The 270,762-nt window shown below is 45.5% G+C and overlaps 50 protein-coding genes across 50 annotated transcripts; 24 read left to right on the forward strand and 26 right to left on the reverse strand.

Moving 5' to 3' along the window:
* The first annotated feature begins 3,082 nt into the window (after positions 1-3,082).
* N7473_013148 (uncharacterized protein) lies at positions 3,083-6,105 on the forward strand. Its single transcript, XM_057159087.1, has 5 exons — positions 3,083-3,607; positions 3,672-4,216; positions 4,276-4,654; positions 4,721-4,870; positions 4,934-6,105. Exons 1-2 carry the CDS (start codon positions 3,196-3,198, stop codon positions 3,818-3,820), a joined length of 561 nt encoding a protein of 186 aa, XP_057002137.1. The 5' UTR covers positions 3,083-3,195; the 3' UTR covers positions 3,821-4,216; positions 4,276-4,654; positions 4,721-4,870; positions 4,934-6,105.
* A 1,377-nt stretch (positions 6,106-7,482) lies between these two features.
* N7473_013149 (NAD(P)-dependent oxidoreductase) lies at positions 7,483-8,340 on the forward strand (the record flags this gene model as incomplete). Its single annotated transcript, XM_057159088.1, has 1 exon — positions 7,483-8,340. One exon carries the CDS (start codon positions 7,483-7,485, stop codon positions 8,338-8,340), a length of 858 nt encoding a protein of 285 aa, XP_057002138.1.
* Positions 8,341-10,244: 1,904 nt separating this feature from the next.
* Positions 10,245-12,388, reverse strand: N7473_013150 (Vacuolar calcium ion transporter; the record flags this gene model as incomplete). The annotated part of the gene is made up of 4 exons (XM_057159089.1): positions 10,245-10,583; positions 10,662-11,226; positions 11,312-12,281; positions 12,385-12,388. The coding sequence occupies 4 exons, from the start codon at positions 12,386-12,388 to the stop codon at positions 10,461-10,463; spliced, it is 1,662 nt and encodes a 553-aa protein (XP_057002139.1). The 3' UTR covers positions 10,245-10,460.
* A 1,660-nt stretch (positions 12,389-14,048) lies between these two features.
* N7473_013151 (uncharacterized protein) lies at positions 14,049-14,252 on the forward strand (the record flags this gene model as incomplete). Its single annotated transcript, XM_057159090.1, has 1 exon — positions 14,049-14,252. The coding sequence occupies one exon, from the start codon at positions 14,049-14,051 to the stop codon at positions 14,250-14,252; it is 204 nt and encodes a 67-aa protein (XP_057002140.1).
* A 33-nt stretch (positions 14,253-14,285) lies between these two features.
* Positions 14,286-15,083, reverse strand: N7473_013152 (uncharacterized protein; the record flags this gene model as incomplete). Its single annotated transcript, XM_057159091.1, has 3 exons — positions 14,286-14,561; positions 14,631-14,980; positions 15,047-15,083. The coding sequence occupies 3 exons, from the start codon at positions 15,081-15,083 to the stop codon at positions 14,286-14,288; spliced, it is 663 nt and encodes a 220-aa protein (XP_057002141.1).
* A 5,467-nt stretch (positions 15,084-20,550) lies between these two features.
* On the forward strand, positions 20,551-21,768 carry N7473_013153 (uncharacterized protein; the record flags this gene model as incomplete). The annotated part of the gene is made up of 3 exons (XM_057159092.1): positions 20,551-20,842; positions 20,913-21,516; positions 21,747-21,768. 3 exons carry the CDS (start codon positions 20,551-20,553, stop codon positions 21,766-21,768), a joined length of 918 nt encoding a protein of 305 aa, XP_057002142.1.
* A 3,229-nt stretch (positions 21,769-24,997) lies between these two features.
* N7473_013154 (uncharacterized protein) lies at positions 24,998-25,843 on the reverse strand (the record flags this gene model as incomplete). Its single annotated transcript, XM_057159093.1, has 4 exons — positions 25,574-25,843; positions 25,388-25,516; positions 25,297-25,317; positions 24,998-25,226 (listed from the first exon to the last, which is right to left on the reverse strand). The coding sequence occupies exons 1-4, from the start codon at positions 25,792-25,794 to the stop codon at positions 24,998-25,000; spliced, it is 600 nt and encodes a 199-aa protein (XP_057002143.1). The 5' UTR covers positions 25,795-25,843.
* Positions 25,844-26,812: 969 nt separating this feature from the next.
* Positions 26,813-27,077, forward strand: N7473_013155 (uncharacterized protein; the record flags this gene model as incomplete). The annotated part of the gene is given in 2 exon segments (XM_057159094.1): positions 26,813-27,011; positions 27,025-27,077. 2 exon segments carry the CDS (start codon positions 26,813-26,815, stop codon positions 27,075-27,077), a joined length of 252 nt encoding a protein of 83 aa, XP_057002144.1.
* A 2,517-nt stretch (positions 27,078-29,594) lies between these two features.
* N7473_013156 (uncharacterized protein) lies at positions 29,595-31,862 on the reverse strand (the record flags this gene model as incomplete). The annotated part of the gene is made up of 1 exon (XM_057159095.1): positions 29,595-31,862. The coding sequence occupies one exon, from the start codon at positions 31,860-31,862 to the stop codon at positions 29,595-29,597; it is 2,268 nt and encodes a 755-aa protein (XP_057002145.1).
* A 10,143-nt stretch (positions 31,863-42,005) lies between these two features.
* Positions 42,006-42,556, reverse strand: N7473_013157 (PaaI family thioesterase; the record flags this gene model as incomplete). The annotated part of the gene is made up of 2 exons (XM_057159096.1): positions 42,006-42,440; positions 42,512-42,556. The coding sequence occupies 2 exons, from the start codon at positions 42,554-42,556 to the stop codon at positions 42,006-42,008; spliced, it is 480 nt and encodes a 159-aa protein (XP_057002146.1).
* Positions 42,557-43,935: 1,379 nt separating this feature from the next.
* N7473_013158 (uncharacterized protein) lies at positions 43,936-44,451 on the reverse strand (the record flags this gene model as incomplete). Its single annotated transcript, XM_057159097.1, has 2 exons — positions 43,936-44,076; positions 44,131-44,451. 2 exons carry the CDS (start codon positions 44,449-44,451, stop codon positions 43,936-43,938), a joined length of 462 nt encoding a protein of 153 aa, XP_057002147.1.
* Positions 44,452-45,374: 923 nt separating this feature from the next.
* On the reverse strand, positions 45,375-45,722 carry N7473_013159 (uncharacterized protein; the record flags this gene model as incomplete). The annotated part of the gene is made up of 1 exon (XM_057159098.1): positions 45,375-45,722. The coding sequence occupies one exon, from the start codon at positions 45,720-45,722 to the stop codon at positions 45,375-45,377; it is 348 nt and encodes a 115-aa protein (XP_057002148.1).
* Positions 45,723-50,434: 4,712 nt separating this feature from the next.
* Positions 50,435-51,025, reverse strand: N7473_013160 (RlpA-like double-psi beta-barrel domain-containing protein; the record flags this gene model as incomplete). The annotated part of the gene is made up of 1 exon (XM_057159099.1): positions 50,435-51,025. One exon carries the CDS (start codon positions 51,023-51,025, stop codon positions 50,435-50,437), a length of 591 nt encoding a protein of 196 aa, XP_057002149.1.
* A 3,266-nt stretch (positions 51,026-54,291) lies between these two features.
* Positions 54,292-56,802, reverse strand: N7473_013161 (uncharacterized protein). The gene is made up of 3 exons (XM_057159100.1): positions 55,545-56,802; positions 55,356-55,440; positions 54,292-55,300 (listed from the first exon to the last, which is right to left on the reverse strand). The coding sequence occupies exons 1-3, from the start codon at positions 56,586-56,588 to the stop codon at positions 55,137-55,139; spliced, it is 1,293 nt and encodes a 430-aa protein (XP_057002150.1). The 5' UTR covers positions 56,589-56,802; the 3' UTR covers positions 54,292-55,136.
* A 7,264-nt stretch (positions 56,803-64,066) lies between these two features.
* N7473_013162 (uncharacterized protein) lies at positions 64,067-68,677 on the forward strand (the record flags this gene model as incomplete). Its single annotated transcript, XM_057159101.1, has 3 exons — positions 64,067-64,444; positions 64,508-64,800; positions 64,856-68,677. Exons 1-3 carry the CDS (start codon positions 64,072-64,074, stop codon positions 68,675-68,677), a joined length of 4,488 nt encoding a protein of 1,495 aa, XP_057002151.1. The 5' UTR covers positions 64,067-64,071.
* A 3,216-nt stretch (positions 68,678-71,893) lies between these two features.
* N7473_013163 (ankyrin repeat domain-containing protein) lies at positions 71,894-72,694 on the forward strand (the record flags this gene model as incomplete). Its single annotated transcript, XM_057159102.1, has 1 exon — positions 71,894-72,694. One exon carries the CDS (start codon positions 71,894-71,896, stop codon positions 72,692-72,694), a length of 801 nt encoding a protein of 266 aa, XP_057002152.1.
* A 738-nt stretch (positions 72,695-73,432) lies between these two features.
* Positions 73,433-77,149, reverse strand: N7473_013164 (uncharacterized protein; the record flags this gene model as incomplete). The annotated part of the gene is made up of 1 exon (XM_057159103.1): positions 73,433-77,149. The coding sequence occupies one exon, from the start codon at positions 77,147-77,149 to the stop codon at positions 73,433-73,435; it is 3,717 nt and encodes a 1,238-aa protein (XP_057002153.1).
* A 260-nt stretch (positions 77,150-77,409) lies between these two features.
* N7473_013165 (uncharacterized protein) lies at positions 77,410-79,241 on the reverse strand (the record flags this gene model as incomplete). Its single annotated transcript, XM_057159104.1, has 2 exons — positions 77,410-78,425; positions 78,560-79,241. The coding sequence occupies 2 exons, from the start codon at positions 79,239-79,241 to the stop codon at positions 77,410-77,412; spliced, it is 1,698 nt and encodes a 565-aa protein (XP_057002154.1).
* A 6,462-nt stretch (positions 79,242-85,703) lies between these two features.
* Positions 85,704-87,194, reverse strand: N7473_013166 (LysM peptidoglycan-binding domain-containing protein). Its single transcript, XM_057159105.1, has 2 exons — positions 86,749-87,194; positions 85,704-86,679 (listed from the first exon to the last, which is right to left on the reverse strand). The coding sequence occupies exons 1-2, from the start codon at positions 86,964-86,966 to the stop codon at positions 85,800-85,802; spliced, it is 1,098 nt and encodes a 365-aa protein (XP_057002155.1). The 5' UTR covers positions 86,967-87,194; the 3' UTR covers positions 85,704-85,799.
* Positions 87,195-95,358: 8,164 nt separating this feature from the next.
* Positions 95,359-96,008, reverse strand: N7473_013167 (hemolysin-III family protein; the record flags this gene model as incomplete). The annotated part of the gene is given in 3 exon segments (XM_057159106.1): positions 95,359-95,586; positions 95,672-95,745; positions 95,759-96,008. Coding segments are annotated over 3 exon segments (552 nt in total), but the record flags the coding sequence as incomplete, so codon positions are not given.
* Positions 96,009-103,605: 7,597 nt separating this feature from the next.
* Positions 103,606-110,940, reverse strand: N7473_013168 (uncharacterized protein; the record flags this gene model as incomplete). The annotated part of the gene is made up of 6 exons (XM_057159107.1): positions 103,606-104,933; positions 105,000-105,770; positions 105,822-107,485; positions 107,579-107,915; positions 107,973-109,406; positions 109,470-110,940. The coding sequence occupies 6 exons, from the start codon at positions 110,938-110,940 to the stop codon at positions 103,606-103,608; spliced, it is 7,005 nt and encodes a 2,334-aa protein (XP_057002157.1).
* A 547-nt stretch (positions 110,941-111,487) lies between these two features.
* On the forward strand, positions 111,488-112,837 carry N7473_013169 (uncharacterized protein; the record flags this gene model as incomplete). The annotated part of the gene is made up of 2 exons (XM_057159108.1): positions 111,488-111,743; positions 111,804-112,837. The coding sequence occupies 2 exons, from the start codon at positions 111,488-111,490 to the stop codon at positions 112,835-112,837; spliced, it is 1,290 nt and encodes a 429-aa protein (XP_057002158.1).
* A 161-nt stretch (positions 112,838-112,998) lies between these two features.
* Positions 112,999-116,024, reverse strand: N7473_013170 (uncharacterized protein; the record flags this gene model as incomplete). The annotated part of the gene is made up of 4 exons (XM_057159109.1): positions 112,999-114,474; positions 114,536-114,645; positions 114,838-115,617; positions 115,682-116,024. 4 exons carry the CDS (start codon positions 116,022-116,024, stop codon positions 112,999-113,001), a joined length of 2,709 nt encoding a protein of 902 aa, XP_057002159.1.
* A 963-nt stretch (positions 116,025-116,987) lies between these two features.
* N7473_013171 (uncharacterized protein) lies at positions 116,988-118,638 on the forward strand (the record flags this gene model as incomplete). Its single annotated transcript, XM_057159110.1, has 2 exons — positions 116,988-117,189; positions 117,239-118,638. The coding sequence occupies 2 exons, from the start codon at positions 116,988-116,990 to the stop codon at positions 118,636-118,638; spliced, it is 1,602 nt and encodes a 533-aa protein (XP_057002160.1).
* A 1,596-nt stretch (positions 118,639-120,234) lies between these two features.
* N7473_013172 (uncharacterized protein) lies at positions 120,235-124,671 on the forward strand (the record flags this gene model as incomplete). Its single annotated transcript, XM_057159111.1, has 10 exons — positions 120,235-120,366; positions 120,419-120,447; positions 120,499-120,547; positions 120,602-120,854; positions 120,913-121,012; positions 121,128-121,947; positions 122,017-122,550; positions 122,606-123,748; positions 123,817-124,201; positions 124,265-124,671. 10 exons carry the CDS (start codon positions 120,235-120,237, stop codon positions 124,669-124,671), a joined length of 3,852 nt encoding a protein of 1,283 aa, XP_057002161.1.
* A 3,173-nt stretch (positions 124,672-127,844) lies between these two features.
* On the forward strand, positions 127,845-129,752 carry N7473_013173 (ribonuclease H family protein; the record flags this gene model as incomplete). The annotated part of the gene is made up of 1 exon (XM_057159112.1): positions 127,845-129,752. One exon carries the CDS (start codon positions 127,845-127,847, stop codon positions 129,750-129,752), a length of 1,908 nt encoding a protein of 635 aa, XP_057002162.1.
* Positions 129,753-129,976: 224 nt separating this feature from the next.
* N7473_013174 (IBR finger domain protein) lies at positions 129,977-130,660 on the reverse strand (the record flags this gene model as incomplete). The annotated part of the gene is made up of 1 exon (XM_057159113.1): positions 129,977-130,660. One exon carries the CDS (start codon positions 130,658-130,660, stop codon positions 129,977-129,979), a length of 684 nt encoding a protein of 227 aa, XP_057002163.1.
* A 3,159-nt stretch (positions 130,661-133,819) lies between these two features.
* Positions 133,820-135,265, forward strand: N7473_013175 (uncharacterized protein; the record flags this gene model as incomplete). Its single annotated transcript, XM_057159114.1, has 1 exon — positions 133,820-135,265. One exon carries the CDS (start codon positions 133,820-133,822, stop codon positions 135,263-135,265), a length of 1,446 nt encoding a protein of 481 aa, XP_057002164.1.
* Positions 135,266-137,287: 2,022 nt separating this feature from the next.
* On the forward strand, positions 137,288-141,287 carry N7473_013176 (ATP-dependent helicase dcl2; the record flags this gene model as incomplete). The annotated part of the gene is given in 3 exon segments (XM_057159115.1): positions 137,288-137,540; positions 137,590-137,719; positions 137,738-141,287. 3 exon segments carry the CDS (start codon positions 137,288-137,290, stop codon positions 141,285-141,287), a joined length of 3,933 nt encoding a protein of 1,310 aa, XP_057002165.1.
* A 6,078-nt stretch (positions 141,288-147,365) lies between these two features.
* Positions 147,366-149,008, reverse strand: N7473_013177 (nucleic acid/nucleotide deaminase domain-containing protein; the record flags this gene model as incomplete). Its single annotated transcript, XM_057159116.1, has 2 exons — positions 147,366-148,414; positions 148,486-149,008. 2 exons carry the CDS (start codon positions 149,006-149,008, stop codon positions 147,366-147,368), a joined length of 1,572 nt encoding a protein of 523 aa, XP_057002166.1.
* A 3,445-nt stretch (positions 149,009-152,453) lies between these two features.
* Positions 152,454-155,960, reverse strand: N7473_013178 (uncharacterized protein; the record flags this gene model as incomplete). Its single annotated transcript, XM_057159117.1, has 1 exon — positions 152,454-155,960. One exon carries the CDS (start codon positions 155,958-155,960, stop codon positions 152,454-152,456), a length of 3,507 nt encoding a protein of 1,168 aa, XP_057002167.1.
* Positions 155,961-157,825: 1,865 nt separating this feature from the next.
* N7473_013179 (GTP cyclohydrolase I) lies at positions 157,826-158,693 on the reverse strand (the record flags this gene model as incomplete). Its single annotated transcript, XM_057159118.1, has 3 exons — positions 157,826-158,128; positions 158,181-158,488; positions 158,555-158,693. 3 exons carry the CDS (start codon positions 158,691-158,693, stop codon positions 157,826-157,828), a joined length of 750 nt encoding a protein of 249 aa, XP_057002168.1.
* Positions 158,694-160,665: 1,972 nt separating this feature from the next.
* On the forward strand, positions 160,666-162,400 carry N7473_013180 (uncharacterized protein; the record flags this gene model as incomplete). Its single annotated transcript, XM_057159119.1, has 4 exons — positions 160,666-160,699; positions 160,781-161,262; positions 161,311-161,679; positions 161,831-162,400. 4 exons carry the CDS (start codon positions 160,666-160,668, stop codon positions 162,398-162,400), a joined length of 1,455 nt encoding a protein of 484 aa, XP_057002169.1.
* Positions 162,401-163,252: 852 nt separating this feature from the next.
* On the reverse strand, positions 163,253-163,519 carry N7473_013181 (uncharacterized protein; the record flags this gene model as incomplete). The annotated part of the gene is made up of 1 exon (XM_057159120.1): positions 163,253-163,519. One exon carries the CDS (start codon positions 163,517-163,519, stop codon positions 163,253-163,255), a length of 267 nt encoding a protein of 88 aa, XP_057002170.1.
* Positions 163,520-169,457: 5,938 nt separating this feature from the next.
* N7473_013182 (putative dynamin GTPase) lies at positions 169,458-171,908 on the forward strand (the record flags this gene model as incomplete). The annotated part of the gene is made up of 3 exons (XM_057159121.1): positions 169,458-171,317; positions 171,370-171,610; positions 171,661-171,908. The coding sequence occupies 3 exons, from the start codon at positions 169,458-169,460 to the stop codon at positions 171,906-171,908; spliced, it is 2,349 nt and encodes a 782-aa protein (XP_057002171.1).
* Positions 171,909-173,155: 1,247 nt separating this feature from the next.
* Positions 173,156-173,989, forward strand: N7473_013183 (uncharacterized protein; the record flags this gene model as incomplete). Its single annotated transcript, XM_057159122.1, has 2 exons — positions 173,156-173,457; positions 173,743-173,989. The coding sequence occupies 2 exons, from the start codon at positions 173,156-173,158 to the stop codon at positions 173,987-173,989; spliced, it is 549 nt and encodes a 182-aa protein (XP_057002172.1).
* A 2,117-nt stretch (positions 173,990-176,106) lies between these two features.
* On the forward strand, positions 176,107-177,080 carry N7473_013184 (uncharacterized protein; the record flags this gene model as incomplete). Its single annotated transcript, XM_057159123.1, has 3 exons — positions 176,107-176,222; positions 176,307-176,823; positions 176,886-177,080. The coding sequence occupies 3 exons, from the start codon at positions 176,107-176,109 to the stop codon at positions 177,078-177,080; spliced, it is 828 nt and encodes a 275-aa protein (XP_057002173.1).
* A 1,399-nt stretch (positions 177,081-178,479) lies between these two features.
* Positions 178,480-179,016, forward strand: N7473_013185 (uncharacterized protein; the record flags this gene model as incomplete). The annotated part of the gene is made up of 3 exons (XM_057159124.1): positions 178,480-178,595; positions 178,667-178,816; positions 178,867-179,016. Exons 1-3 carry the CDS (start codon positions 178,563-178,565, stop codon positions 179,014-179,016), a joined length of 333 nt encoding a protein of 110 aa, XP_057002174.1. The 5' UTR covers positions 178,480-178,562.
* Positions 179,017-180,063: 1,047 nt separating this feature from the next.
* Positions 180,064-180,389, reverse strand: N7473_013186 (uncharacterized protein; the record flags this gene model as incomplete). The annotated part of the gene is made up of 2 exons (XM_057159125.1): positions 180,064-180,256; positions 180,367-180,389. The coding sequence occupies 2 exons, from the start codon at positions 180,387-180,389 to the stop codon at positions 180,064-180,066; spliced, it is 216 nt and encodes a 71-aa protein (XP_057002175.1).
* Positions 180,390-180,403: 14 nt separating this feature from the next.
* N7473_013187 (uncharacterized protein) lies at positions 180,404-180,606 on the forward strand (the record flags this gene model as incomplete). The annotated part of the gene is given in 2 exon segments (XM_057159126.1): positions 180,404-180,454; positions 180,466-180,606. The coding sequence occupies 2 exon segments, from the start codon at positions 180,404-180,406 to the stop codon at positions 180,604-180,606; spliced, it is 192 nt and encodes a 63-aa protein (XP_057002176.1).
* Positions 180,607-180,723: 117 nt separating this feature from the next.
* Positions 180,724-181,254, reverse strand: N7473_013188 (uncharacterized protein; the record flags this gene model as incomplete). Its single annotated transcript, XM_057159127.1, has 1 exon — positions 180,724-181,254. One exon carries the CDS (start codon positions 181,252-181,254, stop codon positions 180,724-180,726), a length of 531 nt encoding a protein of 176 aa, XP_057002177.1.
* Positions 181,255-182,426: 1,172 nt separating this feature from the next.
* N7473_013189 (uncharacterized protein) lies at positions 182,427-183,252 on the reverse strand. Its single transcript, XM_057159128.1, has 2 exons — positions 182,951-183,252; positions 182,427-182,899 (listed from the first exon to the last, which is right to left on the reverse strand). The coding sequence occupies exons 1-2, from the start codon at positions 183,144-183,146 to the stop codon at positions 182,706-182,708; spliced, it is 390 nt and encodes a 129-aa protein (XP_057002178.1). The 5' UTR covers positions 183,147-183,252; the 3' UTR covers positions 182,427-182,705.
* Positions 183,253-186,589: 3,337 nt separating this feature from the next.
* N7473_013190 (kinetochore protein nuf2) lies at positions 186,590-187,416 on the forward strand (the record flags this gene model as incomplete). The annotated part of the gene is made up of 3 exons (XM_057159129.1): positions 186,590-186,652; positions 186,714-186,935; positions 187,003-187,416. The coding sequence occupies 3 exons, from the start codon at positions 186,590-186,592 to the stop codon at positions 187,414-187,416; spliced, it is 699 nt and encodes a 232-aa protein (XP_057002179.1).
* A 4,408-nt stretch (positions 187,417-191,824) lies between these two features.
* On the reverse strand, positions 191,825-192,052 carry N7473_013191 (uncharacterized protein; the record flags this gene model as incomplete). The annotated part of the gene is made up of 1 exon (XM_057159130.1): positions 191,825-192,052. The coding sequence occupies one exon, from the start codon at positions 192,050-192,052 to the stop codon at positions 191,825-191,827; it is 228 nt and encodes a 75-aa protein (XP_057002180.1).
* Positions 192,053-192,133: 81 nt separating this feature from the next.
* Positions 192,134-193,428, forward strand: N7473_013192 (uncharacterized protein; the record flags this gene model as incomplete). The annotated part of the gene is made up of 2 exons (XM_057159131.1): positions 192,134-192,259; positions 192,343-193,428. 2 exons carry the CDS (start codon positions 192,134-192,136, stop codon positions 193,426-193,428), a joined length of 1,212 nt encoding a protein of 403 aa, XP_057002181.1.
* Positions 193,429-202,964: 9,536 nt separating this feature from the next.
* N7473_013193 (uncharacterized protein) lies at positions 202,965-204,119 on the forward strand (the record flags this gene model as incomplete). Its single annotated transcript, XM_057159132.1, has 1 exon — positions 202,965-204,119. The coding sequence occupies one exon, from the start codon at positions 202,965-202,967 to the stop codon at positions 204,117-204,119; it is 1,155 nt and encodes a 384-aa protein (XP_057002182.1).
* Positions 204,120-207,485: 3,366 nt separating this feature from the next.
* Positions 207,486-208,917, reverse strand: N7473_013194 (uncharacterized protein; the record flags this gene model as incomplete). Its single annotated transcript, XM_057159133.1, has 4 exons — positions 207,486-207,545; positions 207,661-207,966; positions 208,018-208,506; positions 208,558-208,917. 4 exons carry the CDS (start codon positions 208,915-208,917, stop codon positions 207,486-207,488), a joined length of 1,215 nt encoding a protein of 404 aa, XP_057002183.1.
* Positions 208,918-211,052: 2,135 nt separating this feature from the next.
* N7473_013195 (Vacuolar ABC heavy metal transporter (H.t1.c1)) lies at positions 211,053-213,663 on the forward strand (the record flags this gene model as incomplete). Its single annotated transcript, XM_057159134.1, has 2 exons — positions 211,053-212,479; positions 212,529-213,663. 2 exons carry the CDS (start codon positions 211,053-211,055, stop codon positions 213,661-213,663), a joined length of 2,562 nt encoding a protein of 853 aa, XP_057002184.1.
* Positions 213,664-216,561: 2,898 nt separating this feature from the next.
* On the reverse strand, positions 216,562-218,047 carry N7473_013196 (uncharacterized protein; the record flags this gene model as incomplete). Its single annotated transcript, XM_057159135.1, has 3 exons — positions 216,562-216,807; positions 216,853-217,404; positions 217,460-218,047. 3 exons carry the CDS (start codon positions 218,045-218,047, stop codon positions 216,562-216,564), a joined length of 1,386 nt encoding a protein of 461 aa, XP_057002185.1.
* A 1,948-nt stretch (positions 218,048-219,995) lies between these two features.
* On the forward strand, positions 219,996-222,927 carry N7473_013197 (uncharacterized protein; the record flags this gene model as incomplete). The annotated part of the gene is given in 8 exon segments (XM_057159136.1): positions 219,996-220,097; positions 220,157-220,269; positions 220,321-221,321; positions 221,392-221,683; positions 221,699-221,820; positions 221,848-222,072; positions 222,126-222,654; positions 222,702-222,927. The coding sequence occupies 8 exon segments, from the start codon at positions 219,996-219,998 to the stop codon at positions 222,925-222,927; spliced, it is 2,610 nt and encodes an 869-aa protein (XP_057002186.1).
* Between the last annotated feature and the right edge of the window lie 47,835 nt (positions 222,928-270,762).

Consider the following 270,762-nt stretch of genomic DNA (forward strand, 5'->3'; position numbering starts at 1 on the left):
ATCATATTGATTATCTTTATAAGGGTCAGTAAGTATATAAACATGTGACGAGATGGGAAGATATCTGCATTAGCGGTCGGAGCGTATTTTTGGTAACGCCGGTGAAAATATTCATTTAATGCATGTATGACTTGAACTATGCTATTTCTGACGCTGAAAATATTATCTATCGAAAACCGAGTAAATCATCACTCTCGTTGCTAATACTTAAGGACGTGGGAAATCCAATTAAGTGTGGTGTCTTAGGGTGGCCGGCTCGACCGTGTGGCCAGCTCGGCCGTGGATTACGTTACGGGCTTTTTGGCATCGAAAAATAACCGTAGAACTGTCTATGTAGCGGTGTTCGAATAAAGCCTTTGCACGAAACCGTCCTTCTATCTCGCGGCAACAGGTGTTTTAGCGTTGTTGATGTGGCCCGTGCTACCTCATTGTCTAAGGCGCGCGTCCCTTATATTCAAAGGCAAAATCACCAGGGCCTTCTTGACTCCATTGCCGGCTACCCCGTAGAGAGGATGTTCTGCTTGACGGCTGCTCGCGGAGTCACCACTGATCATCTAGCCAGTCCCGCTTCCCTTTATATACATACCACTAATGCAATCAGTGACTCCTCACATTTTCAAACTCATACCAATATCCTTCGTTGAGATTCACTTAGCTGGCTCCATCTATGGTGGCCACTCTATCTTGACCATCAAAAATATGAATACAGAGTGGGAAACAGGACTCTCTAGACACCGCATTTTTACAATACCTGGCTTTTCGTCTATTTGCCTACAACTGCAGCGAGAAAAAGCGCTCGGTCTAACGCGTGAAAGTGGGTCTACACGAGGGGCCTTCCGAAGTGAACCAGTTATATTTTCATTGAGGCCTAGTCAAGCCCATCTATCAGCCCCCTGCCGATTGCTCTTCTGTATCATACATAACTTGGACCGCTTTAATTAGGATTTCTTTTTTCTGGAATGACCATATCGTAAGGCGACTTACAAAGCCATGTCTATCTAGGGACAGGCATTTCGACTGAGAAGGCTCGGTGATCACTGCATTCTAAGGGTCTTTCTTAGAATTGCTGTAGTGCTGTGACTATCGCGCTTGATTCTGACGGGGTCATGTCGTTCTTTGCATTTGGAGCCTCAAATTGTGTCTGGGTAGCAGAACGAAGCCGTTAGGCTATTACTGTATTTTGAAGGCTGTATAGAGAGTCATTGTCATCTTCATTGCTCCAAAAACGATCCTTGAGGTGGACTCTAGACGGGGTTCCTTATTCCATACCCGGAGAAAGCTATCTGAGATGACAGAGCCCAGGATACTGTAAGAGCCCAGCCACTAATGGGCGAGATGGCAAGTAAGTTACATTCGCGGCCGACCGCAGTCCCCATGCGAGGGCAATATCCCAGATACATTCCGGACATAGCGTCCATAGAAATAACCACGGTACCGGTTCTAGTTGCCCGTTGTACCGGAAACGTTCCACCATGTCCGAGAAAGCCAAGGAGGAAGTCAACTAAGTTCTGTCTATTTGGATTAACGTACAATAGCTACTCAGTTGGCGGAAATTTCTATAGCGTAAATTCTATCCATGCCGTGCTGTGCGAGTAGTGTGAGAAAGCACCAACCCGCATACCTCTCTCTCACATTACACAAGTGACGTGAAGCATAGACCTGAAACAGTGTGGGTGATCAAAGTTGTGACACAAGTTTTGGAGGCGTTGAATTTATCAATAGGCATTCGAACCTCGTGTTAATAGAGCTTACAAAGCTATCCTATTTACTAGCATCCTAGTGTGGTTGGGCTTAGGTAAATATAATACGCGGTGAAAAAGCGGCGAGGATCCTGACGGCAAACTGATACGAATGTGGTGATATTAATCCGAGGCTAAGAGTTGGTCAAGGGGCCGTCGTTGAAAGCAGAGGTTATGGTGACGGTAAAGTGAGTCAATTTCTCCTCGAAGAGATTGGTTTTGATTTTGTATTTTTTCGACATTGTCAATGGAGTTATTCTCCTGGAAGAGACGTATCGTTGGAGATTTTTGAATATCGTCCAGCCCTGTGACTTGGTCACAGTATTACACGTCAACGCATCCTTGCAAGGCATCCTAGAATCTTGGCCTACTAAGTAGTGCCATCAGGGCTTCTTGTTCTGCCACCGACATGATTGGCGGAGTTGGAGTAAGCAGAGCTAAGCTCCTCTTGCTTATATGTGAGGACTGTAACAAATAAGGCTTAGTTCGAGAGACTCCCAGATTCACCCCTTCTGAGCGAAGTTCGTAGACGCGGAAATGAAGTGTGGGTGTCGTGTCGTATGGCATATCTGAAGATGCGAGCCAAAATGTTCAAGGCTAGGAGAAGAAATGCAGATAAATCTTAGTGTGATTCTCAAGTGATTTCGAGGTCGAAGTGGCACACAGACTAAAATAGGTTCGAAGATATGAATAAGGCCAATGCGCATCATATTTCAAGCCCATTCCATATTTACCTAGCTAAAACCAAATTTGGTATGTGTACCTCAGCCGGCGTGTCCATTTTCCCTGACAGATGAGCCGTGCATTTTTGGGTCAAAAATATATCGGCAGTATAGTTGCTATTCTGATAAAACCCGACTGGGTCGCTGATAGACTACCTGCTCTCCTTACTAACGACGCACAAGCAAGCCCCAAATCGGCTATGTTGCCGTGGGTGATTCTTCCACCGCGTGATACGGGGTACGTGAGCGGTTTGCTGCAGCTATTTGAACCTTTTAGCGACTATGTCGGATTGAAATCACGGCCGGCTGTAGTAACATTTGCTGGCTGGGAAGACATCCAAATCAGTGGCCCTGGCATCTATACAGAAAGCAATCATGCTTTCGGAAAATCGATTATTTGTAACTTCTTGAAGCTATCTCAAAATAGTCCGACTCAACCTGCACCGTTTTATGCTAAACAGACCTTCCCCCGTGGACCCAGACCGGGCTACTAAACTGTTACACACTCTATCTCTCGAGTTCAGCGATGTTATTTGCATTAGGGCGCAGACCATCGCTGATGCTGTCCGTACTATGCTCGGCTTTCGGAACTGCGCCCGGCTGGACAGCATACAGGCAGGGCCTCAATTCATCATGCTGATCAAGATCTCTCCCCCGTATTAGAGATAGGAGAGGAACACATCCGGGAACAATTTCGGAGTCTTATTGTGGAAGAAGACCCCGGGTCACGGTGGATGTTGAGCGTGGTCCAGCGCATGATTGTGCATTCTTATCACCCCCTTATTAGATCTGTAGCAGAGATTTTGATAACCCTCAGGAGTTCAATCGTTACTATGAGAAAGAGACGAAAAGACAGAGGTCATCTTTGGACTTATGAAGAGATCATGTTTCTACTTGGGGAATACCTGACCCTGAAAACCTCATCCGCGCGAGAAGATCAGATACCCCCAATCCAGACGTTCAGAGCGCGCGGCACGTGGTTTCCGATGGCATTTAGAAGGCAGTTCTGGCCCGGTCAAGAGCTTTTGAAGCGCAACGGTCTAACAAAGTGGCTCAAGGCTATTCCAGGCAATATCGACCTTGAAAAGTTTGTGGCGCCGATCTTTGCAAGAATGTTCCTCGAAGACAGAACCATTTTACCACAAGGTACGTAATGTGATGCGTGAATAAAGCCGCCGCATACAGCTACTAAAACATGAGTGAGTCGTAGGATTTTCGAACGCCGAGCTCTTTGCAGCTATCTATGGGCCACTATGTAGAGACGCATGGCGTCTCGCTGCCCAGCGTGGAGGACTGGGCCCCTCGCCGGTCCCTGCAACGTTTTCTCGATGCGGTGGCGCTGAGGATGACCAGCTATAATTCAACGTTAGAAGGTGACGCCCAAAACGGCCTCCGTGAAGCTGGGGTGAGAGCCTTGTGTCCCTTGTGTCCCTGGGATATGGCGCCTTTTTATCTACTTTCCGTGTGGCCATGGGATTTGTGAGCGGGATGCATGGCGCTTCTCGGGAGCTGCCATTAATCACTCGTACTGCTCAACTTTGGCTCACTTCCGGGTCTGCCCTGTTTGTGGAGCTCCAGCTAATCTCAAGAAGCGTCTACGTGCGTTACAGGCTGGATTTCGGGTGGCAACAATCGACGGCGGCGGAACATATGGGTTCGTGCCACTCGTTGCCTTCCGCGAAATTGAAATTGAAGGCCTTCCCAAGGCACTATTGCCGCACCATTATTACGATTTAATCGCGTGCACGAGTAGTGGTGAGCAGGCCCACGATAACTTCCGAGTATACTAGTAGCTAACCCAGATACTGATACAGGGTCTATCACAGGCACTGCGTGGGGCATCAAGCAATGGTCTTTATCGTATTGTATCGACATGTTTCTTTCAACTGCTGAGCACGTATTCGCCAAAAGAGGGGTATCAGAGCTCGAGTGAAGAGAGTGGTGGCGTCTCTATCGAGTTGGAGCTCAGTACGATATTGACCAACTCTGTCAAGTCTTAAGAGACCAATTTGGGGACGTTACGTTGCGAGGGATGCCTCTCGACACTCAAGAGTGTTCCGTACGTGTAGCGATTCCGACCACAACATTTGATTCAAAACTTTGCCTGTACCGTTCTTACGGGGATTGTCTCTGCGAGGGGAAGTGTAGCGAGCATATTGCACGGGACCGGGAAGATCCCCTTTGTTGGCAAGCGTACGCCATTACTTGATCTCCTATTACGTGTTTCCCGTGTGACTAACTTTGCCTTTCATGATTTAGAATTGCAACCAGCTGCGCTGCTCCGCTGATGTTCGAACCCCCTAAACGAAAAGCTCGACGGTCTTTTTTGTCGCCAACAATCCGGCCTGGATTGCGATGATGGAAATTAATGACCTTTCCCTTCTAGTCACGCGAATGTTAGACTTCCATGTGAGTTTCGGAACGGGCCGATTGTTGGCCGCAGATCAGGGTGGTTCTCACAACTGGACGAAGTATCTTTTCCCAGAATGGATCCGGCGAGTGAAGTCTTGTGTCCGCGCCGCTGTGGACGCAGACGCTATGTATGAAAAAATTCTGGAACACCCTCGACAAGGCCGAACAAGATGGTAAGCATTATCGAATAGATCCTGAAATCGCCACGCAGTCACTTGCACCGGACGACCCTACCGCGCTCTCAGAGCTCGAGACAGAAACAATGCGGTATATGGGGCTTCCAGATACTAAAGCAAAGACGCGACGCCTAAGACTCGCGATGCTGGCATCTTGCTTCTTTTGCACTCTACTCTCTCTACCCCGGTACGACCCGGTTTTAGGTCAATACCGCGTCCGCCTCGCGATCCAGTCACGGTGGCCCGAAGATGATACGATTTCTCAGTCGCTCCACAGTACATTGGAGACAGCGTCTTTTGTCGTCGGTGGAATTGCATATCCTTACAAATCCCCTTTAGCTTGCCTAAACTACGTTGATAGTCTAGACGTATCTCTTCATATCACGCTTACTCTTGATGGGAAAGAATCGCATCCCATTAGCGGTTTCCCGTTGACACTAAAACAAATGATGTACTTGCAGCTCCCTTTGAGTACAATGCCAGCTACATCCCCTAAACGTGGTGGGCCTTGCTTAGTTAGCGGTCGTTTGAAGCGTCGGTGCCTGGAGTGGCCAGTGTTAGGTGAGCCAGGGAAGTCTGCTTGGGTAACTTAGGCGGCATCCCATATCCTACCTCCAGTATTGACGTTCACCTTCTCTCCTGTGATTTACCTTAGATGCCCCATGCCATTTTAGTTCCAGTGAGAGATTGATATGCGTCCCACCGCAACCGTTTCTGGCAACCGTGTCCCCTCGCACCCGCCCAAGATTGAGGTACTTTGGAGAACAACGCCGGAATAATCAACCAACTGCTCTCAATTCGAAATAAGATTATTATATCTTTATTGTACACTGTTCCGATTTTACCCACAACAATGTTGATCTGTTGGCATTTTTCGTCGCAAGTTGCCTTCCCTTCCCTATCAAGGTTTCTGTGGCAAATTATGCTAAGCTTCAATGGTACTCAGCCAACCATTTCTTAAGGTTGCAGTTCTTAAAAAAATTACTGCCGATCAAAATATAACAGAAATACACTATACACTGTTCACGCCCGAAATAATTCATAGTTTGTTCGCACATGAACTTCTTAGGGCAACTCACTGCCTGTACAGTCTATTACATACAAAGCGTAATGAACATGCAATGTAAGGAATTCTAATTTTAGAGATTCTTGGCCCCGTGCTTCTCAGGTCAATCGTGTTGCCCACCTCCAGAGCCAGTTTTACTTTTGCCTCACACCAAGCGCTCTGAGTTCTATTCATAACCGAGTATAAAGATCCAGTAACAACTGTACTCGCCCTTAACGAAAGGTCTCCGCAGCCTGAAAATTACTCCGCCCCATCGAAGCCTAACGGTATCTCAGTCTCTAGGTTAAGAGATCGTGGCCATGGTAGGATTTCTTAAAAGGAGCAAGCTGTAGACCAGCAATACCTCACTCCGCAGTAAGGAATGGAGTTGTTGGAAATTGTCCTACATTTATCGAAGAATGGTCACCCGCTCCTGGTCAACATTGCTATAGTTTCATACACTATAAAGGTATATTCGAGGCCTAATTGATGTCCAAACAAGAACAGACGTAAATTAAACATGAAAGAATCAGCAATCAGCTAAAAGAGGGGGTTACTTGGCAGAACTATGCACATCATCCCCGCAAGGACGAAGTGAGAAAACTTGTAATATCATAGGTCCGGTACTAACGTAGTTCTACAGATTAGAACCTGAAATCTGAATGGTCCGACTCCAGGTCCTAACCTATGTCGAGGCCTAGTCACAGATACTCGAGCAATTTTGCCTGTGCGAACTCCTCTGATCGGGATATCTTATTCGCAGACAGATCTAACGCCACTGGAAGGAGCGAGTGGGATCTGACTTGGTTTGAGAAGAATTTCCAGCCGCTTCCTCATTTGGGGAATGGGGATCTGAATAGCTAGTGGAAGAGGTTGGAGAAGACATTTCAGGTGGCCAGGAAAGGATATCATTCATGTCGTCCCGAGTCCGAGAGAAAAAAGCTTACAGAAATGCCCGACTTTGCTTTCATGACGAAAACATGGAAATGCTCTTTCAAACCCTAGTCACATGATACAGTAAAATAACACATTGTGTACCAGACTGTAATAATACCACTCCTGTTCATGATACTGTTAAGAAAGAGATAATAGTCTATAATTCAAAGCCTGGGTTGACCGGCTCGGCCGTGGATTGCGTTACCTGTACTTCTAGCTTCTGTCGCTAAAATGCCTTGTATTGGGAATACGACGACATGAGTCAATGCACTTGGCATTCTCCTGTTGGTTTGTGGGGTGCGGGATATATCCACCCCGATTTCCAAGCGAGTCTTGGCTGCCAAGCATACAGATCGATATAGAACGGACCCTCTCATAATCAAATCTGGATTCCCAGAGTGCATGTATCAATCAGCAGCTTGGTCGGCCTTCCCTCTCAAAGTCTCATTACAATGTCATCCGTTAGCGTCCTTGGTCTCGGGGCTACGGGAACAGCCCTGGCCGCTCGATTTCTCGAAGAGGAATACGAAGTCGCTGTATGGGATCGATCTCCAGAAAAAGCAGGCCCTTTGCTCGACAAGGGCGCAAATCTTGCCCAGACAGTGGTGGATGGAATCAAAACAAGCGATCTGATCATTATCTGCCTCCTCAACAACGCTGCTGTCCAAACAACCCTCGCCGGCGCCCTTGACCAACTCCAAGGCAAGACAATTGTCAATCTAACAAATGGAACACCTGACCAAGCCCGCAAGCTGTCAGACCTGGTCGTTGGCCACGGTGCTCGATACGTCCACGGCGGAATTATGGCTACTCCTTCTATGATTGGTTCACCTTGTGCTCTGATTCTGTACAGCGGGTCACAACAAGCATATAAGGCCGACGAACCCGATTTGTTGGTGCTAGCTAAGTGTATCTTCCTTAGTGAGGATGCGGGCGCTGCATCCCTGCATGACCTGGCTCTACTTAGCGGTATGTATGGTCTCTTCTCGGGCTTCCTGCATGCAACTGCGCTCGTGAGGTCGAGCACCCCCGCCGTTAAGTTCACGGACCTCTTGGTTCCTTGGCTGGGAGCAATGACCGAGTACACCAAAGGGATGGCAAAGCAGATTGACGAGGGAAAGTATGCCAGTGAGGGATCGAATATCGCTATACAATTAGTTGCTATCCAGAATATTATTGATGCCAGTGCGGCCCAGCAAGTCTCCGCTGATTTCATTCGTCCGATGAAGCAACTGATGGAGAAGGCAGTGACGGCTGGTCATAGCGGTGATGATATTTCTGCTTTGATTGATTTTGCGAAGGCATCATGACTTGATTTTGTATGTACTACTTCTTGCCCTTGCTGGAAAATTGGGACTGCCGAACAACCGCATGTTCTTGCGTATGTTAATAGAACGCTCTCTACACTTTGCCAGTTTGGTCAATTGTAATGTATTCAGGCTTTTCTTGCTGCTTATCATGTGTGCAATAATGTTACTCCTCCATGAATTCAGGTTTCGCGCCATTTTGCATCGCTTTAAGGGTTGATTATTTGCCGAGTGAGGATGTTTGAGCATACATAGTTTTGGATCGGCATTAATACACAACATTACAGGTCTCGTGCGTTTATATTCACCATCAAAACCGAAACATGATCCAAAGTACGGGAGTAATCATATCTGGATTGAATGGGATTAGTCTTAGTTTTGCTAGCCTAGTTAACCCGGTTTTAAATCGTACATGGGTTTGTATCGATATGTAGAGTGGTCCATTTTTAGAAGCTTTCAGCCACCGGGGGGGGGTTCCCAATTTTTGCGTGCCATATTTGGCCAATTTCTGAATGGGTGGCAACTAGGCTTTGGGTATAGACTTTTGAGTGGCTTCAACTATGTACTAAGTTTCCTCCCCTGCAGGCGAAGAGCCAGATTCACTTCACAGGTATCGTATATGTGAGGTACAGAAATAAGGTTGACTATCATTTTTGAGCTACACAGCGCAAGGATTCCATGCTACATTGGTAAGTCTGGAATAGGCGATGTAAAGAGCACGTGCATGGACTTGATTACGACTGAGATAATCATTCACATCAATTCTTTTATTTCCACCTGAAACTCAATTTTGGGAAGTAAGAAAACTTCAGTACGCACAAAAATGGCAGAAGAGAGCGATTCCAATTCTAGACCATGCCAGGTTTTGAAGCTGGATCTCTTCATTGAACAGCAATAAAACCCGTCAATGTAAACATGTCGACTGCACATTCAGTCAGTTCACACAACAGACTTTAGCATAGATGTACATCTTTTCACTTTTGTCTCTCTCTGGCTTGTCCAGAGAGTAACTGCCGACTCATTCTACGGGGGATATTCTCAGTCGACCAAGTACTGCGGAATCGTGAATGTTGGTAATGACAAGTCTAACCCTGGTATTTATTGCCAGTGCCTTTTCTCCGGCGAATACTTGGACTGCAACGCCGAATTTGAGAGCTTTCTTGTCAATGACCAGGGGCAGTTGAAATTTGGAGCTAAGTATGTACACTCTTGAATGTTGGGAATTTGAAAGAAACACTAACAAGTCATGCGTTAAGCGGCGCTGCACAACATTCCTGCCACGGCTGGAGTCTGTTTGACACTATACTCGCGGCAAACTGCAGCGGACCAACAATAACAATGGTGAACTTAGGTGGGTTCGCGTGATACCATTATTCCAGCTCTGTAAAGATTGCTGACTATACTCTAGATGAGATGTGCGGGACCGCAAACGGTAAGTTGATGTGTGGAGAACAGCAACATAGTCAAGGCTCGGCGACCTCATCTCTCGCTACTCCCACTGCTTCATCAGGGGGTTGAGTCGACGCCAGCCTCCACCTTTACTACAAGTCCAGCCCCGAAATCCACTTCTCCAGTGAATCTGGATGATCAGACAACCTCTGTGGTGCAGACTCCAATCTCATCCCCGAGTATCGATGACAGCCAGACCCCTCAGTCTACAACGATCAGTACAGAGCCTAGCGCGACCGCTTCCGCTGATACCACAAATACTTGTGGGTCAGTACAAAAGCGTACTCTACAGCAGATGAGAATTATGGGCCGCTGAGAGGCTGTTATGAAAGAGTGAGAATACTCATGATAACTGATCCAAGGGTGAAGGTAGCCGCCTCTGTGGAATGCATTTCAATACACTTTGTTTCTAGTGGTCTTCTTATATAGAAATGTTAAGATAAAGTCAGGTGTCCTCTTTTTCCCACTTCGGTTGAACGGTGTTGTAGGTAATTTGGGACATGGGCATTCGGATCTTTTTGACGTATTGTGCTCACTGAATATACAGTCCGGGTCTCCATGTTAGATCACGGCTGGGCGATACTTAGATTCCAAGAATGATCCTGCAGCTTAGGGCAAGAGTGGACAACAGGCTCTGCCGCTTGTCTAACCAAACCAAGCTACAATTGCCAGTATTACGTAGAGCCCGATGAGCAGGACACCCGCAAACCAATTAGATTTCCCGTGCGTAATTGCAAAGGTGACCAACAGAAAAGCCAAAAAAGCACGGTTACTTGGACCACATCAAAGTTAAGGGTCTGCAAGGAAGCAAGGTCAGCGCTGATCGAGACATTATATCACAAAAAGGTTTCTGAACCGGTTCAAGCTCAACCTACCATATCATCAACTCCAATGATCCATCCCAATATCACAATTAGCGGGAGAACCAGTAATGCGATCTGTATACTCGAGCCAACTGCCACACCTACTGCCAAATCCATTTTGTCTTTGCATGCGACCGTGACCGCCGTAGCATGCTCCGCCGCATTACCAACAATTGGCAACAAGATCAGACCGACAAAGGTCTCACTGACGTGCCCGGTCGCGGTGAGCGCGTCAATCGAGTCAACCATGAATTCGGCACACAAGGCCACCAGAACCGTCGAAGCAACTAGCGTCCCCATGGCGACTTCAACCAACAACTGTGGCTGCTCCGGCTCATATTGTGTGTACTGCACGTTGATATGTTGAGCCTGTGAGCCGCCCAGGGCTCTGGCCATGGCAGCTCCAATCTCTGCGATGCCAACCCCAGCCTCGCCGGCTTTTCTACTGCGCTTCTCAACCTTCTTCGACGGCTCGTTGAACAGGTCTGCATGGGATTTAAGTTGAAAGAAGAGATAAACGGGGTAAACGATGAGAAGGAGGAGAGATATTCCTGGAATGTGAACATCAGCACTCCGGCTTCAAAAACTGAGGCTTGGTCATGTAGTCATAAGAACATACCTCGCGACACAGAAGATGTCGTCAAAATTTAAAAATGTGTCACAGAAGATGTTTTGCGTGGTCGGCATTCGACCGCGAATACAGTGCGGTAGGAACCATTACACTGGCCATAGCCAACGCCAACAGACAAATTGCTGTCTGCGCAACGACGAGGTTGAAATGCTGCTCAACGCGATTCATACCGCCAAAGAAGAAACACATGCCCATTACCAGCAACAAATTTGACAGCATGCTCCCAATCAACGAGGTCTGTACGATGACGACTTTGTGCTTGACCAATGCAAGGATGGCGACTATCAATTCGACCGCATTACCGAACGATGCATTCAGCAACCCACCAATCAACTCACCGTATCGCATAGCAATTTCCTCGGTCGCATAACTCAGCATTGCAGCAAGCGGGATGATTGCAATAAAGTTAGTCACGAAGATCACGATCGGATTCGCTTTTGTCGCGTGTAGCGCGATACCCACAGGTGCTGCGACAAGGAGAACATTAATCCAAGAATTGAACAGTGTCGCGCGGATTTGACTCCCAAAAGAGAATTTGGGGCCATCAAGGTCCTTCCCATCGCCAACCCCCGATGACTGAACTACTTCACCGGCAGATCCCAAAATTCCATCGAAATCTCCATGTCGCCGGCGTTGGATCTCAGCGTCCTGGGTTATCTCAGCGTCCTGGGTTATCTCACCCTCTGCCTGCGCTATGGAGACGTCCGTCTCGCAGTTGATGGATGTTTTGAGAGAAGTTCTCCCTGCCTTCAAGCTGCCAGTCCCCTCGGCTGGAAATGTGTATGCATGGGCGGGTCTCGGAAAGTCACCATCCAAGCCGGCTTGCTGAGTAGGCTCATCTGGGAGGCGGAGGTCGCCCATGCTCCATGAGTGCGGGAATTGCTCTCCTAGTTCGACGGAGATGATGGGGCGTGGTACGTTTCTCTTGAAGGGATTATATGTGGAAGGTTTGCCATCCTGGCCGTACCATGCCAGTTTGTGTGCCTGGCGGAGATAGCGGTCTATGGATATTTGTCAGTTTGGAGGACGACAATGTGGGCCCAATATTCGAAATAAGGGTAGCATCCAGCGAGTGGAAAGAAAACAAAACAGCGTGGGACGTACGCATTTTGATAGATTTAGGGTAGAGTTATCTTCTAGATTGAACAAGAAAATGAGCTTCCGGATACCTGAGATGGCTATCGGAATCTAATGTGATCACAATTGAGTATCAAAGAGTGAACGTAGGCACTATAGATTTATAGAACATCCTTGAAGCCATAGGCAGTTGATAAGTGAGGCAGATCCTCCTCGTTGATTCAGCCTTGACAGCCATATACTTGTGAGAGTTTCAAAGCCGTCCAGCCACACTACCTTGCAAGGCAGACGTGAGTGGGGAGGGCTGAGTCGAACTGCAGATGCTGCAGCGCGAATCGCGTAGGTCAGGCAGATAGGTGGCGGTCGTAAGCCAGGCTATAGTCCAAGGCAGACAGTGGGGGTCAGGGAGTGGGTGCCTGTCCGGTTTCTTAGTCCAGTTCAGCAGTCCTGATCTAACCGAAAACCGTGCAGAAAAGGAAGCGGTGCAAGCGGGGAGGGGTCTCAGCCAAGAGGAGGGTAGCCGGGCGTAGTAGTGCTTTCATTTCAGAGAATGGTGCCTCTTTCATGCCCTTGAGGACAGCCCTTCAACTCAGATCACTCCCTGCTCAGATTTCAGTCTTACATTTGCCGTGTTCATCAACAAAGAGTCGGTAGGCACAAGCACTATCACTCTTCACCAGCAACCTGAATCATATGTATTGTGATCAGATGGCCTAACAGCTGAGAATATTTCCGTTGTTCGTTGCCTATCTTGATTTCCTCAAACAGTTCCAGTTTCGGTTATGTGGTCTTAAACCATCGAGTGGAAATGCAAACAACACGCCGACATCGGGTCCATTCTGACAGCTTATACTCGTTGTGTAAGTTATCGGCCTCGTCCTATGGCCTTTGGGCACACAGCCCCAAAAATAGATGGTCTGGAGACTAAGATAGTGGCGCAAGCAAAAGCCCCCCTCTTTCTTCAGGCCAGGTAGGGGCACGCAAACTGCCTAGGAAGAAAAATATAGAGATCACATCTGGATTCACATTCAATCCTTCGTCGTTACTGACTTTCTCATTTCTAAGAGCTACAAATGCCATCAAACTAAAGACCGGCGTGTTTCAGAGATACTGAAACAAAAGGTCTTTGCCGAAATTTGACAAAGATGTCCACTGAAAATCTACAGCCACCACATGCGCAAGCCTATCCAACCAAGCCATGGTTGACCTAGCAAGAGTCTAGGAAGCAAAATGGATTATTGAAGTATAAGTCGTAGGCCGCGAGTGAGTAGCCATCAGCAAAAGTTTACAAGGATGACGATGGGCAGCAGAGCACGTGCAGTGGCACATACACAGGACAGGCAACAAGAACCTGACTGGGTTCGGGACGAGACAGATCGTACCACGAGCAAAGAAACATAGAGCACTGGTTTTACATTGAAAGGATACTGTAGCAGTGGTGAAGTCAGTCTAGGAATCCAGGAACCAAGGAGTAAAAGCATAATTGATTCTCCGAAGGCCTTTTTCATATATTGATAATCTAATTCCGACTGGCTCATTCTCTTCACTCTATCTAGCATAACAACCAAAAATACTGGCCGCTCTCTCCTGCCGATAATTAGCCAGGGTCAATGACTGGCATGACATTGTGACTCGCCCTTCCCGAGTTCCAATTCACCAAGCTTGGTCATTTGTTGATCAGATCAGGCTCAATGCTTGATGTACTACAGCAGAGTCGTTTCAAATCGTTTCACACTGAGGCTGAGGTGATTGAGTTTGCAGCCGCTTGGTTCCCCAGTGCGGAGATGGCCCATCGCTTTGTAAAGCCAGATGCTACCGCGATTTCCCTTCGTCGACGGTACGTTCTCAAGAAAGGCCTTGTGTTGAAGGGACTCCGCACAATGGCACCAGCTTGAGTGCTCAACCTTGGAGCTTGCTGTGCTGGAGGATCAAAAAAACTCCTCCAGGAAATCATTAAGGGTCTTGCGGAAATCGCGAGACTCTTTGAATTGCGGAACATAGTGGACACCAGAAAACTCAAAAATTCGCGCAAACTGACAGTGTTTGGCAAGACTATGTGAGTCCTCCGCTGTAATGACCGGGTCGTAGGATCCAATCGCTAATAATATTGGCGTACGGATCGTAGGTTCATAGAACTTGTCATAAATAGGTCCTAGCCGGAATCCGCTGAGACAAATCGCGAAACGAAGTGCCGAATGCTCTGTCTGTTTTGAGATTTTTCATAAGTGTGCTGCCATCCACCATTGAAGACCGACAAGGGAAGGTAAACATACAACCCATGGCTGATCGTTGAACATGCTTCTCTTCTCAAGATGCGATGCAATAATAGCGGCCATTGCAGCTCCGGATGAGAACCCAACAATGCCTACAAATGGACCTTTTTGGTGTAAAGTCGCAAGGATATGCTGAGTGGACAGCTCGATGTTTGTAATCTCACCGTCACTCGGATCCCCATACCCCCATACCCACTTCTCGTGACCATCAGGTTGATCAGGGCGCGCAGGCAATATTCCCGACAGATATTTGAATTCGAATACGACTTCATTCTCTTGCGCAAAGGAATGGAATGCCGCTTCAATATACCTAGCCTTGGGCTTAAATATTTGTTCCGATTGGTCATGCCCTAGTCCATGGTCAGTCACTACTCAGTCCCTTGGACCGCCTCGAACCAAGTAATCCTCTCACTGACCATGCAACATCAGGATTTTCATCACTTGATCAGGCATACTGATGAAGAAACTGGAAGGCGATATATTCAAAACTGGGTAATGAGGGAACTCCGGTGGCCGAGATTATAAGGCGTTCTCCAGTCACCTACGATGATCAAAGTGATTCTGGTTTGCCTTTAAATATATTTATGTGGCTGCTCGGCTACTAGGTGCCCACTGGAGGGACTAGACAGAATTATTTAATGAATATTCAGAGTGATTCCCGAGCAGACAATAAAGTGGGTCAGTGAGAATTGCAACGCTGCGCTCTGGGTCTTCTGGATCATATCGATTGTGATTACTTTATGAGATGCAAAGGGTGATCGAAGTCTGGTTCGGGATTTAACTACGACAAATTGTCAAGTTTAGGTAACTATACTTTCTGTAAGATGTCACGGACTCAATCAGCAATTACTCTACACAGAAAGATACTGCTGTACTATAAAGATACGTTGGTATCGTCTACAAGAAGTTCCACTCTCTGCTTTGAAGCTCGAATGCAGCCGGCTGTGTGGAACAGTCTGTGTGGGTATAGGCTCATCAAAGTTTATGCGTCGAAGTCTTCCTCAGAATGTATGTATTATTCTCGTTTTATTTATCATAGAATGAGAATCCTCTTTGCTCCAACTTTTGCATAGCTGATGCATACCGTGTTGAAGGCTAGAGAGATCGCAACTTGGGGCAACAATTGGGACTCTCATTCAGCGGATGCCTCATCGCTTGCCCAGGTAGGAATAAGATTATTTCTCTTGAGGGAAAAAGCCCCGTTCTTTCGAAACAACGCGTGGGTTTACCCTAGCATGTTAAAAAATCCCGGCAAGTAGCCCTTGACGTAGAGATGAGATAAATGCATTCTTCCAAAACATTGTTAATTCACTGCCACACATTCCTTTATGAACAAGCTGACGAAGTTGTGGTGGCTGAAACTGTAGAACGGACTATACTTGTCCCCTGGTTTAGAGCAGAAGGTGAGTGCCTGGGTGGCTGACTTGAAGTGGAGACTGGAATCGGGGACGGAAGGACGCCTTCGAAGCTGAGCAACGTCTCGTCAAGTATTTCAAATTCGATATGGGTATAACCATCATGACAAGCTTCATTGCCTGTGATCTGATCATGAGCCCATTTACTAAGGTCAACACCTGAAGTGCCGTTGGGGTTCCATGTGTCTCCCGAAGTAGAGCCGACACTGCACCGTTCACAACCATCTGCGATAAAAAGGCCGAGATCGAACCTTCTACCGTTTTTGTAGATTATGACCCTTTTACCGCAGTAACGGGATGGGTTGGCCCGCAGCTGAGTAACGTTCATCGCGACGATATGATTAGTTGCCAGATCGTTCAGGGTTAGTAACGGATTGCTACAGGTGACCCCGCCTTTGTTTTGGTTCTCGAAAGAGGTATCACAAGCCCTTACATTCTCAACGTCATAATAGTACGTAGCGAAACCGGGTCGTTTTGCTAGGATAATATCAGATCCAGCAGAAGCCTCCGTTACCACTAGAATGCCTACGATGGCAATAAGAAAAATCCCCATCACAATAAGATATCAGTTGTTACCTCGGTCGTCTTAGATGGTAGATTATGAGTTAATGACAAGCACCAAGACCTGGAGTACTGATAATTGCAAGATTTCACAATAGATGCAAGGGCTCAATTTGAATGTGAAGTTGGCAGACCCAATTATGTCCAGTGAACGAATTTTGTCAGGCTTGTGCCGCCCGTTATTAGCTTTGATATCTGAAAATAGGTATACTCTTTTAAACCCCAATGACAGGACGAAAGCGGTTGACCAAGACCCTAAGTTCCGAAGAAATGACGCGTCCAGATTCGGCTCTGCTTCCATTGACGCTTAAGACTCTTTCAGCTACCGAATTCTTATGAATGATAGAACACTACCACAACTCTTTGTTTTCTCAGGAAAAGCCAGCCGAGGGCTCTGTATCTCCCTCCAATTGGATAAAATTCTGTTCAAATACACGACGACTACGGTACCAAGTTATACTGTAGGGATGAAAACAATCAGTTTCCAAGTCTCGGAAATGACCGCTCGTCCCGCTATATTGTTCTTGTTCCTTCTGGTTCCAAACCAACAATCTGTGTTGCCGTCTTTTACTAGGCTTGAAAGCTGATATCATGCATTCGTTGGGCAAGCGTTGATTCTATCTCATCGCAATGTAATGCCGAACAATGCTTTCAACAAAAGAAATTAGAAGAACAAAAAAAAAGTATCACGGAGACTCGTCTACATAGGTGATCAAACTGTCTTCATGTTGTTTCTAAGCTGAGTAACGTGTGATGTGCCGGATCGCCTTACAGATACCTGCAACACATATGGAGATAGATTCATCAAATGGAATTATTATCATATGGAAATATGTGTGTATTATCCTCTGCCTCTCCAGTTGAATGCTATGAATTCCCAAGTCAATAATACATCGGGTTGATCAAGAGGTGGCTGCGCAAATAGCCATCAACCGGAATAGAGGATAAACTGCGGAACAAGAATCATTTTTAGCTCCAGGGTTACAGTGTCAATAATGTCTAATCTTAGAAGGCTAACAACTTCAGGCAGTTGTATTGACCGAAGTACTGACATTGATATTCACTTTGCTTCGTGAAAGTCTTGTCTCTGAGGTTTGATTCTGAATACTTCAGGCGATCTGGCTCGTGCATCTGTTACGACAGGTGTTACCACAGATTGTCACAGCTTTGTCACGATCACTACCGTAATGTAATTAGGTGTTGCAGAAATACTTTACTTCTGGAGTCCAAATTTGGCTTTCCTGTCTTTACTTAGTGACACTTTTGAATTCGTTATCTCACGTTACGGCACGGCCTCCGCTGATGATCCTTCCCAATGTACAGTACTAACGTGCGTCCCACCGCAACCGTGTCCCCTCGTACCCGCTCGGGATTGAGGTACTTTTGAAACCAATGCCAGAGAAATTGAGCAACTGATGGCAGATCATTCAGCTTGATTTAAAATAAAGATTTAATATCTCCATTATAGACTGTTCAATTTTCACCCAAAATTACGTTGATCTTTTGGCGTATTTCATCGCAAATAAACTTCTGTGTGCTAACAAGGTTTCTGTGGCAAACTGTGCTCATGCTTCCATGGTAACCCAAGCAGCTGTTGTTTAGGCTTAATTAGGAGCTAATTATGAGTAATCAGATCCACCGATCAATAACTTACTAGACTTAATATACTCTAGTACAGGTTGTCACACGATCTGAAGCATAATTTTACTCTTTGTTGGCACAAGAAATTTTCAAGGTACCTGGTCTGCTTATTAAGCACGGTTTACTTTTGCAGTCACGGGTAACAGGACGGTAAAATAGGGGAAAAATGGCGGTCAGAAAATGACCGCCCGCTAGCCTGGGCTAAATCCCCAGTCTCAGGCAAATCTCAGTCTCGAGACTGAGAAATTACCGTTTACGGTTAGTTGGTCATGTGATATGACAACGCATAGGTGCAACTGCGTGTTGCTGCGACTATTATAAATACGTAGGGGGGATTTCCAAGGGGTGGGTTCCTTTGGAAAAATTCTGAAGACAAGTTATGGGTTCGTCCAGAAGCCATAGTTCTACATCACGCCAGTGGGCGTGATGAGACTACGATTGATCACAATGCGGCGTATGAACGCATTGTGGGCAGAGCAAGATTATGAACTTTTTTAAGGAAACGTCTTTCGGAGATGGTTGAAAAATTGGCGTCTTATATGACGTCGATGAGTTTTTTAAGGATTCATTCCTGAGCCTCGTGACAATGGAAAAGAGTTTACGGTCGGTTGTATCGAATTGTTTCGGTTGCGTTTGCGCAGGCGCGAAGTAAGTTTGTTGATTATCTGTTGGATGATTATTCTAATGGTCTACAGTATGCCGATGGCGGCGAGTGAGAAGTGTAGCGGAGTCGGAGAGGACTGAGTCTGAGAAGAAGTTTTACAGGCAACTTGTGTCTAAGTTTGGATGTGAGGCCGATGTTTTGGAAGGTATTTCCAAAGGTCTTGATTTACTAGAGACGCACGGTTACACGTGGTAGGGCATTTTTTGGAGATTTTGTGTGTTATGGGTTGGTAAAACAGGGAAAGGGGGAAGCTCGCTCTGGAAGTAACACGACTGACCCCGACAAGCACGTGGCCAGGATATCTCTCCCACAACACGTGGCCAGATATCATTCCTTACATTACCCGCTTTGTGCCAGTATTTTATTTAATGGGTTATACAAAAAAAATCTTAATAAACAGAAGGGTACCCCAAGAACCCCAGGTGTTGATCAATCAATAAAATTTTTCATATGCGGACAATGTAAAGTGTATGTAGATAGTGATCGGAGGAATCAGATTACCAAGATTTATATGTTCATTTTCGTGAACAGCGGTAGGTTGGGGACCATGGAAGCTTAGCACAATTTGCCACGTAAACCTTGTTAGCGAAGGGAACGAAATTTGCAGTGAAATAATCCAACAGATCAACGTAATTTTGAATGAAACTTGAACCGATGTTTATTGAAGGTTATGGAATCTTATTTACAACTGAGCTTAAATGTCTCACAGAAGCTGGTCGACTATGCCGGCGTTGTGTAGCGAAGTACCTCAATCTTGAGCGGGTTCGAGGGGACACGGCTGCGGGGATGCACGTTACGTCTCCAAAGCGTGGTGTCGCGAGTTTGTCTTCGACTCGCACCAACTACCTGGCATCTGGCGTGGCCAATGCGCTTAACAGGGCTTTACGGACTTGACAGTTCGGGGGGTGTAGTCGGTGGGAAAGGAACCGCTTCCAAGGTGCTGGCTCCTGCCTCCCAGCTGGGGCCGCGGGGGGGGGTGGGGGCTTAAGTGAGGAACTGATGGAGAATCATCCACCGCAAAACCGCACTCTTCAATGCCGAGCTACAGGGGGTCAAACACGAGCAGAAGCAGAATCTCCACAAGAAATCAAACCCTTTAGAGCACACCAGCGCCGTCAACGGATCGTGGGTGGTGGTCGCACCCAACCTGGCCAACCCAAACCCATTGCACAGCCACTATTGCGCCGATGACACGAAAATTATAGCCTGTGCAGACACAGATAATAATTGAATAATAATAATAGAAATTACTCTAGTTACGAGCCTCGGATGCGAGTGAGCTGGACCAAAGGGTTGGAGGCTGCAGCCTTAGCCCAAGACTTCCCATTCTTTATTTTCCTGCTCTTCAGGTTACTTGGCTTCGCCAGAGTTTGTTGGTCGTGCCTCGACATTCTGCAGGACATTGAACAATATATCTTTCCTTCTCTTCCTGCTGCCACAAGAATACTCCGACCGATTTGCTCATACCGCACATCGGAAATGGGCTTGGTCTATATCTTGACCTTTTTGGTCATTCTTATCGTTTCCCTATACTCTACATGAATCAACATATCATTTCGAACGTGTGGTTGCGAGGGCTATCTTGCCAGATTGTTTCGGAGCTCGATGGTCGCCACGTCCACATCTTTGGGATCTCGACATGAACAAAGAGCGGCAACCAATCCTCCTCACTTTAAAATCCCCCTTTTCATCATTCAAAGTCTACTATCTACCTCCATTAGTGGCATCCGACCGTCACCAAGTGATTGTGGGATTCCCAGGAAACAAGAACAATGTCGGAGCATTAATGGAAAGTTTCTGGTCTTACCATGGAGATGAAGTTCACATGATACTGGTCAACACTCCCGGTTATGGGAGTTTCGATGAAGACCGCTCAGAGCCAATGACCGACAAGCACCACCGTCTCTTAGAGCCATGGCTGAGGGGCCATTGTTCAAACTTTGCAACGAGAATTGTTGAGTCCATCTGAGATTCAATGGGCCGAATTTGACCCTCGTGCAGTCATAAAAGAAAACGGTCAGATCCAAATCAAGTCACTCAGAATAGGAGATCTTCCAAAGTCCTTCAATGATTTCGACATTGCGCCGGTAGGCAGATCTTTCGGCGTTTTTGCGGCCTCTATAACGCGCCCACGGGGAGGACTGATTGGCTATACGCCTTTCCAAGGAATTGCAAAGCTGGACTTGGCTGGATGGTGGGGGATCCTTTGGCGCTGGGCTAGACATCGCAATCCGTTTCCAAATTGCGGCAAGCGCGTCATTCTTGATGACCCATCGATCAAACTCACCGATGAGCAACGTCGTTTTATTGAAGATTATGACGGGGAAGTGTTCACGGGATTGATGTCAGAGCTGGTCCCAGACCCTACCAAAGGTGAAGCTTCCCTACTGATCGTTGCGACCAAAGAGAATGTCGTTGGTTCGGTCGAGATGTCTATTCGCAAGGCTCCGGGTGTTACGGTAATCGAACGCAAAGGAAATCACCGCCTTCGAGCAGATAAGGATTACCGGGAATCAGTGAAAAAGTATCTCACCGAGAGCTGGAAAGCTCACCAGGAACGATGGACGAGGCGCATGCCGCCGGTGGAGGTTTGCGGCGATGATCAGTCTCAATGGTCTCCTTTCATCATCCCCTCTTGTCAGCCCCCTCGTCTTGATCGTCACGAGCTTTGTCTTTGTTTTTTTATTATTTTTCCTTCGTTTATCGTTTGTCGGGAATCTTTGTACTCTATTCATTTCGATAGTAGCTCAACTGCAACTGCTTAGGTGGTTAGGCTCCACGGTGCTCATTCAGTCCACAATAATCCTTTAATCAGACCGCTAATGCATTTTACAGTGTCATTCCTGCCGCGTTCTAGAGCTAGAAGAATAGAACAACCTATTTTCAAAATCTTAAACATCTATTGAAAGTGTACGGTACCGGCTGTTGAATAATGATCTGGATCTCGACCGCGCTATCTGGAAAGGGTCTGATATTGATATCAGCGTCCGATGACAGGGTGGACGGATGGACGGATAACCCATTTACCCACACACCTCGCGGAAGCGTTAGTTCGATCGACTGCCTCAGCATGCGCAATCGATGAAGACGGATTTTCGATTCATCTTCACCGCCAAGATCATTGTAAAGCCTGACATCACTAACGACAAAAGTGGCATCTGAAATCATCTGGGGCTCCTGCTGCAACCATTACTCAACTTTTATTACCGCAGCGATTCTCCGTGGTCTTCGACGACTCGGTTGTAAAGATCTCTGGTACTTTGCAAGGAATCCTCTGGAGTTTTGGCCATTTCCGCTACCTGTGTGATCATTTGCTATCAAGGATCTTTGTACACTCCCTGCGATGCTGGAGCGAGAAATGATTCCTTTCCAGCAGTGTTATTCTATCCTGGTTGACGGATGTTTGCGCCGCCACCCCTGAACAACTCGATGTATTATGAACCCAACCTCTGTGAACCGATTAAATATTCATGATCTAAGAGGCACTCTACTTACCGATAGTCAAGTTCAAATCGGAATCGCAGTCTACGAAATGCGTATTCATAGCCTAAGGGCCTGAGATAGTTGCGGGGTGGCGGCCGCAGAGGTAGTCTGTAATCTCACTCTATTTAACGCAACATCCAGTTCGATAGCTTCATCACGATATAAATTGATAATAATTGGACGCTTTTCTGAGAGGCATACAGAAATCCTTATTGGGTATTATGCAAGCTGTTAAATGCCATTGGGTGCGGACTGTCCCCCACAATCCTACTTCAAAACTATAAAGAGAGATGATTTCTACAAGTCGTGCTATCGGGACCATCTCTTTAAACCTTTTATTGCTTGCGACCTGTCCCTTCTCTGCTGCTCTTCAGCCTGTTCCGAATTTTGACTTCCTAGCCTCTCAGAATTCATATTTTCTCTACCTGTCCCCAGACACTAGTTTTCTGCACATCCTCATCAATTTACGAAGTTCACTCTCATAAAGCCGGACCCACGACCAGAATCTGTGAGTTCTCACCAATACGAGTGGTACCACTAATTTCCTCCTTGTATGACTGACACGAGTAAGCATCATGGTTCCAGAAACGACACCTGATGCCACGCACCGTGTTGTGGAGGCCGAGAGAATTACCGATAGGCTTCAGCGGCTTTACAAATGGTTCTTTTTTCTCGCAGCTCTTCTGGGTGTTCTGGCCGTAAATGCCTTGACATTTCCTGAGTTTCATCCGGCCCAAAACGCGCCGGCTCAACTATCCCACGGGCTTCTGTGTAGCGCGCTTGTGACAAGCATCATATCAGTGGTTATCCTGTTGATGCTGCTTTTTGAATTTGATGAGACGGCATCTCCTCCACGAAGCGGACTCCATGTTGCAAGTGTATGGACCCCGGTGGTCCTCTTGGACATGGCTTGCGTCGAGCTTTTGGTTGGTATAGCTTCCTGGTACTGTAGTAGTAGCCCGCGGTGGGCTGGAGAGATGCTTGCAGGATATTTGGTTGTGTTGCTTTGCGTCTGTATTGCTCTTTCTCTGTCAATTGCGTGCAATTGGTCCGTGATGAACAAAACTTATGTCCGTAAAGGAGACTGAGAGGCATCTACTAAGAGATCCTTGAACTCGACGCTTGTGGAATGCAGACCGTCGCAGGAAATTATCATTCACAAAAGGATGTATAGGAATGTGAATATGACTCAAATCAGGAAACATGCGTGCAAAATACATTCGCCCTTATACCGTTCTTTGCTAATTCCACCTTCGAAATATTTGCCTATCTGTTTTCGATAAGTTGTATTTAGAGACGTAAACTTAGCTCTCTTATTTTCATCCTTTTACCAGATATGCCAGCTGGACACCTTTCTCATGGGCGGTTTGAACGACTACGGGGCAGTAAACAAGCCACTTCATGAACAGCTGGCGTTGTTCCAAGGTCTAGAACATCAGCAAAAGAGGCTCCATTGATTCGTGCAATGTAGAATGGCCGTAATGATATAGTCAAACTACTCCTCGGAGCAAGTGAAGTCAAATTAGACTCTTTACATTGACTTGATGGAAAGAAGCCGTTATGTCTACCAGCGCATAGAACGCATGATGAGGTAGTGAAGTGGCTGACCGTGACTGATGGCATTAATATGTCCGCCAGGAATCTTCAGGGACAGACACCGCTGTCTCTAGCTACTGGGAATGATCAAGAGGACATGGTAGGGCATGGGCTCACATTAGATCTTCCATGAAATCAAATGGATTTCACAGCTTTTCGAACACTACTACGGATTTGGAATGGGGTTCGTCATACAAAAAGCCAGGTCCCTACATCTGTATTCTAAGTCTACCGATGGGGATAAAAAAGGTATAGGGGTGAGGTGGGCAGTGCCACCATACACATTTCTTGAATCAGGCAGCATCCAGGGTCATTCTTGGCTTATCAATTAGCTTAAAACTTCATATAAATGAGGATATTGATAGGGAGAAATCATTCAGCCAATAAATAAACTCCGTGACTATGGCTTCCGAAGTGGATTCGAGAAGAGGAGCGAATTTCACAGTAACTATTTACAGTAAAATCCATCAAACATTCCTGCGCTTAGAAGATCAGGTACCACAAACTTCGCGGTCGAAGTTCCTACGACGAAAGGCGCCTCTATTTCGTTAGATTACCGAAAGCTTTACGACACTCTTGGCTACTAGGCATAAATGTTGTACCAGTAGATATTGGCCAATCTACAAATCCGAGTGCTGACGAACGGAAGGCGTTTATCGCAGCAAACATTATCGGTCTCCTCGAAAGTACACCGGATATAAAGCTTGCTATACTGTTTGGAGAATTTCACCTAACAGGATTGCCCTTCAAGTTTCCTTCTCGTCGTTAAATTTATAATCGACTATACTAACGTATACATTCCGGCATCATGAGCGGAATACCGAGTAGTTGGACACCTATGACACATCGTAGGTGCAATACAGTACCACTTAACATCTCAACAACCAAAACACATCATAACGAGATATTAAGATATATAATCAAGATCGTATTCCCCATCTACTGGCGAATGGCATGACAATGCAATGCTTTCTGGCACGTTAGTGAATCCTGACTATGAACTGGCTCTAAGCAATATCAGCAAAAAAGCTGGTCTGGTTGACTCGCTTCGCAATATCGATAGTAGCGTCTGCGTAGTTCACGTGCTCTGCGGTCTCTGTGCGTCTAGCGATGTCAATCGAGGTCGTGGCGTCCTCAGCACGAAGAACCAGCCGCACCGCCAAAACAGCTAAGCCGAAGCTGAAATGAGAGCGCGTAGCAGCATTGTAGTCTTCAGCACGTTGACCACAGGAACCCCTATTTGATCAGAAATGTGTCACTTATAGCGCATCACTCCAAGTCTGTCCAAAGCAAGACAACTTGTCACCTTTGAACGATATAACTCTCTCTGTTTCAGCAGTCAGCACAACCCGAAAATTGTGTCCCAGTGGGATAAATTGGCGATATAGAGACCATACATACCCATATCGGTTGATGTCAGCTGATTATTAGGTTTGCAAGTTGCTTGAAGCATTGGCGGCCGGGGGGCGGCTTCGCCCATGTCGCACGAGCCCTTAATCCCGTCACGATTGGATAGGAACCCACCACTATGTAGGATCGGTTAGAACACTAGGCAGCCAGTGATAGATTCGTTCATTGCATACTTCACGCGCGGGGTCAACTGTCCATTATCATTTGCGAAGCAGTGAGTCAGATGAATGTAGGCTTGCTGCTGTTTACTACCATCGCAATAGCAGGACATTCCCCCATCATTACTAACCGTACACAGGTTCCAATCAAGCTGGCAGTCGGACTGGGTTATGGTGGGGCCAGCCCGGGAGAACAATACGTTTATAGCGAGCAAAGTGATAAAGATCAAGCACATCTTTAATGTTACCGTACCGTTGCAGCAAACAGCTAATCGACTGACAATGGGTAAGTTTAGGGTGATGGGGTGTGGAGGCAAGAGATGCTTATATAGGTTGCACTGTATGCTTGTTTCGTGCCAATTCTGTCCCCCCGGAGGCCCTCTTTGTTCCGTACAGTAACTAGGTTAAACAGTAACTTACGCATGGACGGCTGTGGCGGACACAGAAGTTCAACCCTGGGAAAGGAAACTCTGAGGAAAACACGGGCAGGAAGGGCCAGGCTACCCGAGCCGTGATTGACCAAAAGAGCCAAATTTGGACACCAGAATGGAAGTATTTCCGGACCGCCAGATTACAATTCGGGTATTGATTGTGACGTTCCTGTGACAATCTATCGTAACACCTGCCGTCACAGATACACGAGCCCGGTCGCATGAGCCAAACTTCAGAGCCAAAACTTTCACGAAGTACAGTAGGTAGATATCAATATCTGTATGTAGTTCAATAGTGACTGCCTGGAATTATACGGATAGTAAAAATTAGACATCCAGGACCCCTGTGACGCTGGAGCGAGAAAAGATTCTTGTTCCGCAGTGTATCTTCTATTCCGGTTGACGGCTGTTCGCGAAGCCATCTCTCTATCAACTCGATGTATTATTGACCTCGCAATAGATAGCATTCAATTGAAGAGGCAGAGAATAATCCACACATGTTTTTATACGATAATAGTTCTATTTGATGAACTTATCCCCAATTGTGTTACAGGTACCTGTGAGGCGTTTCGGCACTCCGCCTGATTTCGGCACCTCATTTACACGTTACCTGTAGGAATTTGGCAATTTCGTTGGTCACTGAAGTTGCAGACTAAGTAGAGAATCGAGTACTGTATGATTTAATTCTTTTTTCATTTTCGTATACCCACAATTGTCTGATGACCGAGACATAGGCGCAAAAAATAAATAAGACAACTGTGCGCGCGTTTCCTTTCATATTCTTCCCCAGTTACCCTTCAAACTTTCTTTGCCCCTACCGAAAATGACACGAGATCTCAACCACCTTCAATACTTCTTCGGCCAGGTCGTTGGCGATCCTTTACACCGGACTCAGTGCCTGTGGGCCAAATGTGACAAGATCGTCTCTAAAGCGTCTCGGACGAATGCCGCCATTGTGCTGATGATTCAACGGCGAAACCCGGCTGATTCACTGGAGCACGTTGTTCGTTCGGCGACACGAAGTATGCTCTGCAGGAGTTGTAGGCAAAACTGGAAACGACGCACAGCTTGCACCCGGGACTATCTAGCTTTGTTGTCCGCACGAACTTATCGCGGAGAGCGGACGAAGTCGCAAATACCACCTCAATGCATACACATGTGCTCCTTGCCATGTCAAGATCACGATCCAAGATCCAACTCATGTATATGATCACTGTCACTACAAGATTTACCATGAGGCTCGCTGGCATGCGTACGGCGATATAAAGAAAGCTTGGCGTGGAAAATGGTGGATCGTTCCACATGACAAGCTGCTCTGCGATGCCAGGCTAATCTCGACTGACATTTGTGACGATCATCATACCAGCAACGGACAGAATATTAGGAATGTGGAAGACAAGTTGACTCTTTGCTTCTGCATGAAATATCTCCTCGATGCAAAAGCCTCTGTAAAGAAACATCTATTCGTTTCGAGGGACACCACTATCCTGAATCAGAAAAACCCATGAAGTGGGGAACTTGGAATTGTCCGTCACAGGAACGATTAGGAAAGGAACAATGACGCTGGTACAACGGTACAACGCAGTAAAAGTTGAGCCTGTCTCAGAATGAGGACTAAAGAAACAGGTCAAACACGGAAAGAGCAATGTGTAGATAAGATGATATCCCATCATGAAATACCCAATCACTTTCCAATTATGGATCACTTTCCAATTATGGATCACTTTCCAATTATGGATCATGTCGTTTGATCAACAGAAACCAGCGGGGCACGGAGCGTGTTCCAAACTCCAGAGTATTGATACCAAACCGTGTTCCCCCAGCCCGCTCAAGATTGAGGTACTTTGGAAGACAACAGCGGCAAAGTTAATCAAGTGGGCGGCTACTAAAATAAGCTCGATTTCAAATAAGATTCCGTTATCTCACGGATACATTGTTTCACTGCCACCCCAGATTACGTTGATCTGTTGGCATATTTCATCCGTCTCTAACTTTGTGTGGCAATTTCTGCTACGCTACCCAACCAGGCGTTGTCTGCGAATTTAGCTTATAATTCTGGGTAATGAGATCCCTTTGATCAATACCTACATGAGAATATATATTACATTGTTCACTCTAAATCCTTGTCATTCGTTCGAAATTCTCAAGTTCATTGTCTGCTGATAAAGGATGGGTTTGTACAGCCCGTTACATACAAAGCGCACTGAACATGCACTGTATGAATTTGTAGCTAGTGGTGTACATAGTGGTATGAATTTCGAATGTCAGAGGATGTGCTTGAGACCTAAGGGTATCTCAATCCACTCGGGACCTCACGGTACAACCAAAAAGGGTAGGTTTATATCAGAAAGTGGCAAGGAATGAATTGCATCAATGAAGAGGATCCATCCCTGGCGCTCCTACATCACCAATGGGGCAATCGCGAAGTTGCGCAGCACCTATGACTGCATCAAGGTATTCACCGGACTGGAAGACGAACTCAGCATGACAAGGGATTCGGGAATACAATCACCTTGAAACCAAACACAGTAGGAATATTGTGTCTGCAGACAGGCCGACCGGCTGTATGGGTTCACTCGCCTGGTAGCTTTATTGAAGGTAGTGGGATGTTGCTGCCGCGGCTTTGAGCTGTTTAGGCAGGCTATTAGGCTGGAAAAATATGATTGTTCTTTCAGCAGAAATGAAGAGAACCGAATTATGTCAACTTAATCGAATGAGCGTGACTGGACACAAAGAATGTTTTTACGTTAGTTAAAGTGGCCAGGAGGAATCTGCGGTTCGCGGGATACTCTCCTGGCCAGCCTTCCTAGAAATCCACATCTGCGATTCCGCGTTGGGACGTAGGATGGGCACGGCTAACCTGAAACGTTCTGCTATTAGGACGTGTCCACATGGCCGCTGTACATGGATGCCGCCGGCCATATATTCGCCCATTCCTATTATCTTACATCTCCAAGACCATTGCCTGAGAATCATTACTCGGTCCTCCGAGCAAAGGCGGAATACAGGGAATGATAGAAGCCCTTGAGAACCGTGACCTTTAATTTAAGCTATATTTGACCCCACTGACCCGGCTCATAGCGGGCAATTGGACTGTCGTACGGCACATGCCTAAGCCCCAGTATTTCGGGGTCGACTACTCATATCTCTGATGGCAGGTCCATCTGCCGCAGACCTTGGTCTGTGGTGACCAGTCCTCTGGGGAGCTCCTTTGGTAAGTGAGATTTATTCGTTCATAGTCTGGACGACCGCACCTGCGGTTGTTGACCACTGTCAGTGTCCCGCAACGGGCTCATCGGGACGGGGCTGGTTGTTCTCGTGAATCGTGCCGATATCACTTCGCCAAGCCGGACGGTCGGCAAGGATGACACGGTCAACGCTCACTACGTTCGGTTGGAGGCCTTTGTTGGGGCACCACTATCTTCACATCTGGGTCTATGAAATGATTGCAGAGAGGTATATCGGGCTGGATGGCTGGTCATATGCAAAATGGAAATCCGAGAGGGAGCCTGCCTCGTGTCGTATCGACCTAGACAAATGATGCAGCAAAATTACTGACGGCAACGTCTACTTTACATCAGCATCGTGGGTTTGGAGCCATCAATTCACGTAGACTTCAAGCAGAACGTCTTTTCGTTCCAACCAAATCTGCGCCTCAGATGCCTGCCAATGTTCCGAGCGGCGCGAAATTCATATTTCGAGTGTGGGTGAGGACGGTGTACCTGAATCCTCTGCCGAGTTTTATCATGAATAAATCCCACCGAGGAGCCAGAGGTGGATTCGGACCAGAAGCCAGCTTCCGTCATTGCAGACTTGAAATCTCTCCAGGGGAGCTGCCCCGAGAGCCCACCTTCCCATCTGTGAGGAAGTAGCATTCGAAACACCTGTAGAGATTCATGCGTCACGCTAATCTTTGGGGTTGGAGTGCCGTCTTCCGGTGGCGGTATGGGGAATTCTGACGAAGGCGCTTGCGCAGGCCCCCGTGTTTTGGCCTTCTCGGGTTGCGTATTACCTGTTTGGCTTTTGCTAGGTCTCTGTTGTGTACGATGTGCGAGCTCGAAATCAATCACATCCTGTGAAACCTGAGGAACTTGAGGAGCCCTGGGTTCTCGACGACTCATGGGCTCCACCCAGTTGGGAGTACGATATGGTACCCAAGTTGCATCAAAGGGCAGTTCCATCTGTTTCAGGTGGTCCAAGATCTCACGATCCGCCTCCCCCCAAAATTTATCGAGGTTGGCTTCTGCACGTTGCATTGCATTCGTCCGCTTGCGTGAGGGTTTCTGGTTCACCGGATAGGCAAATCGCTCTTCCACGGGCGCGCCTGACGTAGCCAAATCCGACTGGTTCCACGCCTTGTCTGGCAACAGCCATCTCGCCTTAGCTTTCTCCCAGTCTTGACGGAAAGACGCTTCTTTTCGCTCGAGTGCGCTTCTAATGTTTCTGGCCCACGGCTGGAAAGCAAAGATCTCGCGCACGCACTCTGCCAGTGCAGATAAGTCCGAAATGGTCCTCATCACCAGTGGTGACAGGAGGCTGACGGTCGCCTGATCTTTCAAAAGAACGGTATCGAATAGATCCATGAGTGTGGGGAGACCAACGTCTTTCCTAATGTCTTTATTCATGAGCATCGCGACGGTTCTGATGATTCCGACTTTGGTTGTGTCTTCGCAAGCTTGCTGAGTAGGGAGGAACTGAAGCTTTCCGTCTGGGGTTATCGTCTTTCCGAACGAATCTCGCATCATAGGTGATGGTGGCAAGACTTCCACAAAGGTTGCGAAGGGCATTTCAAACATCAGCTCCAGCAACCACACCATGTTGGCAAGTGCATCCCCCAAGGGCTGGGAGAGGGCTTCGTGAGGCTCCAAACCTACCCCATGGTCGGCCATCAACCGAGATAGGGCCTGTAGCTGCACCTTCACCGCGGTCCACATTCCCAGGGCAGCATAAGCTTCACGTATCACCACGCGTATGGTGTGATTCCATGATTCCTTTACTTGGACTGGTCGGGCGGAGGGTGACCAGGCCACGTGCTCCATCGCGTGATCCTTTCTCTCACGGAGCATGTCGGCAAAATACCTGGGATCCTCCCGCAGTGCGCGCATGTGGTCCTCCGCTGCATCCAGCTGTGCGTCAACGAAATGGAGTAGAGAGTGCGCATCGAAGTGCACGGGCGACCGATAAAACGAGTGCCTCCTGACGCCCAACAATGCGTTCGCGTTCCGCTGTTCGGGGGACGACTTCGGTACACTTTCCTCGGGCATGTCCTTGCATAACGAGGTTGCAACGTCAGCCAGAAAACGGTACAGGCGCTGTTGCCTCTCTAGAACAAGAAGCCCATCGCCAGCATTCATCCGGATTTGCCTCGTCTTTGCGCAATCCACGTCACGCTTCAGCAGCTCTCCGTACCGATTGCCAGCGTCATTCCAAAACACGACGTCGTAGGTTTCAGCCAAGTGATTTTCCTGCTGAATATTCGAGGTCATGACGCCAAATTCCACTGCCTCGCGGTCGGCGAAGAGGAAATTATAAGGTGGGTCATGGCAACGGGCGCTCAGGAAATCCAAAAGTGTGTTCTCATCCTTCAATGCCCGCAAGCTAATATCAGGCCACATGAATACCGCAGGGTTGTCGGAACTACCAACATAGCCGGTTCGGTTGTACTCCCAGAGATCAGGTCGTTGCAAAATAGGCATCTTTTGCCATGCTTCTTCAAGACGGTTCTGGCGTTTTTTAGTATTGTACTTCTTCCAACGGAACTCGATGGTCGAATAGTTCTCCATCAACAATTGCAGCCGAGCATAACTCTTTGTAATACTCTCTGATGACTGCAAGATCTTCTCACCGATCTCATCGCTGGTAATTGTCGACATTTTCCTCTTTTTGGGGGGCAGTGGATGACGTTGCTGATGGCAGTGGACAGTCAGGGGTCAGGGAACAGTCACGTCCGATTCGTCTGTCACGCGTGGATTTACTACCAAGTGAACAGTGAAAAGGGGAACGCTCGTTGGCAGCACACCCGCAGATGTGCGTGTTGATTCAGCAGCAATGACAATAACTAACACAGACCGCCACTGGTTATAGAGAGAGAGAGAGAGAACCACTAAAGGGGGTGGGGGGAAGGGGAAACTGGTTATTCAATACCGCCAATACCGTATTTTACAAGAGGGGTGTATTACCCGAATACTCTTTCCGACAACGGGCGGGATATATGACTAAAATTGCGTATGCGGGTGCTTGGATGCAACTATTCGAGAATCGAATACATTGCAAAAGATCATAAGCGGAAGTCTTGCCGTAAGAGACGAATTCAAAAGTGCCACTGAGTAAAGCAAGGGAAAGCCGAAGGGAAGCTGCGAGAAAGAGCCAAATTTGGACTCCGGAATAAAAGTATTTCCGTAACACCAGATTACAGTACAATACGGTGATGATTGTGACAAACCTGTGACAATCTGTGGTAACACCTGTCGTAACAGATGCATGAGTTCGGTCCCATGAAGTACCCAGACCCAGCTTCAGAGACACAACTTTCACGAAACATGGAAGGAGACATCAATATCTGCCTGAAATTATCCGTAACGTAAAAATCAGATATCCTGGACCCCTGTGACGCCGGAGCGAGAAATGATTTTTGTTCCACAGTGTACCTTAATTTCCCGTTGACGGAAGTTCGCGCAGCCCCCTCTGGATCAACTCGATGTATCATTGACCCAACAATAGAGAGCATTCAATTGGAGAGGCAGAGGATAATACACATGTAATTATATATAATAATAGTTCCTTTTCCTGTTGTTCCTTTTCCTGTTTTTATCTCCAATTGTGTTGCAGGTATCTCGGAGCCTTTTCAGCACACCGCCTTATTTCGGCACCTCATATATCCGTTAGCCTTGGCATGGACAGTCTTTTTGATCCGCCTTTCGGCGTAAGGGCATGACTAACACTTGATAACGTAACTTAGTTCCCGGTCAACCCAATAACCCCAAACCCCCATATTAAATGCGATTTTTCACAACTTCATATTTCAACCCATAAGGCGCATGGTATAGACTTAGGACAAATTCAGTTATTTTATCAGGCTGGAAATAGCTTGAGGTGTGATAACATTGATATATATACCTATATCGCTCTATTGGAGCGTATTTTGGTAATGTGGGTAAATTGTACTTTTATGAATATTTCATTTATCCTACGCTGTTTCTAATACTAAGGATTTACATATTAACGTCTATGTGAGGTGCCGAAATAAGGCGGTGTGCCGAAACTTCACGTTAATACCTTCATCTTAAACGAGGATTAGTTCATCAAATAATATTATTGTCGCACGAAACGTATTGTAGGTTATTCTTCATCCCTCTAGTTACATAAGTTCTACTTTGAAGTCAATAATACAACGTGCTGATTAGGGGTGGCTGCGCGAACAACCCTCACCCGTGATAGAATATAACACAGCGGAACTGGGATAATTTCTCGCTCGAGCGCCACAGGGGCCAAAAATGCCTAATTTTGAGATTACACATAATTCCAAACCTATATTATTAAAGTAACTACCAATATTGACATGTTCCTACCATACTGCGTGAGAACTGTCTCTCTAAAGTTCGGTCTTGGGTACTTCATGCGACCGCACTAGTACCTCTGTTACGATCAATGGTACGACGGATTGTCAGGAGATGTCACGATCAATACTGTATCGTAATTCGGTGTCACGGAAATACATTAATTCCGGGAGTCCAAATTTGGCTCAGTCGGTCAACCACGGCTCAGGTACTCTGGCTCTCCCCTTGCGCCCCATGTTTTCCTCGACCTTCCTTATGTACAACTCCCGTGTCCACCATAACCGTCCATGCGTACCACAGACCCAGCAACCTTAGCAATTGCTCGACTGATTGACTCAGCACATGGCCTAACCTGGTCTACTAAATCAGAAGTTTCGCACGTCCTAACATCTACACTCTGGCGCCGCGCGAACGGACGGCCATCAAAGGTAGAGAAGGCAGGCTGAGAACGTGATATTTTGACATCGCGGAAAGATTGGCAACCTAAAATATTGAGATTCACTGTGCCAGCAACCTCAATTCAGATCGTTATATTAGAAGATGATTGGATGGTGGGCGGCAAATAGGGCTCGGGTTGGCTGCTGGCTTCTGTGTTAGGGACTGCAATGACCTGCTTTCTAGCAGCATATTATTTCGATGTGGAATAAACCGCGTCTTGGATAAGCTGGATGTCGGTCCCCCCAAGGCCATTTGGCTCAACTGGTAGCTAGCGCTGCATGTTCTTGATCCATCCGAAGCGCGTGGATATCATGCAGAAAGCGGTACCCTAGTTATACGAGAGATGCCTGATATTACCCAGGACGGAAACCAAGCATGGCAACTTCTTTGGTATTTTTCGATTACTCAAGCCTCCGTTACAATATGAAACTCGCACTCTTTGCTCTTGCACTCCACCCAAAGATATCAGACCATTGAGCGGGGCGTCTCATAATATCTCCGCCTTCGTTTAATCAATTCGTTGAAACAACAAAAGATCTTCGATCGAATTGCAATCACACGACTGAGAAAAGCTCCGTAATAAAGAATGAACCTTTAATTCTCAGAAAGCTGAGAGTGCTTTTCGGTTGTACAACTCAACTTGTGTTGATAGAAAGCAACAAGACCTTCGACAGTAATACCAGTAATATTGGCAAGAAATTTTTTTCTCGAAGGCGAAAGATGAACCACATAATCTGCTACGTCAGATAATACTGTGCCCGCGAGGTCCAGAAAGGCAAACTCACCAAGTTGTTTTTGGACAACAGAAACTTGCTGCTGCCTCAACTCAACACGCCTTACGCGATGACGTTCCTGATCTTCCGAGCAACCCGATAGATCACAGTACTCTGAATCAAGGTCATATTCCTGTTGATCTAAGCGGTCCAATTCCGGAAAATGTTGTTCAATCTTTTCGACCAAAGACGCCATGCTCAACTCCGTCACACCTCTGCGTGATTGATAGCTACTATCATATACCCGGCAGTGATGAAGTGCGCGATGGTCTCAAATTGGCTCGTTATTCAAGGTTTGTGACAAGATCATGTATTTCTCTACAGAACTTGGCTTCGAGAAATTAGAAAGACAAAATTTGAAGAGTAGGCACTAGCGCGTATGTCATGTGACTCACAATCTACAGGAGTACATATCGGAATCCGAGAGTTCTTTTTGGCTCGGAAATAAAGGTTTTCCGAGCCGACACGTCAGCGTTGGGTTTAAGCGGACAAAGGTATCACCGCACTATCGCAGTACGTCTTGTTACAGGTCAATCGAAAAGAGATCAATTCGGTAACAAGGACGAGAGTATCAAGACTGGGGAAAGAAAGAAGGAAAGATCTATCTGGTGGGGGAAGTTGTTGATAAACCCAAACATCCCAATCCGGCCATGTTTGCTACTGACAACAGTCTTGATATCAAACCGAACAGTTCATCAACCATCCTTCCAATCCTACCGTCTTCAACCGTAACACGTTTATTGTAATATTTTCTTGTACGCGGGCCGCGTAGTTTATACCGTGAAGAACCGGCACGAAAGTCATGGACGTAGATTTCCGATAAACTTGATATGGTAATGAAGGCGTCACACGCCTCTACGCATAGGAAGCAAGGGAAAGCGAGAAGACATCTGGATTCTAGCATCTTGAAGGGAAAGAGGGAAACAACACATGAGAGGCCCAATATAGGCCTCAAGCGGAAACATCCAGCTAACGCTGGTCCTGGAAACATCCGCGGAGACAACCGCGAGAGGGAGGGAATCTCCGTCAGGTAATATATACCTTTTTACAGCCAGTTTAGCCACAGTGTATGCCGAATAGAGTACAAAGAAGCTGGAGGTGTTTAGACGCGCGAGTAGTGCATTCTCTATCGACGAGGGCTTCATGGGACTGAATTTCAATGTTATCACGGCGCCTCTACTTGAAGGTATTTATGTTAGCGATCCGGCCGTAATAAAGAGCAAATGTTGAGATGAATATCGGATGAAGTTAATTTGCCATCTACTGAAAGTGGTAGCTATTTAGCTATTGAGGAAAGTACCCCGCCGATATTCCGGCACGGTTACTCCATGTTACAGGTTATTCGAAAAGAGATCAATTCAGTACCAAGGGCGAAAGTATCAAAGGTAGAGAGAGAAAGAAAGAAGGATCGGTATCAGGGGGAATTTCTGTTGATATGTTTCACTATGATTGCTATGTTTGTTTGCTCACCAAACAATCCCCCATCTGCTCATCGCTAAGTCAATAGTCATGCCTCCGTCAACCGTCACACTTTGCACGCTACGGTATACATGTGTCACTTGTCTGGGTAGCTGGCCTGTTAGTCAAATAAGGGATAAAGCAAACAGTGCAATTGGCAAAATTGTTCCGTGAGGATCTCTAAAGAGGCATGAAGCGAGATGCTCTTTTAAGTATTGTAGACGATTCCATGTGGCGCGGGTGCATAGAGTGTGCAATATCTGAAATGCACAAGGAGAGTCGCATCCTCATTGTCCAGTCGCCCGAGTCTGTCTCAGCGCCGAGTAATTAGCCCATTATCTCGGCTTTCTTTAGAACAAACATCTCGTTCAAAGCCCCCTTAAATGCATATCCTTTCACAGGCTGGCTCAATGATATGTTATACTGTAACACTGTCTATAATGAAACTATTCTTCGGGTTTAACGGTGTAAGCAATCGAGTTTCAGAGGGAGAGTGTACTTAATATCTCTAACGTTATTCTAACGGGAGTGGGATCCAATCCTAATCTAGAATATCAAGGAATAGTTCCGATAAGCCCGCTAATTTTCGGGGTGGAATCGTATGTAGGGACTTCTCATGATCAGAATTGACTTAGAGAACAGAGCAATACTCCTCTATAGGCCGAGTGGCATGTCACTGGCAAAGGACCCCAGCTAAGAAGGGCAGGAATTTGACCGAGGGGGTGGTCGTTCTTCGCCATACGTAGAATGTCAGTAGTAAGAGTACCTTCTGAGGTAGTCAGATACTGTTGGTTTGCTGCGTTCTCATTAGATGCCGTCCGTACGCGCGGTGCCACAGGGTGGATGCTGGACTATCGGAGAATTCTGATTTGGCAAACCATGTTATACTATGTGCTGAGCCAATCAGCTCAGCAAGTGCTAAGGTTGCTGGTCTGTGGTACGCATGGACGGTTGTGGCGGACAGGCGGACACGGGAGTAGAAGTACTCAGTAGAACATGGGAAGGAAGCTCTCGGAAACATTGGCAAGGGGCCGAGCCTTGGTTGTTCGACAGAGCTAATTTTGGACTCCGGATTAAAAGTATGTTCGTAACACCGAATTACAGTACGGTACTGGGCGGAACATTTTCCGTAATATATATCGTAACAGAAATTCCAGCTCGGTGGCATGAAGTACCCTAGGCTTAATTTCAGAGGCAAGTTTTGAGCAACATAACACATAAACCATCCATTACATTGGTATAAATCGATACTAGCAGTTTGGGATTACCATAGAAATCAAAAGTTATACGTGCTAGATATATAATAACGGTGGAGTAGGCAGTAAATAAAGTTCGGTGGTGTATTTTTCGTTCTCGCAGGCCCTCGTTCACGAAGTCACACTAGACCAACACCCAATATTTTCAATTTAGAACTGAACAATATTAAATTCAAGAGACAGAGAATAACTTAGGCAGCCCTTATTTACGATGATACTATTTGTCGGGATATATCCTCCCGTCAGAATAAGCAAAGACAGGTTGTACGTAATCGTGCTAAGCAGCGGCTCCCGCCGTCTGAGGTTCAGGGGCATTGGAGATGGAGAACACACATCTATCTACATTTTTGAATCAATTGACTTTTTGCTTTACGGCATAACACTGTCCACTTAACTGTGTACACAGTACCTAGCTGGTGATACCAACACTATTGTTCGATAGTTTTATCTTCAACCACGTTGAAGGTATCTTTGTCAAATTTCGGCACACCGCCTTATTTCGTCACCTCATATGCACGTTACTAAAAATCGAACATAACCTGCTTTTATTGGTGACCTCACGCAGTCAAGGGGAGCAAGAAGAGTGTAGTTTGGCCATAACGGGTCACCTGTCGCTGCGGTCGTAGACCGTAGCGTCAGATTGGGCCCGTCCGCGCTCCCCTGAAGGGAGGCAATGTGTCTGTATTGTAGTGGATTCTATGTACAGAGGGAAGGTGGGAGGGACAAAATCAAGACTTGACTGCGTGAAAGATGACGAGCTACCCGCAGAGGCAAGCAACTGACTCTCGTGAGGCAGTTGTAGGAGGAGGAGGAGGCCCTCCGTAATGTCGGTGTAGATATCACGTGGGGCTACATTGTGAGGCAACCCCAATAAAACCACTCCCTCTAGTTGTTGATACACCTTGACCTGAAAAATCGCATTTAGTATGGTTAACCAGGTTATCAGGTTAACCGGGAGTTACGTTACAGTGCGTGCACAGTGAACTCGACACACAGAAAAATCACCGTCTAGGCAATGTGGATCGAGAACGGTCTCACCACTTAGCAGAACTTCGATCAATCAGTGCACGTTACGCAAATATGCTAAAGCTTGCAATACTAGCACACGGACCATTCTACAACCGCCTCCAAGTGCCGCGGGGAAATGTGCTCGGACGTTTACGTTATATGTATTTCCGTGGACAACCAGTCGCTCAAATCTCTATTTCAGAGAGACATCAATGCCGAAGATTCGGCACATCCTCCAGACTCAATACCTGCTATGCCTGCGTTCTGGCAGGAGAAAAGGATGATAAAGGCGCGATATTTTCCGGGCCTTTGGACGTCTGTGATGGCGTTGCCTCTCATGAGGATCAAATTTTGATCATGATCTTGACCAACGAATCTTGTCAAGCCATTAGACGCAATCTTATTCGGCTAGAACATGTCGCCAGAACATGTCGCCAGAACGTTCCGGTTCTAGCTCATCTATGAGGACGTTGAAACGCAGGTCTTCCATTATACTCTAGACAAGCAAGTGTGCCCAGGTAAGACTGCCCGGGTCTACCTAGACTGAGAGTTGAGGGCAGACCAAGGAGTTTGCTCGGAAGATTACCCAAGAAAGTACAGCTAAGCTTACGTGATTTTCTATCTTCTCCAGCATAGACGTACCTGAAGTTGCACTAGATAATCTCGTGAACTGCTTGGAAAGTACCGATGTCTCCCATTCGGAGACTCAGTATCAGCACGGAGGTTTCCGCTATAGCATCGGGCAAGCCCAACGCCAACTGGGATGGTGCAGTACAGTAGAGAGCCATACGGTCAAACTTCAAAACTAAATTAGATTCCGCATGTTCTCTAAAGATAGCAGAAGACAGACGAAGTGAGAGTGAGAACACAGTCCGGGCGCCTGGAGAAGCCGACCTAATAATACCTAATAATACGACATGACTACGTGTGGATGTTCGCAGGATCTTTGACATGGCGCTATGCATGTTTGTCTTCGATGGCCGTTCAACAAGCTGACTGGAGTCTTTTTTCTTATTTCTTTTTTTCTTTTTTTGGATGGCACAGGGTACGAGGGAAGAGATACTGTCTCGTCTTCCCAAAATAGAAGTCATTGTGCCGTGATGCTATTCTTGCTCCAGAGCTCTAAATAGGTTCGCTCCATTTCACATACCTGATCGGCCCAAGATGATGTATATAGTCTGTTTGGGCCAAGTCTGTTGGAATGGCGTGTTTTGGAAATGGAAATGGGACTGAAAAAAAGAAAGGGAAAGAAAGAGGGCCCTACCCCAATTATACGGATTTCGGATCCTCAGAAAAGGAAAACTACGTATCTCAAACGCCGCCAGGGTGTCATGAAAAAAATACACGAGTTAGGAGTTCTTTGCAATCAGGATACCTTTTTCTTTATCCGAGATCGTGCAACGAGAAGAGTTCAAATGTTCTCGTCCTCTCAAGAGGAGTTTATACCCGATTACGCAGCAATAAAGCCGGAGGACCGACAAGGCCCGGGTAATATGCAGCGCTACTATACCAAGGGCAAAGAGAAAAACTCGCCAAAGGCCAACACGCCCTCTCCTCCGCAACTCCACGACGAGTACCGGTCGCATCAGGACATTCTCAGGGCCTTGCTTCAGCAGGGTCTCAGATGTCAAAGAGTGTTACAGAGCGTCACATCACTACAGTGTACGCTACGTACAATGACAGGCCCGAATTTACTTTGTAATAAATGAGCACGATTCTGTTGATAGATCTGATCGTCACGATGGCTCTACCATCCTTTCCTACAATACCAAGGTCAGTAGCCGAGATGTTTAGCGTGTCTTGTATCTTTATTCTGAATCCAGCTTCTCAAATCCCATTCTAGCCCCTTGAGCCCAAAGCCTTCCGAGCCTGATTAGCTATCCCTGGTATGAGCACAGAGTACGTAACGAATACGGAGTATATGAGGTGCCGAAATAAGGCGGTGTGCCGAAACGTCAGATATATACCTTTATCGCAGTTGCAGGTAGATTCATCAAATGATTCTATTGTCGTATATTAATAGATCACGGGTAATTATCTCCCTCTCTAACTCAATGATATATACTTCAACGTCAATAATACAGCAGGTTGGTCTGAGGTGACTGCGCGAACAACCGTCAACCGGGATAGAAGATAACACAGCGGTACTAGAATATTTTCCTCGCTCAAGTGCCACAGGGACCCAGAATGTCTAATTTTGAAATTACGCATAATTCCAGATCTATGTTATTAAATAAATTACAGTACTAAGATAGGTGTGTTTTTACAATATTGCATGAGGACTCTGTCTCTGAAGTTCGGTCTTGGGGACTTCATGGGACAGCACTCGTACACCAATGTTACTACCAATTGTCAGGGGATCTTACGATCAATCCTGGATTGCAATTCGGTGTTACGGAAATGAGCCACACTAAAACACATAACGTAATTCACGGCCGACCGGCACACCTCAAAACACAGTAAATGTGATAAATTAAAAACAAAAATATTGAAAATGTCATTAATTTAATTTAATTTGATTTGATTTATCTATCCTACAGAAGTCGGTTTTTTATATTAATTTTAAAAACTTACTATTACCACTTTATATCTCAACAACCATAACTATTTGAGTGAAGATACTAATTGTATATAATCCAAAATACATAGTTAACCTACTGACGAAGTATAGGGAAAGTACTCGAAGTGATAGGAGAGATATATATATTCATGTCCCCCACTTCAAAAATACGGCGTATTTTATGATAAAGTATCTAAATTATCATCTAAATTGCCTAAAGCTACAGTATGTTATTTCAAATGCCAAGTAAAGCCTACATACTTATATTTAAGTGAAAGTTTAGTATGATTGTTGAGATCTAAAGCGGTACTATATCACATTTATTATGTGTTTTGGGGTGTGCCGCTGGACTGTGTGTGCTGGTCGGCTGTGAATTACGTTAGTAAAAGCGATGAATTACTACTCAACAACCATATGTCACTTTTACTTGAATATTAGGACATAGGCTTTCCTTGGCATGTGAAATGATTTACCTTACCTTTATGTAATTTAGATGATTATTTCCATGCCTTACCCCAAATACGCGGTAAATTGACCTGCGGGATGTGAATATATACATTGGAATCATGAACGGGCTGACGGGATCGAGTCCGTCCTGCCGATTGAGTTTTCCTGCAGACGACGGGCCATATATCTTGAATCTGCGGCAAGAGCTTGACAATCCATGTAGGTGACCGCTGGAGGGAGGAATAGATATCGCTGAGGTACAAGTTCTGGGGTGCGAATCAATGGCGGAATCGCATAGGATTCATGTTGGAACGCTCGGCCGTATTGTACGAGCTATGCCCACGAGAAGCAGATAGGACCAATGACTTGCATCCCAGAGTATCTTAAGTCCACTATCTGTGCTACAAGTCCGGCCATCTTTTCTAGTCTAACAGCGGATGTGGTTTGCTAGTCAACCGAGAAATCTTCGAAGAATTGAGATTCTGAGACAATATTTCATGTGGGAGAGTTGTACGTGCCGCTAGCAGCGGGGGACAATGAAGAGCGCAGAGGCACTGGCACAGAGCAGCCTCTCACCCAACTGGTCGTCGACCTGAATTGATCCCTCCATAAAAATTTTGCGACCTTCGATTTTCACAGGCCACACGTGGAGAATTAGTCTAGAATTGGGTTGGATTGGACGCTTAAAGTCCACTGACAAATTGGCCGTGACGGCAGGCTTGCAGCAGTCTGCAAACAACTGGTCCAAAAGGAATGCCTGGTAACCACCGTGGATTTTGCCCGGGTAAAAGCAAATTCGTTGCCTTGGCTCGAGAGCCATCAAAGCTGTCGCCTGCTGGCCAAGCTCGCACCTCTGCAACTCCGGTCGGTATCCATGCAGCAGGTTATGATGGAGGGAGTTTGTATAGGGGAGTTTTTCGAGATCCGAGACGAAAGGCGAACCGTTCAGACCTGGCTTCAAGCTTGAAATATCAGCGCTAGTGATACATCACTCGATCCCACAAGTTCTCGCAAACGTGAGCATACCACAGTTTGAGGTACCCCAAAGCTACTCTCGGAGAGCTTGGGCATGCGAGAACTGGCCCTGGCCAGATTGAGCCAGCGGTGGCCGGTCCGTACCATAAAATTGAAGATGTAGGCCAGGGGCGCGTGGGGGGAGCGATTTCAGTGCCATTATTCTCATGGGTAGGAAGGCCGGATATTTGCATATGTTCGAAAGGCAACTGCTATGCAGGGAGCAGGTCTAGGATCCATTGGTTTTAAATGTCTGCTGCCCGTATGTTGCGCAACCAGAACACAATATTTGATGAACATAATGATATACAGGCAGGCTTTGACATCGGCCCACCGTCTGTGCCAGCGCTTATCTGACCCGGGTTTGTTGCATAACCTCCAGGAGAAAAGCAGTTGGCCGTAGCGTATAACGCCATGTATAACGCCGGTCTCGTATGAATGTCCCTCTTCGCTTCATTTTCAGATACGCAGAAAAAGATTCAATCACGAGATCAATCCTACTAGTCCTGAGCCTACGAGCTCCTAGGTAAAATCAGAAGCGTAGGGGCCTGCTGTGACCCAAGTGGGCGACTATTTTTCCTTTACTCTTCATGGTCAGTCTCCCTTTGCTGGATGGACTTACGGAATATTGACGTGATGTCATCCACCGCTGTCTTTAGATGGATTTCAAGCCGGTCCACGCCTTGCCGAATAGCCCGCTAGCATACGACAGCACGTCTTCGTTCAAGCAATGAGCCACAAGCTTATGATTCAACCTGGTCCGGGAATCATAGCCAGCTGGCTTCATTTTTTCACCTCACGTTTGGTGCAGAACAAAATGCGCGAACTCTCTCCTAAAAAAGCTTGCTAGCTCCTCAGGTTGGAAAATACATCAAGCTTTAGGAGACAGAGGTTGTCCCTCTTGGATGTCACGTACAGATGGCAGTGAATCAATGTCGCAGAGACGGACGGTTCAGACAGCAGCGAGAGATTGAGCGTTCCTTTTTGCTGATGGACTTGGAAGCCTGAGATCAATGGTATGACTTCCCAGGATAAGGCTTGATTTACGTTTCTTTGATGGTATACTTTACCGAATCGTTTAAATGGAAAGTTAGTTAAGTTACTGCACTAGAGCCTGGTGAAGGAGATCAAATCAGTTGGATAATCAGTTACTTTTCCTTGGCAGCACGCTATTCTCGTGAATTGAATTAGGAAGTATAAATATTGACCGGAAATCATAGGATGTAGCTTATTGAACACGCTCGAGCTCCTTCATTACTAAATACACAGCGACTCTGCTTTCGTCCCGTATGGTCTCACCTTTAACGGCAAAACAATCACACAAACGTGACTTCAGTATTGCAATATGTCAATGTAGCATGACGTCGATCTCACCACCTCTCCGATCGATTCACACGTACCAATTCCTTTCCATATTTGCACGTTAATATATGGTATCAATTCCTCTCCTGATTGGGCATAAAGTGATTGTTACTACGAACAGGGCTCGGATGCGGAAATTGGTGATGAAGCATCGCAGTGAACAAGTAGCTGATGTTTGCTCTGCCCACGCCAGATGCATGTTGTAAGAAACGATCCTTTTTCCATGTCAGGAAATCGTCGATGAACTGTTCCTAGAGGCTGCTACTTACATAAAAGTACTGTGCAACGGCCTGGTAGAACCCTTGCTCGAGGTCTGCCACCATCAGGTCGGACTGCTGCGACGCTGAGGGATATTCGACAAAGTGATAGAAGCCATTCGGGATATTCTGCATCCCTTGCATGGACTGGGATGGATTCAATGGCAGGCCATCATCCATGGATTGGTCATGGATGGACTCATGGGGATATGGAGGTGATGGCTGTTGCTGCGGGGTCTGTGAGGGCACAGAGTCCTCATCAGCAGGCTCACATCGAGCATGCCGAGAGCTTGAAGGAGTGCGTGGCAATCCAGCCCGTGGCGTTTCAAGCATTCTGAGGTATCAAAGAGTATCGAAGGTATTACAAACAAACCAATAATGCCAGATAATGCAGGATTTTATAGCTCTTTATAGAGACTGTCTGAAGCTTATATTCCGGTTCGGAAGAGGCGAAACGCTCTCAATGACACGTTCGGCTCATTAAACGGGCGCTTTAGTGGACTAGTTAGAGTTGTGCCTTGCATAAACCATTTCAAAGCCCTGAAGCTGCCTGAGCCGCAACCTCTGGTGAACACGCGCTAGATCAATTTACCGAAACAAACAACAGTATCTATGGCTTCCTCCATCGAGTTTCAAACATTTGGCTACTTTAATATGCATGGCACCGTCCGGCTTCACATGATATTCCCAGATTAAGGGGATATGCCGTTCTGACGTCAATCCCTCCGCAACTGCCTCACACCGCACCCTCTCATTCTCAGGATACTTTGGTATCTGAATCGAGAGCAATGCGGGAAATGTTTGCTGTGAAAGCAATGTAATACCATTTGACATTCTTAATCATTGATAACCGAGCGTGCCCACATACGTTCTAGTTGCCCAACAATTACGCGATATGTGCTAATACGACGTTGTGTCTACGTACCCAAACGGAGGGGGGGGTATAGATGTCGTGATGAGCGGGAGAGAAGATTTCCAAAAAACAATTTCAAATCCATAATCCGTAAAATTCCATATTCCAAAAAAGGAGGTGCAAAGTATCTTTCTGCACAGAGACGCCTGATTCGTTTTTTCCCGATGGTATGCAAAAATGTGTCGCTGAGAGTGGGAGAGAGAAAGAGCAAGAGAGGTCAAGAATGCGGGGTATAGCGGGAGACCAGACTAGACGAGTCATCCCGCTGCCCGCGAAAGAAGTGATCATTGTGGTAGCGGCAAGGTCGGTCGGAGAGGAGAGGGAGGAGAGAGATCGAGGTCATTTAAGAGGAAGTCATTCGTCGCTTGAGACCTCGGACGTGATCGAAGCAGCTGGCATAGTCCCGCAGCTCATCTTGCAGCTGGCCGGAGAGGGCGGCATTGGAGGCATGACTCCGCAGGGAAGACAATGAGGTTTGCGACGATGAGGCGGACAGACTACGTGGGGATCGGGAATCGATGGAATCAAGAGTGGACGATCGAGAGTGCGATGAGCCCTTGGATGAGGATTGCTCGTCGTCGGCCAATGTGCGATCCAACTCGGCGAGTCGGCAGGTCTGGGAGCAGTAGGGACCGCCGGAGGTCTGGCGATCACAGACGAGGCAGAAGTCGAGAGACCAGTCGGTAGACATGATGAGATAGATGGTGATGTGAGGTGATGATGGTTGATTTGAGACTGGATGGGATATAGGAAGAGGTAGATAGAGAGGATGGAAGAGTGAATGTATATCAAGGTTGAGGTTGAGTTGAGAAAAGAGACTGGATGTAAAAGGATTCTCGAGGATGATATATTTCCAAAGCAATCAAGGTTGATGAAATGTTGACGCCTTATAGGAGTAGGCAGGCGGCAATGTTATCAAGTCTGCAGAAATGACGAAGAATGGGAAGTGGATGAGGGAAAGAATAAGAAAGAATATGAATGCGAGGAGAAAGAGAGTTCCACGCCAACTAAGGAGTGCAGCAGCACGCAGGTGCAGACAGACAGTCAGGGAGACTAGAGACGAGTAGAGACTAGTACAGTAAAGAGAGCAAGTCCGATCACCTCATTAGGGGGAAAGATGGGGGGATCCACCTTGTCACAATCATGCCACACCCGGGTGAGAGCTGAGGCAAATTTAGACAAAGAAAAATCAAAATTAAAATTCAAGAATCAGGAGATACCTGGGGAAAAAGTTACTTGGAGTCATAACGTTTAGGTACCTACCCAAGTGCAGAAAAAGCAGAGGAGGGGGAAGCCGACCAAGCCTAAAGGGGAGATCGTCGCACGGATGACCCCTGGTGAAGAGCCAACCACAGTGCTATACCTCCATAATGCACTGTTATCCATACATTCAGTCGACGTAACGCCAGATGCATGAGAGACACAAAACCCTAAAGTATGTTCTAATATCTGCGGTGTTATTAGTTTTATAGACAACTAGCGCACAATTCATAGAGGCACAAGCCTGGTCTGCTAACTGCTCGGTGACACAAGGTATACTGAAGCGACTTGGACAAAGGCATCAACCATTTTTAGTTCCTGTTTCAGGGAACAGCATCTACAGCCAGCATCATCAGGTCTCAACAAGTCATAATGTGGCGACGAATGAAGTCCCGAGCGCAAGATCATGCTATAACCCCTCGCGTTACTGGTCATCCTTGTGGCTAGTGATTACCACACATATAAGGGCTCCTTTGTATAGAAGGTGAATTACTCAGCCTCCTTGCTCATTACAAGATCTCTCATGTGTCCTATCGCGGAGCCGGTCAAGCAAATTTTCCCAAAATTTCTGTAGGCTCTTTCTGCCAGCTCGTCTTTGGACTTTGAAACAATTTCAAGCAAGACCAGCTAGGCACTCATTGGAATTGAAGATCGATGTGTGCTGACCGTGGTCCAAGCCGTTCATGGACATACCTATTGGTGATTTCCCTCCTCGCAAAATTGATGAGATATTCATGTACTGTATCCAGGCCAGCGCGCCGCTATTTTTAAATGACAATTTCGTCACCGATGAGCCTTACGCACTGCAGGTGACAGGTCCTGTAAACAAAGGGCTAGGGTATACATAGGAACGGTTTTTCAGTCTTCTAGTGAGATCAAGAAATAGATAACACTCGAAAATACGTAACACCCACATAGAATGTAAACGAAACCTGTGTCTGGGTCCCCAGGAGGGGTCCCATAGTATGAGCAGACCGTTCCAACAAAAAGCTCTGCCGTTGCCAAGACAAGGAACGAAAAAGACACCTGACGCAGGATCTGTGCACTGACACCTTGGTGATTTTGGATACGCTGAGCATAGAGCACTACCGTAGGCAGTGTTGCTGTGAACAATGAGATTGCAACAAAAGCCCGAGGCACGATGGACCGGTCAAATTCTCTCAAGAGAGGAAGTATCACGGGCAGGAATGCAGCAGAGAAAAATAAAAACACAATATGTCGCACATGCTCATCTAATATTCTATTCTCCTCGCGTCCGCCCAGTTGCTGCAAACTTAGATCGAAGTTGTACTTTTGCATGTGCAAGACGATATTAAATCTCTCAAAAATATTTTCCACCTTCTGGTAGTCTATATATGCCGGACATCTTATCACGTGTGATCCTAGAGTCAGCAGATTAAGTAGTATATTTTTCTACTCCCAAAAATAGTTTTGTTGATGAAAAAATAATGTGGAAAATCGGCACATTATGTGAATCTGGCCCTTAGGCTCCAGGGAGGAAAGCTAGGGAATACCTGGTGCACCGCAAAATCTGTACTTGGAGCCTTGCCATAAACTTAGAAATTGGCCACATATGGCACACAAGATTGACCGGTGCGATAGAAGAATTCGACATATATTCAATTCACGAGTAAACTTCGAGAACTACCTGACCATAAGCGTCTTGATGCGCACTGTTTGACCGTTCCGTCCAATGCTGTGAACTCCTAGTTCAACAATCATGGGTCGTCAGATAATATTAATACAATCGTCACTGGACGGAAGATGTAGAATCACCTCGACTGACAACTACGTCAAGAGTAGCTTCAAATGCATTGAGCGTTGTTCCGATCATTCTTCACGCTCATCCTCCACAGGAATCTCTGGCCACTCTGTTCATGTTTCCACATTGCCATGAGTGAGAATCTGACTATCAACCGTAAATTGGCCATGACAGCTGAATTGCGATCGACAGCGTCTATTATCTCAGAATCCACTCCCGGTCATTCATTGATACTCCCACCGTGGGTTTGGAGGATCCGCTAAACGGCGTCGTATGCAGGCACCTTCGTCTGGCTTTGTGTGGGTATCCACTTCTCCAGTATGTCTCACAGAGACGGTAAAGTCCTTTCTGGGGACTTTCTTGGCCTGTACGACATAAGATTTGAGTCGGTATTTAGAGCCTGCCTAGAATGGCCCTGAAAATCGGGTCGGATCTCTTCGGCGGTTCTACCATAATGTCAGACTCTGCAGAAATCGAACCAATCTCATACATGCATACACTGTTACTGGAACCATTCTGGACCTCTGCATGGCCAAAGGAAAGCTCTGACTCATTTCGATCGAAGGATGTGGGCGGTAGATGGAACAAGAGTCGTATTTATATCATTCAGTATCCCAATCGTTTCTGAAAATAACTCATCTTCAGCTTCACGAGGTTCAACAGGCAAAGCTTCAGGAAAATGATTTTGCTTGCAATATACCATAAAGGGATAACTTTAAGGAATACCCTAGAAAACCGGGTAACGGCACCGGCTGGTCTCTGACTCTGACGGCAACTTTGAAGTCACGGTCACCTACTGCCAAATGAGACGAAATGGTAGATTTCATATATCATTTCACGGGATAAAGGAGAAGAGACGCCAGTCTGGTAAGAATAATCGTGGAACTCAACGTTAAAAACGTCGCCTTGAGATATGCAGCAGCGACAGTATCAAGTTACTGAATGTACAAATTCTGCCGGCCATCTGGGGAAGTCCAATCTCCATCACCGGTGTGTCTTAGGTTGTTCTCCGTGTTCACTATCATGTCTACTTTATCTAGGTAGTAGTATATAATCATCGTTGAGTAAAGTGAGACTAGCTCTAGTGAAACAACGGCCCTGTTCACTCTTCATGCCCGGAAGAGGCCAAGGATGAATTATTTGGCGATAATTTCAAGTTGATGAAAAGATTTTACTTGAATGAATGAAACTGCTGTAGATATAAATCGGTTTGACCTGCTCTTACTTCTACAAACGTCCTGTTTCCCAGTGGCATGCGGGTCGCATGAAGTCACAATGGATCATGCCAAACAGCCATCATTGAAGATCAGACTCATTGTGAGCACAGAGCCTTATACATAACAATTATGTTTGGCCAATATTCTGCGCTAACGGATATTATGGTCATTTCAGCCCGACCGTGCAGGTTCGCAGTGGCTTGGACTCAGCACCACACGATGTGCCGTCAACTCGCGGGTTTCAGACGAAGATCTCAAATACATATCCATAGCGAATACCACAAAGACTAAAAGATACAACGGAGATGTTTCAAGAGCGGTGGTTGAGAAAGGATTTGACCATCTTCTTCTCGGGGACTTTCTGGGTTTATCAAAGCGGCAACGTATTCTGGAGCATCTCCGTATAGTGAGAGCCAAGCATGAGCAGAACAAGACTTTCTCAACTTAGCTTGGCGGTGCCGTGAGACAAGGCGAAATTATTCAACGCAAAAGTCAGATTCACTGAGTTCGACTGTTGGAAAAACTGTTAATATTGCGTCGTGGGCATGGTCACAAATCGAAAGTCAAATTATCAGACAATTGTTTTGCCTACCACGAGCTAGTCTACATAGTGCGATGTGGTTGAGAGAGAGAGAGAGAGAGAGAGAGAGAGAGAGAGAGAGAGAGAGAGAGGAACGGGTTTTACACAATCGACGGAAAAATCAGCTTTCCAGCTTGCTGCCTTCGCGCATACTACTCGTTTCCGTCCAAACGGCTCCTATTACAAAGAAGTCGAGGCCACAACAATGATCGATAAACGCTTTATTCAGCCTCAAATTCCAAATTCACCACACTGGAATGATGAACAATGTTTCAACATATTAGATTAGAGGAGCTAAAGAACGGGACCACGAAGACCCGTCAACATAGGTCACCATTCCGTCTTCGTGTTGTTTAGATGAGGGAGTACCTACTTGGTTACTGAATGCTAGAAATAGATTTAAAGAACTCTCTAGTTCACGCGTATACAGGTGAATGACACACGTTTGTTGGTTATAGATAAACATACAGAAGGAAGGAAACCTATAGAGCAATCTACGATCACAATGTCGCGGATGCCAAACATGGCCGAAGGGCTAAGATTTCTTTTGCATCTGTGATTATATTTATTGACTCCTGTTTGATTCAATTGATATACCACTTGACACCGGAGATGCGGCCCGCATCAAGAGATCCCGCCAGAGCTTCGAAGAAAGCCCGAGACAAATCGACTGAGGTGTTGTCGCAACCTACACACTTATCCACAACTTGACCAGTCTTGGTTATACCTTTGTACGTGACAGTCACTGTCTTCCCACAATCAGAGTTTGTGATGATACCATGGGGCAGTGCGACCACGAACTCGGTCAAACCATTGTTCGTCGTACCACAGAAACTGGGATTGGATGCGGTGGTGGCAGTGTCGTAGTATGTGATATCGCCAGTGCAGGGCGCTGTCTCAGAGCAAGCACCGGTGTTAAAAGAGCTGCTTTGGGATACGGAGCTGGGGACCACAACATTAACATAAGAAGTATGTAGGCTCGAGAGGGCAGCAATAGAGGTTGATAGAATGGCGTTCTCTTCCTGGAGCACCACGCCACTGCGAGCTGGAGTGGTTTCGCTAGGGGAGATGGTCATGGATATGGCCTTCCATGCATCGAAGCAGTCGTTGACATCACCCGCAAGACCTGAAGTGGAGAAAAGACCAAGTACGAAGTTTGACATGAGGATACTCATTGTGTGGGAAGACTTTTCGAGGGGTACTCTCATGGTGCTGATACTCATGTGCTGCGGAGGAAATTCTTTTTCTTTTGTAAACGCAGCTGACGAGACCGAATGTCTGCATTCAAGGTCAAAAACGTTTTGTTATAGACCGAAATCGGGTTCTGGCCTCGAACATTAACTCCAGATTCAATTTCAGCTAAATTGCTGGCACTTCAATGAGTTACGGAAATGAGGCGGCGTACCGTAACATCACGTATCTTCCAAGGGTGTAGGTTCATCAGATAATATCTTTGTCGCACCACTCTTACACTGAAGTCAATAGTACTGTGCGTTGGTCAGAGCTGAGATTGCGAACAACTCTCGGCCCTCATAGAAAACAACACAGCGAAACTAAAATCATCTCTCGCTTGAGCGCTACCTGTAATGTCAGATTTTGATATTACACGGATACTCAGATACGATACTTTCGTGCCAGCATGTGTGAGACTTGTTTCACTCTGAAGAATTATTAGGTCCATACGGTTTAAAGAAACGATTATTACGTTTAAGTAATAATTTAGGAAAATTGAGTACTGGAACTATAACTCGTCATGCATTTCTATTATAGTATATTGTTCTCCTTTTTCAATGTTATATTAGATACCCATATTTTTAACAAGTTGTATTTAGTAAATAATAATTTGGTAAAACTTATGTTATCATTATATATTGATTCTTTAGGGTCAAATCCTGTCATATTCAATATTTATGAACTTATAACAAATATAAATATATGAAAAATTTGTGTTATAGAAGATGTATGAATCAAACCTCCAACTAACCTCTCTGAAGTTCGGTCCTGGATACTCGGTTATGGCTGATTGATTGGAATTCAAGTGGCGAAGCTCCACCCCGCACCTAGAGTCCCTGGGCTAGCAAGTACATTGTCTATCATCCCCAAGCTTGTAATATTTTTTTCGGGACTCCCTGTAATTTTCCTATCCGCAAACTATGGTACCAGCTAGTAATCGGTAGTAAACCAGCCACCTGCTCACACAAATGATTGTCGAAGGATACCTAAATTTTGCCCTCCCCGGTCGGAGTTGACTACGATGATCTCTTTTTGTCCATACTACGTTGCTTACATTGCATGGGACAGTATCCGGCGCCTGCTCAGTGATATAAGCCGGCCCTTCACTGGTTACAGTACTTTAGATTGAGACCATACGGGCCACATCCGACCTTGTCATGAATTTTGATGTCTCAGGGCCCAAGAGCCACCCCGGGGCTGCCGTCGTCACACTTAAGAACGACGAGGTGATAGAACCTCAACAGGTCCAAGTGGCGCCAATAGAGCATTGGTCAGTGCCCGTAGCGGAGCTCATAAAGTAACACGTGTTGATTCATGTTAGAATCAACGCACCCCCCTGATAGAATCAAAATCCTGGTAATTCGGCTTCGCCTGTTTTCTATTTCCCTCCACAGGGAAAAATAACCCGTAACATATCATACACGACTTCTGCTGTGAAAGGCACCCTGCACAAAGCTTGCCAATATCTGGGAACATGGTTAACAAGTATCTTTTTCGTAATTACTGAAAACAGAAATACATTAAAAGTCACTTACTGCAATTGATTCCACACGAAACCGGAGCACGTACTTCATTGCATATCATCACATCATCACATAGCCTCGACCGCTCCAACGTTTCCGTCCATTAATGTAAAAATATCCCCTTCTTATGTCAGTGACCCTCCCAAGAATAATCAAAAGTACATACCTGAGTATTTCTTCGCTTTGATAGTATCAAACCACAAACCGAGGCAACCAATGTCGAAGCCAGATACAAATCAAAGTGTGAGCATTGGCTTACGCCAACCAATATCTCATCCGACCTAGAGATGATGCCAACAGCATACGTTATGACACTCATGCGAAGAATGAAAATGAAAATGTTGGGCACATGGGCCCAACGTTCATCAACACTGTGGGACCATTGTAAAATACACCACAGAACAATGGCCCACGCGCAAACAACGCCCGCCAGGCTTGCTGTGACAACATGCGATAATCCATAAACAGAGTAGCCGTGAAATGGCGACAAATTCTCGCTGTCAACTGACGGTAAGTCGTTCGCCGATACGCCCATGACGTAACCATACTCAACATTGAATAAACATAACGAATTCAATGAAAGGGTATAACTGAAGAACACGAACTTTTCCAACGTCTGCATAAACATATTGACAATGTGAAAAAACAAACAAACTGGGTATACCCAGTCTTTATATACCGAATCTAGGCGCCGACCAAGTCACCTGCTCATGCACCTTCTAACCGGATACGGTAGTCTCTCAGTCTCAAGACTCATCTCTGTCTCAAAGAGGTCGAGTCTCTGACTCGCCCGCATTCCCATTTAACGCAGACGGTTTCGATCATACCGCTTTTAGGATCGTATTTTCACCGCATTGTTACGCAGTACTTGATTCGAGCGAAAGTGCGGAGCGCTTCGCCGTATATCCTTATTCGCCGCAGTACTCGGCGCCGCCCCGAACGACGCTACCTCATTGATGCCCCATCACGTGTCAGCGACGGTGATAATTAAGGTGGATGCACCCGTGATGAAACTGTTCAATCTGCGTAGCATGAGACCAGATATTTATAGCAGGCAGCCCGTGACAAGAAGTGCTACGTTGTTGAACAGGTCCACGGCGCTAGTTCTGCTGTAGGCTGAACAGGTACAATTTTGATCCTCGCATCTGGGCTTTGCGTGATATGACGGGTGGAAAATCCCCCAAGAGGTATCATCAGAATGCGACCCCGGTGAATTTTTTTGACAAGGGAATTACCGACCACCTTTTCTTTTTAAGCATATGCATATTGACGCACAAGAGCTTGAAATTATGGAGTCATAATACGACCTAATACGCCACAGAATCTTGCACAGGATTATTTCCACGCGTTGTGCGGGGCCCTGGAAGTGACATACATAGTCGAAATCTTTCACTCCTGCGGCAACTGATCCGAAGTTTGTCAAAAAATCGTCTTTACCACTTTGGTGGAAAGTTTTGTTTCTTTCTCTCGGGGATCTTCGTCCACCCCCGGCGCTGTGGCGGAAAGACTTGCTTTTCTTATTACCGTACTATTGTTCTATTTCAGTTTACCGCTGTTTGCACAGCCAACTGCGAACAACTCGATATAGTATTAACCTAAATTATGTCAACAAATCAGATTCATGGCTCTAGAGGCATTTTGACAATCAATGTCAAATTTTAGATCGTAATCACAATCCCTGAAATGTGGTTTCGCAGCCGATGGACCTGAGGGAGTTGTGGGGCGACGGCCGCAGAATAGACCAAGGCAGTTGGTAATTTCACTTCTTTTGACTCGACATCCAGTTCGCTGGCTTGATAAAAGGACGACCAAGAGGTCATTGAGACCCTCCAGACTACTCAGGGCGTCAATTGACATGCAACCAAGGGACTTCGCCCTCGAATGCGAATAAGAGCAGCCCTGTCGGCCGTGGGAATAGGTTGTGCTAGAATCGGGCGCTTAGGTTGTCATCGTCGTGGTCGAATTTTGATTATAGGAATATAGGATGGTGGTCAAACACCAACTTGGTATCAGTGTTATAAATCTATTGGCAATTTGGAAAATAGCTGGTTGACATTATATCTGCCACACCCTTGGATTATTGGCTAGTGAGTTAACGAAGCCAAGCGTCGGACGTCCAAAGCGTGTACATGGAACAATGTCCAGTACCTCCCTTTTGCAGCACCTGTATTGCAATCAGAGAGAATTTTTCTTTACTGCGGCTGGACTGTACAAAGTCTGTTCTATCAACAGAACACATAGGCGGTAAACAAATACGAAAATCATTCAATTGGGTGATTTCAACCACAAAGCAGACGAAGCATTCCTCTTCGGGGTACTGTCTAGTTATTTAGGGCTTGAGAGAGCACCTCACCTTCTTCTTCAGAAAAAGGCACGCCCTCAAAGAGTCAATCCTATTATATCGAAAAGAAATTATTCCTCTTTGCACTCACATAGTCCTTAGTCAATCGCCTAAAGCATATCCGATCTTGGAATATGGCCTCAATTTGATGATACACTGCTCTCGGGTGAATCGCGTTGCTAAGGGAGTCTAAATGTCAACGAAGGCTTGGGAATCTTGCCATTCCATGCACGCTGCTTCAAAGAATTCGGTCACGTTAATTTCATCAGGACATATCAAGTCAAGGCGCTTGTAAGACAAATGCCTTTGTATTGCTCCCAATCCATGTCTCATGATAAGAACCACTTCTTTTTCTACCTAAAGATTCAGCAAGTGTTTGACAACTGCAACATTTCATAGGAATCTTACCGGTATAATGAAATTTAAGAAGTAACTTCAAAGCATTCCAGATCTGGAACATATGCTCTGCATCCGTCGGGCGGACAGCATGATCCTGTTGCATTAAAGTAGTCTTTTTAGCGCATTTGCAACCTACGTGCCTCTGAGGTATAGTTCGAGATGCTCATGGAATTCTCAAAAACATGGCAGAGTCCCTACCTGGAACCATTGGAACTCGTTTAACGCATTACCTCCTTTGGTGACACCTGTGAGCACGACTGTGGGACCACAAGCGTCCAAAAAGCCCCACAAAAGTCCAAAACCTCGATGTACGCCGTGGAGGTTGCCGTGGAGGTCGGTGAGGCCTGTCCTTCGGCTGTGGTCAAAGTTGAGCTTGCGAATAAAAGCCACGATGAAGTTTCGGAGCCATACGCAGCAAGAATTGGGGTATATGTCTTTGTCAATCACATCCTCTGGACGAGGCTGATTGGCCAGGAGGTATCGTACTCGTTCGAGCTGCCGACCATTCAAAGCATCTAGGTGACCCTCAAACCCAAAGAATGTACTTAACAGCCCTCTTCCTAGCGCTTCTGCCGTACGTAGAAATTGACTGGAAGGTCTGTTGAACGCTAAAGGTCGTCGAATGTTGATTTCCAAGTCTCCACTACCCCTGTCAGATTTGCCTCCTGATTGAGCCTGCACCGGCATAATTTTCTCTCGTTCGGCGTTGTGGTGCTGACCTTCCCAAAGCTGAGCTTTAACTGTACATGCCAGCGGGTGAATTTTTCCCGCGACATAGCCAATATCTACCTCTTTTGGAGACCAGACACACTGTCTTGCTTTGTCAAAATCGACTTGATCCGAAGGAATGTCAAACGGTCCCGGAGACCTTTCCGGCAGCAACAACGACATTTGGTTCATATCATCCATCCTAGCCGCATGCTCCATGTTACCAACGATCTCATCTAACAAGGCTGGTGAATCAGGTAGATTAGGCGCCACTAAGTCGGGGTCGGGTGGATCTGGAGGGAGAGGCTTGTTTTTGAGATCCTTATTAATCTCCTCGTCGCCGGGTCGCGAATATGTCGGGGTCCATTGGGAAATCATAGCAGAACTAGACACAAAAAAGCCCTCTTTTTTCACTTTCGGCTTTCGGAAGTTGAGAGGTTTTGGAGGGAGAGGCTTATTCAATTGAGAATACATTGTGGTTGACGCTTTTGATGGGTCCTCAAAGATGCACTCTCTTGGTCTTTGGGCAGACATAGCATCAGGTCACTGTAAGCCCTATCTACGACGATAGGCTCTTATTACAATGAAGTTTTCTGTTCTACCGCTCCATGCGAAGCCAGACGATTGAATGCTGCATTTTATTCTGCTATAAGGCTTGATTCTACAATGCATCGTAGCGAAAGAGCTGGATCTGGCAGGGGCCCAAATTGGGACTCCTATTTGGTAAGGATGGTTCTCAAAGCTTTCGAGCTCTACTACAAATTTGGAAAGGAATTTTGGATTTTGTCATAGAGAACAGTCAGAAGTCTACATATAAGTAAATTGTACATGTCACCGTATACATTTCTTGGGCCAGGACGTGTTCCAAGTCATTTTCAGCTTGACGTGTGATTTCATAGAGAGAATTTACTGCAGATACCCTCTGTGCTGTACGATGTGCAATTTTTGGTATTTAATCGGTTCTTTGTTGCCTGGACCATAAATACCGAAAAAAGGGCCGGCACCAACACAAATGAATCCCAAAATATCAATACCATGTATACTGCGTGTCACACACCCAGTAATACCCACTTCTGACGGTCCCTATTATTCTGCTAGTCAGTACACTAAAGACAGCGTTTTCTCACGGACCTAGAAGAAAAGGCGCTAAAAGATCTGGGTTTGCAAAAATGGACTTGCTCTTGGTGCTCAAACTTTTGTGAATAGTGGTCTCCTGATACAAGAAGCTCCTTCACTTTCTACATAGAACGAGAGGAAAGGATATATTATAGCTCTATGAATTCACTATCTGACGAAGGGGAGTTGTCAGATACGGTCACAATACATCATCTGCAATACGACTTGTTACGGGAGCCAGGAAAGAAATTGCAGAAAATACTGTAACAAACACGATATTGTTGACGTAGTGTTTGATAATAGGGCTGCCACGTGTATTACCAGTCTCATTCAAAGAACCGTCCGAAAGGAATAATGATTTTCAGTAATGCTACATGGTCCCTTTGCAGGCTATCACGGCACATATCCAAGGGTCCTAGAACCAATTTCAGACATTACTTGGTGGATCTTCAGCCAAGAGGGCCACAGGTCATGGCGGACAGGTTTCATTTGTCTGATAAATCTTGCACTCCCCTAGTTCGAGAGCTAGAAATATCTACTCTTCATCGAGGAGGATCATGCTAGAGAATCGAGGTGTCTGTCGGCCAATACCGGTTGAATTTGAAACCATTGTCAATTGTTTACTGTTTGCCGATAATCAAAAGGAACACGAAAGTGGAGAAGAATTGAAAGCCTATCAGAGACACCGTCCAAGCAGATTAAGCACTATTCAAGTAATAAGTCGGATGAGTTGGCGTCGCGTATGTTAGAGCATCACACTTGCATACTAAACAAAGGATCTTGGCCCATACAATATTTCGACCCGGGTATTCACATTTACTGGTTCACTCGCGGCCCCTTCGGCAAATTGTACTTTGCATGGGGCTCTAAGGTTTGGGTCTCTTATAATAAGCACTTTTTACAATATTCCGCATAATCTCCAGTTCTCCTGGATACAGCAGGGACCGCATTGGTTCAGGAGTGTTCGAGTCAATCAGGTATTGTTACAGTACCACGGGTCATGGATAAATCAAATTGAATTCATACTCACAAGTCAGACGAATCTGAGGACACCTTCATTGACATTGACAATCGCTCGCCCCTAAATTTCTCTATCATTAGATTTGAACGCCCTGAAAGCTCAAATATACCCTACCGAGGCTGCTCAACTATGAAAAATATGTAGCAATGTTGAACAACTCCACGCTTTCTGTATCCTGTGCCCGACAACCACAGCGCACCTGCGAATAAGCATTTGCAGGATATTACTGACCTTCGATAAAACCCCTTCGGTGAAAGATGGATTTATTCCGCCGCGGGTCATTTAAGGGTTGTTGTCATCCAACGACTGCGCCGAAAAGGCAATGATGAGGTCAGCCATTGGATCTCGGGCGTTGACTCTACCTGTCCATCTTGGAAGTCCAAATGTGGTTTTGAACTGGTCATACTGGTCGTATGGAATGTGCCTATGGTATATCCTGCAAGGACGAACGGCCAAGGCTTCTTGAAGGAGACTTTTTGTTCTACTTGAGTTTCTCTTTATACTCAAGCTGCCAGTGAAACAAGGAGCTTTGTCAGTGCGCCAACCTTGAGCAGCCGAAGGAGGTTGGCTCTTTGGGAAAGGATGAATTCCTGGGGGAGGTTGACTGCTTTCGGGAGGTTGACTGCTTGTGGGAGGTTGACTGCTTTCGGGAGGTTGACTGCTTGTGGGAGGTTGACTGCTTGGGTGAGGTTGACTGCTTGGGTGAGGTTGGCTCTTTGGGAAAGGATGAATTCCTGGGGGAGGTTGACTGCTTTCGGGAGGTTGACTGCTTGTGGGAGGTTGACTGCTTGTGGGAGGTTGACTGCTTGGGTGAGGTTGACTGCTTGGGTGAGGTTGGCTCTTTGGGAAAGGATGAATTCCTGGGGGAGGTTGACTGCTTTCGGGAGATTGACTGCTTGGGGGAAGGTTGGTCTCTGAGGCAGACTTTTGCCCCGGCTGAGCCTCCCACGGCTCTGGTTTTCCTTTTGGTTCTGGAGTGGCTCTACATCCGGACCTGTACGCTGACTGTTTTGCCTTTTTCCTGTCATCTACTTTGCTGCTGGGATTACTATGCGGTTGTGCCCTTTTTGGTCCACTTGTGCGGGGAGAAGCTCCGTATTGCTTTTTTGGCCCATATGGTCCATCAGGCCACTTAGCTCTAGGAGCAGGCTTCGATGAAGGCGTGAATGCAGTTTCCGCGCGTCCTGCCTTCCTCTGCTGCGCTGATTGTTTGGTTCTTTCGGCACCCGTTCTAGCGGTATTCCGTTCCTTTGCCTCAGAATACCCTGCAGCCTTTCTTTCCGCATTGTATTCCTTTCGTTTTTCTGGATCTTTCAACACGTGATACGCGTTCAGAATCTCCTGGAACGTTTCCGTACTCTCCACGCTCCCACTATTCTTATCGGGATGATGTTTGAGGGCTTGTTCAATCCTGGTAAGTTTTGATACCCTCCGACTATGTATTGAGTTCTTAATTCTTACCTACCGAGCGTTTTATATGCACGACTCAAATCCCTGGTCGACGCATTTTGACCTACTCCTAGGATTTCGTAATATCTTGGGACGTCTGACATATTGACTGTTGCACCCCGGCTTGTAATGTGGTGGTGCTTGAGCCAGGGTTATATGGTATCTCTAGACGAAATAATTTTGGGGGCGCATGCTTGCCCTAAATTCGTGACCTTCACCAAAGCGGTCCATATCAGGCCATCGGCATGCTAATTCGATGCGAAACATTTTCACTCCGACAGTAAAACAGTAAAACACAATCTCTTAATTTTGATGCATCAGTAAACGTATGAGGGTTTGGTTCAGTATCAACAGTGTGGAGCTTAGCTAGTCATAAATTTAGAAATAAAATCCACGCAGTGAAATGTTGCATGCATTATGAGATGATTCAGAAGGAAAGCAAACCATGTTACCAATTACCGGTGAATGACGGGAAAATTTCCAAATGCGTATATTTTCCCCACTTCCAAAAACAGCATTCCTCATCTTTCTCCCGTATCTGATATGAACTGCGATAAGCCTTTTAATTTGAAATTCAGTTCCATTTTTTGGTTGTCCGCTTAATGACCCCTCGACGCTCTCTCCCCTCGACCTGCCACTTGAAACCCAGCTCCATCCCGCCACCCACCGGTATCAAGTATTTTCACGCCCTTTTTAACCATTATTGCATTTCTTTACTTTACTGCGTTAGGGTCTGTCGAGCCTAGTAATTTCCGATAGCCTCTTGAGCTAGAAGTATTATTTTTTACGTAGTGCTTTCCCCTACCACTTTTTGCGGCTATGGTCGTAGACTGGAGCCCCGCGGAAAGGAGTCGGGAACATATACTTTAATCTACCAGATTCGGACATGGCGACCAGCTCGGCCCAGCAAGCTGCGATTTTCGGGTCAAGGAAAATACCGCCAACTTCATCGTTGAATCACGTGGCATGCTAAATTAGCGTATTCTCGCTTACGGAGACCAAAAAAGAGCGGACCATTTCTGTCGTGCTCAGAATTCCCCTCTTCATCCGACTGTCTCAACGAAACGAAAATCTTCTTTAGCAATGTACAAACCCACAAAACCCTAGAGGATTATATGAAAGATATCAGAAATCGCTTTAACCCAGTTGACGACGACACCAGCGAGGACCCCAGCGAGAAAACCAGGAAGAATTCTGCTGCGGTAACAGAAATTAGACAATGGTTGCAGCAGAAGTCCGAGATAATTTCAGATGCCGCCTTGCACGCCGTTGGTAATGTCGAGCACCATGACGCAGATTTCTGTGATGCTATCTTGGCGGTGGACATGAGCCAAAAATCAGTTCTCATCGGCTGTGATGGCAAGGGAAGCCCAATCTTGCATGCTGAAGCAGTCGATCGATCTGATACGGATGTTGCGAGAATTGAAGAAATATTCTCAAGCTGGAGAGGTTTAACAGCCCTCGGACTATTCGTCGCCCGAATGGAAGATTTCGACTATGTTGTCGGAAAGATGACAAGGAGAGAAAGGTCGGAATTGTTTTGGTGCTGTCTCCATGGGTTGAAACTTCTGGACGGATCAGAGCATCAAGTCTACGCGGCTTGCACGAATAAGCGCTTCCCACGACGAATTGTCACCGGGCCTTTCAAGAAGGATTGGCCACCGTATGCCAAGACAGAAGCTCAATAACGTTTGAATATATGTATGGTGATGCACCGAGTCTGTGTACGTTTACCGCGTCGATAAAATTGGCCAGTTCCTGACATTCTGTTGGGTCAGTGAGTCTTGGATGTCAATAAAGCCATAGCTCTACAGGCTGGTGGGGCCATAGCCTTAGAGCAAATGAATATATCAGTTAGTTAATGTAGTTCCCTACCGACCGGAACAACCGGTCGTGCGGAACACCCCAAAATATCATACTAAATACGATTTCTCAGATCATGCTATTTACACAACGAGGAGTTATTTTAGCTTCATTTTAAGTAGAGTGTAATTCCATAGCATTCGAAATAGTATATATAGTACAGCCAATATATTCAGGAGATAATCATTTACTCACATTACCGAAATTACGCTCTGATCGACTGACGTAGATATATATACCTGAATTTTCGCGCCCCAAAATATTTCTTAACCTAATCAGAATTTGTAGTATGATATATTACAGTCTAAGATACTCTAAGAATATTTAGTAATTCTTAGGTGTTGAATTATGGAGTTATGAAAAATCGCATTTAGTATGATGTTTTAGGGTGTTCCGCGCAGCAGGGAACTACGTTAACTAACGTAGTTCACGGCCGACCGAGCCACCCCAAAACACCATACTAAAAGCGATAATTTACAACTTTATATCTCAACAACCATATATACTGAGGATAAGATACTAAAGATATACCAACTGGACACACTAAATAACCTCTCTACTGAGTGAGAAAGGATAAATTCAAGTACTGCGAGAGAGCTATATATTGACATCTGAAACAGCGAAAATACGCTGTATTTTATGGTAAAGCACAAAAATAATAGTCGCAAAGGTTTTTAAGTCTCACTTCTAGTATTTCTATACGTGTAATAATGTATCTCTCAAAATTTTAGCAATACTTAATTGGTGGTGGTTGAGATATAGAGTTGTAAATTATCGCATTTAGTATGGTGTGTTAGGGTGGCTCGGTCAGCTGTGAACTACGTTAGTTATTTTGTTGTGTCTTGTTAAGAAGCTGTCGTGTCCCAAGTAGACCACTTGCCATAGATCAAGGGACATTTCGATACATTAAACGTGCCCATTCGGATTAGTCCGTGGCCGTTTGACGCTTATTCTCTGTGCGCAAATAGTGAGTAGGGAACCGTGCAAAAGCGAAGAGAGGGCACCAGGGACTAACGGAAGAGACCAGGATTCGATCCAGGATTCGAACCGTAGCATCTTCAAGTCCGCGTACTATCGACGCGGCATACGCCCGCCGTAATCTGAGATTCTCGTCTGTGTACATCGGTTGGCTGTGGCATCGAAGACTGGCCAGGGATCTCGCGACAGAAGATCAGAGCGCAGTAGGAGCCGCCCGCTCTATTCGTGAGAGTCTACGGTCTATTAGGTCTGCTATTAGCGAAAATCTGCATTTTGTAGAGCTTTGGCTAGCAATCCGTTATCGTTTAATGCTCTTGCACGTCTAGCGCGAATTCGCAGGAACGGTTGGGGACTTTCAGGAGAACGAGCGGGCGATCAATCATCCCGTTCGGTTCGGATCACGCCCTGTGGGCCGGATCGAGAACCCAAGAAATTCGAGACTTAGGTACGGTGTTAACTACATGTTTGACTACTTAGGGCTTCAGGAGGCACGTGACCACCAACGGAACTGCCCTTGGGAGGGAGCGTGGCCAAATTTCATACTGAACTCGTCCCTCGCGTTCTATAAGTAATTCTGAACTGGTGACAGAAGGGCAAGCGGATTTGCTCTCTCATTTGTACCGCGTTTGGCCACTTGGCCTGATTGCGCATATCGCTAATGTCAGGCCATCTGTAACTTACTGGTGTTGGGCGAATGATCTTCTCCTAATCAAGAATGTCGATGTCGCCGATTCTGCACAATATTCGAGGAACAAGAGCTAGTCGCCACATACAAATATGCAAAAATTGACGAGATCCCGCACATGCTCCAAAGAAAGTATCTAACGGAAGAAGGAGGAGTCAGTTTTGAAGAGCGTGGCACGGTTGATTTTCTAGCCTATTGTGCTGCGGCATGAGACGGCTTTCTGTTACCCTTTCATTATTTTCTTTCTCAATTATCCTGGATTCATCAATATTCTTTCTCGGGCTGAAATACCCGCACTTTCTTCCCCGATGTTTCCAACTATGCTAAGACAGAGATCAACATCCCAGTTTCACCAGTATCAGCTTGTTTGGACTCATCGTTGAACCATGCATGAAAAGCCCGGCTGCATGATGCGTACCTCCTGTGTCGTGAGATTAGCGCACCACCGTGTTGCGGACACCAACTAGGATCATTTTGAGGAGAGCTCTTGACAGCAAACGGTGTATGGTGAGCTTCTCAATCAAATTGCAATAGCCGGTGCCCGGATTTGAGTATAAGGCGGTATCTCCTCAGAGTGGCGAGGTGGCGAAGGAAGAGGGATCCGCGACAGACTAGGCTAATATAAAACATCCGAGTACATAAATCCTATCACTTAAAATAAGATATCTATATAATACAATTCTGACAATAACTTGCATATCCTGACAAGATGATGAAGTAGTACTTCGACGTGCACAATGCTCTGCGACTGTCGTCTTGGATGGGTATTCGTTGACTCCTATTTTTACCCGGTCGCAGGTCTGATACACCAGAACGTACCAAAAATAGAAATGACAGCAACAGCACTACTAATACCGAATTCAATCCCCCAGACACCGGATGCTCCAACCTACAGAGAACAGACAATGAGTCATCTTCAAATCGCTCATTGGCCCGAATATCAAGGATGTGCTCACGTGGATTACAATCTTATCGAGATCCATCCTGAGAAAAGGAGGTACTTTCGCTCCAGCGATGAAGAACAGTGGGGGAGAATACTGAACCATGACCTTGACAACAACGTTGGACTCGCCCCTATCGTTATGGTCTCCCGACTAGCGCTTGACAATGCGCGAAGAGGCAGTCGAGATGTAAGTGATGGCCGGTCGCCACCGGTGCTTTTGTTTCGTATTGGAGAGATGCTATGCCTTGATGGGCAATCTCGCGTGAGGGCGATCTTGAATCCTAGGACAGGGTCCATGACGAGAAAATTTGATTTGGTCCATCTGGTCCTTGACGGTGAGCCCCCTATTTCCGCTGACGGCACATGGGATTTGATGGATGACAAGCTGCCCTGATCAGAAATGGACGATCGTAAGCGACATGAGATTCTCTACGGTTCCTGCTACCAGATTCGTCCCAACTGCAGTAAGCTCTACACCGAAATCCAACAGACCGAAAACTTCGACGGGCGGCGGAGAAACCTACAGCTGAAGTCTACACTCAAGAAAAGCGAGCTAGAGGGCCTGAGGGCTCTGAAAAATTGTAAAAGGCTGTCTGATGCGTACAATAAAGTCAGGGAGGCTTTGCCGACCATGGCACACGGCTTTCTGTTCAGTCGGTTCAAGGCTTACCATGCCACATTATGCGAGGTTGTGAGTCAACAAAGCCCGTACTGTGCCAACTATGGCAGTTCTGACAGCAGGCCAGTCGATGGAACGGTATTTGGTGAGGTACATCTACGAATTCTGGCAGATTATGGGCAACGATGCGAGGTCAAAGATCGAGGGATTGGAGGAATTCCCGCTAAACCAAATACCCTCAGAAGCAATTGATCGGCTTCAAGGATTAATGCCAGCGACATCAAGCAAAGATCAATCAGAAGTTGACGAAGCCTTTTCAGTGCCTGAAATGTTTGGAGAGCTCAGTGAGACGCACCGAGAGGCGTTGAAAGACAGTATCTTAAGCTCACATCACATGATTCCCTCCTTCAAACTCTTCACAGTGCACATGCGAGTTCTAGAAAGGGTATCCGGCTGCCTCAAAGAAATGCTCGGCCTAAATGGGCAGCATGGGGCCCGCCGGCAAGGATGTTCGAGGCCACTCGAGACCATGCTACGAGAAATGTATACTTTGGATCGGAACAGTGACGATGAGTATCACATCCAGACTATGAATGGATGGCGGACCATCCGCGCTCCTTTCGAGGACCGGCGAGATCTCAGTTGCCGTCAACTCTGGCTCTTTGCGATGAGGCACGCGGTCGGAGTGGGTCAGATGGATCCCGATCTTTTCGCCCGCGTAGCGACACGCCTAGGGTTCTACTCTGACTACATTACGGTAAATGCGGGCGCGTGTGCCGACTCAGCTGAGGATGAGGCTCTCAATCCACCATCTTCGCGGTGGGTGGACCTTGCAACCGTCTCTGTTGAGGAACGGCTAGGACAGAAAGGAGGCCGATGGCTCAAGAAGATCGAAGACGCTCAGAGGTATCTATTTTTTGATATTGCGGAGACCATCGGAACCAAGTCTGACAAAGCTTCACAAGAACGGAAAAGATGCACAACTCTGATGGAGTTGGCAAGCATATACCGTGCTCTCTTCGGGCAGCCTCTCTCACCCTCTCCATATGCCGTAATGCCCCACGCAGAAAGTGATACTCAATTGGCCCTACATGCAGCGGCTAGTGAGCCTAGCTGGCCACAAGATCCGCCGCCCGACCGGAGTGTTAATTCCCCTGCGCCACCAATCGGGCAGACAGAGCAGTATGATGATACGGTAACGGATACCCAGCACCTCCTCCCGGGCGTTGGCGAAGAGGAAGAGCATGGTTCGGCCGAAATCGTCACCACGGAATCACCTCTGGTTAATAGGGCGCTTGGCTTGAGTGGGCTCCGGCTTCTCGATGTACTGCCCGCAGCTTCGATGATAGGCAACTGGCTCTCGCCAAGTACACTTGAACCAATACGCATCCCGATTCCGCGAGGAAGTCCCAACCAACAGATGCAAATGGCAATCCGAGATGTGGCGGACCTCAACGGGAACATCGGGGACACGGAATCGATACAGAGCGATAATGGTCTCCAACTGGAGAATTTAAATACCACTTCGCCGTCGACCTTTGATGGCCAGATTGACGGACAGCCAGGGAATCTACTTCAATTAACTATGGGAGCCGAGGAGCCGTGTACCGAAGCGTTGGGAGATACTGGCCGCGCAGCTCACACCTCCACAAGGGGGGATCCCGGTGAGGTACACCGATCGGAACTGCAACACGACAGACCCCGAACGGCCCAGATCCAGGACGGAGAGAGCCAGGCCACAGTTCCCAATGCCTCGGTTGGCCTAAATTCTCATGATACCATTCCGCATGAAGAAGATAGGGCATGGTACGGGGGAATCGTGAATGGTGATAGCCTACAGAGTTTACAGGTCGATACCGAACAATATGAGTCTGGCAACGCATTATTTGAGGCCGAGAGTATGTCGACGGAAGAGGGGCAGTCTGAACACGATCCCGAGATGGACATGGGAATTCCCACGGCGGGTCATGAAAGGCAGGGGTCAGAGGCAACAAACGCTCCGCAAGTGATGGTAGAGAATGAGAGACCCGTCTTCTCTGAGACTCAGGATAAGATACCAATCATCGACGTGGGGATTGCACCGCCCGATGATCCCCCTGTTGCTCTTGGTAGTCAAGATCAAGGCAACGAATCGTCTTTGAACACCCAGTCAAGCCCTAGCCACGGGGAGCCATTACGCGAAAAGGAGATCGAAGTGACCGTTGATGCGGGGGTGCAGCAGAGACCACCACCCCCCGGGCTAGGCCGGACCGCGGGTCTCCCTACAGCTACCAGTGCGCCTAACTGGCAGGCACCTGATATGATGGATGTAGATGAACCGCCAAAAGATCAAGCCTCGTTCAAGGACCGATCAGCCAGCTTCTCAACCACTCCTTCATCAAATAATGCCTCGCACACCTTTTCATCGACCCCAGGCTCTCCAGTACGCTCCCGGAAGCGCTCCACTAAGGGCAAAAACATATCCCGCAAACGCTCTAGTTCAGGTGGCTCTAGCTACATGCCCAAACGACGTTGTATGGAAATCGTCGTCGGACAGCGACGACTGAGTAGGGCATTGCTAGAACGTGCAAGGACAAGACTACGAAAGAAGAGAGCCTTCGTTCTCGACTTCTCAGTTTCTGGTCGACCATTTGTACGTTCTGATAAAATCGTTCATGGGCCGCGCTTACTCGCTGCTACGGAGGAGCTATTATCTTCTACCCGAGAGCTACACACGCAAACGGCAGCGGCAGTCGATGGTAATGCACCCGGGCCCTACCAGGCTTTCGACAGCCATCAGACAAAGGCCGGTGGAAAAAACCCCGCCCATCAGCAACAAACCTATCCTAGTGCCGTACCAATATCGTCAAATATTACATGTGGAGCGACTGGCATTAGCGAGCCATCGGGCAAGCGACCGAGAGAACAAGGCAGTAGCGCCTCTAGTGATGGCGATAGCCCAGCGGAAGAGAGAAACAAATTGGATGCAGAGAATCCCGCTCTGGTGGATACTCCAAACAAACGTCTTTGCTATGGGCTGAGTGATCCGCAAGGCATCGTAGTAGTTGACGCCGCCCGGAGACCTCTCGTGGAAGATATCACCATCAATCATTTGAGTAATAATGCGTCATCTAGGAAACGACGAAGTCAAGACGGCAGCGGTACTCCCAGTGACAGCGACACCCTAATGAAAGAAAGCAGCGAATTGATTGAAGAGCATCGCCATTCAATGGAAACTTCTAACAAACGGCTCTGCCTCGGACTCAGTAATCCGCAAGACATCGCATCAATTTACGCTCGCCGACCTGTGGCCTTAAATCACGCGGCGACAATTGCCACTTTGAACCGATCTCAACCCGGACAGTCTCAGGCCGAGGAAGCTGCCCAGAATCGATCAAACTGCGTTCCTCTACTCATCAACTCCAACGAAGAAGCGGCTTATTCCAACCCTCTATCTCTAGATCCGGGATTGCAGGCTTCTGATACTCAGGGTGATACTCAGGGCGATACTCAGGGCGATACTCTCATGGTTGATGCAAAAACAACAGGAAAGTCTCGCCGAAAGAAGCCACAAAAAGTCCTTAGTCGTCAGCATCAACTGACCGACAGCCTCGCCTTTATTGTAGTGCTGCTGGGCCCTGAAGTAAAGTTCGTTCATTGTCGGGCAAAAGCAACGATCAAACCCTTCCTTGAGCGACACATCAGAAATAGTGGCGACACCGGCAATTTCTTTAATCGAAATCTACGGATAGTTGAGTTAGATCCTAGCCAGCCCGGAGCAACGGGCATGGATCAATTTTTCAGGGCGGAAGACATTCTGGTTTACCAAATGACTGACCACAACGAGTTCAATACGGTGACTCTGGTGAAAAAAATCAATCTTGCAGTATCTTTGAAGAAAGAGGAAATAATACTTTCCGCCTCGCGAAGGCCTTTATATCGATTCAGGGCTCCCCGGCGCAAAAGTTAGACTATATTATAACGCTGAAGCTGGGGCACCCAAGATTTGCAAATGCTGGTTTGTTTCCGGGAAAGACGGCAATGGCTCGCCCGTGAGGAATGGAAGGCCAGCTTTTCATTCCATTCCAAACATTCACATTCACAGCGACTATTGAGTTTTTTCTCGGCTTAGGGTCCGAACACTATCAAGCCTCATCACACTTCTGTCCTGATCTAAGGTCGGTATGAAACTATACCTTCTTTGATAGTGATCAATATTTGTTTTTCTTGACATTGTCAATAGAGAAGACAGGGCTCTAGTGACTATAAGAGGGCATGAATCAAACAGTTCCTTACAGTATGATGCGAGCCACCATCTCATCATTGTCACAGAGAAAGGTTTCGTACATTACGGGAAAGGCAACAGCGGGTTAACTAGGGGATTGTTTATCATAATATATTTCAATCAAGAACACAAATAATTATGACCCTTCCAATCAGAAGACCCCAATCTGGCTCCAAGGTATCTTGAACCCTTCCCCATTGAAGAATACACTCTTGTCCCTCGAGATCAGGTTCCTTCACTTCCATCAGGTCTCTTCATCGTTTATCGCACTGACACTAATGGCTGGAAGCTTCCCGCTTGGGTCCTGTTCCATGTCGAACTTAACTCTCTGATTACTGTATAATGGGCCACTCTAAAGCAATAGCAATTGTGTTTCAGTACATTAGCAAACAATTGTATCCTTGCTCGATTATGCAGTACATACCTTCATGCCAGAAACGTGGAAAAAAAGCCCTGTCCTTCATTGATCTGTCCATCGTTGCTCTCTTGGAAATCGATACCCCTTTGTTTTAACTCCCATGATAGGTTTCTCTGGGGTGATAGGTTTCTCCGGGGTTATAAATCCATATTTTTTTCAGTACTGAACCATTTGACTCTGCCGTGCACCATCACTGCGGACTCGAACGTTATTCTGGGAAGTAGGCCGATGGAAAGAAAGCAACTCTGTAATTTCAAAGCGTAATGTTAGTGTTACGGAGAAATTAGATCAATGCAGGTGAACCTACGCAGCACAGTAACTACTTCGTCGGTGTTACATAATTGATTTCCCGCGTAACGTAATTACGGCCGAGCAGGTCACACGGTTGGCCGGGTCACCCTAAAACCCCATACTAAACGCGATTATTCAGGCCATGATATATCAACAACCGTAGGTTATTTTTGCTTAGATGTTCGAATATAGGCTTTCCTTACATTTTACAATAATACAACTTAAATTTAGGTGATTTAGGTAATTTAGATGATCACTTTGATGCCTTACCATAAAAGTACGCCGTAATTTTGACGAGAGGAACGTAAGTATATGTCTCTTTTGATACTTCTGGTAATCCTCCGGCACTATGCTAGTAGATTCTAAATTCTATCTATATCATATAGTTTTGATTTCCTATCACAAATAAATATGATTGTTGAGATATAAAGTGGTAAATTACTATAGGTTTTGGGGTGACCCGCCCAACCGTGTGACCCGCTCGGCCGTGGATTGTACGTTAACTAACGTAATTCCCAGCCGTCCCGAACACCCCCAAACACCATAGTATTCAAAGCATCCCTCGCAGTTCGGTCAAACCTGGTGCTCACAACCATCTATCCGTCAACCTAATCGGAATTTCTTGCATACCATAAATACATTTAAATCTGACAGCAGTCTGGCACTACCTTGCCACGTTGAGAAAACCCAATTGGTGCAAACGGAAGAGAGGCTCAATGCCTAAGCTAACATTACCAGACCGAGCGAGAATGTTCCGAGCTCTGCAGCATACTTATACGCCACACACGGCGATTTAAACTGAAACCGGCAAGGCGGTATGTGGAGGCTCAAAGGCCAAGAATACCTTTGCATCGCATTATGAATCGCACGAGCTGGCTCACTCCCTTTTTGAGATGTACTGTGTCAAGATAGGTTAAAGGTTTATCGCACTTATGACCCCGTGGTTTTCTTTGAACTGAGATCAACTCTATAAATAACAGTTGCGTATTTTTGCCTGTATCAGCTAGTGATTCCAGGCACTGCGTAAAGGTCTACTTCAGAATATGATACGTTCAAAAATAGCACTTTTAGCGAACTGCCTCTTCTCGCTAAGTATATGAAGCATAATCTGCTTCCTCAGTTTTGGATCCGCAGTAATTGCCCCTGTAGCATACTGAGCCTACAGCTAACTATGCCCTTCCAGGCTGCAAGGTATAAAATTGAACTGCGTGCTAGATAACTCCTCATCTATTTTTGGGTCTGTTCAGTTTCACTTTTGACACCTTTCAAGCACAGCCCAGTCACACAGGCCCTCTGCAACACCCGGGTGAGTCTTACACCTTACTGGATTGCATGAAAAATGTAATATTCACATACCTGGCTCGGCGATCTCCACTGCCTGATGAATTAATGAGCATCTATATGGAGCAGAATTCAGGGCCTGCCATAACCCTACATGAGATTCTTTGAAATGCCAGTGTCCGTAACCTAATGATTGACTTGTGGACGGTGCTGGACGATAAGTCAGATGAGAGTAGATGGATTTGAGGGGACTTGAAATTTTGATTTTATCAATTCCCTCATTTCAAGTGAATTCAAGTTTTCTTCTCAATCTTTAGCCTTCTCACGGGATGTAGACAATCACAACGCGTCCGAACTTTCTTTGATATCTATCAAAACATCGAGAAGAGAGGCAAAATGTACTCAATTCAAAGACTGTCTTAAAGTGAAACGCTTGAATCGGCTGAATTCCAGACTCCAGACCTGATCTTGAACTAGTTTATCACGATTGACGTTGGCATTTCTCTGAAGATTTATAATAAGGCGAGGAACCCAGAGTTGTGACTTTGGCGCCATTCCAGAACTCCAATCAGTGACCAAAACATTTTCCAACTCGTATCACATGTTCAAGGTAATTTTTGGATTGCTTCGTAATTCTAATGTTGGTCCTGTAGAAATTTGGTCGTGCTACAGTGGCGTTCGTCGACACGACCCATTTCGAAATCAAGAAAGTGGTCCTTCAGACCGTAATCACATGATGTGTAATACCGAATATGATAAAAGGATCTGAATTACATTGCTCCTACAACCAACGTAATGTTACAAAAGCTACAGAACTGCTAACGCAAATTAGCTGACAACCTCTGCTAACCTCTAGGGTTTCATAATTCTGACGGCACGAAAAGCGGTTTCAGAGCCTCAAGACAGACAAAATGTCACTGCTCGGTTTGCCTTCCGAATTACTACTTGTCGTTGCAGATTTTCTGGTGGCCGAGGGAGACATTAACCCATTGGCTCAAGCCAACCGCTGCGCTTATTCTCTACTAAATCCGTACCTGTATCGACGCAATTCGGTGGGTTCCGGAAGCTCGGCTCTATTATGGGCAGCCCGTCAGGGTCGGGAGGAGACAGCTCGAATATGTATTTCTGAAAGAGCAAATGTTGGGGTGATCGATGGCGTTGCCAGAACGCCGTTGTCGCGCGCGGCTGGGAATGGGCACGAGGGGGTGGTGAGGCTTATGCTAGCAACTGGGAGAGTTGATGTCGATTCCAAGGACTTAGAAGGTCGCAGTCCGCTGTCTCATGCTGCCGGTAATGGCCACGAAGGGGTTGTAAAGCTGTTATTAACAACAGGGAAGGTGGATGTCGACGGAAGGGACGACCTCAATACCACACCGTTTTCTCACGCTGCCGGAAACGGCCACGAGAGGGTAGTGAGCCTGTTATTAACAACAGGGATAGTGGATATCAATGCAGAAGATAACTTCAACATCACACCGTTATCAGAAGCTGCGCGCAATGGCCACGAAGGGGTAGTGAGGCTGCTACTAGCGACCGGGAGGGTGGATGTTCACACAAAAAACGCAAAAGGTCGTATTCCGTTGTCTCGCGCTGCCAGCAGGGGCCATGAGGGAGTGGTGAGCCTGTTACTATCGACTGGGAGATTGGATACGTACTGGAGTCGAAATGTCGTAGACCGTTGTCTCGCGCTACTCGGAGGGGTTTGGAAGTAGTGGTGAAGCTATTGCTAGCGACCACAGGTGCGGATGTCAACTCCAATGACTGTGGTTATAACGTACCATTATTATGGGCCGTTTTTTGTGGCTATGAGATGATGGAAAAGCTTTTATTTGTAACTGTAAAGGTATGTGTCGACAGTTATAGGTCACTCGGAAGGGCTATACAGGTTAGTGAAGCTGATGGTGGATCCGGCGGGTGGATGTCAACCTAAAACGCTCCGTTGTCAGTGGGCGTAACGAAGTCGTATCTTGTAACCCAGCGTAGAGAGGGACTGCGAGTCTAAACGATAATGATATTCTTGAGCTAGCTACACGATATTACGAGTTCTGGCGGCATATTGAGTCACGGAAAGGGCTATCGCGTCACGGATAGGTCATTGTTGAGCTTCTTAAGCGACAGGGTTGTATTCCTAGCCCGCTGCGTAAGGCAACTGGGTATAGTCGGAGCTGGACAGTTATTATTATTATTAATCAAGTTTATTGTCCGTATCGAGCCCTAAAGCTATGACAGACCACGGGTCTGAGGTTGGGTCTGTTTCCGCTTGGTATAGCTGTTTCCAGACCCCCGCTGCTATGAGTTCCTGGGCGTGAGCCCCATGTATATACAGTCAGGTCCTTTTCCTCGCCCCAAGCCGCCTATTTGCGCAGGGCATTCGAGCCTTTTGTGGCTCTCCTCGGTGTCTCAACCGGGATGGGTGTCCCCTAGGCTGAGTGCCTAGGCTACCCTTCCTGCTATCCTTCCCCCATCCTCTCAGTTTCCTCCAAGTCCTCTAATCCCCATTCATCATCTCGTCGAGCTCGCTCTGCCAAAGCCAGGTGATGGTCTTGAGGCAGGGCTGCCTTCGTCATGGCCAAAAATTGTAAGATGGCCTCTGTTGCCTTCGGTTCCCCAAGAAGCCTGCCTTCTGGGCACTCTTCGGCTGCTGACGGTCTGGTGACCCCAGCTCGATCCAGCGCGCGGTACAGCTTGATTCGCTGGTGCTGCCACGCTCGACATTCAAAGAGAACGTGATGCACGGTCTCTTTCGGTGCATCGCCTTTCTCACACGCAGGGCTTTCCCGTGCGTGAATCTGGTGGAGGTGAGCTCCGATAGCCGCATGGCCGCTCTTTAACTGGAAGAAGCGGGTGGCCAGCGGTTTCAGGGCTCGCGATGCGACTGGGTCCAGTGTCCAGCCTCGATACGGTCGATAGGTTCGCTGTTTATAGCGAGAACGCTTTGCTAAATCTCGGGCGAGCCAGACTTGTTTGCGGTTTTGGATGTTCTCCGTGCACGTCCGGTTGACAAACGCCAGTGAGAGTCCTGTGATTCCTTCTGGATGGCACCCCGGTCGACTAGCCGCGAGCTTTGCCGCTTCATCAGCTTTCTCATTTCCCTCGATTCCGGCATGGCCGGGCACCCATTGAATGATGGTTTCTCGGCCTCGCTCCTGTAGAGCTCTGGCTGCTGCGTGAGCTCGAAGCGTCAGTTCCTGACCGGGGCCTGCTTGCGTGTGTCGCAGCCTCGCAATCGCGGCTTGGGAATCCAGCAGAACTGTGATTGGACCACTGTCATCCACTTTCAGTGCGGCCTGGAGGGCCTGCACGACTCCCACAAGCTCCGCATCAAAGACTTCTCGTCCCGTTCCAAGGGGAAAGCTCCGGGTCCTCCACTCTCCGCAAGGCTCTTGCCAGGCAATCCCTGCTCCTGTCCGGCCGTTCTCGAGCCTCGACCCATCTGACCAAATCGCGCTGCCTGGTTGCACCGTCCGCGCTGCGGTGAGAGAGTCCTCAGTCCTTTGGACAATGATCCTCCCTAGAAATCCGCTGCCATTACCACGCCGAGCGCTCTCGAAGCCCGCAGATGGATCGGCTGGGAGGATGTTTGCTAGTTGTCGCGCTAGGTGCTGTCCTAACGACCATGGTCCCCGGCCGTGCGGTTCGGCCCAGAGTCGATTTCCAGGGGTGTGCTCCCCAGGTTGCGCATGTTGGTCGCCCTCCCGAAAACTAACCGGGAGGATTGATCTGGCTGGACTATCGTCCGGTAGGCTAAGCAGCCGAGCCGTGTACCGCAGCTGACGGCCCTCAAGGAGGACCTCGGCCGGCGTTAGACCCGCTTCCCTATTCAAGAGACCCACGGGTGTGGTCTTAAGCATTCCTGTGATCGCACGGGCTTGTCTGTTGATCATCCGCTGCATTCCCGTGATACAGTCCTTTTGGCCGCGCCACCAGAGTTCTGCTCCGTACAGGGCTACCGACTGTACCGCAGCCACCTGGATCCGATGGACCAGGCCTGGCGCTAGGCCTTGTACGCGACATAAGGATTGAACCCGAGATTCTGCATTCCGGGTCTTGCGAAGGCGTGTCTGATAGTGCATCTTTAGTGTGAGGCCGGCGTCTAGCCAGATCCCCAGCCACCGGGTGGCCTCGTGGTTAAATGAGACTGAATGGCCTCCTACCATGATGCGGGCCCGCTGAATTTGATTCCGTAGCTCCTGTCCACGCTTGCGGGTGAACAAGACCGCCTCGGTCTTCTTCGCCTCGAACTGCACGAGGTTGCTCTCACCCCATTCGATTGCAACCTGGGCAGCTTCCTGTAGTTTCTGACATGCTTCCTGGACCGAGTACCCTGGCGCTAGAAAGCCCATATCGTCTGCGAACGACAGCAGCCGTACCCCCGGGATGGCCCTTTCAATTGCGTCGAAGATCCCGCTTAGGTAGATAAGGAACAAAATTGGGGACACCGGGGAACCTTGAGGCACGCCTGAGTCGATCCTGTGGGCTGGACATTGTATATTGTCGATGACGAGCTGGACCAGTCGACCGCTCAGGAACGACTGTACCCATCGGATCAAGTCACCGTCGAAGCCTAGCTCTTGCATGCGAATCACGAGTTTTCTATCGTTGACATGGTCGAACGCGCCCGCCACATCCATGAAAAGAGCCGCCATGAGCTGCTTTTGTTTCCACGCATCGTGAGTGCTCTGGATCAAGCATGCCACGGCATCCACTGCGCTACGTTGTTTGCGGCCACCCATCTGTCCGGGGTGAAGGCTTCCTGTCGTCTCACAGTGATCTGCAATAGCCTCTGCCGCGATCTTTTCCACCACCTTCCCTAGGCAGTTTAGCAGGCTGATGACCCGATATGCCCTGACGAGCGTATGGTCCGGCTTATCGAGTTTTCTCAGTAAGATTCCCTTAGCGGTCTTCCATGCTTGTGGGTGAATGCCTAGCCGGAAGCACTGCCGGGCTAGCGCTACGATCCGTGAGCTATCCCATTCCCACACGAGTCGAAGGGCTCGAAAATTCAGCCTGTCGATGCCGGGCGCCTTTTGAACCGCCTGATGGAACAGGGCTCTCTTGACCGTTGCTTCGTCTATGCACTTGTGGAAAGATCCTGGGAGAACTTCAACAGCCTCCCTGTCGCCCGGCGCTGGTGGAAAGGCGGTTTCTCGGACCAGTGCCTCTTTCTCGCTGATAGACACGGCTATCTCTCCTTGCGGCCCTTTGAGGGTGGGGGTGATGGCTGTTGCTTTGGGCTTGGTGAGCCTAAGCGCTTGCCAGCATCGGGCCGTTTCCACACACGGGTGGTCTGGGGTGTCCGTCGGCCCTGCCAGGAAGGTTTCCCAGCACGTTCGTTTCGCCCTTCGAATAGTCCTGTAGTAATCGTTCCTTGTTTCTCGAAGGTCGATCGTGGTGATGTGCTGCCCCTGCCACGCTCTTCTCGCCTGGCAGTAGGCCTCGCGCGCCTCTTTGACTTCTCGATTCCACCAGCGTTTGGACCGTGGGGTCACTCGCACTGGCTTCGCATACTGGTTGAGCACTGCCGTAAGCGTTTCCTGCACCCATACTGCCTCTCCCTCGACCTCCTCCGCCGTACTTGCGTCGTCTAGGAGCCCTCTCTGTTCGGCTTCTGCTTGCCACATCTGTTTCGCTTGCTCCAGAGCTTGGCTGTCTGCCTGGAGAGCCTGGATCTGCCACCCCGTCACTTCGTCCGATGGGGGTTCCCATCCGTGCTCTATTGGGGCCCATTCCATCACCAGCAGCTCGTGATCTGACCCGGTTGTGTGGTCCTCATCCACCGTCCACACCTGCAAGGGCCCCATGTCCACTGTCGTCAAGCTCAGGTCGATAATTGAGATCCCCGGCGTTGTCTTCGGCCGTGTCGGGATCCCTAGCGTGTTGTTGATATAGAGACTTTCGCTCTCGATCAGATCCTCCAGTGGTCTCGCATTCGTGCGACTATTCGCTTGCGGGTTCCATAGCGGGCTATGTGCGTTGAAGTCTCCGAGAAGTAAACATCTACCCTCCAGAACATTGTCCCAGTACACATCCTCTATCGCTCTCCTGCGTTCCTCGATGTCCCCCTGCCAGCATAGACCCGGACCAAGCCAGTTATCATAGCAGTTAATCACGCGGGTTCTTCGCTTCTTTTCCTTCGCTCGGCCCAGCTCCCAGACGTCCACAGCCATGATATATGGGTGATCTATGAGATCTGTACGGGCTTCCACTACCACCTGGTTGAATAAGTCGCGCCGGATTGCCACGGCTACCCGGCGATTTCCCTGTGCTCCCGCCTCGGGCCAGTAGATCTGGTATCCGCCGTGTCGGAATTCATTGCCTATATAAGGTTCTTGAAGGCATACTAGGCCCACCCCTAGCTCTAGCCCAGCCTCGAGTGCCGCAATCGTAATTGCATAGGTCTTGCGGCAGTTGTGTTGTAGGATGCGCATTATTGATCAGATTGGTCATCCACCGTCGCGTTAGTCCCTTCCGAGGCGTCGTCACTGAGGTCCATCGCTTCCTCTGCTCTTGGCTGTCGGTCTGCGGGGGATTGCCGATTCGTCGGGGCTAAACCCTCCGAGGCTACGCTGCTACGCACTCCCGCGGTAGGCCTTTGCAAATCGATCGTGGGTGATCCCGGGCGATTCGGGGCCGACGGCACCGAGTCGCTTCGATAGGCTTCCCTGCTATCCCGTTGCTGCTTTCGAGCCGCACGCCTAGCTGGGCAATTTCCAGCGGTGGCGGAATGTGGCCCTCCACAGTTACCACATTTCGCGGGCGTGTGTTGGCAGGCGGTGCCTGCCTTAGCCGAGCATTCTACTACGCGACAAGTGTGCTCGTGTCCCTCATGTGGGCCCGCACAGATAAAGCAACATGGCGGATTGCTCCCACAGGCTTTGAAGCTGCGATGGCCAAGGCGGCAGCATCGAGGGCAGACCGTATCTACCCCCACTTCCCAGTAGTGTTCTGTCTTATACCGGTTTCCTCCAAACCGAATCCCATGGATCAGAAGCTCCCGGGCCTCCTCGAGGGACCCTACAGTGACGACGATAGTAGACCATTTCCTGCTGCCATCCTGCATATCCCTGTGTCGCCGAAGCCACGTAGGGTCTCTCTTCAGTCGGATCCGGCTTCCTAGTTCGATTTCCTCCCTGGCAAGGCCTAGTCCACAGCTTAGGTAGCGACGAGTCGGAACTCCGTGCACCTTGACTCGGTACCACTGCTCCGGTAGCTCGGCCGAAATGATTGCCGGATCTGCCTGTCGTGCTGCTGCAACCACCAAGTCCCAGTAGGCAGGTACTAGCATAGACCCTAGAGCTTCTTTCTCCAAGAGCACGGTGACCGCACCAGTGCTACTATATCCCGCATCAATTACCCGGACGAAGCCTGGGAATTCGGCTTGGGCAAGTCCGCGGTTGACCGCAAGGATGATGTCCTCTTTGTCCACACGGGGGCCGTTTGGCTCTGCTCGCGTCGAAAGACAATTCGTCTGGCTTCTTTCGGGGCGTTTTTCGCCGGCGTAAGCGCACTAGGTTGGGCTTTCTTGCTTGGGTCGGTTCTTTTTGACTGTTTTCTCTTGTGTACAACTTCTTGCCAACCGTGCCCTCCAGGCTTGGTGGCCAGCAGTGCGGCGATGTCCGCGAAGCTCGATGACGGTTGGTTGTGACGAGATACGGGCTTAGGTCCTGGTACGTAGTCTTGAGCGCGGGCTCGGAGATGGTCTTGATCGTGAGTGCGGAGTGTTTTTGGCACCGTTGGCCCACGCTCAGTGGACTGTGGCACTGCGGTTTGCTCTGGCGTCGCCTTTCGAACTTGTTCTAGTTCAGCCCGAAGCTGGGTGACTTCGCTTTCCAGTGTGGCGATGCGTTCTTTGAGCAGGTCTTCCTGAGCCTGCTGTTCAGCCTTCCAGCTCTCTAGGTCTTCGGCCAACTGTGTCTGTATCTGTTCCAGCCGGTCCTGGTACACCCTTTGCACTTGCGCTAGGAGGCCTGCGAGTGCTTTACCCGTGTCCTCAACATCTGTATCCAAAGTGGCTCGCCCCAGCACCCGGGACGCCTTCCGCTTGACATTTCGAGCCTCGAGGGCCCTATGAGGAGTCGTTTCACGTGCAGGTTCGGTCAGCGACTGCCCCAGTTCAATCAAAGGCGCTGGGACTGTATCAGAAAGCCAGCGATTTGGCGTTGGAGTTTCGAGCCCACCGCACAGTGATGAGCTGCGGTCGGGAAGATCAAGGAACGACGCGTTCATTCCACCACCACCACGTGGTTCTAGGACCTCCATGGTGGTTTAAAGTGGCCGTAAGGCCTCTCTCGATTGGTTGACGCGTAAAAATTACGTGTTTTCGATAGGTGCTGATTTTTGGTTTTCTCGCTCCTTATTTTGGGTTTTTTTTTTCACACTGTGGTAGCTGGACAGTTAGTTGGCATGTTGAAGTTAGGATGAGTTTTTCCATGCTTGTAGCCTACCGATGCTCGAGTATTTCTGTTTTGTCATGCAGAATAAACCATGTTCAGTACTACTAATTCTACTTGAAAAGCGTAGGCAAGACGTACAGTCGGACCCCTATGCAGGTCGTCCAAAGTGGTCATGTCCATTATAAAGCTCATTTCCTCACAGAAATCGTGAGATAGAGCCTTAGTCTGCGAGATTGTGGAGCTCCGATATTCGGCTGTGATCTCTCAACAGGCTTTTCAATCTGAATTCAGTACCGGTTAAGAACGTGTCACAGGGTGATAGAATAGAGGCAGAGGGAATATATGTCCGCTGGATTTGTTAAAACCAGAGTTAATCCATTTGAAAATTCGACGGGTTCAGATCTTCCAGAATGAGGCATCTAAAGTCGGCAATTTCTAGATGTCTATCGCCAATCTGCGGTGCGAACTCGAACGGACAGCGCAATATCCACTGATTCAACTGGAACGAGGTGACCGTAGAGGTCCGGCATGCCCCATTACATGCTCAGAGCCACGCGGAGAATAGCTCCAATGTGGACCAGAGGATAGGATGTAGAACTTCAAAATTGCGTTATAGCCGTCTTCTTGCTTTTTAATTCTCCTGCTGATCGATGCTACATAGCAGAATATAGAATTGGGCTGTTGGGTGAGACCACTAAGATATGGCCAACTCGGCAATGCAGCAAATTTCTTTGCCAAGGGTGCCTTTGGCGGTCAGAGAAGCTCACGAAGACGTGCGGCGCAGGTCATTAATGTATTTGCGCAGATTTGGGTGTTCGGTACCGATGTGCACCACTCTAAAATGCAGGACTCTCGCAAGGCTCCCCCATATCGCCTATCCACTTCGCATTTTTCAACTGCGACCTAGTCGACCAGGCCGTCGACCCCCACCGTGGAGCATTAGCCTTCTTCGACGATTAATTCCGCTGACGGGTGGGTAGATACCTCGGGAAAACTCAGTCCGAGGATATTCCACAGGTCCAAGCATGGGCTCGGAAAACGGGGTCCAGCTTCGTAGCGGAGAGAACCGAACCCATCTATATCACCAGGAAGAGCCGCGAACAATGCCAAGGCCAGATCGCCATGATTGATATAACCATCAGACCTTCGACAGCCACCAAGCTCTTGGATGTGATCTTCGACCACGAGCTACGATGGGAAGAGTGATTATTTCGATGCTTTACTATAAACTAGGCCGCAAAGTGAGACATGTAAATCAATGTATCTCTATCTACACTCCCCGTCATGATCCTACAATTTGCTAGTAGATTCCAAATGCTATCCTTATCATAGTTATATCGTAAATATACATAGCTGTTGGGATAGGAAGTGGTGATACATCGCACTTACCGTGGGTTTTGGTCACCCGCTCGACCGTGGATTACGCTAACTAAACAACTAATCAACATAGTTGGCTAGTTGGTTATGTGCCTCGGATAAACCATTCCTAGGCCCTGAATTTGCGTGAGCAGCCTTCTTTGGTGGAATCGCGCTATATCAATTTGCAGGAGGATAGACTCAAACAACAGCATCTATGGTTATTTCCATCTAGCTTTCAACATGTCTTTTTTTGGCTTCACCATGATTCTACAAAAATATGGCAATATGCGGTTCTTCTCCAAGTCTGAACCCGCACCGACAAACACATTCCAAGTTCGGCTGAGCGACGCCTTGAAATTCAATCTTTTGATTAATTGGCTCCTCCATTCTGCCACTTCCTTCTGACGGGAGGGTCTTGGTCTTACTATTTGAATCATGAGTTTTTAAACCTATTCTTATGGCTAAAAGGGAACAAGCCGCTCAAGTACTGTATGGAACTATCAGTAGACGACGCAGACTCTCAAACACTCCCGTTGAGCCTCTACGTACCGGTTCAAGATCTCCTAATCTAAATTAGGTTGCGGATGAATCAACGTATTACTTTCTGCTAATCCGCTCGCTATGTTATGAAGAATGGCCTGACGAATCTTTTAGGGTCAGTTCAGAGGCCATATATTAGTTCCTCAATCTCCCCACCTTGATCCACCGCCGAAGTCGGCGCAATCGGCCCATTACACCAAAAGTCAAGCTTCGGCTCTGGTGACTAAACGAAGATCTTCTTTTGATACTCTCGTGACTACCTGAGCTGCAGATCATGCATATAACCGATATTTGGGGGGTGGGCAAACAGACTTCCAGGATCGAGGTTTGTGGTCCTGGACTTGTGACCACGATACATGGAACATTGTTGATTGAGCAGCCCATAGAAATTTCACCGGCCTTGTACTGCGCCCTGGAATCGGTTTTTCGTTGTTGATCATTGTCCGCAAGGTCCCGCGCACGAATTATATACGGGAACCAGACTTGTGACTGGCGTTGTTCTTTTGTCAATTTAAGTCCGCTGTAGATCAAAGGTCCGTGGCTAAATTTAGAAACGATCAGTTCTGGAAGATTATTATTAGATCGGAAAACTTAGGGCTTATGCAGGAGGACCATTTTAGAGAAAAAAACATAGAACAATCTTAATCTTGAAAATTAATTCGCCTTACTGTGCGGTACTTGTTACAGTACGGTTATATGTGACGATGTCTAAGTTAGGCTATCAGCATTGGTTCCGAACATTGTTTGAAGTCAAAGGGTATTCGGCCGTCGTTGGAACCATTAGTGCATGAATGCATCAGTTAGACCTCACCACATCAGGGGTTCGACGTAGACCTTTTCTGGCCCTACCCTCCCGGTGAGATGAAACAAAATGACTGAAGTCTATACCACACTGCCCAAGAGAGTTCACACTAGTCGTTGAGAGCACTGTGTATATATGGCGCAGCCCAAGTCTCGTGGGCCTATTGACAACTTTTGTCTCTTTCTGAGCTCTTATCATCAATACTCGTAAGGAACTCCAGACTCGGAAAGCGACCGGGCAGTGTTGAGCGGGGAAGTGGTAACCATCTTGATCTTCACACCACTCCTCTTGGGAAGCGAGATCTGTCGGGAGACAGGCCGACCAATACTGGGAGAGGGGATCATCAGTTTGCCGACACTTAGACTTGGCGCAGAATTGCTCAATGGCACCGAAGCCTTGAAATAAATCCCAGGAAAGCAGTTGCGATTGCCTAGGGCCTCGTTCAGGCCTTAGAAAGATTCTTCTACTCTCGGGATTATCAAAAATAAAACGTGTAAGCTGGATACAGATCTTCACCAAGTCTTCAATGTCATCGCTATTGTCGCAGATATCATCTGGCGTCGGCTGCGATTTCACATAATTCGTAATGTATCGGATTTCGCCCCGTGATGGAAAGGAAGCTCGGCGTTGCTCTGGAAGTGCTGCAAGGCCAAAAAACCTTGCGAGCATCAACCAAAACTGTTCTTCACTAATGAATCTTGACGTAGGGGAAGTAGATGAGACTTGGTTATACCTCCCTTTGAAATTCCACATTGTCTTGTGCATCGGCACCGTGGGTAGTTTGTGCAAGAAGCTGCCGAATCCGCTCACGTTGCTCTGGATCGACGCTTTGAGGCGGTGACGATAACTTCTCGATGTTATATTTTGGTACCAGGTCGAAGTACATTTTTTCCTACCTTGGGCCTGATGCTTGTTTTCAAGAAGCAACGTCAACCCCGGATCGCTCTCGGGCTCATAGTCTTCTAAACAATCTTCATCGCACTGGTAGAGTTGCGGGCCCAGATCATGGAGAGTGACAATGTCAGACGATGGACCATGCATCCATTTCATCGAAGGTTGTTCCCTTTGGAGCCGGGGCAGCCCGGGAGTTTGTAGCTCTGGTTGAAACAAGAACGATGCCGACCCTACGAGTTCGTTTTCCCATCGATGCCGTAGATGAAGTGGATCGTTCCTTTGGTGGCTGTAAGAGCTGGAGGATGTGGCCTGACTGGAGGCCTCTTGTACATAATTTGATCTATACGACAGCGCATCAGTATCATTCAAATGGATATCTGGCATTGATAGGTCTACTGATCAAGGCCAGCCGATAGATAATAGTTACTGTGCATGCTGATCAAAGCGTTTCAGCTTAAGACGATGGTCTTGAACTCTCCAATATCTAAATATCTAAATATGGTGCCAACCATCCAAATATTGCAATTTCTTATTTTGAATATCAGTGCTACCCTCTGCTCGCGGAAGTTCATCATGATCTATGATGACACAATGGTACCACCGCCAGTATTATCGGTTCTTTGTAAGCTGGATGATTGCTACTTCGAGGCAGTCTCACGGCCGGAAAATCCAAGCAGCAAATTCCTGATTCCAGATTTGATGACTGTATTAAAGTTTCGGAGGTTACACTGTTGTTATAGGCTGATAGCACAAACTCACTGGGTTTGGACCCTTGTCGTGGAAATTTGTTCCGGAGATAAGAACCCTAAAGAACATTAGTGGCTCATCAGAGGAAACGGATTTCAAAAAGGCATGGCTGGCAAGGGTCTCCAACTAGGCGTCGGATTCGGTGGCGAGGCCCACCCAGACGATGAAAGACACCGGAAAACACGTCACTGAAAGCGTAGGGATAGATCCAATGGTCAAGTATCTGGAGCTTAGACAAAATTTGGATTGTCCTGGCTTTCAGAACGGGTATTTACACAGAATCATGGTGGGCTTATTGGGCCGGCTGAAGGGACTCAGATAAAACGCCCAGTCCTAACGAGTCGACACATCTCCATTCTCCAAAGTTTCTCGATCGCTGAGGATTTCATTCATGTAGGAATCAAATGTGCATCACATGCGTGCGATGCCATTACCAGGAACAGCCTTCTAACAAATCCAGGATACGTGTTTCCAAGTGCTAACACACTGCCTCAGTGATGTCAACACCAAGATTCCGTTTGCCTCTTATAACGTACGTGCCGTGGCGCTTGGAATTACGGTCTACACCCACGGGATGGAGCTGCTTTCCTCATAGTGAGATAAATCACTACTTCAATTGCTTTGTATCTTCTTAATCGATCCCTTAAACGTATTGCCTTGATCGGAGCAGTTCAATCAGTTAACATTCGGTATGGGACATCGACATCAAAATGCAAAACGTCTCAGCTCCAAATCCCATCCGCTAGAATGGAAGATGTACCTGATACAGTAGACGACTTGGAATTTTGACAGGGAATTGGGAGGTCGGTGTACAAATTTTCAAAAAATTGTGTGTGGTCTTTCAAATTTTTAACATAGGTATAGATCCTTTCAGATGAGACGTACCCATTCAATAGGTTGTATTGGCGGGCTGTCGGAATCCATGGACTCTCATCGAAACCAAAGCAGGTTTTATGATAGAAACATCATCCCGAAATAAGGACGGGCCATTATGTTACAGTTTTAGGATCAAGGGGTTCACGGCCCAGAGATGCTCCATCGGAGGTAAGGCATGCGGGACCAATGGAGACCGCCTAGTCCTGCTCCAGTTATATATAAATAAATACACCGATCCCATCACTAAGATTAGGGTCTCAACAACTCAACAGAATCCTCATCAGACCTCTTTCATTTTCCACATGGCCTCAGCCGAGCGAGTGTCCCCTGAAATGGGATGGACAGTCCCTGCCGTGTTTAGCCTTACAGTTTTCTTTCTCTATTTTATTCATGTCCTTTACCAGGCTTCTCGATCAGAAATAGTGATCCATTACTCAACGAGCTTAGAGTCAAAAAGAACAATGCATCAATAACGTCGAATGTTACGAACAACTGTCACGAAGAATGTCATGCTGTATTGCGACACTGGTATTACGGACGTACGTGAATTTACGCATCCAAATTTGGCTTTACTTGACCCACCAACGGGCCCATCGCCGTCAAAAGAAGTCAAATTATCGAGCTGTGACACGGCGAACTGGAATCGTGAACTTGCCACTCATGCTTTATATGTACCTCGTGCTTCTTTTACTCTATTTCAAAACAAAATTTTCATATAGTGTAATTCATAACAATTCCGTAAGTCTACGCCCACCACGTTTGCGATGATACAACAATTTATTTCACGAGTAGAACAGTTGAGTGTAACCGCACGGTACAAAACTTGACCGTTCGAGATACCTTGATCCATCGAATCCAAAAGTCAGACGAGAAGTTCAACCCAGATTCTGGTCGTCACTTTTGTGCAACACAAATGTAGCCTCACTGAGACAAGTGGGTTGAACTGAGTGGTTCTTAAGATCATATTTCCTAGCCGTGATCAGTGGCATGATCACGGGGATATATTGGAATAATGAGGCCTTTGTGCACGATATTTGATGAAATGTCCTAGCTTTATTGGACACAGATTTGATGCCGCTACCATCAAAGCACGAGAGAGTGAAAGCAGGACGGTAGTGTGGCATAAGGAGAGATTGCGCGTTGGTAACTGGGAGGAAACCCGATATGTTTGCCGCACAGGTCATAAAAATCCTAGGTGTTGCCCCTCTACGCCTTTATGCAGTAGCTGTAGCCACACCAAAGATTGGTACAGGCTTCATCCAGCCCCGGGTTCCAGTCTCGAAGCTGTACTGCGGAGATTCCATATTCGGTCTCGAGCTTCTCGCAGTAATCTCCGGTACTCACCGTAGCATAACTCAGGCAACTCGAGAGAGCGTACGGGTATACCATTGTTGGTATAGCGGAGGCTTCGGCTGTGAGGGAAGGAGTAGTGGACTGTTGTATTAGTGGAACCGAAACTGGCAAGCTCAGAGAGGTGGCAAACGTGCTGCTAGCGATCGAGACTGAGCCTGCAACTGGGGATGTGCCCTGGGAGGAGCTGCCAGTCAAACTACCGACTGTCGCTTCGTTACATCGACTTGGCCCAGACGACCATCCCAACAGACGATTAGCAACATCCGAAACGTAGCAATGTGTTGAGCCTCCTTGACCCAGGTTCCCTGATGGGGCAATCGATCCAGAGTTGTAACAGCGGGCGGCCCGGTAATATGCGGTCTCACCGCTCCCGCCATTTGCGTCCAGGCACTGCCTCAGACCATCTCCGGAAGTTGTTCCCTCCGTTCCATCTTTTATCATTTGTAGAATTTCACTTTCGGGGCAGGCAGAGTCCTTCTGGCTACCACAGGAACCTGTTCCCGCATGACTTTGCATGAGACCCGGGTTAGTGACGCCATTATTGGTAGTACCGACACGAACACATCCATTGCTTTCTTGGAGGACTATGGCGAGAATAAAGCGGGCATCAACCCCGCTTGTTTTGGCTACGGACTGAATACTGGACGAAAGATAAGCAAGCTCTGCCTCTGAGTCATTCTCTGCGTCGAATTGCGTACAGCTTGCACTCATGATAGGTTTATTCTTGTTGAACCTAGTTACATCAAATCAGGTCCTTTGGTCCCATGGTCGATTAGTGCATCACACTTATAGTTTGACTCACATTTCTTCAAATGTTGGAATCCACTGGTCCATTGACGGCCATCCGTCTGCGGTCTTCCCATTACCCCCAAAGACCGCAATATACGTCTCAGTACCTCGACTAGTAAGCCTCGGTACGGTAGTCGGAATTCCGGGCGCATTGCCGATGTAACCAGCGTTTGAAATCCCGACCAAGATAATCAAGCAGGCGGCGTGTAGGACCTGTGTTTTGATCAGCATGTTGTTTCTCTCATGAATCAGGGGAAGCTGGGATTTCAAACTACGGAGACAGCAATCATTCTTCAATCGCTTAATGAGCCATAAGGTGGAGTAAACTCAATCATATGGGTTAGAGTACGTTATGTACCACGCAAGTGAGTAAAAAAAGGGCATGAAAAAGGGTGACGCCGGGCCCCTAGAATGGGTCGTGAAAGAAATGGCTGCAAGCAAACCTGGATCGGGCATGCTTTACCAAAGAGAAACAGACTAAAAAATGGGACTCAACGAGTTCCACTATCGCTAATTAAGTCATTTATCTCGGATATTGTCCAAAGCTCCATAACACAAGTGATAGTCAGCTCACAGCGGCGCTTCATAAGTGGGATCGGAAATGATGCTGGAAAATGGCTAATTCTTACAATCAGAAGAAATACATATTTTAGAGTAGGAACGTGGAACGAATCCTGAACAAATAAACGCAGGAATCGCCAGGCAGTAAAAATTCTGATCTTTGAATTTATTTTTAGCGCTACTAGGCTAGTCTTCGATTTCTGTCAAGCAGAGCATTTCATCTCGGCCAAAAATATTTGTTGACATGCATATATAAGCGTATAAGCTCAAAAGCATCGCTCATGAAGCATTCTTTGCGTGGCGGTTCTCCTGCAACATCATCAGAATTGGATACAATTCCTTTATGCGACCCTTTCAACGTCTGTCCACGCATGAACCCATTTTTGGGCCTGCTAAGCATTGAAAGCAATCGCGCTAAATTAAAGATGATTAAGAAAGTATGTGCAGAGACATATGTCAACACTGATAGCAGCGGATTCCACCATTTGCAATGTTCACACGAATGTTCCCAAAGGAGCCTTGTCTCGACGTCCGTAGGCGGCTTCGTTTTCAATACGAACTAGACTTTCTCAAAACTCCTTTGACACCCTTGGTATCCTGCGAAACGGGTGAAGGTCATCCACACTTCCCTAAAACTATGCTTGCTTTCTACTGTCTCACGTCCAAACAGCTAGATGACCTCGCTACATACTTTCATCAGGTCTCGCCCCCGGATGAGAGAACAAAGTGCTATCCATATTCGATCGAGCCCTGGCTTGGCACAGGCGCTAAACGAGACATAATTATTGAGGAGAAGCGTCGACGGTTTGGCTTATTCATTGGGCTTTCTGGCTTATATACGTAGAGCAAGCTTCTTGTAAAGGGGTTTCTGGTCATCGTTGTGCTCGATTCAGAATGGAACAGTTGTGGAGGTTTAGCAGTCTTAAAGGGACGAAGAGATTTACTACCTTTAGAATTACACGACGTGAAGCAAATAGGCGGCAGAATTGGAGGAAAAGGCTTCACTTAATATGCTATTGAAGAGTATGTTGAGCTGATGACCGCCGCTGAAGAATTTGAAAAAGAGCGAAGACTCATGGAAAGGTGATATTGAGAGGGAAGAGCTGCCGATTAAGCAAAATACTGTATTCCTTCGATAGTTGATCATATTTGCGGGGCGGGTTCTTCGGTTCAGCAGCAAAGATCCATTTATTTCTGTACGGCCAGCAGCGGTCAAAAGTCAGAATTGCGTAGAAATTATTCTTCAGACGGCATTGACTTGCTTCTTGATACAAGAACCAGCAAAAACTATACCTAGTTCCTTGAAGTTCGTCTCCTAGGAAACTAACTGCCCGCCACAGCGTAGTGCAATGTCAAAGAATAGAGCAAGCCCCTGCTCAGTTCTCCTGTCCAATGGCGGATGATTTTTAAAAGACGGCCAAGTGCATAATTGGCCTAAAAAGGCTTTGTAGAGTTGATGGATTCGCGACCGAGTCCAAGCTACGGACAGGGGTTTTTCTCGACGAATTTTCCCCCGACCATGAAGATAAGCCTTTCCGGTCCGCCAAACCTTGTGGCGAAGTTGGCACTGGCAACTCAGCCCAACGCTAGTCACATTACCCATCCGGCACTGAGTGACAGGCTCTGATATCAATTGTTTCGGAAAGGTTAAATGAGTGTGCAAGAAAATCATAAGCCGTGTCCGTATCCCTTCCACTTCAGGCGGTTTGGGGCCACACTTCGAAGGGATCCTTTCTTTTGCCAAGTGATTGGCTGCTTGTTCAAGAGCATATTTTATCTCATTGAAGTTGCATACAGAGATACGCGGATACTCTTCAATGTTTCGTAAAGGCCTTCGAGAGCTGCCCCAAATTCTCATAGTGTCGTTTGTGGGATTCGTAGACAGGGCATTGTAAATTCGCCGCTGCCTTTCGATCAAGGTAGCACCTGTGGTTGGCGGTTCACGGAAATGCGGATCGTCCTCTCGTGACATTTTGGTGTTGATTAAAGTTGAAGCAGACCGGCCTTCAAACAGTTTTAGCTGGGTCACCTGTATTAGTAACTCACAAACCAGAGCCAGATGTAGCAAACTAACCGCTGAAAATTCTGAATCCTCTCGAACGCTTTCTCGCTGAACTTTCTGCTGGCTGTCATGGCCTCCTCTGTGGCATAAAGCTCGAGTATTCGGCGCAGAACACGACTGGTTGTGAGATAACATTAGGCTGTAGAGCGAACGCGATGATCGTGGTGGTTTGAGGATGTGCTGCAGTGGGTATGTTGTCAAGCGGGATGACTGGTGTTTTTGAGACACATTGACGGTAGCGAAAAGAGTGTTGGCATGAATTTATAATCAGTGATATGAATAGAGTGGGCCAAACCAACTCCCTCCTTGGGAGTAATCTTGACTTGATCTGTGCTTTCTCACTCTAGCATCAGAACTTAGATAAGGTACACCGAAAATACGTAAGAGTGGCCTATCTGGTAATTTACAACCACGCCTGGACTAAACGTGTGACGCGGTAGTTGGCCGCATTGGGTCAAGTTTGGTACACGATCACGTCACTTAGTAAGTTAGTCAATCAAAGCCAGGAATAACAATTCTTCGACCATGATAATGATTGGGCTAGATTTGCCCTCAATATCACGGTTACGTTATTTCTCGATAGACGCTTTCCACCCTTCAGCTTTGAGATCTGGGGGCATATCGGCGCCACTTTTCGCAAAATATGACACAGTGCCTTGACGGCCTTGGCCTTCTGCACCAGTCAAATGATCCTAATTTTAGCACACCGTATTAATAATGGTACCCTGAATCGTCATGCTATATTTATATTGTTGGGCCAAGGGCCTCTATTTCCAAGTCGAGGTCAAATCGCCGTATTCTGGTCTGTCGTATTCGAATATCTCGAGACAGAGCGGTAGCTTTACTATCTTGATAGGGCTTATGCTCAGTGTCCCACTGCAGCGTGGTCGGGTGAGAAGAAGTTCAGTCAAAGCAACCAATATAAAGTGCATGTGTGACGACGCGCCATCAACTGTATTAGTTCATTTTCCCTTCGGAGGCAAAATCAGCTTTGAGCAGTGACTAGCAAAATACTTCCATTTTGACTAAGGCTAAATGCTGATGAGTGAGCTGAGCTGGCATCCAAAGCGGCTAGGCGGAGATGTCCTGGTAGTATCGCGTGATTTTTTGCAAGGGGCTAACCATGGTACGTGTTGGGTGACTAAGGGCACCCTCGAATGTCAAATGTTCGCCTCATAGTGTTATGCCCATCCCTAAGATTGACGATGTCCGTAGCCGTCTCCAATTCGCGACCCAAATGACCATACCATTAGAATGCTACTCCATCTGACAAAATGACGCCAGGTTGTAAAAACAGCATTGGATGATGTAGTAATCTGGCCCCAATAGAAAAATAAAAAACGACACCCTCTTCTGAGTCGAACTTGAGATCTTATTCCTCACTAACAAGTTCGGCTTCGTCACTGACCAGCTCGCTACATACATTCCGTGCTCTATCTCAATGCCATCGTCCTTGGCAGCCCTGGAATCTGAATTGACGAAAGCTCCGGTACCGTACTATAAGCTGATCCTAGCCACATTTCCATTTTCGTCGGAACCATAGCAGGCGGGTTGGGTGCAAAGCTAATAAACCAAGTCCAACAGAAGTTAAAGTAACCAGAGTCCATATTCTAAGATCTGCTTGAGTTTCAGCCTTGAACGGTGTCAATCCAGCAATGAGTAGAAAACTATTAAACGATTAGCGATTGCAGTACTCCAGACTTCTGATACTTAATTGCGCTAGCTCACACAGCAAAACATATGGCCGGCCATTTTGGAAATGCTAAAAGCTCATTGATATTCATCGGAGGGAAAATAATTTGAGAGTCAGCCGGATAAGCTGTCGGATAAACCGTTGGATACATGATCAATCTGATCAAACCACACAGCCATCAGCATTCACGGAATTTGTGATCTCGACATTCACCCAGTCTTTATATTCTGTCCATAGTGAGCCAAACGAGAGTGCTGAAATGGATTCTCCATTTTTACAAATAATTGACGTGACAACTCCATAGTGGCATTCCAACGCCCACGCCAGGCAGTGCCGACCGCTACTGCCTTCCATACCTGAAATTTTAGAGATACTATTTAAACCCTTCTCCCATGATACGATATACTCTATATGGATAAGTCGTATTTTAATTTTGTTCTAGGTTTCCACGGGAACAAGGATGAAAGTATGCAACAGTATAATCATGTATTGATATACGTTCAAAAATATCCCTAGCCCATTTCCAAAAATAACCACCCATCCCACCAAGGCGTTGTTCATACAGAGAAATCGTGTACTATGAGATTCTACGAAATTTGAAGAAGGATTTGAAACGAATGACTAGACTGAATTTGAGCACTGCAAATATCCAAGAATTTCGATAATCCTACGTTGTTGAACCAATAACCAGCGGACGATATGTCGCATAACAACAAAGAAATCAGTAGAAAAGATAAGAAAATTGCGCAACAGTCATTGGTATTTCGCTAGCACGCGGACCTGGCCAGCTCGTTGACGATAGGAAGCCAGGGTACCAAGGAAAAGAGGGCTGGGAGTGGATCAAGATGCATCGCCAGACCTGTTTCCACTTTCGAGACACAATGTGGTACGTACGGTACTTACAGTATTGTAGCTAACTAGGAGCGAGCCACAGCCTGATGGCCAATGAAGACCGGCAGCCACCAGGTGCCAGGTGGCAATAACAATAGCAATCACGAGACAAATCTTACTGACACCTTGTCTATCAATTCGATCTGTGATAAGGGTTCGAAAGAGTATCTCCCCGGACCCCAATATGGAAGGCAATAACGGGCGGCCTTGTAGCATCCTTACTGTCGATGGCATTTCCATTTTCATATTCAAACGTCTAGAAATGAAGCCGTTGGTACTTGATACGTTCTTGCTCAACTTGGCATTCTTCTCATCCCGTGATGACTTTCCCAGTTTTTCCGTAGCACAAAAGCTTCCCTTCCAAATTCTTAAAGTTTGACGGCTGTATCGCCTCTGCAATGCAAGATTTCGTATGTATAGGAATTGGAGCGTACCTGTCCGTGCCCCAGAGGCTTTTTAACAATTATGTTGTCTATTTCTTGTGCGAACTGGAATCGCTCATTCGGAATTGTCGAGGTATACTTGATCGTTATCAATCGTATTAAAAAAACATTACGTTATTTTCACTCAATCAACATATTCAAAATTCTCTGTGTATCACTGGCTTTTGTAAATGGTATTTTTCTCCCTTCTCAAGCTCTATCCGACAAAGAACTCGAGACGATGTCACGATGAATTTTAATTGACCACATTTGTCCATGTCAGAGATTACTCTTGTACAACCGTGGCTGCTTAGAAAACTGTCTGAGAGTAAGATTTGTATCCGACCGAATAATGGTGTCCAATGAGATCTCTGTACTCGCGGGCTATCATGCTTGTTCTGTCGGGGGTCGAGGCGTGCTGACTATGGATGGCGCTTGCCTGCCTCCTTACGATCAAACATCGCAAGAGGAGGAACAGGCCCCCTAGCGTGACCAGACCAGCTACAACACTTCCGCTCACGACCTTAAGAGTAGCAGAGCCAGTCTTTTGCGTCATTCCAGATCCCGCATCCACCAGGAAGTTCGCCGTTGCTGTTGGAATACTAGTTTCAGAAAGCCCTGGATTGGTTGGTGTATCATCGTTCAGGCTTTCCGTGGATGACGTATACCTGACTGAAGGATTATCTGCGGTGGTAAGTCTCAAAGCTCAGGAGTGCATCCGCAAGGCTGCGAGAATAGCTTGCTACGAGCTCACCTGTCGGTTGCAAGTCCGATGATATCGGACCACGAGTCCCCTCTAGTGCCAGACTAACAGTAGAATCGATTTTGTCACTAGATTGATAAGGGGAAACGGAAACCCTTGATTCTGCTACATGTGACGCTCTGTTCTCGGAGTTGAGGTGCGTGGCTGACGAAACTGGTTGGACCCTTCCTAAGGCACCCGAAGGAAGTATGATCGGTTTCGTGCCCTGTAATAGCCCTGTCGATGTGGTCGGCTTCCTCCCCGGGCGACTTCCATGCTCCGTTGGCAATGCATACTGAACGCTAGGTATTCCCAACGCCATTGACTGGGATCCAGTTGTTTGTGGACTGAAGGTATTTGGCAGTGGCGATAGAGCCGATGCGACCCTCAATCCGGTCCATGGACCACTCGAAGTTGGATGGAGATTTTCATCTAATGGACTAGATAATACTGCAGTAGTTACGGTAGCAGTAGTTGCGGTAGGTGACTTTTCATTTTTCCAGGTACTGTTTGTAACTGGCGTAGGCTTTAGTGATACAGTACCTTCCAATGATCGTGTCTCACGATTCACATTTGAAGAACGGCCAACAGTAAATATAGGCGCTAAGGGAATTTCATGATGAAAATTAGATTTCGGTTCTGCGTGCCCTGTATTACTTTGGTGAATAGCAGCAGAAGCGATTTTGACGATCTTTGACGGACTTATTGAGTAGGACATGTGCTAGATAACCAAACAAAATTCATGTAAGCCCGGCGCCCGTGCCACCAGGCTTGGTTTTGTATCGGATTTGAAAGCTATCAAATTAGGACTTCCAGTCAAGATGCAGAAACCGCTGAAACTCAGGCCCATCCAAATGCCAAATCAAGTGATGGTATTTATCCACTGTTTAACCACTTGATTTTATTGGTCTTTTTCAGACCACGACGCGGCCAATGGAAATGAATGTCCAATAACTGTACTGCTCTCCTGCCATTTCTTCGAATGATAAAGCCATTTTGGTAGCGTGGGATGCCGCTTAGGATTATCGGTTTCTGGTGGGGCTCTGAGTAAGCTGATTTTCAAACGAGAATAGTACCAACTTGTGACCATTTACTCCCATATTGAGGTGGTTGAATCGGTGGCCATTGGTTTTTTGCACAACCTAGAATGTGAAGGGACATTTTACTGTGTATAAACGAATAGACTCAGCCCTTGTCCCATAAATTGTACTATTATTTTAAATTCAGTATCATAGATTGTCCGAGAGATGTTGTTTGACCTCAGTGTAGTATACGCCGGGCCTTTGGCGTGGTCATCCTCAGGGCCGAGGAGATATTTGTTGACCTCTAGAATACATCAGAGACGTTGTCCGGACTCCGCTCCGCTTCCTCTGATTTCAATACGAAAAGAAATGTCGCCGTCCGCCATCAGAGACATGCCTCAGCTATGGCGCGATGACTTTGCGTGGTGGTCGCCTCGGACCCCGGTGATTGATCTCGCTCAGAGGACCTTCAGGCCTCGTAGACTGAAACTACCCGATTGCAACTATCCTACAAAATATCCCCCTCCGACCTGTTGCACAACTACCCAACATCTACATGAAAGGATTAATAAACATCGCAATTAATAACTTGAAAATTAGGGCTTTTGACCGAAATGGGTATATCGTGTAGTCACAGATCCCTATCCACTTCTACCGTGTGAATATTTCTACCGTGTGAATATTGGTTATCTGCACTCAGAGTGTAAACCCGCCCGGACTGAGGAAGGCCTAAACTCATTATCCTGTGCCCCTTTGGAATTTCAATGCCCCATTTACCTGTCAGATCTAAAGCGGGGGAAAGCCCTCAAGAACTTTGAAACGAGAATTCTCTTAGAGAAAGAAGCAACGAAAATAGGTTTCTTATACTTTATTCGGTCATAGGCAGGTGGAGATGATCTGCAGATAGCAGCTTTGCTACCTCGAGCTAGTGTTGCTCGTATTATTCATGATTCCGTTCACGATCTCCGATCTTGATGATACTTGAACAATTCTTATATGGGAAAACGATTCTTAAAGAGACGAGCAAGCAAGATTTACCTGCGCAAAGTCAAAGGCATCCAGATACCCTATCAACTGGACCACAGCGGCACATACTACTAGTAAGTGAAAGATCGAATGAGAGCCCAATAGGTCAAATTGGCCAGGATATCGACTTTCGGGGAACCTGGTCTTCAGAACCACATATGTTAATGTTGATCTCTCTGTTGTGTATGAAATTCGGAGACTTACTGTATAAAACAGAGTTCCGGATAGAAGAAAGCCTGCTTTTGCCAAAGTATAAGGAAAAGCCTTTCTCATCATCTGCGACATGTCGAACATATTGAGTCCATGGATCAAGGGCGTAACACCGGATAAGCCAGTCGCCACGAACATCAATGCTCGTAAGAGGCGATACTTTGGGCCCTGGAATTTGGGACGCAATGTCATGAAGACGGTTAACATCCCAAAAATTCCAATCTATTGACCGAGTAAACAAGAGACTTAGATTCAATACCAGTCTCAGAAGAGGAAAAACAAAACTGTGCACAGGAGATCAACTAACCATAGACCAGTAGGTATTGCGTGGCAAGGGTTCACACCAGAAAAGCAGGTATATGCCCAAGATTAGGTCACCCACTATGAAGATCACTATACCCAGCTTGTCTAATCGCAGGCAGACATGTTCCAGATGTTGAGAGTGGTTCATCAGAGTGTGGTACGCCGCCCGACAACCATAGGCACATGACGGCCGTCCACATGAAGATGGAGAAAATAATGAAATCGACACCAGTGGCCCCGAGGTATCTACTGGCAAGGTACTGCTGGAGGTACCGCTCACTAAGGAGGAAAGAGATGGCCGGGATAAGGTAGGAATAGATGTTGACTGACTCGTTGTGCATATACAACAAACTCAAGAACTAGGTGAGCGCTGAGCCTGAGATGGGTTGATACCAGTCGAGGACCCCCTCATTAGTTTGAAGCCATTTCGGCATCTTATCGATCGAGAGAAGAGCTGAGTACTCTGCCTCACTGGCAGTAGATGTGGTGCCGCAGCAGCTTTCTTTCTGCTGGGGCGTAACTCTGAGACGGGGACCGGATGCCATTTGGTATCGTGCTTAATGATACTATGATGTGGGGAGGCCAAAGTAAGTCGAAATGCAAAGTTGAAGAATGAGGTGTCCCTCTTGCTTTTTGTCGTCCACTACTGTTCTTTTCTTCGGGTGTCCCTGCCGAGTGCCCGCCCGTTATCTAGCCCCACTTGCAGACATCCGGCACGACACATGTTCCGAGCGCCATGGGCTCTGCTACCTGTTGAGGTGGCTTGGATTATCAGAGCTTTCCTACATTTTACTGCCACAGAACGGCGCTTGTCCTTTTACACGGTAAATCTCTTCTTAGCCAGCCGTATCCTCCAGGCGGTTGAAGTTGTGGTGTCTTTTCATTCGATGAATTGCAGGATCTTTATTACTGTACCTTGAAGTAAGTATTGGCCTCCCATCCTGGGTAGACGAGAATTGTCCAGTATCTAGCGCATTAATCACGTCAATATTTTCTCGACCGAGAGAATCGTGCTGAGCAAGCTTGGTTGCGAAGGCTTTTCTAGTCATCAATGTGCCCCGCATGAGAACTGGGTATTTGCTTGTGACAGCATTGCTTGTGATATACCCGGGTTTTATATTCTACTGCCTCCACTTTTGGTTAAGCACTCCAGGACCCGCCATACTCAATGTTTCAGGGACATCATCAGCCATGCATGCCACCAGACAAGCTGAGCATTTCGTAGGAAAATACTTCGATCAGAATGTAATATCTGCTTTCGCATTAGGACAGCCTGGGACGGAGCCTTGGAAGAAGATAGTAGTTTCTTACACGTGGATAGATGAGTCAATCAACTCCAGAGTCATGTGACCACCTTGCCGTATTCGGTTTTGTGCCACTGAAAAGCAGAATTCTGAATAAATTCGGCTGACACTACAGATATAGTTACGTCTCTACTTGCTCTCTTGCTCCGTCAAATATTTCCTCTTGGTTACACCGTCGTTCGATAAGATATTCTATTTAGAACAAACGAATAGGGCTCAATACCTTGTGTTCCTTCGCTATTGACTTCTGATCTCCTTTCATTTGGATTTGACGCGTAGTCATGTCTGTCTCAAGTTCCACGAAAGGTGATGTAACTACAGGCTGAAATAGAGCCCCCTGTTTTGACCTGAAGGTTGAAAGCGCTAATGCTCTGAAAAATGCGATTGAAGCTATCGATGCTCTGACTGGTATTGGAATGGTCCACCAGTATAACGCGGGTCGAGGGAAGATGATTGAATGGCTGGTTGAATACGAGTGACGAAGAAAAATTGCAGCTGATCCTCGGTGGAGACTGTGTGTTGATCTATGTAAACTCCCCCACTAATGGAAATCAAATGCGCATTCCGGTGGTCGCCTTCTCAGGATGCTCACTAATATACACAAATACCTGCCTTTGGCAATTCAATTACAGAGACCAACCAAACTAAGTCACGTACTCAGGTACCTAATATCTAATGACTCAATCTTTGTATGCGCTACTTCTGATCTTAAACCATGCAGTGTAAGATTGAAGATCGCGACCTGCTTTGCAAATACCAAAATTTCGAGCAGCGATTGGCCAATCGAAGCGTAATGCTTTTTTACCTTCTCCCCAAACTATTCCATAAACCTCTGACTAAGAAATCGGTAACCGCGTAAAGCTTTCATTATGTAGAAGCCAAAGTCAAACGGTCCTCAGGATGAATCTAGACGTGAGGCCTCATGGCCTAGATCGATGAAGTAACGATCGCCCTTTGAGTATTTACTCATCAATATCACGTGCATGGCGCTGCCCTGGTTGGCAGTCTCGTCTGTGTACTTGTCTCGCTTCTTGATCTGTTGGCTTACATTGCGTTCAAATTGATGTTTCCTCGAAAGTGAACGAGGAAAGTGAAACGGCTCTCAATCTTCTTTTCACTACCATCTGTTTCGATGCGCACTTGAGCCTGGTCGATCTCCAAATTAGTCCGTAGATTCGGTGCTCCCAGTCTACTTGAAACCTGCTTTTGCCAACAGGGCAAGGTGAGAGTTCAAATCTGTAATAGCACCGACAGTTGACAAACTCTGATTATTAATTGTCCTCAGAAGATCATTATTGTATCGAATATCCCTCCTACAGCCTCATGGATCCCACAAACAAGCTCTGCTCCGGTGATCATGAGCAGCAGCCACGTTCCAGACCAGTCCACGGCATCCTCAAGACCTTATCTACCGACCGAGGGAACAGTGCCGACAGAGTCAAGAACATGAATAGAAAGCTGCCCTCTCTGCGGCCTCCAGAGCCTCGAAAGAGCCTCATTCTCCCGCCTTCAGTCTCTGTATCATACCAACTGCAGAGCGCCGCAATAAAGCCAAAAGACTCTTCTCGTGTGAACTGCGACTGTCATTTTACCATCCACGGAGAAATTCAGTTGCCGAGAGGTCCATACCGGCTGGAGACATTAGTGATGGATGGAATTGCCCGTCGATTGGAAGGACCAGTCGTTTTGTGGAGTGTTCTTGAAGTCTCGGCTACGAACTCGGTCTGTGTGAATACTCGCTGTGAGAACGGGACTGAACAAACAGAGCACGCTCTACAGATTCCGCTAAAAGATGGTTCGTTCCATTATGACCATGTGTCCTTCCACAGGCCACAAAGCGAGACGGATAGTCACCTTGATCCAGTTGATTTCTTTATTTGCTTTCGCGTACTCTGCTTGTTGTTCAATAACTGCAGGGTTGTATGTGACCTTGGCCGGGAGGGACCGTTCCGACTTGAAGGTGATGGAGACTGCCCACCATCGAGCACGGCTGATGGATTAACTTCTCAGAATCAACTGAACGCGAGAATATTGCCCAACCACCCAGGCGTCGCCCAGCACGTGGACTCTAGGTTATTATCTGCATTCTCACCCAAGAACCTTTCTACCAAGGTCGAGTCGCAGAAAGGTGAACACCCTGTGGGTCTGTCTCAACATGCTTTCGGGTTCATTGATTCCGCACAGCCGTTGCTGAGAATGCCCACCCGTGATGTGGTGGAGGCTCCGAGGGCGACCGGTGGTGAAGAAGACATTGGACACACCTCACAACTACTAAGCCCTCGCCGTGATGGTCCCGTACGGCGAAATGCGGTCAGGAAAAGGCGAGTGTATGGACCCTATCCTCAAGGCTGCCACTTATGTCCCTTTCGGTCTTGCAGACAGTCCTTTAAGAATCCGGACCACCTCAAGAGGTAAGACCAGTTCCGCAAGTGATATCATCAAGAACAATCATCTGACTTACCACCCAGACACTTGCATACCCACGGCTGAACCTAAATATGCCGCTTTTGTACTACCAGGATAGTGTCATTGTCGGGCTAATGGTCATGCCTTTGACAGGGGCCCACCTCATTTTAGCTGAGTCTTGACTTTTCATTCAATACTACCAACAAACTGAACTCCATTGAGGCCGTATTGAAACGCGGCATCCTCAAAGTAGCATGTTCTGATCGAATTGCAATCCACGAAGATAGCACGACGATCTGTGGAGTAATTTTTGTATTTTTTGACCCAGAGATATATTGTTTATCACATTGAGGCGAGGCGCCAGCAGTTGTTTTCAATGAACAGAATAGTTGCTGACATTCTCGTTTACTTTACGCCTGTCTCGCAATAGGGATTTGGTGCGCTACCCTATAGCCAACCCAAGTTCTCAAGCATTTAGACAATTTTAGCTTGGAGTTGCGGGATAGTGACGGCATATTTCACAAATCAAGTATATGCATTGGAATACAACTACCAAGTCTTTTTGGGCCTTTCGCCATATCTACGTTGGTAGACCAGCGAGAGCATCTTGGAACTCCGTTTCCTCTGATTTACTGACAGCAAGAATCAAATTTTTTTCCGAAAATCTTCTCTGCTTGCTGAGAGTAAGTTCCTTCCTCGGAAAGAGCAGGTTTAACAGGTCAGGCTAATATAGAGTTCCAATGACTTATATAGCCACATCCTCCAAGCCAACTGAAACTAAACGCCGTCGAATTCAAGAAGGAGCGAAATTATAAAACTCTGGAACAGATGATGAGAGTCAGACGCGAGACGGTACTCCGCTAGTCGGCAGATAATCTCCGACCCAGCAGTGCGAATTTGATTTTGACTATCCGCCGAACTTTGAAGGCAAAGTAAAAGGCCCACACCTCTAATACCCATGACCGGTCGTTCAGCCTGTCATATTGGGCGACGACTTTTAAGGGTGGGGCGCTGGCATAGGTACAGTACGTGAATATCTAATGTAACATCAGTTGGGTCCAGAAGCGAGCGAGTTCTAACTTATCCAGTGGGTAATGGCCTAAGCCAACAAGCTTTCTCGACCTATCCAAATTTGCTGTCAATTCTCTCCGTTACCGGTGCATCAAGAGCTTTGAATTATTCTCCTAGCAAGGTGTCTCAGCCTGCCGGCAATAAAATGATGTACGCCTGCGGTGTTCCTCCTTCCCCTTTGTCACTTACTTCCAAAAGCGGGCTCGATCGTATCGTCGCTTACTCCGAGAACAATCTTTCAGAAACAACATCTCGCAAGTTGAGATAAATATGGATGTGATTTTCTATTCAATAAGGACAATGCTCTTACCTATTGGCTGTGTAGGTGAGGATCAGGAGGAAGTTGGCATATGCCCCACGGGCAGCTCGTAAAAAGGATCCTCGAATTTTCAAGGACACACGCCAGCTGTTATTTTTTGAGCCACAAGCCAATATAGCGTGACCCACCAGACCCTCAACCACAACGGCATTATTAGCACACCGCAGGGGGCGATATGATCAGTCGCAGTTGGATAATATTTTCGTTAAATTATTAATCATTCAAGGAACGCAAAGCGAGACCGGATCACTTACTTAGTCCCTCCTTTCTCTGTGTCGGCTTTCTCATATTGATTTGGATGTCATCTAGGTCGGAATACAACTGCGGTCTGAAAATTAGCCATCTAATCTTGCATAAGAGGAGGACTGAGGAAGGACGTGGGGGAACCGCTGTAGGAAATCTGGAAGAAATGCCCCGGGGCGTAGCACAAAGATGCACTTCGATGATGGCGTCCATTTGACAAGCTGTGGTGGCGTAATCGTCCTTGGGTAAGACATTTTCATCCTTGCATCGATATTCTCCGGCTAAACAGGTTCGCCTTCTACATGCAGGATAATTCCGCGGTACAGCGAAATAGTTGTATGGCACCCATACGTGATTCTGGTCGTTCACTCTCGATATGTCCCAATAAGCCTCGCAATCGCTTAGACTTAGTGTGCTCTCCCACTGCAGTTGATTTGTACCATGTTCAAGATCACTATCGTTTTTGGCCATTTTTACCGACATCCCACCTCCATCTTCTTTGTTCTGGAATGCTATTGAGACTATTTGGTTAGGTTTCAGCAATTTCATCGGCGTATTGGTCGCCAGAGTAGTCATGTAATGGATGGCGAAATTGCAATGATTATGAAACATCCATGATCCAGCTGATGCGAGCGTTTCGCTTGGCACAAATAATAGAAGGGTGAAGACGCTGGGCGACAGCCACATCATCTTGATGAACCATGAAACCTGCTCTCAGTGATAAGGGCCATAGGTGTACTAGTATATTTTTTATACTGTACGACTCGGGGAATTCTAAAGAGCTCAAGAAAGGCCGAATGCCTTATGTGCAGCGAACAAATCCCTCGGTTGAGAAATGACATATACAGATTTGATCCAGAAGGGCAGGTTTCCAAATTTGATTCTAGCCCTGGGCGGACATTGTAGAATTTGGCGTCTAATACGGACCATGAGATTTGACTAAAGTGGATCAAGGCTAAGAATTTCACGGGGACGCCGATAGTCGTTAAGAAACTCGCTAAGGAACATATTAAATTGTCGCACCCACGCTCGGTATGAAATGCAAATAGTGTGTAGCAGATCAGAGGTCCTCTTTAGGATATGGAGTCTCTAACGTGGCAATTGACATTACATAACATCATACGGGAATGGCTTGGATTACGCGGTCGCTGCACATCTTTCTATGTTTTACAGCTGAATTCAACAATCGGTTTCGAGATAAATGGAAAGAGCTCATGGAAAGTGGTTTGAATAAGGGCTGTCCTAGTCGATGAAATACAGGAAAAATGAAACAAATTGTCAACCCGAATGGGTCGGCGCTCTTATCACAACATGCAGCATGCAGAGTGACATCTACCTGCATGCATAAGATAACACTCAAGTATGTCTGCCCAACACAAATATGTTGCAATTGGGCATCCCGGATTTGTAACATCCGAGGATCCCCGTTATCGTGTAAGCTCATGGGTATTTCAACCCCCATGAGCACCCTCATTTCATGTTAATCAATCAATCATTCAATCACTCAATTCAATATCAATCTCCCCTTTTTTGATTCCGTTGCCCTGATTGGCCCATTTCCAAGTACGCCGTAGCTGTCACATTGTTGATATTATGCAATCAATAGACCCGGGGAATTTTGAAGCCCCCGGTTATCGCGATATACTCCTCAGAGTCGTGCCAGGAGAATATCCTCGTGGTCACATGGGGTTTTACCGGTCCCTCACGCCTGGGGTGTAAAATTCGGTCACAATGCCCCGTGCTCAGATATATGAAAATAATATCAACACTGGCATGACAAGGTTATGCGGATGGGGGTTGTAGGGCCAGTATAACCCGTTCCGTGAAGATGAGAGCGGATTCTTCCAGGTCTAACCCAGTTAACAATCGACCATCTGCAATGGTCAGGTGGGAACTAAAATTTCAAGAAAACACCACATAGTGTTAGGTTTATAGATCTCGAGTTTGTACACGTTATTGTAAGTAAAGAACTCTGAGACCGACTACATTACGATAGCCTGGAAAAGGTAATCTCAAGCCTGTGAAAGTCCTCAGAGGGAAAATAAAACATGCAGGTTGAGAAAGGGAAAGCCAAATTCGAGAATGTACAGCATTCAAATTCCGAGAGTTGGGTCTCGTCGCCGGCGCCGCCGCCACAGTCGTCGTCGCCATTGTCGTTGTTGTTGTTGTCGTCGCAATGATCATGTGGATGGACAGAAACGAGAAGCCTCTGAGATTAGGGCTAGCCTCACGACGCGAAGAGTCAAGAGGCCGAAAGTTTGATGCTTATTTGTGAGAGTATACGTCGTTAGGAAGAGCCGTAGATGGTTTCGGATCGGAATTCGAGCTTCGGGGACGACGGGAGCAAGCACGGCGGGCGAACCAGTGCAGCGGAGACCAGTATGGGGCGATAACATTCCCCACGGGGGAGTAGCTAGGAGACGGGTACTTGTAGTAGTTTGACGCATATGATACGATTTTCCGTCAATCTATTGTCGTGCAAGCTAGAGGGAATCATTTAAATGAGAAAAATGTTCAGTGCAGTATGCCTTGTCTATGACTGATAAGGGTGCTTCAAACCAAATTCGCGTTTGCTGGCACTTCACCGCTTGAAGATCACTGAAGTTGAGCATCGGAAACATAATGGCTGCCACCAGCGCACCGATACCCTGCACTTTGTTTGATCCATCGATATCCCACAGGACAAACGCCCATTGTCTTAAGCTTCTCCTGGTTAGCTTGCTCCTTGCGGCGGGCCTCAGCCAAGGCTTCACGCTGCCTTTCTAGCTTTGTCACAATTCCCTCCTGTCTCCTTCGTTCCAATTCATGCAGTAAGCGGGCTTGCTCATGATGTCTTCTTAAAGCCACATCCGCCTCTGCTTTTTGAGCCTCTTTTGCCGCTAGTTCCTCTTCTTCTTTCAATCTCAGAATTTTCTTCTTCTGCTCTTCAACCTCTTTCATCACACGCAAATTCTCCATTTCCCTTGTGTCTGCCGTCGCTTTGTCTTTTCTTAGTTGATCCCAAACTTCTTCTGAAACATCAGGGTCACGATCAGAAAGAGCAGCTTGCTGCTGTTTCTCTGGTTCTATGGCCGTATTTGGGTTCACGTCTGCTGTCGCGCCCGCCTTAGTGAAAGTTTTGGGTTCGACTTTGGTTATTGGTTCATCCACGGGTCTCGAGTGTAAGGACAGCTCTGGCTCTCCCCGCTGGATTCCAGTTGAGGGGCGCTGCACCAAGTAATGCTCACGCTTGGAACGCTCTTGAATCATATTATCGAGTTCTTCGATCACTGTTCGTTTGCTCAATAGCAACTTCTTTCCATTGCAGGCCTTGAGTGACTTTAAAGTCCTCCCAAAAATGGACTGTTTCACAGTCTCAACATCTCGTGCATTGGCCCATCTTGCTGTTCGTGAGAGCACGTCAAAGCGCTGGGACATCTCCATCGTAAGTTGAGGATCCGGTCTTTGCAGGCAAGTAATGTCGAATTCAACCTGTGCATTCTCCAAAACAATGCCTTTTTCTTTCGATAATAGTGTATCCAACAACCGGATGCACTCCCTGGGGGATAGAGGTTCAAACTGAATAGACTCCGGGAAGCGACTGGTTAGACCAGGGTTCATTGACATGAGCCGGTTGATATCGGCATCATAGCCGGCCAGAATTATGATTAACCTTTGGGCAAATTTGGGCTTCGTGATACAGTCCACGAGTTCGTCCATGGCCTCTTTAGCAAAATGCCCTTCGGCAAGACGATATGCTTCGTCTATAAAGAGGATTTTTCCAAGGGCACTCTCCAATAGCTTTTGAGTCTTTGGGCCGGTGTGCCCGATGTACTGACCGACCAAGTCCGTTGCTGAGACATCGACCACCTCGTTTGAAGCCAACAGACCCATATCGTAATACACTTGCCCCATCTTTCTGGCTGTACTTGTCTTGCCAGTTCCTATTCATCACAATATCAAAAATCTGATATAAATAGCCTATGAAGCTTTAAGAGGAGTTGACGTACCTGGAGGTCCTCGAAAGACGAAGTTGAAAGGCAGTCTTCCCCTAGGGTCCATATTGAGCTGCCTGAGGCTCTTCGCCACTTGCTGATACCCTTCTAACTTGGAAACAATGTTTTCACACCCCACCACCCCTTCAAACAATTTTGGAACGCTCGCTTCATTCTTGTCCGCGCGATCAAAGTTCTCATCGAAGTCAGCTGCGTCCAGGATGGCGTCGGAGGCTCGGGTGGTGGATCCACCCGAAGAGAGCCGCTTTTGGTGGCACATCTTTGCTGCGTTGAGCAAAATATCAACCTCGCCGGCATTTCCAAAGTGAGGTCGATTTCGAGCTCGTTCTAGCATATCCGAGACCACACGCCGAGCACGGTCGGTAACACTATATCCCTGTTCCTTGAGCTTAAGATCAAGAATAAGATCAAGCTCTTGCTTGGTGAAATCTTCAAAGACAAATGCCTGGTCCATGGGGAAGCGCCGACTGAGGCCAGGGTTGACATTTTGGAACATTTGCTGCATTTGATCTTTGTAACCTAGGAGCAGGACACATCTGTCGTCGCCGGGTGTGCTCTGTACCTCCGCCACGATGGTATCAACAACAGCACCCCTGAATTGGTCACTTCTGGCCCCTGTGCCATCCGATGTTCCTCCAGCAAAGAGACCATAGGCTTCGTCAATAACGAGAACCTTTCCCAATGTAGCCGCGAGAATCCCTTTCGTGTTTTTCTCGGACTCTCCTATCACGCTGCCCACAAAATCGGACGGATTCTTCACGACCACTGCACGACTAGTTAATAATATGACACCAAGGATCAAGCTGTTCTGCTTACCTTCACCACTGGATAGAAACCCGATATCCACGAGTATCTGCCCGTAGATCTTTGCGATTGAAGTTTTTCCAGTTCCGGGATTCCCAAGGAAGACTCGATTAAGACTGTACTCTACCAGGGGTTGTTCATCAAGCTCACGTCGATAGTTAAACTGCAGTGTGTCCGCAAGGGCTTCGAGTGTCTTTTTCACAGCCCCCAGTCCGATCATATCTTGCAGTCTTTGCCATGCTTTGGATGATTTCAGTGCTTGTGATGGGTCTGGGCCAATGATATCCTGCCTATCCAAGAAAAAGTCGTCAACTAGTGAGACACCTTGCTGCCTCTGCTGGGCCAGCCGCTCAGACTGTCTCTCGGAAATCTTTGCCATGGCATTCTCAACAGCTCTTGCATTTGCGAAGCCCGCACGCCCGCGTCCGCGGCCTATTCGACGAGCGGCAATGCGGCAGTAGAGACCCCCAAGGCCATCGTCCACCTTCATTTGCTTGTTGTATGTCTTTTCAATCCTGTTCTGCAAGATTTGCATCAACTCCATGTCGTCAAAGTCGTCAAATTTCAGCTCATGTGGAAAACGACCGGGAAGTCCAGGATTATAACCGAAAAACTTTTCCATCGGTCGCTGATATCCGGCAAGTATGAAGACGATTTTTCCTGTGAGGTTCTCAGCCTCAGCCAGAAGGAAGTCGACGATCTGGCTCCCCACAACACTACTACCCTGAACGAGTTGATAGGCTTCATCGATAAAAATAGCCCCTCCGCCATCTTTGAGAAGGTTTTCGATGGTTTTCTCACATCCTGAGACACCCTCATTTGCAAGCCTGGACCCACTCGTTTCGATAAATTCATGGCCAGGAATGACCCCTACCGCTGCCAAGAATTTGGCATAGAGACGGGCTACCGTTGTCTTGCCAGTCCCAGGATTCCCAAGCAGCACAGACCCAAATCGTTCCCGACTCAAATCGACATTCTGCCGAACCGAAAGGTTGACCTTTGATTCGATAGCCAAGAACTTTTCCTTCACTGACTCTAGTCCGACCATGTCCATCAACGTGTCGATTTCCGTGCTCTGGGAATTGAAATATTTCTTTCGATATTCCCAGTCATTTTTAGCTTTGGAAGACTTTTGAGTCGGCATCGCTTGTCGAGGCATTGATGTAGCACCGGGCTCAAGCTTGCAACTTGGAATTCCCTTCAACTTGTCCTCTCCAGCAGCGCTTTCGGAAGGGATTGAGCTGGCCGGTACTTCCCTGGCATCCTTGTCCTCGGTTTCAATTTGTGTCATTTTAAGAGGGTTCTTCAAATCCTTAATTTCTTGGTAATGTTGTTCAAGAATCCTAGTGCGCTCTGCGTCATCAAGCTCATCATGTCGCAGACGCCTCAAATGGGACGCTTCGTCCTGGGCTTCCGCGAGCTGTTGGGCATAGGCAGCTTGCTTTCTCTGCCGTTCTGTTTCCAGTTTGAGGTCACGCTCACGCTTGCGTTCTTTTATAAGATCTGCTTGAGTGCAGAAGCGACATGAGCCTTTGACCTGGGCACACGGGAGCAATGAAGAATGACCGCGTGGGCATGTCCATTTCACGATTCTTGTGCATGTCATTTTGGAGTGGTCCACAAGCTGATGGCATTTGGACTGGCATTCGTGAAGTCCGCACTTGAGTTTCACACCACTGTCAAGAAGTAAGTATTAGTCAAATTTTTCATTTGGGAGCTGGGTGGGGAGCATCGAAGATCCTCGATGAAGTTTAATATGAAAGACATACCACGGTGCAGAGCATCCTCCGTCCGGGGTCTCCCGGTCAAAATCCTCTGGTTTCTGAAGGATTGCGTTCCTTTCAGGGTGATTCTCACATCGCACAGGAAATCCATCGTATAGGTGCCCATTGGTTTTGAGTTGGTCGATGAGTGGTTTCCAGACCTTTTGCCCTTTTCGGCTAGACACGAAGGTCTCCGAATTTCCCACCAGTATCAGAACGCTCCGAGCACGAGAAAGCAGAACATTCAGCCGCTCAGAAGCAGCCATGAATCCTATATCACCTGTTTTGTTGCTTCGAGTAAGCGATGCTATTACAATTTCACTCTCGTCGCCTTGATAATTGTCTATTTTCAATGGTCAGGTCCTTGTTTCGAACTCAAATTCCCACAAATTTCCCTTACCAATAGTCGAAAGCTTCAGCTGACGCTTGGAGTGATTGGCGCCCGCCTGCGACAAGAGCCCTGCTCGCACAAGATCGTAGGAATCAAGATCGTTCAGCACAGGATCATTCTGCCTGCTCAATGTTTCCTTCAGAAGTGAAAGCTGGCCAAGATAAGGCGTTAGAACGACAAGCTTATCTGTTCCATACCCTTGCTGGCCAAGATACTTAACAATCTTCAAAACAACTTCCGCTTCGAAAATGTTTTGCTTGGATTGTTTCGACCCTTCATCTCGGCGATCAGATATCTCCGTGAAGTTTGCTTCGAGATTGGAATGGTTGAAGAATATCACCCGGTCCCTTAGACCTCGTGGCTCGGGGCGGGACTTGGTTTTCTCATCGTCTTCCAATCCAGGATACGTAAGACTTCGAACAAGTCTTGATATTTCAGGACACATGCGGTGTTGCTTCAGCAATGTAGTATGAGGGTATCCGGCATGTATAAGTCTCTCAAACAAAGATACATTCAGGTCAAAGCCGTCTCCCTTTTCAGCACTCAAATTGTAGCTGTTTATTTTCGGTCGGAGCTGCAGATGATCTCCGATTAAGATTAAATGCTTGGTTTCGGGCGATATTGCTGTGAGGACATGAGACTCCAAAATTTCACCTGCTTCTTCAAGTAGCACGATCCCAGGAGACGCGTGTTGGAGATCTTCAGAATACATTGCGGCAGCAGTTGTTGTGCAGCCAATGATTCGCTTTTCTTTCAGTATTTTCCGGGTCTTCTCACCCAAGAGAGCGCTCAGCTTTTTCTGGCATTTGTCGAACAATGTCATTTCGACTGCCAAAGACGCAGCCTGCTCATCAATCAAAGCTCGTTTCCAGGATTGGACCTTCTCATTTCGCACGTGTTGCTCTAGTGCCCACAGGCGGTGGCAGTGGTCGGGGATCAGGTCAGAAAAGTGCTTCAGACCTTTTCCTTTAACCCATCGGTCATAAAGATAGCCTTTCTTGGCCGCCTTTCCACGCTTATCAGCCAAAATCATTCCATTATCGTCCTCGGGGATGGTCAAGGCTTCAAAGTATTCGGGCTCCTCGAACTCCAGATAATCCAGCATAGATGCAGCATCAACTGCTAGTTGCTGGTACTCTTTGAAGGATGTCTCCAACTTATCGCCTTGCTCCGATCCCTCGCCCTTGAGCGTATTGATAGAATTCCAGGTCGATTGAGGTCTTTTGAAGGCTGTGCTTTGTTCCTTCAGGCCCAGCGGCATAGTTCTTGGTGTCGACTTAGAGCCCAATCGAACGATGGCCGAGGGATCTATTCCGATGTCTAGCAAGTCTTCCAGGAACTGATCCAAAGCGTGATTGGTGTAGCACATAACCAGTATCTTGTCTTGGGTTTGGTCATGCAGGATTTTGGAAAGAAGGGCACCTATGAATGATTTTCCGGTCCCTGAAGCTCACATCATCAGTCAAAAAAGAAATTAGGGACACCCGAAATTCAAATTTTACATACCTGGGGGCCCTTGAATTAGGCTGAGTCTCTGCGTCAATCCTGCCAGCAGAGACTGGAGCTGGGATGAATCCAATGTGACGGGTTGGGGGGTTTGGAGTATGCTTTGGATATTGCGCTTGTACATTTTCTTTAACTCATTGATCACGTTCCAAGGAGCCAGGCTTGATTCCTTCGCCAGCTGCTCTCTTTCATAAAGAAACAGCTCTTCCGTGAGAGGAAAATCTACTCTTTCCTGTAGACATTTCAATATAGGCTCATAAGCAAATGTTGGTGTGTCGACCACCAAGAAGTCCACATCGTTGTAAAGCTTGAGAGAAAGGAGAGTCTTCTTCAGTGCCTCCTCGCCAACAATTCGCAACATGACTATAGGTGGATCAGACACCAGGGCATCAATGTCTCTTTCAATTGTAGCAAAAGCCACGATGTCAGTGTTTCGAATTAAGCATCCAAACGCACGGTGCTTAACAAAGTATGGGGTGTCTTTGAGGAAAGCTTTTCGCTTCTCTTTCGGTAGGTTCTTGAGTTTATCAAGCCCTGACTCGGCGGTAACGCCTACGGTGCATGGCCGAAGATACTTTTGATCGCTCGAGCTGCAACAAAGACGAGCGAGAGAGAGCGCGCATATACGGAAGGCAGGACGCCGCCCCCTTTTTTTGCCTTTTGCGACTTGGAAATCATCGCGGAGTCCCGACAGCATGTCCTCCCGCAAAAGACGAAACTGATTGTCAACATGGCCGGCAATGCGCTGGCTGCCGGATAGACGTGTAATTTCGTGCACGTCCCGATAGAAGGGCTTCTCGGTACAACCCATCTCATCGGCGGTGGGCAAGATGGCTGTCAAGCGGAAATCAGGAAAGTCGTTGTCATGCCGACCGCCGGCTGTGATTCCAGAGGCGGCTAGAGCAGTTGCAGAGGACTTCATATCCAGGAGGTAGTTAATCTTATGCGCTTGATTTCGCAAATGAACCAAAGGCGAAGAGGAAAGCAAACCAGTATCCACAATGGCCTGGGCATCATCCTTGATGTCCACTGCGGACGAAGTGGGCAATGACAGTAGCTCTATGGTCAGCCAACAAAGGGCGTGCGTTGCATCGTCATCCAGCTTTTGGGTACAGAAGGCCTCCACAAACGAACTCCAGAGGGTGCGGGGCTCCAAAATAATAACGAGAAGTTGTTCGAGAAAGAGGCCGTTACCGATGAGCTTTACTCCCGGATGATTCAAGAACTGGATGAACTTCGCAGTATATCCGTTGATGAAGGCGGGTGTGAGGTTGAACCTCAATCCGATCCGAAGAGCACTGAGAGCGCTTGGGCTCGCGATGAGTCGCTCAACTGTACCGCAGGGATCTGTCTGGTCCAGAATGGCTTCGACGAGCCGCTTGAAGCTACTTTGGTCCTGGACCTCCTGCTTTCCATGAAGGACAGCTCCAAAATATCTGGCCAACCGGTCCGATCTAATACTTGTAGGCATTGTGAGAAAAAATATAAGATGTATGATACTGAATGTTTGATGGTTGCAAGGAATGAAGGGAACTCCTACTATAAACCAACTCAAAGAGCAGGCAGGGGAGAGTATTTTCGAAAGCCTTGGGGACGAGCAGAACCGCAGCTGTGGGAATTCGCCTCACTCAAACTTGACAACAAAACAACTGCAAGAAGTGAGGGGTCCAAATGCAGGCTTCAATATTGTTGTCCAACTGTTGGTTCGTTGGTTTAGCCGGTTAGGAATACGTGCATGGGTAGCTGCGCCCGTCTGCACCCACCGAGATAAGTCTAGGCGAACACTGGGACCAGGCAATCTGGGAAAGGAAGAGGTGACGTGTTCAACTGATTTGTACTGTTTCCAAGTAAATTATGTGTTTGCCAGAAACGCCTGCAAAACTCTCAAAGGTGGCTCTGGGTGTAATCTGTCCCCGCTATTTGCTTGTATTTCAACTGCCACATCGCCCCAGATCTTTCGTGTTTTGCACGATTTGTTCCTTCATCCATTTTTGTCAACTATCGTCCAGCTACATATAATGGACCAACGGGGAAGAAAAAATGGTCCGTACCATGGGAGAGATGGGGGGAGATGGAGAGCTCATGGGGGGACTCGGAGGCGTACTGTACTCGCAACTTTACCTCCACCGCTGGGTGAAATCGTTGCAACAATTCAACTTGAGGACATTGATGATTCCGAGAGCCAAGGGGATAAAAGGGCCCAAATTACGAACAGCCAGTATCTGACATCCTATAATTGGATCACTGGAGCAGATCATCATATCGTCGTTCCAGGTGAGAAAACCCACTTGACAGAAGGATTGTCGTGACTACTAATTAATACGTTTCTACAAGGTGAACCGCCGGCTTGGACGCCTCTTCCTGAACATATCCAGCTGCGAGAGGATTCCGGCCAATATTATCATGACGCTAACGCTGCGCGATACCCCACCTACCCCCTCGAACCGATGATCCAAGCAATACTGACGGAAAGACCCGAGTTCCCCCTAAGCAAGGTTGATATAATCGGCTGCGGGAGTACATTGGGCAATCTATTACGCTTTGCGCGTGGCAAGGCCCCATCTTTCCGGATGCTTGTAGAAGTAGTCGGCAACACAGTCTTCTTCATCAGAAGGGAAAATTCGCCTAATGAAACCATTCCGGATGTCCGGGGTTACGGGCATACATTTCCGGAGGCCTACACTACGTGGAGTGCCGGCGTCCGAGGGTCCGAGTCCCATCAGCGGTTGGTCAATTACGATTTCGCAGGCATGAAATGTGTAGTGCGCTTTGAGGTGGATGGCTTCCTACCTGATTTGATCCCCGAAGACTTAAAGGTCCAGAAAAATCACCCTTCTGAGACTGGCGATGTTAAAGTAGACGATATTCTGTCGTCTATTCAAGGGGTGGTGATTTCAAGTGTGCGCTCAGCCTCTAAAGATGCCACAGTAAAGGCACTCAAGGTCTCAAAGAGAGGTCACTATATCCCCCAACAGGCGGTTTTCGACCTAAAAACGCGATCTGTCAAGAGAATGAACGTGCAAACGCTTGAAGAAGAGCTGCCACGGCTATGGATCCGGCAAATCCCTAATTTTGTTCTCGCGTATCACACGTTCGGGAAGTTCAACGACATTCGGGTTCAGGACGTGCGTGAAGAATTGAAGCTGTGGGAAGCATCTCAACAGCCATCTTTGGCCAGATTTGCAAGCTTGTTGCACATGGTAGTATCCTTTGCTCGTAGTGTGGATAATGGCAAGTTTGAAATCGAGCATGAGGAGGGCGAGAAGATCCTAAATATCCGTGAACCAGGTGGAATTGTCAAGAGTGTCTTGCCAACGACCCTAGCAAGCAAGTGGGATTTTGAGGATATGTCCGAGGTAAACTCTTGACCGGTTGGATAAAGTGCATATTATTTCAATAGTCGACCTTCATTCAATTATTCGGGATCTCGAAATGCGGAGCCAAAGCCAAAACAGATGTTCCAAAGTCCAGTAGATCAATCCCGTGTGGATTTCCCAAGAATGGGCCTGTTCTTAAACACAGCGATGATTTAAATGTAAAACATTGTATCCTTCACATTGGGATGCACAACAGCCAGGTGGCTATTAGGCACCTGGCACCGGCCGCTCTTAGTTCCCACAACACTTGCCTCTGGGGTCGCAGAGGCGATAGGATCGAAGAGATCACTCATGTAGCATCGTGCCCGTGTACACACCAGATCCGCATAATTGGCTGGGGGGCAGACACTAACCGCCTTGGTTGCACGGCCAAATAGATAGCACATCTTGTGAGTCAAGTTCTGCAGTACATCTGCGGCTCCAAGAGCTCCGGTCGCCGCTGGCTGACCAGTAGAGAAAATTTCGTCCCACACAGTAACGTAGTGAGCAGGACGCGCGGTTCCCTGAAGCGCTGAGTGTGCTTGCAAAAAGAAGTCCCAGTGTCGGGACTCGGAAATACCACGGTCAACAACCGTGCCGGGCATTGGGTTCGCAGAGCGATCAGCGTCAGCCTCCGCGGTGGGATAGAATCGTGTGTTGTGACACTTGCCGACCACGATGATGGCTATACGCGGGAGGCCGCGGCTTGTGGCGCTAGCCGGGTAGATAGTTTCACAAGCTCGTTTGAGCAGAGGCAGCTCTTCTCCAATCACAAGATCGTATTGACCTTCCGAGACACCGTCACGATAGACAACAATATCATCTGGGTGCTCGTTCCTGTTATGCTGAGCCCAATGTTTGAGACGAGACTGCAGCAAAGTGTCAAGGTCGGCGACCATTTCTTGTTTAGAAGGTTGGATGCGAATTTCTGCAGGCCATTGAGCAAGCGCGGAGTTCACAGAGGCGACGATAGCGGCTACACTAGGAGCATTGCGTGCTGACCCTGGCGAAGGATGGGTCACATCCAGGCCAACAAGCATCGTTTTGCCATTGGCAAGCAAGCCAAGCTCTGACTTGTGAAGGGTTTGATTTCCACCGCCCAGCTTAAGGTTAGTCTTCAGCCCTACGTTTGCGCAGTACTGGTCCTGTGCGACTTGCAGTTTTTCGGTCAGAAAATTGACGTTTCGCGCACCGCAGCGAACATCACAGACCTGCTTCATAGAGTTGTATAGATCGGTGTCCTTAGCGTAGAGGACGCCCAAAATCAAGGAAGGACGGTAACGGTCATGGAGTTCACGAACACTCCTTTCGGTGCGCTCAGTATCATTTCTGCCCACAAGGACGATACGCTGACCTTCGTTCGGTGGAGCCGCATCAATACCCATGCTTCGGAGTACGGATGTGAACTTGCGGAGGGACTCCATCATTTCAACGGGATTGTTCCAGTGCGGGCGAGCGCCCTGAACAAGAACATAGAGATATGTCCAGGTTTTCATAGCCCCGGGCCTGGATAACTGGACAGCTTTCAAATTCCAGGAGCCGGACATTGTGAGGACCTCCTTCTGTTTAGCATATAGGATCTTCGGCGGAGGTAAGATGCGGCCTTGCACCGTGATGAGGTTAGTCTCGACACGGATACCGAACGCGGACTATTGAGTTGAACAGAATTTAGGTCAGTCCTATGGCTTTAGGCTAGAACGATGAACCCACCAAAGTAGCACTCGGTGGCTCTCCCAGGCCCAACATACGAACACCCTTAGTAGCAATAGACTCCGCATTCAGAGCGGGCGTGCGACCCATCACCGCGAAGCGCAGCATATCTGACGTTTGTTTAGGAGTCAGTTTGGTCCTGACCGCTTGACCAGGTTCAACCTCACACACTTCCGCCGGGAGCTATGAGGGGAACTGCCGGTTGCCCACATTGACAACAGGTAAGCTCGGGTCCAGGTCCCTGTTGTATGCTGTGTTTCATCAATCCCCTCTCTATGCTATTTACGTCCGGATAAACATACCTCTCTTGAAGTAACCTCCGACCGAGATATATTGTCCTGGAGTGACTGGCCCTGCTTTGGGAGCTTTCTTGCCTCTCTTGGCTTTGCCTTCAGTGAGAGCGGCAGCGGACACGGCCGGCGCACCCTGCGTACCCTTTGACCCCATGAAGAACTGCACTTCGAAGGGTCCAGCGCCATACCGAGGCACCCTGGTCTGGTTGTCACCGGAGCGGCCCTCGGCAGGACTTGCCAGCCCAGTGATAGACTTGACGGGTGCAGGTCGAGCTCTGCCGTTGCTAGTCTTCCGCGCAATATGTATGGTACGAACACGCATGTGCCTCAAGAAAGACTCTAGCCGGTAAAGGCTACGCGAATTTGCGCGCTGGTATTCTCCGATCACCATCGGCAGAGGACCCTCTTGGTAGCAGGCTAGATACTTGACTTGGACATTCAATAGAACCCGAGCAGTGGCCGCACGAACGCTAACGAAGAAACCACGTAGTGCTTCCAAACCACGTCGTGCTTCCAAACCACGTAGTGCTTCCAAACCACCGCCCAAAGTGGCTTTTTCACCCATCGAGGCATCCAAGCTGAAGTTCCTGTTACCATCAATTGACACCACCGATTTTTTGGTCTTGGGGCAATGTCCGATAATCATATTCATCGCTGTCACAGTCTGCTCTTGTTGCATCAATGGGCCTTCAAGATTACTCGAAGTGAGATAATTCAGCAGGTCTGCGGGATTGAGAGTTCCGGTAGCTCCAACAGTCACTGTCAAGACCGTGGGATCGTCGACGAAGTCTGTTTCATTCTCATTCTTATACCGAACAATGAACTTCCTGTCTCCGTTCAGGCACAGATCAACACATGAGATTAAGTTCGGTGGCGATGTTATCCCGGTTATTGGCAAAGTGCTCTTCGATCAAAAGACGTACGATCTGCCGCGCTTTCTTGGCTGGCACATCACGGCCCTTGTCCTTGGCGATAGACACACTGTAGCGGAATACTGGTTTACCAACGGAAATGAAAGACAAATAGTTGGCATATAGCATGACAGACTTTCCGAGCGTGCCATAACCTGGCTGGTCGGGGGAGCGGACTGAGTCTGCAGTCTTTTTCCTTCCCAACAGAGCCTTGGCGGTAAGATCTTCGACCTTTTTGACGTTGGGATCCGGTGTAGGAATTAGTTGGCCGTCGCTGAGAGTCATATATCAACCCTGCCTAGAGCAATGTGCGGAATTTCTTCTTGCCTCATACGGCACGTGGATACTATAGAGATACTTACTTGTAGATTCGTGGCCCTTGATACCCACCGCGTAAATTTCCACGACCTCGATCATTGGGATCATCGCGGCCGCGAAAATTGCCTCGGCCACGATCACCGCCGCGTCCCTGAAAGCCGCCTCGGCCACGAGAGTCTCCTCTGAAATAACCTCTGGACTCTCCGCGACCCCGACCACGGCCTGCTCCACGGTCGTCTCGAGCTTGCCATTCGCTGTCGCGCCCGCGACCGCGATTAAGTGACATGGATATTGATTGACGGTGAAGATAAATGCGGCTTTTATCAGGTATTCGGCCACGCAACAAAAGAACGCAGAGGGCCGGAGAGTAGATCCCTGGATTCTCCACGGAGGCCAACCTTTAAATGCTTGCTTGTTGAACGAGCTGCACGCGGTCAAAGCGTAAGAAAATGCGGACTAGATGCAACTACCGCCCTGGCCAAGGTAAGATGCTGGAGTAATGGTTGCTGTAGACCACGCTACAAGCCAAATCCAGCTGTTGTCAGGAATTTGACAGGAATGCGCTTGATATGTTTGGGACCATTATGTCTAAGGTCTTCTGCCCAATTGCACCTAACACTTGGTGCGCTACTCACGGACTGTGCGTGCATACCTGATAAAGCTGATGCTCCACTAACACTCTAAAGAGGCATTTCTTGACTTCTCTTCCCATTTTCCTTCTTCATGAATGACATTTTGTGGAGGGGGAGTTGTAAATGTCTCGTAAATACGATAAAAGTAACTTCAGACCACATCATCAAGCATACCAGCCACGGAGTTAACATAGGAGCCCAAGTGGGGTTAGGCATAAGCCGGTTGAGGTGTTATATTTCTTTTAAAAAGTACACAAACCATAAGGCCTAATACACCAGTGGTATTCAATATTCCAGTATGGCTACTCATTTGAATGCGACTGCCGTCGAAGTTATTATCGGTTATTCTTTTCGCTCAAGAGAACATCTTGTGCATGCGTTGACGGCAGCTGGTGCGGAGGAACACAACCATGATGGCAACCGAAAACTAGCTCACCTTGGAGGCAATTTGCTCCGGTTTATTTTGAGCTTTGTTGTGTTTGAAATTGCACCAAGTCGAAGTAAGGTCGCTAAGATAGATGGAGCGGGTCCCACTAATCATTTTCGTAGGCGGGATTACAAACCTCGAATCGTCCATCATATCTATTGCTCAGCGAGCCTCAGTCGCTGAAAGAACCGGTATTGAAACATTCATCAAGTATAGCATGAAACCGGGTTCACGATCCCCCAAAGTCTTGGCTCTCGCAATCGACGCCATCGTTGGAGCAGTCTATGTCGACTCGACAGACGTCAATGCTTCGTGGAAGGTAGCCTTGAAACTAGGATTAGTTTCCACCGACTTCCTAGGAAGCTCTGCCTCTCTCGCACAACCTGTGCCGGATATACACGATCCATCTTCATCATCCTCCATCCGTAGCGACACAGTTGAAGACATGGAAATTTCTTTGCAACCTATACTCAGTGCCGGTACCCCATACAACCCAGATATGCTACCTCCCAACAGGCTTACCGAGGAAGGCCTTATTGGCGCTACGTCTGGACATATCTTGCCCAGCCCGGTGAATGACTTCTCATACTTTGAGTTGCCAATGAACGAGAATGACCCGTTCTGGACTTCCCTAGAGCGACCTTCCAATGGAGACCAATTTGTTCCAGAATATATAAGTGATGGTAGCGGCAGCCAAGAGTCAGCTTGCGATTTTCGGGGAACTGACGGTACACGAGACAACCCGCCTCCCGTCGCTAGAGATAGTGAGGAAAACCTTGTCATTTTTTCCGGCCAGAGAAGCAACCGAGTCGAGAATTCGCACGGAAAGCCAATGAGGGGTCAGCATTATCAAGCACTGCTTATTGATGACTGGCTCAACTCATTTCTTGACGAAGAAAACAAAAAATGCCGGAGTCACCAGTATCCGCTTCCACTCGAAACATTTTTTGCTCCGCCTATTCAAACTGCTCTGATCGGTATGGGCGCACATGCAAAGACGCTTACCAAATTCTTGGTCCATATCGCCAGCGCAGAGACTTTAGTCACCTTGCGACACATCGTCCTATCGTACCGAGAAAGACCCTCCCCGAGTTCGTATGGAACGAGGCCAGGTCTGTCGGAAAAAGATCGTTTCAATATCATAGGTCTCCTCAGTACCGGCATTGCCTGGTGTCGGCTGCTCCGGATGTACCACATCCTGGAGCTGTATGAAACCTGTAAAGGCACGGATTGTGCGGAGAAACTCATTGTCACCACCCCCGCATCGTTTCAGAGTCGAAAGCGGAAAGCGGGAAACCCACGTCATGCTGCGGAGGCAGAGATTACGGAAAGAATGACGAAGAGCATTTTCCCTGATCTGCTCCCTGGCACTGATGGCTATAACGAGAAAAAGGCCACGTTAAAGCGTGTTCGTAAACTTGGCCAGCGATTACATATCTTGGTGGCCAAGTTTGGCAGTGGCATTCTCGGCCTGATGTTGAATGATGACATGAAAGGCCCGGACATATCAGAGCAAATGTAAGCTCACTAATACCGTACGACGGGCGATTATGCTAAATGTTTTGAAGGATCCTTGGTCCGTCTGACCGCGATTTTGCAAAGTTCATTGCAATACTCGACCAGTCCCAAGGTGATTCGTTACGCAGGTTCAGTAACACAGTGCAGAAAATTGTGGACCCTCTGATCCATGACACTTTGCCCTCTGAGCCATTTGTGATAGAGAAAAGTCTCCCAGCGCAAATCCTGAGCCTCCCAAAAGGCTCAAGTGCACTCTTAGAACAAGTTGAATAGCAGAAAGTCATGTGGTGGAATAGTGAATCTCCGTTCCAAGTTCATATTCGCTTCTTATTGGGAATGTACAAAGAGATCATATCCAGGACGGTGAGACCAATCCTGTGTCTGAGTAGATCGTATCTTCACATCTTTTTTTTATACACAAGGTTTCGGAATAAGAGACGTGAAGGAATCTGAGGGGTCGAGAATGCGCGATTCCGAAAACGGTATATTCGTTAAGGGGAGATCGCAAACCCCCAGAAGAGGCATAGCCTCATGTATTGCGACGATCCTTTGCGTTTCATGCACACATTGTCAAGGAAATGGTGATCGGCATCGTATTGACTTATACGGTACATCTGAGGTTTCCGAAGATATGGTATTCGGTATTGGGATTACGCGTACTTTTCGCTGCCTTTCGAGACCTCGGATATGTATCCTCCGAGTCACAGGTATTCTTGATGATATTTTAAACCCCCAGCAGTTTTATAACGACAGAATCAACAATCTTTTCATTGCATCTTTTAGTATATCCCCTTTTGATTCCGTTACCTTTTCGCTGGCTTAATAAATCCATTGTATTTCCATAGCTATACAGGGAATTCCTGATACACATCCACCCAGAGAAATGCTAAAGCAGTCCCATGATGGAGTCATATCTCCTAACTCTCCCTTTATTCTCTTGCCCTTAATAGTCTACCGTTAGGAAATAAGTGACAAGTAGCCTTGGGGGCATAGTTGAGCAGACGGGAAGGCCGCTGAAAAGGTGCGGGTATGTACGTCTTTCCGAAACCCTTCATGTTGAGGCTAAGGAGTAAGGATAAATTTGTATCCGATATGGCCTTGAAAGGTGCTGAGAACATTGGAACGACAGCTGAAAGGTTGGTTCTTTTAGTAGAATATTAGGGGCTTGATCCAAGCTTGCTTCATTGAATAAAGCTTGGTCCATTTGAAATGAAGTTTTGCTACTGATGGAAGTATTGAGGTTGCCTTAATGAAGAAGAACTTGCAGCTCGGTACATTTTACTCAGCTGCTCATCGCTTCACTAATGCACATTGATAAGTGGGAAATCTCTCCTTACACAGCTCTCAACGATCTTCCCCACTTCATTCTTTCGGAACAATTCACGACTGGGCATACTTTGTTAACGTGGCGTTTGTCCTACTATTTCATGTATTACCGGAACCTAGTGGTTGGTGGGTTATGGCGGCGTGCTGCTTCGTCGGAGCCCGATCCTTGCGCCGTTAATAAAACGTCGCTTCCTCTTAACCTTTTTACGCGGAATCGTCCTCCAAACATAGAGCGGTAAGGTGTTCTTCTTGTGACCCAGGCAAAGTAACGATAATGGACGAGAGACCCGACGGATCAGCGGCTGTGATGCCGGACCTGCTGGGCCATAACGGCGCCTCGTTCCGCCCGCGCAACTACCAGTTGGAGATGCTGGAGGCGAGTCGTCGGCAGAATGTCATCGTTGCCGTAGGTCGTCCATCCTGCGGAACGAATTCGGGACTAATTTAGGTTGATTCAGATGGACACGGGTAGTGGAAAGACTCATATGTACGTTAACTCGATCTCCTCCACCCAGGGTCTGAATCTAACACTGCTTAGAGCGGTACTGCGTATCATTGATGAACTTGAGAAAGGGGACCCAGAGAAGGTATATCGAAGAAAGTCGGCCCGTGCTCTGGGCGCGTACTGACACTTGGTACAGCTGACTTGGTTTTTGGCTCCGACCGTGGCTCTGTGCCTTCAACAATACGAAGTCATTGCTTCACATATACAATCTGCGAAGACTCGGGTTCTCACAGGGCTTGACAACGTTGACCGACGGACCGACCAAGCCATCTGGAATACCGTCCTGCAAGGTATCCGCGTGGTGGTCTCCACACATGCCGTCCTTGCGGATGCCTTAAACCACGGCTTTGTGCGCATGTCACAGCTTGCAGTCGTTATTTTCGATGAAGGCAAGATAGATCTGTATTCCTACATGACATCCTCGGAACTAATGACAATCTTCAATAGCTAACCACTGCATGCGTCGTCACCGATGCGTCGTCACCCAGCGAACAAAATTATGCAGAACCATTATCATCCAACCCGTAGTACCTTTGGCAGTCGTGGAGTCCCGAGAATTCTCGGGTTGACAGCCAGCCCACTTGTTCGATCAAACCTCCAAGACCTACATTATGTCCGTGTTGTGAGATACCGCATCTTGCCAGTGGCTGACGTTCCATCAGGACGATCGAGGCCAACCTAGATGCGGTGTGCAAAACTCCCCGCGTATATCGGGCTGAACTTCTTGAGCGCGCCTGTCGACCACGGTTGAAGCGAATTAGCTACTCGCCGATGCAAAAAGAAGAACTAGGGAAAGGGAGTGAGCTGCTTCTTTCTCTCATTCATTTCATTGAATCCTTTGACCTGCAGAATGATCCCTATTTTGAGATGCTCCGGCAGAAGCCCGAGACTCAGGAACAGGCGGAGAAAATACTAAAAAGCGGAAAGACCTTTTGCAGCGACCAGCTTGCCAAATTCCTCGAAATCAGCCACCATATTTACGAGGAGGTCGGTGACTGGGCCACGGACTATTTCATCAGAACGTCGGTTGACCATTTGCGGCATACAATTGAAAATGATACTTCAATGACTGGCGTTAACCGTGCAGAGAGACTCTTTCTGCTCGAGCTCCTGCTTGATTTGCCCGTGTCTGAGATCACCGCCGATAGTATGCATATCTCTCCGAAGCTGGAAAAGCTGCTTGCTTTTCTTGAGAAGATGGATCATTCCGAGTTTTCCGGCTTGATCTTTGCTAAACGAAGGGCCACAGTCAGCATTTTAGCTCGCGTCCTGTCAATGCACCCTGCGACAAAGAATCATTTTCGCAGTGCTTCTTATGTCGGCTGGTCGAATAACACCAGCCGGAAAGACTACCTAGGTAATTTACTAAGTCAGGATACGCAGCGAGATACGCTATCCGAGTTTCGAGCTGGCCGGATAAACCTGATTGTGACGACGGATGCATTAGAAGAAGGTCTGGATGTCAGCACCTGCAGCTTGGTCGTATGTTACGATAAACCTGCCAACCTGAAGTCCTTCGTCCAGCGTTGAGGCAGGGCCCGGCATCGACAGTCGACGTATGCTATTATGATATCTACCCAAGATGAATCATTGGTTCTGCATAAATGGCAGAAGTTGGAACAGGACATGGTCGAGGCATATCAAGATGATGAGAGACAACGTCGCGAGGCATGCGCACTCGAGAGCATTGACGAACCCGTTGACTCATTCTTATTGGTGCCGTCTACCGGCGCACGCATGTCGGCGAATGATGCGATGCAGCATCTGCTGCACTTCTGCGCGGTACTACCCGTCGATGAATACGCCGACAACCGTCCAATGTTCTCCTTTGAAGAAGACAAGAGCGGGTGCATCCGAGGCACTGTTACCCTGCCCACTTCCGTTGCCCCATCCGTCCGCCGTGCGCAAGGCCAGACATGGTGGCGTACAGAGCGAGCCGCCAAAAAGGAAGCAGCTTTCCAGGCGTACAAAGCACTTCATGTGTATGGTCTCGTCAACAATAATCTGCTGCCACTCACACGCAAGCCGGGGCTGCGATTCACTGAAGAAATAAATCTTCCTTCCTATTATCGAGTGCTCCGAGCAGTACGACCCATTCGTGGAATTGGCACACGCGTGGACATCGCCTGAGCTTCATCAGGCTGTTATCACGGTCTCGAACAAGGACGACGGAGTTGCGATTGGAGACCTGTCCATGTCCATCGTGTTGCCTAAGAGGACAGTCATGCCGGATCCCATACCTCTCTATTGGAAACGCGGCACCACACTGATCGCAAAATTCGCACAACCGCAACCAGTAGAAGCAACAATGGAGACTATCATGACCATGAGGAGCACGACATTCGCCTACCTGCAAGCCCCGAGTTCGCGTGTACGAGCCCCGTCGGGCGATTTCGTGGCACTTTTTGTGCCCATTATCCCTCTGGCGCAACTGGAAGAGTGGATACACAACTATGGGGGAACTGAAAAGGCCGTCGATCTCCACTCACGGGAGACAATCTCCCCAAAGGGCATCATTCGAGACACAGAAAATTATGGCGAACTGTGCTTGTTCAGAAGGTGGATCTGCGAGGACGACAACCAGATCTATTTGGAATGCCAATCGCTTCCCCGTAGACGCAATTTTCTGCAGATTGGCACTTTTGAGACAGCGCTGCCAAAGATACGCGTCCTCCCGGCATCAGGTTGCACCGTTGACAAGCTCCCTGCGGCGAAGGCCATGGCCGGACGTTTGATTCCCGCTCTGCTCAACCGATTTGAAGCAACAACCGTCGCAAACCGATTGAATGACACTATCCTCAAAGGTGTCGGGATCCAAGACCTCAGCCACATCATCACGGCAATCACTGCGCCGATTGCTCAAGCTGCCACTGACTATCAACGGTACGAATTCTTTGGGGACTCAATCCTCAAGTTCACCGTGAGTTACCAGCTTTTCTTAGCGCAACCAAGCTGGCATGAGGGATATTTATCCGAAAGTCGTGACAATCTTGTTAATAATAAGCGGCTAGCTCGCGCGGCCCTTGAGACTGGCTTGGATAGATTTATCCTTACCAACGGGTTCGTGCCGCGCGAGTGGGACTCCCCCTTGATTTCGCAGAAATCCTCCTTGCATGCAAGCAAACGGAAGCGGAATCTTTCAATAAAGATGCTAGCTGATGTAGTCGAAGCACTGATTGGTGCCGGGTACATGGACGGTGGCTTGCACAGGGCACAGGCCTGTTTGCACTGCTTCCTGCCGGAGATCGACAAATTCACCAGCACCAATGCAGTGGGAGAGGTAGTGAGTACCACTCGAGCAAATCTGATGCACGATACCACCCGCCAGGCGTAAGTAATCTCATCGATCAGAACCGCCTTCCCCGCCTCATCGGATACTCCTTCAAGGACGGAGCGTTGCTGACAGAAGCCCTCACCCACCCTTCCTGTGAGCATGACACCACTACGCAATCCTACCAGCGCCTGGAATACCTCGGCGATGCGGTCCTGGATATTATAGTCATGTCTACGTTAGCAGCACTCCCTCACCAACTTTCCCAGGGCAAGATGACCCAGATCAAACATGCAGTCGTCAACGCGAATCTGCTCGCATTCTTGTGCATGGATTTCGGCGTTCCGGACTTAATTCCGAACATTGAAGTCTGCCAGGCGCCCGGAGGCAATGTGAAGCCTGTGTCGCACTCGGAGAAAACCCACCTGTGGCACTTCCTTCGTTTCAATGGGCTGGCAATTAAGAGTGCGCGTGAGGCTTGCACATAGCGGTACAAAGCTCTGCGCGATCAGATCAGGGACGCACTAGAGTATGCGCCCGAGTACCCGTGGGAGCATCTTGCGTGTTTACGCGCGGAGAAGTTCATTTCCGACATTGTGGAGAGCACTATTGGCGCCATTTTTGTCGATTCCCGCGGGGATCTCCGTCAGTGCCATGCGTTTGCGGAGCGCATCGGGCTGCTAGCCTTTCTGCGCCGCATCATAACGGAAGGTGTGAACATCGAACATCCGCGGAATACGGCGCAGAACCTAGCCAAATCACTTGGAACCCTCATTTTCAACACCAAAAGAGTTGAGGTTGGGGGCGCTATTGCGACGTACTGCTCATCGGCAGTGACGAACAAAGAAGAAATTGCAATGGTGGATGGTTGTGCATCAGCAGAGGAGGCCGAGCTGAAAGTGTCCCGTCTTTTGATCGACAAGTATAAGACCTAGCAAGCGTCCGTGTTTTGCCTGGATATAGTTTGTCAAGCTGAGAATGGTATATAACTACTGGTGGTTAATCACTTGGAACCGGCTGCCTCGGTGACTACGCACTACTTCATCGGCTTTATATGGCCAACCAAGTCAACCCACCCGCGCTATTGCAGCAAGCTAATGGACGCTATGGTATGGTATGCGATGAACGAGGCTATTCTGACAAGGGAACCAGTCCAAGGATGTGAAGCCGGGGATGTGAGGCTGATTGCAGACTGTAGAGAATAAAAGAGCGGCCGAGAGTCGATTTTCCTGTTATGAAAATCGACTGGTCTCCACGCGGACACGTCCAGAAAACGAAACGCTTTAGGGCTAACCGTGGCCGATCGATGAGATCCCGTCAGCAGTCCCATGGGCAGCTTACCAATATATTAATATAATTCATCATCGCCATCTATTCCATAAGCATAAATAAAGCCACCTGGAGCTCTGACCGCGGCATCTGACCAGCCCATGCGGTCTGCGATCTTAACAAACGTATTCAAAGTTGAGGCCGATGTTGACGAGCCAACAAAACGATCGAAGCCTTATCATCTTTGAAGTCACTCTTATTTGCTTCCAAGATTAAGAGCAAGTCAAGAGCAGACTTACCTCCAAAAAATTTCCATTTAGCATTACCGCTAGGCTTGCCGAACATCTTCGGCAAGTCTCCCAACCCTCTCCCTTTCAGCCAGCTTTACTGTGAGAATTAGATAGAGACTTGAATAAAATGCAGTCACCTGCACCGAAACCGGTAAAGAGGGTGCTATGAGTTTGCTGGGCTTATCAACACCACCCACTCAGCGGAGCAAACTAGCAGGCGCGCTCGATTTAGATCAGTACTTTCGATTGCCAAATGATAAGTTTATAGCCTGCCCTGCTTTTCAATGTAAAATGGTTGTTGCATGCCGTGCAGAAGGCAAACTTTAAGGCGGAATTTCTATCTCTCCCTTGTTAAATTCTGCCGTCTGGCATCAGATGTCCTCATTACTCGTGCGACCGGTTCAATTGGCGTTGGCCAAATACATCACTCTAAATCGACGTGCGAAAATTGAAGGCAGAATGGCACTCGTATCCATAAGCACAGAGAGCAGACCCTGGCAACTTATCTCACTCTATGTCTTCGACAGGGATTACGGGCCCTAATCCGACAATTTTTGCAAATAAATATATAGCTATGTTCTACTGGCCCAAAATAATTTTTGAGCTGATAGAAACACCGAGTATGACATTTCTAATGCTCAGATACCCTAGAACCATAGAATTAGCCTCAAGCATTGAGCCACAGTATGAACTTGTGAAATGTCGCCTTCAGTATGGTGTTTTAGGGTGATCTGGACCACTGGGTGATCGGGTCGGCCGGAGACTACGTTAGGTACGTACACCCGCATCACATACAATTTCGCTAAGAATCATCACCGTACATTACCGCAGCAACTGCTTCATAACGAGAACTCCCTGCGCAACGGGGTTGTGGGTACCTAATTGCCGCCAGCGAGAACAGTGTCCCCAAAATCTCGTCTTCTTGTTACCCTACCTAAACTACTCACCTACTATGCCATTAGTATCGCTAGTACGCTAGTATCGGCCCAAGGACTCGTGAGTGCATGTCGAATTGGAGCATCAAGACGAGGCGTGATGAGGCACAGTGGTCGCTTCCCATTGTACCGTGGGGAAATGCAAGTCACCCGCATCATTGTGAAAAGGGGCGCCCAACCTTGGTATAACACGATTGAGAGTTATGCCAACAACTGTAGGACACAAAACCCCAGAGGCACGATACGTAGGGTACATGGAAGGCTTACAATAATCATAACCTTTGGCCGGTATTGGATCACGAGCTAATACCAAGACGCTGGAGCATTGAATTGTACGTACGGTTAGTTTCAGGTATAGCCTCCGTGACGAAATATTGCAGAGGTACTTCCCTCAATAACCAGGAAATATTCATCACCCTCACCAGTCAGGTCATCAAACTCATCGGACATTCAATTTGCTATCTGCTCTTTACTACGGTCGCATCGCTATAAAAAGGAGTCTATAGATCCAAGCTGTGACAAAGGCGAACCTTGACCACTGAAAACCCTGTTGGAGCATAAATGTGTCATTCATACGTCGTAGTTAGTTCGCTTTCCAATTAATTACAATCAGGGGGGCTACATGATCAGATACCCAGGGTCGACCTTTCAATACTTTGAGGATTAGTCTGACCTCACACCACTGGGGCTGGTGGTTCGCCCTTTCTTTGAAAGCCGCATAGAGTAAACTAGCTTCAAGGTATCTTAATTGTATAGTAAGTCCAACGAAGTCCGAATCCTTTATAAGTTCAGAGCCTGTTTCGTCTGCATCTGTTGCATGCCTGTAACCGGCACTGTCGACATTCGAGGATATATTCGCGCAGGTAATGAGAACATTCTTCACATCGATGTGGCCCGCGTACATACTTCCATTTCTGATGGCAACACTCGTGGTTCTCGCGGAGCTCCTGAATTGTCCTTGCGACAAGAATATCTCTTGATGTAGGTCTATGAGTGAGGTGGGTTTCCAAGAGTGAAGCCGTAGGTTCTGGCGAGGTCTGTGATTCTTCATCTGACATTTGTGGCCTCTCCTGCATCTCTGTTTCAGGAATGTCGATCTCCGGTAAAGGTTGCGCATGCGGTTGAGTGTTTAGCCCTCGATCAATTATCTGATATGCACGCGCAAGGAGACGATGCTAGTTCCATTGTTCGCATGTACAGCCTTTCCACTGCACCCCACAGTTGTAACAAAACTGAGCACCGCAGCGACAGCTAGAACCATACTTGATTAGATCATCATATGCAGAAGTGGAAAGAAAAACAAGGGAAGGTGACGAAATTCGCCAGCAGGAGTAACAGCGTTGCCATCCATTCTCCCGCGCTGTTTCTAGAAGCAGTTGCAGGGGAGCGTCATTTGGACAATCCCCGGTATGCGCCCGTCCTTTGCAGTTTGTACAGGTTGTACGGCCGCAATCGGAACATGTGGCAACCTCATCCTCGATCTTCGATGTTGCGATGAATGCAGAGCACCCAGGGAAGTAGCAGTAGGTTCTATTCGGAGTTTCAAATTCGATTTTCTTCTTTTCATACTCCTTTACAAGGTCGGACTTGAGGAATATGCGAGCTATACTCGTAATGATGGGTTGTCCGCAGCAGCGTGGGGGAAAGAGAGATTCATCGGTCATAGCAGCGTTGAAACTACAGGAAGCTGCCCAGGTTGCAATCGAATGGGGTGAGAGCAACCTCGTGCAGTTCGAGGCGAAGAAGACCGAGGCGGTCTTGTTCACCCGCAAGCGTGGACAGGAGCTACGGAATCAAATTCAGCGGGCCCGCATCATGGTAGGAGGCCATTCAGTCTCATTTAACCACGAGGCCACCCGGTGGCTGGGGATCTGGCTAGACGCCGGCCTCACACTAAAGATGCACTATCAGACACGCCTTCGCAAGACCCGGAATGCAGAATCTCGGGTTCAATCCTTATGTCGCGTACAAGGCCTAGCGCCAGGCCTGGTCCATCGGATCCAGGTGGCTGCGGTACAGTCGGTAGCCCTGTACGGAGCAGAACTCTGGTGGCGCGGCCAAAAGGACTGTATCACGGGAATGCAGCGGATGATCAACAGACAAGCCCGTGCGATCACAGGAATGCTTAAGACCACACCCGTGGGTCTCTTGAATAGGGAAGCGGGTCTAACGCCGGCCGAGGTCCTCCTTGAGGGCCGTCAGCTGCGGTACACGGCTCGGCTGCTTAGCCTACCGGACGATAGTCCAGCCAGATCAATCCTCCCGGTTAGTTTTCGGGAGGGCGACCAACATGCGCAACCTGGGGAGCACACCCCTGGAAATCGACTCTGGGCCGAACCGCACGGCCGGGGACCATGGTCGTTAGGACAGCACCTAGCGCGACAACTAGCAAACATCCTCCCAGCCGATCCATCTGCGGGCTTCGAGAGCGCTCGGCGTGGTAATGGCAGCGGATTTCTAGGGAGGATCATTGTCCAAAGGACTGAGGACTCTCTCACCGCAGCGCGGACGGTGCAACCAGGCAGCGCGATTTGGTCAGATGGGTCGAGGCTCGAGAACGGCCGGACAGGAGCAGGGATTGCCTGGCAAGAGCCTTGCGGAGAGTGGAGGACCCGGAGCTTTCCCCTTGGAACGGGACGAGAAGTCTTTGATGCGGAGCTTGTGGGAGTCGTGCAGGCCCTCCAGGCCGCACTGAAAGTGGATGACAGTGGTCCAATCACAGTTCTGCTGGATTCCCAAGCCGCGATTGCGAGGCTGCGACACACGCAAGCAGGCCCCGGTCAGGAACTGACGCTTCGAGCTCACGCAGCAGCCAGAGCTCTACAGGAGCGAGGCCGAGAAACCATCATTCAATGGGTGCCCGGCCATGCCGGAATCGAGGGAAATGAGAAAGCTGATGAAGCGGCAAAGCTCGCGGCTAGTCGACCGGGGTGCCATCCAGAAGGAATCACAGGACTCTCACTGGCGTTTGTCAACCGGACGTGCACGGAGAACATCCAAAACCGCAAACAAGTCTGGCTCGCCCGAGATTTAGCAAAGCGTTCTCGCTATAAACAGCGAACCTATCGACCGTATCGAGGCTGGACACTGGACCCAGTCGCATCGCGAGCCCTGAAACCGCTGGCCACCCGCTTCTTCCAGTTAAAGAGCGGCCATGCGGCTATCGGAGCTCACCTCCACCAGATTCACGCACGGGAAAGCCCTGCGTGTGAGAAAGGCGATGCACCGAAAGAGACCGTGCATCACGTTCTCTTTGAATGTCGAGCGTGGCAGCACCAGCGAATCAAGCTGTACCGCGCGCTGGATCGAGCTGGGGTCACCAGACCGTCAGCAGCCGAAGAGTGCCCAGAAGGCAGGCTTCTTGGGGAACCGAAGGCAACAGAGGCCATCTTACAATTTTTGGCCATGACGAAGGCAGCCCTGCCTCAAGACCATCACCTGGCTTTGGCAGAGCGAGCTCGACGAGATGATGAATGGGGATTAGAGGACTTGGAGGAAACTGAGAGGATGGGGGAAGGATAGCAGGAAGGGTAGCCTAGGCACTCAGCCTAGGGGACACCCATCCCGGTTGAGACACCGAGGAGAGCCACAAAAGGCTCGAATGCCCTGCGCAAATAGGCGGCTTGGGGCGAGGAAAAGGACCTGACTGTATATACATGGGGCTCACGCCCAGGAACTCATAGCAGCGGGGGTCTGGAAACAGCTATACCAAGCGGAAACAGACCCAACCTCAGACCCGTGGTCTGTCATAGCTTTAGGGCTCGATACGGACAATAAACTTGATTAATAATAATAATAATAGCAGCGTTGAAAAGATCTCCCAGACAGTCACGACAATATCCATGACGACATGGTACACGAACCACGTTGACAAATTCCTTGTCTTCTGCACAAGCAACGCAGCGATGTATTCGTGATGGAGTCTGACGGATTCGTCGGTCAGCCCAAGCGGACGATTCGGCTTGCTCTCTTTCTGAACCGGTTTCGTCCAAGTGGTCAAATCTCTGGTAACCTTCAATGCCAGATACGTATAATATCTGGAGTTTAGACAGAGTCTCATCATCCAGGGCTGTTGAACCTGAGTTAGACAATAAGTCTTTCGCAGCGACAGAACGTTCACCATTCTCTGTCCAATGACGAGCAATATCCCCGTCTCTAGCGATTTCATCCTCTTCTACCTGGCTGTCAACCAAAATCTGCGCATCAGCCTGAACCGCGGTTGCGACGCTCATGGCCATCCGTCTATCAAAGAGCAGCTGGGACATGCTTTTCAATTCGTCATTTTGTAGCTGAAATGCCAGCTCTTCATCTGTAGGTTCTCGGCACTTTCCTTTCGAATATTCAGCGAGAAGGCTGACATCCTCAAGTTGCAGTTGAATGATCAAATTCGCCGTAGCTTGGTCAAACCCAGGTTCAAATACACAGTCCATTATAGCGACAAAGAAGAGAGATAATCCTTCGAGCAGCTCTAGGAATGGTGCATTGGTTGAGATGAGGAGGCAGGGGAGGAGGCACAGAGATAAGTTTTGAGCTTCACCGCAACTCCGGATTATTAAATAATAGTGCGGTTATGGTACATGTGACTTTCCGTCTTTTGTCGCCATGATGTCTTGAAGAGCAAAATACTAATCATTTGGCAAATACTGGATATGAAACCTGGAAAACCGTTCCAACTGAATGGAGAACCTTCGCCAGTGCCATGGAATTTCAGGTCGGATCGTCAAAGGCCAGTACAGCCTGGTACTAGTGAGCCAGTTGATATGATTGATTGATTTTCCAGACGGGATGAACGCTACTTCTCTAGGTCGCCTCACATCACGGTTTGTCTTTGCCCTTGTAAATTCCGATATCTCGTCATAAGAAATGAAAAATAGAAGGTATTGCGGCATACTCACCGCCCGGAATACTAGAGACTTCGAGAGATAATTGACAGGAAGTACAAATAAGCGGTGGGCGGTGGAGAGAGGAGTCGCAGCCAACCAATGAAATGTAACATCTATAAGCAACAGCAGGGCCCAGCAAAGAGACATTACATCTGCGCCTGCATCTATTGGTCGAAAAATAAAATCAGGTCATTCAGCCGCTTTGTAATGATCGAAGAGAGCGGTCTCAGCTATCGTTCCAGCCATGCAGGTGCTAAGTTGCTTACGGGATGATACATCAACTGATGTGGAGTGTAGGCTAGGTGCTAAGAAAGCATATGCAAGTGGGTCACATCGAATGCCTGTGACTGACTCTAAGCTTCACACAGTTGTACCTAGTCGATCAAACCATCCTATGAGCTGTCGTCGATATTATTCCCAATCCCCCACAGCGAACCATTAATTCCCTCGCCAATCTGTCTTTTCCGAAATAGATATGGAGCAGACCTAGCGTCCAAGCTATAAAAATCGGACCCCTTAGGAAGCTCTCTCGTCCTCTCAAACAGATATCCTTCAGTGGCGGCATCTCTATTGACTAGCATCAATGAACCTCCGCTAATCTCCTCTCCTGCAAAAGAACTTCCCTCTGCTACTAAGCTTTGAGCAACACGCTAGACGGACAATGACACTTAGTCTCTCCGTACCTGAAACACTCTTGTAAAGGATTGAAAAGGAGTGTAACATACAGTAGACTTCAGATATTGATTATGAACAGCGGTCTGATAACTGTACGCAATTCCTAAGATGTTATATTCCGTTTCTTTTTCAGCAGCTCACTCTGTCTTCGACTACAAAGTCTACATCCGTTGTAAGTGTCTACTGTATTCACACATCATCATTATGCTTTTCTGATGTTCTGGAGGTTTCAGCCGCTCTTTCCCACTCAGTTCTGGTGCTTTCCACGGTTGGAACTGTTGGAAAAATGATAGATCTCCAAGAAAAAGATGTAAGATGACACGAAGAACAGCCTGAAACAGATATGGAAATTGGTTGCCCTTCTTCCGACTCAACAAACTGCATTTAGAAATCATGCCGTGTGTTCTACCGCAAGTTCCCCAAGGATGGCTTCTCACGCTTAGCCTGGATTGCAATGTAGGCATAGTACCTCCTGGTATTTATCCAGTGGATATGAAGGTACGGTGTGCAAAAGAATTCCGGCGTAGAGGCAGCATTGTCGAGATAAAATTTGACAGAATATATTTGAAAGTTAAGCTTAATATGAGGCCCTTGAGCGTGGCTGCCGGGAGGACAGTGAGCGTGGGGAATTGGGGGGGGTTACGCATATGGCTTGCAGAGATGCCGAAAGACTTCATAGGGCAATCCATGCATCTCCCTGCATACGCAGCTCGTACTCGCCTTACCATACTATTTTAAATTCTTTCTATATGATCAATATACTAAGAAAATACAAGATTCATTCACAGTATGCTTTATTGGTGACTCCCGCATTGGTGGCCTCCCGCATTGGTGGCCTCTCGCATTGGCGGCCTCCCGCATTGGTGGCCTCTCGCATTGGTGGCCTCCCGCATTGGTGGCCTCTCGCATTGGTGGCCTCCCGCATTGGTGGCCTCCCGCATTGGTGGCCTCTCGCATTGGCGGCCTCCGCATTGGTGGCCTCCCGCATTGGTGGCCCCCCGCAATCACTCCCCCGAAAATTGTTTGGCCTATTACATTATCCTGGAATACGCCTAGAATGTTAGAGGTGAAATGTCGACAGGGCCATTGATTGAGCGTGAACTGTGTGAAGTCTCTGTTGCGGCCAGACTATTTACTAGCTCAACTGAATAACGAATTCGATGTCATAATAAAACCATTTTGATCTTGAGCAATTAGTTTATTGACCTACCTTTAAGACATGGCATAGTGGATAAATCTCGACTGTACATTACTCGACCACAGCAAATAGAGTCAGACCCTCATATCCAACTTACTCAATATCAGTGGACACGTGAGGATACATGTCCAATTTTGAGAACTTTTGGCATATGGAGGGCTCGGTCAATGAGGTTGCTTGGTTTGCCTGCAGATAATTGCAAACTTTCGCAGATGAGTCGAGGCGTAGAATTTGGTGATTTTGGTTTTTGAATCAGGATGATTGTCTACGATGGATGACTTTTCAAGAACTTGATTGATTGCCAGTTGCCGAAGTCGATTAACATATTTGTTGAGTTTATTCAATAATAAGACCATTCTAAATTTATCTTTCACCGTCTTTGTCTCTTGGTCACAACGATACTATTTCAAAATTCCTCAGTACGAAGTCAAATGAGGTGCATACTGGTAATTTCTGTATTGCCTGTACTTTGATACGATACATTATTGACAGCATTGGGATCAATCGTCCCGCTCTTCCATCTTAAAGGTACTTCTTTGTAGAAGAACTCAGCCCAACCTTGCATGACTCATTATCTAGGGCGCCCTTGATAGAGCTCTTACGAACATTACGAAGCCGAAAGATGACACATCACTATATATCGTATTGAAGAAACGTTCACTCTTTTTTGTATCCATTGGCACTCTTCGTGCGGAGCTCCATTATTTTGGTACCAGTGTGCTAAGGGGCGAATGAGTATCTGTCTCTCATATCGATTTTGAAAGAAGTTTGCTTCTGGTGTCACTTAATCTTCGATATCACACTTGTGTGCTTCTCACTGAAACACGCTCAAAATGTCGAATGCCATCTATCTTATTGTTTTCATAGCTACCACCGTTTTGATCTCTTACCATCTCTGGCATTCTCGGCTCCTCCCACGGGCTGCACAGCCGGAAATATCTGTTGGCTTTGGCATTGAACACATTTCAGATCCTATCTTATGTCATCAGCTCATCGAGTGCAAGCAAGCTCGAGGCTCCAAGCCGAAACGACTCTCAATCCAGAAGGCAAGGGCTCCACCAAACCAAAGGCTCCGCAATGTGTTCAACATCGACAACGGCTTCACGAGTACTGATCCCATATTCGTGGACAAGTTTGTGCGCGAGGCTAGTCAACGGATCAAGCTGGGATCTCTCGAGTGGTTGAAATTGGGTCTGATGCTCCTGCACACATCAAGACAGTGGATCTCTGTTGGCTTTAACACTGACAGCTGGAAAAGCAGGCAGTGCAATTCCGTACCGCCCAGCCCGCCTGCGAGCCACTGCTCTGACAAGTTAGACATCACGAGCCTGGTGCAAGTATTGACACTGAAGGCTACCCTCGCAACAGTCCTCAAAGGAGAGGCAGAAAATTGTCCCAAAGATTTCGAAATGCTGCACTTGGCTCAACAGATCAACAGAGGCTGGATACAATCGAAAATTAACACCTGGGCTGGGGATGATATCCGTGGTATTGACTTCCAACACAACGATCCACTCAGAACTACTCTTAACGCACTATTTCCGCAAGCCGGCCCCGAACAAAACCCACTGAACTTACTCCTTCCGTCATTTGAGACCATGTGGAGAGTCGTCTTACGTGCGCTATTAGAGCTCAAGTTTCAATCAGGTCGCGATCACCCCGAATGGGGAAAAGCGATTGAGACATTTTGTCGGGACCCAACCAAGGCAAAGTTTGAGAAACGTCCAACCTTGCGAGAAGATCTATCAACAACGGCCGATGCCAAGGGCGATGTTCAGTCGAATCGAGGAGTGGAGCCGTCGGTAAAAGACATTGTTATGGAAGCATTGAGGCTGTATCCTCCGACTCGGCGAATCTACCGGGCGTATGAGTGGGAGGACACCACGGCAAAATACGGGCCTGGAAACCTGCGTGAAGTTGAAGCAGTCGGCCGAACTTCATCTAAGATCATCGCGGCAGATATCGAAGCTTGCCATTTGAGAAGCGATATTTGGGGCCCGGGGGCTGCAAGATTCGACCCGAGCCGGTGGATGAACATAACTCCGGATCAAAAGTCCGCCTTTATGCCTTTTGGCTACGGTGTATGCGAGTGTCCTGCCAAGGCAGTATTCGGACCGTGGATGATAGCGATATTGGTGGGCGCTCTGCTTTCCGCCCTAGATGACGACGGGTGGACTCTGTGGTGTGCCGATGATCGTGTGATGAGATGCCTCGCTTCAGAAGAAAGACTCATGATGGGGAGGGACGCCTACGACGAGTTGAAAATTTTTCGTTCTTAGAAATATTGAGTGAATGTTCTCGTAGATCCTCTAGTCTCATGACTTCACACGTGCTTCCCTTTCCGTGGCTTCGTAGGTCTCCCATGACCGGAACCCTAGATCAAATCGACAGAATCTCTGTTATCGTGTTAAAACACCCCTGCTTCGGCATTTCTGGTCATTCGTGCTCATATCGCCCTGCAGAGGTGTCGGCCCAAGTGGTCATAGGATGTTGAGTGAGTTCCGTACTCCCACTCATAGCCTTTTACGTGCTGTTCCTAAAGAAGCGCGAAGCACTTGTCCTGAGCTAAAAAGCATTTTACATTGACATGCAACACCAGGGCCAGGGAATTTTCAATAGCATCTCGTAGCGTTCATAGCTGGATGGATCGTTGTATGGCTGTGGAGCTAATGCGCGGCCCGGTACTACCCTTGGGCTTAGATATGAATTGTCTGGTGCAGGAAGTGTCCTTCTTTCCAACCAATCTTTTGACGCGGCAACGATACTATCGATATAAGACTCATCAACCCGAGAGTCTACCATATTCGGATTAGGAGAGAGGGTTAGCCATCAACTTGATGCCCAGTTAGGGACCTTCAACTTCCCCCATACTCTCCTTTGCGCTTTCAGGAGCCATCATAAAATGAACAGAGATGATAAAAAGCTCACAGATGCCGAGACTCCTCTCCACAATCTGCAGCCTATCACAGCTGTTTTCAAGAGTGGTACAGATCCAATTGTCTCAGTGGAATTTTCCGTGTCATTATGATTGCGCTGTCCCTGCTGATACCGTTGCAAATGATCTCTTTGCAGTCCCATGGCTCAGACAGAGATTATCCCGTGCCTTTCAAGAGATCTGGATAATGAGTCTGTCTCTACGACTATATCGATACGCCGACCACTCTCCAATCTCAATAACTCTAGGATATAGATTATTTTGCAGATGGGTCGCTATAATTGCCTTTGAATATACATCAGAGCTGGTAAGCCGTTTCTAAACCTCCCCTTTCTTCCAGGTTTTGCATTTCCAAAGCGACAAGTTCTGGCCGTCCCAAAATTTGGATGGATATTTCTCTTACTCAACGTAGCATCTCTCGAGTTTCATCACACTCTGCTATAACCACAAGGTGCGACACACAACTCAGTACAAGACTTCGGCTTTGAGGGAGATGTCTGCATTATCAATACGGACCACGTGGCAGTCTAGCCATACTCTACTAAACTCGGTTTAGTAACCAATAATACCCTGCCCTGCTCGGACTTAGTTTCCAGTTTCATCAACAGCAGTGCTTTTGTCTAAGTAAAGCAAGACTGGTTCCGGCGGCGGACTATTTCTCACATCGGACAATTACTGTATTAGAAGTTTGAAGGCCCGGTACACTTTCACGATGACGCCCAACAAGAAAGGTCCGCGGGTATAGGCAAATGAGGATCTTTGAAGCAATGCGCCTTGTATTTAGAGAAGGAAGAACGCCAACGATTACAAGGTTTTCTGAAATGGCGAAGAAACGCTGTTGAGGAGGCCCGTGCATTTGACTGAGTCCCCTGCTCCCCAGTCCACGTTGCATGATTCCATTGGCTTGATAGTCTTTCCATGGCGCATATTAAGTCAGCACCATTAGACCGGTGAAGAGAATGGTGTTAAGTCAATCCTCTTCCCATTATATGAAGAACAAAGATTCAAGCACCCCCGTGTCAGTCGTGAATTCAACAAGATTTTCAGTCAACATGGACAACTTTCAGCCGCGCAGCTACCAACTCGAAATGTTTGACTTGAGCATGAAGGAAAATATAATAGCTGTCGTAAGATCTATGCCCGACTACGTCGATCCTGTACCCGAGTTTAATGCTGAGATGATTAGATGCCCACGGGAAGCGGAAAAACTTACATGTATGCCCTACATCATTATTTGCCCCATGGCCCTCGAGATGACCTTTCAGCTAGAGCTAGTATGCGAATCATGGCGGAACTGGAACGCTGTCAGAAACATCAGGTAAGCAAATTCTAGAAGCGAAATTGGACTAGGTATTGACTCCATGAGATGGTGTGGTTCCTCGCACCGACAAAAGTCTTGTGCAGCCAACAGTTGGCTTATCTTTCAAAACACATGCCCGCAGTCAGCATGAGAGCGCTGACAGGGGATGATGGAGTCGACTGTTGGAGCAACCAAGCTATATGGAATAGAGTCCTCCAGGGCATGAAAGTGGTTATCTCTACCCATGCTGTACTTGCGGATGCGCTCACACACGGTTTCATACAACTGCCGCAGCTAGCGCTGATAGTTTTCGATGAGGGTATGAGCTGCAAAGACAAATATTTACTAAAGATCTAACAGTGAACTAGCTCATCATTGCATGAAGTCACATCCAGGGAACCGCATAATGCGCGACTTCTATCATAAGGTCAAAGGGGAACATGCGACCGTACCCAGCATCCTTGGACTAACAGCCGCAGTTGATGTAGCAAAGATTGGGTAGGCTGAGTCATACAGCGGAACAAAATTTGAAGCTAACGATTTTCTAAGGCAGCTTGAACAGAATCTAGATGCGACTTGCCGAACCCCATTGATTCACCAGCAAGAACTGACTGCACATGTTCCTCAACGGAGTTTTACTAAGATTACTTACACCCAAAACTTCGATGGCTCTGTAAATCCACCTTTATATCTGCATAAGCTTGAAAAGATCGTCAAAACACTACATGAGAACGGAGAGAGAGACCGCCACGCCATTCCTAGCAGCCTCTCAAAGCTCCCTGCAAAAGCTCGTGCCATTTGGTGTCAATTAGGCACCTGGGCATTACAATACTACATAAATATGAACCTTTCACATTTTTCCAGCCACTTCGCCATGAATGAAAACTTCTCCTCGGAAAGACCGCCTGACCAAGAACTAACAGCTTTAATGGCTCTTCTGAGAAGTGAGCTAGAAGGTCATGTTGCCCATTTGCATGTACCTGGCAACATCTCCGATAAAGTTGAACGGCTCATGTCCTTTTTGAAGGAGAAATCCCGCCCAGACTTTTCGGGGATCATTTTCGTCCGGGAAAGGGTGACTGCCTATGTCCTTTCAGCTCTGCTTAATACACATCCATTGACTCAAAATGGATATCGATGCGCACCCTGTGTGAGCAGCACTGCTCACTCTGAGTCATGGGCCAAGCATGATACTTTACCTTTCGAAAAACTTGAGACCCTAGTATCACAGTTCCGCAGCGGCTTGACAAATTTGATCATTGCTACCAGCGTTCTTGAGGAGGGTATCGATATCCCAGCCTGTCATCTTGTCATTTCATTTGACAGCCCAGACAACATTATATCTTTCACCCAACGCCAGGGTCGAGCACGACAGTACGTTTCTGAATTTGCTGCAATGGAAGCAAAAGAAGCCGGATCTACATTTGTGACTTCAACACTGTGGAATGATCTTGAAAAGCAATTGCAAAGTATATGCCTGGACTACGAGCGATCTGCTCAGATAGTAGAAGTGGGCGACGAGCACTCAGAAGAGATTCTCCCACGGTTTAGGATACATACAGGGTTTGAATCCTTTTGCTTGACTACCCCTGTGTGGCTAACGCTAACGAAAGCAAATTTCCTTCGCAGGGCTTTGCTGACGAGTGAAAATGCCATACCTCACCTGTATCATTTTTGCACAACTTTACGGAGTGGAAGACCTGGCGAAAATCATCCAGCATTCTCTTACGAGAAAAACGTATCAGAACTTACTCGGTCAACGGTTTACATGCCAAGTGGTATAGACCGTTCTTTGAGAGTTGTGAAAGGTCACCACTGGTGGAAAACCGAGCGGGCAGCCCGTCAGGATGCCGCATTTCAAGCGGTCGTGGCCTTGCACAGACAGGGTCTCATCAACGACCATCTCCTGCCATTGTTCTCCGATAATGCGGGTGTGGAAGCGGTTTATGACAGTGAAGTTCTCTCACAGCTACCCACATGTTCGAATTTACACAAGTTTTGGAAGGAAATCCCTGGACCCTGGATGGAAAGAACCATGTACAAATGCCGCATTGACTTTGTCGAGAATGGGGAAAACCGGCCGGAATTATCAATGGCGCTCTTTACGCCTGTCAAGCTCCCCCTGACTGCGGATTTGAATCTTTACTTGGACGCCAAGACAACCTTCACTACAATTTTGCAGCCTCTGAACATCGAAATGGCACTTACCCCATCCACAAGGGTCCTGCTAAAGAAGATAACGACTCTATTTATCAAATCAACACGCGTACGTCCTCTACAAGGCCACTACCCAGAGTTCCTCCCATTTTTTACTCCAGATCTTCCCATGCAAGAGCTAGAGGAGTGGCTGCTTGTCAATCATGGATCGTTTGTTATACGTACTGGACAAACTAAAATCCCGATACTCTTTCCCTCCGGATTGATCCGCAGTCCCAGCCTTCACTTTGCTCCCCATACTTTCGTGCGATGGGTTCGGGACCCGGCCACAAAAGAGCTCTCCATTATATGCCAAAAATTTAGGAGAAGAAAAAACCTGCTCTGGCAAGCTTCGTCATCCAGCGGACTGTCATTTGAGTCAGGCGGCCCCAAAACGGCGTGTGTAGCTGCCACAGATTGCATCATTGACTTCCTTCCTTGGGAGCTGAGTTTGGCTAGCCTCGCAATTCCACATATTATTCAGCTTCTGCATCAATACCTGATGGCACATGACTTACGGATCAAGATCTTCAACGATCTTCCTATGATCAATTCCAGCTTACTTATGGAGGCTATCACGACGCCTGCTTCTCAATGGCCAATTAATTATCAGCAGCTAGAGTTCTTCGGTGACTCTATCCTCAAGCTTGTGGTTGTTATGCATGTGTTCTATAAGTATCCTCTGTGGCACGAAGGTTATCTGTCAAAGTTCAAGGACCTGCTGGTCTCGAATGAGAGATTGACGCGGGCAGCCGTCCATGCTCATCTCGAAAGGTTTATCTGCGCGGATTTCGTCACGTGGAAACACCCCATCTTTTCACCGATCATGGATCAAGATCAAACCCAGAATAGGACACTTCCCAGAAAAGCTTTTGCTGATGTCCTCGAAGCCCTGACGGCGGCTGCCTACGAATGTGGTGGGATTACGCTTTCCCAACAGCTTCTTGGCATTTTTATCCCGGAAATTGCGGACATCTCAAGCGCACCTCAGAGCGCGCAAAAGGACTATGATGCGTTCTCAGCTCACTTGAATCAGAAGATTGATCTGTTGCTGGCATTCAAGTTCAAGAACCGGGCTCTAATCTGGGAAGCACTCACGCACCCATCATGGCAAAGAGACAGCTCAACCGGATCCTATCAGCGGCTCGAATTTCTGGGAGACGCGGTTCTTGATTTTCTGGTCTCCAAAAATCTTTATAAGCGGTGTCCAAAGCTGGCCGAAGGCCGAATGTCGGAATTGCGTGCAGCCCTGGTAAACGCAGACTTCTTGGCTTTCCTTTGTATGGAACTCACCTTGCTCGAGCCATGTTGTCACAGCTCAACTTCAAGGTCGGACCTGTCCGAACTGACGACCCAAACGAAAGTCATTTCCTTATGGACTTTCATGCGCCATGATGCCCCAGACCTTATCAAGATCCAGGCTTTATGCAACACGCGGTATCAATTACTGGGCGACAAGATCAAAAGAAACTTGGTGAATCATGTCCCGTATCCTTGGGCGATGCTCGCTCAGTTGGGGCCATCCAAGTTCTACTCAGATCTTGTCGAGAGTACAATCGGCGCAATATTTGTTGACAGTGGAGAGTGCTTGGATACATGCGAACGCTTTCTAGAAAGGCTTGGTTTGTTAGACTATCTGGAGCGCTTCGTGGGGCAAGAGAAACACCTCGAACACCCGATCAGCACACTGCATCGGATGTCTGGAACGCAAACCCCGGATCTTCAGTCCCAAGAAATGGACAATGGGCTTCACAGAGCTTCTGTATGGCTGAGAAGTGAGAGGATTGCGTCAGTCGAAAACTGTTCCACCAAGAGCCAGGCTATTGTGATGGCTGCAGATGCGGCCATTATCTTTCTTTCTAATGCTTAAATGGACAGCAAAAGTATCACAATCTTTGTCTGCTTTAATAATAGCATATAAATATATGAAAATATTTTTTTTGTCTTTGGCCTTGAGTTATGAGAGGATGGCAAGTCCTACGCGAGTTGTTACCCGTTCCAATATCTACATAGTAGTATAATCTTGGCGCTTCCCCGAAATTTCAAAAAAACTAGTAAACGGTAAGAGCGATGAGAGATTATGCGCGTTGGCCGGCTTTGGGTTCTGTCTATACATCAACGCCTACGCTCAGGGTTCCTGAAGTATGCTAAAGTGCAAACAATGCTAACATCGCTAAGCCCTTTAACTACAACTTACGCGTTGTTCTACTGTTATTTTCAAATATTTTGAAAACAGCAATGCCCCTATCATGAGATTTCTGTTGAAATTAGTCAGAACGGAGTAAATCCAGGTAATATGTTTCATAGGAAGAAGATGGGTTGCTGGGCGGCAGTGGTAAACACATATTTCCCCACTAAATTCATACGAAATACTGAATGTCATTCAGTGTGATTCTTTCCAGGGTGATTAAATACTGAAATACGTATTCTAAAGTCAAGGAATTCTTGTTAGATTTTTCAATCTCTTGATGCCAGTTACAGTACGCGAGACAGGTAGCAAGTCTATCGAGCATTATTTCCATATGTATTCCTGCGCAAAAAGGGGAAAAAATCTTTAAGTTCCTTTATTGAGTGAAGTGTGAGTATAGTTCGAGGCGTAGAGCAATCTTGAAGCAGCAGACGACAACTCGGAGCGAAAATTGTGTCTGGAGCTGTTGGTCATTTTGGTGGTCACCTGGATATAAAATTCGCATATTGCCAGCTCTCATCAACGGTCACAATGTTGAATTGCCCACGTGATTACTGAATTTCAACTCCTGACAAATTGCCCTTGCCGCCAAATGATGAGCTATCTTCTCCCTCTGTGCAACTCTGGCACTGGGCCAACAAATTTGGACTTGAACAAACAATTCTTCAAGCCACCGATCCAGATTTTGACCTATCAAAAATCAATGACGGGTAGAACAATCACCAGTCCAGATGCCAATCGACGTGTTAATGCATTTGCTCATGACTGCATACATCCTGTATGTTCGTAAGGTTCTGTAATCGTTAGCGGGATCACTACATACTTAATCTTCTCACGATTTCAGCAACCCCATTTTCAATAGCAAGCACATCAGTCGCGTAAAGCTGGATTTGCCAAGACAAGTTTCAAGTCAATTTTCGCCGTACTGAGGAAATAACCTTAGATAACAAACCTCACTAAATGGAAAATAAAATCCCGTTTCCCCTGTCGCCTAATAACCAAGACTATCATCTAAGTCCCTCTTGAAAGTTGTCTCAAGGGCAAATGTATTGTTTTTTTACGATCTTTCTATTAAGGATTTCTTGCCTCAGACTAGATGAATACCTTCTCAAATAAAAGAAATTGAACTTGTATCTTTTATCGATTCATGTATATCTTGGCCAGAGTCTCTGGGAATTGGCTCGAGGTCTTCACAGTGGTATTGCAAATCGGTATAACTAAGAAAGACAAATTGAGATCACTCCAAATTTTCTCGTTCACTGTGTTGTCAACATTGATACTAGTTATACTAAAGAAAATTGATGCAAAGTCAAATGAGGTGTACATAATACCTTTCTCTATACGGACTGTGTTTTTCATAGACATAATTAGAGCATTGCCACGTGTAAGATCACCTATGGCGCTTCTGAGAAGGCTCTTACAAAAATGGCATAGCCGAGAGATGACACGTCACCATCTGACAAGATACACAGTCGTATTATGGGCCTCTTTTGTCCTTGGCAGAGTACAAGCGATATATTTTGCATAAGTCGGGCTTCCGTGCATCTGACAATGAATGCGAATTTTCCCTCCCATTTCCTTTTTTCATTTTAGAATGGAGTTTAAAAAGGTCGATGGGGGAGGTCACCCAGATTACATCTTCACCACTCTTCGTTATCATCGACTTGAAACTGCTCACATTTTGCCTGGGAGCATCAGCATGGCCAATCCACAAGATGAGAGGCAATTAGCCGGACCTGATGGTACTGCAGTAACGTTTTCCCCTTCGTATCAATTCAAAGCTGACACCCTATACAGACTATCTTCTTGGGCAACTTTTACATCGCTTGTGGGTCACTTCATCCATCGCGAAAATTGGAATGTCGCGTGATCAGGTCGAAGTGAGTTCGCCTTTCCACGCTTCTCGCTGTTTTCGAACTCACGCGTACGCAGAATCTTGTGAATCATGATTTCCAGACATTCAACTGGAATTGGATGATGGCCTCATTTGGGAATATTCATGGCTCGAACGAGCGAAATCTTGAAAAGAGCAATGATCGAGATGATACAATCCTGTTATTAGGGCAGATCTACCGTCGCTGCTCTGATTCAGAACGATCTACTCTTCTGTGGGGTCTCGCCGATCTCTGTACATGTCCCGCCTCGGAAAAGACTTATCATAATAGCCAAGAAATATGTTCACTGGAGCCACCGTCAGCTTCTCGCAATTTGAGTCAAACGCAACGTAAAGAAAAGGCCGGTCAGAACGGCGACCTCCATCTTTATACGTCCAGACTGAATGAGTTGGCTCAGAAAGAGGGGAAAACATTTCGGCGAATCAAAGAAGAAACTGTCTCATATGACCCCCCTTTCTTCAAGATAACTGTTGAATACGGAGATATGACCTGTGCTGGCCAAGCTAGGACAAAGAAAGAAGCAGCACATCTAGCTGCAAAAGGGATTTGCAAAGAGTTAAATAAGAACCTATCACTCTTATAACACTTACTACCAATTATCAACTTGGATTGCCAGGAATGTGAATTTGAGCCTTTTCTGGAAACCCAAAAATCCATTCAGCTATTGAACGAACTTGCCATACACATCGTGGTGATTGACTAGAGGTCGCGCACTAATCCGTCCGATTATGTTCTATGAAAAACCAGGCAATAGATGTGTGCCCGCCGGGCCAATAAACCGGTTTGCCGTCTTGGCTGAAGAATTTAGTTCGTAATCGCGTACTCCAGCAGCACAGAACTTTGTGAAAATAATAACGGGAGAGCTGCATCGATTCGCATATTGTATTGGAACACTGTGTAAAATGTCTCACACGTTGGTGATGCCCATCGCGCAGTTGGTAAGCGCCCTAGCGATCCCGATGAGGCCATGAGGGGTTCTGCGGAGGGGACTAGCGATCTCATGGTGGATTCGTGGACCCCCGTCCGAGCGGCGTGTCTTGATGCATTAAGCTACGGAAATCGGTCTACGGAATACGAATGCGCGTTATTGTGTGCACTCACGGCGCTCGGGCGCTCCCCGATCGATGGTTGGTGCGGACGCCAACAGCTATCCCCCAATTTTATCCAGAGTATGGTTTACTTGGCTTCCGTGCTAATCGGCCCCTTACAAAATTTCACTCGATTGTTGCCTGATCATTGCGCATGGAAATGATTTTCAGCTGCTGCGACGTGGTCGAATTAGAACTCAGTATTGGAAGCCATTGAACTCTTAGCAGAATTTGCGTATTCCTTTTCCGCATTCAAATACTAAAGACGCTTTAGTGCATGCGCGTGCATTTATGTGAGCTAGAGGCCGACTGGAGGACAATCGAAAGAGTCTGTCGTGGCTGAGCCAAATTGGATACCTGCATGGCTACCTAATCTAGCCTGAAGGTGCAAATTGAATCTGGGGCGGTACGATATTTATTCCATGCCGAGTTGCCTTCTGTATCGTAAAATAATGGTAGAGGGGTGGGTCTTTCACTTACATATGCTATAAATACTTGGTTTTGGATCGCGAAGTCGAAGTTCTCTCTGGCCATTTGGTCCACGCCTGTGGAGGGAGTTGATGATGGAATCGTGGTCACCGGGCCTCTGTGGGTCCTGGACTAACGTAGCTCATTTTCAAAACACCCTTGAACCTGCATCCGAGCCAAAGGAGGGGTCCGTCAGATATCATCTGACCGATACAATTCCTACGACTCACGAGACCCGTGTTGCATACACCGCCAGTGAAAATCAAGGATTCCCAGGGGAGCCTGCGCACCTTGCTCTGATGATGACCCCGTCTGCTTCTCTTCAGGAGATAATTGACGCGAATGTGCCTCTGTAGAGTGCCACATGCGACGATCTCCTTGCAAGCGAAGGCGGGGTGTTCGGTGAAAAAAGGGGGTTCGGCATTACGAATCTCGCCACTGAGCCTAGTGCTGTGGTTTATAATAAGAGTTCTGGGTCCATAGGTTACGGTGCGGTGACAACGGACGGCTGGAAATCTGAAGAAGCTGAGATGCCTTCAGCTGAAGCACTCGCCAGATTCTCAGATGGAATGTATTACTGTCAATATGAGGGATGTAAACAAGTAAAGGGCTATGCCCTTGAATGTCAGCTAAGGTATGTTTCACATCCTCGTTAGCTGATCCATCATCTAATAAGGCTCAGGAAACATATACTGACACATATCCGGCCTGTCAAGTGTTCTCGGTGCTCATACGCTGCAGCTGATAAAAAAGGCGTTTTTCGGCATGTTAAGGTTGCTCACAGGGCTCTTGCTGAGGCACTCTGTGGGCCTGAACAGCGCTCTGTCTGTCCCATTTGTCAGACAGAATTCACACGTAAAGACAACTTTCAAAAACACTACAAAGCACAACACAGCCGTTAGATGAGACACCCAAAATTACTTGAAAACATCCGACATGCTATGTACCTCTTTCATTTTCACATTCTTCCTTCACACCTTGTTCGTTTTTTGTTGGGGCTAAGGGCGTGATCTTTGCGTGGATCAATCTATAGGTGATGAAATTTGTTCATGTTTGCGGTGCGATTGTTTAAGGTGAAGACGGAAATTATTAGGTTTCGCAATAGGAAAGAGAATTTTGGAGATATGCACAGCACACATAAGTTTTGAAATAGATTGGAGTTTCTTAACTCAGCTTAGAGTTGTTGAAGACTTTACGGAGCAGTCATTGGCGGAACCGGATTTCAGTGCATAATGATATACCAGGCAGACAAACTTCTTCCGGTTGACATGAACAGTGATTTTTGGTCATATGTTAATGCCCGATATTGATGTCTGTCTCAGGCATCAATCTACATTTGTTCACCTATATGCCAGATAGCTCTCTCGCTATCTCTCCCTTCTCGTGCTTCATTCCCTTAAATCTTACTCGCTTTGTTCGAATGTACGTATGTTGGTTTGGTAGCTTCGTTCTTGAGGTATGAAAATAGTCAGCATGATCGGTCTTTGAGTGCTTTTTGTCTTTGACAGATTACGAAGACAAGAACGAACTTTCGTATCTGGGATATAAATGTATGTTTACCTGGCTAGCATGTTGAACTGGGCTCATAGCAGCTATGTATTTGATCTCAAGATAAGTGACGTTCGGTACACCATCAAAATCATGCAGAAGGCCCACCACGCGGGAGGCCCACTATGCGGGAGGCCCACTATGCGGGAGGCCACTTTGCGGGAGGCCACTATGCGAGAGGCCACTATGTGGGAGGCCAGAGGTAAAACGATACTCGTATCAGGTAACGCGATTACGGAGTATCCAACTTAGCGTGGTAATAGACTAAATGGGAGATAATCTCATGCTTTCTCTCTATGTATCCGAGTTCTTATTCTGTACCTGAATCACTACTGTATCCTGAGTCACTATCCTATCTGATCGCTAAGCTAGAATGGAGGCTTTCATCGCTGCCGCCTTGGCGTCTTTAATTCCTCTCGCCCAGAGAATTCTTTCACAATGATAATTTGTGCGCAACACTGACCGAGACGCCTCCTAGAAATTCTTGGTCACACAGCTCAAACGTACTATCTCTGGTCATTTTGCATATCGATGTGGTGTTAGATCTCAGATTTCGCGTTTGAGGATGACGAGCCACTAGCAAAGCGCCTGTGGAGACACGCTGCTGACAATCGGTAGACAGTTATCATTGCTTACTTAACGGATTATGTGAATTAATATCCGCCACATATGATAGTATTTAAGATCAAAATATGGTGAATTAAGGTTCATTTTTGCTTCAGAATTTCGCTCCTGGTTTAAGATACACATTGTCAGGATGCTTAGAATAAATTCCCGAGCGTATCTAGAGTTGCTGGAGTACAATCGAAAATAGAGACCCCGCCCTTTTCTTCATCAGAAACGTCATCAAAATCCGCTTCTCCTTCCAAGATGTGGGGGATTGCTGTCTCGGGCGGGCTGTTGAATCCGTTCGGATGAGTTGATAACAAAACAACTGGAAAGAGTTTTGTAGTCGTTGCGTTTGATACCTCGAACGAGACGGAAAAATTGTCGGAGTATCGGACATTCGTGATGTTTGTTATTGAGTCAGGATGCCAGGGATTCGACGGTGAGCGTTGTAGAACATGGGCAATTACTTGGCCGCGCAGGTCTCCGGTCATCTTGTTCAGTATGTCCCTTTGTTGCCTGGTGGCGGGGTTTTGGCTGTCAAAATGATTCAAATGTGGAGGACTCCAGTTCGGCCAAATCTTGCGATGAGAACAAGATACCGTCACATGGGCCGGATGATACTTGAAGTACATTTCGCAGCATAAGCATGCTGGCTTACTACAAGCGATGAAACGGTCCTCGCCCGCAAATGACTTCTGCATCTTGTGGAAGTGCTCCAACACCTGGACCTCGGCATGAACTTCAGGTGAGGAATGTTCATATTCATGCAGAAACTTTCCGAAGACCCCAGCCACCTTGTTCAAGTGGAGGAGACCGCCTTCGACCTGTGGTCTTTCTTCATCGCCTTTCCTAAACATTCGGTTCAGAATGCCTCGAAGATTGACCTGTGAATCGCGGATAGTCGGAGGTACGGCAGATGGCGCGCCAATAGCATAAACTGTATGATTACCAAGGAAGTTTAGGTCCTCCGTGTCATCAATCAGCTGTTTTGGAGCCCGTATATGATGAGCAAGTCGGCCTACATAATGTCGCACTAAGAAAAACGACGAGCGTTTCTCTGAAGGGGCCCGCCGTGCCTCTTCTTCCATGGCCCGGTCATAGAGCTCCCTGACCTGATCTGAATGGCGAGTGTTATACGCGAATTCGCAGAGCTGGAAATGATTATCGAAGCTCACGACCATATCCAGCCACTCAACGAACTCTGAATCTGTAATTAGATCAATGACTTATGAGAGGGTCCCTCAAGATAAAGGAAAGAAAGGCTGAACGCACCGGATCCCAAAGTTTGTCCTTTCAGCCTAGATAGACAATCCTTTACCCCTCTGCGAAGACATTTTTTTTCCCCTTCGATGCGTTTAGCAGCGAACTCAATGCACAGGTGTAAGAACCTCGAATTCTTGTAATCTTGATTTGTGCCAGTCGGGTGGGCTATATCTTCCAGACTGCTAAGGGCGGTTGTGAGAAATTCGGCGATTTTGCCAGTCTCCCCGTTGGTAGCGACACAGAAATTGTAGCACGTATCGAGCTCCTCGAGGCCGACGGAAGTGCATGCGCTGCCTCCTTTTTTGAAGTCGCATATATAACAAAGGTTTTGAAGAAATCGACGGGCTTTAGCGCGACGGTCATCAAGCTCAAATGGTGGAAATGTGTGGTTGCCCCGGGTCTGTCCAAGTGCATTCAAAAGAAACAACTGCTCGTAAAATCGACTAAGAAGCCTCTCGTAAGGGTCAAGTCTTGGACGACCGACACGTTCTGGATTGATATCCAGATCTCCGCTTAGTGCCGCGGAACCCATATTCTTGTTTTAAGTATGTTCCGGTGAATAGACGACTTGAGTCTGTAATCAAAACTAGAGAGGACAAATGGCCAGTTTATACGGAACAGTGACAATTTTTGCACTGAACCAAAGGACGATGCGAAGATTCCAAGTGAATGATCGGCCAACAACAATAAGGCCTCCATGCAGGAGGCCGCCATGCAGGAGGCCGCCATGTAGGAGGGCCGCCATGTAGGAGACCGCCATGCGAGATGCTGGGTACACAGTAGATTTATGAAACAATTTAATATATAGAATCTGAATAGGAGACGTAGAGCCCCGGGCTTTCAGTGCTCTCAAAATCAGCACTCATTTATGGCGCTATCGGATTTCGTAATCTTATAGCTGGCTGCAATTGGAATTATCGCGGCTAAATGGTGGCGACAGATGGAGCCTTAGGGGGAGCTAATAGTCACACCACCTTGTTTTGCCAGTGAGATATAGAAATCCTAGAGTCTCTTTCATGGAGAGTTGAGGGGCACACAAGTAGCTATTGGGTTTTTGGGTGTCCAGCTTTAGCCAGGTTTCCGGAGTGAGAATGACGTTATTAGCAGGCCTGTCGCTATGCCGTTGTGCTCACCACTACTCTTGGGAACATAGGCTTAAGGATTAAACTTTTTGCTTGCGTACTATTTTACTCAGGCCGTTCTAGGCCTGGAACGGCACAAGCGACAGATAACACTGCGCAAGCTGCAGCGGTGAACGAGTCTACGGTCATCCTGAGACAATACGACTGAGTTACTGCCTGCAAAATAAACCAGAAATTCAAGTGGAACAAGGCTGCATTTTTTTGCAGAGAGCTCTACCACGTACAAGCTGACAAGCAATCTATTGTTGCGCCGCGAAAGTCTCACTGCTGCGCGATTAACTGTGTGGATGTTTCGTCACTTTGAACCAGATGCGCTGTAGCCAGTATGGAAATAAAGAAAAGCAACAGTAGAATCGGTCCTAGTGGAGAATTAAACGAGTACACAGTATATACAGCGCTCATTGCTACCGGCTAGAATCGGTTATCAGGTCTCGCCACTGAGTGCGGTGATTTTTTCAACGGAGCTTATGTATTGGGCAACGTTAGGAAAGGCCGACAGAGTGCGGTATTCATCGGCTATTGCACTTATCCAGGCGGACACGTCCAGACAGCGGATCTTTTCAGATCAAGCAATGGCCCAACCGATCAATCATATGGCGGCACGACACATATCAGTATATCCAATAGATTATTTTTAATGGCAGCTACTTAAGCCACGAATAAACCCACCTAGGGCTAATCACCACCACAGACAAGCCCGTGTGTTCTGCAGTCGTGTGAGACGTGTTCAAAAGTAAGGCTGCAGCGCCCAGCTGCCTCTTTTCAATACGGAAAAGTTTCGGAGCCCTGTTGAAGTGAACGGCCTCGCCTTTACCTACAACCAAGGTGCATCATCCAGGCAACGAGCCGACGAATGCTTGCTAATTTCCTGCACCTGCAACGTGTTCTGCGACGCCACGCGCCACTGTAGAGGGTTCTATTGGTCAGATAGCTAGAGTAGTCGTATATGCAAACCGCAGAGGTACGAAAGGATTTAGGATGCATGAATGCCTCAATCAAGCTTGGACCAGTTACGGAACTGCAGAGCCACACTTCCTGCATGCTTAAAGGCCATGGCTTTGTAGGAATATGAGACTATTGGGAGAGGTCTCCATCTCAACCGCCGTTTTTGGCCCGGGACGCCGAGGAGTGGTGACACTAACTTTTCGCTGGGGAGAGGTTTTTTCCTCGATTGAATTCAGTTAATGATCAGCTGAGAAAAATAAAGGTACTTCTTTCTGGATATCAATGTATTACGACATGAGTAAACTCCGTATTGATATTGACATGCGTGTTTCGTGTATTGTGTGCCCACAGCACCCATACTACATGCACCTTCACGAATCAGAAGCTCATCATGCGCAGAAAATGAATTGGACATCACCTGCCAGTAATGATCACACCAGTCACAAATTTTGCGGCAGCATCCCTTTGCGGGAGCCCCGTAGGTGTCGGTATCGTCTATCGAGGGCGCGTCTGCGGTGTTTTTGGGTTTGCGATTGCGCTTGCACCTCAGTTTGGGCTTTACAAGATGGGATGCACAATCAAAGCAGAAGCTGCATCAACCCAACGCCTTGTATTGGTTCTAAGTGCCTCCTCATTCAGCAAAGACGCCTCTTTTATACAATGCCTTCATAAAAACCCATAGAAAGTTACACACACCATGAACCCATGGAAAATTATGCTGAAGCTAGACAACCCTTTGCGAGAGAAGAACCCACAGGAAAAATTTAACCAATTACTCCTAAAGCTATTTCTGGCCTAATAACGAGGAGGGCAGACTCCGCAAAATTTGATATTCGCCAAGAGCGGGAGGGGGGCGGGATTATGATAACCCCTTAAGTTGCCTAGAAGTGATTCATTCAGTTGACATCGACTCAACCATTACTTCACGTTAGTTATCATAGATGCTTCACATATTTACAATCAGTATTTTGTGTGAATAGCGAATCGCTTATTATTGATTTCTCCCAGATTCATGTATCTGTGCCAGCATGTGTTGCTAGACTTTGGGTCGCAAGTTGCAGGTATTCACAGACCAGCAAAAACCAGATTGCACAGAAAATGCAGCGATATTTCGGGGCGTAGGAGCCGCAGCGCTGCTTCACATAGACACAAGGTGGACAATTGGACCCTCGGCGATCGGACTATTTGTTGCAGGGAATCAAATGTCGGGGCAGTCGGATTTGATCTCGAACAGACTAACCGAAATGGATAATGCTTGCTTGAAGGGCGTGGTCTCCTTACCAGTCATTCATTCCGGGGTGAGAGGTTGACTGATCAACGTCCAAGCCGGAGACATTGACGCGCCTTGTCCTGGAAATTGAAGTAGTCAAACTGTTCGATATGTAAATACAAAGAGCGTCTTTTATGGAAAGGAGCGGTCCATCAGTTAAAAGTGCCGGAGGCCGGGTGAGGTCTTTCGTACCAGTCTCAGGCAGACGAAATATCGAATGTTCCTCGTAATTATGAAAGTGGCCTCGCTTAATGAAATTCACTGCTCAACTCTCTACTTAGACTACCAAAGAAGTGAAGCCAGTCTTCATGCCAGTGAACACGGAGTCTGCAAATTGTGGGCTATCTAAGTATTAGCAAACGCAGCTTGCACGATGGTTGTCCGGACTTGAAAGCGCTCCTATCACCATATCGTATCACAAGAAAGAAATAATGAATTGAAAGATTGAAAGATCGCAGATACCAGTCTGATATTCAAAGAGTGTAGGGTAACCAAAATATTTTAGAGCCCCATCCGAAAAGTGTACTGCATGGGCGGTGTTAGCCTGCTCGGCGAAATGAGATCGAAGAATTTCACTACTGAAAATTTCGTCTACTCAAGGTCTTCTCGCTTCTCGTCACCTATACCCCATCAAAAACCAGAAGACTTTGCACATGAACTCCGCCATATCCACTCTGCTTCAACAAATTCCGTCCACAATGAAAAGGAAATTCGGCCACCACGAGAACTTTGACATCAACACATGCATTGGTCTTGTCAAGAAGTTGCAGGACTGCGGACATCGTGTTTCCCGTAGCAAGTACGTCGTCAACAACCACAACCGATGCCCCTGTGGGGATTGTATCTAGGCCTATCTCGATTTTTTTCCCTTTGAATTCAGACACGGACAGAGAGGAAGATATATGCGACGCGGACCTGGAGACAGAAATGGTTGGCGGCGGCAGCTTGCCTGCTTCCCGGATGAAGGCCAAAGATGCACCAACCCGCAAGGCGAGTGCGGAGGCAAAGACAAACCCGCCAGCTTCGCAACACACTATAATATCGACACCGGTCCAATCGCCTATGAACTGAGATTGCAATAACGATGTGCATAGTTCCAGTCCACCAGGTTGTTGGCAGATATTGAGGATGTGGCGGAACTCAACGCTCGGCCGCGGGAAGTCGGGCACCAGAGCCACCAATTGGGCGAGTCGATGAAGATCTTCGCTGAAGAACGGGAGTAGGTAAGTTTCCGCAAAGTTTCTTGCTCCTTGGTCTCCGATCTCGTCATTATTGAATTGAAAGGTGGGTTGATGGCTTGACATTCGGCCTGAGAATCCCTTGTTTTGACCCGTGACAGCTTTGCTACAACTGCCATTATCGGTGGCGTTGGAGCCTCGACGAGCCTTCTTGATTTGATCTGAAGCTCTGACACTAACTTCAATCACCCTAGTGGCGGGCACCAGATGCGACAATGTTGCAACCGGGGTGTCATCTCTTAAACCCGTAATCAGTAGCACGTCAGCATGTGCGGCATTGTGTACCACGTTCAGGAAATGCTCCTCGGGAAGCTGTGGTCTCTCCCGGACCTGGTTCTGGTAGAAGTCTGTCAACAAGGGTCGATGACGCTCCTTGTAATCACGGTCTCGTAGCAGGAGGTCCAATCTGGCGCCAGTAGCTGCCGCATATTCGCGCTTGGTCATATCGCTGATGCTGATTGATGTTGCCGTTATGTGGTTTGGAGTCATCGTTCTCAGGACAGAAACCCAGACGTCTGCGCAATAATCTTTCCCAGCACCGCTTTCACCAGTGACGAGGATGATGAGCCGCTGCGCTGCCGGTTCTTTTGGTAATGGACAAGTATATGCCAGCACCCTGAACGGATCAACGGTTTGCTTGAGGCGCGCTAATTGCTGCCGATTTGATCCAAATGCCATCACAGATAATTTCGTGTCTCTGGGGTCCGGTCCTAGGTCTGCACCATAAACTCCATGACTCAAAGGTAACAAGTTTTCCACGACGCGGTATACCCACCCCACGGCATCTCGAGCGACATCACTTCCATCATGGTTGCGAGACCACACACCTGTTATGATGCAGGCGTAATCCCAGTTCCGACAACCAAAAGCAGTGGCATCGGAACCCACGCTACCCACTGCTCCACCCCCATGAAGTAGATGGACGTAACAAAGCGGCGACGGAAGGTTATCAATAGCCTCAACTAAAACCTTGGTAATGCTCTGAGCTCCGATGCCGTTCAGAAATACACATCGCTTGAACGAAGAAGTCTTGCCGCCGCCGTGACCGCCATGCATCCTGAACATGTACATCTCGGCCTCGAACACATCTAAGCCGTCCATTGATTCCGAGCTTTCTTCTGGCCCCTTTTCTTCTGGCCCCAGAATCGTTCCCCCTGGAATGGCCATAGGTGGGGAGGGCATCAAGCTGCCCACGGATATGGAAGATTCGAACGTAGTCAAGCCAAGATGCATCTTGCCAGCTTGCCAATATAGATATGCGTCTGCTGAACAATGTCGTGGCAACTTTCTCGCAAAATCCTCTTCAAAGTTTCGAAGCCTGAGTTGTGCGTCCTTTCCATCCTTCAGCGGAATGACCCAGGTTTGAACCTGATAAGTTGGAGCAGGGAAAGACTTGAACGTCACGCTGATGACTATTCCAACGTTTGTTCCAGCCCCTCGCAGTGCCCATAAAATCTCCATTTCATTATCGGGCCGGACAGCTGCGGTCGGACAGTGTTGCCTCGGTACATTTCCGACACAGAGAATGTGGCTAGAATCAACGCTGACGATCACGGCTCCCACAATAGCGTCACACGCGAGTCCGTACAGCCTAGTCAAATGCCCAAGTCCTCCCTGTAGCCACAGACCCGCGCCTATGCCTGGACGAGCTCCCAAGGGTACTGTCACACCAGCCTCCATGGTTCGACGAATAATATCTCCTGTCTTGCACCCAGCTTCGGCAACGATTAGGGGTAAACCATCAACTCTAGATCCTGCTTCTCCATGCTCAACCGGACAAATATGAATTTTATCAAAAGCACTCATATCAACTGCAACCACATGAGGCCATAGGCAATGAGCACTGTGGCCCCCGCCGACAACGGTGAGACCAGTTTTGTGCTGGAGAGCCCATTGAACGCAATTCTGGACCTGCCCAATCTCTGTCGGCCTAACAATGGATGCGGGTCGATGGAGGCGAGCTTCCCAATTTTTAACCGGCAGATCTCTTTTCAATAATGGTACCAGAGTTGCCAACTCCTGTAATCCAGTTGAGTGTTTGGTGAAAGCCACCATCAAATTCGGTGAGCTGAAAAAGAGATGATTTGGCTGAGCTTCTGTACGTCGACTCATCGTTTGACACGTCGTACGCCACTCGAGGCGGGTGGCATTTTCTCCCTCGCCTTCCTGTAATACAAATCCTGCAATAAAGGAAGCAAAAATATCCAAAACATTATCGTCATTTTGTACGCAAATCTCCCCGGTAGGGAAGCAAGCCGTTCGATGGCATACAAATTTGTCAAGGTCCAGCTTCCCGTCGCGATGGAAAACGGCCACCAAACCCCGTCCAGGCGGTTCAACGAGCATCTCTAGTGCTCGTTCGATAAATTTGGGTTTTGGATTCATGCCGTACAGACTGTGACAGAACAGAATCACATCATACCTCTCATCATTGTCACGCGTATCGCCCTCTCGGTTCCTCCCTATGTCGCCATGTGAGACAAATGGCGCACGGTGGATATCGGGCAAGCTCTCCAGGCAAGGAAACGGCGGTTCCGTTGCCGGGTTCGAAGAGAGCCATTTTTCCAACTTCGCAGCGAAGACAACGTTGGGTTCAAAAGCGACAAATCTCTTGATTTTCCGCTTCAAATGACAAGGAAGATCCCCAAGAACACTTCTTGGCCCAGGGCCTATCTCTAGCACAGAGATACGAGCACGCGAGCGGAAGAGAGGTGTCAGGAGCTCCACCATTTGGGGAACGATAAAGTCTTGATAGATAGCCCTTCCCGAGTCTTGCATAAAGATATCGAACCCAGCACAATACTGTGTGTCAGACAGTGGTAGCTTCGAGGATATCCTTTCCGTCGCTCTCTGTCTCAGGGCCCGCTTGAGGGAGTCAATATTGGCCATTTTGATTGCTATAATAGATGATAGATGGCACTTAATATGCAAACTTCTTACTTTGAATGGAGATGCACTCTTGCTTAAATATCATCACGTTAGGTCCAGACATGTCAGAAGGCGCCGGAAACAGGGTGATACGAGGCGCTATCGGCCAGGTTTCTTAACTTGACAGACATATATGCATGTGAGCTGGCACCACTTCATTATGGAAGGTATTATGCGGGCAACCTGCAGCTGAGCTACACGTCACAGTTGATAAAAGCGGCCGTATTTCCGCCACGTTTTCGCAGTGTAGTCCAGAATGCCCTTACATTACGGCCTTCGCCTGACCACATTAATGTCCAATGTCTCAAACGCAGCTACCCTCGCCATATTTCCGTGAGCCCAAGCAATGGCGCTCAACCCAGTGGCCCGTGCCAGTACGAGGGCCTGGAGTCGCCCACCTGTCTCTCGAGCTTGTCTATTTACCATACCGATTCGAACTCACTTCGGATACCCACCGTCAACCCCAGGACTGATACCTTCGTTGAAAGATGGAAGAGGTTCAATCCACGGATACTCTACGGGTTGTTGTAGTAATCGTTATTTTGGAAATGTCTTTAATCCTTCACCGGTCGTGGAGCCTCTAGTGCCGCGATCTGTCACGGTCGGGCCGTTCAAGGTGTTATTTTGAGTAACTCTTACCACCTATGCCGCGAAACACCACTAAACGTGAGATCGACACCGGCGAGATACGCTGAAGCCATACTATATTTACGAAAAAAATATTAAGATAATGTCCAAAACTTGGTCACTAGGGCTATTTCGCACGAAAGCTACGAGGAGCTCATCATTGTGAGAGATATCAATATTTTCTCCCTTTGCGAACATCTTCTACTCCTCTTATTGGAAATATAAAACCCCGAATTGACCAGAATTGACATTTGGAACATACAATAACCGTGGAAGTTAGAGGCACATAGCCTAAATTCTAAATGGCCGTGTCCTGTGTCTCTCAAATTAGCATTTGGCTGAAAGGATCCTGTCAAAAGAAAGGATCGAGATAATACAATCGAATTATTACGACAGATCTATGTGCTGCCCTGATTCAACCGCCCCATTCTTCTTTGGGGTCTCGCTCATCTCTCTACCTGTCCCGCTTTAGAACAAACTAGCCATACAGCCAAGAAGAATGTCAACTGGGATCACTGGCAGCTTATTGCAGCTTGAGCCAAACGCAGCATGAACAAAAACCAAGTCAGATTGGCGGCCTCCATCGTTTTACGTCCAGACAGAATGAGATGGCTCAGGAAGAGTGGGGAATGTTTTGGCGAATTATAGAAGAAACTATCTCACATGAGCCGCCTTTATGACACTGTTTCATATCTCTTGCTCATTAACAACACCATGCAAGAGGGGCCTCCGGCATTGTAGGACTTCTAGAGAGATACAGGTGCGTTGAGTCGCGCGTTTCAAGCGAGACGCCACTGAACACAGCCATTGATAAAACCTTACTCATCTGGGTGTGATCATTTTTGCCGCACGATTAGAACTCCAAGACAAGCACGACACCGTCCGGGGCATTCATTACGGTAAAATACTCGACAAGCCCAGCTTTCATTATATGCGACGCAATTGTCCACTGAAAGACTAGGAAGCTCGAAAAGCGATTTACTGCCCATATGGGAAATATTTATCTTCTACAGCGATACGTTGTACAACGTCTTCCCGTAAGGTATAAATTTGCAGATTGCACAGTCTGGCTACGAAAGTGTGACATGCATTAGGCGATGGTCATCTTTGAAAATTCTGATTTGCGATTACCGCTCTTAAATTCATTCTGACTTCGGCAAACCGGACAAAAGAGATCAAAAACAGCTGATAGAATGGCATCAAATTCGGGCTAGAAGTGTCAGAAACTCCTCTCTAGTCTGCGCATCCGAGCGCATGCGTCCCAGCATGCAGCTAGTGGTGGTGGTGCTTCCGACTTTCTGTATGCCGCGCATACCCATGCACAGGTGAGAGGAGCTCATCACGACGCCGACGCCTTGGGGCTTGAGGACATCTGAAATGGCGATCGCAACTTCTTTGGTCAAACGCTCTTGAACTTGGAGTCTGCGAGCGAACATCTCTGCAAGTCGAGCTAGTTTGGAGAGACCAAGAATGCGGCCGTCTGGGATGTAACCGATGTGTATCTGCCTCGTAATGTCAGTTATATACGCAAGTGACTGGTAGCACAGTTTATACCTTTCCAGTAAATGGAACCATGTGGTGTTCGCAGAGCGAAAAGATATCGATATCTTTCACAACGACCATCTCATCATGGCTCTCATGGAAAATAGCCCCGTTAACCAGATCCTCAACTCTCTCCTCATAGCCCTTGGTGAAATAGAGCATGGCCTTGGCATATCGCTCTGGAGTATGCAGTAGACCTTCGCGCTCCGGGTTTTCACCAACGCACTTCAGTATTATCCGCGCAGCTTCTGCAAGCTTCTGAATTCGCTCTTCATTTTCGTCACCGATCGACAACGTAAAGGGCCCTTTTTCGCTTGAGCCTAGATATATAAGTTGGGAAATGTAAGTCCAACCGGGCCACAATGGTTCAGTTAAAGATAGCTTACCCAGCCAGCTCAGATCATCAGAGTCAATGGGTAGGTTTTGTCCATGAGCACGATCGGAAGGACAGATGGTCGAGCGTACGGTCAGTTGTCTACTTTCACCTGGGATATCACAAATAGTAGTTGATTGCTCGTTGATCATAATGATCCAAATAATCCAATGATATCTCAGCAGGCTAGCGCGGAATCTTTATATACCTAGCAGCTCCTGTTTCTGTTTGGAGGGGGAATTTTATGACGAGCCACGGGAGGAGATAGGACAGTAGAGCATAATAAGTGGAGAGAATAGTGCTGAAATAAAATGACTGCAGGCCCGAGTATTTAAAAGAAGACATCCGGCCGTCGAAGGGACAATCGCTGCGCAACACGCCAGAGAGGCTCTAGCATGGCGTTAGGGCTCTAGACCAGGGGACAGTGCTTGATAGTGTCATCTAATCAGATACTACCACAAACTGATCAGACTGCTCTGAGGATGTATTACCAAGTATTACCGGTCACCAAATAATGGCTAAATTTTGATTCGCGTAAACCTTTCTCACGGGAGCCAACGCAAAATCCTTAGATGGTGGAGATTTATCGGTGTGTGATAATTCCCATAAAAGCTATAATAGGAGCTTGATGTCAACCTATGAGTTTTACCCACGTGGACCCCTCCTTACTAGAGTTTGGGCTAGAACTCAGAAATCCAGCGTGAAATACTCCTCATTCCAACCACCAACCAATTTTTGCCCGATAAGAGACGCTACATCGCCTATCCGTCAAAGTCAAGATACGGCTGATCTCAACTATCTTTCGCAGGCTTCCCGAAATGTGGCCATTGGAAGTACAACATCCCTTCAAAAGCCGTTATCTAGTGCAGAATATAGTGCAGGGCTTGAATTCTGGGTTGGAGGCCCAGGACGGGTCACTGATCGAGAGTTCATTATCCCTCAGCTCTCAGAGCTACTGTACTGGTTCCTCTGTAAGCGTCTCCTATTTCTATCTCGGTATTAGAAAGATGCAACACCTGAGATTAAGAACTAACGCTTCAGCCAAATTTTGGCTCTCGGAATCAATATCGACTGAAGATCAGTTGGTCTCAAATAGGAAGGGCAAGGAAGGATGAATGCAAATAGATCCTATTCCCTCTTCTACTGCTCAAAACTGTAAGGCGGAATACCCTGATCTCTGGTCATAGCCGGGATGCATTCGTTTAAACATAATATAGTGTTAGATACCAGTAGAAGCCTAGAAGCACCAGCATATATTACTAGCATGATAGATCCGTGCAGGGATAGGTGACTAGAGTAGAGGAACCCCCAGAGGGTGATTATTGATTATGACTAAACAATAAAAGCCAGGCTCTTCTGACATTATGCCGGTGTAGGGTTAGCGATCGGCAGGGGATTAGAAATTTTGTATATAATCACCTTAGGGTCCGCTATAGCTGTAATAAGCTCCTTCCAAGGAGATCTTCCTCCGCTGAACTATGTCTATCATAAGAGATGCTGATCTGTGACCGGAACGGCGACAGCTGGTTAAAAATTTGTCGTGCTGACATTGCTGTCATTAGTAACTACCGATTTGTACAGCGCTGGACGAAGTGAAAGCGATATCTGAATCAGTAATAAACGACCCTTACAGTCATCGCTTGTCTCAAAAACCACGGTTCGGTATTGGGACGTTACTTGAGACACTGGGTTAGCCATATCGACGAGGCAACTCGGCCGATCATGCGGGAGGCCCATTATGCGGGAGGCCCATTATGCGGGAGGCCCATTATGCGGGAGGCCCATTATGCGGGAGGCCATCCTTGTGGGTGGGCAATGTTATGCTGTAAGAAAACTGAAGCTGTCGAGGCTTTCCCACTTAATGGCAACTTTGTGTAAAGCAACATTATATGCATGCATTTGCGCGGCATCCCGAATACAGTCATGACTCTCTATTGATCTTGTTGATCGAAGGTAACGAGCCAGTGATCACAATCACAGCACAGCCCTTCTACACACCGCTCTATATTATACTCACCGCAATTTCATCTTAAAGGACCGGCAAAGTCTAGAACCAGTAGCTCACTATAAGAGCAAGCCATTAGAGCCGTACCAAGGAAGGATATTGGAGATCAGAACTCCAAGATGCCCTCATCTATGTGTCATGAGAACCGACTCGGTACGTCTATGAGGAAGCATATTGTTTCTTGCCGCTCCAAACGTCGTCGAAAATATCAAAGAAAATCCTAATAATTCCAAGACCAAGACTTGACATATCATTTAAGTTTGCTGAAAATTGGCAACTCCAATGATGAATGCGAGGACGCCCTTCTAGCTCCCATCTTGACAAGCGCAGTGCTTAATCAACCTGCACTCGCTCCATTGCAATATGGGCTTCTGGGGGGTGTAGTGGAAATTGAGACACCTCATCGAGTTGGCACAGAAATCCAACAACCGAACGACGACCCCCGGTTATTTTTCAATGTCTCATCACCTTCTAGTGTGTTTATCTGTGGGTCTCAGGGCTCTGGAAAAAGTCACACACTGTCCTGTCTACTTGAAGGATGTTTGATCCCCTCCAGAGCGGGGAGGCTTTTGAATCCACTTACAGCTGTTGTCTTTCATTACGATACATTTATCTGTGACAATGGCGGCTCACCCTGTGAAGCTGCTTTCCTGGCATCTAATCCAACCATCAAAGTCAGAGTCCTCTGTGCTCCAACCAATCTCCGGACTATACAGGTAAAGTGAGCATATAGCCCTCGCATTACATTGCTCATAACGCTATAGGGAACCTATTCTAGATTCAACATCGAAGTTGAGCCTTTACAGATAGACCAGTCCGATCTCAACACTAAACGTATGCTGGATCTTATGGCAGTCAATCGAGATAATGGCGCAGTTCCATTATACTTGCATACGGTACAGCGAATTTTGCGAGAAATGCGGCTATTGCAGCAAAACGCAGGATCTAAATTTGACTATCAAGATTTTAAGAGCCGAGTTCTTCGTTCAGAGCTTCTGCCAGGTCAACTTGAGCCTTTGAAACAGAGGCTGGACACCCTTGAGAGCTTCATGGCACCCCAACAAGCAGGGACAAGCTACCAAATGAAAGGGAAGGCGAAGAAAAAGAACGCAGGCTCCAGCTGGATACCAAAGGTAAATCTCTTCAGTCCGTCTGCAGATTCCTCAAAGGTTTATCATAAACTAGGCCTCGCAATTGACAATCGTGGACCTTTCCTGTCCGTGCATCTCACCTGACACGGCTTGCAGCCTCTTCAACGTCTGTTTTGGAATATTTATGGAGCAGGATACCAAAATTGGCAGAATTGTAGCGCTTGATGAGGCCCATAAGGTGCGATATACACCTGAGATTGTAATTCGGTTGACGTTAATTGGCTTTCAGTACATGAAGGATTCCGTCGAAGCACAAGGGTTCACAGATACTCTCCTCTCAACGGTTCGATTACAACGTCACCTCGGCGCCCGGATCTTGATTTCGACACAAGAACCAACAATTTCCAGTGACCTTCTCGGTCTGTGCTCCGTCGCTATTGTCCATCGATTCTCATCGCCCGCATGGGCACACACATTGCAAGCTCATGTTGCCGCGGCTGCCTTGAGCCTGCAGTCAACAAAGGAGAGCCAGGCAAATCACGAGCCTGGAGCGATTGGGATTCCCACAAAGCTATCTATCTTCCATCGGATTGTACACCTTCGAGTGGGAGAGGCTTTGCTCTTCTCGCCAAGCGCCGTGGTCAGTGTTACACCTAAGCAAGCCGATTCGTTGGGCATGAGCAGGCTAGGTTCAGGCTATGTGAAAATCAAGATTAGGGATAGGCTTACAGAGGATGGTGGAAAAAGTGTTCTTTCCTCCTAGGTACAGTAGAAATGCCGCATTCAGAGGGAGCACTGTGTTCTTGTCTTTGCCTTTTGAATGGCATAAAATGTCGTACGGATATCGTGCAGGGATGGTTTAAATAGAACAACAGTCATGAAAGCCGCACCAATAGACTGGTTATCCGATATCATCAAATGCCTCGTCCCGATGGTTCTCTTGGATGAGATAAATCGAGCAACAAAGCGCGTTTACCCTACTAGGAAACTGGTAATCGCCACTACCATTATCTGTCCCTGAGAATTCGCTAATTGTCCAAGATATTTTTCTTAACTTGGAAGGGAAATGCCTTCCATGATATTATAATCCATCTGTCCATCAAGCGTAAAGGCTTTGACAGAGCGTTCTTCAAGGGTCACTGCTTGTGCATGCCGGTTGACGAATAGCATAGGTGTGCTGTTTCTCTCAAACCTGAAGATGCTTGTCTATCCCTCTCTCTCACACCCTTTGTAATCTAATTCTCAAGATAGTCTCGATCGTATCAGGCAAACCAATGTAAGCCCTCAACATGAATACCTTGAACCAACGAGATGTATTATGCTGACTGAGAAAGTTTCGAGGCTTGGTCTCCTGCCTTCCCCGATCATCAATCAACCTTGTGATTGCAAGCACGAAAATAGACAGAATACCGAAGTTTCGTGACCCGTCACTCCAACGCAAGCTAACATGAGCACAACAGCGCTATATGAACAAGCAGCAAAGCGATCATGTCCTTTACCAGAGTCCGTCCCGACCATACGACGCGCGTGTAGGGCTTTCCGGTTTGCAAAGCGTCGTTAAGGTGATGCTCTTCTCGACTCGATAATAATGCCTCGAGTGTCTCAAAAAAAGGGGTTACTCTTTGGGTTCCTTCTCCAAATTTAGCCCCTTCAGATTCATAATCGGGCTTTCAACCGTATCTCCTTCGCTTCCCATCTTGGCCAAGGCCGATTCCGGATCAAACTTGAGGCTCTTTGCCTTCCATCCATCGTGTAGCCCTTTTCTGATCTCCCATCGCCATGCATCAGCGTACGCATCGTTCCAGTCTTCAATGAAACCTCTGGCCTCGCGTTCGGTATTGAAACGCTGGTGACACGCGTTCTGGTATTGGCTAGTTGACATTTTCGCTGTCCTAAATCGTGTTATTCGGTTCTTAATTCGCTTCGGCATAAAGCTTACTTCCAGTCTCCGAAAATGCCGATAGTTCGGCCATTTGCAACGGCATAATAATAAATTCCTCGACATGGCAGGGTAGCTATGTCGCCTGCGGTACATTTCAGAGCTTCGTCAAATTCTTCAAATCCCTTTCGTCTCATTGAATTTCGCGCATCTTCGAGGCTTTTGAAATCTTTTTGTTCTGCGCCATCGAAACCTGTCACTCGAGGATGTACATGGCCCCTAAGCAAATCAATTATTAACAAGCATAACACTCGTCCCATAACAAGTTGTGTTTACCAAGAAGAATATATCGTTGGTTTGTCAACCCGCCCCTTATATACGGCGTAGAATTTTCTTTCATGATTATCCCGTGGACTCATTGCTAATATAGAGTATTAGTAGAATAACGAATATACTGTAAGTTGTCACGGAAGCTTGGGATATAAAAGAGTATGGAGATTATGGGTGCTGGTGAGGCTTTAATTTCTCTGTTAGAAAAATCTTTGGGCTTGTACCGCTGTCCTTAGAGAAAGGGGGTTGACGTGTCTCTGCATATGGGGGCTACTGCCGCATCTGCCTTTGGGAAGACGAGGAAGTGGGGATTTATTACAATATACACCCGAAACAGTTTAGTCTGTCTCAATTGGGTTTGACGTTTTCCGTTATGTTCGGGGATTCTAACATTCCGAGAATTGGAACTTTTGACACCTTCCCTTCATGTTGAGCAGGGATACCCTGTTCAACGTAATTCCTATCTGCGCGTCCAAAACTGACCATAACGATTCAAAAGGGAGGAGGGACAGTTTGGTTGAGGTGTTGCAGATTTTAAATAAATTTAGTGTTCACACGAAGGAGCATTCAAGAAGCTCCACAGAGGGTTTCCAACCATTTCCCCTGAGGGAGCGACAACAAGGTCGGTCTCGAGGCGCAAAGAGTTGACGGACGCATTACAGAATCTAAAACATACACAGAAGTTCGGACGAGGACAGGTAATGTCTGTCCGTCAATACATTTGAATTGCGGAGCTTATTGGGTAATATTTCGGTTCACATCCTGTTGCCCATGCATCGGAGCAAAGCTGTTCCGATCCGTCGGTGTAATTAGCCAACAGTATCCATTAGTTAACGTCCAAATACCATCGTGCCCCCCCCGCCCCTGGCCTTTCCGTCAGTGTGGCTGAATACTGCTTAGTACATCATACTGCGCAAAAATTGGAGATCACAAGTCTGAATGGCTATCGTGGCCCTAGCTGGAAGTGGCTTCTCTGGGGATCCACCGACGCTGTTGCTCCGTCCGCCATGTTCTGCAGACGGTCGGATTTTGACCAAAGTTGCCCCCATAGTCCGCTGTAAACCGCTATCCCTCCATCATCATAGTATGGAGGGAATCAAGAGACCCTTGTTCGGATAAAGAAAGTATAGAAGAGTATGGCTATTGAGAAGCCATGAAAAAAGTCACATTCAAGCACGAAGGCGAAGCTGCTTGGCGAATTTTCAATCTCCCTCCACCGGCCTGTATCGGCGGACGTGTCCCGTCAAGGGGCCGTTTGTGGATGGTTGGCGACGCTGCATAAACATAGGAGGCCAAACTAATCCGTACTCGTGAGGAAATCGGACTTGAACAGCTCAGGAACGATTCGCATTCAAACCGACACACCTATCCAGTCTCATGATGCCATCCGCGTCTAAGCAAAAAGGAATTAGAATGGTAAGTGGAATAAAAGGGTCTGCATGGCTGTACATGAACCTCAATTGCTTGGGGAATCCGTAAAATAAGCGATGACAAAGGCAGCTACTCCTGTGCGTTTAGATCATCATCACTAAGCGTAAGACCACCAATACAGTCGCGCGAGTCACAAAAGAGGGGGCTGAAAGTGGAACGGAAAGCAACGGTGTATCTCATAGCTTGGATAGCCTGGAGATAAACTGCGCCACTGCGGAGATTTGAATGACTGAATTGTCTGCACAAGTCCTCGGTAGCTCAGTCCCCTGAAAGGAGCTACAGGCATTGGCGAAAACAGCCCATGTGATTACATCTGCTTTGGGAGGGCACCATACATGATTGAGCTGCGTTCGAAGCCGCAACCTTTCGTCTTGTTCAAAAACGTTGCATGCTGGGTGTGAAGAGAAAGAACTAGGTCTGTGATAGCACCTTCTCTCCTGCCATCCATTGCATCGGGCATTCTATTAGATTATGCATATGGGAGATGTGACAATATTACCAAGTATATGATTGGGAATTGGTATGACCCAAGGTCTGTGATATGGAAACTGAGCTCGCTTTTTCATTTTGACGAGGGAGCTCGAAAAGCCAGAATATCCATTATCAGAGGATGAGGTCTCGACAATACATATATCACGGACCCCATCCAGCTTTTCAATCCACATGTCCAAGAAAAACCTCAAAGTCTTTTACAATCATAGTAGTCTGCTATGACAGCGACTTTGGCAATCATGTCAAGGGAGAGCCTCCCAGGTATGTGGTCATACTGCAATGTATGATCTTCAGGGGGAGCAGAAGTGCCTTGAGATCCCATTCCGATGTTGTCAACTCAACAAAGCCTTGTTGTGAGAAGGTGACGCTCTCTTTCCAACCACTCCAGAGAACTTTCTTGAAAATTGGATGCTTCGCAGAAACTTGGATTCTTAAAACCTTTCGGGAAAACCCTCGTCACTCTTGCACCGCTCTCTCATGTCTGCATCGATGTGCGAGATTCCTGCAGAGCCCGATTCGGGCCTTCGGCCAAATTCTCACTCAACAAGCCAGTAGAGAGCCTCGCAAGTGCTTGAATGGACTCGATGGCTTAATCCTCTTCATGAAGCCCTTTCGAAGGGGACCGAGTGGAGTCATGTGTAGCCTGGTCGCAAGTTGGCACCCGGTTCTCTCACTGGAAAGGGCAAAAAAAGGCTTTATAGGGCAGTCACCATTGCCGTTACTCTTCCATCCAGAGACGGTAGCATCGAGGTTGTAGAGGAACAAAGCGTATGTACATCGCAAGGGAAAGATTTTTACTAGAAGGGTGTGCCAGCACGGTCTTTTGATCTAAAATCTGCTTGGGGTAAGCCAAGTAGTGCTAATCCCTCGTAAACGCCTTAACTAGGATAAAGGCATCTCCCAAGGTCTGTCCTAGGATCTGCACCGTAATTTGGGATGTTTGGCATTACGGGTGTCGTAACACCGTGTTACTTAGCCAGCTATGTGGGGAGTCAACCTGCCGTATGGTAGTCGTACTTTCTTCGATCAATCAGCTCAGTCATCTCGAATTGGTTCTCCAAGCTGAATAATCAATTGCCTATTCCAACCCATTCTCGTCCTGGAAGCTAATTTCCGGAATGCGGAACAGGGTCAAAGGAAAGCTGTTGACATGGAATCACCCCTGACCCGCCTATCCTGTAAAAGATTTGATCGTGGATTCAACCAGTAAATAAACATAAAGTAAACTGCTGGATTTGTTTCTCGATCTGCTGAACAACTCGAAGGTTGATCGATACCCACATAGTAAAGATCAATTGTACTGAAGGGTACATCCACTCGATTTACAGTGTCTCTGAGCATTGTCTTTCCGGGTAAAAGTCATTCCACACGAACAATAAATGGGAGTTTTGACGCCCCAAGCCTTCTCTGCAGCCTCCTTGTGAGCAACGGTGACATGCCGCTGAACGTCTCTCCTCTCGGCCGCAGCATAGAAACATAGTTTGCATTTAACAGGTAGAACATGGATCCGCATATGTTTTCTAAAGAATCAGGATCTGGGCGGTATCTGTAATGGACAGGGAGCTCACCTTAAATCACACTTTTGAGTGAAGCCGGCCTTGTCATTACATCTCGACTCTTGGCAGTAAAAAAGTCCATCGTGTGACGATGGCGCGATATTATCATACAAAGGCATCTCAGCCTCTTCGATTATAGCATCGCTCATAGATGACACGTCTGGGGTGATGAAGTTCGTTCCTGCCGGGATTTTGCTGGTGAGATGTTTTGGATTATTTGAAATGACATCGGATTCTGGATAATATAGAAAAGAATCTTCACAAATCTTGCTCTACTGAGACTCATATTTGCGAATAATCTCGTCCATTTTTATCCGATCACTTGCCAGATAATCCAGCAGTATATTGAAGGCGGAAAATGCGGTCGTTCTCTTCCTTTGCATTTCTGGTAAAAGATTTGAGGATATATATGAACACTCAGATAGGTCGCAATATCCGCTCCGGGCCACATATCGAAAGGTCCACTGTGCCTATCTGTCATTCGTCCACGTCATCGCCAAATCGGTCGACAATTATGCATGACTGTCAAGTTAGTGAGGTGCATATATGTATAGTGTGTTGGCTAAATTTACTCTACGAGCCGAGTAATCATATCGCGTAGCTAACTCAGTCCATTGAAAATACACTAGAAGGACTTTTTTTGGCACCGTTGCGCTCAATAGGGTCAAATTAATAGATTTCAAATATCATGCCTTTCTGAAACAATCCCGGAATGTCAAACCTGCTACAGTTACAGCGAAAAGATAGTTCCTCCCTTGGCGCAGACGATCCACCGACCTGACCGCGCTAAGTTGAGGGCCGCCATAATGATTTTCCAAAATATCACTGAGTCCAGTTTATTTCAATGCTTCATAACCACCGAATATTCGCAGGATATAATATAAATTTCCTGAGAGTGATACGGGAACATAACTAGTTAGTTAGAACATGAGCTTAGGTGTAAATTGCTTAATTAGCCAATCAATGGATAATTGGATTATCAGCACGAGGGTCTTGGCAGTGCATCCCCAGAAATGAAAAGTAATCATTGAGGAGGGGCTGCATTTTACTAATAAAAGTACATTTTCAGGAGAAAATAGAAGTTTATGATTCACAGCCAGCCAATAGCGGCGTAACTGCCAGGCCAAGAAGCCCTTTTGCCATCTTCAATGAAGAGTGCAATTTTCATCGCCTACTCTGGTAGCGTAGGACTTTTGGAAAATAACGACGGGCCGGCTCGCATCGATTTTGCAGCTTGTATTGGGACACTGTTTCATATCTCTCACACGTTAGCAATGCCCTGCATGTGGCCATCCCGCATTATGGGCCTCCCGCATTATGGGCTCCCGCATTATGGGCCTCCCGCATTATGGGCCTCCTGCATTACAGGCCTCCTGCATTGTTGGACTTTAGCGGGATAAAAGTACGTTGTGTCGTGCGTTTCAAGCGGAACATAACTGAACCTAGTGTGTGCGCTGGAATGCACGGATCCTGTTCATTGAGATACGACATGTGGAAATATATTTTTTAACATCCATGGAGAATCACTCCCCGTGAAATATAGAAACACCAACCTGGCATTTTGAATGCTTCAAACCTATAATTCTACTCCATGTCATGTTGGCAATATCCCTCTTGATTCTCAACTCGGTGAGAATAGTAGTAAGGTCAATAACTAGATCAGAAACTAGGTTAATTGTTGAGCTATATTTTACGCAACCCTTCCTTTCTGGATGGTGCTCACAAGTCTGCCTAGAATTCAAGTGACTGAATACGCAATTACATCCTCAAATATGCCTCACGCGCGCGAATTATATTTATTTGGGTATACCGGTGGCGTCAGTAAAGCATACCTTTGCTTTTCGCGTATGTGATGCAAGGCTGCAGTTATCTGCATAATATCCTATCAGGCCAAGTGCTCAAATCCTAAGTAGCTTTCCCACATTTTTATATGTAATCTACTATTTGAAAATACAAATTGGGTAATACTTGCGCATAACTAAGCCCCTGGCTTCACGGGTAATCCTAGTTTCCAGAGTCCTGCATTGGTCGTTCAGACTAATATAATAAGGGTTCTTCTTCAAAATCACCTTGAGCTCAACTCAATTTCGATCCACACGACGTTCTTTGTTTACGATCTTTTACTCTTCAAAATGGTCCTGAGAAATTTCCACACCGATGCCCTCCGGGATATATGTACTGAAGAGCAACTTGATCTTCTCAATTCCATTGATACCCTCCGTTCTCAAGGTATTAGCCACTATATCTCGCTGCCACAGATTATAGTCTGTGGTGACCAGTCTTCTGGCAAGAGCTCAGTCCTCGAGGCCATATCCGGTGTAGGCTTCCCTGTCAAAAGCAACCTGTGCACCCGATTCCCTACCGAGCTTGTCCTACGGAAGCATTCCCATGTCGGCGTTCGGGTATCCATCGTGCCTCACCACACGCGCAGCGATAGTGAGCAACGATCACTTAGTGATTTCTGTGAACAGTTGGATAGCTTCGAAGGCCTACCCATCCTGATCGAGAACGCGAAAGGGGCAATGGGGATAACGACCCACGGAAGGGCTTTCTCAAATGACCTCTTGCGGGTCGAGGTGTCAGGTCCAGACCGCCCCCATCTGACAATTGTGGACCTCCCGGGACTTATCCATTCGGAAACCAAACAACAGTCGGCCATGGATGTTCAGCTTGTTCAGGATGTGGTTCAATCCTATATGAAAGAGCCGCGCAGCATCATCCTCGCCGTCGTGTCCGCCAAGAATGACTTTGCCAATCAAATCGTTCTCAAATTGGCTCGAGATGCAGACCCATCCGGGAAACGGACGCTCGGCATCATAACAAAGCCTGATACACTCGCAGGGGGATCGGAGAGTGAAACGATGTTTGTGTCATTGGCAAAGAATCAGGACGTGGAGTTTCGGCTTGGGTGGCATGTCCTGAAGAACATGGACATGGATAAAGGCCATCGGAGCCTAGACCAACGCGATGCTGAGGAACTTGAGTTTTTCTCCCAAGGGATATGGAAAGATTTACCAAGCTCACTAGTCGGTATCGATAGCCTACGGCCCCGGTTGAGTAAGGTACTGCTTTCGCAGATCGCTACCGAGCTACCAAGCTTGATTAGAGAGATCGAAGACAAGACCAACCACTGCAGTACTCGCCTGCAAAGACTTGGTAAACCTCGTACTACCATCGACGAGCAGAAGTCTCATCTTCTGAATATAAGCCAATCACTCCAGGAGCTTGTGAAAGCGGCTATTGATGGCACGTACAATGACCCTTTTTTTGGGGATGCCCACTTCACCAAAGGATATCACAAAAGAATACGAGCCATAGTGCAGAACTCCAATGAAGAATTCGCCGAGCGAATTAGCCGAGGGGGTCATTACCGACAAATCTGTGAGCCTAATGATGGACAGATACCAGCTAAGCACCAGGTCAGTGTTACTCGTGAGGAGTATATAAAGCACATCAGTCATCTTCTCAAGAGAACCAGAGGTCGCGAGCTGCCTGGGACTTTCAACCCAATGATCGTTCGTGATCTGTTTTTGGAACAGTGCTCCCTGTGGGAACAGTTGACGCGGAGCCATACGGACGGAATATGGGCTGCTGCCAGAGAGTTTCTCGCCCTTGTCGTTAAACATGTCACAGATGAAGGCACGTCGACCGCATTGATCGATGAGATCATAGTCCCAGCCTGCGACTCTATCAAGCAGGAAATCGACAGCAAGACTCGAGAGTTCCTGAAGCCACACCAGACAGGGCATCCGATCACCTACAATCACTACTTCACGGAAACCCTGCAGAAGATTCGGGTCAAGCGACAGGAAGATGAGCTCGCCAAGACCTTGCAGCGCTTCTTTAGGGTTGATTCTTTGGAGGAGCCTTATTACGTCCAGCATTCGATAAATCTTGACCAGCTCCTCAAATCGCTGGTGCAGGAATCCGAACCCGACATGGTACGTTTTGCGTCGATCGAAGCATTGGACTGTATGCTGGCTTATTATAAGGTGATTCTTAACGCATGTTCTTTGAAGGGGTTTCCGATCTAACGGAAGACAGGTTGCGCTGAAGCGTTTTGTCGATGACATTGCCAACGAAGTTGTGGAGGGGAGACTCATGTCTTCACTGTCCCGCATTCTCTCGCCGGTGACTGTATTCGACATGCCAGCGAATCTTATCATGAGGATTGCTGGTGAGTCGAAGGAAAGCCAAACAGTCCGCGAGCAGCTCCTCAAGGAACTCTTGATCTTGACCAAAGGTTCGGAGACCTGCAAGCGGTTTGTTAAAACAAAGATCGACGGTATGTCAACCCCTGCGGTGATCGATTCGATTATCTAATTTTGTCTGCAGAAGGTAGTGAACCTCTACTAGGTGACGATTACTTGACAATGGATAGATCCATTTGTGCGGAAGTGATATTGGAAACAGAAAACCCGGAGCTTTCTGTCCCGTCAGATGAACTTGTGGACCCTCCTGAGGCTCCAGATTGGTCTATTAACGAGAATTCGCCACCTCCTTCCGAAGAGGAGTACAAACAAAGTGAGATGACTTTGAAAAGAGCGAGTAAGAAGCAAGCGAGAAGCAAAAACCGCAGCTAAATCCTTCCCTCTCTGGAAATGGTACAGTTTGAACGGAAGTGATTGGCTTCGAAAGCGGACTAGATCTAGCAGTTTGGGGTGTGTGTTTTTCATGACAGGATCTACCTTGATATCTTAATGCTGTTCAGTTCCGTGGTGCCTGGTATGGGAGGACGCCGTATTTTACACGAATGAAGCTGATCTTCCAACTAATGGGTCTCTCGCCATCCCCACATGTATTTCGTTCTTCGCGGCGAATTGCATGTTGACTGTTGCGCTCTAAATTTAGTATTTTGTACTTCACAGTTCACCTACAAGATAACCCTACCTACAGGTATGGGAGCTCACTTCGTGATAATACTTGGCGCGTACTCCTAGAGCATCATGCAAAATACCTAAAAAGACGAGAACCCGTAGTAAGGCTAACCATAGCAACGGTACAGTTGCGAGATACTCTTAGGACCCGCAGTGAAACTAGGCCCTGGGACGTTCTGACCCGCACTGACAAGTCGGCTCCGCATAACGTGGGGAGGGGGAGGGTCTATATGGCCGAAGCTGGATACTTATTCATAATGGATTGACTCCGCCTAATTCATTGCATTTACTACGTGTTTTGGGGCACTCAGACCTGATTGGAATTATGTTCTTACTTTAATGTGTAATCATCAATACAACGTAAGGCATTATGAAGCGTTTAAGTTGCTTCAGCTATTCTTCAATCATCTAACCGGCCCCTTACAAAAAATACTATTTTTTCGGACCCTCGCTCCACGAGGGTCCGCCACCCATACGATACGTGCCCACCCAAACGATATCGCGTTTTCCCATAGTAAACACCCCTTTCAACACGCGATTTCTCGCCACAAACATGCCTAAATCCAAAGAATTAAATGCATCTATTGAATCTCGCATTCAATTGGCCATTCTTGAATTTGAGAATCTTGAAAGCCCTAATATTAAAGCGTGGGCGCGCGCTAAAAACCTACCCTACTAGCGGCTTCTTCCTCGGTATCAAGGCCGCCCATCGCTCTCTGACCGGCAACCTAACGGTCGCAAGCTTGATGAATTGCAAGAATCTGCCCTTTGCCGCTATATCAATTTCCTTGATTCAATCAGCTTTCCTCCTAACGACCGGCAATCGCGGCCGCGGCCAATACAATCCTTGCTAGTAGCCATACTGCTCTAACTAAACCGCCTACAATCGGTGACCATTGGCTACGTCGCTTCCTTCAACGCCATGCTGAGTATCTCTCTCGCCGCCGCGAGCTATGGATATAGAGAGAAAGAAGTGCCTAGATAGGCAGATTGTAAGAGAGCGGTTCAATTCCTACCAGGAGACGATTGCTCAATATGGAATTAGCGCGGACGATATTTGGAACTTCGATGAGACCGGTTTTAATATCGGCGTTGTTCAAGACCTGTGGTTTATTACTCGCGAACCTAAGCGCCAAATCTTTGACGGTTTTAGTACTAATCGCGAGTATGCAACTGCTATTGAAGCAGTCTCAGCTACTAGGTCTCCTATCGCACCGGTAGCAATCCTACGCTCTAAGGTCCTTCTACTACAATGGTAAGAGATAGTAGGCGATGAGAGAATCGCTGTGACATATACTGGCTGTTTCAACATCGTACTAGCCCTACAGTGGATTCAACTATTCAATAAGCTTACCAAGGATTCGGTCAAGGGTACACATCGTATGTTAATCTGCGACCAATTCGGCTCGCATTCAATATACGAATTCGTCAAGTACTGTGAGGATCATCAGATTATACTCTTCTTCTTACCTCCTCATTCAAGCCAAATAATTCAACCGCTTGATGTTGGTGTTTTTAGTGCTTAAAAGCACTGGCACAGTGAGTGGGTGTATGATGCGACAGTCAGTGGCTACGAGAAGATTACCAATGACGATTTCCTTGGTGCGATCGCGCAGATTCGGCAGAAGACCTTCAAACCTTCTACAATCAAGCTAGGATTTCGATTGGCTGGCCTCTGGCCAACCAATCCTACGATAGTCCTCGAAAACTTAGTCGATGAGGTCGATGAGGTCGATCTCGGCTTTCACACACCAAACCCTCCGTCAACAATAGCGGCCGGTGGCTAAGATTCATCAAAATTTAGTACACCAAAGACCGCTGAGCGTGAGAAGAAGCTAGATGAAGGCTAGAGGATAAGATCTCTCGTATGCAGCAAACACCCTCTTGTCGCCTACTCAAGAAATTAGCAAAAGCTACAACCAAGCTCGTCTATCTTGTTGATGAGCTGCAGGGTAATACCAAGAACTCGAATTACCTACGAGAGATACGCTACGCACGCGAGATCGGTCACGAAAGGCCTCCAAGTTAACCGAGATAATGCATTCTAGCCAGGTTGAGCGTATAAAGCGATTTATCCAGAGTGGTGATGATCTAAAGGCTGTTATGAAGTTGCGACTTGAATACTAGGGATATAAATCTTAGACACTCCAATACCCGCCGTAGGCAAATCCAAATTATGCATCATTGCTGTTGAAGACATCTGAGTTGGCTCAGAAGAGCGTCGCCCTTGAGAATTCTGGATAGGAATGCACTAGGGGCCTCTCCGTTACAATGCGTCAATATCTCTTCCCCACGGGAGACAAAGTCATGTGTGGGTGCGCAGAAAGCCACGGATATCTACATGCTGCGTATCTCAATCAGCGGTGTGGAAAATGTGCCAATCGATTGAATCGGTTGTGTATCGGCACTGGTTGTATGGCAGAGGACGAAGATTGCTGCTTGATTAGCTGAAATTGATCCTAGTTTCAGGGCCACCTTCCGTCTAGCATTGAAATCGGTTAAATCGATATAGACTGCTCCAATAATAGCCTCGATTGCGAGAGCCAAGACTTTGGAAGATCGTGAACCTGGTTCCGCGCTCTACTTGATGCAATTATCAATACCTGCTTTTCAGCGACCGAGGCTCACTGAGTGATAGATATGATGGACGATTCAAGGCTAGTAATCCCACTTACAACCCATTAGTGAAGGCCACCAAATCTACCTTAGCCACCTACTTCGACTCGGTTCAATTTCGAATGCAACTAACCCCAATATAGATCGGAGCAAGTTGCTCCCAAGATGAGCTAATTTTCGGTTTCCATCATGGTTGTGTTCTTCCGCGCCAGCCGCCGTCAGCGCTTGCACAAGATATCCTTAGAACGGAAAGAATACCCAATAATGGTTCCGCGACAGTTGTATCCAAGCAAGTAGCCATGTTTGAACAAGGAATATGATAAGTATATCGGTTTTTATTCCCCTGTCGCCTTTAATGGACATCTGATCCGGCTGCGGTGGACATGTTAGCTCCGAAAGTGAGGTGGCTAATATGCGTGATGATGTGCTATCAAATGACTCATGTTGTACTTCTGGCTTGTAGTGCGATCGGCATCAATACGAAGTCAGCAGGCGCTAGTCGCACCCAGACCGCTTCTCTTCATGCTTTGACTCCTGCAAGCCTCGACGACCTGTATTTGTTCAGGGACATCGAGCGGCTGGCGACCGTCGTGTCATAACGGTGGGGCAGAGGACGTGTCCCGACCAGGGGTCTCTTGTTACTAACAAAACAGATGCTTTGAGGGTAACTTGGCAGTACGCTATATTGTTTCTGTTCTTGAACAAATTGGTGACAATGAGACTTTCAAGGAGCTTCATGAGATTTTAGAAGAAGGGGGAGGTTTTGTCATTGATACTTGGAACATCATCTGGAGCGAGGACGCTTGACTTTATGTCGAGGAAAGCGGAGCAGTTGCTTACAGCTGCTTCCGATTGGTTCTCTTCGTCCCCCGCCTTTGTGTTGCACCAAAACTGTGAATACCCCCATTTCAGGGTATGCCATAACAGCACCACTCTTTCTTTAGGATGTGTGCCTCGCGTCCAGGACAAGGACCGGGGTAGCTTAGTCGCTGAAGTATCGGGCCTGAGAAAAGGAAATGCTGGAAGAGAATTGACGAAACTGCCACGACCTAGCATACTGGTACAAGCGTAGCTTAAGCTCGGCAGAGGTCCGTGCAGACGGTGTGTTTTGTAACAAGTGGGCAAGTGGGTTAGGTGGTGCTGCATGAAGCCAGGAAATGCAAAACCCCGCAAAGATCATCTGCCACGGCAGTCCGCTTTGTCTACTACATTTACTTATCCACATCAATATTTTAGTGGACTTGTTCAACATACTTCTTCATATTAAAAAGCAGATTCCCTTACAACTATGCCTCTTAAAGTTGATGTGACTGCCCTGCTCTATATGGTGATTATTCTGGTTAGATGCTGCAAATCCACTGTGGCAAAGATTACGTTGACGTATTTTGTCGTTAGGGAGGACTCGTATCTTTGATCCTTGGAGCGTGTGTTGTTGCACTCCTGCCGTGTTCATTTTATTTTGGAAACTGACACCCTTTCACCGAACAGCTTATCGTGGGCTCATACAGCTGCACTGTTTCTTCCGTTACCAACATGGATTCCTGGCATCGCAACACTCATGTCCCTGATTCCAACACTCACACTGATTGCTACACGATTCCTATCCCTAACGTCGAACCACGAGACCCCTCGGAAGAATATATGGAGCACAACATGCAGTATAATCAATCAGATTCAAACAGTCATATCGACAATCATGGCCACGCTAGCACTTGCCTACCTTTTCCCCGACAGGATTCTGTCCTGTAACCTGGATCAGCAATGGCAAGGCTTCTTTCAATCTAAGAATTCACACGCTATCCGCTCCATCCAAGATGAGCTCCAATGCTGTGGTCTTAAAAGCCTTCACGATAGGGCATGGCCCTTTAAAGATCAGAGCCACGGGGACAATGCGTGTGAGTTGCAACTGGGATATCAAAAGAGTTGCTTCGCATCTTGGAGAGAACAACAGCAGAATAAATCGTGGATGATATTTGCTGCAATCATTTTTGGTTTTGCAGCTAAGGTGGGTTTACCTCCTCACCAAGACTCACGGTTTAATGGCTAATAGGGTGGCGCTTCATGCAGATGGCTCTGGCTCACCTTTCAGGCCAACGGGGAAGTTGGCTGAGCACGCAGTCATGTAGCAGGCCACCGGGTTATCGGCAAATTTCTCACCTGGAAGTACCAAGCGAAGAGAGCGATGAGAACAATGAGGAGGCGGGAAGAACGTTTTTACCGGATGCCAATATTCCTACTCAGAATCAGTGGGATGTAGCGTAGGTTCAGGAAACAGATTGGGAAAGAAAGTTACTGAAACTTCGGGTCTCAATAACATTTAACTCAATCAGTTCTACCTTAGTCTCGGTTAATTCTGCGAAAGAAGCACACAGCATTGTGGACTTCTCTCTGATAGGATGGGACAGTCTGGACAATTGAATGCCTTCAATCATAGATGGAAACGTCAATATTTCAGGAAAAATCAGCTCTTAAACAAAGCATTGGATATTCCAAAGCGCCATTCCTAATTTGAGAATCATAAAAAGATCAAGATTCCAACATAGTCACTGCCAGGCCTGCCAAAAAGCTAGCTATCACATTCAGGTATACAATCTTTGTCTTGTCTCACGAGACCTCTCATGGACTTTCGGTAGGCGGATTCCAACTGACTCAAATCAGCATCCTATAACACGCCCTTGTAGGGCTCATTTTCTGGAGTTTCTAGAGGGAATGCATAGAACAGTGTGCTAGAGACAGGGACCACGTAGTATGCTGAAGGAGGAAGCTTACTTCTTTGCTTACTTCTTCTCACTTCTCTGAACCGGTAGCACTCGCGCCAATATTGCACCCTCGATGCAGAGCCGAGTGCCATACCTTTGGCACTAGGGCTCCGGATGCGGAAAATACAGTTATTGGCATCCCAAGATCCCAAGCCCTGGCCGCACTTTCCCAATACTCAAACTCATCCCCATCCCAGCCGTATTTCTGTTTCCATTTCTTCACTGTGTGTTTCAATCCAAGACCTAGTCGCAGTAAAAACCCGGTACTTTCCTTGGCCAGTGCGAGAGTCGTAGGATCAGTTGGTAGCGTTGGCGTCGGTTCCGGTCCGAATCAACACTACTACGAGCGGACGGATCTATGGTCAGACGGTAGATTTAATCGATAGCTTCGTGATAAGAGTATTTGTAACAGGGTAAATTCAGGGATAGGACAGTACAAGGTTATAAGAGTGTTGGTTGAACCGGAAATACTACTTCTTTGTTGTGATGTTCTCTTTACTCTTACCTAATCGGGTACTTCATGCGCCCCATATTACCTCCTGGTATACCATAAGACTCGAAGCCTGATCGAATTATCTAAATAGCACTAGGAATCAAATACCACAGAAGTAGAAGTAAGTTTGTAGGCCCTCTACAGAAGAAAGTCCGATACTTGATTCTGGGAATATAGCCAGTAGCTAAGCTTAACATGGACAATTTGAGCCACCTTACTAGGATCGTATGAATAAGCTGCCGTAACTACTCCATCTTCGACAAATAATGACTCTCAGGGAGTAATTTTTTTCAGGTCATGGGATAAAAGTGTTTTTTAATAAATGCGGTCGGTGAAAAAGAATGGAGCAGAGAACTGGGACTTGGATTACTTAGGGGTCTAAACCCCTGACATGACTAATTGGACACAGCGAAAACATTAATCTATGAAAACAACTTTTTCGGCTTAGCGGTCGACTTCACTGAGTCTGCCATTGTTCCAAACAACAATGGGATGGCATACTTTGTATCAGAAGACTTCGTTTCAGTCAAATTCGACTTTGACGCTTTGACTCGATGATGTACGAGGTCACCTCCGACAAGCGGTAAAAATTCTAGATTATACCGGGTATCGAGGCTGATATAGATGTCGATCATGTATCTGAGACGTTTAAATCGTGGCCAACAGCTGAGAAACTTCCGGGTACGTATAAGTATTCTTGGGGGATATCATCCACAGATGCTGGGCTTGGATGGATTCCTCACGATGTAAGATGTTTGTCACGGTTTGGACGATGCTGATCAAAGCCAGAGTCTAGAGATGCGAAGAATTTGGATTTGAATTGGTGACATCATCTGCCCTTAGCAGGCCCCGTGGTGACAACAATCATTGTCGCCTTTGTCATCGCTCCACGGCTTCGGCGGGCGACACCCTGTGTTCTGCCCTCGACCGGACAATGAATTCTTGATCTCCTAAATTACCGTAATCAGGACTCTCCAATGGCCGAGAGCTAATTTGAATAGGAACAGCTGCCAAGCAACCTCGCATATGGTAAGTACGCGTACGACTATACGCCTCCAGAAGCCGAAGAATTGAGCTCAAGGTGATATCCAGCAATTCGATGTTCCGGGTCACCTGAATCCTCGGAATGCAGGAGCGAACAGCATCTTGTTTTCATCCTCTCGATTATTTGCATTCAGAAAGTCACTAGCAGGCAGGTTGGTCGGAAATGGATATAGCATGAGTGCACGGCGAAGACAAGTTGGCCTGAGCATTGGCCAAGTATTTCGATGACACACGACACAGAATTCCTTGGAAACACAGTATTTTGAGATGAGAAGCCAGTATCCATAACTTCGAGCGGTCAGTTCATCAAATTATCGAAAAGTCATTTTGTAATTTGCTCTTTACTAAGACCCCAGCGCTATCACTTTTGGTTGTTTCTTCGTGAGATTTAGATCTACTTCGAATTCTAGAATCGCTTTCACGGCGCACAGCCGTCTAGTAGTGTTCATTGGGAATGGGCTTACTTGGTTTTCCATATAGGTCATTCTCGTTTTATCGAGATTTTTATATGTCTCTTCTCTGTCGGCGATGCTGAGATCAGGTAGATGGAAAGATCGTTAAAAGTTTCAGAGTAGAGCATTCGTTCATATGCACTTTGGAGTATAACGATCGAAATGAAATATTTGAGAGGAACCAAATAAGAGCGCTGAAGTCAGACAGGCAAAGAAAATATCGTAACTTGACCAAAAGAAAGGAAACGCTAGAAAAAAAAGGGTGGAAAGTAACTGTTGATGAGATATTGTCACTGCCAGCTCGGCATATAGGGTTTCATGCATTACGGACATGGAGATAGAAATATCGCTCCTTCCAGAACTAAATATTCTTCCGCTTAGACTCGCCATTTCCTGCCCGATGAGTCCAGATTCTCAGAACGAGGATGACTTGCCTTAACCGATGACTTTGTCTCTTCTCGACCATCGGCATAGCGTTTCGTCACGACTTTCTTGGTTTAGATTGAGCCATCGGTGAGACACGTTTGTCTTGTCCTGAACATGGTGATAATAATGCGAGAAAATGAGGCGTCATCAGAGCGAATCGCCTCGACCGGCGTCTCAGGAACGGACCTTCGGCTTCCACCCGAGACAGAATTGAGCCAGCTCTCATTATCGTCGTCGCAATACCTATCCTCGAGTGGAGAGAGGCTACAGCGAGAATCGAATGGATCCAGGATCTCTAATCGATGTCGATTTTGGCGGGTTTCGACAGGAGAGCGCAGAATGTGATTTTTGTTGAAAATTTGGGAAAGTCTCACTCCCAGGCCTCAAGATCCTGCATGACGCGCTCCTACAATGCCAGCTCGTCATCTACTTCAGCTTTTTACTCTCCAAGAGTTTGTCCTTGTAAGTTCCAGCACCATAGATACCAAGAGCTCCCTATCCGAGCTGGTCTCGAACTGGAACCTGCTACCCATGCTACGGCGCTTGACAAGCCCCTTAAGCCAGTCCTACTCGCTCTCGGTCCTGTCAGCAATCAACCTATTGCTGTCCAATAGCGAAATTCCGTTCTCGACTCGCAGGAAATCTTCAAAGGTGTTTCGCCAAGGCGGTTCGTTGAGATCCGATCCGACTCCAGGAGGACATGAGGAAAACACACCCTTCTCCTGGCATACTCAGTCGCGTGCTTGGCGCTCCAGGTGTGGAGGGGAGTAGGGACCGAAGGTGATATACTTCAACGGCCATTGTGCATCGAAATGTTGAGAGAATGATGGTATGGAGAACTTGAAGCGTGTCCGAAAGGGCTGTGAGAAAAGAGTGAAGGAGAGCGTGTCGAGGCTAAGCGGGTCTGAGGGCTCGTTAGACGAGCGTTGGGGCGACTGCAGGTTTTTGGGGTCCGTGTCTCCAGGTGGTTGCGATCGCGACGAGTTTGACACGGGTGTGCCGCCGTTGTTGTCTGAGGGTATGTCGTTATCGTCGCGATTTCCGGATGAGCTGCTTTCGGCGCCTCTACCCGATGTATAGTTCTGGTCCCCCGCATTGTTTGCGCTGCCGCTGTCTCGATGTCTGTATTTTATGCTGTTGTTTGATTTATCCACGGTGGTAGGCTTGGCCCCTGGTGTCCGGATGCATGCTTGCAAGGGATAAAGGCATCGGGCAGGCCAACCGATTCCAAAGGGTGGAAGCGCAAGCAATTGTAGGGACATTTCTCACAGTCGCGACCAGTGGAGCGAAGGCAGAGACTCATAATTTGTCTACACAGCACCGCTATCGGCGGCGGGCCGTGAGTATGTGGATGGACTTCTAGTTCTCAATCCGCTCCGCAGGTTAACAGAGTGGATCAAGAAATTCCGGCCGTACCAGAGGTACCACCGTTCAACGCTGTACCAGGTAGCGGACGTGTTGAGAGTCATTGAGATGGAGATACTAGAAACTACCAATCCATTCACATTGGCACCATGAGAGAATGGTGAAGACATGCCGAACATACACACCGTACTTGGTAGATCAATCCAAGTTGTGGTTAGCAACTCGGGTTCATAGGTGTTTGGAGGAGGAGATCAAGAAACAGCCACTTACGGGATCATGCTGCTCACGGGCAACATACCGGTGACCCTCACGAGAAGGGCCCGTCGACGACTGTCAGGCTAGAATATCCTCTGCCAAACGTACGAGTTGATGAGACAACTGAGCAAAAGCTGAAATCATATCGATATTCTTTAGGTTCCTATCAGCAAGGACAATGGACTGCTACGTCTCACCGATAAGCAGGACAGAACCGCGATCCAGAAGACGTTGCTCCTGAAGAATCGGTCTTCAGGATGAAGTCAACAAACCTAAATATCGCTCGGTTCCAAGCAATGACTAACAATGGCTGGCCAGAGAATGTTCGGCGGCACATAAAACGAAGAGATGCAGCATTTTTATAAAACACACTCGACAACTGTGTAAACGATTTCAACATAGTACTAAGGGGCTTCCTTTTGTCATTGTGCCATCAGACATGATATACAATCTGTTTGAATTTGCTTTCGTGCTCCATTTATATAACAGTCGCCAAACGCCAGAGACCCCTCTCAATGTTTTCCTTGACTAAGACAGCATATCATGCATGAAGTAGAGTCATCCAGTGGGCGCAGAAACTGACATCTTGTACAGAGTTCAAAGAAAATCCGCGGGAATCGACAGTTAAATTGCTTAAGACCGCTGGGTGAAAGAACGGTACGGAATGGGGGCTTTTCAATCAAGTTTCGAGTGATAGCCGGTGGACTTTCGTGATAGTGCTCGGACTCTTTTGAGTGAATAGCTGGCTGTATTTGAACAAAGATTACCTTCATGTCTATCCAATATCGTTTAAGGCATTAATAGTTTTTAACAGCTCTACTTATTCACTGCAGCCCAGATTTCTATCGGCCATATAATTCACGCCTCGCAAGGTTGATTTTTGTGCTTCTCAATAAGCGTGGGTGATCATATTTCCTATCACAATTTTAGTCAGGTAAAGCTAGTAAATAGAATCATGGCGGCCCTTTCTGAGAAGAAATGTCGCAGCCTCTCACAGCTGCGCTGCATCTTCCATTCCAAATCAGTTCAGACATCCTAAACTCAAACCTCCCATCGCCGTATCCAGGTTTGTTGTCACGTAAATATCTCAGCCCTAAAAACTAGGTCTCCCTTCTTTCATGGCGTCATCTGTTTCTCGATCCTTCCCATCTTTCTTTCTCATGCTGACCAACTGAGGAGGACCACCAAACAGGGCATTCATCAACGAATTCAGAACAAAATCGTTGATCTTGGGTCGGCGCATGAATTCTCGATACTCTTCTCGTAAATCCTTTAGTCCGGTGGTAACTGCGGAGATTTTTTAGATCAGACAGCCCAGAAATGATGGAAACGACTTACAGATCTTGATCCTGGGCTCGTCCGGCTCGTTGGAAAGGTGGTATTTCAAATTATTGACGGCACCCAAAAATTTGTTACACTTTTCATCAAAACACTCTTCTTCATGCTGGGGGGCTTCGGAGGAAGATAAAAGTCGTTCAAGCGTGCTCATGTGGCGATTTTCCTCCTCAGGTGGGTGAGGACTTTTCGCGGTCATATTGCGGCTCCAGTATGAAGTTAAAGGCAGAATTATAGAGTCAGGGGTTTGTCCCTCAGGAGAGGGAGAAAAGCTTAGGAGGATCTGGTACCTTATCCCTTCAAATACAGACGGAATTTACACGTGATTGAAATGGTAACGTCCGTTCCACCGCAACCATGTCCCCTCGGACCCGCCCAAGATTGAAGTACTTTGTAAGACAAAGCCAGTGTAGTCGACCAACTGATGTCGGACTACTAAGCTCAATTAGAAAACAAAATTAACTATTTCCAGTGCATAACATTTATTTTCAGCAGCCAAAATACTTCCCAGCCATTCGTCGCCAATGATAACCAAATAGTTGACTTCATGGTTCAATAACAAAACGACTGGAGGGAAACCCTCTACAGTGAGCCAGACAAACCCAATTGCCTACTCTGCAGATTAGCGTCGCCTTCGTTCGTACCCCCATCACTAGCAAGGAAATCTAAAAGTACCTTCTCTATTCACAAGTTGATTAGTGGGTCAAAAGTCCCCTCTTCAGGTAATCTGCATCCATACATGTGTTTTGATTAGCCCCTAGCCTCAAACTTGAGAGTCTCTCGCGCCGGATGTATCTCAACCAACAGCAGGGGTATGAATTTGAAATGTGACGACAAGTCCTTGGCTGCATTAGTGGTATTTTTGGGACCAAGCGGGTATGGATTTCAATGCGGCAAAAGTACTAGGGTAAATGCCGGTGAATGGAGCTGATGCAGCAAATCTTATGGTCCACATGGTTAGACAGGTATTGTACCTCCAGGAGAGTGTACTGCGTGACTTTTACGCCACAACTATCATTTTGCTAGTGGACCTTATGGATTTGAGCCTCCCTACCCGAAGCAGCCTCCTTTTGATTGACGTACTTTGCTGTTTTATCCCAGAAAAATGAAAATCATGCGTTCTGTACGATGAACATCTCACCAGATCTCATCCCATCCTGTCCTATCGTCACCCGACCGTTCATCTCTTGATCACAGGTCAACTTCTACTTGTGATACATGAGCCATGGCCACGTGGATTCATCCGGTATTTCCACAGGGACCCACTCTCTCAACTCGCAATGCCTCTTTGACTTGCAATCCTGGACTTGCAACCCCCGCTTCAACGCTCAAGCCTAACCGTGTAACATTCTTTCAACTAAATGGCCCCTTACAAATACTACACTTTTACGGATCCTCGCTCCAACGGGCCGGTTAGATGGATGATTGATTGATTGAAGAAGGAAAACTACTCAAACAAATAGGAAAAGGGGTAGGTTGAGCTGTCGCAATGTGTACTTGAGGTACCACCAGCTGCCTGTACGAATGGAATGTGGCGCGCTGAGGGGCGCAAGCCTCAGCGCGCCCCACCCTACGGCGGTGCGTAGCGGCCATTCTCCAGTGCATAATTATTAAGCAAGATTTACTGGCAGAATTTACGACCAAGTCACGTTTCTCCACAATTAAACTATGTACTTTCGAAGTAGCCACATAATCTCTCATCAGGGCTATTCAAATTCACGTTTATAATAATCTATCTAACTCATAAGGGCTTAGTTATGAGGCAGAATTAAGGCTAGCTTAGGAGGGGGGAAGGGGGTGGAAAAGGGAAGAAATAATCCTTAACGGAGGTAGAGGAGGCCAAGTATTAAGGAGAGAGAATGATCACATGACTAAGATTCAGGGATTTTCACGTGATTTTGCCTAAAAGGTAAGGTATCAGTAGAAGGGCGGACCCAGAGGCGGTCAATCATATACATGATTTAGCACCAGTCTTGCTTAATAATTATGCACTGGAGAATGGCCGCTACGCACCGCCGTACCACCCCACATGTGCCCCGTCGGTCAGACAAATACACGCTAAAGTTCGCGGTTTTCTCAACGCCCCTGCCATTACCAGGGTAGGCAGGCTTTCGGTGGGGGACATGTCGGCGCTTATGTGTATGGGTGCCTCCAGGTAAGGAACATCTCTGTACCCAGCCTCGTGTTTTCCTGTTTTGAATGATGAGATTGTATGTAAATTGGGTCCTCAAAGAGGAGGTTTACTGTACCGCTCCTCAACAGTCTTTGAACTTTCTGAAATTTGACTTGGTTCTTTTCTCCTACTTAATCGACAGGCCTCTACCCTGGTTTGTAGAGTAAATTCTTACACAAAGCGCCTAGTATATCATTCTTGTTCCAAAACATCACCAAGACTGCACGTATGGCCAATGATTGTATTGTCTGCCAGATACGGTTATGATGCCGCCTGTCGATGAAAAACGCGTTTTAGTATCCTGCGGTCTGCTGGTCGCCCTCGGGAATGATCTCGATTGATTACTCGGCAAAGCATCGACATATTCAGCAAATATAGTGTTTCCTCAATTAACTCATTCAAGAGATATCATCTCCATCATTCGATGCCCAACCGATTGTATACCTGTGTCGGAAGTATAAACTCGGTCAGGTAAAAAACTGGCTAGGCCTGGCAACAGTAAAGGGTTCGCGCAGCAGAGAGTACGGTTAATTGGCCACCATGCTCTGCAGATCAAGCTTCTCTATTACTTGATTCGGCTGTTAAACTCACAAATTTGGGCGGGTCAGTCGCTGGCATGGAGCCTGGAAGCAGCCTCACTCGCACTAGCCTGGCTAAGGCAGCATCTGCAACATACCGGTCAGTGTGTCTGCCCTTTTTGGACCTGTCAATCATAATCAAGACAGGAGAAGAGGAGATTGGGCAATACGCCGAGCTGAGCTCAGTTGGATTACCATAGTAGCGGCTGGCTTTCACAATTTCGGAATCACTTATTCACCCCCTTTCAAAGTCAAGCAATCCATTGGGTAAAAAGTCCTTGCATGGAGCCACAGCAAGGCAGCATCCTTTTACATACTAAGATCTACGAGTCTTTAACCTGGAATTTCTAGTACCTTGGTCTGAGGCTTAAAAGATCCGACTTACCCTTGGGGCTTTTTAAGCTCTTCTCGTCCTGTCGTAAGCCGACCATAATCGGAGACTTTGTACTTTAGATTCACACATACGAGAGAGATCCCTGAATATACACAGAAACTATTACAGAACGGTTTTCCATATAACGAGTGGAGCTGTTCATATGCAAAAAAAACATGAATCTTCCTCCAGCTTGGGAAATTCTTCCTCATTTCTGCTAAGGGAGGGAAATGTTAAGTGAATAGTGGAAGTAGTTGCTATATTGGGAACGAGAATCCCCTCCATCAATTGCCGAAACGTGACCTCCTAGTCCCGACAGTAACGATTCCAAGAGACCCGCTCACTTAGCGCTTGTATTCGCACCATTCATAGCAGTCCCTGTGCCAGACAAAGAAAAAGCAAAGGGCTTTCTCGTACGTAGCGCACGTGGTCTTGTAGTGAAATAAAGGGGGTCACCTAGAGATTTTGATTCCCTATTCCTTGATGAGGTGTGTTCATAACCTGTTGTCCTCTACGGAATGAGTCCCAACAACGTGCAGCAAGGCCAACGCCTACGACTCGAATCTCAGCAGCAAGAACTTGTGAGTCACACTCTGTCCACAATTTTGATTATGATGCTGTACAGTACTAAAATTCATGCAGCCTGTGCAGACGATAGCACAGTATATTAGCGACCAGGGAATTTCATTCCGTCCGGAGGAGCTGCATGAGCCAGATCCAGAGAGGATCCGAGTCGTACTCATTCAGCTTCTTTGGAAAGATATCAGCAAAACACAACAAGATATACAAATCGTCGATGATCTCATTGACGGAGGCAGGAAATTCGAAAGATGCTTTTTAATTATTACAAAAATTTTGCTATCGGTACGCCTGCTCTCAATCTGAAAGCAAGATGTTAGCCGTATAACATAAGAACGCTAACATGGTCCAGTGGGGAGTCACAACCTTCTGCTATGACGACTGGACGAATCCAACATTCGCTTCCCTAATCGCAGTTTTATCTCGTCTTATTGCCAGAAAACAGAAAGTCGCTGAGGAGATGGTGAAAATTGAGAAGGCATTTCACACCCATGCAGAGCGGAACAAAGTGGCTCAGGAATCAATACTTGGCACGCAAAGGGTTGAGAATGAACTGAGTGGACGTCTAAAAATGTTACAAGCGTTGGAAGAGCTGGGAAATGTGGATGGTGAGACCTATCGGGGTTTCATCTCCGAGCAGAAAGAGGTATTCAAGATGGCACTCAGGCAGGTCAAAGCTACCAGACTGCGCACCGAGGAGCTCGTCTTTCAAAGTGCCCACGGAATGTCGATGCTTGAAAAAGCTCGGAACAATCTCCAGCTGTAGCAAGAAAGATGCCAGAAGAGTCTGTCATATCGCACAGGCATCACGGAGGGCTTATGGTGATTCGCAAGGAAAATTGATTACTTTCTTGTCGAGATATGGAGTGGCAACTTGCCACCTAAGGGATTTCAGCCATCGTAACACAAGTACTAGCGCCATTCCGGGGGCAGTTCAACCTGCCTCCCCTCTTCGTTTCTTTTCGAGGATCAATTAACATGCAACGATCTGCAACACTTGTGACTCATGCACAAGCTAACACCTGAAGTGGGATGATTGCGCCCCACTTCGGGGGCCCAGACTCGTCCTCGGCAGAGCATCTTTGCCAGTTCTTTGGCTCCCCAAAATTCCAGATTTACCAAGTCGACGCGCTCTCTCCCAATAATTCGATTCCGTACCTTAGACTTGCTCAACATAAGTACGGCTTGATTCGCAACGCCATCATATAAGTGGAACTCAGTAGTCCTAAAATGAGCAATCCAGGAGCTTCTTCTTCCCAGAGCAGGTGTAGATCTGCAACCAATCCAGTGTCGCTAACTGCCAAAGCTGAAGGAGAGATGCACAGTGTTGCCCTCTCGCAAAATGGAGGCAGTCAAGTGATGACTAAGCCGTCCTGATTCCGGACGCATTAGCTAAGCATTTAATAACAGTTAACTTAACTAACTTGGAGGTAGTCAGCCAGCGCGGGTTCCAGCTCAGCGTGGTCCAAAAAAAGTTCAGCGTGGCCAAAAAGTTTTCTGACTAATTGTGGGTCACGCTAAGGTGCCGGATCTCACCGTGGCCCAAAACATTTTTGGTCCCGATGAGCTTTTATGCTTACTTTTGTGTAATCTATTAATAATTATGTAGGGGTTCAACAAAAGTTGAACCCCCTACCCCACTAAAATATACTATTACTCTATACAACTCTATACAACTCTAAATAAGATAGTATACAACACTCTTAAAGACTCTTTCTATTGATTATTTTTAGTAATATAAAAAAAACAGTCTTTGTTGTAGTAAATGTCATGTTTTGGAAGAAAAATATGGTATTTTGGGGGGGATGAGTAAAAAGTGTCAACAAAGAAATGAGAGATATATCTTCAACACAAACACTACATCTTCTTCTTCCCTCACCACCGACTTTGTTTACTAAAGGTAAAACATCTGTTTATCCTACCCCCTGAAAAACCGAGAATGTCGAAGCGTTTTGCGCTCCTCCGCGAGTCACCAATCAGGTTTCAGACGTTATCGCTGAACGCGAAGGATTCAAGGGGTAATATACCGACGAGCCACTCTGCTTCCCTTAGAGGCGGGGTCTGGTAGAAAGCAAAGATCCCGAAAGTGGAACGTGAAGGCTCAAACTTCAAAGCATTTGGTTTGGGCTGCTCCTGGGATTTCTTGCTAGAGGTCTCTAGGATGATAAGAAGTAGGTAATTGGACATGTGCAATGTATGTTCCTGTATCTATTAGCCAAGGAATCAAATACTGCGGTATCGATGACAAACTTGTTCTTTTTTTTTTTTTTGCGTGGTAGCTGCAGATGTTTTCTGAAGTTTCATCAGGTTGAGAAATTTCGGAAACGATGTATCCACTGGCGAGAAATTTGAAAATAAAAGAGAACAGAGCCGTTGAAGAGTTGTTGCTGCTAAAGAATATCAGGAGATAAGCCACCTTCAAGAAGATATACAGTGCTCGGGCTTCCTGGACTTCCTGGACACTCATCTGCAAGTATAAGAGGATTCCCAGGACCTCCGAGATATTTCTTTCAGCGTAGCTTTCGTACTTTCATCGGCAATTTACCATCATGTTGTCTGGCTGGACAACCAATAGCAAAAGTCAGCCTTTTCGAAGCTACTGATATCTACGGATACTTGAAGTAGTCCAATGGAATGGCGGCCAGGGTGTTCGCAATCCTGGTATCGGTCTCTCTTCATGGAGCGGTTTTCAGCAGGAGTCGTTCCTGATGCTCGGGGGCGACCACGGAGAATTAAACACGGTCTCAATGGCGCAGTGATCTGAGCCATGCTCTGTCTCGAGTAAAGAACACTTGACCATTGAGTCTGTCAGGTTTTCCGAGGCAAGGACAAGGTCGATGGTCGACTCGCAGTCGCCACTCTGCCCTCCACCGTACGATGTCTTTGTGCCTCGTTTGAGTACACTGTTGAGAGCAAATTCATTCATGAGGTCAATGATTGGATCTGCTTCACCTTGTCTTCCCAAAGAACGCCGTCTCTTCCCCAGAAGTTTCCCATAATCAAAACCGCCACCACCGCGCCCGTGTCTCGCCGTACCTTCGTGATCGCGTTGGTAGATGAATGCATGCGTCATCCAAGTCTGAGGCGTTGCCCCCTTCAACGTAAGCTGATGCTATGAAAATCAATCTCTCGGGAAGCCTGATAACCGCGGCCGTGAGATCCGGGGATCCTATCGGTATTTGCTCCGCGTCTACTTTTTTGTTCACCCAGAACATACTTCGAATTGCCCACCTGCCTTCCCTCTAAGCCGAGGAAACCATCTTCGTCCATTTGTGGTATCCCATCGGGGTGTTTAAAAGCCGGCCTTGGATCCTCCTTGCCTGGGGTTCTTGAATCGCTAACGCCACCGCGTTCTGAGTTTCTTTGTCATTCATAATCTCTCGTGCACTGTGCCCTGCTTCCTCACATTTGGTTGAATTGTTCGGAGAGTTTCATTCATGACGTGATGGATAGAGCTTTGGACAGTTCTTGCTGTACGATTTATGAAGGCCTCCGCAAGGAATGCACTTTGGAATCGTCTGGTCACAGCTACTGTGGCAGTGGCTCTCCGCGGCGCATGTCGCACACTTTCTTGCATTGGAATGCTTTATGTCCAATCTCCTCGCAGTTGTAACATTGTGTTGGTCGGGGTCGATATTCAAAGGTGCTGGTCACGCCAGATTCTCCTCCAGCGTGAAAGAACCCCTCGGTCAAAAGCCTCCGCGCGTCAGTACTCTTAGTTACGTAAAAAAGTAAACAGCCATGGACCCATAAGCCTTTGCATTTTCCTTTCCGCTGAGCCGTCCGATCTTGGCAATGGTGGCGCCATTCTCCGCGCTGAAGACCGCCGTGTCTTCGATAGCGGGCTTCGGCTCAAATCTCACCCTTCTCGTCCAGAACCGCGGGTCCTGTTCACACTGTCGACTTTGATGGGATAAAGTTCGTCACGAAGCACCCGGGCTCCCGCACCGACTCTAGACTCCACCACTTTTCTGACCAGCTAGAGCTCGGCTTCATCCCGGCAAGAAATTCGGATCCGGTTTGTGTTTTCGGTCCTACCGTAACGGCACGACAGCGCCAGTGCATGTAGCTTTCCATCGTCCTGATTTCGGTATCAACTGCCGTGCGGCTGGAGCCTGCGGACATCCGTTCGTTTTCGTTGTCTGCCATCTTCGAGGTGTCTATCGTGCAATAAAACGTGTCGGCGAAAGTGGTCGGTGTCGTGTTCGACGATGAAAAGGTTCGTATGTTGCTCGGATAACTCATTTGGGGCGTTACGGGTGACATCTGCATAGGGTGGGGATCCCGAGGCGGGCTCTGACAGGTTGATTGCCATGCGTAGGGATTGAATTTCGCGAAGAATCTCATCATGACCGTTTTGAGAGCGTGGCTCGGAGAGGCCTTGTGGTGTCGCGGATCTGTCTGCCAGGGTCGGTAGCTCCTGTCGAACTTCTGCAAGGGTTGGGCTGAATTCTTCTATGATTTTCTGCGGTTCTTTCTTATGCAGATCGTCGCGTCATCTGATATCTTTCCTCAGCTTAGCGAGCTCTTTCAAGAGATTGGTAGCGCTCAAGTCCTCGCTCTCCATCGAGGCGTCGTCCGAAGATACCGCGTGATGTTGGAGTACTGGTTGTTGACCGGACATGTTCATGCCTAAGTGTAAAACTGCATTCTCTCGCTTCTTATGAGCATATCACTATCTGTCTCGCGGAAACGCAGATCTCTCAATGTACATTGTAGAAATGTATGTTGAGCCTGAACATGTTACTGTATTGGGAATGGGACGCTCTTTCGGAGTTCTGCGGCCAAAGGTAAAATATCTCGAAGCAAGCTGCAGAAGATATTACACATGGAGCAGAAGGTCCAGTCGTCGCTTAGGATAGGGCATTTCAAGCAAGGTGATGGCTTGGCGTGTATCGTGTTGCGGCCATCAGTCCACATGTTTCAAGCGGAATTTTCATTACTCAAATTATGAAAATACGAGGATGCGGGTAGCTTACCAATCCTGGAGTCGTGCATCATGTGATGAGAAAACGATACGTGATAGGCTCTTGATACGGAAGGGGTGATGTGTGGGTCTCAGGGGAACTTGTGGCCTGTGTCACTGTACCTGGCTGTTCAATTCGCGGATGTAAAAACGTCGTAAAACGACATGATGTCAGGACGTCGTCTCTACAACCAGCATAACGGAGCTTTCATACCAGCGACAAAGTCTCTTCTGCGGCCGGTCGACCCTTCTTGCTGCAGCCGTGCTGCTCTTCCTGAACGCTGGGGCTGAGGAATCCAAAGCTCATCGTCCCACGCGAACTACTCGCCAGTCCCCGCAACGCGTCAAGGCCTCTCCAACCTCCAATTTCCAAAAGCAGCGCCATATCGGGACATGTCCTCTGGGTCACTGTCCTTTCAGTCACCAGCTTCGCCATGGTATCTACACCGCCGCAGCAACCATTCCTTGATCACGGTTCATCATCGTTACCCCTGAAGCTTCCCATCAAGTCGCCAACATGAACTTCCCTTCCTTCACCGTTGAGGTCAAGCTGAGGTCGTTCACAGAGATATTCTACGCTCTACACGACGAAGCCCTACGCGACAATGAGGAGGACTTGGATAAGTGGATCGAGAACCAGGAGGTACGGCCCCATTCGAGCACGGAGAGCGACTGGCCCCGACCGGAATTGCTGTGAACACAACACTGACTCAGGGCGGAATGCAGTTTGCCAACAAATTCCGGAGTCTTTTTGATGTTCTTCCAATTTGCTGGCTCGAGGAGCTGGCCGATCTATTCCCGAGGACTAGACGACATGTCCTCTCTCCTATGAGGGAGACCAGAATCTTGAAGAAGACCCGCAACCGAGCCATATTGAATTTCCGAAATAACCTGCCGGTGGAGAAATTGAAGCCCGAGACGATTGAATCGATCTGGAAATGGGCCGATGACCCGGCGTCCTTCTTTAAGGAAAATGACCGCACGGCGAATCCGCTCCCCGAGGCGGGTGCCTTGCTCACGCCGCTCGATTCGGTATGCATTCTCTTAGACCATCTCGAGACACGGGTTCAGCTCGACCGGATTCGCCGGAGATTGTTGCTGTATCTTCTAGCGTGGATGGTCGAGACGAGGATCCAGGTTGGGACACACGATGATGTGGCCAGCATGCTGGTCCAGTCACACTTGATCTCCCCGGTCTCTCAGAAGTCCTTTGCGGGTAATCTCAGGGATTGGTTGGCCAGGGGCCGGCAGTATCTCCATCTGGCCAAGAGACTGGGCGAAGAGGGCGAAGCGGGCGCCGTGATCTTCCTCCCAATGTGGAAGGGGGAGTCTGTTTGGTATCACCACAGTCATGTCGGCGGCGGCAACGGAGCTGAGATCATCGCTTGGCTCAGGGCTAGTAAGGTGACGGAGGACGCCCGTCGGACACACGAGTATCGCAACGTCGACGGTGTGGTGAAAACGCTGAGCGCCAACGAGGTGGTGGAAAGGCTGAGGGCGGCCTTGGACGGGAACTTACTCGTTCGTCATGAAATGGTCTCGCCGTCGCCGCCAATGCCACCCGGGAGCCGTATTCGGAGTTCCCGTCAGCTGCCATCTCCGGTGATACCATCGTCGCCACCGACACTCGGCCAGCAGGGAGGGCAAGAGCTTTTACCACGTCAAGCGATGACTCTTAGCCAGTCGTCCCCCGATGCTGGGAGTTGCACCCTCGGAGAGCCTTCACCCTCCGTCATCGTCCCTCGGGAGGATGATTGTCGTAATTTAGGTTTTCTCACGGGACAGCCTCGATGCGGCTCCGACCCTATCTGAGAATCAGCTCGCTCACAGGGTGCGGTCGTGTTCTTGACTAGACAATGCAAAAGGCAAGGCCCTTTGTCGGGATCAGAGGTTGTTGATGTCTGGCTATTCAGTCTTTATTCAAGTCGCTCGTTGCATTTACTGATCATAAATAATGATGTCGATTTCTACTTCTTGATCTCACGTTTGCGGTTGAAGCAGCGACTGATGGGCCTGTTCGACCAAGGGGGCTTGAGGAATTTCTTGCAGCCCAATTCCGAGAAGTCTGTATTCATACGATCTCAATGCGAATGCGATGCTGTAATAACCGTAATAAGTATGATCAGAGAGGCGTTCCCAGAGATCAATAAAAATCCTCTATACTAACCTACTTATTCAAAGCTCATGCTTTGAAAGCCTGGCTCCGTTTTTTACCACTTCCCTCCTTCAGGATCAGTCGTACGAGCAACTTCCCTTGATTAGTCTTTCATCAGGTTCCAGGGAAGAGAACGAACTTGAGCAGCCAGCAAGATTTCTCACTTGAAATAATCTGTTCGCTAATATCATTATGATTCAGCCCACATACCCCCTTCTCATCAAAAACCCCCATAGAGCCCCGTGTTCGTCACTCGCAAACCAAAAATTCCAAGAGCGCACGGGCGCACGAATGCATCGTCGAAGTTTCCCCATGCCTATCATAACTTGCGATTATCCATCACTAAACCAGAAGCTCCGAGGGAAAGGATCCCATGAAGACAGCGGTCTTATGGCAGTATGCAAAGCAAAGAGATCGGCGGCCGCAACAGTACCCGATCGAGAAAAAGACGGAGCGGCTAGGTATGGCGGACGGTACCTGCCAGTCCCCAAACCCGCTCCTGTTCTTATCAAGAAATCGCTCACTACCGAAAAGCCTGGCCAGCCCGTTAGCAAAATGTGGATATATCACTTTCTTAAGCGTCTCCCATCAGACCTACAGTCAGGTCTGGTGAAGCAGCGTACGAAGGAATTGAAACGATATTAGGCCGAAGATGAAGGTCTTTTAGCCCAGTGGGATGATCTGCTCAAAGACCTGCATAAAAGTGTGCCTGCGCGGCTAGTATTCAACTTCGATGAGTGCGGCTTCCGGCCAGGAGAGGGCAAAACCAAAATGTTGTTGGTAAGAAGGATAACAAGAGATCTTGCCCTGATCTAACTGAGACTAAGCAAGGTGAAAAATATTACTGCGCTTGGCTGCCGATGGGTGGCAGAATCCGCTATCCACATTCAACAGCAGCAGAGCTTTTATGGAGTACTGGTTCGACGGTAGCGAAGATCTACCACCAAATACGATGGTCGGAATCTTACAAAATGGCTGGATATCTGACCTATTAGCCAACCAGTGGCTTGACTGGTTTACTAAGGCTACTCGCAATCAGACGAATCAGGGCGGAAAGCGTACCCTAGTAGATGAGCCGTCGGGGGGTGGGGTCTCGCTCAGGGACCGATCGGCCAGCTTCTCAACCACTTCGTCATCAAATAATGCCACCGATACCATGTCATCGATACTGGGCTCTCCAAAATCCTCTAGAAAGCGCTCCACGAAAGGAAAAAAGCATATCGTGCAATCGCTCCCCTTCGGGTGGTTCTAGCTTCATGGCCAGACGACTTTTTGTTGAAGTCGTCGTCGGACAGCGCCAACTAGATAGGGTATTGCTAGAACGAGTAGGGGCAAGATTACGAAAAAAGAGAACCCTTATTGCGCGCTCCGATATATTCGCCCTTGCGCCGCGGTCACTAGCTGCTACGGAGAAGCTATTAGCTTGCGCACGAGAGCTACACAAGCAAAAGTCGGAACCCGATGTCCGAGTCCCGTCCCCCTTACGATAGTCATCAGGCGAAGGCCGGTGGCAACACTCCCTTCCATCAGTAACAGACTTATCCTGGTGCTGTATACATGGCGTCAAACGGTACTTAAACGGTACTGAGCCCAGACACTGGGGCCATACTACAGATCGAAGAGCCTTAAATGAAAAAACATGGGGTGGATTTCCTCAAAAGCAGGCAGTGCTTGGCGGCGGATCTGTGGCAAGGGTGTGAAAGTTCGACTGCAATAGACAGACCGCTGCTGTCTGAAAGCTTGGTCTGTTGGTGTGAAAGGTTGGACGAAATTCTGATAGCCATTGTCCAAGCCCCGTCAATTGATTTGCACTTGCATCCAGCAGCTGGGAAGTCGTGACTGAGCTCCACGCCCAAGGCTTCGCAGGCTTAGGGGTACGTTTTCTCGACGGCCGGGCCTGCGCCTCGTGTGATGTGTGGCTCGGTACCATGAACCGCGGCCGAGTGGTGTAGACCGGAAAGATAACTCCATCGTCGACCAGAGGGGGGAGGAGAGCCGCACACATAGGTAATCGGCGGAGGAATGCACGAAGCTTGGAGGGTATTGATGGTAGTTGAATTTGGATGCTGAACGCTGTTGTTGAACGCTGTTGTGTTGTTGATAGCTGCTGTTGATACCGCCCATCCGTCTACTAGGAGCTCCAGAACCACTGATACAGCCACTAAAGGTAAAGATGTATCATCTGTGCATGGAAAGGCACGCGTCACTGCGGGGCGACGGCTAGTTTACCAACAGTGTTTCCTAAGCCCCGTCTGATCAACGTGGCTTTTCGTCATAAAGAGCGCGATTTGGGGAGCGGAAGTACCCAGTGCGTTGCAATGAATCGGCGTTGAAGATTTTCTCACCAGCCCTGCCGTTGACTATTGCCGAAATGTGGCCGATTCTCTGTTAACAACGGTTAGACAGAACTCGGTACGTTTTGTGCCTCTTGACAGCACGTGGGGGACGCTGGTGGCTTTAGTACACTTTGTGATTTTCAGCTAATTCCGAGTCATGGTCCTCTTAGACCACTGCTGAGTCTTCTTGATACCCTATCTGCGACTCCCAAAACTGGTTCACGACATCAGCTATCTCACAGGCTTTTCGTGTTGGGTGTTAGGGACATTAAGCTTGAGGCTGGCGCTTAGAGAAATGTACCCAGCCAGCGCGGCTTCTCGGCTATCAGGGAGTATAATAGACTAGACGCTCTCAAGAATTTCTCTTCTGAATGCTTGTAGGCAGCAGTTCACCGACAGAGATAAGAGAGCATAGATACGCATGGGATATGCGGGAAAATGTGCGGAAATAGCTTTCTAACTCCGAAACCTGTCGCTTAGCACACGCACAGGCTCATGCCTTTCAATATATCGACCAAGAACACTCGGAGTGTGGAGGTGCATATACGGACGGTCGGCCGAGATAGTGGCTGCTTGTTATTCATATCATATAGAGGCTGGTCTCAAACATCCTGCCAACAAACAAAGCTCGGAGAATGAATTCTTCCACCACCGTCGAATAAGAAGCGGAGGCAGCTACCATCATCAATTTTGTATGCTCCCAAAGAGCCAGATCGTGCCGAAAAAGGCCGTAAACCATCTCGAATCTTGCACAGAGCTTGTTCATTTTCCATTCTTGCCAACCTAGAATCGTAGAGGTGTGGCAAGTTAAGAAGATCTGTTCGAACCAGGTATTCTTCCTGAGCCCCAAATGATTTAGTACATGAGGTTTGGAACGCCCTTGCAATCCTCTTTTTGCTATGGAGATACCTGTCAGTGGCAATTTTACACTTTGGTGAACTGTTCGCCCACAATACTCCCACATCTGCTTCAGGCTTGGATTCATATCGACTGCCTCTATCATGCGATTGCTAAATGAATAGCGCTTTCCGGCAAACAGAAAATCCCCCACTGAGTTGTAGGATTGAGTATAGAGAAGGCCCTGTTCTCGGAGTGAAGGAGCGACGTCGGGTCTTCAAACTGAGAAATCCACTATCACGAAAGAAGAGAAGGTAAAAACGTCGGCGAAGAAGCACTGGGAGGTTGGTGATCTATTCGACATTTTAGAGACAACATCGGTGCCACAAGAAGGTGAGAGGCTTCGTAGAGCTCAGTGGGCCAGTAGTATGATAGGTGAATGTCTTGTCAGAGGTTATCGGGCAGATTTCTTTATTAATATCCTGATGCATGATTGCTATATGCTTCGAGTCGATAGCCGTAGACCAAATTTGACCAAACCTTTGCTACATACCAAGCCAAGTTATGCTTTTGCTGGTCAACTTGAGATTTTGGCATCGAGAAAGAGTTGAAGATGCCTGAATCGTTGGAGAGTTTTCTGCTCGATGATTTTCAAGTATCAGAAACCACATAGCTGCAAGCTTGTCCGGCGGAAGAAAGTAATTCAATTGCTGTGGTCTCGCTTGAGATTTCGTGGAGTGGCTCTCCCTCCACTTTGCACACGAGTCCAAGCGGGCGTCGCCGTAGCTGGAAGGGTAGTGTTGAAGATGGTGCTCCGAATAATATCTAGAAAGACCCGGGATGAAGATCTGGTCCATCAAAATCCTCAAGTCTTTTCCACTTGAGATGGGAACTAGGTGAACGGGGCAGGGAGAGGCCAGGAAAGAGAATATGGATCGATGCGTCCTCTATTCCGGCCACGTGTCCCAATGTATATTGTTTTATCTTGTGGAGAGGCGTAGGGACGTGACGGCTGCAGCCATTGCGATGATCGATATATTTCACCGGTAATGGATGAGTATGGAGAGATGACTGGAGCTCTGGTATCGGGCGTTGGGTAGGTTGCCACCGAATCCCTTGACCAAGGCAGCTTGGGAAAGATTCAGCTTATCTCACAGGCCTCAGCAATGCCGGCGTGTTTTCAATACCCTGACCACATGTTGGAATAGAAATAGATGGAGGAGAAAATGGTGACAGCTGTGGACCAACCTCCAGTGTAGAAGCACATCCACATGGGGATTATCTGCACTATCCTAGCCGTAGCATACATTTCAGAGCAAGCCCGTTGATGACCGTCATTGAAGCATTATGGGACCTCAGCCTCTGTAGTTCCGTCTCCTTGGCGAACCCATACGCTTGATCCACCCCGGTCCCAGCCTTCTATGGCGCACCACAATGACGGTGCACACAACCTAGGCATTTCGGAATGCCGCGTGAGCGAACGACCCGATGACACAAATTTCACCGATGAGTCTTGCTTATATACCTCAACGAGATCTGACGGCCACGCCAGATTTGCTCTTTCCAATCAATAGGGGCTGTAAGTATTTTTGCTGTTATTGAAATGCCCTAACCGTTTTACAGCGACGGGGCGAGGGGATGTGGGCTGCGGCGCAGAATTTTACTTTGTAAAGTCCGCTGGAGAGCGCTCTAGTCCCAGAACGTTGAGAGTTACCATGATTCTTTCTCCCGTCACAGCCTCTAGGAATTCATCTTGTCAGCCGCGGGAGTCCAAGGCTTCATAGGAGAGAGAGGCAGCATATTCCCATCTTCTGGTCACTCACCACACTATAATGCACAGACATTGTACTCCACCTGGTGAAGAAACAGATTCTGACCGATATAAATATAGTCGCCCGGGCCAAACATATTTATAATCTTATGTGACACTTTGGACCAGGCCAGACCGAGAGATGCTTGCTAGGGTCAATAGCAGAAAATGCCGGCCTCAATTTCCGGTGAAGATGTTGGGCCTCCACTTTTTTAGATATCACTTAAAGGCTGAGCAGGTGCTAACAGAGCACAGGCACGGCGAGGCAGAATGTACAGGATGAAGGCTGCAGAAGCACTGCCTCAACAATGATTGTGGACCTTCACTTCCTGAGGTGCACCAATCAGCATCAATATTGCGATGGCCGACTCACAGAAAGCCTCCTAGGCCTGCGCGTCTCTTTCTGCCTTCTCATGGAAATCGGAATGAGGTGTCATCTCATCCTTCTCTTCGTTCGGACAGTGCTTGGTATCTAGATACATGTTATACGGCACTTGGCAGAAAGTTCTCCACCACCTCTGTGGTACAGTGACCGCTGAGCCTACTCCAAACGGAGACTGCACCAAAATAGAGGCGATACCTGTGGCCAGGGCCACAGGTATCGCCTGTAGTCCGTATACTATCCACGGTCCGGTAACCCGCAAAATAGGTTGCGAACTATGGGGTAGTTCGCCACCATATTCGGCCCGGGGCGGGATTGCAACCTGACTTGAGGCCGCGGGGGTATTTCGGATGTTCAACGGCACCGTGCCCAAGGCCGAAGCTTGACCTCAATCATTGTGGAGGATGGAGAATGGAGATTCCCCGGAGATGGTCATCCGGTCTGCCTGGCTGCCGTGGGGAAAGACTGGCAAAGAGATCCTCAACATCAAACCTTTCTCTTTCATCTTCACTTGGATGCGAACCGTTGCCCGATTCGCTTGTCGCTCCGGATCAATTGGGTCGAAGTCGAACGAGAACACGGAGACCTAGCCTTGTTTGTTAGTTGGCTCTCTCTGAGTGTCACAATTAAGGAATGCGGTGATAATTTGGCCATCTGAGCATAGCTTCCTGGGGCCGATTGCAATCCCGGGACCAAGACTGTGGTTCCTAGGGGCTGTGTTGCCCGTCTCAGGAGGTAGCACAGTCGTTCTCAGGAGAATTATGTATCCTAGAAGCCGCCATCAGTTTTCTAGGATGCTTCCGCTTCGGCGCGATGCTCGACTGGATTGGTCGCACGAAACATGCTGCGGTGACATTCTGTCAACAGTCAAGGTGGATTTAAAGCCTCGCTCTACCCACATGGATGGTGTCTCGAACAGCATCACACAATCACCATCATCATCCCTCTCAACGCTCACCACCACACGCAAATCGTTGTCCTCTCAAAGTGACCGTCAGATGTGCTTCGTGACATGCGAGCGCACCTGAATGACAATGCGTGTTCACGGACTGCAAAGACGACCAACTTGCCATACAAGTCTTTAACGAGCCGGACGTCTTGGAAGGAGGCAAAACAACTGCTAGGCATACTGACGGAACGGCTCTTCGATACGGGTGGTCTGGACCCTGTGCTTCATGCCATTGCCCCACTGCTCTCTGCAAGCGCTGGCATAGAGGGTACGCCGACGAGCTGAGCCAGACCTGGTGCAAGGCAGCGGGCCGAGACCTGGTACGCCACACTTCAGAATGTTCGCCGGCGCCGAGGTCTTACTGTTGAGAGAAACGGTCTACTCTCCCGGCCGGAGACCTCTCCCACGTCTCAGTACGGAGATGGCTCTGATCTGGCCAGAGTCAACAGCCCAGTGAACCTGTCTGACCCGGACTCCGAATACTCAACTGCATATGAGCTCGACCGCACCATAACGCCAGGCCAGATCCGAAAGAAGGACCTGCCAATAGGAATTACCGCCAAAACCCAGCCCTTCTGCGGTCTAATAAACAAAAAAACTGCCGCGGTCACTGCAGACTTTGACTGCACCGTACGGGAAGATGCCAAAGAATGCCTTGTTTGTTACGACTTGTCGAAAGACACAGTCTGTGTGGGGTGCACATCATGTCACCTCGCTGCCAACTGCGTTGCATGAGTAAATGGGTAGAAAGATCCCATTTTGAAGCACCCGCCCCGGGCTTTGTGTGGTAAGTTCATTTATTGCTGAATGGTCAACACTCAATGAATTATATTGTTTGTCCCATTTTTCTCCTATGAATGTCCAGTATCGTTGAGGCTAGATCGTCCTGTAGAGTTTGGTACACATCACGGTCTTGACTGTTGTGGAACATATCATCGCTTCAAATCACACGGAGCGTGGCTTCTTTTAGATTTGTGTCCGTCTTTGTCTACACATGCAACAAGGTCAAGGCCCCTACTAGTTGGCCCAAATTTGAATATTACTGGTGACGAGCAGGCTGCGCTCTGATATTTGACTATGTTTGGACAATTCCATTCCCTACCGTACTTTGGCCCTACACCTCGGTAACAATAGCAGAAGCATTGCAGTACACGTAGTACTATGACTGTGCACCCATAGTAATAAGGGTAATTTCCCTTATTTATAGAAATTGCGGAAATCCTGGATTAATGGACACCGGGACTTACTGCCGCCAACAAGAATGATTCCGATGGATTACAGATTTGATGCTTTTTGACGAAATTCACACGCACTTCCCGTACAGAAGGCAAGACCGGTATCATTTCGCCAAAAGGGCATATGTTACAATCCTTGGCCAGAGTATGTTAATACGGAAATGAATGGCATCGCAAATGAGACAACAAAGCACCCCAGACGTGGTCAGAGGAGTGGATGGGCCTCTTCTCCTCACACCAGCTGCCGAGGCAGCACAAAAGATTCAGCCAAAGATTGTGGTATACAAGGAAGGGAGAATACCGTTGCGCAATCAGAAGATTGAAGCCCATGGCGAACCCTCTTTCACGGGAGATTCCGATACCAGTGCGTTCACTGGTCACAATCGACTGCCCCACCGGTACACATAAGCTTGCAACTCCCCTTGGTTTGCAACCCCCCTTGGTTTGCAACCCCCCTTGGTTTGCAACCCCCTTGGTTTGCAACCCCCCTTGGTTTGCAACCCCCCTTGGTTTGCAACCCCCCTTGGTTTGCAACCCCCCTTGGTTTGCAACCCCCCTTGGTTTGCAACCCCCCTTGGTTTGCAACCCCCCTTCGTTTGCAACCCCACCCGACACTTCGGCTAAATCCGAGCGATCAATTTGGGGGCCAAGTCCTGGCAGAGGACGTATGAGATAAGAGCCAGAACCATTGGCTAAAATTTTCATAAACCAAAACTTACAGTCATTGGACACCGTGAGACTGTTCTGCCAAATTACGGTAAAAAAAATAGAATGGAGCCGAACTGTCTCAAACTTTTAGTGTCGTCGTGCCGACTAGAGAGCTAGCCTGGTTTACACGACGGACATGAAGGGCGTAATGGTATTTCCCCAAAAGACCAATATTTATTTCTAGTGCGCAAAATGACAGAAGCAAATCCTACGTAACGGGCCATGGAGATCAAGGGTTCAACCTATAGTGTACCCTCTCTTGTTATCTACCCCGCCGGTGGTGCCTCGCGTAAACCTCGCGTCTTCTGAATATATCGTGATTACAGCACCTAGTCACGATGCTGTGCAAGCTTGGAAATTACAGCGGAAAAGATAGCTAAAAGATATATTCCACGCTCTTTCTTGTGCTCGAACATGGTGTAGCTTATATAGGAATAGTAGAAAATTTTCGGACAATTGTCAAAGTCGGTTTGGCGAACTGCATCCGCTATGTGAGTCTGAGTAAATAACAAAGCAGACAAGGATACCGATCCTATGCTCGTAGGAGGGACGACTGGTTGCCTCCCACGATAGACAAAGGATTTAAATCCAAATTGGTTTGATTCCTTACTGCGTATAATAGAGTCAAAGCTCATATATTGGTCCTTCCGAGGTTTACGCAAGCGCCCAGCGGCGCAACCATAATTCGGTGGAGGTCTCTCTTGGTGGATCAACCTCCTCCCATCCAATCAGAAAACAGACAACTTGGTTTTCTGTGCTAGTGAAGATACAATGCCCCTTGCCCAGGAATTATTGCGCCGGTGTTTGGGAATTTGGTAGGCTAGAGCTAGCTCGACTATTCCGAGCCATTGTGGTTGTCGTTCGACTTATGACCCTCTATATATTCGAAGGGCATATCACTGACCATACTTTGGGGTAGTACCACTTTTTGACAGAATGTCCCAATGGTTGCTGCCATCGACTGGTCGCCTTTCGTTGAAAGTTAGCGTCAATATTGGATCTGAGTTTCAGCCTCCAGAATGGCTACTGGAGAAATTCGATGCGATTGAGGAAAAGGAGATGAAGAAGCAGTTGCAAGATAAGATGAAGCATGCGAGACGGGCGTTGGAGCTGAAGCGAATGAGGTTGGAGGAGCTGGCAACCCTATTGAAGGGGACGGAGAAGGTGACACTGCCGAAGAAGCCAAAGGAGATTCAGGCGAAATTGATGAATTCGTTGAAGGGGGTGCGCCTAGTCGAGGTAGTGGAGCTGGAGAAGCAGTTGAATGAGATGGATCTGGTGCAGCTTGCAAAATTGTTGGAGAAGATGAAAAACGTGGGGCTGGCGACACTGTTGAAAAATATGACGTTGAAAGAGCTTGTTGAGGTGGCGAAGCAGTTGGAGGAGGTGAAACTTAAGCAGCTGGCAAAGCTGTTGAAGCAAATGAGGCAGGTGAATGCCGACCGCCAAATGCAAAGTGCTTCTAAGTTTGAGATATCCCTCTCAAATCTGCTTTCAAAGCCTGAATTTACCTGGATACTTTGCTCTCTTACTTTCCCGGGAAAGAATGAAGTGGCAGTGATTGACGTCAAGAGTCATATTGTCTGTGTTGACATGGTTTCAAGGAAAGATACCATCTCCTTCAGTCTAACGCAAGAATCGATTGAAAGTCTCTCGAAAATTTACGGCGACAATTACTTAACTGGCTGGGACAAAAGAAACTTGGAAGCAATGCGAGCCGTGTTTGAAAAGAGCTGCTCCGAGTTCATGTATTACACAGACGCTTCTGTTCTACAAGGTCTTCAGAGGAATGGTTGCAGCAAGCTACCAGCGAACAAAATGAAGGCTGCCGAAGAAAAAATACTATCGCTTCTGGAAACACCGCATGCGCAAAGCATGGCAAGAAATACGAAGGCTATCAACAACTATCAAATTGGAGAGGTGGCTTTCCCGACCTCCTCTCCATATGCAGCCCTCGATTGTTATCATCCGACAGCAACTTATGATGCAGGCATGCAGACCCTATATTGGCCACCTGCAACAAGTGGAGTTATTGATACGAATTTTTCTCCGAGCCTATCCTTCGTCCCTCAACAGGGATGGTACAGCTAGTCTCCTATGGAATATTTCCAAGCCAATGGTCATAATTTTTGCTTGACACCTTATACGAGTGATGCAAGAGACGTATATTTCCAATTCGTCACAATTGACAAAGCTCCCCAATCGTGCCAAGGTTTCTCTTTGATCTTCTTTAACAACCACTAACATCACATTCTCCGGTCGGCTTGCGGGAAGCAACTCTTTAATGAACACTATCAAGCCATTCATTCCTCGTTTTTCTGCGTTCCTTCGCAGGAAACCGTTTCTCAGTATACGACTCCAAGTACTCCTACCAGCGAAGCCTGTAGAGGTATTTGCCGATCGTTACCAAACCTTTGAAGGTGAGCTAAGGCGTGACTTCAACTGTATGGCTCGCGTGTAATCTGAAAGGCAGCCTTCGACTGTTGTCCCCAGTACGAAGCTATGCTTGTCTCTAACAAATTTACAGACATGTCGAAGGGCTAGAGAGCGTCGCGACCCTGAAAAATTGTCAATAAAAATGCGAGGTTTTGGTCATGAACGCGAAATTGAAGAGCATCTTTCCACAGCAGCCCCATCACATCGCGGGCGGTCACTTATTCGAACCTACCAGACTCTTTTGGAGCTAAATGATCAGAAGGTACTTATTCATGTCTTTTGTACCTCTTTTGGTCGTAGGAGTCCACATTTGTCCATCAACTTTCTGTATTAAATTCACTTGATTTCGTCGTGTTATTGCAACAGCTCCTCATCAGAGGTTTATCAATTATTTCAGTCATATTCCTATCTATCTAGAATCTAAAATCAGTAATAAGCTAACGATCTTGAAGTCGCAATGCCGACAATTTTATCTATGGTACCGGAGTACCGGAGAACCCCTAAGACTTCATGCATCTTGATACTACAGGTGCTAACATCCCAACAGTGCATCGGTGTACGGAGGCAGAAGTCCCCAGTACATGTCCTCAAGTAAAAGATGCACCAAGTGCTACTCAGTCTGAACCATTAAACCCATGTCACCCCGAGTGAGAAGGCGTCCAGGAAGGGTGATTTCTCACCACATTGAAAGAGCATCTTTCAGATCCGAGGTAATCCATGACAGTGGGATTTCTCTCACGTTTTGAGAAAAGAATGGTTTCCCTCGATCAATTGAGGGTATTCTGTTCCTATCCGAGACAACATACCGGGTAAGAAATTCTTGGGAAGTGTGGGAATCCAGTAACTCACAGACCCCTGCGTATGAATAGAACAGGTCTCTTTCCCCCCTTCCTAACAGTACCTTCCTAACAGTGGTCCAACCACCAGAGGAAGCACAAGTGCCTGCATCAAAACGCTTACTAGCAGCCTGAGCTCGCGCAAAGAATATAGAGTAGCGACAAGCCCCGGTGAAAAACCGTTGACGTCCAAGGTACTGAGATATTCTCCTATGCGCAAGAGAATTTCTGCCCACTCCTTTCCGGCATCTGTGAAACACTCCTGTAGAAGTAAGACTCGTGCAGACACGACAAGTAATCGTACGCGCATCCACTGGTCCACAATATCCAGCCCCGAGACATCCCCAAACCATTGAAGTTCACTTTAAGATAAAAAAGTTCGTGCTTAGAAACGTCTGTTGCCACTGGAATATGTGTGGCTTTGGCAAGGCGCACATTGATCAGGGATTTTTTCAAGCGTCTAAGAGCTCTGGACAGTTGGCGACATTCGCAAAGTGAAGAGAAATTATCTCGATTTCAAGCTCGATCTTCGAACGTGCAAGGTCTAAATGGCCGTCTACACAGAGAAGATTAGCCAATCAGCAGATGATCTGAAAGCGATTTGTGTCGATCCTATGATTATACCTTTAAAAAAACGGCCAAAGGACCGATAGAGTTTGGAGACCGTTGACAACCTTTGAACATTGCTAGATAACTCGATGAGCGACCATTCAGTCGGCTGAGTCGGCTCCAACTTCTCTAGGACAACCATCTCGTGCATGGCTCGAGCAGAGTCCCCAAGTTGTATTGTATTTTCCAAATGAGAGAGCAGTATCCAATGTTTGAGTGTGCGCATTCGCGTGGAGTCCACTTCAATGTTGAAGTAATGCTCTGGAACCACGCCATGCAAACGATGTGTTCTTTAGCACACAACAGTGTCTATAAGGAGAACACGGCCGGACTGTTGAAATTCCATGCTACTCTTTATCGAGGGGCTGCCACCCTTTGCTCCGCAGCTTCCGAAACGCTATTATGGTTGGATCGGCACCTTCAGAGCCGGCCAACAGATGAAGAGGCGGTTGATAACCTTTTTCAGATGTTGGGTTGATACATATGGATAGACTACTACAACAACGAGGGAAGTCACCAGAATTACTGTGGAACTACCCATTGCGCCTCACTGAAGAGAAGATCGGTTAAGGGGTGTAAAAAGCTTACATTGGAATGAGTTATGGCGTTGCTCCGTAACTAGTCAATTCAATTACAAAGCACGATTTCGCAGATCCAGAGCCTGGCTCCTCGAACATTTCATTCTCCACCCGCGCATTTTATCAGTGATCGCGATAGGAGTCGAGTAGTCCCAAAATGACGATATTTGGAGGTTGTGGGCATACGGCCTGAAGTTGTCTTACCAAAAACAGGTCTCACCCTTCCAAATTTAGGTCCCCTTTCTTCCTCTACAAATGGTAGTTATCTCTCTACCAAGAGGATACATCCTTATTACTCCAAAGGATAAGTGGTTGTGAATCATGTTGCGTTTGACCGAACTGTAAGGGATATCTCAGAGAAGACAGTAGCAGTTCTCTCAATGAAAGTACACACAAAAGTCTACGTAAAATTGGGTAAATATGGAGTATATCCACGGATGCGTAGTATAAAACAGTATAGCTATGCTTTTCATTTCAGTAATGACCCGCATTATTTCACTTTTTGGGTGGAGAGTTCCAAAGTTCTCTTGAGATTGAGCGGGTGCGGCAGGAAGCGGTTGCAGAGGGATTGACGTTATTTACAACATGGTGATTTGAGCACTCCCGCAGCTCCTCTAAGTGACTTTGAAGAACTTCAACCTTGCCTCCCTTTTACCGCCCTGACTGACCCAGCCCATTTGTCTGCTTATTTTCCTGGTACTCATCAGCATCCAAAGATGTCGTTCAACATCTTCAACCTCCTATCGCACGCAATGTAATGTGACAATTGCACCGTGAGGGGAGGTATGGACCACGGAAATACCCACAGAGATCGGATAAGAACAGAACTGGGCGATCAAACCCTAGCATACCGATCATTTAAGGGTAATGTTTTAGCAGCGAAATGGGGATAAAAAATCACCTAGGAACCAAGTCCATGTAGAGGCTAAGGACAATGACAGTTCGGAAAGGACGAGCTACAAATAGCTGGTATCAACAAGGAACTTTCTACTATTCATTCAACGTTCAGAAACAACAACACCATCCATATATCTGCGAGCTCCAAAGACAAGGTCGACCTGAAACCTCGTCGATATCTGCACACTTTTCCCGGCTTTCAAGGCAGTACTCCATCTTGGTGTCCTTCGGAGATACACTACCCACGAGGGTATTGTGAGAATGTTGCTCACGTACGGTCTTGGTATGTGGCGGCTCCATGTTTTTGATTCTTTCATCCCATGTTCCCGTTTCAGCCAGGCGTTCAAGAGTGTAACAAACACATAAATCGATGTACTTCTCAGCGAGTTGTGTGTTATCCCACAATACTGCACATTTAGCAGCACGGGCTAAAGGATATAGTCCTGGTTTAGGAATATTGAGTTGTTGCTCCCAATTTGCGATGGATCTCAGGCGCTGCTTGATTTCGGGAGTTAATCTGGCAGATTCGGCTCCAGTCTGTACCGCATCCATTGATAGGTAATTTTGCATATCGCAAAAGTGCTACAGATTCAGTCAAAATTTGCCATATCTGGAACGGAGCGTGGAAATTACCTTTGCCAGTTCAAAAACTTGCTCTACATTCAAAATTTGTGTGTCCAGGCACTCCATCACCGACCTTGTCAAATTTATTTCACGCTGCTGGAGGGTTTGCAAATCCTGTCCTTTTTCGAGGAACGAGCTGACCTTGAGCTTTCGGTATAGATGATGATCAACTTTGGTTATTCTCTCGGCAAGAGCTCGAGGTTCAAGTGACAGATATTCGTCCAGAAATGTGGTACTAGAATCGAAGGGCTTGTCCCACATGTTGGAAGCGTCTGAGATGTAAGCCTTGAGGCGCACTGCCAGCACCTTTTTGCGTCGGAGCAAGATATTATGGGGTACGTATTCGTGAAGCTGATCTCTCAAGGGATTGGTAATAAAGTGACGAAGATCTTCAACCAGGTCTCTCTTTCTTGTATGCTTGTTAACCACATAGTCACATGCGTCTTGAACCACGGTGCGTATGAATGGATCAGCACCAATCGTTTTGTCCTCCAGGTGCTTATGTATGTCAGTTAATATCCAAGAGCGAAGAAACAGACAGAAACACACCTCTTTCATCAAGCTTAAGTGCCCTCCGGACTTCATGCTATAGGGCCGTTTCACGTAAAAGCTGCATATTTGCGAATACAGAAGCTCATATTCCTCGAGGAAGTCTCGCAAAGTGGGCGTAACTTGACCGCGGGATAGCTCTACTAATGCTTCGAATGGAATGAGCCCAACTTTATTCAGGCTTTGGTATATCAAACTCTTGACGACCATTCCCCAGTTATCGTCCCGAATCTGATTCGGATCAAAAGTCCAGCCCTTAAAGAGCGCGCCTTCTAAGCCAGGCGCCCTCCTCAACCCCGGTCTTCGAAATAAATAATGGCTCCAATTGCCATTGAAGAGCTCCGAAAGAAGACCCTCCATCTTTTTGCTGCTTGTGGTGGGAGTGGAAGGATCAATTTCGGTTGAAATATCGCTCCGGAACGAAGCAGAATGGATATGAACTAGTTCCCATGCTATTAGCCTAGGCTGTCGATTTATATCAAAAGGCGATGAAATTTGGAAAGCCTACCTGATCTGGAACAATCCACGGAGGCGTTGAGTATGCTCGCTTCCATATTTGTATATTCGGTGTCATCAAGAGGAGAAGGGATACTTCCGTTATATACATGATTCCGGCGACTCTTGCTAGTGTTCAGCCCCCATTTCTCGTAGTCCTGGGTAGTGAATATTGATGCCCCTCAAGCATGGCGTTAAAGGCGATGGGCGTGTTCGATATTTCCATATCGAGTCGCTGGCTAGTAACCTAGCCAATAGTACGGGGCTGTGAATCTTCACTAATGCGTGTGCGGCCGAACCACAGGTTTTAGCTAAATTCGGATCATGTAGCCATGATTGGTTGGTCAAAAGCTCTAGCGTCCTGCGCTTTCATAACATCATGTGCACCTCTGAGGATGATTGATAATCAGTGGTTCGCTTCCTGCCTTATAGCGTAGACTTTGATTTACCGAAATTAGGATCGTTGTGTGACTGCTCCACAGCGTCAATCACAAATTACACGTGCGAGTGGAGGAGAGGGACTACAGAAGACAAGACAGGTATCATTTCGCGAAACTGGTGTATGTTACAATCTTTGGCCAGAGTGCGTTGATACCAGAGCGTGAACTGGCCACAATCGGCCCCACCGATACATAAGCTTTGCAACCCCCCTTGGTTTGCAACCCCCTTGGTTTGCAACCCCCCTTGGTTTGCAACCCCCCTTGGTTTGCAACCCCCCTTGGTTTGCAACCCCCCTTGGTTTGCAACCCCCTTGGTTTGCAACCCCCCTTGGTTTGCAACCCCCCTTGGTTTGCAACCCCCCTTGGTTTGCAACCCCCCTTGGCTTGCAACCCCCCTTCGCTTGTAAAACCCTCCTCCAAGCCTAATCCTGTACCCGATCTTCCAACCACGTCAAAGTATGCGAATAGTGGAAAGAGCTGCAGTTGTCCTCTTCGATCATTGTAGCCCGCTGGTCTAGATTGTGGACCAAGCGCTGCCAGCCGCTTATTCGCCAATGCATGGTAGTCACTTGCACGCCCGGAGCCTCTTATTCCTTGCCGCAGATGTGCCTGCCTTCAGTCAAGACAACACTGTATCCACAATTTGGATAGACATCTCCTCCAACTAACGGCACCACAACGGTGTATACTAGCTTTACCACTTCGTACTTTTCTAAATGAGAAAACGTACCTTTTTGGATGTAAAATACGCCAAGTACAAGATTGATCACAATTTTCTCTCCCTGAAGCTATCCCGGATAGCTTGGAAAATCCAAGCTCCGCGTAGCAGCCCTTCCCAAGGGCTCCTCGCATCCCTAATGAGCCCCCTCGATGGAGAGACGCTGAAAGGGATTCATTTGCAACACAAGCATTGTGCACCCCAACCGGCCGCTTTGAAGGATTTGAACGCTATTCTGAATTTTTGTTGGGGTCACAGAAATAAGAAGAAAACCCAGATATCGAGGATGGCCAACCAATAGTAAGAGGAAGGCGGGCATCAGCGACTTTTAGATAACAACTTGAAGATGATAACTCATATTTCCTGCCATAATGAAATAACCTGTAGGCCCGATGAGCCTTTCTCGTACGTGAGATACTGCATTTCTCTTTTGTCTATAGGGCGGGGTAGGCGATCCTAACCATTCCCATCTCGGAAGCCACTTTTGTGGCCATCTTACATGCTACATGCATAATTGTTCCAATTTCTCAGTTTCCCTTGATGCCGTTTATCACCAACGATCAAGCCCTGACCTACGTCCACCAGTCAAGAGCAGTCTAATTCAACGGAATTCGGCCGAGCTGACGTATCTTCTACGGCGTACACCGCCGTAATCTTCGTATTAATACTTTTGTCGACTGCAGAAGCTACATTTGCATCACATTAGATCCATACATAAGACCGAATATTTCTCGACAGCATTTTTTTGTCAATCTCTCACACATACAGGGAGTCACTCTTATTCCAATCACTTCATATTTTCGAGAACACGCCCATATATTTCGTGGATCCGGTTACGCATTATGGAACAGCGCATAGCTCGGGAGCTCCTTGAGTCTCTACAGACTCTACACACATTCTCCCCTATTCTACTTTTCACCCTTTTCATTGGAGCGCATACAGCTACTATCATCACAAGAACAAACAGACCCAAAAATGGGCAAAGCTTCTCACCTACCCAAAAACGACTTTTCAACTGGCTGTCCGCCGTGTTACTTGTAACATACTTTGAAGACGCGGCAGTTTCTGTTGCCCATGTGGTAATTGCTCAATCGGAGCAATGGTGGTGCGGGCAATCTGTCGTGGTACGTATGCATGGGCCTAGATACATTTTGCGGTCATCAAAGCTAACATTACAGGTCTATATCACTGGTTCTAGCTTTTTCTATATGATTCTTCTCGTGTCCATGTTCGATACTACTTCATCTCCAACAGCTGTTCATTTGACGTGTTGGTCTGCCGCCATTCCTATCGAAATGCTTATTTTAAGCATATCCTTGGTGTTTTACTGCTCAGTCCACCCAGAAAAAGTAGTTGGAGATCCCTTCGGGGGCCCAATTCGCCAGAGTATAACATTGTGGGAGATTGAGGAAGTTGCCACACGCAGTGCCCGAATCTTGACTCTCATTGCTCTGGTCCTACTCTACGCCAGGAAGTCAAGAATTCTTGAAACCGATGTTGAGAGCTCGAACGAAGCAACAGAGACCACTAGGCTATTAAATTCTTCTCGCGTGGGCAATCATTACCAGTATGACAACCCAAAGAATCGCGACCCGTTACGTGCAACTTCTCAAGCACATGGTCTCACCCTCCAGCAGACAACCACTGGGAGCTGGTGGGAGTATATCAGTGACTACTCAATTTTTCTCCCTTTCATGTGGCCATCTAAGTCATATCGCCTGAAGCTTGTCACAGTTGCCTGTTTCTTCTTGCTTGTGATTCAGCGAATAAATAATGTGATGGCCCCGAATCAAGTTGGGGTGGTCATAACAGCCCTAGCTAATCAACAAGGGCATTCTCCTTGGCCACAGATTATACTTTTTGTTGTCTATAGATGGCTGCAGACAAGCCTAAGCTCTCTACGCTCAGCACTCTGGGTCCCAGTAAGCCAATATTGTCGCATGGAGCTTTCGATGGCCGCTTTTGAGCATGTTCACTCCCTCGATTTGGACTTCCATTTGAACAAAAAGACGGGCGAAGTTTTATCGGCCTTCAACAAAGGCAAACCGGTCGTTGGACTCCTAGAACAGGTGGTTTTTGAGCTTATTCCTACCTTATTTGACTTGCTCATTGCCATTGGGTACTTCCTGATTTTTTTTGATGCATACTACGCGCTAGTGGTTGGAATATCATCATTCAGCTATATTTATGTCACTTTTCGGGTTGGCCCATTGAGAGCACAAACCAGGAGAGAAATGATGAAGGCGTCTCGTTATGAAGAGGCTATTAAGTGAGCGAAATACCCACATACTCAGTGGACAATCAACTAACTGCCCCAGGAATGAATCAATAGTTTCATACCTAACAGTGAAGCTTTTCAATCAGGAAACATACGAGTTAGGTCGATATCGCACCGCTATCGGTGATCATCAGAGTACTGAACGCCGTTCATTCCTCTGCATGACAATTTTCAACACTGTCCAGAACACAATCTTGATGACCGGCTTGCTCTGCACGTGCTTAATTGCTGCATTTCAGATCTCCACTGTCCAGCGGCCCGTGGGTCTGTTTGTGACATTGTTGACGTATATGGCACAGCTCCAGGGTCCGTTAGCATCCTTTGGTTCCTTCTATGGCTCGATTCAATCGGCTTTGATTGCTGCCGAACACATGTTGGGACTTTTCCGAGAACAGTCAAAGGAGGTGGACAGTCCTCTTGCTATTCCATTGACTACCTGCAATGGCGAGATCCAATTTCAGGATGTCGGGTTTTGCTATGATGAGAGGAAAGTCGTCTTGGATGGACTTACATTCACTTGCAAGCCGGGGACTACAACAGCCATAGTCGGAGAGTCTGGAGTGGGTAAATCGACGATCTTCCAGATCTTGTATCGGTTCTACAACCCTGTGTCTGGCTGTGTTTATATCGACGGACATCCTATTCGTGATCTTACGGGCGATTCAATTCGCAGGAATATCAGTGTGGTGCCGCAAGAGTCGAGACTCTTCAATGAATCCCTGATGTACAATTTAAAGTATGCGAACCAGAGTGCCACAGACGAGGAGATATACCAGGCCTGTCGCGACGCGGGTATCCACGATAAGATAATGGCATTTCCGGATGGCTACGATTCCAAAGTCGGAGACCAGGGTCTACGACTCAGCGGTGGTGAGAAGCAACGCGTGGCAATTGCTTGCGCCATTCTCAAAAACACCCCTATTATCCTACTGGATGAAGCAACGTCCGCGCTCGACACTAATTCCGAAGCCTATATTCAGAGATCTCTCAAGGCCCTCTCCCACGATCGCACCATACTAGTGATCGCCCATCGGCTTAGCACAATAACAGCGGCAGACTGCATCTTAGTAATGCATGAAGGCCATGTGGTCGAAAGAGGGACACATGCTGAACTTTTGGAATTAGGTGGCCGGTATAGACGCATGTGGCAAAACCAAAGCGAGGAATCAGCTTAGCTCGACAATTACGAAAGTGATAGCTAGTGTCTTACAAATCTCTTTTGTATATAGGATTATTCATTTCACTTTACACCGCTGAACGTCTTGGCGAACCTCACAGTTGGGAACAGGTGGACCAGTGTTATTTTTCAGTCTGCGAAAAGCGCATCGTCAGAACTACTTTCATAGCGTATTGAGGTTGGACATTTATGATCTAAACGTGGGGAATAACTAGATGGAAGCTTCACTTGATAAACTTAGTACCTTCTAACTGGTAAACGCCCCGGAATACAAGGACGTGGTCTACGGGCAGGTGGATCGGACGAGCCCTATGGTAAGGCCTCTTCACCAGAGAATATTACACTTGTCCTAATGTTTCACAAGTTTAAGCTCATGTTTGAGGATGGATTAGCGCGTGAGGATCCATTCCCAGCTGGCCGCGGCGCGGGGGCGGCAACTAGCCAATCGTTCCGCGTACGAAGGGAGTTTTATCAGCCCCACAAGGGTACTTTTGGGTATTTACACGAGGACCCACTCTCGCAACCCATCCGTCTCCTTCACCTTCCAGCCTCCCGTTCCTGTCCACCCTGACTATCCTGACATGATGAATAATTCAAACGAAGAGCCCCACGCTGTTCATTTTGTCCATTCTGTCCTGCCTTAAGTCTGGAGTTTTTCACCCCCTGTCCTAGGCAAGTATAAAGGTTTTCATAGTGAGACCCTGTCGCGTGATTCAAACTCTCTCTCAGACCATTCCACAAACTAACGCGGCCAAGTTGGACGGTTCAGATACATCTTGCCCCACCAATTGAATCGTAATCATTTCGATCGAGGACGCGTCCCCAAGGACACTACATTCCATTATCAGGCTCTCGCACATCTAGTATGCTGTCGCACCGCCTAGCAATGGGTTGAAGTTTTCTTCAACTTCTGGTATGGTCTCCCTGATCTTGAAGGACTAGGCGAAAATTTGCACAAGCTCCCTGTAGCCCCCATCAGCTTCTATACTACCGTGGTAGATAGTCCTGTTCGCGAGGAGTTGGATGTCATGCGCTGCAACCAGGCTCGTAGCACTTATAAGGCCGATCGTGTTTATCCAAGTGTTTGCTCAACATGACGACTTAGTGTGATGCAGAGGCAGCGACAATCAGGTGAAAATTGAACTGTACTGTATTACTTCCATTCACAAGGAGGGCGGAAAGTAGGCGGCGCAGCCTGACAGTCGTCGTGGTGGCAATAGATTTGGCCTGCCGCGTTCTTGAGAGGATCGCGCTGGTCTCATCTGCATCGAGAACTTATCTTTCTGATAGGCTCTGTTTCAATTTACTGGATGTGACTTAGAGGTTCATCTACCCATCTCAAGTCCAGCGCCTTGGCGGATGGCTTACCTGATTGGCGTAGCTTGGTTTAGCCACGCTGTTCACGTTGTTGAACAAATCAAACAAATAGGGGGCACGTCGGTAATTTACCAGTCATTTCAATACCAAGTATCCAAGCCGCGTCCTCAGCAGCCGCCTTCACTCTGTTGGTTTTGAGGCTCACTACTGCGACTGGGTTACCACGATAGTTTTCATTACTACAAAGCTTGCAGGCCAAACTGCTGGGACCTACAGACTAGCTTTCCATATTATATTGAAGATTATGAGTACTTGTGTGAAAATTATCATATCAGGACATCGGAACCTCGGATTTTGGCCGTGCTAGACTGTCATTCAAAAATTTCAACCATTTTTTCCAAACCTGCTTCCAACGATCATCCAAGGTATACCGTATGAAGACAGAAAACGATAAAATAAATCCAGTCCTTCGCCTCATTCTAGAGAATGCTGAGAAGAAATTCGCCTGCCCTCAGTATTTGTGTTCATTCGCGGACATGCCATCTGTGAGACAACATTTGGGGGAAAAAATGAAGTGGAATGAAGGGCACAAGTACTTAATACAAACGGAAAACATCAAGTTCAATCTTGAGCATATTATTATGTAGAAATCACAGGATTCGATGTCCAAATTTTGATGTCTTCTAGCAATTGCCGAAGCACCTGGGATTGTGTTCGTATGCCCACAATATGTGGCTAGCTTGCCTTAGCTCTTTACAAAGAGTGTCAAATGTAGGACCTAGTCATTCGATCTAATTTCAATACGGCTGATATTACCATAGGGTGGATCTAGCCTACTTTTCAATTTTCAATCATAGCTTGGATAGGTTGATTCTTTTCCGTGATGTGTTAAGCGACTATCTTTCGTTACCGTGGATTTTCCTCATCCACTCCAATTCTCTCAAGCCAAAGATTATGGCCAAACTGAACGTAAAGTTGAGCCAGATATGCAAAATGAGTGATCCATTTTCTGCACTCACAGCTGCGGGTCCCCATCGGCTTCTTGGAATATTCTGTATGAGTGCCAAGAAAAGACACATATTTCTCTGGCTGACAATGAGCGATCGCTCTTATCTAGCTTCGGCAGTCTTCAATACAGGGAAGACTAACTACCCTTAGTAAAACATGCGACTGAGCTTCTGTTGACCTCGGTTTTCCTGAGCACACTAGCTTTGATTGGTAAATTCCGGTTTTAGGTAATATGTACAGCGGGATTCACCAAGCAGTTATCGACGATTGAATAGAGAATTCTAACATGTTTTATTTGCTTGCATATGCTATCACTTCTCCTATTCCTACTCCCCAACAATCGGCCCTTGCCTGCCAATTCTACGACCTGATTCGCCACATAACAACTTGGAGGATACGAGTTACTGTAGTGATAGACACGGAGAATAGGTTGATTACTTCCCGAAGTTCATCTTAGCTTCAATGCATTTACTATGAAAGACAGTTCAAGATGAATTATGCCAACTGGTAATTGATAATCGATTTCTACTTTGCATAATCAATGAATTAGTGTCTTGAGATCGGCCCAAACTTAGTGAAGATTGCGAAGATGAGGCTCAATCCATGGGATTCCAGGATGTAGGTTGTAGTGTTGAAGATACGTGAGATGATTCTCGGTCGGGTCGTTCAAAGGAATCACGTTAGAAAGGATCTCCGGCACAGAAATTTCAAAGACATTTATAGTGCCTGAGCTCGACTTTGCCGTTGCGACATAATATTCGTAAAGCCCGTCTATCATAGCTGTGAGAGAATGATAGTTTCGGGTTTCAAATAGGATCTATAATATGAGCTGGTTAAAAAGGGCCGTGTTTGTTTGAGTAACAGAAAGGATTTGAAGGCTTGCCTTGGCACAATTTTCCAAGACCGTAACAACATTTGGCAACGCAACGCAACATTCCCATACAAATTGGCTTAACGTATACCAATCAGCCACAATACCTCTCCAGTCGCCATTAGCGATACTTTCCTGAGATATTCTTTTAACGGTCTTATCTTCCGTTACCTCCACCAACTCTATTGTGGCCTCTTGGTAGAGTTGGTGTACTTTGTCTGTCAAAATACTAGCCAAATCCTTGGCTGAAATTGAGTTGTGGTAGTCCTCCAAATATGGTAGTTTAGTGTCAAATTCCAGATTCCAGTCCATTGTGTAAGTACAAATGTACTGGCGGCGGAAGCGCACGGCCAAAATCTCGAGTGCCTCGAGTACTTGAGCCAATCTCGTTCGACGATGGAATAGGCTTTGAATAGGCCTTGAAACGAATCCAAACGCAGGGGAGACCGCAGGTAGCGGTACATCATGAGCCTGGCCCGGATTCACATCAAAAAGGCTCTGCACCAAAGATCGATGGGCAAGGGGACTTTTAGTTCGTAAGATCTTAAAGTTTCCGGTCAGAGAGGGTTTGGAGAGCCGAAATATGATTGTGACATACCTTCTCAACTTCTTTGTAAATCGGAACTTCTTCGGGATGTCTCCGAAAGTGCCTCACGAGAGATATGTATAGTATCGTATGTTGATTTAGGAACCATTCAACGGCGTCGGTTTTGTATCCAAGAGATGCACGCACAATCTCCTCAAATGGTATTTTTCCAAACTGGATGTGGCTTTCTGTCTCTATTGAATCGGCGATTGCTTGTGCATCTTGTCGACAACCTGCTGCAGGATCCCAGGACCATATTTCGCGCGGAGAAGGCGAAAGGCCGGATCGCAACAAAATTTGTTCGACCTTTTGTGCATGAGAAAGGTCCTCAGGTGGCTGATGACCATCAGACTCCGATAATGTCGCAAGGAAATTATCAATAAAAGCGGTGCTACGCTGCAATAAAAATGTGCGCGGCACGCTATCATGAGGATAAAGTCGATAACGGACCACCTTACGGATTTCCTCGAAGTCAAACGATCTCAGAACGACCATTCCCTCGTCAACCCACCAGGAGTCTGACCCATTGAACTTTGGGAACTCAGCTGTAGGATCAAATATAGGCCGATAGGAAGCGGGATGATAAATTTCAAGAGGCATAACCAGGGTCAGTAGCTTGTATCTGGCTATTAGTGAGGTTGCGGTGCGTGGGGTTGGGTTCAAGAGATTAGGAAAAGGAGAATAAGGAAACCACTTGGCAGTAAAGGAGATTTTGCGAAATCTGGAGATCGTTGGACAGCTATTACCAAGAAGTGGTTGGCTCAGAGTAGGCGGCAAGACTGTGAAGGATGGCTTCTGCCCAGTGCAATGGGGAATAGAATGACTCACCGTGGCAAGTGAATAGGTGGAAGAGTGCTGGTGGCAATTTGTGAGCTGAAGGGAAGAGCACCGCTGGCACTTAAATATTTCTAAAGATCCGCCGTGTATTGCACTGTTTCTGCATAATATAATCGAGTGCATAATATGATCAAGTGAGTTGCTTGATCAAGAAGTTTGTTCAGCATCCGATCAAACGTGAATTCAGACCGCAGAGGGGCGTGAGGTGCTGATCGCAGATCAGGGTGGGAGATAACATAGAACAAAATCATCGCCAAGGTAAAAATACTTCGGTAAATGCACAAGGGAACAAGCAAAGAGGAGCGTGCGTCTCCTGCTGTTTGGGGCGTGACAAGCCGTATTAGCGCCCCCCACACTTTACTACTCATAAGCGGAAGATTAGATTTTGCGAAATCTATTCTACTGAAACGTAATGTAATCCTAGCTGGTTTGTTAACATCCGCAACTGGGTGGTGGGGTTTTGTTGCTGTTCACAAGGTCGGTCAGTGGGAGTGTGGAACGCCTTCGGAGACAAGGCGAACATATGGCATTCTTATTCCAATTGATTTTCGTACGCAGAGGAGGTAAACAACTGCGGCTCCTTACAGGATTAGCCGGAGTGTCGCGGGGGGTTGCAAACCAAGGGGGTTGCAAACCAAGGGGGGTTGCAAACCAAGGGGGGTTGCAAACCAAGGGGGGTTGCAAACCAAGGGGGGTTGCAAACCAAGGGGGGTTGCAAACCAAGGGGGGTTGCAAACCAAGGGGGGTTGCAAACCAAGGGGGGTTGCAAACCAAGGGGGGTTGCGAGTGTGGACAACTCGGCTTTTTCGAAAGCGCCCTCCCTGATGGAGGAAGGTCAAAAAAGGAAGGTCAAATTCGTCATCATCTGGCAGAGGATCCTTATAGGAAGGAGGTTCAGCCCTCTACTTACAACGCATGAGGACCCGGGTATGGGGCTAAAAACGCACATTGCAGTATGCCACGCTAATAGCAGAAAACACGACGTTTAGCGTACGGTCTCATCCTCTCTCATCCCATCCCCCCTGCCCTGTCTATCAGTATCAGCCTTACCCGCACGGGCTCTTCTTGTTGAGTTCGGCGAAGGGTCATGGAAGAGGTTGTTTAAGGGGAGTAAGAATTATCTATTTTAAGGATAAACTGTCAAGTAATACAACAGAAACTTACCGCTCAGAATGACTGGGGCTCTACCAAGCGACCTGCTTTCCTTTTATGTTTCGCATGGTAATCTTGTCCAATGGCATTACGTCTATAACTGTATCCTGTATCTCAGCTCCACTATTATTTTAACCTACCCTATGACATTTGTTCTTTCCATCAATTGAATCTAGACGAGTCATAATGCGAGTTGACAGTGCATTAGTCGACACTATTTCTGAGCAAACCTAGACACACGGACATGGTTCTTTTTGACCGTCTTTGTCCCTAAAATTGCGTGCATCCAATGATGTATATATTACGGGCTAAATGGCCTTTATCCTTGATACCATATCATGAGCGTTCTAATCACCTCTTTATTCTCCTCTAAGAACGCAATTTTGCTATTCGTGTCGAGTAATCCTTATCGATTTGGCCAGAATCCGTCTTAATTTCTGGCCCCTTGGGAGCTCTTTTGAGAATTAGCTCACACCGGTATCTCATCTAGCCTTTTGAAATAGCAACCTGGCCAAAGCAGCAGCAACATCCCATGGGCTCGAGTAATTACCCGAGTGAGATGTCTCGTCTTCCGGACCCTTCGTATGCTCCATTTCGAGCCTCCTATAACAGCTCGGTGTATGATATCCGTCAACAGAGCAAAGCTCCCCGCGCGCAACAGGTAGGTAATAAGTTGGAGTCGATCAAGAGCCATACCTAACCCACACTTGACTGTACTAGGCCTGCGATCAATGTCGAATCCGGAAAGCAAAATGCGACGAGGGTCGTCCCGCTTGCAGTCACTGCAAGGAATACACTCTAATCTGTGTCTACAAAGAAGTTCCACTCTATAGGTCTGTTCTGGGTTTTCCACCGTTTGATAGATTATGCTAACATACAAGCAGGCAAGCACAAGCCGTAAAACAGCTCCGTGATCGAATACAGCAACAAGAAGATACCCTGGTTTATAAATTTTCCCAGATACAATCTGTAGTGACCGACAACAGCCTCCAGCTGAGCCAGCTAAGCCAGCTGATCCAACGCTTGCTTAAGGAAGATCCCTCCGGAACAATCGAGGACATGGACGTGGTTAGGAATAACCAAATGGTTCCGCAGCAGTGTGCCGACGACATCATGAACGGCAACCATATTTCCGTGACGAAAGAAGCTGGCGAGCTATCTATGCCTGCGGAACATACTACTGCCGCTCACAAGCTACTGCAATGGCCCTGTATTCGACGGCTCCTCAAGCCTAATGCGTATAAAGCAGATTACGTGATGAGACTAGAAGAAGAGCGCGGTCTCATCAGCGTCTACGGACGTGGTGAAGGTTATGAAACTAGTGGAGATCCGGTTACATCGACCTCATTAATCAACCCGAGTGGTGCCGCGGGGGAATTTGGCGAGCACATTCCCTCACCCAGCGGGCCATGGGGTGGAGCTAACCAGCCGCAGTCGAAGCTCGTGGACATCGGACTGGACGATACCGGTCGGGTAACAACCACACCGGCTACGATACGTCGCTACTGTAGGAGTTATATGGAGCATTTGCATAAACTACATCCATTTCTCGATCCAAAGAACCTCGAACAAAAGATCGAGCTTTTCATTACAACATACTGCCCCGATACTGGGGGTAAGACGCCAGGGGATGCAAAACGGAAACGGTCGTGCGACGCTCACCGAGTTGCAGGACGTGATATGAAATTTTCGGCCACCGTCATGCCCGAATCTGGATCCACCAATTCGATCGAATTGTCGATCAACAACGCCATCGTCTTGCTGGTCCTTGCGTTAGGCAGTATCTGCGAAGTTAGGGACCGACCTGTCCCTGGCCCTATCATGGATTATGTCGTGGACTTTCGAAAGGAACAGTTCCCACGGACCCAGGCGCCATCATTGCCCAGTAAGCTTTCTCTGTCTTCGCGAATCGATAACTTCCATTCGAAGCCTCCGTCTTCCAACCACCTTCCCAGCGGGAGAGGAGGTGGGGAAGAGCGGCCGCGCTTGGATGGGAGGGGTCCTAACAAGTAACATAGGACGTCACAATCTTAGCGACCAAAATCTACGGAACCTCGATGTTATTCCCGGATTAGCGTTTTATGCCTATGCTACCAGCATTCTTGGCAACTTCCAGGGTGCAAATGGTCTACCCCATGCCCAGGCGGCATTACTCGCGGGGCTCTATGCCGGCCAACTGGCTCATCCTTTCCAGAGTCATGGCTGGATTGCCCAGGCTGCCCGGGCCTGTCAAGTATTGGTTCGATCGTAGGGCTAACGCAGCAACCCGACTGTTGAGATGAGGGCTGACTTATGTAGAAAAACGTACGAGAAGATGTGTGATGGTCCTGTGAAGGACCTGTATGATTTTGCTTACTGGACTTGTCTCCAGTTAGAAAGGCAAGGTCACACCGAGTTGATCTAATCGCAAGCGAAGGCTAATCTTCCGTCAAGTGATATCCTAGCCGAATTGGATCTCCCCGCTAGCGGTATCTCGCGGTATGAAGCATGCATTGCTCTTCCGAAGGGTCGATTCACCCTCAGTCTCACGGACGATATCTATGCACCCAATACAGTGATGATGTTTTTCCACTCGGCGCAAATTCACCTACGGAAAATTCTCAACCGCGTTCATGCCGATCTGTACAAAGTTGAAGGTAAGCTTTCTCGGGAAAAATGGGGTTAGAACACAAATTAATATCACTGACAGAACAAGGTCAAACCCGCTGGTCTTCTAATGTGTTGAAAATCTTAAGCGAGAACCTTGAGCTATGGCGTGCTAGCCTCCCCATATCAATGGAATGGAAAGATAGTGACCCCCCATCGGAAGATATCAATGTCGCTCGCATGCGCGCTAAGTATTACGGGGCTCGCTATATAATTCATCGACCACTTCTCTACCTCGCACTCCACTGTGCAGGGCAATCAAATCCATATGCGTCCTCAGTCGACTCACCGACAACGCCGGTAGCTGATACCGTGTTTGGGTCCAACTCGCAGCCGATATCCTCGTCTATAATCCAAAATCAAAAGACCGCCATGAATATGGACCGGACCTACCGCCCTGCACAGCCCCTCAACCTCAGTGGTGGTCATGGCCAACGTACGTACGACGAGCCACCGATGAGGCTTCGTCATGCATGCAAACTATGCATTGACTCGGCGATTCTGAGCACGGAGGCATTTGATGGCATCAAAGGCCGGCCGGTCGTCACCAATATCTTTGGAACTGCTCATGCGTAAATTAATCCCGTGTCTTGCCGGTCTACGCACGCTAATTGTATAGCAGGCAATTTGGTAACATGCTGGTCTTATCGGCCACGTACAAGTCCCACTTATCCGAGCTGGTGAACCGAAATGATCTCGAGCGGCTTCTCCGGCGGACGATAAAGTTCCTGCTACAAAGTCGCTATATATCTCCCACTCTGCGAACCGACGCGCGAATCCTAACCGAGATTTATGAAGGAATTTTTGGGGGGCCTTCTGGTATTCTTGCTCATCAAAATGAGTAAGGACGTAATGGATGAATCGCTACGCTACTTATCAGTAAGTTCAACATGACCCTTTACCGCTTCGCTAGCATCTGATCGTCTAAAATTACTTGGAAGGCTCTTCATTTACCACTTCCCTCTTCGCAGGGGCGTCTTTGGTAAGCGCCAGTGAGGCGTGATCTCAACCAATTCCTGGACCAGAAGTTTGGGGGATCTCAAGTTTCTTATTCCTAAAATTGATGAACGCATCTGATTAGCCTATATTTTGCGGGACAGTGCCAAGAAACCAGGGTTATCTTTAGCTCACGCCAAAATTCCAAAGGGAAACCAATGTTTGAACACCATGCTTGATCACACAGAATGATAGCGAGGCTGTAGCCAGATTTCGTTTACTATCCATTGGGATAGTATGTTTGAGTGGACATGACGGATCGTCTAAGTCCAAAAGGATACTCCTTACCTTGGCCAGATATGGTTAGATAGTGTATTTTTTTGGTTAGCACTCTCTCCGCTTCAATCCATCTCTCTAGAGCCCGTGAACACTCCCCACTCCCCGGTTCACCATACATCTACCAGTCTCCAAGGGTGCGCTACGTCATATTCTGTGTTTCAGCGAACGGACACCGGGAATGAGTCCAATATTTGGGTTGGTCCCAGACTAAGTAATGAGCGTATCCTGGAATAAAGTGAGAAGAATCAACGAGCATTCATGCGGAAAGTGAGTCTCTGTATGAAAACTGTAGATTACCAGCACTGATGAAGCATTCAATTAGCTCTGAGCACGACGTCACGGACATTGTACGCCATGGCCATGTACGTTTTGCAGTTGCATCATACTTCCATCCACTTCTTGAAGAGCATTTGCCCCGGATTCTGAGATTGGTTCACCTGCGTAGGTTACCCTTTCGTTTATGTAAGTTACCATTTGGCTTCATTACCCGTGAAAGGGCAGAACAAGACATTGTATTGTACTGTAGAGTGACCCTACCCCGGCGACATGCAATGCCCCGTGTGATGAACCATATTCCCCCTTTGAGCATCCATTGTAACCCCTGGAAAGAAAGAGAGTGCATGAGAAATAATGAGAAACCCTTGATGGTCGAGACAATCACATCTTTCATACGTACAGAATTACCTCATTTAGTCGTGGATGTACTACGTAGCTCACTAGAGGAAAGGAGGCTCAAGTTCAATCCGAGAGCAAATTTAACGGAGTAATAGTTCGAATTCCAAATTAAGCAAGAGACTAGGTAGTCAGGATTGACCTCTGCGCATTGTTCGGTTGCCGTGAATTCCTACTCATACATCAGGGCGACTTACGTCGCCTCTAGGACCATGCTGTTTGTTCATTGGGGCAACTAGCCTGGTCACCGGTTCCATACGGTCAGGGAACATAGGAGCTGGCCATAGAAGTATCTTGCAACTGAAGAAGTATCTTGCAACTGAAGAAGTATCTTGCAACTGAAGAAGTATCTTGCAACTGAAGTATCTTGCAACTGAAGTATCTTGCAACTAAAGTATCTTGCGACTAGAATTAGTTTTCTACGTCTAGGAATAGGGTGAAATACTTCTGGACTCGATTCAACATCCCAGTTGCGTTTCCTATAAACTCGGATTCTTCGTAATTTCCGTTGCTCGCATATCTGATTTAATTTTAATCTGTCTGGCGGGCCAATGACGCCCTCTAAGCCTGCGTGTGGCGTCGCAATACACGTCTTTCAGAACTCCAGATCATTTGGGTCCTTTTATCGATGTAGCAACGCTTTAGTTGAATGTTGGAATGAGATCCGAGAACGATGATGGGTCTAGCCCCGAGGATAGGTAACATTCACAAACAGCTGCCGACATTCCCTGTTCATAGAAACTCTTGCAACCACAAAGTAACGACAACTCATGGACTGGAGGGAGTGCATTCCACAAATATAGCCACCAAAAAGAACGGTTGTTTCCGACCTGAGCGTACGGAGTTTGTGTGTCGACTTTTCCGTTGTTGGCCAAAACGTGGCTGTGCGGTGAGATATTCATGTTTTTCCTGTAAACCTCAATTATTTCTTCTTATCGGCCTTGCAAATATGGCTGTTCATGCACTCTGACAGATCAATGGACTTCTATTGTTGTAAGAGGTCACACGCAGAACTCACAAGCTGGACAAGGAGTCTGGCATATTTCTGCTATTGGATGCTAGAAATTTTGAAATCAATTATCTCCACCAAACGTATCAATTCAGCTAAATAAAGCAATTCTTACATGAACTGATCCTGTGAACAATTTCCCTACACCCACTACACCTAAATGGGGCCCTATTAGGTCGTGGAATCGCCCGATTAGGCAATTCGCTCTGCGTACGTAATTTATCCTATCACCCTCCACTGGCTGATTTAGCAGCTCAACTAGCTGTAGGCCCTCTTCAACGGTTAAACTCTCTTTGAAGGGCATCTTCCTATTCGACCGGCTGCGCTTTTTGATGATCTTCTCATTCGCCATGCGTAGAATCGCATTATCCTGAGCAAGTAATGCAGCGCCATGTAAGGATAAGTAGCCGCCCTGTATAATCTGATTCATTACGTCGTTGATTGGCCTTGGAGGGCTTTTTGACTGCCGGTGTAGTAGATCTTTGAGCATTGAAGCTTGCTTTTGTAGCTGAACAACGTTCTAGGCGTTTTAGTGCGAATTAGCTAGATTTGCTGCTTAGTCGGCTGCTCAGTAATGTAGGTGTTCGTTCGGATAGAGATATTAAGCTTTGAAAGGGTCCTTTCAGCATAGATTGGTGGTACTAAACTAGTATCTATAAAGCTATTTTGAATAGTATTTGGCTGAAAGGCTTTTAGTCGCGCGCGTTTGGAAGTTATCCAAGAACTCAGCCTTGTGGATATAGTTATATCCCCAACGGACATGATGGCTCACGAAGCGACCTACGCGCGCCTAAGCCCTGCAAAACACCCAACATCTAATGGCTGTAGTAGATGAGATCAATGCTCAGGCATACATAGTGGTATAATATCGTTTTATGTGCAGATTGGGTCGAATTGAGGTGTAAGGTGGCTACCATGACCGTCAAGAATCAATAATCGAAACGCGCGAATTCGTTGATGGGATAAAGACCATTTGTAACCAACGAAGACCAATTTCATTAGTAGGCCAGCCGTTATCGGAGACCTCAAATCGCCAGTCTTCCGGTAGGTTTTGAATCAATCCTCTATAGCCACCTTGTTTTTGAAGGTTATGCAGGGCGGTAGCGAATAGCCATCTGCGCAGATTGCTTCGATAGCAGTAACCCATTCGCGATTTCCTTGCTGTAGGAGACGTCTCCAACCGTAGAATTCAGCTCGCGTAACCACCTTCTGCGAGGATATAAGGCCCATTGCAAAACCTGTCTCATCAAAGTTATAGATATCTTCCGGTTGTATCCTGTTCTTGTTAATCACGCTTTATACGGCCGTAACACAGGCTCGTAGGGTCTTTGAGTACTAGTTTAATGCGCGATGATAGTTGTATCGTGCCGAGTGACGTTAACGAAGCTCTTCGCGGCGTTTAACGATTTTGGGCCAATTCTTGCCAACAGTAGGGAGAGGTTGGGTGCCGCACGCAGCTAGTAGAATATTGTAAAGATTTACTCTATAAGTCAGGATAGAGGCCTGTCAGTCAGGTAGGAGAAACGGGGCCAAGTCAATTGTTCAGAAAGGTCAAAGACTGTTTCTTGAGGATCGTAAAACCTCTTCAACATGGGTCAATTTATATACAGTCTCATCGCTCAAACAGGAAGGAGATGTATCCTTGGTAGGGAAATGGGAGCGGGGTGAAACACGAGGCTTGTGTAACCTCTGTTCAAGGGTGTTCCCTGTAGGAGTTCGTACACGTACTGATGCCGAAGCCCCAGCGAACCTCCACAGAAAGCCTGCCGGCTTATCAGGTCCGGGAAGCCTGAGGCACCAACACATGGGGAAGGCCCGCCGGCTTATCAGGCCCGAGAAGCCTGAGGCACCAACACTTGGGAATAACCTCATGCCAGGATATATCATAACACCATGCCACCAATCCGCTCTGAATCCTGGCTAAAATCGGCTAATCAGGAGGGCAAGATTCAATTAGCCCTCCAATGTCACGGGTTAGACCCGCTTCTTACTATGTGGCCCTGCCACATAGCCTTCCCCGCACGTTCCGTTCTGCCACCGCCCTGTCTGCTTACTTCTATTGTTGTTCCGCTTGATCCACTCCTTCTCTTCTCCAAGCTTTTTGTAAACAGCATGTTGGCCTAGTTAGATTGAATCTAAGTCTTGCTTCAGCCTTTCACATACAAAAAGCTTCCTTCTCGTGATCGAGTCGTACTAGCCAGCCAGCCAGAATTTCGTTTTCCCCTAGCCAGACCCCCGATTCCCCGCCGAAATGGACCAGAACCAGCCCCTTTTTGCTTTAATTCAGCAACTCCAGCAACAACTCGTCGACCAGCAACGCCAGCTAGAGACCCTCGCGCCTACTCGCTCGCATTTCAGACTACCAGACCCGCCTAGATTCGACGGCCGACCATTTAGTCTAAAGACGTGGCTTCCAGCTATTCAAGCAAAGCTACGGTCGGACGGCTTAGCCGGTCAACAAGCATTCGACTACGTATACGATCGCCTTGAGCCACCCCAGCAAGCCTCAGTCTTACATCTTCGCGAAACCAACCCGACACCCGAAGCAGTCTTCCAGTATTTCGAACGTCTTTGTCATAATCCTCGTGAGAAACAAGATGCAGTTCTCCGATTCGCCAATATCCGCCAGAAAGACGACGAAAGCCTAGTTGCCTACCTCGCCCGATTCGAACGTCTATCGCACGAAGCCAAGGTTCACCAGCAGGATCTACTTCGTACGATTACGCTACACCGCGGACTACGCCCCGCGTTACGCCAGATTCTTGAGCAGTCGTATGACACTCTATTCGATCTCGAATACGATGATTATATAGAACTACTCCAACGTCATGACCGCCGCCAGCAGCGCCCGGTCACCCAACGTCAGAACCAGATTAGCCAGAACCAGATTAGCCAGAACCAGACTAGCCAGAACCAAACTCGCCAGACTCAGACTCGCCAAAGCCAGCTAGACCTAATGGACCTTGACCCAGTTCGTATAAACGCCGCCCAATCATCACCAGTTCGAGTGAAATCAAACCGCGTGCGCCTATCAAAACCGCCACTCCCACTAGGCTTTAATAACCCCGCTAATATCGCCGAGCGCGCGAAGCACGGGCTTTGCTACTACTGCGGTGCATGTAGTCACTGGATATCTGCGTGTCCTTTTCGACTTGCCGCGAATAAACGGTCTAAATCCCTCAGTTTAGATTCAGCAACGGACCAGTCCCGAAACGACCCCGATTCGTCGCCGTTTTGGAATTCAGACGGTTACAACTCAGATCACCCTTCTGACCTAGGAGGGGGTAATGTCACGGGTTAGACCCGCTTCTTACTATGTGGCCCTGCCACATAGCCTTCCCCGCACGTTCCGTTCTGCCACCGCCCTGTCTGCTTACTTCTATTGTTGTTCCGCTTGATCCACTCCTTCTCTTCTCCAAGCTTTTTGTAAACAGCATGTTGGCCTAGTTAGATTGAATCTAAGTCTTGCTTCAGCCTTTCACACGTATACGCGAATTAGTGTACAGAATAAAGATCTTTTAGAGCTAGCGAAGGCCGATTTTATCGGTAGTCCAGCTATTATCTGATACTTCGATTCGCTAATCCCTAAGGAGATTTAATTCAAACTAATTAGCGATATAAACCGAGCCTTTAAATATAATACAGGGCGGCAGCGAATAGCCGTCAGTGTATATAGTTTCGATCGCAGTGACCTATTCGCGATTTCCTGGCTGTAGAATTAATCGCTGACCGTAGTATTCTGCTTGTGTAACTACCTTTTACGATAATATAAGGCCTATTGCGAATCCAGTCTTATCAAAGTTATAGATATCCTCTGATTAGATACCGTTCTCCTCAATCGCGCGTGTACTATCGAAAACCACTCGTTTATAGCCTTTAGATCCTCGTTAAGAGCGCGCTGATAGTTATATCGCTTAGAGAAGCATAATCGAAGCTTATCGGGCCGTTGAACGAAGGAAGATAGCCAATTTTTGCCAACAGTAGCCGGTGGGCTCTCACCACGCGCAGCTAGTAGAATATTAGCTATATCGCGTACGGTAGAGGGCCTAGGGGCTGCACCACGCGTATCTATAGATATAATCCACTCAGCTAGCGAATCCTCTTCCAATTAGGTCAATTTGTGACGATGCTATCGTGTATCGACGCGTGGGGCTACTCCGGAAGAGCGCGTATGCAGGGTAGCGTAGGGTATATCATATAGCTTCGTCGCTGCGTGTAAAGATTTGATTCGCCCCTCTTTAATATCTTGGATGTGAAAGGCTGAAGCAAGACTTAGATTCAATCTAACTAGGCCAACATGCTGTTTACAAAAAGCTTGGAGAAGAGAAGGAGTGGATCAAGCGGAACAACAATAGAAGTAAGCAGACAGGGCGGTGGCAGAACGGAACGTGCGGGGAAGGCTATGTGGCAGGGCCACATAGTAAGAAGCGGGTCTAACCCGTGACATTACCCCCCTCCTAGGTCAGAAGGGTGATCTGAGTTGTAACCGTCTGAATTCCAAAACGGCGACGAATCGGGGTCGTTTCGGGACTGGTCCGTTGCTGAATCTAAACTGAGGGATTTAGACCGTTTATTCGCGGCAAGTCGAAAAGGACACGCAGATATCCAGTGACTACATGCACCGCAGTAGTAGCAAAGCCCGTGCTTCGCGCGCTCGGCGATATTAGCGGGGTTATTAAAGCCTAGTGGGAGTGGCGGTTTTGATAGGCGCACGCGGTTTGATTTCACTCGAACTGGTGATGATTGGGCGGCGTTTATACGAACTGGGTCAAGGTCCATTAGGTCTAGCTGGCTTTGGCGAGTCTGAGTCTGGCGAGTTTGGTTCTGGCTAGTCTGGTTCTGGCTAATCTGGTTCTGGCTAATCTGGTTCTGACGTTGGGTGACCGGGCGCTGCTGGCGGCGGTCATGACGTTGGAGTAGTTCTATATAATCATCGTATTCGAGATCGAATAGAGTGTCATACGACTGCTCAAGAATCTGGCGTAACGCGGGGCGTAGTCCGCGGTGTAGCGTAATCGTACGAAGTAGATCCTGCTGGTGAACCTTGGCTTCGTGCGATAGACGTTCGAATCGGGCGAGGTAGGCAACTAGGCTTTCGTCGTCTTTCTGGCGGATATTGGCGAATCGGAGAACTGCATCTTGTTTCTCACGAGGATTATGACAAAGACGTTCGAAATACTGGAAGACTGCTTCGGGTGTCGGGTTGGTTTCGCGAAGATGTAAGACTGAGGCTTGCTGGGGTGGCTCAAGGCGATCGTATACGTAGTCGAATGCTTGTTGACCGGCTAAGCCGTCCGACCGTAGCTTTGCTTGAATAGCTGGAAGCCACGTCTTTAGACTAAATGGTCGGCCGTCGAATCTAGGCGGGTCTGGTAGTCTGAAATGCGAGCGAGTAGGCGCGAGGGTCTCTAGCTGGCGTTGCTGGTCGACGAGTTGTTGCTGGAGTTGCTGAATTAAAGCAAAAAGGGGCTGGTTCTGGTCCATTTCGGCGGGGAATCGGGGGTCTGGCTAGGGGAAAACGAAATTCTGGCTGGCTGGCTAGTACGACTCGATCACGAGAAGGAAGCTTTTTGTATGTGAAAGGCTGAAGCAAGACTTAGATTCAATCTAACTAGGCCAACATGCTGTTTACAAAAAGCTTGGAGAAGAGAAGGAGTGGATCAAGCGGAACAACAATAGAAGTAAGCAGACAGGGCGGTGGCAGAACGGAACGTGCGGGGAAGGCTATGTGGCAGGGCCACATAGTAAGAAGCGGGTCTAACCCGTGACAATACGAGGGCGATTTCGGCTGTTAATCCTTAACAGGCACAGTAGCTATCTTACGCCTTAATTCGATCGAATCTGTGTCGAAAATAATATTATACTACTCTGTATACCGTTATATTCTTTATATCTACTATAACCGCTTAATATTAGGTGCTTCGTAGTGTTAAAGCGTGCGTACAGTCGCTTCGTGAGCGATTTAACCCGAACTGGCTATAATCATATCGATAAGCTTGATTTTTTAGCTAACTACCTACGCGTACAGCTAGAAGCTTTTTAGCCGAATATTATTTAGAATAGCTTCGCAGCTGCTAGTATTGTACTAGTTAATACCGAAAGGGTACTTTCTAAGCTTACTATATCTCTTCGAACGCCTTTACCCCTATTAAGCCGACTAAGCAGCAGATCTAGCGAATTTATACTAGAAACGCCTAAAACAGTAGCCCAGCTACAAAAGCAGGCTAAAATGATAAAAGACCTAATAGATCGGCGGTCAAAAAGCCCTCTAAGCCCGTTGAAATTAGTGGTTAATCAGATTCTTAAGGGCTACTATAAAGCATTACACAACACTGCTTTATTAGTAAAGGAGAACGCCGATCTACGCGTAACGAATAAAAAAAACGTCAAAAGCGCACTCGATCGACTAGACGGATTACACACGAAGGGGGCCTATCAATCGAAGAGGGCCTACAGCTAGCTCAGCAGCTAATTCAGCTAGTAGAAGCTGATAAGGTAGTATCGTATGAGGAGGTCGATCTGCCTAATCAGCCGATTCAACCGGCCAGGAGGGCTCCGCCTACCTGCAGTGGATATGGAAAAACTGGCCACAGGATTACTTTATGTAAAAATCGTGTTATCTAGTTAGATTAATTGGTGTTGGTTGCGATTATCGATTTTGAAAATTTCTAATGGGGGTGGGTTATCGGGTTAACCGGGTTATCAGGTAAGCCGGGAACTAGGTTATACTAATTCTGATTACCTACTAAAACTTACCTTACTTAAAATTAACGTGCCTGGGGCCGTAGACCTTATTAAACGGCGAAACTAGAAAGTAATAGATATAGAGAAATTCCTTACCTTTATATTAGCGAACCTATATATAATATAGCTACTAAGAGAGCCTATACTACAACAGATCGACTACGCTATTAATTATCTCCTTGATATTGTATAATAGGTAGCTTAGGTATCGATACCTTAGGCTAGGCCGTTAACGTATGCCCGCCTGGGATAGACTCCTGAGTGTACGGAAGCGATTATAGTGTTACGTAGGTAATATCGATAGTATAAGCGTATACGCGATAAGGAGGACTAAAGGGAATTCGCGTCTGTAAGGAATACGAAGGGTAGAGTGATCGGGAAAGCGATAAAGTAGGGCTTTCCCTAGTAGGTGAAAGACACGATTGATTAAGGCCCCTAAGGCCTCTAGAAAGTATCGAAATAGGCTAGGAACTGCGATTAGGGGTTAAGGAGTAGTAATATCCCTACCATGTACTCGTAGGAAGGCCTATCAGAAATTAACTAGCAGAAGGTCGATCTACTTCGTTAAGTATTCTTCCTATAGCCCCTGTAAGTTAACCTCTCTAACATCGATTTAACCTTACCTCTAAATCAACTTACTCCGAATTAGCTTACATTTCTAGCGATCTCTCTGTAAGAGGTTATTAATACGATTAAGCGTACGCCGCTGGATAAAGCGCCTAGTGAAGATAGTATCCCTAACTATATATAGAAGATACTAGCAGATAATAACTACTTCGTATCGACTCTAACGGCTATCTTCGATACGTGTATACAAACGGGTTATAATCCTCGACACTTCTAGGTATCTATTACAGTAACACTTCGTAAGAGCGGCCTACGCGATTTTCTGTAGCCGAAATTGTATAGGCTAGTTACCCTGTTAAATACCCTCGGCAAGATCCTTAAATCGATCGTCGCTACGCGTATTGTATAGGCAGTCGAGGAATATAGCTTACTACTAAAGACCTATCTAGGTAGCTGTAAGGGGATCTTAGTAGACTATACGATCTAGATAATTCTCGACCGGGTACACTGCGTATAGGGGCGAGGCAAGAAGGTATCGATACTACTACTCGACGTAGTAGGCGCCTACGATAATATCTCCTACGAATAGCTCTTATATAATATTAAATAGCTCCGGCTAGGCTAGTTTGCGCTATAGATTGCCTCGTTCCTTAGTAATAGGAATACCTGTATTAAACTACTAGGATATCTATTAGATAGCTTCCCTACTAGTATTCTATAGGGATCGCCGATTTTATTAGTCTTGTTCTTGTTATTTAACGCACTACTAATCACTGTGTATAGCCTTCGAACAGGCGATACCTAATCTATCGGCTTTAGATAGGTAGACGACGTAGTAGTCCTAGTCGAATCGGAATTATACTATACTAATACGATATCGCTAGAAAGAATACTTAATAAAACGAATCTATAGGCTAGACGTTATATAGTAAGATTTGTACCCGATAAGTTCGAACTAATTTATTTTAGTAACCCTCGATTAACAGATAACTAAAACGATAACTAGGAAAACGACTAGGAGGATAGAACTATAGATATATACGACTTTATAGTGTACACCCTTAGGGCAACGACTAGATACCTATCAGAATTAATCACAAATTATTAATATAACTAACACAGTCCGCTAAATATCTAGGTATCTAGCTTAATAAATACCTATATTTTAATATACACCGCTAGAAATTGCGCGCTAAGGGTATTAGTAGCCTTAAAGCTATCCGGGCGATAATAGGATCGGTATAGGGTGCCTTACTAATAGTAATACGAAAGGTCTATTAGGCAGTAGTAGTACTACAGATACTCTATAGGGTATCTATGTAGTATTGCCCTATTACGAGGGCTATACCGGCTGGTAAGCTACGACGCACTACTAACGAATTCACTAAGATCTAACAATATATACTAATCCTTATTAGTAGAGCTTTTAAATCTACTAGTACGGCAGCTCTTAACGTAGAGCTATTTATAACACTAGTTAGTCTACCTCCTTATAGACTAGATGTCGGATTTACGGGGTCAGCATAAATCCTTCGGTCGTGCACAAGCAAGCGAGTGTGCACGATTGGTCAAATCAGTATACGATTGGCGAAGAATCGCATAGGTCAGGTCGAAAGGGTCGTACGATTCGGCTCAGAATCGGAAGTTAACTCATGATAGAAGAATGCTCCAACTTCATCACAATCATTAAACTTGATTCAACTAGCTATGGAAAACAGGCAGTATTTATAACTTCATGAAATCGAGGCAATACGTCAGACTAGAATCTCATAGAAATCAAGAGAAATAGAGAGTGTTGAAGCTCTTTCGTCATGTGTGCAAGTTGTTGATGTCAATCGTTGAAGATCGTCGTCACGTGGACGTTCCGTCGCATTCTGTCAAGTTCGATAGCATGGGCTTATGCACCCACTCATGTCGACACTAGATTATCTAGGAAATCGGCCCTACGAATCTAAATAGGAGCTGTATAGGCTTAGGTAGAGCCCTCTTAAAGCCCTTCGGTAGAAGAAGGGCGGTATTTTGAACTAACAAGGAAAGTAGGAATCGCGTAAAGCATTCGTACTAGTACTATAGGAGGTACAGATCCTATATATTATCGACTAGGATATCGAGGCTGTACGAGCCTTATATAAGCTGCAACAGGTTAATAGAGTGTTGATTGATTGATTGATTGATTGAGGTATCTTAAATATCGATCTTATTAAAGACCTTTAAGCTAGCGAGTTAGTCTAAGATCTTTAAAATAAGAGGTAAAAGGTAGCGATTCTTTATTAAAACCTTATTAAGTCTTTAATAGTTAATATAAAGATAGTAGCCTCTATTAGTTTTTAGTATAAATAAAATAGGGGCTCTAGCTAGACTTTTAGATTTATAGATTTAGCTATTCTTAAGATTCTTATCGATATATTTTTATAGTTTAATAAGCTCCTTTTATAATAGAGAGTAAATAGGCCTATATAGGACCTTTATTTTAAGTATAAGGTTAATAGTATAATTATATTTATTTAATAAAGGTAGGGTCTTTAAGTTTTAGGATAAGAAGAACTTATTAAACTTTAATAGTTTAGGGGGTAATTAATAGGGTTTTAGTATAATCTTGTTAATATTATAGTTAATTAAAAGTTATACTTCCTTAGGTAATTTAATAATAGCAAAGATATATACGTAGTTATAGCTTTCTTAATAAAATAAGTAGGTAAAAGGATTTCGATAAATAATATTCCGAACTATTAAAGACTACTTTATCTTATAATATAGATATCTAAGTTATAAATTGTAGTTATAGAGAGGAGTATAAGGCTTTCTTTTAGCTAAAGGTCTTAGTTAATTATTATATATAGGTAGATAAATTAATAGGTTATACCCCTAAAATTAGTAGCCTCTAAGAGGGCATTCTATACTCTATAAGTAAGGGTTACTTATTTATTAATAGCGTTAATAAGGGGTATAGTAAGTTTTACTTAATTAAGCTTATATTTTTTAATAAATTCGAAGCTTATAAGATCGACCTTAATATAACTATTAAGATTAATATAGGTTTTAAGATTGTTCTAAATAATAACTAGGATATAGAACTGTCAACATGTGTGTGTGTGCGTATCCCCGCAATAAGCGAGCGTATGCATGCATACGCGCGCTAATGCAATCGGATGCATGAATCTGCATCTATATACACCGCTTCATGATATACGATGCTAATTATCAACTACTGCATCAAATGGAAAAAGCAACGAGTTTCCTAACACTCTCGTATGCCCCCATGTTATTTCGGACTTTCATGACTCTTTTCCTGTGACATTCTGCTATGTACCCAAAGTTATAAATACTGTCTGTTTCCCTAGTTAAATTGAATAAGTTTGACACCATTTCCACTCACGAATAGAGCTCAAGGCAATTCTGATTAAACTGTGTTGACCTTCCACTGTTCAACCTGTTCGCTGCCGACCCACCTCTATTGCACTTTCGTCTCTCTTCCATAATCGTGGCATTCGATCGACCTGTGTGCGCCTACAAGCACACGCCTCAGGGTTTATGCACACAGCGTAAATCCGACAGTAATTAGCTATAATAGGTTAATATCTTTATAGATACGTATTTTTTAATTTAGTAAGTATAGATTATAGAATTCTTCTTTATTAAATTATATATCTTATATACAAATAATTCAGCGATTTATAGGTATCTAAGTACACTAAATATTATATACTTTATAGCCTACTAGGTAACTAATAGCTATATATAATATAAGCTTAGCTAGCCTTAATAGCTTAATAATACGTATATAGACTTTATATTTAAAGATTCTAATATTAGATAGATTAAGTTTAGTCTAAAGTTAATATAGTATATTATTATCTAAGTAAGCTATAAGTGCTTTATATAATAACTATTAATTAAGGGATTAGTAAGGAATATAATTTTAAATATAAATAGCTATTATAGCTACCTTAAGCTAGAGATAGCTTAATAGGTTTGAATTAATTATTATCTACCTAGCTATCTTTAATATTAATATATTATATCGCTTAACGTAGCTATTTTGATTAGGTTAATAGGGTAGAGTAATTTCTAGGTTAATTTTACGTAAAGGTACTTCGTAGCTAAAGAAATTAGATAGGGATTGCTTATTGTCAACATGTGGATGTGCGATACCCCGCACTGAGCGTGTAGATAAGCAATACACATCGGACCAATCGGATATCCACCACTACACGATACGATGATAAGATATCAACTATCTTATCAAATGGAGAGAACAACGAGTTTCCTAACACTCTCGTATGCCCCCATGTTATTTCGGATTCTTATCAGTCTTTTCCTGTGACATTCTGCTATGTACCCAAAGTTATAAATACTGCCTGTTTCCCTAGTTAAATACAACAAGTTTGACACCATTTTCACTCACCAATAGAGCTCAAGGCAATTCTGATTAAACTGCGTTGACCCTCCACTGTTCAACCTGTTCACTGCCGACCCACCTCTATTGCACTTTCGTCTCTCTTCCATAATCGTGGTATTCGATCGACCTGTGTGCGCCTACAAGCACACGCCTCAGGGTTTATGCACACGGCGTAAATCCGACACTTATTATTAGAATAAATAGTAAGGATATAAAGGTTAAATTAATTTTAGACGAAATTAATCTATTATAGAGAGATTATATTAAATTAGTTTTAAAAGAGAGATCTTTAGCTAGTTAATATTTAGTAATAAGATTAACTAAGTGTAATAAGTATAAAGTTTTTATAAGCGATTACTTAAAGTGTATAAGGTCCTAGTATATTAATTCGAATAGTTGACTATATTATATTAGTAATTAAGAGATTTAATATAGTAAATTAGCTAGTTTATATACTTTATAATAGCTAATTAATAAAGATATATCTTTAATTATAACGTTTAATATATACTCTAATAAGCGTAATATAACGTTATAGCTAATATAGCGTAATCTTTAGTACTACTAATTAATTATACTATCTAACTATTTCCTTGTATATAAAGATAGTACAATTTTACTAAATTAGTTAGTAAGGGGAGATATATAATTATATAAAGTATAAGTAAGAGATAAGTAAGAGATAAGTAAAGAAAGAGAGATATAATTAGTAGTATAATACCCTATATCTATTATATTATCCTATTTAATTAGATAATTACCTAATTTTATATTTAACTTATAGATAGGTATTCTATCTTTCTCTTCTAGTATATAGCTCTTACTATTAAGATAGATTCCTACGCTTATAGTATATTCTATTAATATTAGGTTAATATAGAATCTAGGGTAGTACGCGATATACTTTAAAGGAAAGGTACTTCTATTAAGATATTTTATTAAGGTAACTATAAGCTCTCTATAGCTAAGGATTATAGTCTTAGTATTTCCTACTATAATAGAGGAAATAACTAGCCTATAGTTTAATAGTAGATCTCTATTATTCGTAATATAGATTAACACTCTAGTATTATAGTATTATATATTATTTTTCTTAGTAGAGACCTAAATTATACTTATTACCTTACTATTTTTGCTTTAAAAGATATTATTAGTTTACTCTCTCGGAATATATACTAAAAATATATCTCTTTTAGTCAATTTAGGTAATTTATCTAATTTAGCTATTTCGTCTAATTTAGATTTATCTGATTTTTAATACTTTTTGATTATATACTAGTAGGCCTTCTTAAATCCTAGTAAGAATTTATATTATTATTTAAATACTTACTAGGCCTTTCTACTAGGCTTCTAATCCTTTAGCCTAACTAGTAGGTTAATATAGCTATTACTTAGTAGACCCTTATATAGGTAGGTACCCTTACCCTTTTAGCCTAGTTTTATTAGTATTTCTTCTAATTCGTTATTAGGATTTCGGCCCTAATAGGTTTAGTATATAATTTATTACTTATTATATATAGCCGGTACGATTAGTCGATATTATTTAATAAAGAGATTAACTAATTTAGTAAGTATAGGCTACTATAAGCCTTAAAGGATTATATTATACTAGAAAGTATAGAAGCCTTAGTCGCTTAGTTAAATAGCTTCTAGGAAGTTATAGACTAAAGTAAGAGGGTCTTAAAAGTAAGAGATATTAGCCTAACTTCCTTATAATTTTTAAATAATCTACTTTTAGCCCTATATAGTAAGCTAGGAGGATTTAGATACTTGATTTTATCTTAATTATATAGGATTTAGCGATTCTTTAATTAGTCTAATTAGGCGAATATAGCGTATAGCTATATAATTACGTTGTATAGTGATAGGCTATTAATAATCTTTCTTCCCTTAGGTATAAGAGATAATTAAATACCTTACTTAAGAGACTAAATCGATTGTATATATTACTTAAAATCAGATCTAGATAAATTGTATTCGTTAAGAAGGATCCTATAGATCGATATTTAATTTAGTGTAAGATTAATCAGGCGTATAGGGGTCTTTTAGTCTGTATTAACTATATCTGATAGCTATAGCTTTATTAGCTCCTACAGCGGCGTAGCAGGTTATTAATTAGGACTAGCGTATTACTACACACTGTTTTCTACTATATAGTCTTATATAGTAGTAATCTAGGAGGTCTAGTATACGTGGCTTTTTAGTGGATATTTACGCTAGGTAGCTTATATTTTAGTTAAATCTATCACTTATAAGACAAAAGTGATAGAAAGATAAGGTGAAAGTGAAGGTAAAGTAAGATATCCGAAAGCTTTTAGTAAAGGGCTACAGCGATCGGGCTTATAACTATCGGATTTACGCTATATATATAAACCCTAGTGTAGTGTGCTTGTAGGCGCATATAGGTCGATCGAATACCACGATTATAGAAGAGAGACGAAAGTGTAATAGAGGTAGGTCGGCAGTGAACAGGTTGAATAATAGAAGGTCAACACAGTTTAATCAGAATTGCCATAAGCTCTATTCGTAAGTGGAAATAGTGTCAAACTTGTTTTATTTTGCTAGGAAAACAGTCAGTATTTATAACTTTAGGTATATGGCAGAATGTCACAGAAAAAGAGTCTGAAAGTCCGAAATAACATAGGGGCATACGAGAGTGTTAGGAAACTCGTTGCTTTTTCCATTTGATGCATTAGTTGATAATCAGCATCGTATATCATAAGCGGTGTATAGGGATGCAGATTTATGCATCCGATTGCATTGGCGCGCGCATGCATACATGCGCTCGCTCCACGCAGGGATATGCACACACACATATATTGACATATCCTAGTTATAGTATCATATAGATCAGCTGATATCTAGTCTTGACATCATAAATATCTTAGTGGTTGCCACATAGAAGATTCTAGCAGATTCTATAGCTATCGATATAACATCATATTAGTCTATATACGATATCTCTAGAAGAATTAATATAGTTAACTACTAAAGTGTACTAGAATCTACGAAGAGACTACTAAGTCATATAATCCTTATTTATTGCATTATAGCTAGTGATATTTAATATATTTTTAAGGGTTTTAATATATTCGTTAGCGAATTTAATCCGAAAATTGCGAGAGGTTACTATTTAGTTGATATCCTTTATAATAGATTAGTATATCTAAATTTGTATATCTCGTAAGACCTTCACCTAGCGGTTAGTAAGTAGGGAGTCTCTTAAAGGTCGAGGAATTAAAGAATTAATAAAGCGCTAAAGGCCCTTTTAACGAAGAACACGATAAACATCGTTAAGCTAAGTGTTAACGTTGTTGATATTTTTTAAATTATTAAGAGGATTAAGTTAATACTTATTAGGGGTATTAGTTGCCTAGTTTAGATTACCTTGCGAAGCTGTATTAGTAGAAATATAGTCAACATAGTTAACTTGTACCGCTACAGACTTAGCGAACATAGGATCCTAGCGTTGTGCTATAGTAATAGGTTAATTAAATTAGAAGAAGAATCAAAAAGGGCTATATAACCTAACAGCGCTTACGGTACTGCTGGTATAGGAAGCGAAGAGAGAGAGAGGGAGACTAAGTCAATTAGTCTATCTAGAACAGGAAGATAAAGACGACTACGAGAAGAAGAAGTAAAAGGGAACAGAAACAGGGTCTATAAGGCCCTAAAGCACAAAGGAAAAGAACAAGGCCTGGTCCTGACAGGAAAACCCCGGCCTGCTTTATACAGGGCTAAAGAAGACGACAAACCCTGCAAACCCCTAAGGTTAAAGGGATCGAGTTATCAATTGCCTACTCTAATAGCTCCGAAACCATCTACTACAGTATTAACCTACCTATCCACGATACTACTATAGTTGCTATTAATTTCTACTACTTTACTAAAACTAACTAATTAGAACCTATTAGCTATAGCAATTTATAAAGACGATCTTTACTCTTAATACTTAGATACAACAGATTTTGCCTTATTAACACTAGAACCTGATATTAACGAATGTATAAGCGATTACTTTGCGATACTAATAATTGATAATAATAATTGGTTCAACAACGATAACTAGACACTACAATTAGAAGGGGATTACGACTTCGAATAAGGAAGAATCCCCTAAATAATTATATACACTAGTAGTGTAGACTAATATATACCGATTCCATTTCTAATAGCTATAGTTGCCCGCTCGCGAGGCGAATAGATAGTTGATTCAGGTGCTTTACGCACGATATACGTAGATAGCGATACAATTATCTATTTTGAACTGTATAGAGACAATACGTATAAATATCAGACCTCGGAGGGTCGAACACTAGTTGCGAAAGGCAAAGTAATCGCTAGAATTAACTTAGTGTTCCCTAACCGGGTAATAAACCTAGATATCCGATGCGAATATATTCCTGAGGGACTATTTAATCTGCTATTAACTATAAGAACCTATTACGAGTACGGTATAGGTTAGAAAGACTAGAAGAATATATTCGTTAACCTACTTAACGAATTAATTATTATAGTATACGTATACCGAAAGAGAGGTATACTATTTTTGTATATAATATCAATTCGACTATTACAATCCATAGAGGCACTAGTTCTATTAAGCGTTTCCTACGTATATTTACTAGCAACAATTACACTAGAACTAGTATACTTTAACGTAATCCACGGCTAACCGGGTCACACGGTTGAGCGGGTCATCCCAAAACACCATACTAAACGCGATATTTTAAGTTATAATATATCAACAACGAGAATATTATTTTGCTTGATTTTAAGTATGGTAAGATCTTCTAGCATAAAAATTAGCATAGTATAGCTTATATATTCAAAACCCAATTATTTACCAGTATTACCAAAAATACGCTCCGGTCGAGCGATGTAGATATATATTTTCATATTATCACACCGTAAAATATTTCTAGAGCACAGAAAAATATCTAGTAGGGTACATTTAATACTAGGGTAGCATAAGACCATATAATCAGCCTTAAGCGTTGAAATTTGAACTGGTGAAATATTCCATTTAGTATGGTGTTTTAGGGTGACCCGCTCAACCGTGTGACCCGGTCAGCCGTGGATTACGTTAGACTAGGCTATATTAGTCAACCGACGGCTAGAATTAACATACTATTGGATTAGCGATAAGGTGTACAGTAACGAATTATTCGATTATAAGCCTTATAGACAGGCAAAGTTACGTAAAATCGTGTTATATACTCCTTAGAAGAGAGCGAGTAAACTATAGCACTTTATCTATATTAATATATGTCAATATGTGGGTGTGCGATACCCCGCACTGAGCGTGTAGATAAGCAATACACATCGGACCAATCGGATATCCACCACTACACGATACGATGATAAGATATCAACTATCTTATCAAATGGAAAGAACAACGAGTTTCCTAACACTCTCGTATGCCCCCATATTATTTCGGATTCTCATCAGTCTTTTCCTGTGACATTCTGCTATGTACCCAAAGTTATAAATACTGCCTGTTTTCCTAGTTAAATACAACAAGTTTGACACCATTTTCACTCACCAATAGAGCTCAAGGCAATTCTGATTTAACTGTGTTGACCCTCCACTGTTCAACCTGTTCGCTGCCGACCCACCTCTATTGCACTTTCGTCACTCTTCCATAATCGTGGTATTCGATCGACCTGTGTGCGCCTCTAAGCACACCCCAGGGTTTATGCACACGGCGTAAATCCGACAATATATAATTATATAAGCTAACAGGAATTAATAGAACGAATTATATAGTAGTTGTCGGCCAGAAAAGCGGGTCATATTTCCATTAGGCCAAAAAGGCGTACTTAAGCACAGTCTTCAGGCTTTATTTGGAGATATAAAAGATCAGTCGTTCAGGGGTCGATATACCCCCCTACTATATGCTGACAGTAGTAATCTATGATAATTCTACAAGAATACGATAGGCTCTCCTAATTAAGATAAGAGATACTTCCTCTTAAACCTTAATTAAGTAGGCTACTATTATCTTTAATATCACAGGATATTAGCTAATTAAGGTTAGAATAGATAGTGACCTTGTATTTCGCGCGTGGATAGCGTGGATTAAAGGGAAAGGTATATTGATATCCCTATTAGCCCTGTATATACACAAACAGAACGGTGTTGCGGAGTTTACTAGCTATATTATTATATAATCCGTACGAACCCTTACGATTTCTGCCCTAGAAGCACTAGTATTCCTATAGCCTGAAGCTGCAATTGTATTAATATATATCCTTAACAGAATTCGACGCCTAAATTAAGAAGGATCACTAATTGAGATATAGAACAGAGAATTGAATCTACGCTAATCAGGCCTAATCGACCTAGGCTTCCTACGAGTTTAGTACTCTAAGGCTTATATCTATATCCTAAAAGAGCGCTGAGTGTAAGGGAACAAAATAGGACTGAGGGTATAGATAGGCTATCTTGTCGGTTATTAGAGTGAAAATAGCTATGTTTACTAAATCTACGATCCTTCGAAGAAGTAAGTAGTGCTACAGAGGGATATTGTATTTTAGGAAAACCACTACTAGTGCGAAAGATCTCTAAGCTAATTGAACCTAATAAAATTGCATAAGAAGTACCGAAATTGCTAACCTAGATAACGATTTATAGAGAAAAGGTTATTTAACCTATCCTACGAACGAGAACACTACCAGTATTAGCCGAGGTACGATCACAAGAGCTACTAATAAACCCCTAAAGGCGAAGGAAACAACCTCGTATATAACTCACGGTACTAAGTGTACCGAATTAACTAAATATAATAGTATCGAGTAGCTATGAAATAGCTTATACTACTCTAATAGCTGCACGAATTTCGAATCTAACGATTGCACGAAGTAATACACAGATAATAGTATCTACTACACCGGTCGCACTAAGGATAGCACCGGTAGTAGAGAGGCAATTACTAATTCTTCCTTATTTACTAAATCCACTAACTTCGTAACTTCGACTATTTCAACAAAATCAAAATACAACCTTAATTTCTTTTTAACTATATTAGCCTAGTATTTAAAGGGCTATAATACCTTCGCCTTAACAGATTAAACTATATATAGGGCGTAGATTGCAGCCAAGGACACTAATAAAGAGGTTATTTAGTGATTTGTACAGTATAATCCCGATACACCATTACCGACTATAGAGAATCAACCCAACGAAGATCTATATAAACACTCTGAATATTATTAATATATACCTACCCTAACCGCTACTGAATTAATTGCAGAAACAGTTATATCGTTGAATACAGAACTATTGCCTGTATTAAATCGATCTACCTTAGAAAGAGAAATATCTTCAGTTAACCTAATATTAATAATTTCTGCGAATCCTCTAATTACACCGAATCGAAGAACTAGAAAATTATCTTCACTAGAACTAACCCGCAGATCACAAAGGGCACTACAGTCACGCTAATTAACGCTAGGTATAACAACTTACCCTGCTAAAGGTGTAATAGTACTACAGGAAGACAATAGATTATACTACACTAGTAATATCGAAGAAGATAATAATATAATTAGCCTAGGATTAATCGATTTGCACTACGACCGAGAGAATTAGATCCGGGATAGTAGAAATCTTATATACCTACCTACCTTTAAGCAATAAAAACCCCTTACGCAGAATATTAGCTATAAGCAGAGAAGGTCTAATTAGGAAAGATTACGGCGGCTAATACTATAACTTTAGTTCTACGACTACCTAAAGGTATATTAATTCTCCCTAGTAAATAGGTCTGTAACTTAAAACAAGATAGCGAAGGATATATCCTTAAATTCCGCGCTAGATAGGTAGTTTGTAGTAACTGCTAAATCCTAGGAGTTGATTTCTCACCTAATAAACGATATATACCGGTTGTATTAGATACTACAGCGAAGCTTTTTCTATTAATAGCTACAATTAGTGGCTATAGTATAGAGTGTAGTAATAGGATAGAGTAGCTACCTATCTTAATGTAGTACTCGATAATCGTGTAATTTTTATGAAACAGCCTAGTAGCCACGAATACTACAGCCCTGATAGAACTGAATTCGTTTATCTGTTAAATCAGGCCCTCTACGGATTACGTTAAGCGGGCTATCTTTAGCACAAAGTATACACATAAGACCTCGACGAATTAGGTCTTAAGCCACTAGAATTAGAGCTGTGTATTTATATAAACCCGGATTTTTCAGTCTATATTCTAATTTATGTTAACGATATACTTGCGACTAGTGAAGAACCAGAAGTTGCTATTAGATAAGGTCTTACGAGTAAGAGAAAGCTAAAAGAGCTACTATTCAACAGATTCTTAGGATATATTATACAAGAAGGAAGTGTAATCCTTACTAACTAATAGGCCTATCTAATATACCTTATTCGCGACGAAGGCTTACAAAACACTAATCCTGTATTAATTCTAATAAACCTATTATAGAAGACCCCTATTAAAAAACTAGTCGATTGCGTTAATAAATTGAAATACGTATAGAAGATAGGTAAGGTCGGCTAGCTATCTATCAAAATACGCCCTGATATTGCTTCAGCTGTTTCTAAATTACAAAGGCGAAGTGGTTCCCTAAGGGAAGCAGATATATTAGCCTACAGAGACCTTTTGTAATACCTTACGAGCACGATTAACTTAGGAATCCTATTCGGAAGAGATCCTACGAAAGGCCTCGAAGGCTATATTGATTCTTTATATAGTGATACAGAAGATAGCAAATCCACCGAAGCCTATATTTAGTTCTTCGTAGGCGCCCCGATCTCCTAGTCTTCGACTAGACAGGAGATAGTAGCTGTATCGTCTATAATAGCCGAATACTGCGTAATAACACCTGCCCTAAAGGAAGGTCTTTACCTGGCTAAATTGTACGCTGACCTTAGCCTAAGGGACCTATTAAATCAGGATAAGGATTTTAAAAGAACACCCTATTACTGCTTTATAGCGACTCAGACAATACTGATGGCGATCTATCGCTACTACGCAAGGAAGCAGGAGAGAGAGGAACAATCAATCTAGTTCGAATACCTAGAGAACTATCTCTATAGAAGAAAGGAAACAAAGGAAGGGAAGGCCTATATAGGCCGAAGCAATCAACCTAGCCCTGGAATCAACCTCTAGGAGAATCCCGACCGGGGATTCCCTCGAGGGATATCCCTATCGGATCTCTATCAAATACAATTACAACCGTTATAAATTCAAAGATTGCACCTAAAATGAATTGGATTAGCACTCGCTACCATTTAATACGCGATTGCATACGAAAGACTTTGATTACCCTAGTCAACATACCCAGCAAAGCTAATCCAGCCGATATCCTGACGAAGGCGAAGCCCTACCCGGTTTTCGAAGAGAACAGAAGGGATTTACTACACATACGATCCCCAGTGATCCAAGTGCCCCCATTAGCCAAACCAGAATGTTAAGCGAGTTAAGCGAAACGCGTTTAGATTAGATTAATTAACTGATTTTCTCCTGTTCCTGTTGTTTTTCTGTGCTGGCCCTATAGGGGGTGTAATAGAGATCCGATAGGGATCTCCCTTAAGTAAATCCCCGGTCGGGATTCTCTAGGAGGTTGATTCCAGGGCTAGGTTAATTACTTCAGCCTATATAGGCCTTCCCTTCCTTTGTTTCCTTTCTTCTGCAGAGATTGTTCTCTAAGTATTCAAATATTGTTCCTCTCCTGCTTCCTTACGTAGTGGCGATAGATCGCTATTAATAGCCTTCGAGGCCTTTCGTAGGATCTCTTCCGAATAGGATTCCTAAGTTAATTGTGCTAGTAAGGTATTGCAAAAGGTCTCTATAGGCTAATATATCTGCTTCCCTTAGGGAACTACTTTGCCTTTGTAATTTAGAAATAGCTGAAGCAATATTAGGGCGTATTCTGATAGATAGCTAGCCTACCTTACCTATCTTCTATATATATTTTAATTTATCGACGTAATCGGCTAGGTCTAGCTTTTCGATTAGTGTTCTCTAGGATAGATTTAATAGAATTAATATAGGATTAGTGTTTTGTAAGCCTTCGTCGCGAATAAGGTATATTAGATAGGCCTATTAGTTAGTAAGGATTACACTTCCTTCTTATATAATATTATATCCTAAGAATCTGTTGAATAGTAGCTCTTTTAGCTTTCTCTTACTCGTAAGACCTTATCTAATAGTAGTAACTTCTGGTTCTTCACTAGTCGTAAGTATATCGTTAATATAAATTAGAATATAGATTGAAAAATCCGGGTTTATATAAATACACAGCTCTAATTCTAGTGGCTTAAGACCTAATTCGTCGAGGTCTTATGTGTATACTTTGTGCTAAAGATAGCCCGCTTAACGTAATCCGTAGAGGGCCTGATTTAACAGATAAACGAATTCAGTTCTATCAGGGCTGTAGTATTCGTGGCTACTAGGCTGTTTTATAAAAATTACACGATTATCGAGTACTATATTAAGATAGGTAGCTACTCTATCCTATTACTATACTCTATACTATAGCCACTAATTGTAGCTATTAATAGGAAAAGCTTCGCTGTAGTATCTAATACGACTAGCGTATATCGTTTATTAGGTAAGAAATCAACTCCTAGGGTTTAGCGGTTACTACAAACTACCTATCTCGCGCGGAATTTAAGGATATATCCTTCGCTATCTTGTTTTAAGTTATAGACCTATTTACCTCTTAGTCGTAGTATAAATTAATCCTAGGCTAATTATATTATTATTATCTTCTTCGATATTACTAGTCTAGTATAATCTATTATCTTCCTGCAGTACTATTGTACCTTTAGTAGGCTAAGTTATTATACCTAGTGTTAATTAGCGTAGGTATAGTGCCCTTTATAATCTATAGGTTAGTTCTAGTAAAGATAATTTTCTAGATCTTCGATTCGGTATAACTAGAGGATTTGTATTTATTAAAATTATTAATATTAAGTTAACCGAAGATATTTCTCTTTTTAAGGTAGATCGATATAATATAGGCAATAGTTCTATATTTAACGATGTAATCGTTTCTGTAATTAATTCCGTAGCAGTTAGGGTAGGTATATATTAATAATATTCAGAGTGTTTATATAGATCTTCGTCGAGTAGGTTCTCTATAGTCGGTAATAGTGTATCAGGATTATACAAATCACTAAATAACCTCTTTATTAGTGTCCTCGGCTGCAATCCTTGTATAGTATATAGTTCAATCTATCAAGGCGAAGGTATTATAGCCCATTGAATACTAGGCTAATATAGTTAAAAAGAAATTAAGGTAGTATTTTGATTTTGTTGAAATAGTCGAAGTTACGAAGTTAGTGGATTTAGTAAATAAGGAAGAATTAGTAATTGCCTTTCTATTACCGGTGCTATCCTTAGTGCGACCGGTGTAGTAGATACTATTATCTGTGTATTACTTCGTACAATCGTTAGATTCGAAATTCGTATAGCTATTAGGGTAATATAAGCTATTTCATAGCTACTCGATACTATTATATTTAGTTAATTCGGTACACTTAGTACCGTGAGTTATATACGAGGTTGTTTCCTTCGCCTTTAGGGGTTTATTAGTAGCTCTTATAATTATACTTAGGCTAATATAGGTAGTGTTCTTGTTCGTAGGATAGATTTAATAACCTTTTCTTTATAAATCGTTATTTAGGCTAGCAATTTCGGTACTTCTTATACAATTTTATTAGGTTTAATCGGCTTAGGGATCTTTCGCAATAGTAGTAGTGGTTCTTCCTAAAATATAATATCTAATAGCGCCTAAGGCACTGCTGGCACAGGAAGCGGAGAGAGAGGGAGACTAAGTCAAATTGGTCTATCTAGAGGAGCAGGAAGACGAAGACGACTAGGAGAAGAAGAAGAAGCAGAAGGGAACAGAACAGGGTCTATAAGGCCCTGAAGCACAAAGGAAAGGAACAAGGCCTAGTCCTGACAGGAAAACCCCGGCCTGCTTTATGCAGGGCTAAAGAAGACAATAAACCCTGCAAACCCTCGAGGTTAAAGGGATCGAGTTATTATATCCCCTATAGGGCCTAGGCTAAAGTCACCAAAACCTTCTTGTAACTAAAGCAATTTGAATATAATCTTCTTGGTGATAGAATCAAGTAAACAGGCTTAGGAAATAGTATCTTTTAAGTAGGAAACAATAGTAGGAGATTATGCAGGAAAGTATTCTGATGGAGATCCGATAGGGATCTCCCTCAGGGGAATCCCTAGTCGGGATTCTCCTAGAGGTTGATTCTAGGGCTAGGTTGATTGCTTCGGCCTATATAGGCCTTCCCTTCTGTTGTTTCCTTTCTTCTGCAGAGATAGTTCTCTATGTATTCGAACTAGATTGTTCCTCTCTCCTGCTTCCTTACGTAGTAGCGATAGATCGCTATTAGGTTATGTAGCCCGATTTGATATTTTGATGATTTTTGACTAACTTTGACGCTACTCGAGATCGAGAGACTACTTGAGAGTTAACTTCATAATAAGTCTACAACACGACTCTTCTTTTGCTAAATCACCCGCTGCAAGGGTTAATTACAGTAACTTTATTGCAGACCTATCTACTGCTGTAGGGGGTGCAGTCACCTAGATCACTAATGTTCCCGAATCCTATACACTTTATGCAATTAATAGTAAGCTTACTAACGCTAACGATTTTGATACCTGGCTGGATAATGTGACACGAATCCTGCAGCAAAAGAATTTATATAGGCTAATTGATACGCAAATTAAGCGCCTACCTACTACTTCACTATATACAGTACGATAGTTCCGAGTATTAAAGGATATTTAATCGTAGCTGTACTAATCGGTTTCGAAGGAGATTAACAGATTGATACTCTTACGCTGTATACCTACCTAATTCGCCGATAAGTATATCGGTGTATTGAAAGAAACCCTTAATAAAACTGGATACTATATAGCTATTAAGGACTGCGTTGTATAGTGGGAAACAAGACGTTCCTAATTTATATCTGGTACTGAATTCCTGAAAGCTTTCTGTGACTGATATACGAAGACTACCTAAAAGATAGTTACTCTACTATTTCTAATCGCTGGTGTACTCCTCTATAAAATCCGCGAAGATATTCCTACTATAATTGTAGCGAGGTATATAAACAATAACAGAATCTATATAAACCTAGAGAATTTCAAAGATATAGACTTGTATAAGCTCTTTAACGAACTCGAGAATAAACTTAAATCAGCAGAACTCTACTCGATTACTACTGTATCGATTAATAAAGCTTTATTTAACAATCTAAATCTAAATATTAGTAATTCAAATACTAGTAATCTAGGCCGATTTAATAACAGCGAATACTACTAGCCCTTAAAGAGTATACCCCTAAGGGGAAAAGGTGCTAATATCGGAAAATAGATCGAGGAATAGAAGAACAGCGAACCTTAAACTACACTAAATAGCTATTGCACCTTTTATAGCAGGCTATATATAGTCTGTGTGTGTGTATATATATCTATTAAACATTAAGCTTTAGATTAGAAGCTAGTAAAAGGAATATAGGTTAGTTACCTATAGAAGCACTGTAATAATATAAATAGCCTAAAACCTAATAATTAGAACCTTATCTACGATAATCGAATTCGAAAGGATAGTACGTTAAAGCTATATCCGAATATAAGCGCTACGAGTACAACCCCTGTAGTTATTATACTACTATTGCCTACTCTAATAGCTCCGAAACTATCTACTACAGTATTAACCTAACTATCTACGATACTACTATAGCTACTATTAATTCCTACTACCCTACTAAAACTAACTAATCAGAATCTATTAGCTATAGCAATTTATAAAGACGATCTTTACCCCTAATACTTAGATATAATAGATTTTGCCTTATTAACACTAGAACCTAATATTAGCGAATATATAAGCGATTACTTTGCGATAACGATAATTAATAATAATAATTAGTTCAACGACAATAACTAGACACTATAATTAGAAGGGGATTACGACTTCGAATAAGGAAGAATCCCCTAAACAATTATACACACTAGTAGTATAGACTAATATATACCGATTCTACTTTTAATAGCTACACTTGCCTGTTCGCGAGGCGAATAGATTATTAATTTAGGTACTTTACGCACGATATACGTAGATAGCGATACAATTATCTATTTCGAGCCGTATAAAGATAATACGTACAAATATTAGACCTTAGAGGGTCGAATATTAGTTACGAAAGGCAAAGTAGTCGCTAGAATTAACTTAGTGTTCCCTAACCGGGTAATAAACCTAGATATTCGATACGAATATATTCCTAAAGGCCTATTTAATCTACTATTAACCACAAGAACCTACTACAAGAATAGTATAGGTTAGAAGGACTAGAAGAATATATTCGTTAACCTACTTAACGAGTTAATTATTATAGTATACGTATACTAAAAGAGAGGTGTGCTATTTTTGTATATAACGTTAATTCGACAATCACAATTAACAGAGGCACTCGTTCTATTAAGCGTTTCCTATATATACTTACTAGTAACAATTATATTAAACTAATACACTTTAGACTGGGCTATATTAGTTAACCGACGGCTAGAATTAATCACTATCGAATTAGTGATAAGGTGTATAGTAACGAATTATTTGATTATAAGCCTTATAAGTAGGCAAAGTCACCGAAAATCGTTTTATATACTCCTTAGAAGAGAGCAAGTAAACTATAGCACTTTATCTATATTAATATATACTATATAAGCTAACAGGAATTAATAGAACGAATTATATAGTAGTAATCTGTGATAATGCTATAAGAATACGATAGGCTCTCCTAATTAAGATAAGAGATACTTTCTCTTCAGCCCTAATTAAGTAGGCTACTATTATCTTTAATGTTACAGGATATTAGCTAATTAAGGTTAAAATAGATAGCGACCTCGTATTTCGTGCGTAAATAGTATAGATTAAAGGGAAAGGTATATTAATATCCCTATTAGCCCTGTATACACACAAACAGAACAGTGTTACAGAGTTTACTAGCTATATTATTATACAATTAGTATAAACCCTTATAATTTCTGCTCCCGAAGTACCTGTATTTCTATAGCCCGAAGCTGTAATCGTATTAATATATATCCTTAATAGAATTCGACGCCTAAATTAAGAAGAATCACTAATTAAAATATAGAACAGAGAATTAAATTTACGTTAATTAGGTCAAATCGACCTAGGCTTTCTACGAGTATAGTACTGCAAAGTATACGTTTATATTCTAAAGGGGTGAAGAGTATAAGGGAATAAAATAGCTCTATACGTATAGATAGGCTATCTTATCGGTTATAAAGGTGAAAATAGCTATATTTACCGAATCTACGATCCTTCGAAGAAGTAAGTAGTGCTACGAAAGGATATTGTATTTTAGGAAGAACTACTACTATTATGAAAGATCCTTAAGCTAAGTAAACCTAATAAAATTATATAAGAGGTACCAAAATCCTAATTACTAACTTAGATAACGATTTATAGAGAAAAGGTTATTAAACCTATCCTACGAACAAGAAAACCACCTGTATTAACCTAGGAATAATTATAAGAGCTACCGATAAACCCCTAAAGGCGAAGGAAACAACCTTATATATAACTAATAGTACCGATTACACTAATATTACTAATTACACTAATATTACTAATTATACTATGTAGACCGAATCGACTAAACTTAATAGTATCGAGTAGCTATAAAATAGCCTATACTACCCTAATAGCTACACGAATTTCGAATCTAACAATTGCACGAAGTAATATATAGATAATAGTATCTGCTACACTGGTCGTACCGAGGATAGCACCGGTAGTAGAGAGGCAATTACTAATTCTTCCTTATTTACTAAATCTACTAACTTCGCAACTTCGACTATTTCAACAAAATCAAAATACTACCTTAATCTCCTTTCAACTATATTAGCCTAGTATTCAAAGGGCTATAATACCTTCGCCTCGACAGATTAAACTATATATAGTACGGGGATTATAGCTGAGGACGCTAATAAAGAGGTTATTTAGTAATTTATATAATCCCGATACACTATTACCGACTATAGAGCGAAAATCTATATAAACAACACTCTAAATATTATTAATATATACCTACCTTAACTACTACTAAATTAATTACAGAAACGATTATATCGTTAAATACAGAACTATTACCTATATCAAATCGATCTACCTTAGAAAGAGAAATATCTTCAGTTAACCTAATATTAATAATTTCTACGAATCCTCTAATTACACCGAATCAAAGAACTAGAAAATCATCTTTACTAGAACTAACCCGCAGATTATAAAGGGCACTACAGCTACGCTAATTAACGCTAAGTATAACAACTTACCCTGCTAAAGGTGTAATAGTGCTACAGGAAGACAATAGATTATACTACACTAGTAATATCGAAGAAGATAATAATAATATAATTAGCCTAGGATTGATTTGTACTACGACCGAGAGAATCAGATCCGGGATAGTGGAAATCCCTTATACTTACCTCTAGGCAATAAAAATACCCTACGCAGAGTATTAATTGTAAGTAGAAAAAGTTTAATTAGGAAAGATTGCGGCGGCTAATACTATAACGTTAGTTTTACGGCTACCTAAAGGTATATCGATCCTCCCTAGTAAATAGGTCTATAACTTAAAACAAGATAGTGAAGGATATATCCTTAAATTCCGCGCTAGATAGGTAGTTTGTAGTAACCGCTAAACCCTAGGAGTTAATTTCTAACCTAATAAACGATATACACCGGTCGTAATTGCCTGTCCCTTAGTAACTAAAGTTCTGCCTTCTAAGGTTTAGTAAGTATAACCCTTATTTAGTTTATAAGGTTTAAAGTAGATAATTATATCGCTATTAATATAAATTAAGCGTGAGGTACCTAAGTTAACTATCTATTCGCTAGTAGAACGAGTAATTATAGTTAAGAATAAGGGAAAGAGGAATCTTTAGTTAACTTTAAGGGTATTTAGTGTATAGGAGTCTATTCTATCTATATTAAAATTATTCTTATCCCTTATAGGGATTGCTTTATTAAACTATTCGTTAGTTTTAACTATTACTATTATAAAATAGTATTTAGGGCTATTTCTAAATAGTTCGACTATTAAGCTTAAGTAGCTATAGGGGTAGTAATATAAAATTATCTAGGTAGTTAAATCTGTTTGCAAAGAAGAAGAATCTTATTGAACTAGTAGTATATATCTAATAATAGGTTAAGGGGATCTGTTAATAATTAATAACTAAGGATTAATCTTGTTTAAAAAGGAAATTAGTATTTAGTTTAGTTTAGAAGAAGAATTTTGTATATTATAGTCTAGGATAGGTAGAACTATTAGTGGAGTAGTGCTATCCTTTTGGATTCGGTTATTATAGGTCTAACTTTAGGGTTTTTAGCTATCTAAATTATTTCTATTCCTCTATAGGAAATTAATTTAAAGGCCTCTTATAGGTTTTTATATAGGTAGACGCTTTTTATACACTAAGTATATACAATCCTTTGCTAGGTAGCCCTGTTTACTACAAAATAAACAGTAACCTTAGGGGGTAACTTAGTTTAGGCCTTTAATCTAGTCCTTAACCTATTTGCTAGTAGCTTTAACACTACTAGGAGGTTTATTCTTTAAAGGCTAAAATTCTGAATTAGAACTACCTAGATTAGAATTTAGATTAGCCCTCAACGTAAGTGTAACTAACTAGATAGATTAAAACGTTTCTAATTCGGTTATAAGGTTAATATAAAGCTTATAGAACTTACTAATATTAAAGTCTGTCGCTTTTGTATATTTTTCATCGAAAGAAGAGTACTTCGAAGCAACTATTATTAGATTATTATTACGAATTTTATTTAACAGAACTTAACGTAGGAGAATTAGATTAATTTTAACTCTCTTTAAGATTTTAGTGACTATATCTTTAAAGGAATTAACGTAGTTAACCGCTGAAGTGTACTAGGATCTGCGAAGAGACTACTAAGTTATATAATCCTTGTTTATTATATTGTAGCCGGTCACGTTTAATATATTTTTAAGGTTTTTAATATATTTATTAGCGAATTGAATCCGAAAATTACAAGAGGTTACTATTCGGTTAATATCCTTTACAACAGATTAGTATATCTAAATTTGTATATCTTATAAGACCTTTACCTAGCGGTTAGTAAGTAGGGAGTCTCTTAGAGGTCGAGGAATTAAAGAATCAATAAAACGCTAAAGGCCCTTTTAACGAAGAACGCGATAGATATTGTTAAGCTAAGTGTTAAAGTCGTTGATATTTTCTAAATTATTAAGAGGATTGAGTTAGTATTTATCAGGGGTATCAGTTGCCTAGTTTAGATTACCTTGCGAAGCTGTATTAGTAGAAACGTAGTCACTGTAGTCGACTTGTGCCGCTACAGACTTAGCGAACACAGGATCCTGGCGTTGTGCTATAGTAACAGGTTGATTAAATCAGAAGAAAAATCAAAAAGGGCTATATAACCTAATAGCGCCCACGGCACTGCTAGCACAGGAAGCGGATTGAGAGAGAGAGGGAGACTGAGTCAATTAGTCTATCTAGGAACAGGAAGACGAAGACGACTAAGAGAAGAAGAAACAGAAGGGAACAGAACAGGGTCTATAAGGCCCTGAAGCACAAAGGAAAGGAACAGGCCTAGACCTGGCAGGAAATCACCGGCCTGCTTTATACAGGGCCAAAGAAGACGACAAACCCTGCAAACCCTCGAGGTTAAAGGGATCGAGTCATCATCTATTAATAGTTCTACCTATCTTAGACTATAATATACAAAATCCTTCCTCCTCTTCTTTAAAATTAAACTAAGCACTAATAATTTCTTCTTTAAACAAGATTAATCCTTAGTTATTAATTATTAACAGATCCCCTTAGCTAGCTATTAGGTATATACTACTAATTTAATAGGATTCTTCCTCTTCTTCTTTATAAACAGAATCAATTACTTAGATAATTTTATACTACTACCCCTACAGCTATTTAAGTTTGATAATTAAACTTTTTAGTAATAGCCCTAAATACTACTTTGTAACAGCGATAGTTAAAACTAATAAATAGTTTAATAACTTAATCCCTATAGGGGATAAAGAATATAATTTTGATTTCGATAAGGATAGAGCGAACCTTTATACACTTAATACTATCGAAGTAGACTAAAAAGTACTATTTCCTTTATCCCTAGCTACTACTATCCGTTCTATTAGCGAATAGATAATTAATTCTAGGGCCTTACGCTTAATTTATGTTAATAGGGATATAAGTATTTACTTCGAATTATATAAACTAAATAAGGCTTATACTTATTAAACCTCTAAGGGCAAATCCTAACTACTAAAGGGAAAGTAATTATAAGAATTAATTTAGTTCTCCCTAATCGAATTATTAATTTAAACGTATAATATAAGTATATACTAGAAGGACTATTCAACTTACTTTCGATAACTAGGGCCTATTACGATAACGTATTAGCTTAAAAAGATTAGAAGAATATAATAGTAGACCCTTAGGATAAATCTATTATTAAGGCATATATATTTCGCTAATAGGGTATACTATTTTTACACACAACTTCAATTTAACTATTATTATTAACTAAATTAATTACACTAAGGTATATTTCTTAGGCCTTTTTACTTACGACAATTTCGCCAGAGCTAGCACACTTTCGTTTAGGTTATATTAGCTAACCTATAGCTAAAATTAATTATTATCGAATTAGTGATAAAGTGTAAGGCAACTATAAATTTAATTACGAACCCTACTAATTAGCTAAGTTAAAGAAGATTATTTTATATACACCTCAGAAGCGTATAACTAAACTATTTAAGTTTCTTTATATTAATCTTTAGCCTTATAAGCTAACAGGGATTAGAGGAATTAACTATACCTTAATTATTTACGATAATATAACTCAACGAAGATAGGTAATACTAATTAAGACAAAGGGCAGTTCCTCTAACGTCTTAATTAACTAGGTAACCTAAATCTTTAATATTATAGGCTAATAGCTATTTAAAATACGAACTAATAGCGATCTAAGCTTTTTAAGATTTATTATATAAATCAAACCGAAAGGTACTATATTTATAATCTCTCCCCTAGCTACTTACGAACAGAATAGTATTACCAAATCCTCTAGGTATATTGTGATATAAGGAGTAAGGACCCTTATAATTTCCGTACTTAATACACCTACCTATCTTTAGCTAGAAGTAGCAATAGTAATAACTTACGTATTAAATCAAATTCGCCGACTAGGTAAAATTAAATCTCTAATAGAGAAGTAGAATAACAATTTACAACTTCGTAAAGCTAGCCTAATTAACTTAGGTTTCCTACGTATATAATTTTCTAAAGCCTATATTTATATCCCTAAAGAACAGAGGGTATAAATAAGGTAAAAAGATAGAACTACGCGTATAGATAGGCTATCTAGTTAGCTACGAGGGCAATAATAGCTATATCTATAGAATCTACGATCCTTCGAAAAGACAAGTAGTTCTCTATTATAATATTATATTTTAGGAAGAACTATTGCTAATTCGCTATTTACCGAAGTTAAAAGATCTAATTCTAATTAACTAGCAAAAACCTTATAAACCTCGCGAACGCTACCGGTACTTTAACAATTTCGAGGAAGAAAGATAAGATTCTAATTAAATATAAATATATTAACCTAATTACCCTAATTCCTAACTATAAGCAGAATATATTCTACTAAAATCAATTAAGTACAACACTAATACTAATTAAACCGTTACAACTAAATACACTAATACATTAAAGAGTAATTACCTTACTACTTTAGACTAAGGTAAGGATTTAGTATTTTCAACTATCTCTACCTATTTCAGAAACCTAAATTAATCTAGCTCTACTAATTTAATTATCCTCTCGTGAATCTTTATTTTTATAAAATCAGAATATTTCAAATATTTTATTTTTACTAATTTAACAAACTCGTCTAGCTATTCTATTAGCTTTATTACCCTTAATTAAACAACTTCGACCTTATATAGTTCGTAGATTACTACTAAATACGCTAGTAAAAAGATGATTTAGTAAAGTTGTGTATTAATAAGATCCCGACCTACTTACTAAAACTAAGTATTAAAAGTTTAACTACACTAATTACCCTAGGTAGGTTTCTAAGAAGTTCGTTATTACTAATTAAATCCCTAATTCTATACTCTATTTAATCACTAATTAGTCGTTCGATTCGAGAAATATCTTCTGTTAACCTAATTACAATTATTTTAATATAACTAACACAACTAATACAATAAACTTTACCTAGACGATCTACTAGAGAAAGAAAACTAGCCGATCTTAGCCCTAGTATAGTTAAATATCCTATAAAAGGTCTAATAGCACTAGATCCTTTATTAATTATAATTAAAGAGGTTACGGTAGGTAATAGTTACTTATTATATAGTAGAGCGCTTTTATATAGGAATAGTGAAGATCCCTAATACCTATATAGAAGCAATAAAATCCGACTTTGTAGACTATTAGCTATAAGCCGAAAAGGTCTAATTAGATAAGATTACTACTTTAAATATAATAGTCCTTATTCCTTATCCTCTAAAGGGTATATTAATTTTACTAGGAAAATAGGTCTATAATTTGAAATCTGATAGCAATAGCTATATTTTAGAATTTCGTGCTAGATAGGTTATATATAGTAATCGCTAAGTACTAGAAATTAATTTTTAACTAAATAAGAGATTTGCCCTAGTTATTTCTAATATTACTACTAAATTGTTTCTTACGTTAGTAGCTACTAGAAAGTAGACTGTTAATTAATAGGATATTATAGGTATATATCTTAATACTATATCAGATAACTAAGTGATTTTTATAAAACAACCTACTAGCTACGAATACTAAAGCCCTAATAGTATTGAATATATTATATTACTATAGTAGGCACTATATAGCTTACAATAAGTAGGCTACCTATAGTATAATATATTCGATAAGGATTTAAAAGATATTAGCTTAACACTATTACTAACTAAACTATATATTTATATAAATTATAAGAAAAACACTTTCGTATTAATCTACGTTAATAATATACTCTCTACTAGCCTTAATAGTAAAATTAAGCGAATTCGAATTCGTAATACAATAACTTTAAAGCGTAAGCTAAAGATCCTACTATTTAAAAGATTTTCAGGATATAATATTTTCTATAACTAAGAGAAAGGTATTATCTTTATAAACTAATAGATTTACCTTTTAATATTAATTTCTAATAAAGGCTTTACTAATACTTCCTCTGCTTTAATTCTAATAGATCCCTCTTAGAGAATAACTAACAACGGTATAGTTAATAATATTAACAAGCTTAACTATATAAGGAAAATAGGTAAGGTCGGATAGTTATTAATTAAAATATTACTAGATATTACAGCCTCTGTATTAAAATTGCAAAGGTGTAATAAATCTCTACGAAAAGAAAATACTAATTAATATATACAGAGATCTTCTTCGCTATCTCTTAGGCACAATTAACCTTAGGATCCTATTTAGAAGAGACCTAACTCGGGGATTAGAAGGTTTTATTGATTTATTATACGCTAATACTAAACGTAGTAAATCTACTAAAGCCTATATTTAGTTCTTTACAGGTATACTGGTTTTATAGTCCTCCTATAGATAGGATATTATTATAATATCCTCTATAATAGCTAAATACTGTATAATAAGCACTACTATTAAACAGGGTATTATATTAACTAAATTAGCTATTGATTTAACACTCTACCCACTATAGAATAAAGATAACCCTAAAACGAATCTACTCCTACTCTATTATAACTCCGATAATACAATAAGAATCGTCACTAATAGTAAGTTAAGCACTAAAGTGTTATAGATTAATACTTGATATTACTTAGTACGCAATTTAGTAAAAAAGAATCTTATTGTATTAATTAATATTCCTAGCAAAAAGAATCCAGCGGATATTTTAACGAAGGTAAAGCTATATAGTGTTTTTGAAGACGATCGTAATAAATTGCTGTGTATAATGAAACCCCTAGACTGTACGAATTAACCTCCTTAACGAATTAACCTCCTTAACGAATTAACCTCCTTAACGAATTAACCTCCTTAACGAATTAACCTCCTTAACGAATTAACCTCCTTAACGAATTAACCTCCTTAACGAATTAATTTCCGTAGTGATTATTATATTTAATTAAATTGCAATCTTTTATATATTTTATTTTTACAAAATTGTTGATTTTGAATGCTTTCCTATATAATTCCTACTATTGTCTCCTATAGAAGATACTATTTCTTAAGCCTGTTTACTTAATTCTATTACTAAGAAGATTGTGTTCAAATTGCTTCTGTTATATAAAAGTTTTGGTGAAATCTCGCGATCGTATGTTTTGACTTCTTCGGCCTAGGACCTATAGGGGATATAATAACTCGATCCCTTCGACCTCGATAGGGTTTATAGGGTTTGTCGTCTTCTTTAGCCCTGTATAAAGCAGGCCGGGGTTTTCCTGTCAGGACCAGGCCTTGTTCCTTTCCTTTATGCTTCAGGGCCTTATAGACCCTGTTCTGTTCCCTTCTACTTCTTCTTCCTTTCCTAGTCGTCTTCGTCTTCCTATTCTAGATAGACCAATTAACTTAGTCTCCCTCTCTCTCCCTCTCTCCGCTTCCTGTGCTTGCAGTACCGTGGGCGCTGTTAGTAACACTATTCTGTTTGTGTGTATATAGGGCTAATAGGGATATCAATATACCTTTCCCCTTAATCTACACTATCTACGCGCGAAATATAAGGTCGCTATTGTCGGCCAGAAAAAGCGGGTTATATTTCCATTAGGCCAAAAGATGTACTCAAGTACGGTCTTCGGGCTTTATTTAGATGTATAACAGATTAAGTCGTTCAGGGGCCGATGTACCCCCTACTATATAGGCTAACAGCTATCTATTCTAACCTTAACTAGCTAATATCCTGTAATATTAAAGATAATAGTAGCCTACTTAATTAGGGCTTAAGAGGAAGTATCTCTTGTTTTGATTAGAAGAGCCTATGGTATTCTTGTAGTATATTTACAGATTACTACTATATAATTCGTTCTATTAATTCCTGTTAGCTTATATAGTTATATATTAACGTAGATAAAGTACTATAGTTTACTTACTCTCTTCTAAGGAGTATATAAAACGACTTTACGTAACTTTGCCCTTCTATACAGCTTACAATCGAATAATACGTTACTATACACCTCGTCACTAATTTAATAGTAATTAATTCTAGCCGTAGGTTAGCTAATATTGACAGCGCCCACGGCACTGCTGGCACAGGAAGCGGAGAGAGAGAGGGAGACTGAGTCAAATTGGTCTATCTAGAACAGGAAGACGAAGACGACTAGGAAAAAGGAAGAAGAAGAAGAAGCAGAAGGGAACAGAACAGGGTCTATAAGGCCCTGAAGCACAAAGGAAAGGAACAAGGCCTGGTCCTGACAGGAAAACCCCGGCCTGCTTTATGCAGGGCCAAAGAAGACGACAAACCCTGCAAACCCTCGAGGTTAAAGGGATCGAGTCATCACATCCCCTACAGGGCCTAGGCCGAAGTCACCAAAACCTTCTTGTAACTGAAGCAGTTTGAACACAATCTTCCTGGTGATAGAATCAAGTAAACAGGCTTAGGAAATACCATCTTCTGACAGGAAACAATAGTAAGAAATCATGCAGGAGAGTATTCAAAATGAACAATTTTGTAAACATAAAATGTGTGAAAGTTTGCAATTTGGTCAAATATGATAATCACCAAGGAAATCAATTCGTTAAGTCTGGGGGTTTCGTTATACACAGCAATTTATCACGATCGTCTTCAAAAACACTATGCGGCTTTGCCTTCGTTAAGATATCCGCTGCATTCTTTTTGCTGGGAATGTTGATTAATGCAACAAGATTCTTTTTCACTAAATTGCGCACTAAGTGATATCGAGTATTGATCTATGACACTTTAGTGCTCAACTTGCCGTTAGTGACAATTCTTATCGTATTGTCGGAGTTATAATAGAGCAGGAGTGGATTCGTTTCAGGGTCATCTTTATTCTATAGCAGGGAGAGTGTTAAATCGGCAGCTAATTTAGCTAATACAATACCCTCTTTGACAGTAGTACTTATTGTATAGTATTCAGCTATTGTAGAGGATATTGCAACGATATCCTGTCTATAGGAGGACTATAAAACCGGTACGCCTGCAAAGAACTAAATGTAGGCCTCGGTGGATTTACTACGTTCAGCATTAGCGTATAACGAATCAACAAAACCTTCTAGTCCCCGGGTTAGGTCTCTTCTAAATAGTATTTTAAGGTTAATTATGCCTGAGAGATAGCGGAGGAGGTCTTTGTATACATTAGTATCTTCCTTTCGTAGAGATTTATTGCGCCTTTGCAATTTTGACACAGGAGCTACAATATCTAGTCGCATTTTGATTAATAACTATCCGACCTTACCTATTTTCCTTGCATAGTCGAGCTTGTTAATATTGTTAACTATATCGTCGTTAGTTGTTCTCTAAGAGGGATCTATTAGAATTGAAGTAGGGGAAGTATTAGCAAAGCCTTCGTCAGAAATTAATATTAAAAGGTAAATCTGTTGGTTTATAAAGATAATGCCTTTCTTTTAGTTATAGAAAATGTTATATCCCAAAAATCTTTTGAATAGTAGGATCTTTAGCTTACGCTTCAAAGCTATTGTATCGCGAATTCGCTTGATTTCACTGTTAAGGCTAGTAGAGAGTATATTATCAACGTAGATTAACATAAACGTGTTTTTCTTATAATTCGTGTAGATATATAGTTTAGTCGGCAATAGTGTTAAACTAATATCTTTTAAATCCTTATCGAACACGTTGTGCTATAGGTGGCCTGCTTATCGTAAGCTATACAGTGCCTGCTGTAGCAATATAATATATTCAACACTATCAGGGCTTTGGTATTCGTGGCTAGTAGGTTGTTTTATGAAAATCACTCAGTTATCTAATGCAGAATTAAGATATACGCCTACAATATCCTATTGATTAACAGTCTACTTCCTAGTGGCTGCTAATATAAGAAACAATTTAGTAGCAGTATCAGAAACAACTAGGGTAAATCTCTTATCTAGTTGAAAGTTAATTCCTAGTGCTTAGCGATTGCTATACACAACCTATCTAGCACGAAATTCTAAAATGTAGCTATCGCTGTTAGATTTCAAATTATAGACCTATTTCCCTGGTAAGATTGATATACCCTTTAGAGGATAAAGAACAAGGACTATTGTATTTGAAGCAGTAATCTTATCTAATTAGACCTTTTTGGCTTATAGCTAATAGTCTGCAAAATCGGATTTTATTACTTCTATATAGGTGTTAGGGATCTTCACTATTCCTGTGCGAAAGCGCTCTACTGCACAATAAGCAATCCTATTACCTACTGTCACCTCTTTAATTGCAATTAATAAAGGATCTAGTGCTATTAGGCCTTTCGCAGGATATTTAACTATATTAGGGTTAAGGTCAGCTAGTTTTCTTTCTCTAGCAGAACGTCTATGTTGAGTTAGCTATATTAGTTGTGTTGAAACAATTGCAATTAGGTTAACAGAAGATGTTTCTCGAATCGAACGACTAATTAGTGATTGAACAGTGTGGAATTAGGGATTTAATTAGTAATAAGGAACTTCTTGGAAATCTACCTAGGGCAATTAGTGTAGTTGAACTTTCAATGCTTAGAATTAGTACGTCAGGATCTTACTTACGTATAACTTCACTAAACAATCTTTTTGCTAGCGTATTTAGCGGCAATCCACGAACTGTGTGAGGTCCAAGTTGTTTAATGAGGGGTAATAAAGCTAATAGAATAGCTGGACGAGTTTGTTGAATTGGTAAAAATGAAATATTTGAAATATTCTGATTTTCTAAAAATGAAGATTTACGAGAAGACGATTGAATTGGTAGAGATAGAGCAATTTGGGTTTCTGGAGTAGGTAGAGATAGTTGAAAATGCTGAATCCTTGCCTTTAGCAATATAATTGGTCTCGTAGTAGTCTAAAATAGTAGAGTAATTGCTCTTTGATACATTAGTGCATTTAGTTGTAGCACCCTAATTAGCATTAGTGTTATACTTAGTTCAATATATTTATAAGCAACAGGACTCGAATAATACGATTACAATTGCGATTGAGGTTAAGTTGAAGGTTGAATTAGGGCTTAAGGGGATCTTTGTTTATATTTAATTAGAATCTTATCTTTCTTTCTCGAAATTATCAAAGGGTAGCGTTCGCGAGGTTTATAAGGTTTTTGCTAGTCAATTAGAATTAGATCTTCTAACCTTAGTAAATAGCGAATTGGCAATAGTTCTTCCTAAAATATAATATCACAACGGAGAACTACCTGTCTTTTCGAAGGATCGTAGATTCTGTAGATATAGCTATTGTTGCCCTCGTATCCAACTAAATAGCTAATCTATACACGTAGTTCTATCTTTTTACCTTACACCCTCTGTTCTTTAGGGATATAAATATAGGCTTTAGAAAACAACATACGCAGGAAACCTAGGTTAATTAGGCTAGCTTTACGAAGTTGCAAACCGTTGTTCCACTTCTCTATTAGAGATTCAATTTTACCTAGTCGGCGAATTCGATTCAACACGTAGGTTATCGCTATTACTACTTCTAGCTAAAGGTAGGTAGGCGTATTAGGTGCGGAAATCATAAGGGTCCTTGCTCCTTATATCACAATATACCTAGAGGATTTGGTAACACTATTCTGTTCGTAAGTAGCCAGGGGAGAGATTGTAAATATAGTGCCTTTCGATTTAATCTATACAATAAATCTCAAAAAGCTTAGATCGCTATTAGTTCGTATTTTAAATAGCTAATAGCCTACAATATTAAAGATTTAGGTTGCCTAGTCAATTAAGACGTTAGAGGAACTACCCTTCGTCTTAATTAGTATTACCTATCTTCGTTAAGTTGCATTATCGCAAAAAATTAAGGCATAATCAATTCCTCTAATCCCTATTAGCTTATAAGGCTAAAGATTAATATAAAGAAATTCAAATAGTTTAGTTACACGCTTTTAAGGTGTATATAAAATAATCTTCTTTGACTTAGCTAATCGGCAGGGTTCGTAATTAAATTTATAATCGCCTTGCACTTCATCACTAATTCGATAATAATTAATTTTAGCTATAGGTTGACTAATATAACCTAAACAAAAGTGTACGAGCTCTAGCGAAATTGTTATAAGTAAAAAGGCTTAAGAAACACACTTTAGCGCAATTAATTTAGTTAATAATAATAGTCGAATTAAAGTTGTATATAAAAACAGTATACCCCTTTAGCGAAATATATATACCTTAATAATAGACTTATCCTAAGGGTCTACTATTATATTCTTCTAATCTTTCTAAGCTAATACGTTATCGTAGTAGGCCCTAGTTATTAATAGTAAATTAAATAGTCCTTCTAGTATATACTTATATTGTATATTCAAATTAACAATTCGATTAGGGAGAACTAAATTGATTCTTATAATTGCTTTCCCTTTAGTAGTCAGGATTCTGCCCTTAGAGGTTTAATAAGTATAAGCCTTATTTAGTTTATATAGTTCGAAGTAAATAATTGTATCTCTATTAATACAAATTAAGCGTAAGGCCCTAGAATTAATTATCTATTCGCTAATAGAACGTATAGTAGTAGCTAGGGATAAAGGAAACAGTATTCTTTAGTCTACTTCGATAGTATTAAGTATATAAGGGTTTACTCTATCCTTATCGAAATTAAAATTATATTCTTTATCCCCTATAAGGATTAGGTTATTAAACTATTCGTCGGTTTCAACTATCGCTATTGCGAAGTAGTATTCAGGGCTATTACTAAATAGTTTAATTATTAAACTTAAATAGCTATAAGGGTAGTAGTATAAAATTATCTAAGCAGTTGATTCTGTTTGCAAAGAAGAAGAGGAAGAATCCTATTAAATTAGTAGTGTATACCTAATAACTAGCTAAGGGGATCTGTCAACAATTAACAGCTAAGGATCAATCTTGTTTGAAGAGGAAATTAGTGTTTAGTTTAATTTAGAAGAAGAAGAAGGATTTTATATATTGTAATCTAAGATAAGTAGAACTATTAGTGGAGTAGTACTATCCTTTCGGATTCGGTTATTATAGTTCTAACCTTAGGGTTTTTAGCTATCCAAATTGTTTCTATTCCTCTATAGGAAATTGATTTAAAGGCCTCTTATAGGTTTCTATATAAGTAAACGTTTTTCATACACTAAGTACATACAATCCTTTGCTAGGTAGCTATACTTACTACAAAACGAACAGCAACCTTAGGGGGTAACTTAGTTTAGGCCTTCAATCCAGTCCTTAACCTATTTACTAGCAGCTCTAACACCACCGGGAGGTTTATTTTTTAAAGGCCAAAATTCTGAATTAGAACCACCTAGATTAGAACTACCTAGATTAGAATTTAGATTAGCCCTTAACGTAAGTGCAACTGACTAGATAGATTGAAACGTTTCTAATTCAGTTGTAAGGTCTGTGTAAAGCTTATAGAACTCACTAATATTAAAGTCTGTCGCTTTTGTATATTTTTTATCGAAAGAAGAGTGCTTCGAAGCAACTATTGTTAGATTGTTATTACGAATTTTATATAACAGAACTTAACGCAGGAGAATTAGATTGATTTTAACTCTCTTTAAGATTTTGGTGACTGTATCTCTAAAGGAATTAATATAGTCAACTACTAAAGTGTACTAGGATCTGCGAAGAGACCACTAAGTCACACAATCCTTGTTTATTGTATTGTAGCCGGTGACGTTCAATATATTTTTGAGGTTTTCAATATATTCGTTAGCGAATTCAATCCGGTAATTGCGAGAGGTTACTATTCGGTTAATATCCTTTGCGACAGATTGGTACATCCAAATTTGCACATCTCGTGAGATCTTCACCCAGCAGTCAGTAAGTGGGGAGTCTCTTAGAGGTCGAGAAATTGTTGAATCAATAAAGCGCTAAAGGCCTTTCTGACGAAGAACACAATACACATCGTCAAGCCAAGTGTCAAAGTCGTTAATATTTTCCAAATCATCAAGAGGATTGAGTTAATACTCATCAGGGGCATCAGTTGCCTAGTCCAGATTACCTTGCGAAACTGCATTAGTAGAGACGTAGTCACTGTAGTCAATTTGTGCCGCTACAGACTTAGCGAGCACAGGATCCTAGTGTTGTGCCATAGTAACAGGTGGGAGAAATCAGTAGAAGAAGAACCAAAAAGGGCTGCATAACCTGACAGCGCCCACGGCACTGCTAGCACAGGAAGCGGAGAGAGAGAGGGAGACTGAGTCAAATTGGTCTATCTAGAACAGGAAGACGAAGACGACTAGGGAAAAGGAAGAAGAAGGAGCAGAAGGGAACAGAACAGGGTCTATAAGGCCCTGAAGCACAAAGGAAAGGAACTAGGCCTGGTCCTGACAGGAAAACCCCGGCCTGCTTCATGCAGGGCCAAAGAAGACGACAAACCCTGCAAACCCTCGAGGTCAAAGGGATCGAGTCATCAAATATAGCCTAATTTAAAGTGCGCTAGTTCTAGTATAATTATTACTAGTAAGTATATATAGGAAACGCTTAATAGAATAAGTGCCTCTGTGGATTATAATAGTCGAATTAATGTTATATATAAAAATAGTATATCTTGTCAACATGTGTGTGTGTGCGTATCCCCGCAATAAGCGAGCGCATGTATGCATGCGCGCGCTAATGCAATCGGATGCATAAATCTGTATCCCTATACACCGCTTCATGAAATACGATGCTGAATATCAACTACTGCATCAAATGGAAAAAGCAACGAGTTTCCTAACACTCTCGTATGCCCCCATGTTATTTCGGACTTTCATGACTCTTTTCCTGTGACATTCTGCTATGTACCCAAAGTTATAAATACTGTCTGTTTCCCTAGTTAAATTGAATAAGTTTGACACCATTTTCACTCACGAATAGAGCTCAAGGCAGTTCTGATTAAACTGTGTTGACCTTCCACTGTTCAACCTGTTCGCCGCCGACCCACCTCTATTGCACTCTCGTCTCTCTTCCATAATCGTGGTATTCGATCAACCTGTGTGCGCCTACAAGCACACCACACCAGGGTTTATGCACACGGCGTAAATCCGACATATCTCTCTTTCGATATACGTATACTATAATAATTGATTTATTATATAGATTAACGAAAGTGTTCTTCTAATCCTTCAGCCTATACTATACTTATAGTAGGTTTATATAGTTAATAGTAGGCTAAATAGGCCTTTAGGAATATATTCGTATCGAATATCTAGATTTACTACCTAGTTAGGGAATATTAAGTTCATTTTAGCGATCGCTTTACCTTTCGTAACTAGTGTTCGACCCTCCAAGGTTTGATATCTGTATATATTAGCCTTATATAGTTTAAAGTATATAATTATATCGCTATTGTCGGATTTACGGGGTCAGCATAAATCCTTCGGCGTGCACAAGCAAGCGAGTGTGCACGGTTGGTCAAATCAGTATACGATTGGCGAAGAATCGTATAGGTCAGGTCGTCGTACGATTCGGCTCAGAATCGGAAGTTAACTTATGATATATAGGCCTTCCCTTCCTTTGTTTCCTTTCTTCTGTAGAGATAGTTCTCTAAGTATTCGAACTAGATTGTTCCTCTCCTGCTTCCTTGCGTAGTAGCGATAGATCGCTATTAGGTTATGTAGCCCGATTTGATATTTTTGATGATTTTTGACTATCTTTGATAATACTCGGGATACTACTCGAGCTTCTTTAATACTCTAACGCTACTCGAGAGGCCACTCGAGAGTTAATTTTCATAATAAGTCTATAACACGACTCTTCTTTTACTAAATCACCCGCTACGAGGGTTAATTATAGTAACTTTATTGCAGACCTATCTACTACTGCAGGGGGTACAGTCACCTAGATCACTGATATTCCTGAATCCTACACACTTTATGTAATTAACGATAAGCTTACTATCGTATATAGTGTCAACATGTGTGTGTGTGCGTATCCCCGCAATAAGCGAGCGCATGCATGTATGCGCGCGCTAATGCAATCGGATGCATAAATCTGCATCCCTATACACCGCTTCATGATATACGATGCTAATTATCAACTACTGCATCAAATGGAAAAAGCAACGAGTTTCCTAACACTCTCGTATGCCCCCATGTTATTTCGGACTTTCATGACTCTTTTCCTGTGACATTCTGCTATGTACCCAAAGTTATAAATACTGCCTGTTTCCCTAGTTAAATTAAACAAGTTTGACACCATTTTCACTCACGAATAGAGCTCAAGGCAATTCTGATTAAACTGTGTTAACCCTCCACTGTTCAACCTGTTCGCTGCCGACCCACCTCTATTGCACTTTCGTCTCTCTTCCATAATCGTGGTATTCGATCGACCTGTGTGCGCCTACAAGCACACGCCTCAGGGTTTATGCACACGGCGTAAATCTGACATATAGACTAATATGATGTCATATCGATAGCTATAGAATCTGCTAGAATCTTCTATGTTGCAACCACTAAGATATTCATGATGTCAAGACTAGATATCAGCTGATCTATATGATACTATAACTAGGTCATATAGAACCTAGCAGAACTAAATGACATCAATGCAATCTGCCTAAATCTCCCGCTTTCTCAATTATATAAGGAATCTAAATCCCTGAGCAGAGTGATAAGAATTCTAAGTCTCTTCTTATTCTCTAATCTGAATATATACTATCTTATCCAAGATAGTAATTCTTCTTCCACCTATTTAGCCCTGCTTCCTATACGTCATAGCCTGCTCACACTTACTAATACTAACGATTTTGATACCTAGTTAGATAATATAACACGAATCCTTTAGTTAAAGAATTTATACAGACTAATTAATGCGCAAATTAAGCGCCTACCTACTACTTCACTATATGCAGCACGATAGTTCCGAGTATTAAAGGATATTCGATCGTGGCTGTACTAATCGGTTTCGAAGGAGATTAATAGATTAATACTCTTACGCCGTATACCTACTTAATTCGCTGATAAGTATATCGGTATATTAAAAGAAGGGTAAGGCTGTTAGCACGATACGAAAAGTCTGGCGGCACGATATAAAGCCTGATTTCTGCCTGATTCTCACTAAGCATTTCATACCCTTATAATTACTAATTTAACCACCCTCTTTCTTCTTACACACACGCACCCTTTCCTTCTTCTATTCTATCTTCTACTACTAGGCCTATTACATAACCCCCTACTAGCCCTACTAGAAGTATATGACCCACATAACAATCTAATTCAATATATCTTACTAAAAACCTCCTACACCCTACCCTACTAACTACAGATTTTCCAGAGTCTTATAAAATACTACTAACACTACTACTAAGTCTACCACAATTCTATATAACTCTTGACCTTACAAAGGAAGCCCTCTAAGAATTAATAAAGGAACAGGGTTTTACCCTAGTAATAAGAAGGTCTAATCTAATAAGGGTTAGACTATCTTGTTCCCTTTAGCTATAGCCTACTAGGAAAGACCCTTTAGTCTTATCTAAGGCTAAATCTCGTAAGGTTATTAATATTAGGACTAACTGCCCTTATATAATATATATCTGCTAGCGGAAAGCTAGGAATAATATTATTCCTGACTGTTATAAGATAGCAGTGAAATATAGTAAATATAATTATAGCCTAATTCTACTAAATCTCCTAGTTCCGTTATAGCAGAAAGAGAGGAAAGAAAAGGAAGCGCGACTCCTTAATTACTTCGAAAAAGGCCTAAAACCTATAGTAATTTTAACACTTTTAGAGCCTAAGAAGAGTCTGCTAAACTTAAAAGACCTTAAAAACCTCTACGCCCGAATTTAATCCCTTTTCCTTACCGGGCGTATATCGATTAAAGTAGTTATCGAG

The sequence above is a fragment of the Penicillium subrubescens genome (genome assembly GCF_028828155.1).
Source record: "Penicillium subrubescens strain IBT 31985 chromosome Unknown utg000013l_segment0_segment0, whole genome shotgun sequence".
Lineage (NCBI taxonomy): Eukaryota > Fungi > Ascomycota > Eurotiomycetes > Eurotiales > Aspergillaceae > Penicillium > Penicillium subrubescens.

Coding starts and splice junctions, on each gene's coding strand:
- N7473_013166 (XM_057159105.1), bottom strand. CDS start 86,966: ATGCTGATCAAAACACAGGTCCTACACGCCGCCTGCTTGATTATCTTG. Junction 86,680..86,748: donor ATTCCAACATTTGAAGAAAT/GTGAGTCAAACT, acceptor TGATGTAACTAG/GTTCAACAAGAATAAACCTA.
- N7473_013189 (XM_057159128.1), bottom strand. CDS start 183,146: ATGACCGCGAAAAGTCCTCACCCACCTGAGGAGGAAAATCGCCACATG. Junction 182,900..182,950: donor CGAGCCCAGGATCAAGATCT/GTAAGTCGTTTC, acceptor AAATCTCCGCAG/TTACCACCGGACTAAAGGAT.
- N7473_013148 (XM_057159087.1), top strand. CDS start 3,196: ATGTTGAGCGTGGTCCAGCGCATGATTGTGCATTCTTATCACCCCCTT. Junction 3,608..3,671: donor CAGAACCATTTTACCACAAG/GTACGTAATGTG, acceptor AGTGAGTCGTAG/GATTTTCGAACGCCGAGCTC.
- N7473_013161 (XM_057159100.1), bottom strand. CDS start 56,588: ATGTCTGCCCAAAGACCAAGAGAGTGCATCTTTGAGGACCCATCAAAA. Junction 55,441..55,544: donor ACGAGTTCCAATGGTTCCAG/GTAGGGACTCTG, acceptor TTAATGCAACAG/GATCATGCTGTCCGCCCGAC. Junction 55,301..55,355: donor TCTTAAATTTCATTATACCG/GTAAGATTCCTA, acceptor ATCTTTAGGTAG/AAAAAGAAGTGGTTCTTATC.